Source organism: Microcaecilia unicolor, chromosome 8 (assembly GCF_901765095.1).
Source record: "Microcaecilia unicolor chromosome 8, aMicUni1.1, whole genome shotgun sequence".
Lineage (NCBI taxonomy): Eukaryota > Metazoa > Chordata > Amphibia > Gymnophiona > Siphonopidae > Microcaecilia > Microcaecilia unicolor.
The window spans coordinates 165,119,521-165,373,063 of NC_044038.1; the positions used below are offsets into that span (position 1 = coordinate 165,119,521).

A 253,543-nucleotide genomic window follows, 5' to 3' on the forward strand; every position below is an offset into this window, starting at 1 on the left:
TATAAAATCTTCTGGTGATTTAAGAAGAGATTGAGGGAGGAACGAATGATGGATATTTGGACATGACTGGCTTCTACTACTACTACTTATTTCTATAGTGCTACTAGACGTACGCAGCGCTGTACACTTAAACATGAAGAGACAGTCCCTGCTCGACAGAACTTACAATCTAATCAGGACAGACAAACAGGACAAATAAGGGAAAAGGACAAAGAATAGCAAGATTCCGGAATCTCAAAGAGTAGCAAGATTCCATGCAGAATCCGAAACAGCAGCAAGATTCCAGAATCCCAAAGATTAGTACTACTACTATTACTTATCATTTCTATAGCACTACTAGATGTACGCAGCGCTGTACACTTGAACATGAAGAGACAGTCCCTGCTCGACAGAGTTTACAATCTAATCAGACGGATTGCGGAAATGTTAAAGGAAATCAGGGACGCAAACAAACTGGGCAACACAATAATAATGGGGGATTTCAATTACCCGCATATAGACTGGGTTAATGTAACATCTGTACACGCAAGGGACATAAGATTTCTTGATGAAATCAAGGACAGCTTCATGGAACAGCTAGTTCAGGAGCCGACAAGAGAAGGAAAAATACTAGACTTAGTCCTTAGTGGTGCTCATGATCTAGTGCAGGGGGTAACGATACGAGGGCCGCTTGATAACAGTGATCATAATATGATCGGTTTTGATATTGGCATTGAAGGAAGTGAAACTAGGAAATCAAGTACGCTAGCGTTTAACTATAGAAAAGGTGATTACGACAAAATGAGAAAAATGGTGAAAAAAAGACTGAAAGGAGCAGCTCGCAGAGTAAAAAACTTGCATCAGGCGTGGATGCTGTTTAAAAACACCATCCTGGAGGTTCAGGACAAATATATTCCACGTATTAGAAAAAAGGGAAAAAAGACTAAACGTCAGCCGGCGTGGCTAAACAGTAAGATAAAGGAAATCATTAGAGCCAAAAAACAATCCTTCAGAAAGTGGAGAAGAGAACCAACTGAAAGTAACAGGATAGATCATAAGGAATGCCAAGCCAAATGCAAAGCGGAGATAAGGAGGGCAAAAAAGGACTTTGAGAAGAAATTAGCGTTGGAAGCAAAAATACATAGTAAAAACTTTTTTAGATACATTAAAAGCAGGAAACCGGCCAAAGAGTCGGTTGGGCCGCTGGACGAAAATGGTGTTAAAGGGGCGATCAAGGAGGACAAAGCCGTAGCGGAGAAATTAAATGAATTCTTTGCTTCGGTCTTCACCGAGGAGGATTTGGGGGGGACACCGGTGCCGGAAAGAATATTTGAAGCGGGGGAGTCGGAGAAACTAAACAAATTCTCTGTAACCTTGGAGGATGTAATGGGTCAGTTCAGCAAGCTGAAGAGTAGTAAATCACCGGGACCTGATGGTATTCATCCCAGAGTATTAATAGAACTAAAAAATGAACTTGCGGAGCTACTGTTAGAAATATGCAATCTGTCCCTAAAATCGAGTGTAATACCGGAAGACTGGAGGGTAGCCAATGTTACTCCGATTTTTAAGAAAGGTTCCAGAGGAGATCCGGGAAATTATAGACCGGTGAGTCTGACGTCGGTGCCGGGCAAGATGGTGGAGGCTATTATTAAGAATAAAATTGCAGAGCATATACAAAAACATGGACTGATGAGACAAAGTCAGCACGGATTTAGTGAAGGGAAGTCTTGCCTCACCAATCTAATGCATTTTTTTGAGGGGGTAAGCAAACATGTGGACAATGGGGAGCCGGTTGATATTGTATATCTGGATTTTCAGAAGGCGTTTGACAAAGTGCCGCACGAAAGACTCCTGAAGAAATTGCAGAGTCATGGAATCGGAGGTAGGGTATTATTATGGATTAAGAACTGGTTGAAAGATAGGAAGCAGAGAGTAGGATTGCGTGGCCAGTATTCTCAGTGGAGGAGGGTAGTTAGTGGGGTCCCGCAGGGGTCTGTGCTGGGTCCGTTGCTTTTTAATGTATTTATAAATGACCTAGAGATGGGAATAACTAGTGAGGTAATTAAATTCGCCGATGACACAAAATTATTCAGGGTCGTCAAGTCGCAGGAGGAATGTGAACGATTACAGGAGGACCTTGCGAGACTGGGAGAATGGGCGTGCAAGTGGCAGATGAAGTTCAATGTTGACAAGTGCAAAGTGATGCATGTGGGTAAGAGGAACCCGAATTATAGCTACGTCTTGCAAGGTTCCGCGTTAGGAGTTACGGATCAAGAAAGGGATCTGGGTGTCGTCGTCGATGATACGCTGAAACCTTCTGCTCAGTGTGCTGCTGCGGCTAGGAAAGCGAATAGAATGTTGGGTGTTATTAGGAAGGGTATGGAGTCCAGGTGTGCGGATGTTATAATGCCGTTGTATCGCTCCATGGTGCGACCGCACCTGGAGTATTGTGTTCAGTACTGGTCTCCGTATCTCAAAAAAGATATAGTAGAATTGGAAAAGGTACAGCGAAGGGCGACGAAAATGATAGTGGGGATGGGACGACTTTCCTATGAAGAGAGGCTGAGAAGGCTAGGGCTTTTCAGCTTGGAGGAGAGACGGCTGAGGGGAGATATGATAGAAGTGTATAAAATAATGAGTGGAATGGATCGGGTGGATGTGAAGCGACTGTTCACGCTATCCAAAAATACTAGGACTAGAGGGCATGAGTTGAAGCTACAGTGTGGTAAATTTAAAACGAATCGGAGAAAATTTTTCTTCACCCAACGTGTAATTAGACTCTGGAATTCATTGCCGGAGAACGTGGTACGGGCGATTAGCTTGACGGAGTTTAAAAAGGGGTTAGATAGATTCCTAAAGGACAAGTCCATAGACCGCTATTAAATGGACTGGAAAAATTCCTCATTTTTAGGTATAACTTGTCTGGAATGTTTTTACGTTTGGGGAGCGTGCCAGGTGCCCTTGACCTGGATTGGCCACTGTCGGTGACAGGATGCTGGGCTAGATGGACCTTTGGTCTTTCCCAGTATGGCACTACTTATGTACTTATGTACTTATGTACTTATGACAGACAAACAGGACAAATAAGGGATAAGGACAAAGAATAGCAAGATTCCGTGCAGAATCCCAAAGACTACTACTACTACTACTTATCATTTCTATAGCTCTACTAGACGTATTCAGTGCTGTACACTTGAACATGAAGAGACAATTTCTACTCGACAGAGCTTACAATCTAATCAGGACAGACAAACAGGACAAATAAAAGATAAGGGAATTACTAAGGTGGGAATGATAAAACATGAGTACTGAACAAGTGAGAAAGGGTTAGGAGTTAAAAGCAGCATAAAAAAGGTGGGCTTTTAGCCTAGATTTAAAGACGGACAGAGATGGAAAACTTCCAATCTGCTGTTACTCCCAAGCAGTGGCGTACCAAGGGGGGGCGGTCCGCCCCGGGTGCACGCCGCTGGGGGGCAGAGGGAGAATTTAGCGTAGCGATTCGAACTTACAGCCGACAGGCGTGCGCCGCAGCACCTCCCCTAGCGGCGTGCACCCGGGGGGGGGGGTGTCATTTCGCCGGGGGGGGGGGGGGCGCTGCACCCGGGGGGGGGGGTGCATCGGCGATGCGCCCCGGGTGTCGTCGAGGCTAGGAACGCCACTGCTCCCAAGCCACCTGGATGGATTTTGTCTCTTGTCATAGGAGAGGAAGTAGATGTCACTGTTCAGTTCAGTTCCTCTTTTCAAGGCAGTGCATTAAAATGCAAAAAAGTTTCACAAATGCCATTACAAACAGAAAAAATGCAAGTAACATGTTTTCATGTTTGTGAATTTTTGTGCCCATTTTTCTGTGCATTATTTTGTATTTGCGAAAGTGCTTTAAAAAAGTTGTGCAAAATTGCTGATGTGCTAAAGAAGGATGCAAACCAGCTCATTAGCAAATTTTGGAATAGCAAAGTTAGGCAAAGAGAATATTTTCTGCACAATTTAACAATATCTTAGGAGGATTTAGTTAAGTGTTTCAACAAAGTTTGGAAGATGTTCTAGTGAGCTGGTATCATGAAAAACATCTGGTATTAGCGTTTTCCGTGTGAAACTAAAGAACCCTTCTTTGTAGAAGGCATGCATGTGTCTATGTACAAAGGAAAATAAAACAAAAATTCCTATCAGGATCCTCCTGAACTCCCTAACATCTTGAAAATATGGTGTGGATAAGACACAATGCACAAAAGCTATTAGGGAGGGACACGTACACCCACACCCACACATGCAGACATAGTGATCTCATAAACTTTTTTCCCTTCAGAAAGTAGACTAACAAGTGAACACATTTATGCTGCCACCTCTGCTGTTGCAATAAAAATATTTGCAAACTACTATGTACTTTTTAACACAACAGAGCTGTTCTAAGAGATTCAGCCATGTATTTTATATCTATATAAGAACCCAAGAACATAAGGAAAGCCATGTTGAGTCAGACTAAAGTCCTTGAGCCTAGTTTTCTGTTTCTGATAGTGACCTGTCTGATCCCAAAAAATAGATCCTTTAAGCTCATTTCCAGGAAGAAGTGTGGCTTTCACAAGACTATCTGGCTAATCATTTTATGGGCTTTTCCTCCAGGAACTTGTCCAAACCTTTTTTGAACTCTGCTGTGTTAGTTTACCTTGACCACATCCTCCAGCAACAGATTTCATGGCTTGATTATGCGTTGCATGAAAAAAAAAAGCTTTCTATATTTTGTTTTCAATCTGCTGGGTGTTAGTTTCATGGCTTCTTGTTTTAGAGTCATTTTAAAGGGTTAAACAGCCATCTTCTATTTCCTTGTTCCAGCCCATCCATGATATTTTTTAAAACTTTTATTCTTTATCTGTCATTTCTTCTCTAAGCTGAAGAGCTGAAACCATTTTTAAGGGAGATGTTCCATTCACTTTATGACATGAAGTACCTTTTCTAGCACTCATGCAAAATAATTATTCACTGTAAAAATGAACAGAAAGAGGTCTCTGTCGTACCAGTTTGCTTTCTTTGAGGTAAAGAGAGGAAGCTAGTTATTTAAAGAGACTGCCTGCAGGAAGCATGATCTGGAGCTGTTCCCTTTACCTGTGTTAAATACTTATCTAGTGAATCACTTTAAAGTCTGTGAAGTACCTTTCACACTGGTGAAAGTGCTATTTTGTAAGTTTAATTCCTTTCATATTTCTCTTCTTTTGTCTTACTTGATGGCTTCATAAGCAAATAATTCAGAAACTCTTATTCACAAATAGGTAGGATAAGTTGCTGCTGCCTTCTCATTGTGTGACTGAAGAAACTGATTTTCAGAGGGGCAGTTCCTGCTTCCTTGTAGCTGATTACTACTTCTACAAGCTTTTAATTCACTTAGGGCCCTGTTTACTAAGGTGCGTTAGTGTTTTTAGCGTGCCTACACTTAGCGCGCTTGCAAACCATGTAGGCGCCTATAGGGTTATTGTAGGAACGTACATGGTTAACGCACGTATATAGTTAATGAGCATTAAAAACATTAACGCGCCTACAACGCTGCTTAGTAAACATGCTCAAAAGTAAACATGGGCGCTGAAGGTTATTAGCGGAAATGAACAAGCTCGCAGACAAACAGCACAAGTATCATGCTAATATAGTCAAGATCATGTAAATGAGGTTATTTTGTATTCCTCCCCAATGCTCGGAAAAGAGCACCTCAAACAAAACTGCCTCGCCAGTGCAAAAAAATAACGCCAGGTCAGAGCAGACGTTAGGGTGTTGGAAGATTTCTCATGATTCTTTCTTCAAAATCTGCCAGTTTTGATTGCTTTTAAAAGCAGAAGAATGCCCTTGCAAGCCCTTAAACACTGGTCATGAGAAACAAATACGCGCAAATCACAGCAGACACAGTGGTGTCTGTTTCCTGCATTTACATATAAGCAACCAAGGACAAATCTCCCACCAAGCTCCTTAATGCTCATTATGAGGACGTCTAATTTTGCATCTCATTAGTGTTGAGTATTAGGGAGCTGTTTTTCTGCGCTGTTCTGGTGGTATTTTTATGGCGTAGTTCGAAACAGCGCCAGAGTTTTGAGCATCCGGTCCATGATTTTTTTTTCAGCATCTCCTTTGTTTGTATTTAGAGCTGCTGAGAGTTTCTGATGAGAAGGAAAGGTAGAGAGGAGGTCACAAATCAGATTTACCACTTTGTATATTCGTCTAGAGGCTGAATCTCAGGGGTGCTTTTTATCGCAGTATTGTTGCTTGAAAGCAGGGGGTAATTATATGCTGGGTCACTTACTCAGAAACTTTTGAGTTCTGACACCATTTACAGAACATGTGAAAAGAACAGGGGACTCGATCAAGCTGTCTAGCCTCTTCCATGTGCACCGGTGCACCCTGCAGTTTGGCTGGATGGCAAAGCTAGAATCTTGCACCACAGCTGTAGCTGGGAGGAGAAAGCTGGGTCTGTTGTGGCCCAACCCCCCCCCCCCCCCCCCCCCAAGTACTGCATCTTGACCATCCATAAAGTGGGCCAACTGCAGCCTGGCCTCAGGGAGAAAAGCAGTGATTAGCAGCCCCAGCCAGGGGCCAGAACAGCACTGCTGTAGTGGGGAAAAGCAGGATGAGCCCATTGTGCCTCTGGGAAATAGAGCAGCACAGCTGCAGTGCCGGAAATGAAGCCTGGCAGCCGGTGGACCCCTGGACCAGGGAAGCTTACACCCCTGCTGCTAAAGAAAGAGGAGTGGAGGGGGATCAGTAGCACAAGTAGAGTGATCTAGAATTGGCTGTAAGGAAAGAGAAAGAAGCTGATGGTAACAGCTTTGCAGGAGCAGGGGAGGTTTGAAAATAGAGAAAGAGAAGGTTGGCCTAGGCACTATTCTCTGTCTCCCCCACCCTGGGGCGGGCTGACAGTGATCTGGGCCCCCGGGGCAATAAGTAGGGTTACCATCTGTCCGTTTTTACCTGGACATGTCCTCTTTTTGAGGACATGGCCGGGCAACCGGGCGGGTTTTGCCAGCCTGCCAGTTTGTCCTGATTTCCGGACAAACATGCAGGCTGGCTGGTGGGTGGGCCTAATCATGTCCTATCCCCTCCCCTTACCTTACTCTATTCCCTGGTGGTCTAGTGACTTCTTCGGGGCAGGAAAGAGTCCCCTCTTTCCTGCCCAGAGCGCTGCCCTACATTCTCTGACTTCCCCTTGCAATGCAAAGTCTTGTGAGGCCACTTCAACTCTCGGTGGCCATTTTGAATCGGCGCCAGGACCATCAGCATTGCAAGGGGAAGTCCGAGAATGCAGGGCAGTGCTCCGAGCAGGAAAGAGGGGGCTCTTTCCTGCCCCAAAGAGGTCACTAGACCACCAGGGCAGTAGAGTAAGGGAAGGGGAGGGGACTAGGGGATAGGACACCCGTAGGGGGGGGGGGCGGAGGTGAAAGGGTGGGGTGATATATGACAGGGGGCGGGGTGGGTGTGACAGGGGGCGGGGCATGTGTCCTCTTTTGGGGGGACCAAATATGGTAACCCTAGCAATAAGGCTTATTGGCATTTAAGTTGACAGGGCCACTTACCTTTTCTTTTAGTCCGGTTGCTGCAAGTACAGCTTAACCTCCAGGTATCTCAAAGCCCACACTTGTAGAAGGAAGTTATGTCAGAAGGTGGGGGTGGGCCACGACAGAGAGAAGTTCCAGCATCAGCAGCAGATGGCCAATGTAACTGTCAGTGCCCCAGCCTGCATGAAGGAAAGTAGGGGTTCAGAGATGGGAGCACGGAAGGGGGAGAGGGGGGTTCCAGTCCCAGTCCTGGGTACGGAGGGGAAAGAGGGATGTCGGGCACATATGAGAGAAGTACTGGGCCCCCCACTGTCCTGGGTTCTCAGGTACTGCTCGGTTGCCCGTATGGTCCATCTGTCCTGCCTCCACCTCCAAATATCATCACTAACCACTCAACCTGGTACCTTCTTATTTTGAAAAATCACTCTTGCTTTATTCACTTAGGTTTTGTATCAGTGGCTGCCCTGAATTATGCAGAAGGTGTGACTTTACATGTGGAGAGAAATTCTATAAAGGGCACCTTCTTTCCTTTACAGAATACCAGCGTAAGTGTTTATATTTTTAGATTGTAAGCTCTATAGAGCAGGGACTGTCTCTCTATGTCAGGTGTTCAGTGCTGCGTGCGTCTGGTAGCGCTATACAAATGTTAATAATAATAATAATAAATTTGTGTGTGTGTGCATAGGTGAGAGCCACAAAGCTGATGTAAACGTTCTCATCTAGACTCCAGAGATATACACAGAACTGACAGTATTCTATAAATGTGAGCCCTGCCCACCCTCTGCCCATGTGAGCACTGGATTTTTGGCATTTAACCACGTATGTGCATACACACACATGCATTGTGCATTGTCTTGGGTGAATCTCTTCATAAAGGCGGTTAATATATCCCAATAAATAAAATATGCCAATATTCTAGTCATTTACACATGTATTTTCCACAACAGTGTTAGCACCTTCTTTATAGAATTACCCCATTAAAGATATAAATCAATGTGTCTAAAATGTATCAGGTTTGCCCCTTGTATAGCATATCAATGCAAGTTGCAGGGCCTTTGTTAAACATACAGGATCCTGGGGCAGAAATTTCTGAGGAGACCCCAAAGCCTCCCGCAGCTTCAATCTTGAGCAGGCTTGGGGCCCTTGTGACATCAAGGCCCAGACTAATTAGCATGGTTGTGACTCCCCCACCCACCACTACTAACCCTGACTAGCTAAGTCCATCTCCAGTTTCAGTTTTACAATACACTGTGTTCTTTTCTTCATTATATTCTTCTCATTTTTTGCTGGTTTTTAAAAAATGAAACCAGTGCTACTATAGGGAATACTGTATCTCTCAGTTGCTTTCTGTTAAAGAGAGGTGGTGTTTTAAATAAAAAAAAAAACAACCATTATCTCTGTATGATTGATTTCTACAACACATTCTAACATAATAACATAGTAAATGATGGCAGATAAAGACCAGTATGGCCCATCCAGTCTGCCCAAGAAGGTGGTTAGGTTCTACCTATAACTCTGCGAGGGTTATCCCCTCCCCCCCTTTGTCTTTTGGGTTGTAATTGACACTCAGTGCAATCTGCACCCCTCTTTGTCTCTGTTTTATTTTTTCAATATGAAAGTTATTTTAAGTTTTATTCTGAGTAGAAATGCTCAATACTTTCATTCCATCTTCATGCTATATAGGGAACCTCTTTGTGTATCCCACACCTTTTAAAATTCTTATTAGCTCATTTATAGTCAACGTAAACTAATCCCCCAGTTTACTAAGCCACTGTGCACTAATGCTGACACAGCCCATTCACTTTGAATGGGCTGTGTCAGCATTGGTGCGCGGCCTAGTAAACCGGGGGGGGGGGGGGGGGGGGGGGGGGGGGGGTAAGAGGATTACAAGTTAGCATTCATAATTAAAAAAAGAATAATCACATAAAAACAAACAAAAGTAGCAAACAGTTAAAACAGATTTATAGAAGACAAAGCAACTGTATTCTGTCGCTGTTTTTGACCCCACCACTTCCCATGGAAGAGCATTCCAGGCATCCACCGCCCTTTCCATGGAAAAGCATTTCCTGATGTTCCTTTAAGTTTCCTCCTTGCAGTTTCATTCATGTCCTCTAGTTCTATAGCCTCTCCGTTTTCGGGGGAAAAAATTGTTTTGTTCCTTACATTTCTCAGGTATGTAATAATCACAGCTCTGTTGCTGCTTCTTTTGTTCATAGCTTGTACCTGATAGCATGCAACTGAATGCAGGAGTGCAAGCAGTGTTTTAGGAATTTATTGCATCACAAAATACTTTGAAGACTTTACAACAATTAATAATGACAACATGAAACCAAATCACAAAAGAATGGAGAAAAATAAAAGGAAGGTTAGTCCAAAGCTGAGCAACACATCTTGCATACTGGAATTGTCAATGAATCAGCACCCTAATATTAAGCAAACAATGTGATTGAACGGTATACTGAACTAAAGCTAGACATTGGTGAAAGCTGTGCTGCAAAACACAAGGCATACTCTTTGCCGGAGGAGGTGGTAACAGCGGTTAGCGAATCTGGGTTTAAAAAATGTTTAGACAAATTCCTGAAGGAAAAGTCCATAGAGACATGGAAAGCAACTGCTTGCCCTGGATTTGTAGTATGGAGTATTGCTACTCTGAGATTCTGCATGGAATTTTGTCACTGTTTAGGATTCCAGAATCTTGCTATTCTTTGGGGTTCTACTTGGAATGTTGCTACTCTTTGATATTCTGCATGGAATCTTGTCACTCTTTGGGATTCCAGAATCTTGCTATTCATTGGGGTTCTACATGGAATGTTGCTACGCTGGAATATGGCCGACTGGTAGGACGCACTGTGGGGAGCTCCGCTGTGGACTGGTCCAGGGATCGATTCACCAGTGCTCCCGCTGTAGTGCGATCCCTCCATCCCCCCAGAGGAGCCAGAGACGCAGATCGACGCGGTTGCCACAGCTGCCCAAGGTTTGCTGACTCCGGGAGCTGCGTCGTGACGGGTCCGGGTTCGGCCCTCCATCGCTGCGAGGGCCCGGGCTGTGAGACGGCCGCGTGCTGTCGGCCACCGGGCGCCGAGTTCGCCGCGTGTCGGCCGCCGCGCTCCCCGGCAGGAACTGCCCGGGACCGTATCGGGTGGGAGCGACGTGTGGCCCGGGTGAGTTGGAGTGAGCTCACCCGCGGCCTCGTGGTGCGCACCCGACCTCGTGGCGCAGGCCTGACTCGACCCGGCGATCCAGGAGACCCACTGCACCGCCGCAGCGCTCCCGGACCTGGCAGCCCGACCCCCACGCTGCCCGTCCTCCCGCGGCCTGCCCCCATCGCGGTGCCGAGTCCTCGGGGCTAGGGCAGTCCTGGTGGGGCGCTGTGCTTCCACGGCGGGGCAGATTTCCACGCGCCTTGCTGCTCTGCTTCTCTGGAGGCACCGAGTGTGGCTGCCCAGCTGCTCCAGCTTGCCCCAGTCCACACGCCCCAGCCTCTCCCTGCTTGCTTGCCCCAGTCCACTGGCTCCAGCTTCCCCCTTGCTGGTCCAAGTTCATCTGCTCCAGTGTGTTCCAGTCCACCTGGCCCAGCTTCTCCCTACTTGCTCCTGTCCATCTGCTCCAGCGTGTTCCAGTTTGTTCCAGCCCTCCTGGTCCCAGCCTGGTTCCGGTCCACAGATCCAGCTGTCCCCCTGCTTTCCAGTCCGCAGATCCAGCTTTCCCCCTGCTTGTTCCAGTCCATCGACTCCAGTGTGTTCCAGTCCGCCTGATCCAGCTTCTCCCTGCTTGCTCCAATCCATCTGCTCCAGCGTCTTCTAGCTCGTTTCTGTCCTCCTGATCCCAGCTTGTTCCAGTCCGCCGATCCAGCTTACCCCCGGCTTGTTCCAGTCCATCAACTCCAGTGTGGTCGTCCGCCTGATCCAGACTCTCCAATCCATCTGCTCCAGCGTGTTCCAGCGTGCTCCAGTCCTCCTGATCCCAGCTTGTTCCAGTCCACCGATCCAGCTTACCCCCTGCTTTTTCCAGTCCACCAGCTCCAGTGTGTTCCAGCCTGCTCCAGTCCGTCTATTCCAACTTGTTCCAGTTCATCTGCTCCAGCCTTCCCCAGCAGGTTCCAACTCGTTGTTCCAGCTTGCTCTAGCCTGCTCCAGCTTGTTCCAGTCCGTCCATCCCAGCCTACCCAGCTTGTTCCAGCCTGCTCCAACTTGTTCCAGTCCGTCCATTCCAGCCCGACTGTTCCAACTTGTTCCAGTCCATCCGTTCCTGCATGACCCAGCTTGTGCCAGTCCGTCTGTTCCAGCGTGTTCCAACCCATCCATCTCAGCGTATCCTGTTGTTCTGTCATCTTCTGGTCCAACTCGTCACAGTCCATCTGTTCCTGCCTGCCCCGGCTTGCTCCAGCCTGTCCGTCTGCTCATCCTGACACAGTCCATCTATCCCAGCTTGTTCCTGACCGCTTGTTCCAGCTGCTACCTGCCTGCCTGTTAACACATCGAGTAACCTGCCTGCCTGCTTGTGAGCCTCTCAGCCATTGACTTACCTACTCGCCAGTCCAAGACCCAGCTTTCCAGCTCTATCTATATGCTTAACACCTCAGTCACTACATAGTCACCTGTTAACACCTGTTAACTGCTTAACACCTCAGTCACTACATAGTCACCTGTTACACCTCAGTCACTTATGGCCCCTGTCCACGTTCTCTTCCTAATCTTCTTTCCCCCCACTCCCACTGTCTACCACTAGAACTCGCTGCCCTCCCGCCCTGCCCGCCACGGCAATACCCTATTCACCCTCATCCCCCACCACCTCACCATCCCTCTTGTCCCCCTCCTCCTTCCTAGCTCTTAACCGTCAACACTTCCTTCCTGCCATTAACCCATCCCCATTCTTCCTAAGTTCACCCCGTCTCCGTCGCCTTCGCCGCCCGACCTCCCCCATCCTCCTCCGCATTCTCTTGCTCCTCCTCCTGCTATCCGCGGGAGACATTAACCCTAATCCAGGTCCTCCTCACCTGTCCCCGTCCTATCCATGTGAACGATTCCGGGATGTCTCCAATCTCGTCTCTATTCCCCTCCTCCCCCCTCTTCCCTCCCCTTCTCATGCGCCTTGTGGAATGCCCACTCAGTCTGCAACAAACTGCCCTTCACCCACGATCTCTTCATCTCTCACTCCCTTCAACTGCTCGCCCTAACCGAAACCTGGATCTCCCCGGAAGACTCGGCCTCAGTCGCGGCCCTCTGCCATGGAGGTTATCTCTTCTCCCACACTCCCCACCCAGCTGGCCGTGGTGGAGGCGTTGGGCTACTACTCTCGCCCTCCTGTAGTTTCCAACCCCTCCCCCTACCGCAGTCTCACTGCTTCTCTTCCTTTGAAGCCCACTCCATCAGGCTATTCTATCCGCTGCCACTCAGAGTCGCAGTCATCTACCGCCCCCCTGATAAATCCTTCTCTTCCTTCCTCACCGACTTTGATGCTTGGCTTTCCGTCTTTCTTGAACCCTCATCTCCGTCCCTCATTCTCGGAGACTTTAACTTACACGTTGATGACCCATCCGACCCTAACGCTTCTAAGTTCCTCACCCCAACATCCTCCTTCAACCTCCAGCTGTGCTCCACCACCCCTACTCACCGTGACGGCCATTGTCTTGACCTCGTCCTCTCCTCCTCCGGCTCACCCTCCAATTTCCACGCTTCTGCTCTCCCTCTCTCCGATCATCACCTGATCACATTTACACTTCTTCACCCCCCCCCCTCTGCCCCGTCCAACTATAACCACCACCTCCAGGAATCTCCAGGCTATTGACCCCCCCCCCCCACTTTATCCTCTAGTATCTCTAATTTCCTCCGAGACTGTAGACAAAGCGGTCTCCGCTTACAATGCCGCTCTCTCCTCTGCTTTGGACACCCTCGCTCCATCCACCTCCCGTCCCACAAAGCGTACTAATCCCCAGCCTTGGCTGACCCCTTGCATCCGTTACCTTCGCTCCTGCACCCGATCCGCTAAACGCCTCTGGAGGAAATCTCGTACCCATTCAGACTTCCTTCACTACAAATTCATGCTATCCTTCTTCCATTCCTCCGTATTCCTTGCAAAACAGGACTATTACACCCAATTGACTAATTCTCTGAGCTCCAACCCTTGTCGTCTGTTCACCACCCTTAACTCCCTCCTCAAAGTGCCCCCCGCTCCCACTCCCCCTTCACTCTCTCCTCAATCACTGGCTGACTACTTCCGCGACAAGGTGCAAAAGATCAACCTTGAGTTCACTACCAAGCCACCACCTCCTCTTCAGCCTGTAGCCCCATCCAACAACCAACCAACCATGGCCTCTTTCTCCTCCTTTCCTGAGATCACCGAGGATGAAACCTCCCGCCTTCTTTCCTCCTCGAAATGCACCACCTGTTCCTCCGATCCCATCCCCATCAACTTACTTAACACCATCTCCCATACTGTCACCCCCTCCATCTGTCACATCCTTAACCTCTCTCTCTCCTCTGCAACTGTCCCTGACACCTTCAAGCACACCGTAGTCACACCTCTCCTAAAAAAACCATCACTTGACCCTACCTGCCCCTCCAACTACCGCCCCATCTCTCTCCTACCCTTCCTCTCCAAAATACTTGAGCGCGCCGTTCACAGACGCTGCCTTGATTTTCTCTCCTCTCATGCCATCCTCGATCCACTTCAATCCGGTTTTCGCCCTCTACATTCGACAGAAACAGCACTCTCTAAAGTCTGCAATGACTTGCTCCTTGCCAAATCCAGAGGCCACTATTTCATCCTCATCCTCCTCGATCTATCTGCGGCGTTTGACACTGTCAATCATGATTTACTTCTTGCCACACTGTCCTCTTTTGGGTTCCAAGATTCTGTCCTCTCCTGGTTCTCCTCTTATCTCTCCCACCGCATCTTCAGGGTACACTCTCATGGATCTTCCTCCACTCCCATCCCACTATCTGTTGGAGTTCCCCAGGGATCTGTCCTTGGACCCCTTCTCTTCTCAATCTACACCTCTTCCCTAGGCTCACTGATCTCATCTCATGGTTTTCAGTATCATCTTTATGCTGATGACACCCAGCTATATCTCTCCACACCAGACATCACCGCGGAGACCCAGGCCAAGGTATCGGCCTGCTTATCCGACATTGCTACCTGGATGTCCAACCGCCACATGAAGCTGAACATGTCCAAAACCAAGGTCCTCGTCTTTCCACCTAAACCCACTTCTCCTCTTCCTCCACTCTCTATCTCAGTTGATAACACCCTCATCCTCCCCGTCCCATCTGCCCGCAACCTCGGAGTCATCTTCGACTCCTCCCTCTCCTTCTCTGCACATATCCAACAGACTGCCAAAACCTGTCGCTTCTTCCTCTTCAACATCAGCAAAATTCGCCCTTTCCTTTCTGAGCACACCACACGAACTCTCGTCCACGCTCTCATTACCTCTCGCCTTGACTACTGCAACTTACTCCTCATCGGCCTCCCACTTAGCCATCTATCCCCCCTTCAATCCGTTCAGAGCGGCCGCACATCTTATATTCCGCCAGAACCGATATACTCATATCACCCCTCTCCTCAAGTCACTTCACTGGCTTCCGATCAGATACCGCATACAATTCAAGCTTCTCCTCCTTACCTACAAATGCACCCAGTCTGCGGCTCCTCACTACCTCTCTACTCTCATCTCCCCCTATGTTCCCACCCGTAACCTCCGCTCACAGGACAAATCCCTCCTTTCAGTACCCTTCTCCACCACTGCCAACTCCAGGCTCCGCTCATTCTGCCTTGCCTCACCCTATGCCTGGAACAATCTTCCTCAACCCCTACACCAAGCCCCCTCCCTACCCATCTTCAAATCTCTGCTTAAAACTCACCTCTTCAATGCTGCTTTCGGCACCTAACCTTTCGAGAAATATAGTATGCCCCATCAGATCGACTCTACACTTGTCTTTTAGATTGTACACTTGTCTCTAGATTGTACACCTGTGTTCTAGATTGTAAGCTCCTTGAGCAGGGACTGTCCTTCCATGTTAAATTGTACAGCGCTGCGTAACCCTAGTAGCGCTTTAGAAATGTTAAGTAGTAGTACGCTTTGAGATTCTGTATGGAATCTTGTCACACTTTAGGATTCCAGAATCTTGCTATTCTTTGGGGTTCTACATGAAATGTTGCCACGATTTGGGTTTCTGCCAGGTACTTGTGACCTGGCTTGGTCACTGTTTGGAAAACAGGATACTGGGCTACGTGGACCATTGGTCTGACCCAGTATGGCTACTCTTATGTTCTTATGTAAATGCCAACCATGTTTGAATTTTTAGATCAGTAAATTGTCACATTTACCCTCATTTTACCCTCTGGTGTACGCTTTTTCTTTCTTTTTTTTTTTTGTGGGAGTACCATTGGTCCACCTCTACTTTTTTTGCATTGTGACTACACATGTTGTGAAAATGAGGTTTCTCCTCCCACTCATCACTGGGTCTTTGGCTCACAAGCAGAGCTTCAGCTAGTCTCTTCTTAGTATCCTGAACACGCACCAACCTCAAGATCCTGGGTCCCTTTCTAACTCAGGGTGAGCTGGTTCTCAGTATGCAGATGTTATGCAAATTAGTCTACTACCCCTTTTCACTCAGGGTGACCTGGTTTCCACTGAGCCAATTAAGCAGGTCTCACCAACTGCATATTTCTTAGGCAACTCTTTATTCCAGCCCCTGGGCACACTTCTTCTTGCCTAACACTTTATGCTCTTAGTACTTCGGACACACAGTCCCTCTTTGAACACACAGTTCTAGACACACAGTCAAACTCCAATGGTTTAGGGACTTCTTACCCCAGGACTTTCAGCCTGCTGTTTGAACACACAATTCTACCCCCAAGTCCATCAGGTTAGCCAGTATCTTTCCGGGGCTCTCTCTTCTTCTGCTGCTAGCTCACTTCCCTCTCCTTTCACACTCAGGTGGGGTACAAAGTGGTTAATTAGCTACCCAGGACCCAGCCCATAATCTCCTACACCTGTGGACCTCCCAGGGCTCTCCCGGGTCCTAGCGACCTCCATCTTCTTCTAGCGCCCTCTAGTGGCCTACACCCTATAAGACACCCTCTTACTTATCACAATGTAGAGGGTTTTTCTCCTTTTCCTCCCTCTCAGATGGCATGTCAGGGCTACCTTTCTTCTCATTATTTAACTCTCCTTGACAGAAATTGCTGCACACCAAAGTAAGATGTCATTGGGGAAACCTGTCAGGGCAGCATCATGGTACTGGGGCTGCAGACATGGAGACATGTTGGCTAGTTCACAAGACTGATACTCTTTATTAGAATGGAGCAGGAGGAGAAGGTGACACTGGAGTTCCTACATCTTAAGGGACAGAGTGCAAAGATGTTACCTGACATTTTTCTTTTCTCTGCAGACGATCTGAAAACATCAGCAGATAGATACCAGGTGCTGCTTCATAGTCTTTCAGTGGTGGCACTTTGTGTCCCACTCTCAGCCTGGCTAATGGACCTCCATAACAGTCCACAAAGCACACCATACACACCATTTGATGCTCTCTGGGTTCCCAAAAACTGTGGCAGACCTTGTTCTTCTGATATAATGGACATTGGAGACAGACCAAATGGCAAAGTTTTGCATTTCTACTAAAGGTCTCTACTTATCCAAAGGTATACAGCCTTCCAATTCTGACTGGCACGGTGCCACCACCTAGACCAACTCCCCCTTAATATCAAATTTATGCCCTACTCTCCTAATACCTCTGTCAGCTGCCCTGACACTTCTTCCACAATTGTTTGTATCAGGACTCTATCATCTAGTCCTCTGGCTCCTCTGGCACTTTTGAATCTTTTATGAGGAAGTGATGAAGAGCATTTTCTTTAATTTCAGCAGCCAGTATCAAACATGAACATGGCAACCTCTCTCTCTCTCTGTCTGTCTTGCCACACTCTAAGCTACAAAACTAAAACAACACACAAAGACTGGTTGAAACTGGAGCTATTTATACAACTGAATGATTTCTTTGTATTTGAAGTCTCATTATGACTGCAGAATAGTTTCTACATTTAAATCCATGACAATACTTTTCATGAGAGGGTGAACATTTCCAGTCTCTCCAGAAGATTTTCAGGATCTAAGAATCTTAAGTCTTCATTCATCCTCAGCAGAACAACTCTTGGCAAATTCTAATTATAAGAGTAAAAGAAGTGCTAATTATAGTATTTTGTACATCAGGCTGTCACTCTCATTTTCTATAGGCTTTGAGAATGTCTCAGTTTTGTGTTGTAATGATACTCATGGCCCAATGCACAAAGCTTACTGTACTGGGAACCTTTCCTTTAGACTGGTTGTAGCCAGTCTAAAGCAAGTGTTATTTACGGAGCAATGCACAAAGGGGTTTTCTATGGCTCTAGCATGTGCCATTAGCAGCCACCGAGAAACCCATGCAAATTTATTACAATAAGCTCATTAGTATTCTAATGAGCATTCTGGGCAATGCACAGCTCCAGAGTGCCTAACTTTAATGAGCTAATTTTACAGGTGCTCTGGGACTGGAAGAGGGAAACACAAATAAGCAGCTGTAAGGGCTGCGCGTTTGTGCTCCCTACATCTCCCCTCCCAACACCCCCTCCAGCAACCCCCAAATCTTTTAAAGATTCCCCAGTAGTCCAGTGGACCCTGATCCTGAGCCCCCCCACTGACCCCCTCCCCCTCACTCCAAAGCAACAGTTTACTGGTGGTTCGGTGGACCCCATATCCCACTGCACCCCCTCCCAGCCTTTCCCAAACTAAGTCACCATGGTGGTCCAGTGGACCTGACTCCCCGGCCCTCCCCCAAGTAAATCACTCTGATGGTCCAGTGGACCAGCACCTCCTCCCGGACACACAAGCATAAAAGCCTTGGTGGTCCAGTGGACCTGCCCTGCCCCCTCTCCCGGACCCCCCTAGCAAAGATATACCTGGTGGTCTAGTGACTCCCCCTCCGCTCTCTGTACCTTAAAAGGTTGGAGGCAAGAAGGCAGGAGCAACACCTCCTGCTTCTGTGCCTGCCTGGAACAAAATGGAAATACATTTGACAGCTTCAAATCGCAAACAGCAACTGAAACATGAAGGGGGTTCCGTGCTTGTTTGCAACTTGGCAATTTTTAGCATGGCACCTATATTTAACAGGTGCCACTGTGCATCAGCCACTCAGTTACTACTACTACTACTACTTAACATTTCTAGAGCGCTACTAGGGTTACGCAGCCAAGTAAAATGAACCTGGAATCCTATAATCACTCCTTACCCTAAGCACAAAGTCATCAACTTTACTTCCTGATGGCAAGGTATAGATAAGGGAGCTTAGAGAGGTTCTGTTCACCAGATCTTTGGCGATAAGGGTGGTTCAGTAGGACTGGAGAAAAGCCACTTACTGTCTTTCATTCTGAAATTGGTAACAAGTGGGATGTAGGGATTCTGGTGGTGGGAATGTTAATGGAGACTCTTGTGAAGGAAAAAGTACTGAAACATATGGATGTAGTTCTATAAAGGTTGCTTAAAGTAAACCGTGCCTAACTTTAGGCGTAGTTTATAGAATACACCTAGGCACATTTTTTTCGTTCTGATTTATAAGGTGTGATGTATAGAATCTAGCCCTAAATGTCCAGCATTATCCCCCAGATTCTATATAGGTCACCCAAATTTGTGCACCCAGGGCAGTTGCACATGCAAATTAATTAGTTAACAAGGCAATAATTGGAATTAAATTTTAACAATTTGCATTCATGCATGCATCTGCCCTAGTTGCTGTTCTATAACATCTGTGCCTTTTTCTGGTGTGCAACTGAAAAGAGATGTGGCCGTGGGAGGGGTATGGGCGGATCAGGGGGCTTTCTTAGAAGTTAGATGCAATGTTATAGAATGCTGTGATTTGTGCACCTGTCAAAAATTAGGCACCGGCTTTTACACCTGGTTTCAGCAGGTAAAATGGTGCTGTCTAACGTTAGGTGCAAAATCTGTGCTAAGCTGGTATTCTATAAAGCACAGACTACCCTTTGTAGAATGCAAGTTTAGCGCAGATCTTTGCGGCACCTAACTTTCAGTGCCATTTATTGACTCCAGCCCCATTCATATAGGACTAGATTCTGTAAATGGTGTCTAAATTTGTACGCTGACAAAAATGAGCACTGACTGTTCCTGTATAAATTGTGCTCCGAGTTGGGTGCTGTGTATAGAATAGCGGGTAGCACCGCGCTTTATACCAACTGAATCCTGGGGTAAATCCTTGCATGTAAATCAGGAACAGATCCCCCAAATTTTGTAATACTGCGCACATCCTTAGTGAACACCCCTGATCCACCCATGCTTCACCCAAGGCCATGCCCCCCCTTTCAGTTGCACGCTAAAAAATTTACACGCACATCTTTATAGAATCACTCTTTAGCTAGATGCGTTTGTAAATCCAAAATGTTGCCAATTAATGCCAATAATTGTTAATGCCCATTGGTTCTAATTGGCTCATTGCTCAATTAAATTGCACATTCAAATTGAGCACACACCCAAATTTACTCAGAGTTTTGAGTGCTATTTAGAGTATTGGGGGGATAATGCTACGAAAAATGGCCTGCGCTGGTGCAGGCATGTGTTTTGGACGCGCGCAGGTCCATTTTTCAGCGCACTTGCAAAAAAGGTCTTTTTTGGGGGGATGCTGAAAATGGACATGCAGCAAAACTTAAAACCAATGCGCATCCATTTTCGGCCTGATACCAAACCACCAGCCATTGACTTAGTGGTAAGAGCTCACATATTAACCGGACGGTAATTGTCAGCATGCATATACTGCTGATTACTGCCAGGTAAGCGCCATGTGGTAGAAAATTTCTACCTTGTGTTTTGGACATGCATCAAAAATGGAATTGCTGCCTGGGGCATGCGGTAGCCAGGTGGTAGTTCCAATTTGACGCGCATTGGACATGCATAGGTGCCTACGTGCCTTAGTAAAAAGGGCCCCTTAGATCCAAAATTTTGAGAATGCTCAGTTTTTCATGTCATGGGTCCATTTGCAGTATGAAAAAGTTACATGTTTGAACTTCTGTAACTTTTTTTATTTTTTCACATAAAAACCTTATTTTTTTTGTTTCTGGAGATTTTAGTCACCTTTAATCACCTTTCCTTAGAAATGGTCACATATGTGTAGTGCCATACCGACCACCTAAGTGCCTTTTGAAAACTGAGCTCATTGAATTTAGTGGGTTACAGGATGTGGGGTAGTATGGTTTTTACCAGTAAGAGAACATGTTAGATGAATCTGATGATTGTTAGATCAGAGAGATAGGGACAAGTGTCAGATGTGGTGCACTTGGAATTCATAAGAACATAAGCGTTGCCATACTGGGACAGACCAAAGGTCCATCAAGCCCAGCATCCTGTTTCCAACAGTGGCCAATCCAGGTCACAAATACCTGGCAGAAACCCAAAGTGTAGCAACATTCCATGTAGAACCCCAAAGAGTAGCAACATTCCATTCAGAATCCCAAGTACATAAGTATTGCCATATTGGGAGAGACCAAAGGTCCGTCAAGCCCAGTATCCTGTTTCCAACAGTGGCCAATCCAGGTGACAAGTACCTGGCAAGATCCCAGAACAGTAAAGCAGATGTTATGCTGCTTATCCTCTCATACTGTTCTGCACTGGAGGCTCATAAAATACTGAGCAGTCTAGGGGAGGAATGTAAGGTGTGGATGGGACTAGAAACTGGGTGAAGGACAGATGACAATGTGGTGATTACTGCAGTTTAAACTGAAGAAAGCACTATGATGAGCAGAGTGCCTTAGGAATCAGCCCTGACTCAGATTCTGTGCAATGTCTTTGTGAGCAATATTGCAGAGGGGGTTAGGAGAAAATGTTTGTCATTTTGTGGGTAACACTAAACTCTGTTCTATAGTAGAGTGGCCACACCTGAGGAAGTGGATGGTATGAGAACTGAGCTGAGAAGTGGTTGACTGCTTGGCAGCTGAGTTTCAATATGGAAAAATGCACATATACATTTGAGGTGGAGAAATTTGAGGGACTGGTATCCAATGGAAGTTGAAATACTGATGGCCACCGAACAGGAGAGAAGTCTTGAGGTGATTACACATGATGATTTCAAAGTAGCCAAAACAGTGTGACATGGCTTTGGCCAGAACCAGCGGGATGGTAGGCTACATAGAGAAAAGTATAACTAGTAGAGAAATTGAAAGTAATCATTCCTGGAGTATTGTGTCCATTCCCAGAGGCTGTATCCCTGAAAGGACATCAACGGTTCAAAGAAAGGCTGCCTTAATGGTTCTCAGTTTGCACCAAAAGGTCTATGAGATGAGATTTAAGAATATAAATATGTACACCCTAGAGGAGAAGAGAGGCGCCATGGAGGAGATATCAGAGATGCATCCAAACACCTGAAATACAGTGGGGGAAATAAGTATTTGATCCCTTGCTGATTTTGTAAGTGTGCCCACTGACAAAGACATGAGCAGCCCATAATTGAAGGGTAGGTTATTGGTAACAGTGAGAGATAGCACATCACAAATTAAATCCGGAAAATCACATTGTGGAAAGTATATGAATTTATTTGCATTCTGCAGAGGGAAATAAGTATTTGATCCCCCACCAACCAGTAAGAGATCTGGCACCTACAGACCAGGTAGATGCTCCAAATCAACTCGTTACCTGCATGACAGACAGCTGTCGGCAATGGTCACCTGTATGAAAGACACCTGTCCACAGACTCAGTGAATCAGTCAGACTCTAACCTCTACAAAATGGCCAAGAGCAAGGAGCTGTCTAAGGATGTCAGGGACAAGATCATACACCTGCACAAGGCTGGAATGGGCTACAAAACCATCAGTAAGACGCTGGGCGAGAAGGAGACAACTGTTGGTGCCATAGTAAGAAAATGGAAGAAGTACAAAATGACTGTCAATCGACAAAGATCTGGGGCTCCACGCAAAATCTCACCTCGTGGGGTATCCTTGATCATGAGGAAGGTTAGAAATCAGCCTACAACTACAAGGGGGGAACTTGTCAATGATCTCAAGGCAGCTGGGACCACTGTCACCACGAAAACCATTGGTAACACATTACGACATAACGGATTGCAATCCTGCAGTGCCCGCAAGGTCCCCCTGCTCCGGAAGGCACATGTGACGGCCCGTCTGAAGTTTGCCAGTGAACACCTGGATGATGCCGAGAGTGATTGGGAGAAGGTGCTGTGGTCAGATGAGACAAAAATTGAGCTCTTTGGCATGAACTCAAGTCGCCGTGTTTGGAGGAAGAGAAATGCTGCCTATGACCCAAAGAACACCGTCCCCACTGTCAAGCATGGAGGTGGAAATGTTATGTTTTGGGGGTGTTTCTCTGCTAAGGGCACAGGACTACTTCACCGCATCAATGGGAGAATGGATGGGGCCATGTACCGTACAATTCTGAGTGACAACCTCCTTCCCTCCGCCAGGGCCTTAAAAATGGGTCGTGGCTGGGTCTTCCAGCACGACAATGACCCAAAACATACAGCCAAGGCAACAAAGGAGTGGCTCAGGAAGAAGCACATTAGGGTCATGGAGTGGCCTAGCCAGTCACCAGACCTTAATCCCATTGAAAACTTATGGAGGGAGCTGAAGCTGCGAGTTGCCAAGCGACAGCCCAGAACTCTTAATGATTTAGAGATGATCTGCAAAGAGGAGTGGACCAAAATTCCTCCTGACATGTGTGCAAACCTCATCATCAACTACAGAAGACGTCTGACCGCTGTGCTTGCCAACAAGGGTTTTGCCACCAAGTATTAGGTCTTGTTTGCCAGAGGGATCAAATACTTATTTCCCTCTGCAGAATGCAAATAAATTCATATACTTTCCACAATGTGATTTTCCGGATTTAATTTGTGATGTGCTATCTCTCACTGTTACCAATAACCTACCCTTCAATTATGGGCTGCTCATGTCTTTGTCAGTGGGCACACTTACAAAATCAGCAAGGGATCAAATACTTATTTCCCCCACTGTATATTTATGATATAAAGAATATAAGCCTTTTCCAATGGAAGAAAGGTTCCAGAGCAAGGAAGATATGGAATGGCCTCCTGATGGAGGTTGTGGAGTCGAGGACTGTGTCAGAATTTAAGAAGGCATGGGATAAGCATGTGAGATTGCTTAGGAAAAGGAAGAGTGAGGGGTTTCAGAGGATAGGCAGAATGGATGGGCCATTTGGCCTTTATCTGCCGTCATGTTTCTCTGTTTCTGTGATATGGGAATCCAAGGAATAGACAGGAGCAATGTTAGGAAATTTTACTTTTCACAGAAAGGGTGCTAGATAAGGGAACAGCCTCCCAGGGCAAGTGGTGGAGTCTAAAACAGATGACATCTATTATACACACAGGATCATGTAGGGCTGTGTCAGTTCTTTACTGTGGCTTTTAGCACGTCAACAACTCAGTTGTAGACAAAACCTTTTTATTTATTTCTTGGTGCTTATATTCCACATAATCTGAATGTTAATTATTCAGTTCTATGTGGCTTACAATAATTAAGACTAGAAATGCATACAATATATTTTTACAAGTATGAAGAAAGCATAAACAGTGAGATTTTGAAAACAGCAAACAAGTAAAGATATAACATTTGCTGTTTAGTTCATTGTCTAACTATGCAATCATTTGTTAAAAGGGAATGCCTTGACAAATTTGTGAAATATTAGACAGTTGCCTGCTTATAATCGAACGAGAAAAACGCCCAAGTTCCGACCTAAATCGGGAGATGGACGTTTATCTCACAAAACCAAATAAAGCGGTATAATCGAAAGCCGATTTTTGGACGTTTTCAACTGCACTCCGTCGTGGATGCGGACAAAGTTGATGGGGGCGTGTCAGAGGTGTGGCGAAGGTGGAACTGGGGCGTGGTTATCTGCCGAACAAAGATGGGCGCATTTCACTGATAATGGGAAAAAAGTATGCGTTTTTAGCTAGAATTTAGGACACTTTTTCTGGACCCTGTTTTTTCACGAATAAGGCCCCAAAAAGTGCCCTAAATGACCAGATGACCACTGGAGGGAATCGGGGATGACCTCCCCTGACTCCCCCAGTGGTCACTAACCCCCTCCCACCACAAAAAAATGATGTTTCACAAATTTTTATTTTCACCCTCAAATGTCATACCCAGCTCCCTGGCAGCAGTATGCAGGTCACTGGAGGAGTTGTTAGGGGGTGCAGTGGACTTCAGGCAGGTGGACCCAGGCCCATCCCCCCTACCTGTTACAATTGTGCTGCTTAATGCTTATTAGTCGTCCAACCCCCCCAAACCCACTGTACCCACATGTAGGTGCCCCCCTTCACCCCTTAGGGCTATAGTAATGGTGTAGACTTGTGGGCAGTGGGTTTTGAGGGGGATTTGGGGGGCTCAACACACAAGGGAAGGGTGCTATGCACCTGGGAGCTCTTTTACCTGTTTTGTTGGTTTTGTAAAAGTGCCCCCTAGGGTGCCCGGTTGATGTCCTGGCATGTGAGGGGGACCAGTACACTACGAATCCTGGCCCCTCCCACGAATAAATGTCTTGGATTTATTCGTTTTTGAGCTGGGCGCTTTCATTTTCCATTATCGCTGAAAAACAAAAACGCCCAGCTCACGCATTGTTGAATAAAACATGGGCGTCTATTTTTTTCAAAAATATGGTTCGGTCCGCCCCTTCACGGACCCGTTCTCGGAGATAAACGCCCATGGAGATAGGCGTTTTCGTTCGATTATGCCCCTCTTGGTAATCTTTTTTTTTTAATCTCACTAGGGATGGTGTTCCACCATTTTGAACCTGTATGGGAGAAATCTCTGTTCAATATGGATTTATATCTGATGTTTCTATAGCTAGGAAAATGTAGTATGAGATAGTTTCTTGATCTAGTAGACGTATTGAAAGTAGGGAAATTTATCAGCTTCATCATGTAATCTGGGCTCATGCCATAGCTAATTTTGTAGCTCAATGTACATGTCTTAAAGATGATTCTGGCTTTGATTGGTAGCCAATGTAATTTAAATAATAGTGGGGATGCCTTATCGAATTTTGAAGCTTTGCATACGAGTCTAGCAGCAGCATTTAGGGTAGTTTGATTTTTTTTGGTGAGAGATTCCTTATTCCCTAAATAAACTGAGTTGCAGTAATCCAATTGTAAAATAACTTGACCTTCACATGATAGGAATTGGTTGATGATGATCCCAAAAATATTCAATTTTTATTGGACTAAATGCATCTTTGAGAAACTTTTGAGAGTTATTGTTTCTTCACTGGGTCAGACTGATGAAACTAGGTGCCAGAAATGTGACCATCTCTGGGAAAAGGTGACTAAAATAGCAGATTCAAAATGTTGAGAATGGCCGATGTTTCATATCATAGGTCCATAATTAGTCTGAAAAAGTTATGTTTGAACTTCTATAGCTTTTTTATTTTTTTCAGATAAAAGGATGAGGGTTGGACTGTTATAGTACAATTGTTTGCTCTAACAGAATTCATTAAAATCTTATTTTTAGTTTCTGGTGACTTTAGTGACCTTTTACCAGAGATGGTCATAATATCTTGAGCTCTGCACTACCAGTTTAGGATTATACAAGTCAGGTATTTTCAGATGTTGAACTGATCTTACTTTCAATTTTCTCATTCCAGAGAGGTTTGCGTTTCGCTTTACATTTAAAGTTGACAAGATCTACACTTAGGTACATAACATAGTTGCATATGGTGTGATATTCAGTAGGAGTTAACTGCTTAAGAGCACCGCCTACCTGGTTAATTCCCATGACTGGGTCCAGCACAGATATTCAGTGGCATTTAACTAGAGAGTGGCGCTGATGATTTGCTCTGATTGCTGCGGCACTATCCGGAAGTGGAGCCTGGGCAGATCTAGAAGTTATCAAGGCATCACTCACAGGAGTGGAGCAGTAGCCTAGTGGTTAGTGCAGCAGCCTGAGAACCTGGGGAATTGGGTTCATATCCCATTGCAGCTCCATGTAACTCTGGGCAAGTCACTTAACCTCCATTGCCCCGGTACAGAATAAGTATCTGTATATAATACGCAAGCCACTTTGATCGTAACCACAGAAAGGCAGTGTATCAAGTCCCATCCCCTTTCATATAACTACCCAGGCAACTTGGGCCAGACAAAAAGCTGTTCAAACTTGCACAGATAACCATCCAAGTACTGGCTCTGACTATCAATGTTACCCAAATAACTTTTGGGGCTGCCAATGGCCCAGCACTAAATGTTGATTTCTAAACCAGCCTGTGGTGACCAATATTTAACAAAATGCTACCCACCATAGGCTGAATATTGACGGATACTAAATGACAACAAAGATTAACATTTTATTTATTTGAATTTTGCTCCCACCTTTTTCAGTAGTCACCACCCTGTGACTTACAACCCTAAATAAAATAGTATAGGAAAAGAGATGCCTTATCCACACAGAGTTGAGTTACAACCCTTAGTGAACTGAATGGGCCGTCTTGGTCTTTATCTACCATCATTTACTATGTTACAGAACTAGTGAAATGTGGACGATTTTGTGGTCTATTTACTAAACCACTTTAAGGGTTTGCAGTTAACATGTGGCCGTGGTAGCTGCAAAACCTCTATACTAACTGTTAGGACTCATTCTCGACACACATTAACGGTGCAGCTGCTAACACAGAATGCAGTTAACTACGCCTCTGGACATGCAGTTAACTCTATTGCACTGTCTTCCATGTTAGCAGTTGAGATGCCTCGAGCAGAGGCATATAAAACTGCACGGTGTACTCCCTGTCTTACTCATGTATTACCCATGCTAATTGTTAATAAAATAATAAGGATCTTAGCTGTTTTTTGAGCTCTGCGATAACAGTTCATTCACATCAATACTCATTCTAAACAACACCAGTGCTTATCAATCTTTATGTGGTCATAACACCATTGTGGCCAAATAAAACTGTGTGCCCCCCTTCACCCTGAGCTGCAGAAGAATGATGAATGTCTGGAGAGTCCACTTAGGTCGTGACTCCAGGTTTTGTGACCCCATTTGAAGTCCTGATCCACTGTTTGGGAAGCTCTGCCTAACAAAGTTTAGTATTGAATAACTCATTTGGATGTTGATCCCCAAATGGGTACTGAAAAAACGCTTATCGATATATATCGTTACCAAATCTTGGCTTTAACTAAAGCAGACTCTAGGAAGTCGTGTCCAGGCATAGCTTTATTCTGGAAGCAGAAGACTGAGGCGTGGGCATCAATTCAACATCTGAAAGCACCACCTTGAATATACAATGCTATATTCTTTAGTAGCAGAACGAGGTGATAAGGAAGCATCTTTGGAGCGTGAATTAATTGTATTATTTTATTCGTCTCATCTATATCCTATTGATTTGGAGCAATTAAAGTAAGTTAAGTTTCTGAGATAATATTGCTCTATGCAGTTTTGAATTGGTTTGCTATTGCAATTATTTTATTCGTGCCAAACCTCCTTGCCAGCCAGCCCATCCTTTGAAAATCCCCAGCCTGCGCCTAGGACTCGGGTTTGTAGTAGCCACTGATCGCTCTCTGACGTGCACAGCACAGTCAGATCCTCCTTTAGCAATGCTTAGCAAAGAAAACCAAACAAACCAGGTAGCATGTGTGAGCTCAGGGCAGCTGCTTAAAGGGGGCAGGGACCAGTCTCGCTTCCTCGAGAGGGAGCGACCAAACCCCCAGGAACGCCAGCACGAGCGCTCCCAGGTTACCGTGGAAACCATCAGCCAATTGGAGCAGAGGGAGGCTCGGCCCTGCTGTCCTGGCTGCTGCTATAAGCTACAGCTGGCGGCGGTAGCTCAAAGGTATGTGCGGCTGGGTCGGGGAGACAGCTACGACCGTGTCTATTACACATTTTTATCCGGGTTCTTCCTGCGTTTGGTGATCTGCATCTATTCAAGGATGTGCGGTAAGTAAAGCGAGCAATTTCCACCGGGACAAAAGTATGCGTTTGGTTTTTTCACCACCCCCTCCTGTGATCCGATTATGGAGAGGGGATGGGGCTGATCTTGGGGGGTCTGCAGCTCAGACAGCAGGGTGGGAATAACCCGGACGAGGGAAGTGGCTGGACAGAGTGATCGGAAGCACCCTTTCTGCTCATCCCTCTGCCGGGTCGAGTCCGGGTGCTGCAGGCTGATGCCGACTTGAAGAAAGTGACGTGTCCGTCTGGCTGGGTTATTATCAGCAGTGCTGGAGCCAAGTTATTTGGCGACAGCCACTTTCCTTCTGCTCTGATATCAGACATCCTACGAGACCCGCAAAGCAGGTGGGGAAGCCAAAGTTTATGAAAGTTGGTCCAGTCTTTGCCCCTTTCTAAGCCTTTGATCAACATGGAAAACAACTGGATCCTGAAATCTAGATGCGCTGTAATTTATGGCATATGAGCAGGGTAGGGGGGCTTTTAATAGAGGTATCTCACCAGGACAGCTAGATTCAAAACTATATGCCTTCATTGTCTTCAGAATTTCCAATCATGTTTGTAATTTAGCATTTATCTTACTCAAGACGTTGTAGGACTGAAATTCAAGGAGAGCCTAATGAGTTCAGCTTTTTTCAAAGTGATTGAATATTCTAAAATCAGGAAGCCTGTAGATTTTAAGAATGAATGGTCCATCCCCCATTTTGCTAAATCCTTTCAACACCTTTTTGATTATTTGTTGGTAAGACACAGCAACCCAACAGTGCTCGTTCCGTCCAGACATTTTGTAGCTTTTGGAGGAGCAGAAGGGGTGGGTGATTAAGAGAAGTAGGAGGGGTGAGTGATTCCCAGGATCTAGTGGGAGCCTGTACCAGCTGGGCCTTTTCCTCGTTTTGACAGTTTCCTAATCTTAGAGTGCAAGTTTTTTTTAAACCCATGGTTGATTCACACGTTTGGTGTTTGGACTGATACTACTTCAGTTCCTTTGTTAATAATTCCATCCTAATCTACCAGAAAGTAAAGGATGAAAAAGTAATTTTGTAATCTTGTAGGAGTTTTTAAGTGCCTTTGGCATATCATTACAATATCTGATATCATACTATATATTGTACTTTTTCTTAGAGTCCTAACTCCAAAAGAATGGACCTACCCTCATGTTGGCCAGTGTCACAGGGGAGAGAAACCTCACTGTACCTGAAATCAAAATACAACCTAATAGGAATGATTCTTTGTAACTACACTGTAAACATCAAATTTGAATTCTTAATCAGTAGTTAACATGTCAGCTCTTTATCCTTGCATTTTGGTGAAATTATGAATTTATCTGTTTAGAATGTGAAATTATAAGCTCCAGAATGAGTAGTCAAGTGCAGTACCTGACTTTACATTTATAGCTGATTAATATCATTTTGGTTTTGTTCTAAAGGGATTTCATAGTGCGTTTTGGATATAGTTGTGGTGCCATATTTTTAATGTCATTTAGACATAATTGTAGATAATCATATAGCATCAATAAGTGTAGCTGATAAATTAAATCACACTCTAATAAATACCACTGTAATTTAACCATGCAGGGCCACCGAGAGGGGGGGCAGGGAGGGCAAAATTCCCGGGGTCCGGGCCTCCAAGGGGGAACCCGGTGTTGGGGTTTCTCTCTCTCTCTCTCTCCTGCACCTAACTGGACCCGGGTGATTGCGTCCCGACAGGAGCAGGAGAGAAAAAACTCTGGTGCTGGGCCCCCCTTGGAGGCTGGAGAGGACCCAGAGGAGCAGACAGCAGACTGGCACAGCAGGCTGGCGGGAGTCCTGTTCCCCCCCCCCCCCCCACCAGGCCCAACCAGCAGAAGACATCTTCCTCCAGCACTGCTCTTCTTCAGTCTGCCGCATGGCCTGACAAGCGGCTACTTTCCCCCTCAAGCCACACATGCTTGGTTTTGATACCGAGCATGTGCGACATGAGAGAAAAAGCAGGGGCAGGCCATGCAGCAAAGTGAAGAACAGCAGCGCTGGAGGAAGAGTCTTGTGCTGACGAGGCCTCGGGATCCCTGCCAGCCAAGGTATTTACAGTTGTGGCAGTGGGTGGTAGCGATCCTGGAAGGGGCGGCGGCAGTGGCGGTGACGATCCTGGGGGGGAGGCGACTCGGGCCTGGGGGCAGCCCTACCTCAGGTGTGCCTCAGTCTTTCGGCAGCCCTGTAACCATGTAAAGGAATACTGGCAAAGTATATTTAAATAATTGAGTTGTTTAATTAATAGCCATTAACCCCCTAAATTCTATAAAAGTCACTAAAACAATTGCACGCACAAATTTGGGCATATGCCCAATTTGCACACACAAATTAATTGAATAATGAGCTAATTAGCATGATAATTGGCTTTTTAGCAAGCAATTATTGGCACTAATTAGATTTAATTAAAATGTATGTGCATAAATTTAGGTGCAGGATCTTAAGTAGAGAGGTGTGGTAGCCGTCTCAGTCTACTCTTAAAGGTTATAAATAGAAATCAAACAAAATAAAACATGGAAAAGAAAATAAGATGATACCTTTTGTATTGGACATAATACATTTCTTGATTAGCTTTCGAAGGTTGCCCTTCTTCGTCAGTTCGGAGATAAGCAAATGTGTTAGCAGATAGTATATATAAGAGAAACATCAAAGCATTACTTTGACAGTCTGACAGAGTGGGAGGGTGGGGGTATGCATGGGGACATCAAAGCATTTCATTGATATTCTAACAGGATGGGTGTGGGTAGGTGAGAGTGCAGGATCTGAATCAAGAAAGGGGGTGTGGAAATGGGAGAGTCATGGGTGAATCGGGAGCATTCCTTTAAGATACACGCATAGTTAGAGAATAAGGGCATCTGTGCCTAAATTTATGCGTGGGTATTTGCATCATGTTTTAGTTGGTGCAAATGACTGCACCTAAAGTTAGGTGTGATTCCCAGGCATAAGAACTAGTCTATAAACCTCGCCTAACTTTAAGCACATTTTGCAGATTAGCTCTTTTTTTGGCACCATATATAGAATTTACCCTTAAGGGGGTAATCAAGGAGGCTTAGTGACAGGAGATGATGGCATGACATCAAAAAATTGAGCCATCTTCCCAGTGCAGCTGCCATATTGTGTGACCCCATTCACAGATGCTATTGAAAACAATAGCAAACTTGTGAGGCTTGCGACTGCCTGTGTGTTTTTTTTTATTTGACAGCTTTTTTATTTATTTGAAAGCTTCCCATATGTAACCTGAGGTTTTTTTAACCTCTGGAAGGGGGGGGGGGTCCTGAGGTGTGCACCGCAATCCAGAGGTGGGTGCGGACATTTTGGAACAGCAGACTTGTTTTTGGCACCACAGGAAGCTCGATTTTTGTAGAAGGCAGCTTTAAGAAAATTCCCGGCTCTGCCTACGCCTTGGGGCTGAGTTGTGGGGACTCCTGTGGCTCTAAAAACAAGTCTGCTGCTCTGTAGCACCCACACTCACAGTGGGACCATGGCTCACCCCCAGGACCCGCCCCCCCCCCCCTCAGAGGTTAAATAAAACTGTCAAATAAACAAAAAAATCCACATATAGGCAGTCGCAAGCCTGAGAAGTTTGCTATTGTTTTTGGTAGCGTCTTTGAATGTTTGGGGTCACACAATATGGCAGCAAGCTCCACCCACTGGCTTCAGCCCACAGAATGGGCCAGATAGGCTGATGCCGTCTCCTGTCATAAAACCTCCTTGGAGGTAATTCTTTACAGGTTGCCTTATGCACCTAAGGAATGCGCTAAGTGCAGATTCTATAATGCAATTATGCACACAATTGGCATTATAGTAGTATAAGTCTGCATTTACATGCTTAACTTTATTTCATGTCATTAATTGACATTTATATCCCACGTTTTCCAAAAATGGTTTTAGTTCAATGTGGCTTACAATATATGTCATATCATAAACAGCAGTAGGAGTATCAATACATCCCATCATAATTAAAAAGAACATTTGCCTTAGATCATTGTCCCCCATAAAAAAATTTCCCAAAAAGAAAAGCTTTCAGATGTTTACGGAAGCGTAAGTAATGTCCTATACACCTTAATTCGCTAGAGTTCCACCATTTGATACTCTGATAGGCGAATCCAGCAGAATAAACTGACTTGTATGTTAGATTCTTACAACTAGGGTAGGAAAAGATGAGAATTCCTAGCTCCAATTTCCACATTCTGTGGTGCAAGGTTTATCAATCCTTGCATGGAGCTAGTCCAAAAAGTATCTGATATACAAAAGAGCATAATTTAAAAGCAATACGTGCTTTAATTGGAAGCCAACGTAATGCATGCAGTAATGGGCTTACTCTTTCAAAAAGGCGTCACAAGTGGTTTGGTCTGGCTCTTATGCTCTACCGAAACTTAGATTAGCCTGCCTGTATTTTGATAATGCTACTCTTCATGTTTTTCTACATGCATTGGTTATTTCAAAGTTAGACTATGGGAACATGGTCTATATGGGGATTGGTCAAACAATAGAGTAATGTGGTTAACAGGACACTTCCAAACACTCCAGGGAGATGGTAGTAGGTATGTTCAGTTTATTTCACAAAGTTAAATGAGTCGACACGGCACCATGTTTCACCCAGTGTGCCTATGTAAACAAGAAGCCCAAGTATGATAATAGAACTTCACAAAGATGCTAAACATAGGATACAGTCTTTAAAAAGATTATTGAAAAACAAATAATGTAGGATTTTTAACATGGTCTATATGGGGATTGCCCATTACCTTCTGAAGCGGCTGAGAACATCTCTGACCTCATATGCACCTTTCTTTAGTCACCTTGGGGGTCTTTTATTAAGGCGCACTTATGTTTTTAGCGCGTTCTAAAAATAGGTACGCAATTAGAGACATCCATAGGAATACATTGGCATCTCTAACGTTTAGCATGCGCTAAAAACGTAAGCGCGCCTTAATAAAAGACCCCCCTTATTCTCATACTCTGTTGCTTATCTATGGGGGTCTTTTACTTTGCTTATATCCCACACTGTCAATTTAAAATGTTCTATCACATATTGTGTTGACTTTGTACGTAGTATACTATGCCATACTTTGTATTATTATTTAAATATTTTTACTGTTGTAATTGTCTATTGCTTGTTTGATCTACACCGCCTTGAATTAATTCCTTCAAAAAGGTGGTAAATAGTTTGATTTATTGTTATTGTATGCCACCTTGAATTAATTCCTTCAAAAAGGCGGTAAATAGTTTGATTTATTGTTATTGTATGCTACCTTGAGTGAATTCCTTCAAAACGGCAGTAAATAAATCCTAATAAATAAAAATAAATGAATATTAGGTTGTTGGGAGGGATAGGCTGGAGAGCACGTTACACCTCTTTTTGTCCATTACTATTAAAACGAGCTTGCATAGTGCGACTGTGAGACCAGCGCGGGACAAATGCTTCAGCTGGCGGGGGTTGGGGACCCCTGCCAGCCAAGGTATGATGATGCAGTGGGGAGGTGGGCCAAAATGTGCCCCCCCCCCCACTTTGGGCTCTGGTCCCCTTCCCCATTGAGGACTGGCTACGCCACTGCTTTAATCCCCCCAAATGGTAACTTTTGTGTAGTTATTAGTATTTAAATATCTTCAGAAATTCTCTCTAGTCACTCTCACTATTATGACTGTTTAGTAAATCAGGGCTTAATGGCACTGACCATAATTACAGTTCTGGGCAGACATCACAATGCTGCATGTAAAGATGAACAGTGCAAGTAGCCAAAGAGTGGGTGTTTAACCCCCCCTTTAGAAAAAAAACAAACAATTCAAAAGACCGTTTAACCCCCCCTTTAGAAAAAAAACAAACAATTGATATGGCTATAATAGAAGATACACATACCTGTAAAAATGTTAAGACATGAAATATTTTGTGATGTTCAAGTCTCTGAAACCAAGCTGCTGCCTGAGATCAGCTGGTCAGCAGTATTTGATGATTCCCTCAATAAAAGAGATACATTTTGCTGAGACAAGAGCAGCAGATTTCTCTATTGCTGGTCTGAAGTTAGGGAATAAGTTGCCGGTACAGTTAAAAATAATGGTCAAACAATGAATTTTAATAAAGTTTTAAAGACACATTTATTTCAAACGGGGGGGGGGGGGGGGGGGGGGGGAGGTTTGGGAAAAAATAACTTTAATGTGAGACTCAGGATTGTCATAGAACAAAGTGACCAAGACACTGGACAAGGGGGGGGGGGGGGGAGGGAGGAGAAGGTCACTCTCCAATGATAACACTGTTTTGACATGATTCATAACCAGAACGGTCTGCTCCCTCTCCCTCCCTCATGCTGTTCTCTACACTATCTCCTTAGCCTGTCTTTCCTACACACACTTTCTCTTCCCCTCCTCTCAAATCTCCCTACACACTCTTCCTCCCCTTTGTCTTCCCCCCCCCAGTACACACTCTTCTAATATACATTCTTCCCTATCCCCAGCCTAGCCAGTCTCACACCTCCACCATCCCGTCTCCAACCTCCATTCTCTCCAAGCCAGCTCTCATCCTTCCAGGCTTCCCTGGAGGTTCACTACCAGCCCTGCATCTGGAACAGCTGTTTTCATTTCTCCTAGGGGGCACTGTATGGCTCTATCTGAGTTTGAATAATTCACCACTGGAAATCTTGCACTTTCTCTAGTGACGTACCTAGGTTGGCTGCCACCCAGGGTGAGTCGCTGCTACACCACTCCCTCCCGGTACATCACCACCTCCCCCCCCAAAGCGCATCAGCCACCTCCCCCCCCCCCCACCCGAAGTGCATCATGCTCACTACATAGTAACATAGTAGATGACGGCAGAAAAAACCTGTACGGTCCATCCAGTCTGCCCAACAAGATAAACTCATATGTGCTACTTTTTGTGTATAACTGACCTTGATTTGTTTCTGCCATTTTCAGGTCACAGACAGTAGAAGTCTGCCCAGCACTAGCCCCGCCTCCCAACCGCTAGCCCCGCCTAGCCCCGCCTCTGCCACCCAATCTTGGCTAAGCTTCCCCTACAGTGTTAGTATAACATGAAGAAAGAAATCCCTAAAACATTCAAAGTAATGAATTCATACAATTCAATATACTATAACACATTGTAAAGCAATAATCAGTCAATAGAACATCCAGTTCAACTGGGACGCATAGATCATGAAAATGTGTGCTGGAACCAAAGCAGAAACAGTGACCACAACTTGTCAAATTTCATCAGCTTACCACGTTTTTGAGCAGTCAGCTAACACAAATAATAAGCTTCCCAAAGGGCATTCCTTACTTGAGAAGAGGTAGGAAGCACCTTTGTACACTAACATTTAGCCACCTCACAGCAGAAAGAAAGAACTCAGTATTAGGGATATGATAGTCACCTGCAGATCCTGAAATGAGCAAACTGTATTACTCACAGTCATGCGGCTGTTGTCTCCACTGGTCCCCTTCCCCAGAACAGGAAGTAATGTCAGAGGGGGCAGGGAACCGGCGGAGCCGACAGCCACACAACTACTCTGTGCACCCCCTTGCTGCCTGCACCCGGAGCGGACCGCCTCACCCTTTGTATGCTACTGCTGTTCTCACAATCATGAGAATGGCATGAGAGTTCAGACACCACATGGCCAGCGCTAGCCTTAAGCAAGGGCAACAGGGGTGGCTGCTCAGGGCCCCGGCTCCTAAGGGCCCTGTTCTTAACTGAGTCAGCTTTGCAACTGGTGGCTGACCAAAAGTGAATATGCTTGTTTTCCCTTTCCATCTCTGTCTCTTTCTCCGCCTCCTTCTCTCTCCCTTCCCCTTGGTTAATCTTGCTCCTCGGCACTGAGGCTCTATCCTCCCACCACACTGCTGGCCAATCCTTACATCTCCTCCTCCTCCTCCTCCTAGTTCCACCTCACCATCCTGTTAAACATTAACCCTCAAAAATAATAATAAAAATCAGTTGCCCCAAGTGACAAGCCCCGATCAAAATCACTACATGAAATAAAATCCCCAACCCTCTTCCAATATTAACCTGATCATTTTCTTAATTTTTCTCATATTCTATTATCATTCTTTTAGGTTTCCATTTTTTTCCTCCAGAGATAATTACTTATTTTAAGAGTAAACAGGGCTTTTATTATGGCCACCATGTATTGCTTTAGGCTGGCACTTTGCCTCGGGGAAAGAGAAAAATCAGAAACAAAATGATCTTCAGGATTTGGCAGTGCAGAAGAGGGGGAAGGGATTTGCATTATGGAGACATTTAATGTGTGTGTGTGTGTGTGAGGGGACTAGAGAGGTGGGCGGTCAAAGGAATTCAAGGGGGGTGTTGAGTATGTGAGAGGACTCGAAGTGGTGTAAAATGAGTGAGGGGACCAAAGGGATGTACATGTATGTATGAATGAGAGAAGGAGCTGCCGCTGGGAGAAAAGGTGTAAGAGTGGTTACCCCTTTCCCCCCATGCTACCCCCGATTCAGCTTTGTACACTGCTACTGGCTCAGGAGGGTCAGTGGTCAAGAAATTAAAACTGGGTTCAGATTTTCTTCTTTTCCTTCCCCTCCCATCATTTCCTCTCCCTCTGTTTGTACGTTTGGGAAGCTTGTACGTTTGGGAAGCTCGCCAGGTGCCTTTGGCCTGGATTGGCCGCTGTCGTGGACAGGATGCTGGGCTTGATGGACCCTTGGTCTTTTCCCAATGTGGCATTACTTATGTACTTATGTCATTTCCCACTGAAGTCCCCTCTTCATCTCCCTCCTCTTTGATCCTCTTCTCCTAGATCCCCTCCACTCCCTTTCCAGCACTGACCATTAAGATCCCTTTCCTCCAGAAGAAGAATAAAATAAGTTATGTCAGGGGTGGCCCAAGGCAATCTGCTGCCCAAGGCAGGAATGAGATGTTACCCCCATCCCCGCGTCATGTCGGGCACCTCCCTCCTTCACCCTCTTCCCCATGTTTATCTTATTTTTTTCTTTTCCAAAAGGCAGCAGTGATTCCTATATGCTGCCCTGCCATGGTGCTGCCGGCACTGGCCTCTTCGCTCTACTGTGTCCCACCTCTGAGGAAACAGGAAGTTACGTCAAGAGGTGGGCCACAGTAGGGAAAAGAGGTCAGTTCTGGCGGCAGGGCAGCCTATGGGAATCGCTGCTGCTGCCAATGCCGCCTTTTGGAAAAAAAAAAATAAGGTAAACGTAGGGAAGAGGGTTGAGGAAGGAAGGGGAGAGTGCCGTTCCTGGAGAGAGCCACTTGAGGCCCCCACCTCAGTTGTCCTAATGGTAGGGCCACCACTGAGTTATCTGGACACAAATGCCAGAAAACAGTTACATTTTATAATATGCAAATCTATGTAAATGTATTCAAATATCCCTCAAAATTACTGTAGTAATGCAGAAACTGTCAGAATTTTCTGACTCTTGCCCTGGAATCCACCTGGGAGATGTTGGTTTAGCTTTTTGGTCATTATTTACTTTCTTATTTTGTCCTATAGATCTCTGAATAATAAAATGTATTTGACAATAATTTCTATCCAGAATATAAACTACGAGTATATTCAAGTTACAAATTAAATTGACTGTCTCTTAGATACCAAAGGTACAAGATAGTTTTGCAAAGTACTTGTCCTTGCATATGATCCCTTTGAATAGCAGTAAATGAAAATGCCTTGCAGTAATTTCCCCTTTTGCGTGTGCTAACCGCATGGTATCTATTCATTTTTGGAGGGACAGAGAAGGGGCATGGAAGTGCTATTCAGGTATCTTGCTGACATTAGTGCATGCTAAGTGCTTAACGCAGGGTTAACACAGGAGCCCTTAGCACCTTCTAAATTGGAGGCAGTAAATGCTCCGACATTAATTGTTTGCTAAAGACAGTATTAGGGCACCACCTGCAAATGAAAAAAAAAATGTCCTATTTAATGGAGACACTAGAAATGGCCTTAGTGTAGGAAAGTTCCACATTAGGGTGCACTAACTTCCAAATTCTATATATGGCGCCTTAAGTTGTGTGCACTAATTTGTCCACATGGCCAAATTGCGTGCACAACTTAATTGATTAACAAGCAAATCAACGTCAATAATTGGTACATAATGACCAATTAGCAGCACTGATAGGCTTTAATTAGAATTTATGCACACAACTTTCTAGCATGGGCGTAGTTTGACTATTTCATTTGGGGGGGCAAAGGATGGGGCGGAGCATATTAGCATATTCATTTGCATATATATATATATGCAAATGAATATGCTAATATGTTTGTATCCATCCCCTTCCCCATTCTATCCAGCGTCCCCCCCTCCCCCTTCCCAGAATCTGTCTCCCATAAAGAACACGTGGATGCAGCAGCTCACAGGGTTGAGTGAACGGCGACGGCTGCGTGGGGGAGTGGAAGCAGAGATTTACCAAATGGCTTCCTACCTTCCAGTGCTAGTACTAGACAGGGGCAAGGAGCCAGCATTTCCCAGCGGCGAACAGGCAAGTCGACGAGCGAGTGAGCGGAGGTTGTAAAAGCCGCAAGCAGGCATGCTCGTCTCCGTCCGCTTCCCTGCCCTCTCTGAGTCTGTGTCCTGCCTTCCTCTGAGGTCATTTCCTTTCGGGCGGGACGCTGAGAGGGCAGGGAAGCGGACAGAGACGAGCGTGCCTGCTTGTTGCTTTTACTCAGTGGTGCCCCACCCGCCAGTTTGCCGAAGCGATGTTGGGTAAGTCGCTCGTCATTTGGGGGGGCACTGCCCCCTCCCCCCAGTCTACGCCCATGCTTTCTAGGCGTATTTTATAACGTGGTACGTGTAAGTTCTAATGCGCACAGTCAAAAAGGGAGTGTGGAATGGGCAGGTTGTGGGCATTAAAAAAAACCTATGTGCTCTATTATAGAATACACCCGATCTGTGCTTAACTTAGGCACGGGTATTTAGGGCTGGTTTTAGGTGGCATAAATGGTTGTGCCTAAATTTTAGGTGCAAGAACAGTGCATGAGCATTGTCTATAAACTACGCCTAATTTTATGCGTAGTTTATAGAATCATACTAACAGCATAGTTTTACGGTGCTGATTTTTAAGGCACCATTTATGGAATTTCCCCTTAAGCTTATTTGGTAGCACATCTTAGTAAAGTGCTCTTAAGTGAACAGCAAGTTCATTAATTTTACATATGTGATTTATATCTGGTCCATCTGTGCTGAAAGTATTTCTTATTCTTCACCCAGACAGCTTGCAAAATACTCCAGAACTCTTCACCTAAAAATATCATTCTGGGGTTGCTGAACCTGTAGTTTAGATAGACGAAACACAGTAAATGATGGCAGATAAAGACCTGCATGGTCCTTCCAGTCTGCACAACACGGTGGCCGAGCTGCATCCACCATGTCAGTGTTGGGCATGTTTTTATGTTCTGTTTCTAGCCAATAAAATTTGAAGAAAATAAATGTTATGTCATCTGCTGTTTTGCCTGCAGCATTGAAAAGTAGCCTCCCTAGGGGGCTTTTCCTAGACTCTGCAATCACAAAGCTACCACAGTGAACATACAGTGGGGGAAATAAGTATTTGATCCCTTGCTGATTTTGTAAGTTTGCCCACTGACAAAGACATGAGCAGCCCATAATTGAAGGGTAGGTTATTGGTAACAGTGAGAGATAGCACATCACAAATTAAATCCGGAAAATCACATTGTGGAAAGTATATGAATTTATTTGCATTCTGCAGAGGGAAATAAGTATTTGATCCCCCACCAACCAGTAAGAGATCTGGCCCCTACAGACCAGGTAGATGCTCCAAATCAACTCGTTACCTGCATGACAGACAGCTGTCGGCAATGGTCACCTGTATGAAAGACACCTGTCCACAGACTCAGTGAATCAGTCAGACTCTAACCTCTACAAAATGGCCAAGAGCAAGGAGCTGTCTAAGGATGTCAGGGACAAGATCATACACCTGCACAAGGCTGGAATGGGCTACAAAACCATCAGTAAGACGCTGGGCGAGAAGGAGACAACTGTTGGTGCCATAGTAAGAAAATGGAAGAAGTACAAAATGACTGTCAATCGACAAAGATCTGGGGCTCCACGCAAAATCTCACCTCGTGGGGTATCCTTGATCATGAGGAAGGTTAGAAATCAGCCTACAACTACAAGGGGGGAACTTGTCAATGATCTCAAGGCAGCTGGGACCACTGTCACCACGAAAACCATTGGTAACACATTACGACATAACGGATTGCAATCCTGCAGTGCCTGCAAGGTCCCCCTGCTCCGGAAGGCACATGTGACGGCCCGTCTGAAGTTTGCCAGTGAACACCTGGATGATGCCGAGAGTGATTGGGAGAAGGTGCTGTGGTCAGATGAGACAACAATTGAGCTCTTTGGCATGAACTCAACTCGCCGTGTTTGGAGGAAGAGAAATGCTGCCTATGACCCAAAGAACACCGTCCCCACTGTCAAGCATGGAGGTGGAAATGTTATGTTTTGGGGGTGTTTCTCTGCTAAGGGCACAGGACTACTTCACCGCATCAATGGGAGAATGGATGGGGCCATGTACCGTACAATTCTGAGTGACAACCTCCTTCCCTCCGCCAGGGCCTTAAAAATGGGTCGTGGCTGGGTCTTCCAGCACGACAATGACCCAAAACATACAGCCAAGGCAACAAAGGAGTGGCTCAGGAAGAAGCACATTAGGGTCATGGAGTGGCCTAGCCAGTCACCAGACCTTAATCCCATTGAAAACTTATGGAGGGAGCTGAAGCTGCGAGTTGCCAAGCGACAGCCCAGAACTCTTAATGATTTAGAGATGATCTGCAAAGAGGAGTGGACCAAAATTCCTCCTGACATGTGTGCAAACCTCATCATCAACTACAGAAGACGTCTGACCGCTGTGCTTGCCAACAAGGGTTTTGCCACCAAGTATTAGGTCTTGTTTGCCAGAGGGATCAAATACTTATTTCCCTCTGCAGAATGCAAATAAATTCATATACTTTCCACAATGTGATTTTCCGGATTTAATTTGTGATGTGCTATCTCTCACTGTTACCAATAACCTACCCTTCAATTATGGGCTGCTCATGTCTTTGTCAGTGGGCAAACTTACAAAATCAGCAAGGGATCAAATACTTATTTCCCCCACTGTACGTGCCTGACGTATCTTAAAATGCAACATGAAATTTGGCACCCAAAACTGCCAGCTCATCTCAGAAATGGGAACTTATTTCTAGGAAAAGCAGCATAATGTCTGTTTTACTGTTCTGGGATCTTGCCAGGTACTTGACCTACATTGGCCACGATTGGAAACAGGCTACTTGGCTTCATGAACCTTCAGTCTCTCCCAGTATGGCAGCGCTTATGTTCTTAACTGTTACTATATGAACATTATTGAATGAAAAAGGTGCTCGACAAAACCATGTGTTTAAATTTTCTAAAATGGAGGAAAAACCTCGGAGACTGCGGACTTTTATCTATTGTAAGAAATTGTGGTGTCAGCAGACTAAGATAATCATTGGTCAAAAACCTCCATGCCCTACTTAGTAACTTTATTTTCCCAAGTCATTTTTTCTTTAAATTATCAAGATGGATGCTTGAAGAGTTAAATTAAGATAAGTAAGATTGAATGCTGGATACTGCACATGCTTTAGAGAAAAAAAAAAAAGAAAAAATGACTTAGGAAAATAAAGTTACTAGGTGGAAATTTTTGACCAATGATTATCTTAGAGACCACAATTTCTTACAATAGATAAAAGTCCGCAGATAGTCTCCGAGGTCTTTTCCTCCATTTTAGAAAATTTAAACGCATGGTTTTGTCAAGCACATTTTTCATTCAATAATGTTTGTATAGTTATTGAATAACTGGTTAGGTTTTTGAATGAACATTCCTTTTCGATATTTGTAATGAATTAACTATTTTGGAACCACATATGCAGTTTATCCTTTTTCTTGATGTGGTTAAGGGTGATAGAAACAGAGAAAAGAAAATTGTTGAGTGGTCTTTATGGGTAGTTGCCAGTTGGTCTCAGATGTGGCCTTTAGTTATGTTTTGTATGTATACAAAATATTTCATTCAGATTTGTCACTGTTTGCGTTGTGTGCAACAGATGGTAAAAAAAACAAATTTTTTTGTATCAGATAATATATTATTTCCATAAGAATATAAAAACTCAACAATTATTATCCAAAGAAATCTAATTATCTTTTTTTATTACAATACTAGCACAATCGTAAGTGTGTATCAGTCTTGTTTGCACAGATAATACTAAAACAGTGGTTCCTAGCTGGTTAGGATTTCAGGATACCCAGACCGATGAGAGAGATTTCCATGCTACCTATCTCATCGAAAACGTGAATTTGTGCAGAGTCGAGTTTTTTGATGAAATGGTTTGTCATGGAGTAGGAAATTCGTGAAGTTGTTGATTTGGGGGCAGGGGTAGGGCCCTAGATGAATCAGGTCCTCCACCGGTCTCCAGCCATCAGAAACATGACCACTTTGCTTGATATCAGCTTAATGAAAAATAGTCAAGAACTGTATTGCAATTAGCGTGTCCACTTGTTCTGCAAGTGCTTTATAACAAAGATCTTTTCACCAACTGTACGTGCATTGATTGTGCAACATTCTTCTTCCCACACTCCGTAAGTTAACAACATTCTACAGACTAACTTTAACATGGACAGAATATATATTTCTTTGCTTGGAAAATACAGATAAGAAAGATGCATAGCTGGCACTTCAGCAAGGGAGGATCAGAGGCACGTGCCTGGTTGGAAGAGTCCAAAGCCCAACCTAGTGACAGATATTTAAGTATTCATGGCATTGTACTTACCTGATTCAACAACAGGTATTGGGGCTACCAGAGTGTGTGGCAAAGAGGTTAATATGAAATCTTCAGAGTCTTAGCAGTAACCAAAGCATCCGCATGGTTGGGTTTTCCGACCCGATGTGATGGTAGAGTCCTAGTGGAAACACAAGTGCTGTCTTTCTGGCAGGTTCCACAATAGATCTGGAAGGCTCAACTAGTAATAGTAATTACTTAGTAAGGCTGTGCATTTGTTAGTGGTTCATAGGTGTATATTAAAAAATTTAGTGCACAGTAATGAATTAACACTTAAACACAATGACATGTATTAAAAGTTACTGTTAAGACAAATGTGTGAAATGAGCCAAAATAAATTCCATTTTGTTTAATGCCTATGCACATCCCTTTATTCAGATCCCTGTTGGGACTGTTGTGGTGACAGAATCAAACTTGCAACTGCGTCTGGCAGGCGGCATGTTCTGTAATTAAGAGGAAGTACTAGAACTTCAGATGCTTACAGAATTTGTTCCGCTTGGTAAGTTACGTAAGGGACCTAGGAGACAAGATATTTGGGTATAGCGGTCACTCTGCTATTATTGGCTATTTAGGGGTCATTTTACAGAGCTCTTACTCAGGTTTTTCCTTCACATTAAGGCTGTTTTTATTGCAGCTGGAACATGGCAGATTTTCCATTTTTCCTAATTAACAGCCATTACCAAAAAGTAGTACATGAGCCTTTTCTGCCACCTATTTTGTAGGCGGTAAGGGCTTACCCGCTAATCCCGCGCTAATTGTGTGGCATGCAGTACTGTGGCTGTGCTAACCGATTTGTGCTGTCATGTCCACTCTCTGCCCTCCACACACCCCCTCAGAGAAAAATCAAGAAACATTTTTTAGCACATGTTTTGTGTGCACACATTTGGAACTTTATCTTACCACAACATCACTTTGTATTTGTTCACCGGAGTCTGCAAATGCCTCTCCGGTACTATGTAAGCCACATCGAGCCTGCAAATAGGTGGGAAAATGTGGGATACAAATGTAACAAATAAACTTATTGCAGGGCGCCTCAGCACAAGCTCTTTTAAGCTGTGGTAAGCACATACTATTGCGTATCACAGCTTTGTAAAAAGAGCCCTTACCATATTACAGAGTTTTCTGCTTAGGCATGGAAAGGTGGGTACTGGAAGGATCTAAATGGGGAGCCCATAGGTTCTTCTCCCCAAAATGGTTGGCATGCATGCAGAGGAGGAATACAAAAAAAAAAAAAAAGCACATTAGAAAAGTGGAAATCTTGCAGGAGGTCCCCCACTGTGACTGACAGCTGGGATGTATTCTTACCAGTGTGTACAGAATATCTAGGCAAACTGGAATGGTCATTTTCACCTCTTTGTGCCATCATTTAATAGACTTCTCTGAAACCAGGTCCCCCACTTTTCACAAGGATACTTGCCATTCTTTTACTGGGTACCTAAAAAATAATAATAGGGTCAATATTTAAAGCGATATTACCAGCCAGGAATGGCCCAGAAATCCAGCCACTGAAGTTGCTGTAGCTATGAAGGAAGATACTTGACCCCTACTAACCCACTGGCTTTAACCAGATTGGATTTGGGGAAGTTGCACCTTGCTGGCTGAATCCCATATTTAGCGGCACTTAACTGCCAAACACAAACCTGACTATTTTGTGGGCGGTCCGGGAGCAGAGTTGGCACTTATGCGGTTACATGCCGAAATTCAGCACTTATCAGCATAAGGTGACTGTATAAATAGAACCTCATAAAACACAGTCCTATCTTTATGTGGTTCACCTTGTGCCATTGGTTCCCAAACCTGGTCCTGGTGATGCCCCAGCCAGTCAGGTTTTCAGGATATCCATAATGAATATTCATGAGTGAGATCTGCATGCTGTGGAGGCAATGCATGTAAATCTTTCTCATGAATATTCATTGTGGATATCCTGAAAACCTGACCGGCTTGGGCGCCTCCAGGACCAGGTTTGGGAACCACTGCCTTATGCAGTTAAGAGTTGATTATTGCACTTAACTGCATAAGTTTTATCTGACCGCATTAAACTGGATATTCAGTATCAGTGTCCGAACATGGCCTGGCATTAAATATCTGGGAATAAAGCTGGTGACAGTTAAAAAACACTGCTGACTGTTGCCGGATGAATATCAACTCCAACATTTTCTAGTCAAATTGTGAATTCTTTCAAAACTGCTAAGGTCAGTGGTTTCCAAACCTGATCCCAGAGGCCTCCCAGCCAGTCAGATTTTCAGGATATCTACAATGAATATTCATGAGAGAGATTTGCATGCACTGCCTCCACTGCATGCAAATCTCTGTCATGAATATTTATTGTGTATATACTGAAAACCTGACTGGCTGGGGTGTCTCCTGCTAAGAGAGAGTCCAAGGAGAAGGGCAGGTAGGCTCTTCCAAGAAACCAAGGGAGACGTCAACTCAACAGGGTGATCTTTATTGAAACAACTTAAAAGACTCAACACAGCAGCTGTGTTTCAGCATCAAAACGCCTGCATCAGGAGTCTCGTGTTGTTCATTGTACAAAGGTAGGCAACGTTTCCAAAACAACATACAACTTTCAATCAACAAGGTAGATCTAAAGTCTGTAAACACGCAATAGCTTCTGTCAGCAAAAATGCCAAAAGTCTTCTGCACCAGGTTGGGGAACCACTGGCTAAGAAGCTGTACTGTAATTACATAGCCAACCTTCTGCTTTTTCCACAGGAATCTTTGCTTATCTGAACTACAGAGTGCCACGCACAAGGAAAGAAATCTTTGAAACTCTTGTAACTGGACTTCAAAGACTGGAATACAGAGGATATGATTCCGCAGGTACTTCGGTTGCTAACTCCAGAGGCAAGGTCTCCAGCTGGCTCTGGATTTTCAGAACTAGTGGATCCAGGCATGGTTTTACCTTACTGTGTGTTTCTGATCTCCCTATTGCATTCCCTATGGAAAGCAAGACTACAAGTCCCTACATGCAGTAGGGTTAAAAAACAAAACAAAACCAGGACTAGATCAGTCTGTCTTGAAAATCTGGATCCAGTTGACAGTTCTACCTGGAGAGAGAAAAGTCATTCAACTACAGATGTTTTACATACCAATTTGAATTACTGCATCTTGCTTTCTTGTTAGAGTGGCTGATAGCTGTTGAAAATGTTGTAGTGAATTTTCCGTTGCATACTTGATACTATAACATCTATTTTCCTGCTCTTTCATGGTGATGGTATGCTTTTGTTTAGACATTCAGTAGTTCAAAGAGTTGAATTAGAGGGGTCTTTATTTGTAACTGAGGTGCAAGAATGCAGAAATGCCAAGTTACCCAGTTCCAGGCTGGAGATTTTGGACAGTCCTGGATTTCTGACCATCCCATCTTGATGCATTATGGGACCTGCAGCACTGATTTCAGTGGGGAGGATCAGGCACTACAAATCCTACACTGCTTTGGGATGTAAATTGAAACCTAGGAGTGACCAAAAATGTCCAGTCTGGAACTAGATAACTTGACGGGGGAGGCGGGGCTGGTGGTTGGGAGGCGGGGCTAGTGCTGGGCAGACTTCTACGGTCTGTGCCCTGACAATGGCAGATACAAATCAAGGTAAGGTAGCACATATGAATTTATCTTGTTGGGCAGACTGGATGGACCGTGCAGGTCTTTTCTGCCATCATCTACTATGTTACTATCCTGCTTATTTTCGAAGGAGAAGGGCACCCATCTTCCGACACAAATCAGGAGATGGGCGTCCTCAACTGCTTTCCGTCGTGGGGACGACCAAAGTTCAAGGGGGCGTGTCGGCAGTGTACCGAAGGCGGGACGGGGGCATGGTTAACAGATGGGCATCCTCAGCCGATAATGGGAAAAAGAAGGGCGTCCCTCACGAGCATTTGGCCTACTTGGTCCATTTCTTTTCACAACCAAGCATCAAAAAGGTGCCCGAACTGACCAGATGACCACCGGAGGGAATCGGAGATGGCCTCCCCTCCCAGTGGTCACTAACCACCTCCCACCCCGAAAAAAACAACTTCAAAAACTTTTCGATTATCCCCCTCTGTGTTACTATGTTGACAGCTCTGAGAGTGTTCTTGGTGATATGACATGGTTTAGACATGGCCTTGGGGAGGAAATAAGGAGAAAAATTATCTGTGGAAATTTCTTAAAGGACCAGGACATAACAGCAAAATCTTTGGTGTGTAATTAACAAAGAGGCCCTGTTACTAAAGGTTGTTAAGCACATGCGATGCGTTAACAGGCTACAACACAAAGGCATTAAGGGGGTTGTGCGGTAGTTTAGCTGTTACTGTGTGTTAAACTGCACATTATTACTATGGGCAGAGTGGGCATGGAAATGTTAGCTAGCTAGTGCATTAAACTTAATGCGCACTACCTGGCTAATGCAGAGTTAATGCGGGCGCATTTACTGCCTCCTATATAGGAGATGGTAGGTGGTCCCGAGTTAACATCCTGCAGCTACCATGCGCTAATGGGGACATTAACTCAAGACCTGCAATAAAAATAGCAAGAAAGCCCCCAAAAGGTGCCATGTTAAATCTGGGCTTAGTGCGTGGTAAAATCCTGAGTTACAACATGTTAAGCCCAGATTTTAGTGCACTTTAGTAAATGGACCCCAAAATTTGTATTTGAATTACCCATAATCTTTTAAATCTTAATTGTAAGTTAATTATAGGGGAGAATAACTTTAGAGAGGCTATTTCTTGACATAGCAAATTCTGTAAGTAAGTGTACACAGCAGGGGTGGACTGACAGTGATCTGGGACCCTGGAAGTGACGGTGATCTGGGCCTCCCCGGTCTCTGCCCTGCTGCCCCCCCCCCCCCCACACACACCACAGTTCCCTGGGCCTCAGTGGGCCCTTCCTGGTCCTACCTTGAAGGGTCCTGGTAGTCTAATGGCTTCTTCAGGGGCAGAAAAAACCCCACTTTTTGCTGCCCATTACCACTATTCTGCCCAGCGCTGCCGTGTTTTCAAAATGGCGGCCAAGACTTCCTGCGGTAGTGTTAAATTGGCTTTAAAAATAGGTGGATATCCACTAACCGGGGATATTCAGCAGGGGATAGCCGGTTATTCCCTGCTGAATATCAGTGGATAGCCAGTTAAGCGCTATTTCTGGCCAGTTAAATAGCACTGAATATTGGAAGAAAATATACATGTATGACCTGACAGACATATAAATACAAATCAACATATGCACCCAGCTTCTCCTACTTAAGCACACAACTATGGAACGCACTACCAAAAATAGTAAAAACAACGTACGCCCATCTAAAGTTCTGGAAAAAACTAAAAACAAACCTGTTCCAAAAAACATACCCCACCGACCCAACATAAGAACAAGAACATCAACTAAACAACAACACCAAGAACGCAATGGATTCACCCCAACTCTCCATCTTCCTACCTAATGTTCCCCCAATGTATCTACTTTATACGATCCCCTCTCTACCACAACCACACTGTGTCCTTATGTACACTTCGTATTTGTTCAGACTGGACCCGGTGAACGCCATTACGGTACCATGTAAGCCACATTGAGCCTGCAAATAGGTGGGAAATGTGGGATACAAATGTAACAAACAAACAAATAAATAAATAAATAAAATACATGTGTGTATTTACATCTAAACTCTGGAGCAGGCATCAATAAACATGTGTGTCTGCTGCCAGTGCTTCCACATGTAAGTGGTAATTTTAGAAGGGAAGTGTATATGTGTAGTTCTTCTCTGTAAAATCCCTGCTTCCCCCTCCCCCACAGATTCTATATAGCACACCTAGGATTCCGCACCAAAATCCAAGCATATTCTATAACAACACATGCAACTTAATTGGCTCGACAAGCCAATCAGTGTTGTTAACAGCACTTAACAAGTAATAATGAGCAATAATTAGAATTTACGCGCACAACTCACTATGCATATTCTGTAACACAGTGTGCCTAACTTCTAACGTGCACAGGCAAAAAAGGGTACAGGTATGGGCAGGGAAATGGGCGTTTTGTGGGCGTTCTGAAATTTACACATCTAGTTATAGAATATGGCCTTCTGGGCCTAAAGCTACATGCCGGAATTTATGCCATGTTTTCGTTGGTAACATACATACATAACATAGTAGATGACGGCAGAAAAAGACCTGCACGGTCCATCCAGTCTGCCCAACAAGATAACTCATATTTTTGTGTATACCCTACTTTGATTTGTACCTGTGCTCTTCAGGGCACAGACCGTGTAAATGGACGCGTAGTTTTAGGCGCTGGGATATCGACTAAGTGTATTCTGTACACTGAGCCTCAGGGCCGGTCTTAGCAAGTGCGGGGCCCTATGCAGACCAATTTGATGGGGCCCCACCCTAGCCCTGCCCCCACCTAACTCCGCCCCCACCTAGCTCCACCCCCACCCTAGCTCCAGGGCCGGCTACCCCTCCCTCCGAGCTCCCGGGCTGCTCCCTCTGAGCTCCAAGGCCCCCAGCTCCAGGGCTTCCCCCCCTAGGGCTCCCAGCTACAAGGCCCCCCTCCCTCCCGGTCATTTTTTAACACCCCCTCCAAAATCCAGTACTAGGTATGCCGAGAATACAAAACACTCAGGACCTATTGAGCAATTCTACCATACCATAAGCAGTCATTTCTACTAGTCACACAAGGAAAAGGAAAGCATCTTAAACACTACAGTGAGCACTAGAACATCAATTCACCTATTGTAAAATAAAACCAGACAGAATAGTACAGATCGTCGATCCTGCACAGTCAATGCCAACTGAAAGCCATGTCTTTTTCACAAACACAGATACACCCTAATCCACTATAGAATAAGTAGTAATATTTAAACTTTCTATTTAGACAAAAATTAAACTGAACCCCCAAGATGCCAGACTCTGCAGACAATTCAACACCACAGAAACAGAAAATGACTCCTAGTACTGTGCAAAATATAAAGACAGCAGATGTAAATTTGAAAAAACTAACAAATACCAATCACCACTTTACAGATTAACAAATAGAAATAAAACAAATACAGAAAATAAAATAATACCATTTTATTGGACTAATACATTTGGCTTCCAGAGGCCAAAATCTCCTTCCTCAGGTCAATACAGTATAGTACTGTTACAATATCCTATCCTGACCTGAGGAAGGGGGTTTTCTTCTCTGAAAGTTAAGTCGAAATGTATTAAAATTAGTCCAATAAAAGATTACCTTATTTACATGTTCTATTTATAAACATTTATTAACACAGCTACAATACTATATCCTAAAGCAAAAAAATAAAAATATATATTTTATTTACAGTTTGTTGTCTCTGGTTTCTGCTTTCCTCATCTTCTTTTCACTGTCTTCCTTCCATCCAGCATCTGTCATCCAGTGTCTGCCCTCTCTGCTGTCCCCTCCATCCAATGTCTGCCCTCTCTCCCTACCCCTTCCATCCACATCTGCCTTCTATCTCTGCCCCTTCCATGATCCATCAACCATCTGCCCCTGTCTGCCCTCTCTCTCTCCCCCATCCATCCACTGTCTGCCCTTTCTCTCTGCCCCTTCAATCCACAATTTGACGTCCCTCTCCCATCCATCCAGGGATCTGCCCCTCTCTCCGCCCCTTTTCAGTCCCCAGTTCCAGCCCCACTATCCCACCAGTCCCCCATTTCAGCCCCAGCCCTTTTCTCCCACCAGTCCCGAGCTTCAGCCCCCCAGCCACTTCTCCCTATCCCGTTTTCAGCCTCCAGTCCCAGTACTAGCCCCCTTATCCCACCTACCCTCCTTTTCAGCCCCCAGTTCCAGCCCCCTTCATCCACATGCCTTGTATTAGGGCCCCCTTTTCAGAACCATTCTCCCACCTGACCCACGCATGCCCCATTTTCCCACCAGCCCCAGGCATGGCCCCCATTTTCCCATATGGCCCCTTCTCAGACCCCAGTGCCTGCCCCCTTCTCCCATCCGAGAACCCCCTCCCCAGTCCCCTTCTCCCATCCAAGAACCCCAGTCCCCTCCCCACCCGTCCCCTTCTCACATCCGAGAACTCCCTCCTCAGTCCCCTTCTCCCATCCAAGAACTCCAGTCCCCTCCCCACCCGTCCCCTTTAACCATCCAAGAACCCCCTCCCCACCCCCTTCTCCCATCCGTGAACCCCCTCCCCACCTCGGTCCCCTTCTCCCATCCAAGAACCCCAGTCCCCTCCCCACCCGTCCCCTTCTCACATCCGAGAACTCCCTCCTCAGTCCCCTTCTCCCATCCAAGAACCCCCTCCCCAGTCCCCTTCTCCCATCCAAGAACACCAGTCCCCTCCCCACCCGTCCCCTTCAACCATCCAAGAACCCCCTCCCCAGTCCCCTTCTCCCATCCAAGAACACCAGTCCCCTCCCCACCCGTCCCCTTCAACCATCCAAGAACCCCCTCCCCACCCCCTTCTCCCATCCGTGAACCCCCTCCCCACCTCGGTCCCCTTCTCCCATCCAAGAACCCCAGTCCCCTCCCCACCCGTCCCCACCCGTCCCCTTCTCACATCCGAGAACTCCCTCCTCAGTCCCCTTCTCCCATCCAAGAACCCCAGTCCCCTCCCCACCCGTCCCCTTCAACCATCCAAGAACCCCCTCCCCAGTCCCCTTCTCCCATCCAAGAACCCCAGTCCCCTCCCCACCCGTCCCCTTCAACCATCCAAGAACCCCCTCCCCAGTCCCCTTCTCCCATCCAAGAACACCAGTCCCCTCCCCACCCGTCCCCTTCAACCATCCAAGAACCCCCTCCCCACCCCCTTCTCCCATCCAAGAACCCCAGTCCCCTCCCCACCCGTCCCCACCCGTCCCCTTCTCACATCCGAGAACTCCCTCCTCAGTCCCCTTCTCCCATCCAAGAACCCCAGTCCCCTCCCCACCCGTCCCCTTCTCACATCCGAGAACTCCCTCCTCAGTCCCCTTCTCCCATCCAAGAACCCCAGTCCCCTCCCCACCCGTCCCCTTCAACCATCCAAGAACCCCCTCCTCAGTCCCCTTCTCCCATCCAAGAACACCAGTCCCCTCCCCACCCGTCCCCTTCAACCATCCAAGCACCCCCTTCTCCCATCCGTGAACCCCCTCCCCACCTCAGCTTTAGAAATGTTAAGTAGTAGTCTCCTTCCCATTTGAGAACCCCCCTCTCCACCCTTCCCCCACCTGAGAACCCCCACCCCACACACCCTTCTCCCATCTGAGTCCCCCCCCCCCCAACCTACCTACTAGCTTTGTTCTCCTGCCGCCCACCACCCTCACTGACTTTAAAAAAATAATTTGGAAGCGCCAGAGGGACAGGCAGCACCTCGTGTCTGCCCTCCCTGCTACTAAAAATGTCTTCGATGCCGTCATTGGGCCTTCTCACATTGAGTCCCGCCCACCCTCGCGGTAATTGGAAGTTACCTCAGAGAAGGGCGGGACTCAATGTGAGAAGGCCCAATGACGACGTCGAAGACATTTTTAGTAGCAGGGAGGGCAGACACGAGGCGCTGCCTGTCCCTCTGGCGCTTCCAAATTATTTTTTTAAAGGTAGGACAGGGTGGGAGCAGCGGGTGCAGGGCACCCCCCACCCGCTGACAGCCGGGGCGAACCGCCCCCACCACTCCGCCATCGCGCGCCATCCGAGGGAGGGAGGACTGGAACTCGGGCGGTCGGGGCGGGGCGACCTTAGGCGCACCGCGCGGGGCCCCCCTGAGCGCGGGAGCCTATGCGGCCTCCTCGGTCGCCTCGCCTTAAGACCGGCCCTGCTGAGCCTAAATCTAGGCGCTGCTTATAGTCGGAAATGTTTTCCGCTTGGATGTTTTAGGCACCTTTGTGGACGAATACCAGCAGCATCCACTTTATGTGACCCCATTCCAGAGTTAACTCCTAGACTTTTCAGCAGTGGCATAGCCAAGGGTGGGCCTGGGTGAGCCCTGGCCCACCCACTTTGGGCTCAGGCCCACCCAGTAGCAGCACACTTATGATGTGGCTGGCAGAGATTCCCAAGCCCCACCAGCTGAAAACTCCCAACAACTGTCCCTCCTGCATACCTTGTAAATAGCAGATCTTTGCTTGCAGCAAGCAGTGACTGATACATACTGCTCACACTGGCCCCACAACCTTCCCTCTGACGTATTCCCGCCTATGCGGAAACAACAAGTTGCATCACTGCAACTGTGGGACCAACATGAGCAGTGTGTATTAGTTGCTGCTACCCGCTGGTGAAAATCTGCTATTTAAAAAGGTATGCGAGAGGGGGAGGATGTTTGAGAGACCATATGGCATGCAGGAGAGACCAAATCACCTGTGGGATGGGGCGGGGTTCTTCTGCCCACCCATCTTGGGCCCAGACCCACCCAAAATTGGGTGTCTGGCTACGCCCCTGCTTTTCAGTCTCGGTTGAATATGAATTTCACATCAGTTTTATACAGTAGCTGGTGTGAGTGAACTGCATTTGTAAGTGAAGCTCTGTTTTTTTTTCCAAAATTTCAGGTATTGCTGTGGATGGAAATAAGAATGAGGAAAAAGAGAGGCACATTAAACTGATAAAAAAAAAGGGAAAAGTGAAAGCCTTGGATGAGGAACTTTACAGTAAGTCCAGGAAACTGTACAGTGATTTTATCTTCGCTTGTGCAAGATGACACATGCAAATCTTTTCTGCGGTAAACCAAGCATGAGCAGGATAGTAATTGGGTTTACAGACATCTGTGGTCTGTCCAGGAAGGAATGTTACGTAACATGTTAACATAGGAGGCATCATTTGAAAGCTGATTGGCCCATATGCTCTGCTCAGCTATTATGGTCTACACCGGTAAGAATTTATTTCAACTGCGGGTGGTAGAAGCCAGACTGTTTGTAGGATATTGGGCCTTTTAAAGATCATTTTTTTGTCCTCCTCATTTGGGGGGGTCTTTTACAAAGGCACGGTAGCGTTTCTTGCACACGCTGTTTAGCATGCGCTAAATGCTAGAGATGCCCATAGGAATATATGGGTGTCTCTAGCGTTTAGCGCACTCTTATTTATAGTGCACGCTAAAAACGCTGGTGTACCTTTGTAAAAGGCCCACTTAGTTCCTTGTTGTCCTAGTTGGATGAGCACATAGATTCCCATAATTAATCTAACACCCAGCAGCAGCCTCCCCACCCCACATCTTTACAACCAAACTCTGTACTAACAATCTAAACTGCTACCAAAACCAATGAGGCCCAGAAACTGAAGTTGCCATGACTTTGAAGGAAGGTACCTGGCCTCCACTAACCTGTTGGCTTTAACTTCAGAAGCATAGGATGAAAGCACGGGGGGGGGGGGGGGGTAGGGAAGCGAAGAGCGGACTGCCAATGGCGCCATTGTGCTCAGAAGTCCATTTAGGGGAGTGGTCGCTCCCCTGGTGACCCACCTAGCTATGCCTCTGATTAACTTGATTTGTTTTCGAGAAGTTGTAGCTTGCTGGCTCCAACCTGCTACCCCATGATTCCCAACAACATGAGAATCCTTTTTATTCAGATCCCTGCTGGGACTATTGTGATGATAGAATCAAACTAGGAGCTGTGTTTGTCTAGCAGGCGGTGCATTCTGTAATTAAATAGAAGTACTAGAGCTTCAGGTTCTTACATGAATGGTTCTGTCTGTCAAATTACATAAGGGACCTAGGAGGCCAGGTATTTTCTTAATGGCCTCTCTAATATTACTGGCTGTTTAGATTAGTACAGAGTTCCTGCTTTGGCATGGGGAAGGTGGATATTTGTGATTCTGCCAGGTACTTGTGATCCGGACTGGCCACTGTTAGAAGCTTGGAAGCAGGATACTGGGCTAGATGGACCATCGGTCTGACCCATATGGCTATTCTTACAGAAGAATTTTCTCAGCCATGACTGTAAGTGCCCATTGGGCACTGCCCGTCTCGATCCCTGACTTTTCTTCAGGCTCTGAACCATTGTACAGGTCTTTTTCTTGTATTGAGAATGTTTCCCTTGAATCCAGATTCCAGTCCCACTCAGTGAACTCAGGAAGATGATTACTACTTGGCTATCCATTGATCATTCTGGCATTTTCTCTTCTCTTCCAGCACATCACTACCAGACACTTCTGGGTGTCTTGGTTGCATTTAACTATCCTCATTACTCAAACTTGCTAAAAGCTGAAGTGTATTCTTCTCCCAGCTTCAGGGTTTGAACTGCTTTCTGTCCCATTCTCTCTGGAGATAAGCAAGCCTCTCTCCTCTCTACTGTGCTCTGATGCCAACTTCTCATGTGACTCTCCCTCTCTCTCTCATGCACTTTACTGGCACATCTCACATGCCCAGCCATCCCAAGGATACACTGGACCATATCACTCCATCTCTTTGTTAGACATTGATTTATTACCATTAAAGAGCCTTACAGATGAAAGTGCTGATATGCTGTACAATAGGCTGGTGGCAGCAGGCACTGTGAAACCCCAGTAACTTTCTGTTTGTTGTACTTCATTAACATAAATCAGTGGTGATCTAATTGCATTTTCTATAGGGCAAGATGGCCTGGATTTGAAAGTAAACTTTGAGATACACTTTGGAATTGCTCATACTCGTTGGGCAACCCACGGAGTACCGAATGCAGTGAACAGCCATCCTCAACGGTCAGACAAAAATAATGGTAAGCACTTTGTGTAAAACTCATCTGATGTGCTCTGTAAGATGGTTAAAAAAATACGTCTGTGAAGTTTTCTTACATAAGTGCAAATATACATGCCTGGAAGTTAGGCGCAAGGTCTTATGCCCAGGTGTGGCCCGACCAGTAGGTCACCTGAGGCGGGGGCCTTAGGCGGCACTCTTTTAGGAGCGGCATCTCCCTTTTCCTTCCTCCACTCTGTTCCCTGAGTTTACCTTCTTTCTTCATGTTCCAAAAGCCGGAGGCAGCTGCCGCAGTTCCCATACGCTGCCCTGCCACTGGCACCCACCTCTTCTCTTTACTGCGGCCGCCTCTCTGATGTAACATCCTGATTCCTCAGAGGCAGCCACAGTACAGAAAAGGCCGTTGCTTGTGGCAGGGCAGCGTATGGGAATTGCTGCTGCTGCTGTCTTTTGAAACATGAACAATGAAGATTAAACTCAGGGAACGGGGTGGAGGAAGGAAGAGGGGAGATGCCAGAATTTGGCCTGGGGGGGGGGGGGGGCGGCATCTCAGTCCGGGAGGGGGGGCGACATCTCAGCCCTGCCTCTTGTCTTGGGCTGCTCCTGCTTATCTCTACCACAGAGCTGGCACAATTGTGCCTAAGCGGCAGAGATACATGCATAACTCACAGTATTCTGTAAGTTGTGTGCGTGAGTCCTGCCCTTGCTGTGCCTGTACGTAGCCCACCTGTACAATATGCACATATATGCCACTATTCTAATGAAATATGTATATAATCGATAGGTAACTGTGAATGTGTACTTTATAGAATTATCCTGCGTACCTCCGCGCTTAATTTAGTTAGGTTAACTTTTCAGAACAGGCTTCTAGGGTTCCAGTAATTCCTTTGTGCTCCTACGAACGTCCTTACCAGAATGTAGGAACCACTATCTCCTAGACAGTGCCGAAATTTGTTGTGTATCGGGCATATTCTGTAATTGCGCATGCAGCTTAAATGACAAACGATCAGTTAATTGACAATAATTGGGTGCTGAGAATCAATTATTGGCGCTAATTGGCAACAATTAAAATTTATGCCTGCATCTTAATTGGGATTTTCTAAATATATGTGCATAAATTTTTCATGGGGTTCTGAAAAGGGGGTGTGGCCATGGGAGAGGCATGGGTGGATCAGGGGCGTTCCTAGAAATTGCAAGCAGTGTTATAGAATATGGAGGTCAATGCCTAATTTAGGCGTAAGGATTTACACCAGGTTTCAGTTGATGTAAATCCCCGCACACAAAACTAAGCATGGATTCCGGCGACAAACGCTAGTCTATAAATGGCACCCAAATTTGAGCAGTGTTTATAGATTAGCACTTAGGGTGAGATTCTATATATATGGTCTAAAAAATCCATGCAGAAAACGTTTCTGTCTAAGCATATTCTATAAGTGGCGCCTAGATTTAGGCGTGGTATATAGAACACGTGTGTAGTTGGTATCTCAGTGCCTAAAACTATGTGCGTCCATTTACACCAACGAAAGCATGGCGTAATTCCTGGTGCATCGATTTAGCCGCACTGAGCCATATTTTATAATTACGTGTGTAAATTTTGAAATGCCCACGAAACACCCGTTTCCCCGGCTATACTACTACTTTCTACTACTTAACATTTCTAGAGCGCTACTAGGGTTACGCAGCGCTGTACAATTTAACAAAGAGAGATAGTCCCTGCTCAAAGAGCTTACAATCTAATAGACAAGTGAATGGTCGGTCCGATAGGGGCAGTCAAATTGGGGCAGTCTATAACCATGTCCCTTTTTGCCTGCACACATTAAAATTAAGGCGCAGTGCATAACGATTTGTGCACGTGAATTCTAATTATTGTCAATTAGTGCTTAAGTGCTGTTAACAATGTTGATTGGCTTGTTAAGCCAATTAAGTTTTGCGCACTGTTATAGAATCCGCTTGGATTCTGGCACAGAACGCTAGGCGCGCTATATAGGGTTAACGCCAATTTTTTTGCATTTACATTATCCAATCCTATATGATTACCTTTGTTTTAGTTGCTTATCAGAATGATGTACTTAATCAATCTTGTTGTACTGCATTTTCTTCCAGAATTTGTTGTAATCCACAATGGAATCATTACAAATTATAAGGACCTGAGGAAATTTCTGGTATGGACCTAACACATGAGCTATCAAATCTCTGTGGCACTCCAATCCTCAATTCTTTGCAGCTAAGATTGTGAATTACATTTGAGATAATTGCAGAGCTTCAGCTGTTAAGAGTATTTCTCACATGTTTTGCTTTAGCTACACATTTCTGTTTCTAATCAAGAATTTGGCATGTAATAAGCAGCTTATCTCATGCATTCTGTGCATAACATTCCAGGAGACAAAGGGCTACGAATTTGAATCAGAAACGGATACAGAAGTCATTCCAAAGCTGATAAAATATGTGTATGACAATAGAGAAAGTGAAGATATTAGTTTCTCAACCTTGGTCGAGAGAGTTATTCAACAATGTGTAAGTGAACAAGCGTCTTTTTTGCCTCTTGAAAGGAAAAGTGATGAGTAGACTTTATGGGAGACTCTTCGGTTGTAACTAATGGCTTATCAAAATGTTCTAGTTGATAAATGGAGCTTTTAAGGTATTTGCCCAGACTTTTTGAGCATGTTTTGTAGAGTAGGAAGCCAGGGAACAACTTACTCAATGCAACTGGGGGGAGGGATTTTTTGAATGTAAAGCATGTTTTATGTGTGGAATATGGCTTAATCATCTTTTTAGTAGGAGACCCCATATTGTGGAAATAGGTTCTGGGTGCATAATTTCTGTTTTAAGAAACAGTTAGTTTTTCTTAAAATTTGATTGTTAGTGATGGGAGACGGTGGGTTAGGGGTCAGATTTGATCTCTATATTAATTTGCTTGTTTTGACACTGTATTGTTTTATTATATTTTATGGGGTGGTGAACTGCTTTGCATGGCTGAGTTGCAAGAAGTGGTCCACACATTTTTGTAATTTGTTTTTGTAACTGTTTCTAGCCTGCAATTGCTGAGCGTAGGCCAGCCATTCCCAACCCAGTTCCATCGGGTTTTCAGGATATCCACAATGAATATGCATGAAATACATTTGCATACATTGCCTCAATTGCATCCAAACCTAACTCATTGGGAGTGACTGGCGTGGGCATTTCCAGTGGCATGGTTTTGGTAGAGATAGGGCCGAGTTGCAGCGTCCACATGTATTTTATAGAATATGCAAATATATGCAATAGCGGACATGTGCACGTTTACAGCCTCAGAGCAGATGTAAAAGCATTTGTGCGCTATTGGGGGTCACTGTAGGAACTTATTGTAGATTTCATTCTAAAACTCTTCTATCCTTTTTTGTATCCTATCTGCCTGCTATTTAGCTACATGAGGTTCTGCTGTTAATAACGGCATTTTTAGCACATGCTCCAAGATGCCAGATCAGTTACTACAAGTTTCCAAAAGATTCTCCCCTCCCCCCATCCCAGTCCTCTGCAAGTTTTCTTTTCCTACTACATAAGAAATTTTTTACAGCATTTTCAAGCATGTCTTTTCTTACTTTCAGGCTGCTCTACTCTAATACTACACTGCTGACCCCCAGCATGGGGCCGGGTTGGGTGAGGTCCAGGAAAGTCTCTGGATAGTTGGGGCAGGCTAGACTCGGGAGGGGCTGTTCAGGAAGCCAGGCTGGAGGCTGTACAGTGTGTGTTTCATTCAGTTCAATGCTTTAATTTTCTTCTTTCCAGGAAGGAGCTTTTGCATTAGTTTTCAAGAGTACCCACTACCCAGGTGAAGCTGTTGCTACAAGGTTAGTAGACAGTCATTTTAAAGCAAAATATTTTTTTTTCTCTGTAAAATCCCTTTTTTGAGTACTAGCCAAAAGTAGTAAATGATTGTAGGGAACCAGGTTGCTCAGATTTCTGAAAAAGAAATAGAATTTAGACATATGGATTTAATGGAAACTTCACTCAGTGGTTTATTCATCACACTTGGCCAGTAGTCTGTTGAATTAAGATTGTGTACAAATAGCGAGTTGTAGCTCATGGCCAGCAGACTATGCTCAAGGGATAAGCTCTGTTATTACTAGCCCTGCGTGACTCACAGAGCTCAGAACAGCTGCTATCCAGATTGTAGGAGGCATCCTGACTCAGGTAAGGAAAAATCCTTGTAATCGTGAGCGAGGGCGATATAAAGTGTAAAATAGTTAAGTTTATAACTGATTTATTTTTTCTATTTTCTTATTTATTTATGACATTTATATCCCACATTATCCCAAACAAGTTTGAGTTCAATGTGGCTTACAATAAACAGTATTGGATACATAATTATGCATAAGAAAGTAATTTATTTATTTATTTTGACATCTATTCCACACATTATCCAGAACATACTCAAGTTCAGTGTGGCTTACAATAAATAAAACAGGCAAGGTTTATAATAACATAAACATATAGTAAGAGCAGAGTAGCACAAATACGATACTATTTATGGCTAGTTACAATCTAAAACTCCATCAATGGGTAGAAACCTCTCAAAGAGGAAAGTGTTTCAGTCATTTGCGAAATACCAAGTAGTCAGGCTGACCCTTGATTGCCATTGGCAGTGAGTTCCACCACTTAGCACCTTGGTATCTGAAGTCTGCGGAGTGAACCGACTTATAGCACACTCTCTTGTAATCTGGAAGTCCCTAGAACCAGAGGTTATATTGCATAGGGGAATAGTTATCAACAGGGGCGTAGCCAGCCTTCCGTGGGAGAGGGGTCCAGAGCCCGGGGGGAGGGGGCACATTTTAGCCCTCCCCCCGGCGCCGCCCCCCCACCGCCGACATTGCCGCCCCCCCTCCCGCCGCGAACCCGCCGCCGCTGCAGCCTACCTTTACTTTTGCTGGCGGGGGATCCCACTCCCCGCCAGCCGACGTCTTCTTCTTAGTCGCTTCCCGCTCTTCAATTTGTTTGCTGACGTCCTGCACGTTGTACGTGCAGGACGTCAGACTCAGAGAACAGAACTGTTCTCTGAGTCTGACGTCCTGCACGTACAATTACGTGCAGGACGTCAGCAAACAAATTGAAGTGCAGGAAGGACTGAGAAGACGTCGGCTGGCGGGGAGTGGGATCCCCCGCCAGCAAAAGTAAAGGTAGGCGGCGGCGGGGGTGGGTTCGCCGGGAGGGGGGTCCTGGGGTGAATCTGCGGGGGCCCCGGCCCCCTCAGGCCCCACGTAGCTACGCCACTGGTTATCAAGTGCTCGGTGTAATCCGGTGTCATACCATATAATATTTGAAAGACAAAAACACATTTCTGTAGCACTACAATACGTACGCACTGCTGTACACTTTTTAGAAAAAAATACAGAACAAAAAACTTTGCAGAGATAACGGCACTCTGGAGACAGCGAAGGTGACTCAATAAAACAATGATGCTGTGTAGACTTGAAAGTTTATTAAACAACGACAGCGACTTGACACAGCTGTGTTTCGGCCCAATGGCCTGCCTCAGGAGTCTTCTTGAATTAAGTAGCAGAGTCTATCGGTGTCACTTCCTGTGTTGAGGTATTTCTAGTCTTATTTATTCTGATAATGCTCAAAAAAGGTGGGCAACACTGCAAATAGCGCTGCAGGACCTAACAATGCGCTGGAAATTAACTTCAGACTCGTGACATCTAGTCTGTAGTCCAAAGAGGCATGTGTCGAGTCGGTGTCATTGTTTAATAGACTTTAAAGACTACGCAGCGTCATTGTTTTATTGAGTCACCTTCGCTGTCTCTTGAATACACTTTTTATATGCATGCACTTTTTCTGTCCCTAGAGGGCTCACAATCTATGTTTTTGTACGTGGAGTAATGGAGGGTTAAGTGACTTGCCCAAGGTCACAGGGAGCTGTGGTGGGAATCAAACACAGATTGCTAGGCTCAAAGGCCACTGCACTAACCATTAGGCTACTCCTCTACCAACAATCCTGGCTTTAATGGGCAGCCAATGCAGCTTTCATAATAATGGAGTAGCTCTATCAAAATGCAATATGTTGAGGACAAACTTAACTGCTGTATTTTGGGCAGTTTACAGCTGTTTTAGGATACCCTCCTTACATCCAGCATAGATCGAATTGCAGTAATCAAACTGAGTTAAAACCAAGGATTGGACTAGCAGTCTAAATATGTCAGGTGAGAAATATGATCTGATTCTCCTCAGCTTCCAAAGAGACCTGAAGGATTTTTTCACTACTGAGTAGAGAGATGTGGTAACCATGTTAGTCCATGTTTAAAGGTAACCAATAGAAATAAAACAAAATAAAACATGGAAAAGAAAATAAGATGATACCTTTTTTTATTGGACATAACTTATTACATTTTTTGATTAGCTTTCGAAGGTAGCCCTTCTTCGTCAGATCGGAAATAAGCAAATGTTGGTAGATGACAGTATATATAAGTGAAACATGTCACCTTCTTATCTCCATGCATATCTCCCTGTCCCTCACTTAACTCCCCCCCTCATCCTGTTAGACTGTCACTGAAATGCTTTGATGTTTCACTTATATATACTGTCATCTACCAACATTTGCTTGTTTCCGATCTGATGAAGCAGGGCTACCTTCGAAAGCTAATCAAAAAATGTATTGTTATGTCCAATAAAATAGGTATCGTCTTATTTTCTTTTCCATGTTTTATTTTATTTCTATTGATTCACTACTGAGGGAACCTGAGGTTCAAACGTGAGGTGACTGGCAATTAATACACTCCGTACCCTAAGCGTAGTGTTTAGGGGGTAGGATACATTGTCAATGTTAATATTATTATATACAGTATGGTTGAAGAAATGTAGTCTTATCTCTATTTAACTTACATTTACATTCAGAAACCCAGAGTTCCAACAAATCAAGACCAAGCCTATTCATAGGGACAATTTTATTGGTTTGGAAATTCCCTCCCCCCCCCTGCTCCTTTGGGCTACAGTACTAGGGAATTATTTCCCAGCGCAGTCATTCAAACCTACCATTGTGACAATATAGTTTACTTCCAATTTATTATACTGCTATTAGGTATGTCCAACACAGCAGTTTACAAAAAAATCTATAAAATAATTGTATTGGCTGTATAGGAAATGAAAAGAAAATAAGAATACAATTTATAACAGAAATCAAAATATAGAGCCAAAATTGTTCGATTCAGTGCTTGATTCTGGAATCCTGGACCCTAGGTCCAGCCCCTTAGGTGTTGTTGTGCAGACTCACTCTTTCTAGGGGGAGTGAATGGTTATTTTATTAGATTCTTGATATACTGCTTTCTGTGAAGCGGTATGTTGCATCCCCAGCCTTCACCAGCTCAGGCAGCAGAGCATTGACCCAGGAATCAAACCCAGGTCCTTAAGGCAATTGCATAGCTCTGCTGCTAAGTCAGAATCCATAGCTCAATTTTGTTTTTATAATTAAAGAGGGGCAGATGAATGTACTTCTAAACCCACATTCCATTACCGTACCTCAGTGACAAACCAGCTTGGAAAGAAACTTTTTGCTGTTGTACAGCGCAACAATGTCTATCCTACGTGTGAAAACTAGCTTGCTTCTGGTGGGTTCCAACCAGTGGTGTGCTGAAGCCGGCTCGCAAGAGCTGGTTGTTACATTTTTTACAATCTTGCGAACCGGTTGTTCTTCAGGGCGAGCCGGCTCTCCTCCCTCCCTCCCCCGAGCTACAGGATCCCAAGTTCTGAGTCCAGTGTACATACCTGAAGAAGGCAACTACCCTCATTGTCCAGTGGATTCTTCGGGGCATGCAGAAAAAGTCCCCAGTCTTGCCTGCCTGCTGCCGGATTGCTCTTTAAAAATGGCCGCCGAAACTTCCAGCGGCGGCCTCACAAGACTTCTGCTGAAGTCTTGGAGGCCGCCTTTGTAAGTCTCGGCGGCCATTTTGAAGAGCGATGCAGTAGCGCTGCGGGAGAGTCAGTGCCGGCAGCGGGCAGGAAAGACTGGGGATCTTTCCTGCCTGCCCCGAAGAATCCACTCGACGACCAGGTTGTCTTCTTCAGGTATGTATTGGACTCAGAGACTGGGACCCTGTAGTTCGTGCGGGGAGGAGGAGGAGAGTAGAGCCGGCTTGCCCTGCATCACAGAATCTCAGTCTTCCTGGAGAGAGTAATGCATTGCCCCCCTCCCAGGCTCTCTCCCCGGCTATAGCCAGCTCTGCAATTTGGGGGGGCGCAGAGGTGGACCAGGGAGAGAGCCCATTGTAGGGGGGGCGCACGCAGAGGTGGATCACGGAGAGAGCCTGTTGTGGGGGGGGGGGGGGGGCGCAGAGGTGGACCGGGGAGAGAGCCTGTTGTGGGGGGGGCACAGAGGTGGACCGGGGAGACAGCCCATTGTGGAGGGGGGGGGGGCGCGCATGCAGAGGTGGACCAGGGAGAGAGCCCGATGTGGGGGGGCGTGCAGAGGTGGACTGGGGAGAGAGCCTGTTGTTAAAAATTTACCAGCACACCACTGGTTCCAACTAGAATCATGGACTTAGAGTAAAACAGAACAGAAACAACCATGACTCCCCACAAAGGGCCACCACATCTAAAGCTATTTAATCTTAAAGGCAGTCACTGTCAAGGATAAGGCTCAGCACTGGATGCAAATTTCTTATCATAAATTGAATTAATATATAATGTTTAATTTACATAGCAAAAGACTCTTTGGCCAGACTGACCTATGTATCAGCATTTGATTGTGCTAATTTAAGTTGTGTCACCTAGAGTCATGTTGTCCTAAATTAAATCATAATGGAGATAACTAGGTAATGTAAGTGCTGGTTTGTAGAATGATGAAGACATTTGTAATTCAGTTTCAAGTGTACAATGTGCTTCTCCCTATCTGTCCTATGCTCCTCCCCCCCCGTCTGCCTAGTCAATGGGCTGATACTCAGAAGTAAACGCAGATGCGTGAGGCTTTCAGTGCCGGACTAGTGTCCGCATTTACCAGTGCGCAATTCTCAGAGGCCCTTACTGCGGGAAACAACAAGCTCGCCCACATTCAGTGCAAAGTAGCATGCTAATGTTAAATGCATGTAAATGAGGCCATTTCCAATTCACTCCAATCAGAGAACTTCGCACTCCACAAGGGTGCCCTTACCGCTGTAAACCTTACGTCAGCTCGGAGCTGGCATTAGGGCATCAGGGTCACGATATCCCCATTCAAAGGATCCTGTAGCCTTGCTGCAGCAGCAGATGCAGACTCACATGCTCTTGAACCCAAGAAATTATCTCCAGAAGACAAACTTGTGCAAGAACAGCTCCGGTTTGCGAGTCCCCAGGAGGTCAAGGGACAGCTCGATCCTGCCGCTCCGCTTGTGTGCACAGCTGGGGGGGGGGGGGGGGGGGGGGTGTCTGTGCCAGAGGGGGAGCGGAAAGCACTGAGAAAAGGCTGTAACCATACCATTTCACTGGTTCCTGCTGCCGTTTGTCTGCACAGACTTTTACGGTCTGTGCCCTGGGAAATGCAGGGACAAATCAAACTTGGGTATACATTTAAAGTATTACATACCATGTAAAATGAGTTTATCTTGTTTGGCAGACTGAATAGACTGTTCAGGTCTTTATCTGCCTTCATTTACTATATTACTGATTTCCTCTCCGCTGCCTGTGTAGACTGAAGCTGGGGGGAGGAGTTCCTGCATGGGCTAGTTTGATTAGGCATGTGCCAGGAGACGAAAGCTTTTGTGCGCATGTGCTGGGCACGTTCTCCCGTCCTTACTTCCCAATGCTCAGCGCTAACAATGAGCATAAAATCTGCATATAATTAGTGCTAAGCATTGGGAAGTTGTTTTTTGGCAGTATTTTGGTGGTATTTTGTAGTGCTGTTTTGTATTGCGCCAAAGTTTTGAGCATTGGGCTATGTGTGGTTCTTTTTTCTGCAGAGTGGAATTGATCTATCCCTTTTTTTTCCTTTTCTTCTGGGCCTTTTCTCCTCCGCCTTTCTCTTGACATATTTTGTCTCCTCTTTCCACATATCTAAACCAGACCAGGGGCGTAGTCAGACCTTGGCGGGAGGGGGGTCCAGAACGCGAAGTGTGTGTGTGGGGGGGGGGGGGGGCACATTTTAGCCCACCTCCCCCACTGCTTCTGACCCCCCCGCCGACCCAAGGTACCTTTGCTGGTGGGGGTCCCCAACCCCCGCCATCTGAAGCATTTATCTGTCCCGCACTGGGCTCACACATGCTTCCTCTCCAGTTTTCAGTGCGCTGTGCACTGCACGCTCATTTTAATGAAACTGAGCATGCACGAGCATGCTCAATTTCATTAAAATGAGAGCATGCATGGCGTGACTGGAAACAGGAGAGGAAGTAAGTGCAAGACCAGCGCAGGACAGATAAACGCTTCAGCTGGCGGGGGTTGAGGTCAGGGACCCCCACCAGCCATTCTGGGGTCCCCAGAGCCAATTTGGGGGGGCCAAGGCCCTGTGCCCCCCTATAGTTACGCCACGGAACCAGACATGCATGAAGAGCTATCTTCTGATGCACCTGAAAGAATTTCTGTATAACCTTTCTATTGTACTGTTAACAGAAGAGGAAGCCCTCTGCTGATCGGCGTCCGCAGCAAATACAAGCTTTCAACTGAACAGGTTCCTGTCTTGTATAAGACTTGTAAGTTATTCTTTTCAAAATTATGTTTACCTAATACAGGGGCCCTTTTACTAAGCTGCAGTAGGACAAAAGCACATATAACGCACGCCAAATCGACAGTACCGCCTGGGTAGCATGGGCACCAGGAGGTAATTTTGAAGTTGGCACACATTGGCTCAAGTGGTAGAAAATATTTTTCTATTTTCTACCGCAGGGGCATTCCCGGTGGTAATCAGCAGCGAGGGCACATTGGTGCGTGCTGCATGATTTCCATGCATGAGCCCTTACTGCTAGGCCAACAGGTCAGGGGTCAGGCAGTAAAGAGATGTATGCTGCTTTTGATTTTAGCACACGGCCATTTACTGCCCCATTAAAAAAAGAAGCCCTTATTCCCAGCCGCAGTAAAAACTGGCCTAGCGCACGTCAATTGCATGCGTCCACACTACCGCAGGCCACTTTTTATCGCAGCTTAATAAAAGGGCCCCACACTTTGTTTAATACCAGGCAAATGATTTTTTTTTATTATACATGTTATATTTATTGTATCTATGTTTATATTTGGTTATTTTACTATTGTTATTTTGTTAACAAAATGGTAAGTTTTATGTTAAACTGGATCTGCTGTATACCGTTTTGGGTGAACCTGTTCACAAAGGCAGTTAATAAATCCTAGTAAATAAATAAATCAAAGCAGTGTACAAAACTAATGAGAAAGAACAGGAAGCAAGGCTGGCCATTAGGACAATTGCCCTGGGCTTTATGCCTGCTTCAGACTGAAGTGATCTAGGGGGGATTCTACAAATGCCACTCAAAAGTGGGCACTGGAAAAATATCTGCACTAAGCGCTGTTCTATATAGGGCGCGTCTTTATGGAACAGCGCTTAGCACCAGTTCGTGCGTGCAACCCCGGGCACCAGACTTATGTCTGCAGAAACTCGCAATGCTTACGTCTCTTAACACCCTGCTTTCCTATATATTAATGGAGTTCTTTTCTTGTTTCCTATTTTTTTTTAGCTTCTACATCGCTTTGTTCTGCCCTTCAGCTAGAGCGGTATAGAAAGTTATTGCAAATAAATAAGTCTCAGGGCTCAGGTTGGGCGTGGAAACCCATTATTCTATAACAACTTTTTGGAACTCCCATGACCCAACCATGGCCACACCCCCTTTTGGGATGCACGTGTGGGATTTTGGCACCCAGCGATATAAAATAACGCATAGGCAGATGCATACACGAATCCTAATTGGTGCCAATTAACATCAATAATTGGTTGTTAGCATCCAGTCATTGATGGTTAACAGCTCGTTAGCCAATTAGGTTGTGCGAGCATCTCGGATGTGCATCCATATTTTGGCCCCATATGTAGAATTTGGGGGTGGGCTTTGGAGCACCCTCCCCAGTTTATGCTCTTGGCCCCTGTGTGTTTAACACCAGCCCTGGTAGAAAAGAACTCCATCAAAACACAGGATAGAAAGAGGAAGGTCCACAGAACAGTGCATAGAAACAAAAACAAGAATCGATAAGAAGTATTTTTACTACAACGGTTGGCATGCAGAGAGCCTTTGTAAACCCACTTTGTGCACTATCAATGGGCAGTATAATAAAAGAAAGTAGAACAATTAAAAATGTGTATCACATAAATGGTATAGAAGTCAGTTAACATATAGATTACAAATCTTTAGCATGTTCATTCTTTGTAACTCCTAGGGGTCCTTTTACTAAGGTGTGCCGAAAACTGGGCTGCGCTAGCATAGGCGCGTGTTTTGGGCGCATGCAGATCCATTTTTCAGCACGCCTGTAAAAAAGGCATTTTTAACATTTTTGCCGAAAATGCATATGCGGCAAAATAAAAATTGCCACGCGTCCATTTTGGTTCTGAGACCTTACCGCCAGCCATTGACTTAGCAGTAAGGTCTCACGCATTAACCATGCGGTAATCATCTACGCACATAGAATGACGATTACCGCACGGCTTCCGCTGCATGCAGGAAAATAAAAATGATTTTCTGGCCACATAAAAAATGAAATTACCGCCTGGGCCATGTAGTAGCTGGGCAGTAGCGCCAAATTGACACCCGTAGGATGCACTTACGTGGCTTAGTAAAAGGGTCCCCTAATCTTTAAAGTTTTCCAGGAATGAGAGGACATGTAACTTTTTATTTCCTCTGGCAATGAAACAATGTACATTGAGCAGCCAGAAAATTTTGTTAAGAAGGAACATGATCAATGTGAGCCACCGTTGAAGGCTATTATATGACATTTGGCCATGTCCTAAAATAGCACGACTTGTGGTAAAATAAGCCAACTAAACAGTAGCCCACATTCATAACTTTCCTCCTAAGAAAGTAATGCCATTAACAGTGGGTTCTCTTTGCAGTGTACGCAATTATTAGCAATTATTAGCAAAACAGCACTACATCCGGGTACGCCCAGACACCCTGCTGCGCGCTGTTTCCTGTGCTAGAAAAAATATTTTATTTTCTAGCACGCTGCCCAATTACCGCAGAAGGTACTCTGTGAGCTCTTACTGCCTGCTAAATAGGAAGCGGTAAGGACCCAGGCAGTAATAGCTGTGCGCTAATTTGGAAATTAGCCTGTGGCCATTAATGGCAGAAATAAAAATTCTGCCCTTTTAAAGCCACACTAAAAAATGTCCAGAGTGCTAGACCTACCGCCGGCCACTTTTTAGTGTGGCTTAATAAAAGAACCCCAACATGAATGACATGGGATATGTTGTTGACATTTCCCATGTCCTTGCAAAGAACAGCCCATGCCTACCCTGCATTGCATTAACATGCCAAGTTGAGTCATGATGGCTACATATCCAATTTTATTAATCTATTTTATCTAGTGTCCCAGAACTCACCCACTTTGAACACACAGTGTAAAATTCCCTCACTGTCCAATGGTAATCAAGGAATGGATGATCTGTTCGTAGGTAGAGTATTGCCCTTTGATTTCTAACCTCTACACTGTTGTTTTGCTTTGAGCTTGGATCAAATCATTTGAGTCTTTTCTTTGAGCTTGGAGCAAATCATTTGAGTCTTTTCTTTCTCTTGCTTTTGACTCTTTGGAACTTACAGTGAGCAGGTTGCCCTTAGGCTGGGTATTTCATGAATACTTTGGTATTTCTTTTGGAATGATTCCCATAATTTCAGGTTAGCTCCTATCCTCGCATACATTAGAGAAATGTGCATTGCTTATTAGTGGGAAGAGTGGAGAAGGATATTTATTTTCTTTTTGATTTTGCAACCTGATTTAATTATGCGTTGCATTTTTCTTTAAACTAGGCAACAACATTGAGATCATTAAGAGTAAGTGCAAGCCCAGATCCAACAGAAGAGACAGTACGACCTGCCTTTATCCAGTGGGAGTAGAGAAAGCAGTCGAATTTTTCTTTGCTTCTGATGCAAGGTAACAGTATGAATCCCATTTTTCTACTCTCCATGTGCAATTCAGCTAGATTAAAATCTGTTAAATCTGGGATGCTTTTCCTCTCTTTATTTCTTCCTCCCTCCTTCCCCTGCCCTCTCTGAGCAGTCTTGTTAATGATGACACAAATAATTTTTTCATTATGAGGCCCATTTACTAAAGTGTGTTAAGCAACTGTGTTAAAGGGTTTTGCTGTAGCTTGCCTGTTTCTGCATGTTAAACTGTGCGGAACTAAATTTTTCTGACTGTCAGAGGGTGTAGTATGGTCAGAGAGTGGGTGTGAAAGCATTAGCCAGCTAGCTCGTTACACTAACTAACGACTGAGGGGAGATATGATAGAGGTCTATAAAATAATGAGTGGAGTGGAACAGGTGGATGTGAATTGTTTGTTTACTGTTTCCAAAAATAATAGGACTAGAAGCATGCGATGAAGCTACAAAGTAGTAAATTTAATACAAATCAGAGAAAAATTTTCTTCACTCAATGTGTAATTAAACGCTGGAATTTGTTGCCAGAGAATGTGGTAAAAGCGGTTAGCTTAGCGGGGTTTTTAAAAGGTCTGGACGGCTTCTTAAAGGAAAAGTCCATAGACCATTGACTTGGGGAAAATCCACTGCTTATTTCTAAGATAAGCAGCATACAATGTATTGAACTTTTTCAGGATCTTGCCAGGTATTTGTGACCCGGATTGGCCACTGTTGGAAACAGGATGCTGGGCTCGATGGACATTTGGCCTGTCCCAGTGTGGCAATACTTATGTACTTATGTAGTATGGGGACACTTAGCATATCCTAAATAGTAGACAGTAAGTGCTTCCACATTAACTGTGGCCTGGCACTGTGCACTAATTGCTATTTTATTATTTTAAATACAAGACCAGCATTAGAAAATTATGGTTCTGCCTCCTCCCCCCTCCCTCCCTCCCTCCCAGGTGTCGTGTAAATTTGCAGTTACACACGTGGTATATTCCCATGTTATAAGACAGTAACTACAAACTTTACCACATTTTAGTAAAAGGGCCCTATGTGAGGAAAATGCTACTATGGCAAATGAGTTTTGGGGGTAATTCCATAAAACCTTTTACGCTTAAGGGCATTTTTCATGTGTATCTACTACTATTACTAATACTACTTATCATTTCTATAGTGCTGCTAGATGTACGCAGGACTGTACACAAACATACAGTCCCTGCTCGACAAAGCTTACAGTCTATTCAAGACAAACAGGACGAATACGGGGTTAGGAAAGTACATTTATTATGTAAAAGAGCTTTTACAAAATTACCCCACTGGTTACATGCATAAAAGTGTTCGTAGTGCCGAGAAGACACACACATATACCCTCCTTCCCAAGCAGCCATAAGTACATAACTATTGCCATACTGGGAAAGACCAAAGGTCCATCAAGCCCAGCATCCTGTTTCCATAATGTCTGCAGCTTCAATCTAGCCTTGCTTTCTGCTGCTTTACCTCTAGTATTTTATAAAGACTGACACATGCGACCTTATACAAAGGGCTGGTGAAAAATCCATGTGTATCACATCTATAGTCAAGGAATATTGTTTAGACCAGGGGTTCTCAGCCCAGTCCTTGGAACACATCTAGCCAGTCAGGTTTTCAGGATACCCACAGTGAATATGCATGAGATAGATTTGCATGCCCCACCTCCATGGTATGCAAATTTATCTCATGCATATTTATTGTGGGTATCCTGAAACCCTGACTGGCTAAGAGTGTCCGGAGGACTGGTTTGAGAACTCCTGGTTTAGACTGTTCTATATCTTCTTATAACTTGTACTTAAGATAAATAAAACATACAAACATTTGACTATATATGTGATATGCTTTGATTTGTTCACCAGCCCATTTTGTTTTCTTTATAGAACTATGTACAATATATTTGTTCATTATTATGATTTGTATTTACTGTTTTTATTTTATCTTATACAAAGGGTCACAAATAGGCACCTTTTTGCCCACTCAACCTATTATTAAATTGCCCTGATAGTGTGTTTTTACACACAGGAAAATGTGCCAGAGGATATCACAAGATTGCACCTATTTGCATTTGACCTGAGGTGTTCCCGGAGGTGTAGTTTGGGCAGAGCTGGGGGTGGAATTGCAGTGTATGCACATTTTATAATTTCCTTTCTGTAATAAAATATATTAGGGTTAACCAGTTCTACTCCCTATCAGGGTTGCCAGGTAGAAATTTTTTTTCCAGCCCAATCCGGGCCAGAAACCAGCCCAAAACCCGCCCAAACACAAACCCCGCCCCTGACACCCCCACCCCCGCGTCACCGGCCCCGCCCCCGCCGTCACCGGCCCCGCCTCCCCGTCATCGGCCCCGCCTCCCACGTCATCGGCCCCGCCTCCCTGTCATCAGCCCCGCCTCCCCGTCATCGGCCCCGCCTCCCACGTCATCGGCCCCGCCTCCCACGTCATCGGCCCCGCCTCCCACGTCATCGGCCCCGCCCAAAACGTCACTAACCCCGCCCAAAAACGTCACTAACCCCGCCCCCCGCGGCCGAAAAAAATCAAAAAGCCGCCCAAAAAGCCGCCCGGAAGCCTAAAAAACCACCCAAAAAACCGCAACCCGCCGCGGGCAAAAATTTCCTGCGGCGGGGCGCGGAAAACCGCCCAATTGGGCGGTAAAACCGCCCACCTGGCAACACTGCTCCCTATTAGGTTCAGGCTGGGAATCTGTTCCCTCTAAGCTGAGTGAGAGTCCTCCAACTGCATTACTGCCAGTGGGGAGTGGTGTTTCAATATTGTATTTTCAATGGCAAGATGGAGTCCTGCAGAGCTTGCCTATCCCTCACTATTGAAAATGTGATAATGAAACAGCACCACCCACTGGCAGGACTGTAGATGGAGGACTCCCACTCAGCTTAGAGGAAACAGCAGCCAGGACCCCCTGTTCTAGAGCAGACAATGGAAGGAATGTAATTTTAAAATATCCAAAGGGCAAATTTCTCTCAGTCCTACACCATGTTCAAAAATTGTGGAAGGTGAAAAGCAGCCATTTGAAGTTTGCATTTTGTTTAAATACTTTATTTTTCTCTGTGTAGCGCTATTATTGAGCACACCAACAAGGTCATTTTCCTGGAAGATGATGACATTGCTGCAGTGGCTGATGGGAAACTTTCTATCCACCAGCTTAAACGTTCGGTGGGTGATAACTCTTCTCGAGTCATCCAGACTTTGCAGATGGAGCTGCAGCAAATCATGAAAGGTAAATGCAGCCTTAGGTGGGAAACTCCATACCTGATATATCACTCTGTGAAAGGTGGCGAGATCAGAAAGTTGAGCCAAACCCCTACAAAAGTCATTGCTGCAGGGCAGTGTCTGTGTTCATCAGCAGCACCAGAGCAAGAAATAACTCTACTGTTTACACAGAACTGATGCCTCTGCTGATTTCGTTACCTTACATCTGAAAACTGCCGTTCTGTGTGAGCACATTGAAATTCCCAAAAGAAGCACAGTACTTAATGTAGCTGGGTTTAAAAAAAGTTTGGACAAATTCCTGGAGGAAAAGTCCATAAACCATTATTAAAGTAGACCTGGGAAAAGCCACTGCTTATCCCTGGGGGTAAGTAACATGGAATCTTGACACTTCTTGGGCTGCTACCAGGTACTTGTAACCTGGATTGGCCACTGTTGGAAACACGATACTGGGCTAGATAGACCCTGGCTCTGACCCAATGCAGCAACTCTTATGTTTGGATTTACTTCACATCTTTCAAGTAGTTGATCAAGGCAAGTTACAGTCAGGTACAGCAAGTATTTCCTTGTCCCCAGATGGCTTAAAATCTAATGAGTCAATTTTCAAATGCTTCAGTCAGTGTTTTAAAAATGCCGGTTGCTGTATTTAAATATTTTATGAATATTGTGCACATTTTCTGCAGAAGTGGCCATTCTGAATATACAAATATTACAGTCTGCAGTGCTGGTGTTCGAATACCTGGTGATATTCAGCTGCTCTCCATATCGCTATACAGATAAATTTAGGCCACCATAAAGGTTGTCCATAGACTTAGGCAGGATGCCCACACTCTTGCCTCTGCACCACCTGGATCATGTCAGGGCAGTCTATACGTATGCACTGCTTTTATTCCGCAAATACCATGAATGGTTCATCATGGATTACAATCTATGAAAACAAAGTACCAAAAAAAAACCCAAACCCTAAATACATATCACATAACAGATCATCTCACATTAACGTAACTAACAATCATATCAGAGAACTTCTGAAAAATGTCTTGAGGGCTTTTCTAAAAGTATAGTAATTAGTCAAAATCCAAAGTTGAAGGGGTAACGCATTCCATAAAGAGACAACTTGATAGTAGAGAGAAGAAGCAAACATCCTACATTTAGTAATCCATCTAACAGAAGGAAAAGCCAGTAACATTTGATTTCGGATCTGAGCTCCAGCTTCTGTATGTAATAAAGTAACCCAATCCATAAGATAAAGGGAAGCATCACTACGCACAATGTTAAATGTTAATGCACAGAGCTTAAATTTTGATCTTGCATATATAGGAAGCCAATGAAGCCTCTGCAATAACGATGAAGCTGATTCATATTCACTTGAAGAGAATATTAACCGAGCAGCTGTGTTCTGGACTAATTGTAGTCGTTTAATTCAAGTTTTAGTGCAGCAAATATACACAACATTGCAATAGTCCAGCTTACACAGTTTTCTAGTGGCACTGTTCTTATAGGGTGCTGCTGAAAATTTACTAATAGAGGATTTATACATTTAGGAGGTTATTGTAGAACTGGGCGCCTAGTATAGCCTATTGCCTAAAGGAACATAGGCAGAAGGTTTGCATAACAGTGAAAATACCTGCCTATAAGTTAGGCGCAAGTACTTACACAGCCATGGACATGGCATAAGAGCTTGCACGTAAGTTCCAGGAATACTCTTGTAACTTTCAGTATTCTATGAGTTACACATGTGAGTCCTGCCCATGTTCCACTCGTGTACGTCTGCCTGTATAAGATATATGCATATTTAGAGAATAGCGCTCAGGCAGTAGTTTGGCATTTATTTGTTATTTGTTATATTTGTATCCCACATTTTCCCACCTATTTGCAGGCTCAATGTGGCTTACATGGTACCGTAATGGCGTTCACCAACTCCGGTAGAGAACAAATACAAAGTGATGTTGTGGTAGAATAAGGTTCATGTGTTAGACACATTAGGGATTCGTAGAGAGGAAGAGTTATGTTATGTCTATTACAAGCTTTGGTTTCGTTGTGTTGCAGGGATTAGGCATTTAAGTTGGGTCGGTAGGGTATGCCTTTTTGAACAGGTTGGTTTTTAGTGATTTCCTGAAGTTTAGGTGGTCGTACGTTGTTTTCACGGCTTTTGGTAGTGCGTTTCACAGTTGTATGCTTATGTAGGAAAAGCTGGATGCATAAGTTGATTTGTATTAGAGTCCTTTGCAGCTTGGGTAATGGAGATTTAAGTATGTTCGTGTTGATCCAGTTGTGTTTCTGGTTGGTAGGTCTATGAGGTCTGTCATGTATCCTGGGGCTTCGCCGTAGATAATTTTATGAACCAGGGTGCAGATTTTGAAAGTAATAGGTTCTTTGATTGGGAGCCAGTGCAGTTTTTCTCGGAGGGGTTTGCCGCTTTCAAATTGCGTTTTTCCAAAAAGCCTGACGGCCGTGTTTTGAGCGGTCTGAAGTTTCGTTATGATTTGTTCTTTGCATCCCGCATAGATTTCGTTGCAGTAGTCTACATGGCTTAGTACCATTGATTGTATCAAGTTGCGAAATGTTTCCCTTGGGAAGAATGGTTTCACGCGTTTGAGTTTCTAGACATATATGCATTTTCACACACATACACATTTACACACATATATGGGTAATCAGCATGTAACTGCTAGTGTGTACTGTATAGAATTAGTTATAGTTTATTAGATTTAGTATACCACAATGCATAATAAAATATCAATGCAGTTTAGAATTCGAAATTAAGCATTTAAAACAAATGATATAGAAATACAATATCAACAGAAAAGATTAGAAAATAGAAGTAGAGAATAATTTTCTATTTTCTATCATGGGCCACTTACCCGCCTTCCCGGTAGGGTCAGTGGGCCTCAGGCCGAAAATGGATGCGCACTGGTTTTAATTTTAGTGCATGCCCATTTAGTTCCAGCCCCTTAAAAAAGGCCCTGTTTTCCTAGACGAGGTAAAAAATGGCCCAGCGTGCACCCAAAGGACGAGCTTGCATTACCGCAGCCCACTATACCACAATTTAGTAAATGGACCCCTTACATTTTTATTCAATGTGCTGCCATCTGGTGGCTGCAATGGAACATTCAATCAACCAGCAAATAGTGGGGCCCTTTTACTAAAGCGTGGGAGGACTAACACGCAGGTAGTGCGCACCAAATCGGCACTGTTGTGTACCTGGTGGTAATTTCCTACCTGTCAATGAACCGGACGGTAATAGATAGAACAGCTCAGACTGCTGCATGAAAGAAGTCTTACAATATTCCTTTACTAGTCATTGGTGAGGCCCCACTTAGAGTATTGTGTTCAGTTTTGGAAGCCGTATCTTGCTAAAGATGTAAAAAGACTGGAAGCGGTGCAAAGGAAAGCTACAAAAATGGTATGGGATTTGCGTTGCAAACTGTATGAGGAGAGACTTGCTGACCTGAACATGTATACTTTGGAGGAAAGGAGAAACAGGGGTGACATGATACAGACGTTCAAATATTTGAAAGGTATTAATCTGCAAATGAACCTTTTCTGGAGATGGGAAGGCGGTAGAACTAGAGGACATGAATTGAGGTTGAAGGGGGGCAGACTCAGGACTAATGTCAGGAAGTATTTTTTCACGGAGTGGTGATGAAAATGTTAATGGAATTCAAACATGCGTGGGATAAACACAAAGGAATCCTGTTTAGAAGGAATGGATCCATGGAATCTTAGTGGAGATTGGGTGGCAATGCCGGTAATTGGGAAACAAAACGGGAGCTGGGCAGACTTCTACGGTCTATGCCCTGATCGTAACTGAATAGATAGGGATGGGCTGGAGTGTAAATTTTAAGGGGCTTAGACATTAGCTTCAGAACTTTTAGTACAAGAACAGTACTGGGCAGACTTCTACGGTTTGTGCCCTGAGAAAGGCAAGGACAAATCAAACTCGGGTATACATATAAAGTATCACATACCATGTAAAATGAGTTTATCTTGTTGGGCAGACTGGATGGGCCGTACAGGTCTTTATCTGCCGTCATTTACTATGTTACTATGTAATATTCCTAGGTCAGATAGTGTGACAGGACCACACAGGTTTATTAACACTAATGCACAGATAGTAAATTACTTCTAGGGGAATTCTACGCAAAAATATTAAAAATTCTTCGAGTAGATTAATCAAAATAATACAATATAGCTACTCTCTATGAATAGAAAAGTTCTAAACTGAAAAGATGTAAAATGTTAAAGTATTTGGTACAGGTTTTCCCCAGGAGTACAGGACCAGTGCTCATACCCTCTCCTTCATTCACATTACCTCCCTCAGTTCTTCCTATATAGTTTCCCATTTTGTCTCCAGCTCTTCACTTCCCATACACAGTTTCAGCTGCTACCCCTCATCCCTCCTTCCCTTTCACAATCTCCTTACCCTCTGATGTTCCCAGATCTTCCTTTCCCCACAACACATATATATCCCATACCCCTTGTCTCCTTCGGGTTATCTCTTATTCGTTTCAAGCTCTATTTTTCAGTCCTCCTCCTCCTCCCATTTTTTTCTTACCCCTTGCTCTGCCAGTACCTTCTTTCCTTATCTTCAGTCCCTGAACTTCATCTCTCTCAGCCAACAAGATATTTATTGGATGGGCTCTTCCTGGTTCAAACGCAGCTTTTCTTCACAGCATGCAATAAATGTGGTCCTCGAAATCCTGCACTGTTCTCAAGTCTTGCAAGAACAGCACAGGACTTCTGGCATCACGCTGATTGCAAGCTGGAAATGCAGGGCCATGCAGAAAAGTCACGGCAACAGCAGCGTTTGAACCAGGACGTCACCTTCCTCCAGGAAAATTCTGCACCAGACAAGGGAAATTCTGAGCAGACATATGGCTTGGCACCACTGACTCTTCTCCCCTCTCCCATCCGCACCGCGAACCTTGCCTATCTGCCCAGCAGTGTTGAAAATGCTCCTTCCAGCCGGCAAGAGCCTCCTTCTTTCTGCTTTGGTCTGCCCACTAGAAACAGTAAGTTGCATTAGAGGAGGGCCTCGCAGGAAGGAAGGAGTGTCTTCAACGCTGCCGGGCACACAGGCAAAGTTGGCGATGTTGGGGGGGGGGGGGGGTCGGAGAGTGAGAGGTGTCAGGCTCTGTGTCCACCTTCTGCGTTAATTGCAATTAATAACTTTGGTGCACATTAAAGATTAAAGTGTTAATCGCATTATTAACGTGTTAAATCTTTAGCCCTCATAGATATATAAGTATATAATATATATATATATTTTATTTTTAGATTAGATGTAGAAAGATATAGAAGCAGGTGTCCACATTTTATATATGGACATATTGTAATTTGCACAAATTTCTTCACATTATGTTTTAGCAGCTCCATTTTTAAACATAATCATTATTCCCAGTGTGTTATGGGTGCCTGTTGGACCAACACACATATATATTAAATTGTCTGTCTCCTGTAGCCTACCATAAAATGCAGACCAAATGCACCAGAAAGTGAAAGTGGTAGTTCTGCTGCTCGACATAAAATGTCATTCTATGAATGAAAGGACAGTACAGTCTCAGACTGACTCACTCTTTCCCCCAACAGGTAACTTCAGCGCATTCATGCAGAAAGAAATCTTTGAGCAGCCAGAATCTGTTGTTAATACCATGAGGGGCCGAGTGAACTTTGAGACCAGCACAGGTAATATTTTTGATAACATTTGTAATTATGAATAATGTTTTATTCCTTGCATTACACAAATGTGACTTTACTTGCCTTGAAATAACTTTTCACATGCTGTCTTATCCATTCTTTGCTTATGGTGCTACAGTTCTGCTGGGTGGACTCAAGGACCACCTGAAGGAAATTAAAAGAAGCCGAAGGCTGATCATGATTGGCTGTGGAACCAGTTACCATGCTGCAATTGCGGTAGGATTACTTACACTTACTAATACTTTGTGAAGAGCTAATGAGGGGCGTTATCCGGTTAGCACATACTAATCATAACGTGCTAGCTGGATAAAGCACGAACAGCCACTCTCTGCCCCCCTCCAAAAATATTTCTAAAAAATCGGTAACATGCAGGTTAGCGTGCGCAAACAGGCAGACTACGGCAAAATACTTTAGCATGCACTAACCCTGCCTTAAGAGCTTAAAACCCTTTTGCAAACTGGTCCCTATTTGTGACTGTGCTATTAAGAATCACTGCGTAAGAGCTGATCCTGTCCCTAATCCCTACCTCCAAATCACCTACATGCATATTGAGCTAGATCCAGTAAATGGCACTGAAAAAAATGATGCTCCCCGAGTTGGGCGCCATTTATAGAACAGCGTGTATGTAGCACCAAGATATGTGCCCAACTGAAACCTGGTGTAAATCCCCACACCCAAGTTAGGTGCCGATCCCCTGAATTCTGTAATAATGCGTTCATCTTTAGTGAATGCGCTGACCCAACCAGGCCTCTCCCATGGTGACGCCTCCTCTTCAGTTGCATGTTAAGATTTGTGCATGCAACTTTATAGAATAGTGCTTGGCAAGATGCAAGCGCAAATCCTAATTGGCGCCAATTAACTGCAGTAATTGGTTGTTAGCGCTTAATTATTGCTAGTTAAAGGCCCGTTATTCAATTAAATTGCACACGCAAATTGGGTGTGTGCCCAAATAGAATCCAGGGATACTACATAGAACTATGTGCTCTGATCTGTCCGCATGTTTTTACATGCGCATACACTGGGATGCTGCATACTTCTAGGCTCTTGCACATGTTTATCTTGCTAACATATATTGCAGTGTTTCTCAAGTCAGTCCTGGAGTACCCATTGCCAGTCAGGTTTTCAGAATATCCACAATGAATATGCATGAAAGAGATCTGCAAATAATGGAGGTGGTGTATGCAAATCCAGTTCATGCATATTCATTGTGGATATCCTGAAAACCTGACTGGCAAGGGGTACTCCAGGACTGACTTGGGAAACACTGATATATTGAATGCACTAATGTTTGCATAGCCTGAGGAAACATTTAATTAACTAATTGCAACTAAGGCCTTTCAAGACTTCTTGGGTGTAATTTTATAATAGGGTGCTTATACCAAAGTTCTAAAAAAGCACCTATTTTACAAAGACGATTTAGCACTATTCAACTGGCCAGGAACGTATGTACAGCATTGACATAGTAAGTCCTATGCCTGCCCTACACCAGCCTACATCCATGCCCGGCCTATGGCAATCCTTTTTTCAGACATGTAACGCATTATTCAAAAGGGCAAGATTCAATATAAGAAATTTCCAGGACTTGAAGGACATTTCACCTGTTTGCGGGCTGCAATGGAGGACTTTGGGGGCTGTATGCAGTCCGAGCTTTGGAGACCACTGTGCTAGCTCAAAGGCTGGTATAAACACTCATGCCTAATTACTGTCAGTTAGGCACATAACTGATAGCACTTATGTGCACAGGTTATAGAATATTAGGTACACCCTGACCTACCCATGCCCTTACCAGGTCCACACCCGACTGCAATTGCGTGCTGTGGATTTTGTGTGCTCAATTTGTAGAATACCGACTAAGAGCAGTTACACGTCTAAATGGAAATGAGTTCCAATTATTGGTTTTAATGCCAATTAGCTAATTTAATAATTCAGTGACAAGCATAACTGGTGCATGCACCTTAGTGCACTAAGCATCAAATTGTGTACATAACTTTATAGAATTAAAAGATTTATGTTTAAACTACTGGAACCAAGCCCATTTCGTCAACAATGAAACGGGCCCTAGGAAGACTCTCGTGTAAGCGTTTTTTTCTCTCCCCCCTGCCCTCCCCTCATGTCCAGTGATTGTTCCCTACCCTCCCATTCCCTCCATGTCCAGTGATTCTCCTCTTCCCTGCCCTCCCATCCATGTCCATCGATTGTCCTCTGCCCTGCCTTCCCCTCACCTCGATGTTCCGCGATTCTCTCCTCCCCTCCATGTCCAGCGATTTGTACCTGAATGTTCTCTGGCTGGCTAGTTGGCTTCCATAACGTTCCATTCGTAACATCCTTCCTGACGTCAGCTCACCTCCAGCGTTCCCTTCCATCTCACTGTTCCGCCCTCCTCTGACATTACGCTTTGATGTGAGGGCAGGACAGTGAGAGGGAATGGAACGCTGGAGGCTGGCTGACATCAGGAGATGTTACGAACCCAGACAGCCAGCCATGGAACGTTGGAGGTACAAATTATTATATAGGATAGTTTTTGGAGATGAATATGGGTTATGAAAATACAGCTCTATTAAACTGTGCTCTCAACCAGCACCGTGCCCGTCATACTAATTTATGCTGATGTTTTACATGTATTGAAATCTAGACTCGACAAGTGCTAGAGGAACTGACCGAACTGCCCGTCATGGTGGAGCTTGCTAGTGACTTTCTGGACAGAAATACTCCTGTTTTCCGAGATGATGTTTGCTTTTTTATAAGCCAGTCAGGTGAGCAATATTGACTTAGCTGACAATCAGGATTATTAACATGCTACTTAATTAAGGATCGAGAAAACAATGCGGCTAGTAGTTCTTAAGCAAATAAATCTGAAAGAAAATAAGGCTGGGGTGAGGAATACAGGTACATAATGTGCTGTTTAATTGCACTGCAGTTACTGTATTCTAGGACCTCTGAAGAGGATTCCATTTCCAAAAATGGTCTTCTGATATAGGAAAGTTCTGTTCTTAAGAAAATTTCAAAAAATTTCAACGGTATAATTAAGATACACTTCTCACAAAGGATATGCGATACAAAAAAATAAACCATGTACATAGATGCAAAGTAACCTGTTGCCCTAAGCACACTTTGCCTTGCACCCATTGTCACCTATATGCAGAAATTATGTGTTTATCAGGGGCATAGCCAGAACTTGATTTTTGGGGGGAGGCCCAGGGAGGGACTGGGAAAGCTAAGCATTTCCTCTGTTCTCTCCCTCCCCCAAACTCCAGGAAATTACAGACCAGTAAGCCTGACGTCAGTGCCGGGCAAAATAGTGGAAGCTATTATAAAGAATAAAATTATGGAACACATAGACAAACATGGTTTAATGGAGCAGAGTCAGCACTGGTTCAGCCAAGGGAAGTCTTGTCTCACCAATTTGCTTCATTTCTTTGAAGGCATGACTAAACGTGGATAAAGGCAAGTCAGTTGATGTAGTGTATCTAGATTTCCAGAAAGCTTTTTATAAAGTTCCTCATGAGAGACTCCTAAGAAAATTAAACAACCATGGGTTTGGTGTCAACGTTCTGGTGTGGATTAGAAATTAGTTTTTGGACAGAAAACAGAGGGTAGGGTTAAATGGTCATTTCTCTCAATGGATAAGGATGAAGAGCGGAGTGCCACAGGGATCAGTACTGGGACCAGTGCTATTTAACATACTTATAAATTATTTGGAAATCAGACGATGAGTGAGGTGATTAAATCTGCAGATGACACAAAACACGTGCAGACTGTGAAATATTGCAGGAAGACCTTAGGAAATTGGAAGCCTGGGCATCCAAATGGCGGATTAAATTTAATGTGGACAAATACAAGGTGATGTACATTAGAAAGAATAATCTGAATCATAGTTACCTGATGCTAGGGTCCACTTTGGGGATCAGCAATTAAGAAAGAGATCTAGGTGTTATTGTAGATAATACACTGAAATCTTCTGCTCAATGTGTGGCGGCAGCCAAAAAAGGAAACAGGATGCTAGGAATTATTAGGAAAGGGACTATAATGTCTCTATATCACTCCATGGTGTGACCTCATCTTGAGTATTGCATTCATTTCTGGTCGCCGTATCTCAAAAAAGATATAGTGGAATTAGAAAAGGTTCAAAGCAGAGTGATCAAACTGATAAAGGGGATGAACTCCTTTCATATGAGGAAAGGCTAAAGAGGTTAGGGCTCTTCAGTTTGGAAAAGAGAAGGATGAGGTTGAGATATCATTGAAGTCTACAAAATCCTGAGTGGTGTAGAATGAGTAGAAGTAAATCAATTTTTTATTCGTTCCAAAAGTACAAAGACACTAGGGGACACTCAAGGAAATTACATGGAGATACTTTTAAAACAAATAGGAGGAAATATTTTTTCACTCAACTAATAGTTAAGCTCTGGAACTCTTTGCTAACCGTTGTAACAGCGGTTAGTGTATTTGGGTTTAAAAAAGGTTTGGACAAGTTCCTGGAGGAAAAGTCCATAGTCTGCTATTGAGACAGACATGGGGAAGCAACTGCTTGCCTTGGGATTGGTAGCATGAATTGTTGCCAGGATTTGGGTTTCTGCCAGGTACTTGTGACCTTGTTTGGCCACTGTTGGAAACAGGATACTGGGCTAGATGAACCATTGGACTGAACCAATATGGCTACTCTTATGTTCTTTTCCTTTGCTGGTGAGAATGCTCAAGCCCCGCCAGCCAAAGAGATTCTCTGCTGGAGCCCCCACCCATGCTGCTTCAGCAGCAAGGAAGCCGGTGGAGTGTTCCAGCTTCCAACGCCAGCACTTCCACACAAGCTCAGGTGGGTGCTGTGGTATAGCTGTTGGGGCTTGAGCATCCAGGCTAGCCATGCATCTGGTGCTGCAGTTTTGAAGAGGGCCTGAGCCTAAAGTGGGGGGGGGGGGGGGGTGTTTATAATCTCCTTCCTCTACCTGGCCAGAGTTCTTTCTCTCTCTCTCAGCCACAGCAACATTCCTCCCCCCCCCCCCCCCCCCCCCACAATCCAGATTCTCTTCTTCACCTCCCTAGCTCGAAAAGCATATCATGCCCCAGCTCCAACAGCACCTATCCCTCTCCTGTCCTCCTATCTTTGTCACTACAGACTCTCAACAGGTTGTAGATTTCCTTGTAACCAGTGGCCATGTCACAAGACAGCAAGGGTGCAAGCAGCTGAAAGGCAGTCTGGGTAGAAGAATAGCACAATGTTTAGAGAAGGGGGCTGAGAACGAGGGAAACCCTGTTCAAATCCCACAGCGGTTCCTTGTGACTTTGGCCGTCATTTAACCCTCCATTGCCGCAGGTACAAACTTAGATTGTGAGCCTTCTTGGGATACGGGAATACCTACTGTACCTAAGTGTAACTCAAAATCAATGTGAGTTAAGTCCTCTCCTGCATGCCATCACCTCAATGTATGCTCAGGGAAAGAGCCCTGAGTACAGTAACATTTGCTTTCAAGCATGGGGTATGCACTAGGAAGAGAATATATTTTTCACCAGGATCTTGTTTGTTTAATGGGTTTAATGGCGCACTCTGCGTTAGCAGATGGACTGATGGTACTATTTCCATCACTATCTCTTCCTTTAGCCCTGTATGTAGTAGATAAAGAGGCTTATTTTCAAAGCACTTAGCCTTCCAAAGTTCCATAGAAACCTATGGAACTTTGGAAGGCTAAGTGCTTTGAAAATATGCCTCAAAGTACAGTAGTCTATTAATAACTACAATATGCAAAGTGATCACTCTCCTCCAAATTCTATAAATAGTACTTAAAGTTGGATGCACAAATGCACATCCAGTTATAAACTAGGGTCAGTTACATGCGTGATGTAGCTAATTGGTAATAAAGTCACACTTAATTGGAGTTAAGTACCAGTAATGGGCATTAACAAGCACTAATTGGCATTAACTAACTTATGCCCCTATACTGTAAAGTAAGAGCCTAACTCCTCTCCTGCGCAACTGCAAAGGAAGCATTAACCTGGGAGGGGCATGGGCATGTCAGGGGGTGTTCTGACTATTCCTGCATGCACTCTGTAGAATAGATGCCTTTACACGCTCAGTTGATGATTTTAGGCACCAACATTTACGCTAGTTATGGACATGGTGTAAGTGGTTGCATTTAAAGTGTGGCGCTAAATTGCGGACTTATGCTAGTATTCTGTAACTTGGGGAAAATCCGCTGCTTATTTCTAGGATAAGCAGCATAAAATGTATTGTACTGTTTTGGGATCTTGCCAGGTACTTATAACCTGGATTTGTCACTGTTGGAAACAGGATGCTGGGCTTGATCGACCTTCGGTCTGTCCTGGTATGGCAATACTTATGTATTTATGATGTGCAACTCTGCTGTTATAGAATACTGGCTTAGTGTCCATTTTTTGGCACCTTTAGCGCCATTTATAAAATTCCACCCCCCTCTATGTGCAGGTACTAAAAGTGGAACTCTACACAATTATATTTATAAATCTGCATGAGGGGGAGGGGGTGTAGAGAAGCACCAGTTTATCTAGGACGTCCAATTTCACTGCTTATGTGTTTTATAATGAACTGCTGTGCACCCTGCACATTTGTACATAAGAAAACCTGAAAAGCTGTGTATGTATATGTTTTTCCTAAAAACAAGCAGCCTCATTGAAAGTAAGGTACAGACATAGGGCAAGAACTCCCAATAGGGGAGGACGGTTACATGAATCCACTGAGATGCTAGTATCAGAAGATAAAGAAGTAATTTGCTTCCCTCCCCTTCCCACCCCAAAATAAGCATTTAATATGACCCTGTGCTTACTTTTTATCCTAGGTAAATTAGGACCATTAGTTATGGATAACATAAACAGCATGAAATGAACATTGGCCAGTTGTTTTTGTTTACTGTAGGATTAAAGTGTCAAATTTGAACTTTTCTTCTCTTGTAGGTGAAACTGCTGATACGCTTATGGCTTTGCGCTACTGTAAGGATCATGGGGCTTTGACATTTGGTATCACAAACACTGTAGGAAGTTCCATCTCCAGAGAGACAGACTGCGGAGTCCATATCAATGCAGGACCCGAGATTGGTGTGGCAAGCACAAAGGTGCCAACTTCTGTTTGTTTTCCTTGTATCTTCTTGTAATTTCTAAACATGCGGGATCCAATCAGAATGAAGCATTGCAGTTAAAGGCACTGTGTCCAGTATTAGCATCTATTTAATGACTACTTGCATTTTTTAATTTTTGGTGTTTAGGGTGCATATATGGTTAAAACATACATGCATACTCTTCTATATGTGGACTGTCAGATTTTCAAAAGTATGCACGCACATCTGCTTTAAAGATTACCTCAGGGGAACTAAGCGCACAAGTCTACTCCTGTTTGTCACACACAAATTTTCAGAGTTAATTTGTGCTCATATGGTCAAATTTTCAAAACTATGCAAACAAATAGAACACCACTCCCCAATTCTACCTCTAGGAATACCTCCACTCCGGGGGGCATGGTTTAGGTTGAGTGGATATTCAGTTGTGATGTACACACATTTTATAAAATACATGTGTATATGCATAAGAGTGCACACACGCATTTACACCCTTTTTTCAGAGTAGATGTAAATTTGTGCACTATTGGAGCTGACTTTTCTTACACTCAGTTCTGTTCTTTTTATCTTTTTGTGCCTTATGCCTGGAATACACTTCGTGAATCGGTGCATCATGATCTATCTCTGGCCCTATTCAAATCCAAGCTAAACGCTCACCTTTTTGATGTTGCTTTTATCTCTTAACCCCCCTCTTCAGCTGTTCAGTACCCATGTTTGTTTTAATCATTCCCACCATAAATAACTTCCTAATCCCTTATTTGTCCCGTTTGTCTTGAATAGATTTTAAGCTCTGTCGAGCAGGAACTGTTTCTTACATGCTTGTGTACAGCACTGCCTATTTCTAGTAGTACTTTAGAAACGATAAGTAGTAACCGTAACTGGCTCTGGAAGCCTATTTTATAAAGGCACAGAGACACAAATGTTGCTTTTAGAAAACAGCTTAAAATAGGTGCCTTTTGGATTTCTTACATGATGTTCTGTTATTATCCCCTCATATGTTTCAACTGAAATGTGAACTGTCTTAGTGCCACGGTGCATTGGGTGATATTTGTTTACAAATGTGGAGAAGCAGCAAACTAATGTAAAAGAGCAATAGATAGCAGCAGCAGCTTGAAGGGAACTTCTTCCGCAGGGTGAGCCAATACTGCTGCTTGGGTTTACATCACTTTGCTTCTCCAGCATAGCTATAAATAGACTGTAGCGGTGTTCAGATGTTCATTTACCCACCCCCTGATAGTATTCTCTTAAATATGAGACCGTGCAGTGGAAGAGCAATGCTGCTTTTCATGTTCTCTACAGGCGTACACTAGCCAGTTCGTCGCTTTGGTCATGTTTGGCTTGATGATGTCTGAAGACCGCATTTCATTGCAGAAGAGGAGACAAGAGATCATAAATGGCCTGCAGGCTTTACCTGGTATGTCTGCATAGCTTTCTTAATAAAGACTCATTAAAAGGTAGAATATGCAGATTGGGATATTAGTAATGTTTGGATTTAAAATCCAGAAAAATTAACTCAAATCTACTGTATAACTGCCACCACTAGACAGGCTATTTTACCTCTTAAGATTGTTTGTTGTTGTTTTTTTTTTTTTTTAGAGCTTATTAAAGAAGTGCTGTCTTTAGATGAGAAAATTAATGACCTGGCTCATGAGCTATACAAGCAGAGATCTCTCCTTGTTATGGGACGTGGTTATAACTATGCCACTTGCCTGGAAGGAGCACTGGTAAGCATTCTGTGCTGCAGAGGGTTTACTCCTATGTCATAAGATTTTATATACACTTCAAAATCTTGCAGAATAGAGGACTTGGCTCCCTGAATCTCCCTTAGACCATGATGTTGAACCAATGTAGCCTCTTAACACAAACCAGCATTATTACATACACCACCTACAATAATCTCTACTCAGGCGACCGTGGATTTGATATACTGCCTTCAGCAGTACAACCAAAGTGGTTTACTTTTATTATATGCAGGTACTTTCTCTCTCCCTAGTGGGCTCACAATCTAACGCTCTGGTTTACTAAGCAGTGCTAGAAGCTGTCCATTCGCTACTGCCGACACGGCTGGGCATTGTCAACACTAACGCATGGACAGCCGCTAGCGCTGCCTCGTAAAACACACCCCTAAGTTTTTGTACCTGGAGCAATGGAGGGTTAAGTGACTTGCCCAGGATCGCAAAGAGCTACCATGAGAATTGGATCATGAGACGTGGATCCCCTGGAGGAAGTAGAAACCATGAGAAGGGATTTCCAAATGGTACAATGGTCAAGGGTCTGCCAGTTAAAATTTAATGCCAAGAAGTGCAAAGTAATGCACTTGCGGTGCAGAAATACAAAAGAGATGTACTGGATAGGAGGGGAGAGATTGGTAAGCTCGGTTTAGGAGAGGGACCATGGGGTGATGGTGTCTGAAGATTTCAAGGTGATGAAACAGTGCAACAAGGTGGTGGCTGCGGTCAGAAGGATGCTAGGTTGCTGTACAAGTCATTGGTGAGGCCCCACTTTGAGTATTGAGTTCAGTTTTGGAGGCCTGATCTTGCTAAGGATGTAAAAATACTTGAAGCAGTTCAGAGAAAAGCAACAAAAATGGTAGGGGGTTTAGGCAGCAAGACGTACATGGAGAGCCTTGCTGATCTAAACATGTATACACTGGAGGAAAGGAGAAACAGGAGTGATATGATATAGACATTCAAATAATTGAAAGTATTGATTTGCAAACAAACCTGTTCCAGAGATGGGAAGGTGCATAAGTACATAAGTAATGCCACACTGGGAAAAGACCAAGGGTCCATCGAGCCCAGCATCCTGTCCACGACAGCGGCCAATCCAGGCCAAGGGCACCTGGCAAGCTTCCCAAATGTACAAACATTCTATACATGTTTTTCCCGGAATTGTGGATTTTTCCCAAGTCCATTTAGTAGCGGTTTATGGACTTGTCCTTTAGGAAACCGTCTAACCCCTTTTTAAACTCTGCCAAGCTAACCGCCTTCACCACGTTCTCCGGCAACGAATTCCAGAGTTTAATTATGCGTTGGGCGAAGAAAACGTTTCTCCGATTTGTTTTAAATTTACTACACTGTAGTTTCATCGCATGCCCCCTAGTCCTAGTATTTTTGGAAAGCCTGAATAGACGCTTCACATCCACTTGTTCCACTTCACTCATTATTTTATATACCTCTATCATGTCTCCCCCCAGCCGTCTCTTCTCCCAACTGAAAAGCCCTAGCCTCCTTAGTATTTCTTCATAGGGTCAAACTAGAGGGCATGAATTGAAATTGAAAGGGGGCAGACTCGGGAATAATGTCAGGAAATTTTCACTGAGAGGCTGTAGATACCCGGAATGCCCTCCTATGGGAGGTGGTGGAGATGAAAATGGTAACGGAATTCAAAAATACTGTATGTGGGACAAACACAAAGGAATCCTGTTTAGAAGGATCGGATCCAAAGAAGCTTAGGGGAGATTAGATAGGAAAACCGGGGCTGGGCTGACTTCTGTGGTCTCTGCCCTGATGGAGGCTGAGTAGATTTGGATGGGTCAGAATGGAACTTTTCGGGTGCTTTGACAACAACTTCAGAAATTTTAGAACAAGGCCAGTGCCGGGCAGACTTCTACGGTCTATGCCCTAAAAATGGCAAGGATAAATCAAGGTATACATATAATGAAACACTTCATACGATATGTAATGAGTTTATATTGTTGGGCAGAGTGGATGGACCGTACAGGTCTTTATCTGTCGCCATCTACTATATGTTACTATATATGAATCCAATTTCCCAGATTCTCAGCCCAGTGCACTAACCATTAGGCTATTCCTCCACTTCACTGTTTTTGGTCTTTGGGCTGCAGACCATTTCATTTTTTGTTCTATGACTTACAACCTACAATAGACAAGGCCCAGTGAAATTAGTATAAAAATTTAGTAATGAAGTTTATTAACAATGAAATTACAACATAAGGAATGCCATTCTTTGTCAGACTGATGGATCATCAAGCCTAGCATCTTGTTGTCTCAAACAGTGGCCAATCTCAGTCACTAGGAAGTACTTTAGAGATCCCAAAGAATAGATCCATTTCTTGCAACTCCCTCCCAGGGATAAGAGACAACATTCTGAGAGCTCCTTAACTAATAGTTATGGACTTCTTTTGGAATTTGTACAGACTCCTTTTAATCTTTGAACGTTGGCCAGATTGCAGCCAGATTCATTGGGTATTATTTTCCAATACAAAGCTGCTTAATCTTACTGGAATACATTGTTTTTTAAAATATTTTAAGTATGAAATATAAGGCCCTTCAATACCTTTATGTATGTATAATTATCTCATGATAATATCTGCGTCTGCAAGCACCGTCCTTAAGCGTTCTGTGCTTCGTCAGGTGAATTCCGATGTTAACTCGCAATCATTATATTCTTTTTTTTGATGGTCCTCTAGAAAATCAAAGAGATTACATACATGCATTCGGAGGGTATCTTGGCAGGGGAGCTGAAGCATGGCCCACTGGCTCTCATAGACAAGCAAATGCCAGTTATTATGATCATTATGAAAGATCCTTGTTTCACCAAATGTCAGAATGCTCTGCAGCAAGTGACTGCTCGCCAGGTAAGCAGACCACTAACAAGTTTTTATTAGCAAAATAATCGGTTGGTGCTAAGGCAAACTCTTGGGTGGGGAAGCAGGCTAGAGACCAGAAAGTTACTGGGGGGGGGGGGGGGGGGGGGGGGGGGGGGGTAATGCTGACAACCCGGCACCCGATACTCTTTGCACTGGCCCCAAAGAGGTGTATTCAAGGTTTGCAAACAGTTCTGATTTGTACAATTTCCTGTGCAAAACTACCTTTGTGGAAATTAACAGTCTGCCTAATTCTTCAGCTCACTTGAGATTTTCCCAAATTTTGCATTTTGCTTTCACTACTGCAAAATTATGCATGAAAAAAACAATTAATACAAGCTAAAGTTCACAAATACCATTGCAAAAATCATTTGCCTTGTTTGTCTTACATTTTGTTAGTGATTGTTTTTAATGTTTTGGACTGTACACCATCTTGATTGGCATCTTGTGATGACAAGGAGCAGGTATATAATTTTTTTATAAATAAAGAAGGGCTTGTTTTACAAAGCCATGCTAGCAATTCCCATGCAGTAAATGAGAGCCCATAAGAATTGAATGGGCTTCCTCTCATGTGTCACGCCGGGAATTAGTAAGAGGCCTGGTATAGACTTCCCGAGACTGTGCGTCTGGCCCCGTCTTTGGCCGTTTTCAAGTCCAAACTTAAAGCCCACCTCTTCACTGCTTTTGACTCCTAACCACTTCCAACCTGCCCTGTCCTTAACCTCACCTATTATTCCCTTACCCTTAATTGTTCTGTCTGTTTACCTGTCTTATCTAGATTGTAAACTCTTTGAGCAGCTACTGTCTTTTTGTGTTTGGTGTACAGCGCTGCGTATGCCTTGTAGCGCTATAGAAATGATAAATAGTAGTAGTAGTAGAAATGGAAATGTTTTGGTTCTCAGTGTGTTTCTTAAATGAGCAATCACTCTATATTGTATCTGTGTAGTTTTTCACCTTGAAATTATTAGCCCTTGTTTTTCCTCTGTGAAAATATACTGTTAAGCTCAGGTTTATTTGTTAATAAGACAGGTACTTGCCCACTGGTAACTGCTATCATCAACAAGTTAGGAATACAGGATGTTCACTCTGCAGAGGATGAGAAGTTAAATTGTTTACAGCTATAAAACCAAGCAGATATTACATTGCATCCATGACATTTATACCCCACATTAGCCCGAAATAGACTCAAGTTCAATGTGGCTTACAAACAAACAATAAAGTGAATAAAACATAATAATGTACAGAATATAACACAAATTACAGTAAGTTCAAGAAGCAAATTAATACTCATGTGCAGTAAGTAAGCAGGGATTTAGACTATCTCAAGGACAAATAATTCATTCTTTTATTCATTTATTGACTGATGTAATTTAGGATGAAAAGTTATCAACGTGGGCCGACGTTAAGATCAGGTTGAGGGCGTGGGAGGAGTGGAGAGCAGACTGCCAACAGCGTGTATTTTAAACGCGACAGATCACATGAAAAATAGGCGCTGACGGGGCACGGTCACTCTCCTGGTGACCCACCTAGCTACACTTCTGGTTAAGATGTTATTATTTTATCACTCCAAACAAAAAAAAAAACAGCACCACGGGCCTTTAAAAATGGAACACAGTTCTTTAATGAATGAGCTTTGACAAAAAGACCCGACACGGGCCGTGTTTCGGTGACTAGCACCTGCGTCAGGGGTCAGAGAAAGTGAAAGTGCTTTGTAGCTTTTACTATATGCGACGTGGGGTAAGGAATAATATATTGTAGAGGAATATATTCGAGTTATTCCCCAAGTTTTCCACGTCATCACTGTGACCCCTGACGCAGGTGCTAGTCACCGAAACACGGCCCGTGTCGGGTCTTTTTGTCAAGGCTCATTCATTAAAGAACTGTGTTCCATTTTTAAAGGCCCGTGGTGCTGTTTTTTTTTGTTTGGACTTTAGTTTGTACTTCGTTCCCTCTCTTTTGTTATATTATTTTATCAGTAACACATACTATTTTTGCAGATCCCATGTTATGCAATGAGACCTAGTTATGCTAATAACCTGGGATAACAGTAAAATAACACATCTTAACGGTAACCCAAGTTGATAAATTCCCGCCTTTTGCATGAGTCGGCTAATTATAAAATGACCATCTATGGGGAATCTCAAAGGACATTTCCATGGGTGAAACAGTGTGCAGCACACACTGAAGTACCGCTGAGCTATTGCAGCAGCCCAGCGGTAGTTCCCACCCCCAGCATGTATAAAAGGGGGCCTTAGACTGTATCAAAAACACACGTTGATGCTAGCGCGGGCCCCCTTTTGACGCAGCTTAGTAAAAGGACCCCTCAATGCATTAAAATTTATGTGCATTCAGTTCTGGACAGAAGTGTTCTTGGGGACAGGGGTTGGACTTTTGTATGTTGCTTTATAAAATACACATGCCTCAGCGCAAAATAAAATGGGAAATTTGTGTATGCCAAAGAACAAGGCATGTGCATTCACTTTCTTCAGGTAGGTGTATACTTTTCCCTTGAAAACTGCTGTAACTTATGCACACACCTGTCACACAAGTTAGGTAGCCTGATATAAAATCACCGTCCCTCTATGTGGGTTTTGTCTTAAATATCTTGTTTTATTACTGTATTTTTTTTTACAGTGTAATACTTTTTGCCTTGAGCTGATGTATCTGAACAGCTGGCTTACAAATTATTACAGTACATTTTACAGTTTTTTCACTACACATGGCTTATAATTCCCTTCATTTATTTACATCAAGGGCAAAAGTGTAAGCAGCATGATGAAGGGAAAAACAGCATGTTTTTTTTCCTATATTTCTGCTTCTAATGACAAAAGTCCTGACCTGCTTATTGTTCAGAGCCTGTTATTGGCGAGTCAGGTGGGAAAAAATCTTGCAATGGAGATAGAACTAAGGTGGCCTTTTACAAAGCTATGCTAGTATTTTTAGCTCATGGTAAGTCAGCTGGCGGTAAACGCTGAGATGCCCAAAGAAATATAATGGGCATCTCTGCGTTTACCGCCAGTTGATTTTTACTGTGAGCTAAAAACGCTAGTGCGACTTTTTAAAAGATCCCCTAAATTTGGGTGTTGGCTAAATGGTTTTGTAGCTAGCACATTTCAGATCCGCTTTGGCAGTTTAGAGACAAGATGGTTAATGGTCCCCATATAACAGTTGTAATAGCCATTGATTCTTGTGAGTTGGTAGCCATTCATTCACACATTTTTGGAAAGATTCTTGTAGCAAGTCATTTTCCAACCAAAATTCCACTGGATGCATAGTACAGTACTATTTCTACCTGAGGGAGCTGACTTCTAGGCCAAGTCATGACTGCTGTATTCCTAACTGGCATCAGACCTCTCAAGGTTAATGACATGGGACCCTCTGAAAAGATTCAGGTGGGTCAAAGCAGAGGAGTTTTCATTTAATATATTTTTATTGATATATTATTTTAAATTTACAGGGACGCCCAATTATTCTCTGTACAAAGGATGACAAGGAAAGTTCAAAGTTTGCATATAAGACTATTGAGTTACCACATACAGTTGATTGTCTCCAAGGTATCTTGAGTGTCATTCCCCTGCAGCTGCTGTCCTTCCATTTGGCTGTTCTCCGAGGATACGATGTAAGTTAACAAGCCTTGTCAGTTCATCTTCTCCTGCCCTTTCTCAGGCTGATAGATGGAATGAGTGGAATTGTATTAATATTTTTGCTGTATCAGTTGGCTTCTTTATTTTTGCCACTGCTATTACATTTTACACAGTATAATTTCTGCTCATTTAGCAGAGGTGACAAAAGTGTGAAGTATTGCACAGCAATGGAGATCCTGGAAGTACTGAAACAGTAGTATAGGGGGGTGAAGTACTTCTGTGTAAGAAAGAAGAGAGACTTGGGGGTGACTGTGTCAGATGATCTCAAGGTGGCCAAACAGGTAGAAAAGATGACTGTCAAAGCCAGAAGGCTGCTCGAGTACATAGTGAGAGGAATGGAAAAGGTTATATTGCCCTTGTATAAGTCTCTGGTGAGGCCCCATTTAGAATACTGTGTGCAATTCTGGAGACCGCGCCTATGAAAAGATATAAACAGGATGGAGTTGGTCTAGTGGGCGGCTACAAAAATGGTCAGTGGTCTGTCGAAAAGCATATGGGGACAGAGTTAAGGCTTTCAATATGTATATATTGGAAGAAAGGAGGAGAGAGGGGATATGATAGAGATGTCTAAATACCTCTGTGGCATTAATGTACAAGAGGTGAGCCTCTTTCAAATGAAGGAAAACTCTAGAATGAGAGGGCATAGGATGAAGTTAAGAGATTATAGGATCGGGAGTAATCTAAGGAAATACTTTTTCAAAGAAAGGGTGGTGGATGTGTGGTATCGCCTCCCGGTGGAGGTGGTGGAGACGAGGACTGTGTCTGAATTTAAGAAAGTGTGGGACAGGCACATGGGATCTCTTAGGGAAAGGAGGAGATAGTGATTGCTGTGGATGGGCAAACTAGATGGTAAAATTATGTCTTATCTGATAATTTTCTTTCCTTTAACGCAGCAGATGAATCCAGGAACTAGTGGGTTAAGTCCGCCTACCAGCAGGTGGAGACAGAGATAAACAAACTAAAGGCAGTGATGCCAGATGGTCAGGTCCTTCCTCAGTTAGTATGTCATTCATAAGCATTTGCCAAGGCCAAAAATATGAAACCAATAACAACCAGAAACCATCCTCACTATGAAAAACAGAGAACCAAATAAGAACTTAAAATAACTGCAACTTGATCCAGAAATCGGAATCCTTTCCATGTTCCCATATCTGTCTGAACTCTGCAAAAGAGAACCCGGAAGGAAAAAATAGGCACACTGCGCGGAAAATGAAAAAACTGTCGGCTGAACTAGGGAGGGATCCTGGATTCATTGGCTGCGTTAAAGGAAAGAAAATTATCAGGTAAGACATAATTTTACCTTCCTTGTCACTTGCAGCAGATGAATCCAGGAACTAGTGGGATGTACGAAAGCATTCCTTAAGTAGGGTGGGAAGCCGACGCTCCCCGCCCCAACACTCCCGCCCCAAAACTCGCATCCTCCTGAGCAGACACGTCTACCCTGTAATGCTTCGCAAAAGTAACGGGACGCCCAAGTAGCCGCCCGACAAATCTCTTCCAGAGATAAGGCTGATGCCTCCGCCCAAGAAGCCACCTATGCCCGAGTAGAATGCGCCTTCAGAGCCACTGGAGACGCCCGCCCTTGTAGCAGATACGCCGCTCCAATGACTTCCCTAATCCAGCGAGCAATGTAAGCCTTAGAAGCCGCCTCACCTCTTTTCTATCCCGACAACAGCATAAAGAGATGATCCGAGTGTCGAAACTCGTTAGAGATCTGCAAGTACTGAAACAAGGCTCTCCGCACGTCCAGGAAACGTAGCGAGGCAGACTCCCCCCGGATAATCCTCTCTTCGAAAAGACGGAAGATAAACCGCCTGATTGACATGGAAAGCTGAAACCACTTTAGGTAGAAACGACGGCACCGTCCAGATCAACACCCCTGCTTCAGAAAACTGCAAAAAAAAGGATCTCTGCAAGACAAAGCCTGAATTTCAGAAATCCTCCTAGCCGAAGCAATGGCCACCAAAAACACTGTCAAGTGTTAGATCCTTCTCAGAAACCTTATTCAACGGCTCAAACGGTGGGGACTGGAGGGCTCACAGTACCACATTCAAATGCCACACCGGGCACGGCTGCAAGTAATCCGTTTGGTTGGTTGTGAGCCCTTGGACCCTGGCCGAGGCCAGCAGGGCGCCAACCCAGGCCAAGGAAAGACCGACCCACCACCACACACCCCAGCTACACAATACCCCTAAGCTACCCCTCCCCGCAGTCCCTCAGGAAGAAGGGAATTAGGCAAACAGGCGGGCCTCGCGGCCGAACCGGAACCCACGCACACAGGGCCACTCGTGCGGGCCTCACGGCCGAACAGGAACCCAGACACACACAGGAGGGTGTGAAAGAACCCAGAGGGCCCCCGGGACCCCAAGATGCCAGGCACGCGCTGAACACCAGCGATAGGGCAGAGGGACAAACGAAAGAACCAGAGCGGGCCACGCCCACACAGGGGACTAGCGCAGGACAGGGGAACTAACACAGCAACCCCCCCCCCCCCCCACCAGGGTAGGAAGCCCCAGGCAGAAGCCAGAGGAACCAGACACAAAAGGAAGGCAGAAAGCCTTTGCCTCAAACCCACTGCAGACAGAGGCAAACAGAACACAAAGGGTTAAGCTTGTAGAGCCAGCCGGCACACCAGGGAGAGAGAGAGTTCCATAAATCAACAAACAATCAGAGAGAAAGCTTCCCGAAAGGGAGCAGGGCCGATAGAACAAACACACTGGCAGAGGCAGGAACACAATACAGTGGTGGAAATAAGTATTTGATCCCTTGCTGATTTTGTAAGTTTGCCCACTGACAAAGACATGAGCAGCCCATAATTGAAGGGTAGGTTATTGGTAACAGTGAGAGATAGCACATCACAAATTAAATCCGGAAAATCACATTGTGGAAAGTATATGAATTTATTTGCATTCTGCAGAGGGAAATAAGTATTTAATCCCTCTGGCAAACAAGACCTAATACTTGGTGGCAAAACCCTTGTTGGCAAGCACAGCGGTCAGACGTCTTCTGTAGTTGATGATGAGGTTTGCACACATGTCAGGAGGAATTTTGGTCCACTCCTCTTTGCAGATCATCTCTAAATCATTAAGAGTTCTGGGCTGTCGCTTGGCAACTCGCAGCTTCAGCTCCCTCCATAAGTTTTCAATGGGATTAAGGTCTGGTGACTGGCTAGGCCACTCCATGACCCTAATGTGCTTCTTCCTGAGCCACTCCTTTGTTGCCTTGACTGTATGTTTTGGGTCATTGTCGTGCTGGAAGACCCAGCCACGACCCATTTTTAAGGCCCTGGCGGAGGGAAGGAGGTTGTCACTCAGAATTGTACGGTACATGGCCCCATCCATTCTCCCATTGATGCGGTGAAGTAGTCCTGTGCCCTTAGCAGAGAAACACCCCCAAAACATAACATTTCCACCTCCATGCTTGACAGTGGGGACGGTGTTCTTTGGGTCATAGGCAGCATTTCTCTTCCTCCAAACACGGCGAGTTGAGTTCATGCCAAAGAGCTCAATTTTTGTCTCATCTGACCACAGCACCTTCTCCCAATCACTCTCGGCATCATCCAGGTGTTCACTGGCAAACTTCAGACGGGCCGTCACATGTGCCTTCCGGAGCAGGGGGACCTTGCGGGCACTGCAGGATTGCAATCCGTTATGTCGTAATGTGTTACCAATGGTTTTCGTGGTGACAGTGGTCCCAGCTGCCTTGAGATCATTGACAAGTTCCCCCCTTGTAGTTGTAGGCTGATTTCTAACCTTCCTCATGATCAAGGATACCCCACGAGGTGAGATTTTGCGTGGAGCCCCAGATCTTTGTCGATTGACAGTCATTTTGTACTTCTTCCATTTTCTTACTATGGCACCAACAGTTGTCTCCTTCTCGCCCAGCGTCTTACTGATGGTTTTGTAGCCCATTCCAGCCTTGTGCAGGTGTATGATCTTGTCCCTGACATCCTTAGACAGCTCCTTGCTCTTGGCCATTTTGTAGAGGTTAGAGTCTGACTGATTCACTGAGTCTGTGGACAGGTGTCTTTCATACAGGTGACCATTGCCGACAGCTGTCTGTCATGCAGGTAACGAGTTTGATTTGGAGCATCTACCTGGTCTGTAGGGGCCAGATCTCTTACTGGTTGGTGGGGGATCAAATACTTATTTCCCTCTGCAGAATGCAAATAAATTCATATACTTTCCACAATGTGATTTTCCGGATTTAATTTGTGATGTGCTATCTCTCACTGTTACCAATAACCTACCCTTCAATTATGGGCTGCTCATGTCTTTGTCAGTGGGCAAACTTACAAAATCAGCAAGGGATCAAATACTTATTTCCACCACTGTACACACAGTACACAAAGGGTTAAACTCACTGAGCCAGCAGGCCGGGACACTGGGAAGAGAAATCCTTAGAGTAAACAACCAACCAGAGAGGACGCTCTCAGACAAGCAGCCAAGCTGAGACGAGAGCTGAACAAAGCCCAGCCCCCACTGAGGAACAAGCAGCTGGCTTCCCACCGAGAGCTGCAGCCAGCGAAGGGAAGCCCAGCTGGAGGCAAGAGAACTAATTATACACACACACACACACACACACACACACTCTGCCCCCAGCTAACACAAACAAAGGGAAAGGAAAGAAATCCCTAACAGGGAACTCAGATCAAAGTCAGAGCACAGAGCACGTTCTGACCAAGAACTGCGGCTTTCAAGTCACCATAAGAGTGAAAGTAACGCGAAAGCAGAGGAACTCTTCAGCTGCAGGCTAAAGTACTATCCCCTGACGTCAGCACAAACCCTGGCAGCCAATCAGAAGAGACGTCCCCCCTCCCCCTCAGCCAAACCGGCAGAATCATAACACTGCCCCAAAGAGCCCCGCGTAGGAAATGGGCCACATCAGAGTGAGCTGCTAAAGAGGAACTGTCCAGTTTGCCCCTAAAACAAGCTAGCGTGTCCACCTGCACTCGAAAGGAATTATATACCAATCCCTTTTGAAGACCATCTTGAAGGAACTCCAGAATAACCGGAATGTCTGCCCAAAAAGGCGATTCAGCACGCAAAGCACACCACGCCGAGAAAGCTTTCCACACTCGCGCAGACGCTGCTGAAGTAGACTGCTTCTGTGCCCCCAAAAGAGTGGCAATGACTGGTCCTGAAAATCCCTTCTTCCTCAGCTGCCGCCTCGCAATAGCCAGGCCGAAAGACCAAAGTTGGAGGGATTTTCCATCTGAACTGGCCCTTGATGCAGCAGATCAGGAGTCACCGGAAGTCACAATGGTGGCTCTGAGAGTGCCTGAACGAGATCCGCGTACCATGGCCGTCGGGGCCACTAGAACGACCGGCCCCCGATGCCACCCTATGCAGCAAAGAACTCTCCCTATGAGAGGCCACGGAGGAAAAACATACAGTAGCTGTTGGCTGCCGTTTGCGGCTGAAGAACTGGGGAAACTTTGGCATTGCAAGCCATGGCCATGAGATCCATTATTGGTCTTCCCCAACGTTGACAGATCAGCCAAAAAGCCGAGTCTGACAGCGTCCATTCCGCTGCGTCCAAAAGAGTCCGGCTGAGAAACTCCGCTTGAACATTGTCTTGACCCGCAAAGTGCGCTGCCAATAAGTTGCAAGATCCGAGACAACATGGTTTTACCAAAAGGAAATCGTGCCAAACGAATCTCATTGAGTTCTTTGATTGGGTGACAGGAGAATTGAATCAGGGACGAGCTATGGACATAATCTACTTAGATTTCAGCAAAGCTTTTGACACGGTTCCCCACAGGAGGCTCTTAAATAAACTGGATGGGCTGAAGATAGGACCAGAAGTGGTGAACTGGATTAGGAACTGGTGGACGGACAGACGCCAGAGGGTGGTGGTGAATGGAATTCGCTCGGAGGAGGGTAAGGTGAGTAGTGGAGTGCCTCAGGGATCGGTGCTGGGGCCGATTCTGTTCAATATATTTGTGAGTGACATTGCCAAAGGGTTAGAAGGTAAAGTTTGCCTATTTAGGATGATACTAAGATCTGTAACAGAGTGGACACCCGGGAGGGAGTGGAAAACATGCAGAAGGATCTGAGGAAGCTAGAAGAATGGTCTAAGGTTTGGCAATTAAAATTCAATGCGAAGAAATGCAAATTGATGCACTTAGGGAATAGAAATCCACGGGAGACGTATGTGTTAGGCGGGGAGAGTCTGATAGGTACGGACGGGGAGAGGGATCTTGGGGTGATAGTATCTGAAGATTTGAAGGCAACGAAACAATGTGACAAGGCGGTGACCGTAGCTAGAAGGTTGTTAGGCTGTATAGAGAGAGGTGTGACCAGCAGAAGAAAGGGGGTGTTGATGCCCCTGTATAAGTCGTTGGTGAGGCCCCACCTGGAGTATTGTGTTCAGTTTTGGAGGCCGTATCTTGCTAAGGATGTAAAAAGAATTGAAGCGGTGCAAAGAAAAGCTACGAGAATGGTATAGGATTTGCGTTACAAGACGTATGAGGAGAGACTTGTGGAACTAAACATGTATACTCTGGAGGAAAGGAGAAACAGGGGTGATATGATACAGACGTTCAAATATTTGAAAGGTATTAATCCGCAAATGAACCTTTTCCGGAGATGCGACGGCGGGAGAACGAGAGAACATGAAATGAGATTGAAGGGGGGCAGACTCAAGAAAAATGTCAGGAAGTATTTTTTCATGGAGAGAGTAGTGGATGCTTGGAATGCCCTCCCGTGGGAGGTGGTGGAAATGAAAACGGTAACGGAATTCAAACATGCGTGGGATAAGCATAAAGGAATCCTGTGCAGAAGGAATGGATCCTCAGGAGCTTAGTTGAGATCGAGTGGCAGAGCCGGTGGTGGGAGGAGGGGCTAGTGGTTGGGAGGCGGGGATAGTGCTGGGCAGACTTATACAGTCTGTGCCCTGAAGAGCACAGGTACAAATCAAAGGAGGGTATACACAAAAAGTAGCACATATGAGTTATCTTGTTGGGCAGACTGGATGGGCCGTGCAGGTCTTTTTCTGCCGTCATCTGCTATGTTACTATGACAGACTCTGAACATGCGCTTCCGCCCATACTAGAAGACGAAACGTTTCCACTGCCAAGGGAAGACTGCGAGTGCCCCCCTGCCGATTGATGTAGGCCACCATTGTGGTGTTGTCCGAGAATACACGAACCTCCTGCCCCTGCAGAAGGTCCTGAAAACTCCGCAGCGCATTCACAACTGCTCGCAACTCCAGACGATATATTGGCCAAGTCGCTTCGAGAGGGGTCCACGATCCCTGGGCTACTCGATGAAGACAATGGGCTCCCCAGCCCGCAAGGCTGGCGTCCGTCACGACTCCCACCCAATTGGGAGACGCCAGAGAAACACCCTTCTGCAAATTGGCTGATCGGAGCCACCACGCGAGACTGTCCCTGGCCCGGCTCAACCAATGAAGGCATCATTGATAATCCAGTGACGTTGGCGACCATCTGCTCAAAAGGAAATTCTGAAGAGGCTGCATGTGAGCCCTTGCCCATGGATTGACCTCCAAGGTCGCCGTCATGGAACCGAGGAGCTGAACATAGTCCCACACTCGGGCAGCACGACAACTCAATAAGGTCCATACCTGAGAAAGCAATTTGATCCTTCGCCCCTCGGGGAGAAACACCTTCCCCCGCTTCGTATTGAATTGCACTCCAAGATACTCCAAACTCTGAGTAGGAACCAGATGACTCTTGTCCATACTGACCACCCAATCTAAGGATTGCAACACCGCAATCACTCGGTCGGTGATCACTCGACTCTCCTCTGCTGTCGTCGCCCGAATCAGCCAGTTGTCGAGATATGGATGCACTTGAATCCCCTCCTTCCGCAGGAACGCCGCTGCTGCCACCACCACTACCACCACCACCATGACCTTGGATGAAGTGCATGGGGCAGTGGCCATTTCAAAAGGAAGGGCCTGAAACTGGAAGTGCTGACCCAGCACCGTAAATCTGAGAAATCGCTGATGGGGCTGCCAAATGGGAATGTGCAGGCAAGCTTCCCTCAAATTGACAGCCATCAAAAACTTGCCTGGTTGAACAGCAGCAATAACTGCCCCTAATGTCTCCATGCGGAAGTGACGAACCCGCAAAAACTGGTTTACTTTTCTAAGATCGAGAATAGGCCGAAAAGCCTCTCCCTTCTTTGGAACCACAAAGAAGATGGAGTACCGACCTGTGCGCCTTTCGAGAGGAGGAACAGGCACGATAGCCCCTATCCTTAGCAGGTCTCGCAAACACTGCAGAACCGCTGTCCTCTTGGCCCATGATACAAAGCGGAACTCCAGAAAAAAGTGTGACAGGAGAGAAGAATTCTAGCTTGTAACCTTCTCGCACCATATCGAGGCCCACTGGTCCGAAGTAATTCTGGCCCACTCTGGAAGAAACAGAGAAAGCCGACCACCGATCTGCTCTCCTCCCGAGTGGACCTGCGCCCCATCATTGGGAGGCCCGAGGAAGGAGCCCCTGACGAGAGGGGGGGTCCAGTCGGATGCTTCTTATTGCAAAAGGAAGAACGCTTCCCAAAACGAGGACGCTGAAAGGCTGCATTGGACCGTCCCGGGCGATACTGTCACGTCTCTCTGAAACATGACCTCAAGGCTCCCTGCCTGGAAATAGACTTGGGTCTATCCTCCGGAAGACGCTGAGATTTGGAATCCCCTAAATCTTTAACAATCTTTTCTAGGCCATCCCCAAAAAGCAATTTCCCTCGGAAAGACAATTTAATGAGCCGTTGCTTAGAGGCCAATGACGGAGCCACAGAAGACGCCGAAAGGAAACGGTCAAGGCCATGAGTTTGGCCGAAGCACAGACCAAATCATACAAGGCATCCGCCAAGTACACCAGCCCAATATCCATCAGCGACATCTGAGGAGTTCCCGGCATATCAGACTCTGAAATCAAATCCATGACAGAATGTAGCCAACTGAGACAAGCTCTAGCCACATAAGAACTACAAACAGAAGCTTGAAGTGTCAAAGCGGCCGCCTCAAAGGAGCGTTTTAAAGAGGCGGCCGCCTCAAAGGAGCGTTTTAAAGAGGCCTCTAGTCGTCTGTCTTGCATATCCTTAAGTGCCACACTACCTTCCAGTGGAAGAGTAGTCTTCTTAGTGACCGCCGTCACCAGGGCATCCACCCTAGGTAGAGCAAACTGCTCTAAATGGTCCCCTGAAACCTGATACAGCCTGGCCATAGCCCTGGCTACTTTCAGCCCCCCATCCGGATCCGCCCACTGGGCCGAAATCAACTCCAATAGCTTCATGTACCAGAAAGGCCTTAGAAGGTCGTCTGGTACTAGCCATCTTGGGGTTGACCGCCTGAGAAGCCGCAAGCTCAGGGTCCTCTATATTCAGGGCTTCCAGCGCCTGAGAGATAAAGGAGGACAACTCCTCCTTATGGAAAATCCTCACGGCGGAAGAGTCCTCCGGTTGGTCAATGAGGACACCGTCTTCCACCCCCATCTGCTCAGAGAGAGCCACCACAGAGGAAGCTGCAGGCGACAGTATGCAAGACCCCTCCTCAGACCCCAAGGAAAGCCTAGGCTTTTTAAGGGAGGAGAAATCCTCTGGGGAAAGCCCCCAAATCTCTTGGTTACCCCCAGACCCCCTGAGAGAATCAAAGGCCGAAGCTGTCACAGCTGCATGAAGGGTGGGGGGGGGGAGTGGGGGTAAGGCCCTTTTCAACAAAAACGCCTGATGGTGTAGCAAAAAATGCTGGTGAAAACCCCTCCCCCGCAATGGAGGTCGCAGCCATGGCACCTGCACCACTGCTCACAGTGCCTGACAGCCCCCCCGACTCCCCTACCAGTGGAGAAGCTTTACCCAAAACCGCTACCGGAGCCGGCTCCGCGACCGATCGCAAAATGGCACAAGAATCGCCAGGCTCTGGGCGGGAAAGCACACTCTCTGGGGGGGGGGGACACCGCTTCGTCGAGTCCAGCGCACCACGCGCTGCAAAGACCTGCCACCGAACGCCCTTTCCCGCATCGGGAACAGCATCTTACCGCCTCCGCTGCCATCGCCTGTCCCCGAACAGGAACCCAGCAGGACTTACCCCAGACTGGGAAAGCACGGGAACTGACAGCTGAGCCGAAGAAAAAAAACTCTCCGACTCCACTTCGAGGCAGGCTCAGACAAGCAGGCAACAGAAAACAGGACTCGGACAGCAGTAACACAAACCTGCTCTCAGCAAAAACACACTTCCCTGTGCTTCTCTGTTTCTCTTTGAAATAAATTCTATGGTTCTCTCTTTTTTTTTTTTTTTTAGTGAGGAGGCAGAAACAAACAGGGAAGGAAAGGAACAGCAAACGCCTGTTCAGAGGGAATTTGAGGTGCAGCAGGGACCCAGCAACTGCATATGCTGCCAAAGGGGACACCACCAGTTCCGCCAGCCCCGGCTCAAACTGGCCACCGTCCCAGGAGCACCCTCAGAGGCCTTGGGCCCATTAGCTAGAGAAAAACCTGTCCACCACCTGCTGAGATAGAGACATACTAACTGAGGAAGGAGCTGGCCGTCTGGCATCACTGCCTTTAGTTTGTTTATCTCTATCTTCACCTGCTGGTAAGCGGACTTAACCCACTAGTTCCTGGATTAATCTGCTGCAAGTGACAAGGAAGGGCCATTTGGCTCTTATCTGCTGTCATGTTTCTATTCTAGTTAGAAGACTGAACATTGCTTCAAAGACCTTCACTTTCCATACTAATCCAATTTAAATTCACCCAGTTAAAATGAAGCAGGCATGTGGATATCTGCATTTCCTGAATTTATTTTTCAACTTTTACTAGCTGGCGCTTAACTTATAAGGACCAAAGAACATCTGCAGTCCTAGTAATAGGCAATCAGCAAGACTAAAAGACATACATATGTAAATTTAATTATCAGCCAATTACACCCTTAAAAAGACATAAGGCATAATTAGGAAAGGAAAGGAGGAACTATTCATTAAATACAGTAATGTTTCAGAAGTCTAGAGGGAAGGTACTAATGTTCTCCAAATCCTTCCAACCTCCAATAACATCTAAGAACTTTACTTGTAATCATACAGTTAAAGCTTTGTGCTTTTCTGCTTGCCTTCTAAAATCAGCAATATTCAAATCAATGGATCTGATTGATTCATACTAGCTGTGATGATACAAAATGATTAGTTCATACTATATAAGCAGAGAGCTGCACAGGAGCAGGTACCACAGGGATCCCCTTCAGGTCCACAGGGATTTCGTGGGGACGGACCTTGGTTCCATGGGGCTCCCGTGGAACCACACAATTGAACCAACCTATGCTTTACCTCCCCGCACATACCTGAAGTCACCCTGGTGGTCTAGTGGCTTGCTTCGGGGCAGGAACGATCCCCACTCTTTCCTGCCCGCTGCCGAGACTTCAAAGGAAGTCATACAAAGCCACCGCCTGTAGTCTCGGCAGCCATTTTAAACAAGCGGCAGCAGCGAGATGGATCAGTGGCAGAGAGCAGAAAAGAGTGGGTATTTTTCCTGCCCCGAAGCAAGCCACTAGACTACCAGGATGACTTCAGGTATATGCGGGGAGGGCACGGAAGTTAGATTGAGTACAGGAGACAGTACGAGGCTATCTAGCCCAATGGGTTGAAGCCAGTAGGCAGAGATTGCTGCCACACTGGATCACCCAAAGCAATAGCAAATGCTATTGAAAACAATAGTAAAAGATTTTTTAGAAATAAGGGACTGCTTATGCGTGGTCCATCTGTAAAAAGTCAAAAGCTGTTCCAGTTGGTAGGCAGTGCCTTAAAAGGTGGAGGACAAAAGTTTTTTTTAAAATGTATTTGAAATCTTCCTATATCCTATCTAATAAAACGCACCTCCAACGTTCTGAAGCTGACTCCGTGGCTGAGGCATTCGTGCGCTCTGCTGTAAGGCTCCATCTTCTGAATGTCACGCATGTGGCCCCACCCCTGACACCCTCGCTGCAATGCCATGCCCCCCAGCTTGCCGCCACCAGGCGTGCAGGCTCAGCCCTTCTCTCTCTGTTAGCTCTGGTCTCGCCCTCATTACCTCTTTCCGCAATGAGGGCGGGACCAGAGCTAACACAGAGAGAATGGCCGAGGCTGAACGCCTTTTAACTCTGCTTTCGTCTGAGATGATTTTTAAAATATGGAGCGAATGCGGCTGGAACTGGAAGGGAGGGATGACGACCCTAGAACTGGGAGGGAGGGAGGGGGAACCTGACATTCGGACGGAGGGGCGGAGCGATCCTGGAACTCTGAGGGAGGGGTGACCCTGGAACTCGGAGGGGGCGACCCTGCAACTCGGAGAGAGGGAGGGGGGCGACCCTGCAACTCGGAGGGAGGGGGGTGACCCTGGAACTCAGAGAGAGGGAGAGAGAGAGGGAGGGAGGCCCATGGCACACACACTCATTCTCACACACACTCTCTCTCACAGACACATTCGCACCCAGTCTCACTCTCTCTCTGTTACAAACACACACTCGCACATTCACTCTCTCTCTCACACAGTCAGTCTCACACACACTCTCTAAAACATACACACTCCGAGGACAACCTTGTTAGCACCCGTTTCATTTGTGTCAGAAACGGGCCTGTTTTACTAGTCTAGATAAAAATATCATGAAATAAAAACTGATCACTAAAACAGCTTCAAAAATTATTGCCGGTAGAAACATCACTAATACTTTTGTGCTCATATTTCTACACTGCTCTATACAAACAGCAATACGTGGCCAAGTTTCAGTGAAGATATCCTGTTCACTGATGGGCTCATCTTAACTGCTTTAATCTGCCTTGGGAAGCCTGGTGTTATAAAGATTTGAATTAAAATTAAATTCTCCTTTCATTGAGGCACATGGAATCACATCGTCACTTCATCTATTTTGTACAAATGGATTATTCTGTTTTCAGCATGTTTCAGGGACAAGTGGTTTTTGTAAGTTATAATAATAAAAATAAATATTTCCTATAGCTGTCTTTCTTGGGGGGGGTGGGGGGGGGAGGGAAGCAAGGTGACTGCGGTGTGGCAGGGGCTAGGACAGAGATTACTTACGGCATGGACAGGCGGGGATGGGTTAGATTTCTGTCCGTAGTATGAACCAATCCGATATCATTACTTATGGCCTAATGCATGACTGTGGGAATACTGCTGGTCTCTAGAAAACAAACAAACAAAAAAAAAAGAGTAGTAGTATAGAAGCATTCCAATATTTGTCAGCCTTCCACATGACACAAGAAGGTAGCATTTGTAGTGGAAAAAGTTCAAGAATAAAAGGTTCCTAAAAGGAGGGAAACTAAAAAGGAAATACTGCTTACTTGAAGACTGTAGTAAATGCCTGGAATCACCTGCTGGCAGGGAGAATAGAAACCAAACCATGACAAACCATGTGGTGGTGAAGCCAATGGATGGAGACAATTCTCTACTGAGTAAACAGTAGGGGCAGCTGAGAAGAGTGTGTTGACCAAGCAGTCCCATCTGCCAACAAGCACTATGCTAAAATGTGACTGTGTTATTGGAGCATTGCTGAGTAAAGAATCTTCAGAGGACAAATTCAAAATATATTTGAAATTATAGCAGATAGATGTTACTACCTGCCATCTGAAGTGTTCTCCCTAGGATATTTTGAATGGGTGCCCCATCCAGCTGATTTTACTGACCACCCAGCTAACTTGACCCAAAAAAATTATAATGTTGTACAGTAGTCCCCACCAGGCTACTCCTTCATGCCACCTGGTTGGCAAAACTTTCCAAGGACAACACTGCATGTAGATTTTTGAAATGCTATAATATGGTAACTACACCAAGCTGGATTCAAAAGGTGTCTAATAATTACAAGTTGTGGGTCATGTAGCCTAAAAAACATTCTGAATCTTGTGATAAATAGAAACCGGTGATAAACCAATGCACATTTCAGCTACTGCTAAGTTACATTTTAAAAATGCCATTTTGTAAGAATCTTGATAGCTGGTCTCATGGGTGTGTTCTCATTTTAGGTTGACTTTCCAAGAAATTTGGCAAAATCAGTGACTGTGGAATGAATAGATTTCCAAGACAGAAGACTGAAGTGCTTCAGTTGCGGATACAAGCTCCTATGCATTCGTGTGTCTGTTACAAAAATTAATGTTAACCTAGGATGATATTGTAGTCTGTTGGGAAACAGTTCTGGATACTTCAAAGTGCTCTGGTTGAATTCTTTTAATGTGCCTTATACTCAAGTGTTTTAGCTACAGTATATGCTGTATATACTCCAATTACCAAAGAGGAAGGAAAATAATGTTTACAAAGCATTTTGCTACGTAGAAAGAACGGGGCAAATATTCAGCCGATGGCTGTGAGCATTTTACTGACCATTGCTGGCGTTATTCCTGGATGTTCAGTGCCAGGCCATGTCCGGGCTTCAGCACTGAACATTCAGTTTATGCAGTGCTGGCGAATACATGACTGGTAAAGTCGATATTCAGAACTTAACCAGCCGTGGGTTGCTGCATAAAAAGGACTGTGTTTTATGTGGTCCCATTTACACATTTACCCTGGTTGGTTAAGAGGTGAATATCAGAACTTAAGTGGCCAAGTGCCAACTTCGCCCCTGCCACGCCCCCAAAGTAGCCAGGGTTTCACTTAGGTGCTAACTGCTAATATTCATCGGCGATAACCAGTTAAGTGCTGCTGAAAATTAGCGGATAGTCCTGAACAAGCGATTTAACTAGTCAGTGGCCATTTCTGGTTGGTTAAACGTTTTAAATATGGACCAGTACTTTTCTACTACTGTGCAATATTAAAAAAAAAAAGTGTATGAACATACACCCAGCCAAGCGGATGTATTAGAGATGGACCATATTGTTGTAATCTGCATTTATAACCATAAATCCAACCTCAAATTTGAATTAATCACAATTAGGCTTCACTGGATTATCATCACTAATTATGAACATGAGAGCTAAGGGACCCTTTTACTAAAAGCTTAGCACACGCTAATGGACATTAGCTAAATGCTGCACGTCCTATTTGATACCTATGGGCCATGAGGCTCTTAGTATGTGCTAAGCTTTAGTAAAAGGACCCCTTAGTAAATAAGGGGAAAATAAATCCAGTATTCCTAAAACAGAAACCACATCATTTTAATTTTCAAAGCTCAAATTATCACATTAGGCAGTCATGTTTCAATAAATTTTAATTTGGGACAAGTACCTGGATTATGGTGGGTTTTAGGATCCCTGATCACAATCATTTGGCCCTTCTCTGAGAGTTATATACATCTCTTTTCAGAGTAACTGTGAACATTTTTGTAATCAACACTTATCTATTTTTATAGATGTTTAAAAAAGTATTTATAATTGCAATTGTACAAATAAGCTTTTAAGTTATTGTTCTTTTAGTTGTATGCTTATAGATTTTTTGTTTTGGTAATGGTCTACCTTAGTTAGCACAGGTTATTTTCACAAAGGGCTGTTGTCCATGTTGTATAATGATAGAAGCCCCGGTGAATCTTATCTTTGTTTACCTGCTGTACTATTTGTCAAGCTTCAGCTGTCTGAAGGCTGTTGGAACAGTAATAAGAAAATGGAAAAATATGAATGAAGAATTTATCAATGAAAACTTTTTTTGTGAAACCAAATAAGGGAGGCAAATGACATGGGGGTCCTATTCGTTCATTACCATTTTCCAATATTGTGTACGTTGTTAGTTGGCCTGGCCCAAAAGTGGGCTAGAGTGCACATTACCTGAATGGATGGTACAATCTAGTTACTATGCAAAAAGGGAAAAATAAAGAAAATGCAATATTTTGTCCTCTTCTGTGCTTTCAGTACTTACGTTAGAAACTGAATTCTGCAAAAAGCAGAACTGGCCTATGTGCCTGTACAAAACAGGTTACTAAACTGATCCCTCCCCCCTATAACAAACAAATGCTCTCACACAAATTTACACCTGTATTTTAATCATTTATAGATGTCAATGGCACTTATGTGTATAAGTGACCTTTTATAGAATACCAACTAGAAAAAAGTATGTACCATGTTTTTATGTATGTACATGGCTGGAATACACAAATAAGAATGTAGATTATTCTATAATTTACACATGTTCTGGTAATATCTAGGCACGGGCATTTACACAGCTATAAGGTTAGTGTGATTGCGCCTTAAATGTAATCAAATTTTTTGCCTCTTGTGCTAATATTCTACAAAAAGAAGGAGATATCTCCTTTTCTTTATAGAATAGGCTTGAGGAAAGTGATGTGGTAGCCGCATTAGTCCACTTTTAAAGACAATAAACAGAAATAAATCCAAACAGAGAAAAGAAAATAAGATGATACCATTTTTATTGGACAAACATCTTTCGATTCCCTTCTTCAGATTGGAAATAAGCAACCTTGACAAATATCAGAATATATAAGTGAAACACAAAGGAACACAAGCATTCCACTGATAATCTCACAGAAAGAGAGAGGGGTAGGTTAGGTGAGAAACAGGGAGAGCTGGGTGGATGCGAGTCAGGAAGAGTTGAATGGTAGATAAGAGGGTGACAAAGCAGTAGAATTTTATGATTTATAATGGACTAGGAAACCCAGATCTTTGTCGAGTCCTGTCTGGTGGGTGTCAAAATATTTCATTATTTTGACTTCAAAGGTGTTACGTTCCTGGATTATCTTAAAATTTTCTTTTAGTATTCTTACCATAAGATCATTGATACAGTGCTCTGGTTTTGTGAAATGCTGTCCCACAGAGGTGGCATCCTGGTTGGCATTGGAATGTTTAATATTGTATCTATATAAATTGAGCCCCATCTTGAGCATCTGGCTTGTTTCACTTGGGTTACCTTTGAAAGCTAATCAAAAGATGTATTAAGTTAGTCAAATAAGAAGGACTCATCTTATTTTCTTTTATCTGGATTTATTTCTATTTATTACCTGGAATAGGCTTGAAAAAGGTACCTGCTTACTCTTACCCTAGGCGCCCTGTTATAGAATTATCCTCCATGCGTGCATATGATGCTTAATTTAAACAGCACACTATTTGCGAGGGGGCATACATGGGAAGAAGCATGGGTAGACATAGGCAGGACTCCCACTTACATGCATAATTTACAGAATATGATTTATTAGAGCTTGCTGAATCACCTTTCCTCAATAATATAACAAGGGAAAATTAGAAAGGAACGCCATCAAACGGAATACTGTAAGTTATGTAGGTATCTGCTGCACTTACACAAGATCTATGGCTGCAATAACTGGTCATACTTAAATGCAACATGTATATATATCTGATTATGCTAGTATTGTAAAAGGAAAGTAGGCAACAAACATTCCTTTAGAGAACAGATTCTTACATTACATCCTCTGGATACCTAATTCTAGGCACTCTAATGAACTTATCCCCTATCTGTATATTCACCACTATTATATATATGGATACTGATGCTGAATAGATGGATTGTTAAATATTGGTGACCATTCTGTCTAAAAATTTACCCCTATGTGCATGGTTCACACCACAAGATTCATGTAAAGATGGGATACACAACAGTAAAATCTGGCTCAGAACACCACAAATCTTTGGTCCAGCCTTATACTTGAAGCCATTAATTATACATACATACATTTATTTACTGGGATTAAAACTGTATGAAGAGATTCACCCAAAGGGATGTACTACAGGTACAGTTTAACATAAAACTTACAATTTTAACTGCATAACAATAGTAAAATTACCAAATATAAACATAAATACAATAAATGAGGTAAACATGGAAATGGCAAATTGAAACCTTGTAATAGGACTAACAAGAAACTGTATCAGAAATATACACAAATAGTACAATGCTGATTATCCGGACTATCTTCAGCAGGGGGGGGGGGTTGTTATCCAGATAATCATAAATCCGGATGACTGGACAAACTTACATGGACATCCAGTCTCGAGTTAGGTGGAGCCCCTCTGGGAGTAAGTTGCAGAGTGTGGGGTTACAGCTGAGGAAGCTTGTTGGAAGGGATCATAGTGACATAGTAGATGATGGCAGAAAAAGACCTGCCCGGTCCATCCAGTCTGCCCAAGAAATGTGCCACTTTTTTGTGTATACCTTACCTTGATTTGTAACTGTCTTTTTCAGGGCACAGACTGTACAAGTCTGCCCAGCACTATCCCCGCCTCCCACCATCGGCTCTGGCACAGACCGTATAAAGTCTGCCCAGCACTATCCCTGCCTCCCAACCACCAGCCCCACCTCCCACTACCAGCTCTGTTATCCAATCTCGGCTAAGCTCCTGAGGATCCATTTCTTCTGAACAGGATTCCTTTATGTTTATCCCACGCATGTTTGAATTCCATTAACATTTTCATCTCCACCACCTCCTACGGGAGGGCATTCCAAGCATCCACCACTCTTCTCCGTGAAAAAATACTTCCTGACATTTTTCTTGAGTCTGCCCCCCTTCAATCTCATTTCATGTCCTCTTGTTCAACCGCCTTCGTATCTCTGGAAAAGGTTCGTTTGCGGATTAATACCTTTCAAATATTTGAAAGGCTGTATCATATCACCCCTGTTTCTCCTTTCCTCCAGGGTATACATGTTCAGGTCAGCAAGTCTCTCCTCGAACGTCTTTAACACAAATCCCATACCATTCTCGTAGCTTTTCTTTGCACCGCTTCGATTCTTTTTACATTCTTCGCAAGATACGGCCTCCAAAACTGAACACAATACTCCAGATATAGTAGATGGCGACACATTGTGTAATTTCTTGTGACCAGGGTACACATAGTGATGCTCCTTGAGAGGACCTTAGGGGTCTTAAAGGTGTGTAAAAGGCTAACATTCCTCTGTATGGACATTCTTCTTTCAACCTTCTTGTGCCAGACATGTTTGGTGTCTGCACATTTTTAATACCTTATATTCATTTTTTATAATTACACCTTGGAATTTGTTACCATCATGGATTCGATTGGAATCTACTTATCTATTATTTTGAAAAAACTAAAAAAACTTTTTATTCAATAAGTGATACAGATTTGCACATGGAAAAGAAAACGGTAACAGAATTCAAGCATGCGTAGGATAAACAAAGGAATCCTGTTCAGAAGGAATGGATCCTCAGGAGCTTAGCCGAGATTGGGTGGCAGATGGGAGTTCCAATCCAATCCACATCATACAAGTTGAAATCTCCCAACAGTAGCACCTCCCCTTTCATACTAATATTTTGAATATCCTCTGTCAGATCCTTGTCTAGCTTCTCTATTTGTGCCAGAGGTCTGTAGATAACCCCCGTGTGTATAAAGGTTCCATCTTCTTTTTCCAGGACAATCCATAAAGCTTCTTCCTTTCCCCAGGTGCCCCGCATTTCAGCCGCTCTAATATTGTCTCTCATATACAGCGCCACTCCACCCCTTCGGCCCTCTCTATCCATTCTAAAAATATAGCCCTAGTCACATCCCATTCATGGGAATCATTGAACCACGTCTCTGTAATAGCAATAATATCCAAGTTTTCTTCAAACATCAGGGCTTGCAAGTCTTGAACCTTTTTACCTAGACTGCGAGCATTTGTGCTCACTGCTTTCCATCTGTGTAGAGAGTTTAGGTGGTTTTCTGTATTTAGATGACCTTTCCCTCTGCCATCAAGTTTATTCTGGGGGTGACTTTCCGAATTCCCTTGTTTCCTTTTGTCGTCCCCGCCTTCTACTTTAAATGTCTAGAAACATACTGTCTGAATTTATCCCCAAGGATCCTTTTTCCCTTCACCGAAAGATGTAACCCATCATTACAGTACAGCCTGTTGTTTTTCCACAGGTAACCTCAGATACCAATCAAACCAATTCTGAAAAAGCCCAGCATAGCTCACAGCTCCCAAGGTAAAGTGAAATTCTGGGTTTTATTTCTCTAACTACACAGTTGTACACAAATTGCCCCTCCTCCAAAGGTATGAGTCACCAGGTGCCATGTAACCAAATTGATTTAATTAGGTCTCTGGCACTAAAGATTCAAAACCCAATTCTAATAAATACAACTTTAAGAGTGGAGTCACCTTCTAGTTTAGCAACCTCTGATAGGGTGGTTAAAGGCCCATGACCCCTTATTGGGTCGGCCAGAACATTTTAGAAGGCTTGAGTGGAGGGCAATTGCTGCCACACTAGGCGTCAGCAAGGTGCTAAGAAATCCGGGGGGAGGGGGGGCAAATGGCTCTCCTGCCCCTCCTACACCCATGCCCCCAATGCTGTACTGCCTTCACCTTGTCCATGGAGAGGTAATTTGTGTTGGGTTTAACACTCTCAACCATTCTGAAAAGTTAGCCCCTGGAAAGCAGTATCTTTTCGATGTATAACACTTATCTAAAACCACTTGTTCATTTCCCCATATGAACCTCAGGAGCAGACTACTGCAAGAGAAGCAGGCGAGAGGAGATTACTGCAAGGCAGAAAAAGTCATTTGGTTAAAATGAAACGAGAAGGAGAGAGAGCCAATACACGAGTGCAACAAGTCGAAATCTCACCGCCAGCCAGCGAGCGACCCTTCGCCATTCCCCCTCCAGCAAGCAAAGACTCACATATGCACCGTCCGCAAAGCATTTGCCTGGGCCAGGCCAGCCAACCTTTCGGCACCATGGCAACCCTCTGCCTGCCTCCTTCCACACTCGATTGGCAGTCGGGTCTCACTTCCTTCCCAGTGCGCCTTTGCTATTGGATGCTTCCACCGTCGGCAGCCGCAGGAGAGGGGCGGTGGGACTGGGAGTCGTGAGGTCATCGCTCTCTCCCACAGCGGCAGCCGTTGGTGCGTGAAGGAGCCGCGGCAGGGGCAGAATGACAGGAAGGGAGTGAATGTGACGCCGAGCTCAGCCCCCGTTGCCGCCACCACCACCCCTCCCCAACCCGTCCCTCCATTCACGCATCTTTGACACCACTGCTTCCCGGCGAATGTGGAAGGATACCTTCCGGCAGTTAGCCAGAACGACAAACAACCGGACTCTCGCCCAGCGCGAGCGCAGCGGCCGAGAGGCCGGCGCCGGCCCGACGCAAGAGGTGAGTGCAGGAGGCTAGGGAGCCGCGCGCCGGGGAGCAGAGAGAAGAAGCCACGAGCTGTTGCTGCTCCTCTTCCTCCTCCTCCTCCTTCTCGTTTCCTTCGTCTTGCTGGCACTGGCAGGCATTCCGATGCCCATTCACCGACCTGCGGACACTGTTGCCTGGTTTCTCAGCCACTCCCCTCTTTTTTTTCTTTTCCCCAAGACCTCGCCTATAAGGAGATGGGGGGGGGGGCGCTTCTGAAAGTTTTCATTAAGATTGACCTTTGGGAGGCATGTAGTAAAATTCCAGGAGCCTCTTTAGGTTGCGCTCTTCGCTCTGCCCCATCTCCGAGGTCCATGTATTCCCTGTGCAAAAAGATGTTATTTGAGGTGCTGGTGCTGCCTTGGTTTTGGCAACATCACCTCTTTTAATGGCGCATTTTGCAAAATAAAGTTTCCCCCTTCCCCCTTTTATGTAGGGAAATAAACCTTGTAAAGTGACTTTCTCGTGCAAGAGTAAGCCCTAACCTTTTTTGTGTGTGTGTGGTGGTGGTAAGATACAGGAGCACATCATGTGTCACTCTATTCTACTATGCAGTTTTAATGTAAGACCTGTATTGGAATTCTATGTCACTGATGTCAAGACTAAGCGTTTTTCTCTTTTTCTGAATCAAAATACTTAGTAGATTGGATCCTACCTTAGTCTAGCAGAAAGTAAAGGATGCTTTGAAATAGTCTTGTCATGCAAACTCATGTGCAGTAGAGCAGGACTATGCTGTTCTGAGAAAAATTGCCATCCGAGAAAGCTTGCTGGAAGGCATCAAAGTGATATAGTAGATGACCATACGTGTAATTTCTTGTGACCAGGGTACAGATAGTGATGCTCCTTGAGAGGACCTTAGGGGTTACCAGCCTCAACCCTGTAATACCCATGCTGTTTATGGTTTTGGTACGGGGTGGGGGGGGGGGGGGGCTGTCTTGTACTACAGGCCCTGTGTTAGAACATTTTTCTTTAAGTGCATCAAAACAAGATAAGTCAGATGACTTAAAGCAGAGCTTCCAAACTGGTTGATGCTGGTGGGGTCACAACCTAGACGGACCTTCCATAAGACATCATTGGTCTGTGCTGTGTTGGGGTTGTCATATTTTATTTATTTATTAGTATTTATTTACTTTGTGAAGGAATTCACTCAAGACGGTGTACAGTAAGAATAAATCAAACATCAGCAATAGACAATTACAGCAGTAAAAATATTCAAATAACAATACAAAGTATGGCATAGTATACTACTTACAATATTTTCTGTGGTTGCGTGAATGGGGTTGTTGCCACAGAAAGATTGATTAGCACTAACTTACTGTATAGCAAAAGGATGAAATATAATTATCTAGCATGAAAGAATACTACCCTTGATTCTAAGACGCATCCCTATTTTGCAAAAGTGGAAAAATAAACCCTTGATGTTAAAACGCCATTGATTCTAAAATGCATCCCTATTTTGCAAAAGTGAAAAATGTTGAAAGTAAACTGTTAAGGAGTATGCCAAATACAGTAGATTTCCATTTTGGTGCCCTAAAGCCACGTGATTTGTAGTATTTGTCCTCAATTCTAAGATACCCTTGAATGTAAGCTGCACCTATCTCTCCACACGTATTAAACTCAGTGAAAATGTGCTTCTTAGAATCGAGCAAATACGGTATACTCCCAAAGAGCTAAATATAAGGTTGTAGCTATTTACTAGTAGTTGTGATTGAAGCTAAATAGTTTTAACAAAACTAAACAGAAACTACTTCACTTGTAAAATTGCAGTAGATTTTTTTTTCTTTCCTGTAGGTTTGAACTACATGCTTGGTACACAGAATGCTGCTTCTGCATACTTTGCCACTGACACTTGGTTGCTGATGCTTCGGCCACCTCCACAATTAAACTGGCAAATGGTGCTTATGACTTTAGGCATGTTTCATTAAACTTTAGTTCTATAAGTAAAACATGGGCGAAAAGCTTTAATAAATCAGGCCCTTTGCCTCCCCATTCAGGTAGAATATAGTTGAAGAGAGGGATATATTTTTATTTAAATTTTGGCATGGCCAGTCAAACAAAGTTATTGTTTTTAATTTACAAGTGTAATAAGAGTGGTATAAAAACATTTTTTTTTTATTAGTTGGTGTTTCAAGTCTGTTATCAAGACTTTTCATTTTTTTTAGGGAGCTCTAGTTGTTTGACCACCACTTAGCATGTTCTACTGTGTGGTCAAAGTACAATTTTACTGTGCTCTGTGTGATTTATCAAGCTTGCCACAAAAAAGCAGCTAGATCCAAGGGGAAATAGGGCTTCACGTGTGTGTACCATCTGGCATTCTCTGAGTGAGAACTCAGTAACTAAACATTGCAGGGATCTACTATATGTCCTCAAGGCCTGTTCTCCATTGCTGAAGTGAAATTTGAGTTTCGGCATGACATGTTATAGCTATAATATATTCTAATTAAAACCAAGTATCAAAATGTTTTAAATTTAGGAGCCAGACCAAATGGTTTGCAGACAAATAATAAAACACTTTACAACATAACATCAGAGCAACACATTTTAACTTATGCATCTCTTTTGCGTGTTCCATTAAAAGCAAGTGACAATATTGTATTAACCACTGTGTCGAATTAGGGATGAACTGGAAAATAGCTGAGTACTCTCCCTTCTGTTCTCCTCCCTCCTTGCCTCATTTGTTTTTTCTTCTTCCCCTCTCAAGCTTATAGAGCAGTACTGCTCACAACCATTAACTCTTCATGTAGCTTCCTCTTTCTTTTCCAAATCTGTGTTCTTGTAATATCTGAAAACTCCTGAAGACCTACCTCTTCAAACAAGCCTACCCAAATGACCATTCCTAAACCCTGATCCTAATTCCACACCACTAGCAGTACCCACACTCCAGTCCTAAACCCCGATCCTAATACCACACCACTAGCAGTACCCACACTCCAGTCCTAAACCCCGATCCTAATACCACACCACTAGCAGTACCCATACTCCAATCCTAAACCCCGATCCTAATTCCACACCATTAGCATTACCCATACTCCAACTCTTTCCCCACAACTATCACTATTGTCCTACTCTATGTAACTATGTCATCTATGTGATACTTTGTTCCATATTTTGTATTATCTCTGTGATACTTTGTACCATACTTTGTAAGCCTACTCTATGTAACTATGACCATACTTTGTAAGCCTACTGTTAGTGCCTTTCATGCTGTGCTCCAGAGCCGTTACTCAGCCAGCACTACTCACGCAAAACAATCCTCTCAACTGGTACCTTAAGAAACTCTGACAGGTGGATTAAGCCTTTAAAACAATAACAAAAGAACAGAACCAAGGAAGATTCCTTTGGGGAAAAACACAAGTTTATTCTATTTTCCCAAGATTAGGAAAAATAAAGAATAAATATAGATATAGAATAGAAAAGAAGAACATATTACAGAAAATGAAATTACAATGGAAAATGGGAACAGGACATTCTTTCAAACTCCCTGGCTTGGGAGCCAAAAGAGATGTACACTGCCCAATCTCCTATCTGACAGAGAAATATTATATAGTGTTTCTTTTCCCTTTCAATACAAAAGGAGCACAGGAAGGAGGAGGGTTTCTCTCACCCCCTTAATTAGCATCTTACAGTCAGTCAGGATCTCCTGTCAATAAAGAAATACATAGCATCTGTTTACATTCCCTTTGAAGATGCAGTTGGTCTCTTGTCCAAATGTTTTGGATATTATATCTCTTCTATTCATCTTTACAGCTTTTCTCACACAAGAATATATTTCTCAGAACCTTTGATCTATTTATCTTAGTATATCCCTTTATTCTTATTTTTATTCTAAAAAGAGGAGGCAAGAGTTTAATTACTTTCCTTCTGACATCCCAGGTCATTCTTATTCTAAAGACAAGAGTTAAAAACTGCTTCCCTTTAGAGGTGTTACATCTCTCTGGCCCAGATGCACTAAACGTTTTTCATCGTTAAATGAGCCCTTAAGGAAGAATTTCCTATCCTTTCCATGCACTAAAGCCTATTTTTCGACGGCAGTAGCAGCTAACGAATCTGGAATGCAAATTAGAAACTACCATTGAAATGTAGACAATTCGGAATGCACTAACCATACCGACGATAGCAACGATTCACTTACCACCAGAAATTTAACGTCAGCTCAGACCTGTCGTTAAAGCCTGAGCTGTCATCTCCCCACTGCCCCCTGCACGATGAAAAACCAAATTGCTGGCATGTTTTAAAAGAAAAGTGGCTCCCTGCTTCCCTGTGCCTAAAATAAAAAAGGAAACTAAATTAAAAAAGGATCGGGAGGGGTCAAAGGCGCTCATCAGCAGCGTCCTGTATGGACGGCCTGGCCTTGCCTTGCTTGCCCCCCCCCCCCCCCCCGAAGTCCCCGCTGCTCCGTTTGTGAAATAAAAGCTTTTAAAAATGAAACCTTTGCAGTTGCTGGGCTCCCCCTCCCTTCCTGTGTCTCTCTTCTTTAGTCGGCAATGCTCTGCCTCCTGCCCTCCTCCACCTCCGTGCCCCACCCCCCCTCCACCATAATGGCCGGTGCAGTGCCTCTCACCTATGTTTGAAGGCGCTGCACAGGATGGATCAGCTATTCTTTAGCTCTTCTGTCTCCTCCGATGTCTCCTTTTTCTTCCTGTGTCCGCCCTCCTCTGACGTCAGTTATCTACGTAGATAGCTGACGTCAGAGGAGGGGCGGACACAGGAAGAAAAAGGAGACCGGAGGAGACAGAAGAGCTAAAGAATAGCTGATCCATCCTGTGCAGCGCCTTCAAACATATGTGAGAGGCGCTGCACTGGCCATTATGGTGGGGGGGGGGGGGGGGGGAGCGGCGGGGACAAAATCGGGGGGCGGGGCACGGAGGTGGAGGAGGGCAGGAGGCGGAGCATTGCCGACTAAAGAAGAGAGACACAGGAAGGGAGGGGGAGCCCAGCAACTGCAAAGGTTTCATTTTTAAAAGCTTTTATTTCACAAACTGAGCAGCTGGGAGCAGCGGGGACCTGGGGGGGGGGGGGGCAAGGCCGTCCATACAGGACGCTGCTGATGAGCGCCTTTGCCCCCTCCCGATCCTTTAATGTTTGTGGAGACATGCAGGGGAAAGTGGGGAGCCACGTGTTTGTGTTTTCTTTTTTTTCTTACGTTTCTGGCATGCGCAGAGCAGCCAGCATAACGCTTGGCTGCTTTGCGTATGCTTTACGAGCCGATTACCGACGGGGATTAGTGCATCGTTCTTTCCAATACCGCACCAAACTTTTTGGGGCTGTGTTTTTGGAGCATGCTTCTTTATTTGAGATTCGGTAAAGGTTTTTACGTTTCTGATTTTTTTTACGTTTGCTTATGCATCTACCCCTCTGTCTGCTCAGACCCTGTGTTTATGTCATAACATAGATTCTCTTATGTTCAAGGAAATGCATAATGGAACTATTACTGTTGACTCCAGAGATCTGTCTGTCAGGGAAATATAGTGTTTGATCTAATTGTTCTAGGCAAAGAAGGAAATAAGGTGTTACCTGGTTTTCTTCTCATAGTTGTAAAAAGGGTAATTCTCTCCTAGATTGAAGTAGCCTTACTTCAAAGGGCATGGGAAAGAATTCTGTCTCCTGAACTCCCTGGGGCCTGACCATATTCAATGGGAGAGATCCTGGGCAATCAGGTTCAATCACCTTACTTGGCAAGAGGAGGGGTAGAGTGTAATTGCTATTCCAGCAAGCTTTCCCATGATTTAGAAAGAGAGAAACCTTCATTTCTCTCTGTCCAGAAATATGAGGAATTAATTCTATATATTAAATAATTGGAGGCCTTCCGCCTCCTACAACACTACTCTATGTAGCTATCCAGCTTATAATCGAAAGTGATTGCCGGCCATCTTCCAACACAAATCGGGAGATGGCCGGCGATTTCTTAAAAGCGGCGAAATCGGTATAATCGAAAGCGGCATTTTTGACAGCATCGCCGCTTTCCCTTCACTTCGCCGGCGAAAGTTCAAGGGGGCGTGTCGGTAGATCAGCGAAGGCGGGACATGGGTGGGCATGGGCGTGGCTACTAGATGGCCGGCTTTCGCTGATAATGAAAAAAAAAAAGCGGCGTTAAGCAGTATTTCGCCGCGTTTACTTGGTCCTTTTATTTTCACGACCAAGCCTCAAAAAGGTGCCCCAACTGACCAGATGACCACTGGAGGGAATGGGGGATGACCTCCCCATACTCCCCCAGTGGTCACCAACCCCCTTCCATACTAAAAAAATAAAACTAAAAACCTTTTTTGCCAGCCTGTATGCCAACCTCAAATGCCGTACCCACCTCCATGACAGCAGAATGTGTTGTATCCTCCGACAGCCTTTCCCTGGTTGCGATGTGGCTCTCGGGTGTGTGTGACAGCTTTTTTGTTAGGTGCCCTGCAGAGTCACATTAGCAGTGCATTGTGGTGAGTGTAGGGTACTGGGCTCTACTCCCATGGTGCTTTTCTCCCCTGCTAACTGGGTCAGAGTGTGCCCTGTTTTGTTTCCTGTTGTAGTCAATGCGGTAGTGGCCATTTTTGTAAGCCAGTTTTAGTTCCCTTTCCTGTGTTACCCACGTTAGAGAACGTAGTTCTTACCTTGAATGGTGCTGAAAGAGGGCATTGTACACCATTGTGCCAGCTCTGACCTACTGCTAATCTTAGTACCAGGGGACTCTTTGCCAGTGGGGCACAACCTCTGATCTGCAGTTAACTGTGAGTAAACGTGGTTATTTCAAGAAAGGACTTTTTCAGAGAGATTAGTCTTCAGGTGTGATCTGGTGTGCCAAAGTTATACAGCAGCAATAAGTCCTAGAGGCTGTATGCAGGTCCCTGGAGCAATTTTAATGGGTGCAGTACATTTGTGGGTAGTGGGTTTGGGGGGGGGGGGGGGGTTGGGGGCTCAGCTCCCAAAGTAAGGGAGCTATGCACGTGGGAGCTATTCTGAAGTCCACCGCAGTGACCCCTAGGGTGGCTGGTTGGTGTCCTGGCATGTCAGGGGGGCCAGTGCACTAAAAATGCTGGCTCCTCCCACGGCCAATTGCCTTGAATTTGGCCGGGGTTTGAGATGGCCGACATAACTTTCCATTATCGCTGAAAAACAAACCCGGCCATCTCAAACCAAGGCATTTGGCCGGGCTAAACCGTATTATCGAAAAAAAAGATGGCCGGCCATCTTTTTCGATAATACGGTTCCGGCCAGCTGTAGCGCCGCCGCCAACATAGATCGTCGGTGATCTATTTGGCCGGCGATGTTCGATTATGCCCCTCTATGTCATCTATGTGATACTTTGTCCATACTTTGTATTATCTCTGTGATACTTTGTACCATACTTTGTAAGCTGCACTGAACCTGCTATCGAGCTTGAAAGAGCGGGGTATAAATGCCACAAATAAATAAATAAATAGTCCTCCAGCTGGCACTGCATACCTTAAATAGGTAGAAACGTGGAAACATGACTGCAGATAAGGACCGAATGACCCATCCTGTCTGCCCATCCTCAGTAACTACTAACTCCTCCTTTTCCTAAGAGATCCCATGTGCCTGTCCCATGCTTTCTTAAATTCTGACATAGTCCTTGTCTCCACGACCTCCACCAGGAATGCATCCACCACCCTTTTCATGAAAAAGTATTTTCTTAGATTACTCCTAAGCCTGTTTCCTCTTAACTTCAGTCTATGCCCTCTCATTTCAGACTTTTCTTTCATTTGAAAAAGGCTCACCTCCTGTACATTAAGGTATAAGGTATGTGATACTACATATGTATACTTGATCATGGTTTGTCCTTGCCATTTTTGGGGCACAGACCGTAGAAGTTTGCCTGGCACTGGCTTTGCTTCAGTTACTGGTGCTGCCATCTAATCCTCGCTATGCTTGTTTGGTTCCAAGTCTTCTGCACAGGATTCCTTTGTGTTTATCACATGTATTTTTTAATTCTGTTACCATTTTCTTCTCCACTACCTCTCGCAGGAAGGCATTCCAGATATCCATCACCCTCTCCGTGAAAAAGTACTTCCTGACATTATTCCTGAGTTGGTCCCCCTGTAACCTCAAATAATGTCCTCTAGTCCTACCACTTTCCAATCTGTGGAAAAGGTTTGTTTGTAGGTTAATAACTTTCAAATATTTGAATGTCTGTATCATATCACTCTTGTCTCTCCTTTCCTCCAGGGTATACATGTTCAGGTCCTCAAGTCTGTCGTCATACATCTTGTGACGCAAACCCCATACCATTTTCATCGCTTTTCTCTGAACCGCTTCGTCTTTTTACATCCTTAGCAAGATACGGCCTCCAAAACTTAACACAGTACTCCAAGTGGGGCCTCACCAATGACTTGTACAGGGGCATCAACACCTCCTTTCTTCTGCTGATTATTCCCCTCTCTCTGCAGCCTACCTTCCTTCTGGCCACGGCCACCGCCTTGTCACGTTTCATCACCTTGAGATCCTCAGACACCATCACCCCAAGTTCCTTCTCCTGAGCTGTTCTTACAATCTCTCCTCCTATCTGGTACAAGTCCTTTGGAATGCCTTACTTCTTAGCATTAAACTTTAACTGTCAAACCTTTGACCATTCTTCTAATTTTTGGAGATCTCTTCTCTATTGGCTTTCTTTGTGTCATTCGCAAAAAGGCAAACTTCTCCTTTTAACCCTTCAGCAATGTCTCTCACAAATATATTAAACAGAATTGGCCCCAGTACTGACCCCTGAGGCATTCCACTACTTGTCTTTCTTTTCTCCTCTATAAAATGGTACCCAGGAGCGTTGGGCCTTTGTTAGTTACCCGATATACCACTGTGGTATTTAAACGTCTTTATCATATCCTCTCTCTTCCGCCTCTCTTCCAGTGTATACATTTTGAGGTTCATAAGCCTGTCCCTATATGTTTTATGACAGAGACTGCTGATCAATTTTGTAGCTGCCTTTTGGACTGATTTCATCCTGTTTATATCTTTCTGTAGGTGCAGTCTTCAGAATTGCACACAGTATTCTAAATGGGGCCTCACCAAAGACTTATACAGGGGTACCCTCATTTTTTTTCTGCTGGTCATCCCTCTCCTTATGCACCAGAGTATCCTTCTGGCTTTCACTGTTGGCTTTTCTACCTGTTTGGCCACCTTAAGATAATCAGACACAATTGCCCCCAAGTCCTGCTCTTCTTTTGTACACAGAATTACTTCACCCCGCTATACTGTTCCCATGGAATTTTGTTACCCAAGTGTATGACCCTGCATTTTTTTAGCATTAAATCTTAGTTGCCAATTATTGAACCATTCTTCAAGCGTTGCTAGATCCTTCTTCATACTATTCACACACTCTGTGGTGTCCACCCTATTACAGAGTTTGGTATCATCCACAGAGACAAACCTTACCAGTCCTTCCTCAATATCACTCACAAAGATGTTAAAAAGAGCTACCCCAAGGACCAATTGGTACACTACTGATAATGTCCTTTTCCTTTTAGCAAGCTCTGTTTACCACTACTCTCTGTCTCCTTCCATTTAACCAGTTTTTAACCCGGTTAGGCCCTATACAGAGGGGCACCCAGTTTATCAGTCACATGTGCGGAACCGTATCAAAGACTTTGCTAAAATCCAAGTACATCACGTCTAGTGCCCCTCCCAAGTCCAATATTTGGTCACCCAATGAAAGAAATCAATCACATTTGTCTGACAAGAAACCATGCTGCTTTGGGTCCTGCAGTCCATTTGATTTGAGAAACCTCATAATCATCTGCTTTAGAAGCGTTTCCGTTAGTTTACTCACCACTGAGGCCAGACTTCACAGGTCTGTAATTCCCAACTTCATCCTTTTGCTCTTGTGCAGATGGACCACATCCACCCTTCTCCAGTCCTCCAGGACCACTCCAGACTCTAAAGAAGCATTGAAGAGCTCAGACAGCGGAGCTGCCAGATCTTCGCTGAGTTCCTTGAGCACCTTCGGATGTATCCCATCAGGCCCCATCGCTTTGTCTTCTTTTAGTCTAGCAATCTCCTCATGAACAGTCTTCTGAGAATCTGTTCTGGTCTACCATACATCCTTCTCTATTAGCATTTGTTTTCTGCAGTTGTGCCCCTGGTCTTTCATCCGTGAACACAGCAGAAATAATTAAGTAGTTTAGCTTTATCCTTATCAGCTTCTACATATTTCTCCCCCTCAGCTTTGAACCTCACAGTGCTATTATGGCACTTCCTCCTGTTACTTACATATCTAAAAATGTCTTGTTTCCCAATTTTACCGTATCTACTAACTTTTCTTCCATTGCCTCTTTGCTTTCCTGACAGCTTTTCCAGGTACTTTTGCCTATCTTCCTCTTTCTGAGTTGTAACGTATGAAGGCTAACCTTTCCCTTACCTTTTCAGCTACTATGTTTTGAGAACCAGAGCAGCCTTCTTTTCCTCTTAACTTTTATGAAATTTTCTAGCATAAAGGTTTGTCACCTTTAAAATAGCTCCTTTCAGTTTTGTCCACTGAAGTTCTCCTTCCTTCAGCTGTTCCCATCCAACTAACTCTTCCTTAAGAAATGTCCCTATCTTGACTATGTTAGTTCTTTTGAAATTTAGGACCTTCAGTCTTTTTTTTGTTTTTCCTTTCCCTCTTTACCAGTTTAACCCACAGTGCTTCTTCTTTACCCCATACGTCCTTCAAGTCTGTCACTTTAATATTATTTTTAACATATAATGCCGCCATCCTTTTTTCCTACCCCGTCTTTCCTGAATAGGTTATAGCCTGGTATAACTATACCCCAGTCATGGTTCTCCGTGAACCATGTCTCCCTGACCGCCACTAAATCCAAGTCAGCTTCTGTCATTGTAGCCTCTAGATCTGGAAGTTTGTTTCGCATACTATGGGCATCGATATACAAGGCTCTCCAGATGTTGCTCTTTTTTCCCTTTACCTTTCTAAGGGTTATTAATGACTTTGAGGCTTTTCTCACCCATCCCTAGCAAATTTAGTTTAAATCCCTCTTTAGTACTTTTAACTAGTTTGTTACAGAACACACTTCGTCCCTTCCTTGAAAGATGAACATCATCACTGGTCAGTAGCTCTTGGAAAATCATCCCATGGTCTAGGAAACCGAAGTGCGCATGTTGGCACCATCCATGCAGCCACACATTCAGTTACAGGATGCAAGCTTCCCTCATTTGTCCTTTACCTTTAGCAGGAAGGATTGTTAAGAACACCGCCTGTGCACCTAGGTGCTTTACCCTCTAACTCTGAGCCATGAAGTCACGCTTGATATGTTCAGTAGGATACCTAGCAGTATCATTTTGTGCCAGCTTGGATGAGCAGCATAGGATAGTGGTCAGTAGACTTGATGAGTCTTGGCAAATTTTCTGCTACGTCTTGAATCTTTAGATAGCACTCTTCCCTGGACATCATGTCTGGTTGGCAGATGGGTGCCTCTGTACCTCTCAGAAGAGAATCGCTAACCAGCACTACCTTTTGCTTCTTATTTGCCACCGATCTAGTGGCTTTGGGATTTTTGAATTGTGCTTTTAGTTAGATATGCTACCAGCTTACATATAGTAACCAAATATATAAAAGGTGCTTTCAGCCACTAGGCTACTGATGAATTATAAACCTATTTGTTTTAGGAAGACACTTTAAAGAGGGAAGGCTAATTGGGTAATACTGCCAATTAGCCTTGTAAAGATGGCGCCTGAGTAAGACGCGCCTGCGGGAGCTCCAGGCTTCGAGGGCGAAGTTGGGAAGAGCGGCGGACGGCGCCTCGGCCTGAGTGAGACGCGCCTGAGGGAGCGTCGGGCTTGGAGGATGAAGCCTGGGCTGGACAGTGGACGGTGCTCCCGGTCTGAGTGGGACGCGCCTGTGGAAGCCCCGTGCTCGTGAAGGCAAAGCCTGGGTGGAGCAGTGGATGGCGTTCCCGGCCGAGACAGCAACCGGCGGAGTCGGTGAACGGCACCGCTGCCGCCCCCAGAGCGGGGAGAGGCAACCAAACTTCTCCCCAAGGGGGGACTTCGTGAGGTTTGCATGGCGGCGGTCGCACGCCCGGCTCTGCCTCCTCGCCCACCCGCTGTGTCCGGCAGGGCTGCCTAGGTGGAGCGACAGTTGGAGAGATGTGCGACCACCGGGACCCAGTCGACAGCGCCTCATGGTCGGATCGCCTGAGGCGACGGGAAGAACGGGAGAGGAGCGGCGGAGGTGTCCCAGAGACGGGCTCCGTGGGACCCGGTGCACAGCAGCAGAGGCGGCCTGGGGCTGCTGCCTCCCCTCTGATTTCTACCTCCGTCCACTGATGTGGCACTAGTAGCTGCAAAGTCTCTGTGTCCTATATCTCCCTAATGAGATATTGCACTCTCCAGCCACCCAGCTCTGAGCTACTTCTACCTGTTAGACTATTTCATCACCTCTGCATTAAAGCTGTCTCTCCTCAGATTTCTACCTCCAACCACTGATACAGCTCTCAGGCCCAGATGCACAAAACTTTAACGACCCTTTAACGAGGAAATTTTAAACCGTAGTATGCATTAAAGGCCTTTTTCCAATGAAGCAACAGCTAACGAAAACGGAATACAAACAAGTAACTACCATTGTAATGTGGACGATTCGGGATGCACTAACCATACCGACGATTGCACCGAATCATTTACCGCGATATATTTTACGTGAGGTCAGAGCTGTCATTAAGGCCTGAGCTGTCAGACACGCTGCTACGCCCCGCTTCCTCCTGCAGCATACAAATCCAAGCTGGCATGTTTAAAAGTGAGATTAAATAAAAACGCTACTAATAAAGAACGACAAGGTGGATGCAGTACTTCCTAGGCTTCCCCCTGAATTAAGAAAAGCAAAAGAAAAATTGAAATAGGATTGGGAGTGGGCAAAGGCGCCCATTAGGAGCGTCCCGTATGGACGGCCTTGCCTCCCCCCCCCCCGCTGCTCCCCGCTTCCCCCTGCACGAAAACTCCAAATTTTAGCAGCCCCAGGCCCCCGTCCCTTCCTCTTCTTTTCTCTCTACTCTCCCACAGCTCCGCCTCCCGCCAACCTCTGCCCCCCGGGCCCCCCCTCCGCATTACCGGGCCCGCGCAGCGCCTCTCACCTCTGTATGAAGGCGCTGCACGAGCAAGAAGATCATCTGATCGCTGCAGTCTTCAGGACGTCTCTCTCCTTCCCTGAACTGGGCCCACCCCGTCTGACGTACTGCAGCGATCAGATGGTCTTGCCCGTGCAGCGCCTTCATACAGAGGTGAGAGGCGCTGCGCGGGCCCGGTAATGCGGAGGGGGGACCCGGTGGAGGGGGGGAGCGGCGGCGATGACCTCAGGGGGGGCAGCGGGGGCAGAGCATGGGGGCGGAGGATGGCGGGAGGCGGAGCTGTGGGAGAGTAGAGAGAAAGGAACAGGAAGGGAGAGGGGCCGGGGCTGCTAAAATTTGGAGTTTTCGTGCAGGGGGAAGCGGGGAGCAGCGGGGGGGAGGGGGCAAGGCCGTCCATACAGGACGCTCCTGACGAGTGCCTTTGCCCCCTCCCGATCCTTTTTTGATTTATGTTTTTAGTTTTCTATTTAATGCAGGGGGAAGTGGGGAGCCACGTGTTTGTGTTTTTTTGTTGTTGTTTTGACGTTTGTGGCATGCGCAGACAGATGGGGAGTGGGAGGGGGGGTCCTGAAACGAAAGGGGGGTCAAGAACGGACCGGGGGGGCCTGAAACTACAAAGGGGGGTCCTGAAACGACAGAGGGGGGGGAGGGAATTACTTGAAATCCACTGGGAAGGGGGGGGGCGGGTCCTGGAACTGGAAGGGGAGGCGGGGGTCCTGGATCAGGGGGTAGCGGGGGGGGAAGGGTGGGTCCTGGAACTCGGAGAGGGGGGAGGCGGAACGGGAAGGGAAGAGGGGGTGGGAAGAAGTGGGAGGGTGGTCCTGGAACTCGGATGGGAAGAAGTGGGAGGGGTTCTGGAACTTGGACAGGGTGGAAGGGGGGAAGGAGGGGGGGAAGAAGAGGGGGAGGGGGGTTCTGCAAACTCTCGGTCTCATACACTCTCGGTCTCACAAAGAGTCTGTGTATCACACACATACTCTCACACTCGCTCTCTCTCACACTCACTGTGTCTCAGATATGCACTCGCACACACTGTCATTGTCACACACACACTCTCTCTCACAGACACACTCGCACCCAATCTCACTCTCTCTCTCTCTGTCACGCACACACAGTCACAGTCTCACACACACACTCTCTAAAACATACACACTCCGAGGAAAACCTTGCTAGCGCCCGCTTCATTTGTGTCAGAAACGGGCCTTTTTTTTTACTAGTTCTCAATATTTCATGAATCACAATCAGGATCTCGCCCCCTCCATAGCACTGAAACAGTACTAATTACTCTCCTAACCAAATTCAAGCAAGAAATAGCAACAGGTAAAAGCATACTTCTCCTCCAATTCGACATGTCTAGTGCATTCGACATGGTAAACCATAATATACTACTAAGACTCCTAGATTACTTCAGGATTGGTGGAAATATATTTAGTTGGATCAAGGGTTTCCTAACCACTAGAACATATCAAGTGAAATCAAATTCAAACATATCATCACCATAGAAAGCAGACTGCGGAGTACCTCAAGGATCACCACTATCACTGATCCTTTTCAACCTAATGATGACCCCACTAGCCAAGTCCTTATCCAACCAAGGCCTTAACCCTTTCATCTGTGCAGACAATGTCGCAATATACATTCCTTACAAACATGATCTGACAGAAATCACCAGCGAAATCAAGCTCAGCTTGAACATCATGAACTTGTGGGCAAATGCATTTCAACTAAAACTCAATACAGAAGAAACACACTGTTTCACCCTCTTATCCCAATATAATGCGTACAACCCCACAAATATAAACACCCCAGATTACACCCTCCCTATCTCAGACAGCCTGAAAATCCTCGGCGTTACAATCGACTGTAACCTTACACTAGAGAGCCAAGTGAAATCCTCAACAAAAAAAATGTTCCACTCAATGTGGAAACTCAAATGCGTGAAACCATTCTTCCCGAGGGAAACATTTCGCAACTTGATACAATCAATGGTACTAAGCCATGTAGACTACTGTAATGGAATTTATGCGGGATGCAAAGAACAAATCAAAAGAAACTTCAGACCGCTCAAACATGGCAGCCAGGCTTATATGGAAAAACGCGATTTGAAAGCCCCAAACTCCTCTGTGAAAAAGTGCACTGGCTCCCAATCAAAGAACATATTGCTTTCAAAATCTGCCACCCTGGTTCATAAAATTATCTATGGCGAAGCCCGGGATACATGACAGACCTCATAGACCTACCAACCAGAACACATCCGGATCAACACGAACATATCTAAATTTGCACTACCCAAGCTGCAAAGGACTCAAATACAAATCAACTTATTCATCCAGCTTTTCCTACATAAGCACACAACTGTGGAACGCATTACCAAAAGCTGTGAAAACAACGTATGACCACCTAAACTTCCGGAAATCACTAAAAAACTAATCTGTTCAAAAAGGCATACCCTACCGACCCAACTTAAATGCCTTAACCCTGCAACACAACGAAACCAAAGCACGTAATGGACATAACATAACTCTTCCGCTCTACGATGCCCTACTGTGTCTGTTCCACATGAACCTTATTCTACCACAACGTCACTTTGTATTTGTTCCTACTGGAGTGGGCGAACGCCTTCTGGTACTATGTAAGCCACATTGAGCCTGCAAATAGGTGGGAAAATGTGGGATTACAAATGTAACAAATAATTATTTAGCAGACTGGTTGTTACCTGATGAAACATGCCTCATCATGCCCAGCACTGTCAGGTCTTCTTGCATCCATGGGCCCTCCTTTCAAACCACATAGCTATGGAGTCATTAAGAGCTTGTTGTTGTTCAGGGAGGGGGTGTTGTTAGATGGCTTTGGTCATGTGGAGATGATTTTTGGTGGGGTGTTGTATGCACTTCACTGGTCACCAGGAGACCCCAATTCCTTATTGGATTGGTTGAAAGGGCCGTCCATGAATTGACTTTTCTTTATTGGCAGTGCCTAGCTGCAAGCCAGCTCAACGATCGGGCCAACAGCTTTTTGTAGGGTAGTAAAAAGCAGTTGCAGTCGAAGCAACACACTAGATCCTGATCGGACATACAAACTTCAATCCGGCTTTCGCCACCTTCACTCGACAGAAACGGCACTATCTAAAGTCTGCAATGACCTGTTCCTTGCCAAATCCAAAGGTCACTACTCCATCCTCATCCTCCTTGACCTATCCGCCGCTTTTGACTCTGTCAGTCACAATTTACTCCTTGCCACACTGTCCTCATTTGGGTTCCAGGGTTCTCCTCTTATCTCTCCCACCGTACCTTCAGAGTACATTCTCATGGCTCTTCCTCCACCCCATCCCGCTCTCTGTTGGAGGTTTTCATGGATCTGTCCTTGGACCCCTTCTTTTTCAATCTACACCTCTTCCCTGGGCTCCCTGATCTCATATCATGGTTTCCAATATCATCTTTATGCTGATGACACCCAGCTTTATCTCTCCACACCTGACATCACTGCGGAAACCCAGGCAAAGATCGGCCTGCTTATCCGACAATTGCTGCCTGGATGTCCAACACCGCCACCTGAAACTGACATGGCCAAGACCGAGCTTATTGTCTTCCCACCCAACCCACTTCTCCTCTCCCTCCACTCTCTATCCGGTTGATAACACCCTCATCGTCCCCGTCTCATCCTGCCCGCAACCTCGGAGTCATCTTCGACTCCTCCCTCTCCTTCTCTGCGCATATCCAGCAGATAGCCAAGACCTGTTGCTTCTTCCTCTACAACATCAGCAAAATTTGCCCTTTCTTCTCTGAGCACACCACCCGAACTCTCATCCACTCTCTCATTACCTCCTCGCCTTGACTACTGCAACCTACTCCCTCACTGGCCTCCCACTTTGCCATCTATCCCCCTTCAGGTCATTCAGAACTCTGCTGCATGTCTTATCTTCCGCCTGGACCGATATACTCACACCACCCCTCTCCTCAAATCACTTCACTGGCTTCTGATCAGGTACCGCATACAGTTCAAGCTTCTCCTACTAACCTACAAATGTACTCGATCTGCAGCCCCTCCTTACCTCTCTACCCTCTCTTCCTACCCGTAACCTCCGCTCTCAAGATAAATCCCTCCTTTCAGTACCCTTCTCCACCATCGCCAACTCCAGGCTTTGCCCTTTCTGCCTCGCCTCACCCCACCCCATGCTTGGAATAAACTCCCTGAGCCCATACGCCAGGCCCCCTCCCTGCCCATCTTCAAATCCTTGCTCAAAGCCCACCTCTTCAATGTCGCCTTTGGCACCTAACCACTATACCTCTATTCAAGAATTCTAGACTGCCAACTTGACATTTTGTCCTTTAGATTGTAAGCTCCTTTGAGCAGGGACTGTCCCTTTTGTTTAAACTGTACAGCGCTGCGTAACCCTAGTAGTGCTCTAGAAATGTTAAGTAGTAGTAGAGCCATCAGCACATACTTTTTACCCTTTAAGCCACAGGGAGGGTGAGGAATTTTCAAATGTAAAATAGACTTTGGAAATTTCCCTTGATGCAGAATGTTCTGTTATGTTTTATAAAGTATTATTCTGAGAAGGGTGATGTAGAGATGATCATGACACTCCGATTAGCTGTAGAAATCTGCACAGATATCAGGAGGCAGCGTGAGTCACGCTGTTGCTTCCCCCTCCCCAGCTTGTTGTTCTCTTCCATCCATTTCTCTAACAATCCTGCAGTACCCTGATGCATTGTCGAGGTACAATGGACTTGTTTGAACCAGTGTTCTTGGACAGCCTGAAATGCAGGAACTGGTAGAAACATCCTTTTGCCCTGGTATGGGACAGATGGGGTGATACCTTGAGTCAACCTGGCAAAACAACAAGAGGAACAATTTCTTCACCCAAAGGTAGAGGATGAAAGCATTGAATTTCCTTCACTTTCCCTCAGTCAGATATCTCCTCATTCTGTCTTAAGATCTTGGCCATGGCTCCTCAGCAGTGATGTTGCTGGAAACTCTTATGTAGTAGACCTAGATTAAAATTTAGAGTCTCTGGATTTCAGCTTTAAGGATGCAATGTTTCCTCTTAAGGTTCCATTCCTTTAGTCTGGTTGTTTTCCCAGAGTGAAATGAGAAATGAGTGGAGGTATAACATGCACATCTCAGAGGGAGGAGTTCAGTTACGGCTTGTTTCAAGAGACATGATCAGAGGAGCTTCTTTAGCTTTGGTTATGGAGTCTTGACTGAGTGGATCTAGTCAGGATGGGGCTGGGGGAATGGGTGGATTGGCAACACTACTTGTCCCTCCAAGAGGGCTTCTGGGAATATTGAGCTGCATCCATCCCCCTCAGAGGACATAATTTCCATGGAAAAGGAAAATGGGACCCCCCTACTACTACTACTATTTAGCATTTCTATAGCGCTACAAAGCGTACACAGCGCAGCACAAACATAGAAGAAAGACAGTCCCTGCTCAAAGAGCTTACAATCTAGTAGACAAAACATAAAGCAAACAAATCAATTAGTGTGTAGAGGAAAGAGGAGAGGAGGGTAGGTGGGGAGGTGAGTGGATATAAGTGGTTACGAGTCAAAAGCAATGTTAAAGAGGTGGGCTTTCAATCTAGATTTAAAGATGGTCAAGGATGGGGCAAGACGTAGGGGCTCAGGAAGTCTTTTCCAGGCATAGGGCACAGCAAGACAGAAGGAGCGAAGTCTGGAGTTGGCAGTAGCGGAGAAAGAAACAGATAAGAAGGATTTATCCAGGGAACGGAGTGCACATAAGTACATAAGTAATGCCATACTAGGAAAAGACCAAGGGTCCATCGAGCCCAGCATCTTGTCCACGACAGCGGCCAATCCAGGCCAAGGGCACCTGGCAAGCTTCCCAAACGTACAAACATTCTATACATGTTATTCCTGGGATTTTGGATTTTTCCAAGTCCGTTTAGTAGCGGTTTATGGACTTGTCCTTTAGGAAACCGTCCAACCCCTTTTTAAACTCTGCTAAGCTAACCGCCTTCACCACATTTTCCGGCAATGAATTCCAGAGTTTAATTACACGTTGGGTGAAGAAAAATTTCTCCGATTTGTTTTAAATTTACTACACTGTAGTTTAATCGCATGCCCCCTAGTCCTAGTATTTTTGGAAAGCGTGAACAGACGCTTCACATCCACCTGTTCCACTCCATTCATTATTTTATATACCTCTATCATGTCTCCCCTCAGCCGTCTCTTCTCCAAGCTGAATAGCCCTAGCCTCCTTAGTCTTTCTTCATAGGGAAGTCGTCCCATCCCCGCTATCATTTTAGTCGCCCTTCGCTGCACCTTTTCCAATTCTATATCTTTCTTGAGATGCGGCGACCAGAATTGAACACAATACTCAAGGTGCGGTCGCACCATGGAGCGATACAACGGCATTATAACATCTTCACACCTGTTTACCATACCATGCACGGGAAGGGGTGTAGGGAAGGACGAGTGTGGAGAGATACTGGGGAGCAGCAGAGTGAGTACAAATATAGGTTAATAGAAGAAGTTTGAACAGGATACGAAAACGGATAGGGAGTCAGTGAAGCGACTTGAGGAGAGGGGGTATGAGTAAAGGGACCCTGGCGGAAGACGAGACGGGCAGCAGAGTTTTGAACCGACTGGAGAGGGGTGGGGTGACTAAGTGGGAGGCCAGCAAGAAGCAGATTGCAGTAGTCCAAACGAGAGGTGACAAGGGTGTGGATGAGGGTTTTGGTAGAGTGCTCAGAAAGAAAGGGGTGGATTTTACAGATGTTGTAAAGAAAGAAACGACAGGTCTTGGCGGTCTGCTGGATATGAGCAGAGAAGGCGAGAGAAGAGTGAAAGATAACCCCAAGGTTTCGAGCTGAGGAGACAGGCAGAATGAGAGAGCCATCAACAGAAATAAAAAACGGGGGGCGGGGGGGGGGGAGCGTGGAGGTAGGTTTGGGGGGGGGGGGGGAAATGAGAAGCTCTCTTTTTGGAGCCCGATCTTTGTCCTGGTGGCTCTAATTTCCCTACCTTTCAGACCTCATAGGGTACTGTCTCTGTAAGCTGACCTTTAGAATGTAGTATATTGCTTTTTATTGTAGGTAAGGACAGGGACTGCAATGTTCTTTTAAGCATAGGCCTCCTTTGTAAGTTTTCAGGCCTGTTTGAATTTGGATAGGCTCTTTTGGCTGATCCTCAAAATGACAGTGTTCTCTAAAGCAGTGTTTCTTAACTCAGTCCTCGGGGCACATCCAGCCAGTCGGGTTTTCAGGTTATTCATAATGAACGTGCATATGAGACATGTGCATACCAAGGAGGAAGTGCATGCAAATCTGTCATTGTGGATATCCTGAAAACCCGACTGGATGGGTATGACCTGAGGACTGGGTTGAGAAGCACAGCTCTAAAGTATTGAACCTGGAGAGGTCAAGGAGGTGACTGTGTCAGATTGCACCAGCAAGAATTTGCAAGTATCGGAGGGCTGCCAAGCTTCTTGAGTAGGGATCAGGAGTTCTTACAGGCAGAGTCTGAATTTCTTTCAAGATGATAGTGTAGAGGCCTTAAGACCATTACATTTCAACTTGGGTTTTCAACCCAGTCAAGTTTTCAGGATCTCCACAATGAGTATGCATGAGAAACTTCATACATTGCCTTATTTATATGCCAGTCTCTCTCATGCATATTCATTGTGGATATTTTGAAAATCAGACTGGCTGGGTGTATCCTGAGGACTGGATTGAGAATTGCTGTTCCAACTGTAAGGATGGTGGGAAAATATCTGCCTGGGGCAGAAGAGTCTCCCTGAGAGCTGTTATGGATTCCCACCTCCCAATCTAAGTGGAACATGTGTAGTTTGTACTGGCCTGGGCAATAACATAGTAAATGACGGCAGATAAAGACCTAAATGGTCCATCCAGTCTGCCCAACAGGATAAACTCATTTTACATGGTAAGTGATTCTTTATATTACACCTGAGTTTGGAAAATGAACATATTAGCTAGTTTAATTTCATTCTTGAGTTCTACCAGACCAGAACCCACCCAGGGAAGAGCATAAAACAGCAAATGCATTGTTGTCTCTTTTTCAAGTTATTTGGGACTAATCTTAGGTTTTGAGTTTTCTTCTCTCTGGAGATGCATTCCTGGCTGAATCAGATTTGGTTTTAATGGTATCAGAAATTCAAGCATGGAAGACAGCACTAGCCCCCCTGTAAGGGAAGTGAAGTCTAGGTTTTTTTCATCTGCTGGCAGGAGTGAATGATAAAGAAATTATTAAGTAGCTTCAAAGTTGACCTTGTTCAGTAGATTGCACTTCGGGACCTTAATGTGTCTTATTGTAACTTTGACCTTAGCTGCAGATATATGTAACATCATTTGTGGCTTCTGTGACACAACGTTGAATGTATGTTTGTGCAATTTTTACCCTTGATGCAGGCATTAGTATTTCAGGTTGTAATGCTTTAAAAAAATAAATTATATATTTATTTATTTATTTATTTATTTATTATATTTGTACCCCACATTTTCCCACCTTTTTGCAGGCTCAATGTGGCTTACAGAGTATGGAAATGAGAACGTCATTTTAAGAAAACAGTCGATCATAAGCTGGGGTGAGAGAGGAATTTAGGTAGAAGGTGTTAAGTAAGGTCGTGTGAGAGGTGTTTTGGTGTACTTGGGTGGTTTAAGGAATGATTTGTTTCATTGAAGGTGACTTTTGTAGGCTCTGTTGAAGAGATGTGTTTTCAAAGCTTTGCGACAGCTGGTTAGATTGGTCATGATTTTTAGGGGCATGGGTAGTGCGTTCCAAAGCTGTGCACTTTTGTACGCAAAGGTAGTAGCAGAAGCCTGTTTGTATTTCATTCCTTTACAGCTGGGGAAATTCAGGTTGAGGAATTTGCGAGCCGAGCTTTTGGCATTCTTGGGCGGTAAGTCCACTAGGTTTAACATATAGAGTGGGGCCTCTGCTTGAATGATTTTGTGTACAGTCGTGCAGATTTTGAACTCAATTCGTTCCTTGAGCGGGAGCCAGTGCAGTTTCTCTCCGAGGGGCTTCGCACTTTCGTATTTAGGTGTTCCAAAAATGAGTCTGGCTGCGGTGTTCTGGGCTGTTTGGAGTTTTTTGATGGTCTGTTCTTTGCAGCCTGCGTACAGAGCGTTACAGTAGTCCAAGTGGCTTATTACCAATGACTGTACTAGGGTGCGGAAGATGTTCCTTGGGAAAAAAGGTTTTATTCTTTTGAGTTTCCACATCGATTGGAACATTTTTTTTTGTTGTATTCTTTGCGTGGGTGTCGAGAGTGAGGTTTCGATCAATAGTGACTCCTAGGATTTTCAGATTTTCTGAGATAGGAAGTGTGCAGTAGGGTGTGGTTATTGTGGGGTAGTTGTTTGTATTGTATTGGGAGGTGAGAACTAGACACTGAGTTTTTTCTGCGTTGAGTTTTAACTTGAATGAGTCCGCCCAAGAGTGCATGGTCTGGAAGCTCTGGTTGATCTCGTTGGTTATTTCGTTTAAGTCACTTTTGAACGGGATATGGATCGTAACATCATCAGCATATAAGTAAGGGTTGAGGTTTTGATTGGCTAGGAGTTTGGCTAATGGTATCATCATTAGGTTGAAGATAGTTGGTGAGAGGGGGGATCCTTGAGGAACTCCGCATTCTGGTCTCCAGGGTGGCGATCTGTCCATGCTCGTTATTACTTGGTAGGATCTGGTGGTGAGGAATCCTTCAAACCATTTGAGAACTGGGCCTCCGATTCCGAAGTACTCTAGTAGGTGTAATAGTATTTCATGATCCACCATGTCGAAGGCACTAGACATGTCGAATTGTAGTATGAGTATGTTCTTGCCGGTTGCAATCGTTTTTTTGAATGTGTTCATTGCCGACACTAGTACAGTTTCAGTACTATGATTTGATCGAAATCCTGATTGAGACTCATGTAGAATTGAGTGTTTGGTCAGGTATTCCGTGAGTTGTTTCGTCACCATGCCTTCCATCAATTTTGTTGTGAGTGGGATAGAAGCGACTGGTCGGTAGTTGGTTAAGTCCATTGTGCTTTTCTTGGCATCTTTAGGCAGTGGAGTGAGTAAGATATTTCCATTTTCCGTGGGGAAGAGTCCATTTATGATCTATAGTTTATTTGGTTCGTGAGGTCTTGTTTGAATTGTTTAGGTGCGGATCTTATTAGGCTGGTAGGGCAGATGTCAAGGTGACCCATGTGGTGTTTAGGAGGTTGTTTACAAGTGAAAAGAGTTTGTGCGTATCCTTGTAGTTTGGTCCTATTATAGTTTTGTAGTGCGTTCTTTTGGTATGTCTGATTTTGTATTTGTATTTTCTTTGTGCCTGTTTCCACTCTTTGAGTGTGTGATCATCTTTTTTTTTGCTCCATGCCCTTTCTAGTCTTCTCACCTGTGTTTTTAGTTCTTTCAGTTCTTCGTTAAACCATGGGATTGAGTTGTTCCTGTGTGAGGTTCTCGTTTGGAGCGGTGCTATTTTGTCTAGCACTGTTCTGCATCTGTTGTCCAATTCTTGTAGAAATATGAAAAATAGTTTGTGTTTCTACCTTAATCTGGCCTTTCAACAAAAGTACTGACCTTTTCAGTGTTCCTTCCCCTCTTTTTTAATACTTTGCTGCCATTGAATTCACCTTTGTGGCTCCCCCTTGCTATGGCTTCTTTTCTTTTTTTGTTTGTTTGTTTGTTTCTTTGTTTTAATTCCTAAAAAAAAGAATAATTATGCCTATCACATTCTGATGGGCATAACCCTAGCAGGAAAGGTGTGCTTTTCAAAGCAGCGAGCAGGGCTGTGGCTTTGGCACACCAAACCTTCTACTGGGTCTTATTTTTCTACTCTCTGACTCAACTTCTACCCCTACTGATATTAGGCTTAACATTTTTTTGTTCTGGTAAATATAACTTTACATCTATGATAAAGATAAGTATATATAAGTATCTATATGGTAAGATTTATCATTTTATAAACTGATTTTGTTGTATTTAGAGAAAGGTAGTATATCAAATCCATGACCATTTACCTTTTTTTTTTTGTTAATGTTCATTTGTAGAACAATGTATGTCATCGATTTTTGTATGTACTTATGTATTTTTATATTTTATTTATTTTTACCATAGGTTCTCAAAACTGTTCTTTGACCTTGGGGTTGTATGAATCTGCATCATGAGTGACGACAAATGTGATAGTCAGTTTTACAGTGTGCAAGTTGCAGATTCAACATTCACAGTGCTGAAACGTTACCAGCAGTTAAAGTCAATAGGATCTGGGGCTCAGGGAATTGTTTGGTAAGTATGAACTTCGGTGTTAATGAATGTTGTATTTAGAAGGAATAGAGGAATATAGTGCGCCAGTGATAGAAAATGGATCTGTTATGTTATCATATTTTGGGATTCTGTTAGCACCCATAGGATGGCTGGAATGAAATGATGCCCTCTAGACCTTGCACTGGCTCCTGGCAATAGAGCAAGCAGGAAAAGGTTCCTCTTTGTTTTGAGAATTTGTCACATTGAAATTTTGGTGACCTAAGTAGTTGCTGTGCGTAAATTCAAGCCTGCAGTGGTAATTCAAATGTTTTATCAGAAAACTGTAGTGGTAAATAGGTTAAAATGGGTGTTCGGTTGTAAGGGTTTACTTGATCAGTGAAATCATCATTTCTTCTATGAATTCAAATGGTACACTTAGATTTCAAAATTATTATATAGGTTGACATTGTAGCAAGCAGGAAATAGCGCTTCTGATGTTCAGTTCCTTTAATTTAAAAACTAAAGTTTTATCATCCTTCATTAAAATACCTTTTCCAAATTTGTGGAGTGGTATGCCTTCTTTAAAAACATAGCAAAGGTGACCAGTAACTAGACAATTTAGAAAGTATAAATGTTTATTAGCATCCAAGACTCATTGATTTGTGGAGGATTTTGTTCTTTTGTGTCCTTGTGATATGCCTTCTTCACATCTCACCTTTCCTGCTTAAATATAGGTCTTACTCTATCCTATGCATGAGCCATATTGTCATAGAATTTGTTTGGACCTGAAACTTCATTCTAAGGGACCCTTTTACCAAGCTATGGTAAGCACTAATGTGTACTTACTGCAGCTTAAAATGGTGTACTACGGGGTGTGCTGAGGTGTCCTACTTTTGACATGTGCGCATGCTACTGTCGCACTAAAAATAAAATGTTTTTCATCAGGGGCTGGAGAGTGGGCAAGTCTGCACTAATCAAGTAATGCAGCTGCATTACTGTACAATAGCTGATTAGCGCATGATTCGTATGATGAGCCCTTACTGCCTACAAAATAGGTGGCGGTAATTTTGTTAATGGCCAAGCACTAATGACAACAGCACATGGCCGTTAAATTGGAAAATGGAAAATCGACTATTTTCCGGCTGCGGCATAAAATGGCCTTAGTGCATGGGAGAAAACCTGCCTAAGGGCACACTAAGGCCACTTTTTGTCATAGCTTATTAAAAGGAACCCTTCTGAAATTCAGGAACTAAACATTAGCTAAGTTGTGAATGCTTTAAGTGTTGCCATTAATGTTAGCTGAAAACATTTTCAAGTGCAAACTCATTTAAAAATTACTAAAACACATTTTGTTGAGAGAAACATTTTCTTGTGTCTTTTTCCTGCTTCCAATATGTTTATATAGTTCTGCTAAAAGCTTTACACTAAAATAGCGTTCTGTCATATTAAAGACCCCCCTCCTTCCCCTCGGAGAACTGGTGGTATTCACTATACTCTGTTATGCACCATGCTTGACTTTGAATCATTCATCTCCTTCGCTCCATCATTCTGAGAGAGATTTGATTATACTGTAGTAATTCCGTGTCTGTGAGGCACAATCTGGGAATAATTTTTTTTATTAGAATACAATCCACTAAATCTACAGCATATTGATTCATAAGATTCTGTTGAGAGAGCTTTTTTTTGTTTGTTTTTGTTTTCATTTTGTTTTTGCTGTAAAATAAAACTGAGTTGTCAACTGGCAAACAAAGGGGCAGTTTTACTAAGTGACGGTAAGCACTAATGTGTGCTTTCTTGTCATCAAGCAGATGAATCCATTACGAGTGGGTTGTGTCCATCAACCAGCAGGGGGAGATAGAGAGCACTGAAAAACCATAGTGCCTCATGGCCAGCTAGCTCCATCTCCTCTTCAGTATTCTCTATCTGCCCAGCAGGGTGGTTGCAGCTTGTTCAAGCTCCTTCAGAAAATCTGCCTGGGGTGGCTCCTGTGCTTTTGCCAGTTGTAGCAGGGGTGTTGTGGCTGATGGTGCCCACTTTAAAGGCAAATAGGTTAGCCCTTTCCCTGCCTTACCCGGCCCCCGATGTGGAAGTAGACAAATAGGCAAGCCCTGTCCCTGTCTTTGCCCACACTGTGGATGCAGGCACATAGGTTCGCCCTTTCCCTGCCTTTCCCATGCTACTGATCCTCCGGAGTTGGAAATTTGCCTCTTTCGCTGTTGCCTCAAACTTTCCTCGCAGCGTTAAAAAAAAAAAAAAGTTGTGTCGCGCTTTGCTGCTTCGATCCCAGAAAAGAAGTTTTCTTCTGATTATGCAGTGTGACCGGAGCTTGGAGACTCGGTCTGGTGAGGTAAGAACATTTTGTAGCTCCTCCAGGGAGGGCCCGTGTTTGGGACGATTTTGGCGCGAATCCGCCATTTTGAATTTCCGCCACTTTCGGCGATGGCTGCTGAGAAAGTTAAGCGCTGTTCCATTTGTGGCAAGCGCAAATCTGCAGTGGGGCTCTGTAAGGCGTGCTTTTCAGACGGTAGAGCCGGCCCGAGCATGGTGAGCGATGTTCCTTCCCGCTCCGTGGAGCTGGCAGCGGGCGCCATTTTGGAACAGCATGGCACGACCCCCGCTGAGGCGGAGAGGTTTGAGCCTGGAGGGGTGCCTCGTGTGGTGGCTGATAAAAGAGCTGTTTCCCCCGGACTGGAACTGGGAGGCCAGGGTGAGCCATTTTCCCCTGAATTTGTTTTATTGCTGCATTATGCATACCTGTTAAAAAGAGCTCTTCCGCAGGGGTCCCCTGCAGCCCTGCTTTCTGTATCTCCTCCAGTGGAGTCTGGCCTTGGATTACCGTCAGGCGTGTTTTCCCCTGACAGATGGCCGCAAGACAAGCGCAGAAGGGTGGATTCCCCTTCAGAGAGTGGCGCCACCCCCCTTTCCTCCCCCCCCCCCCCCCCCCCCCCCTGTTGTCGGGATGTGAGGACTCGGAGGTCTCTGGCAGGCCTTCGTGGTCTGGAGAGCCAGAAGTAGGTACAGAATTGCCACCGGATCCAGATGATCCTTCCGCGGTGAGGATTTTCCACCGCGATGAGCTGCCAGCGCTTATTACTGATGCCTTGCAGGTACTCTCTATAGAAGACCCTGGGAGTACTGAGACCTCCTCCGGTAATCCGAGGATGGCAAGTACTAAGAAGCCTGCTCGAGCCTTTCCTTTGCATGACTCCATTCAAGAGCTTATCACGGCTCAATGGGCTGACCCCGAGGGGCCTTTGAAAGTCGCCAGGGCTATGGGGCAATTATACCCTCTAAGTGAGGAGCATTTGGTGCGCCTAGCAGTGCCTAAAGTGGATGCCCTGGTCACGGCTGTGACAAAGAAAACTACCCTCCCAGTGGAAGGAGGAGTTGCCCTGAAGGACATGCAGGACCGTCTCCTGGAGGCAGCTGTGAAACGGTCCTTTGAAATTTCAGGCCTATCCTTACGGGCGTCTGCATGCAGCTGCTACACTGCCTGAGCCTGCCTCGCTTGGTTACAACAGGCAGTGGAACAGCCCGGAGATGGAGCGGAGCCCCTTTCGGAGGTGGCAGCGTGGATGGAGTCGGCCTTGTCATTTTTGGCTGACGCCCTTTATGATCTGGTCAGAGCTTCGGCTAAACAGATGGCTGTAGCGGTGGCGGCTCGCCGTCTTCTGTGGCTACGGCATTGGGCAGCTGACATGGCCTGTAAGCAAAGGTTGGTGAAGTTGCCCTTTCAAGGCCTTCTCCTGTTTGGTGAGGAGTTGGAGAAAATTGTGAAAGGCCTGGGGGATGCCAAACCCCAACGCTTACCCGAGGATAGGCCGCGGCCTTCTTCCAAGGGTCAGGCAGTTCCCTCCTCTTACAGACCTCGCTTCCGTGAAGCTAGAAGGTACCGCCCGGGGCGTTCTGCTGGGTTCACTTCGTGTGCCCGTTTTCAGCAGAGAAACTCCTTTCGCTCGGACAAACGTTCCGCAGCAGCAGGCTCAAGACCTGGAGTTCAAGGGCGACCCTCTCAATGATGGTGCGCCGGCCCCCTCCTCGAGTCCTGTGATAGGAGGACGACTTTCCCTCTTTCTCGAGGAGTGGGCCAAGATTACCTCAGATCAGTGGGTCTTGGACCTGATCAGAGAAGGCTACAGAATAGAATTCAATGCCCCGATAAAAGACGTGTTTGTGGAGTCCCGATGCGGTTCTGCCGCCAAACGGGCGTCAGTAGAGGAGACCTTGCAAGGCTTGATTCACATAGGGGCGGTTTGCCCCGTGCCTCCCGCCGAATGCGGCTCTGGCCGTTACTCCATTTACTTTGTGGTGCCACGAAAAGGAGGGTCTTTTCGGCCTATCCTAGACTTTAAAAAAGTCAACAAGTCTCTGACTGTGCGGCATTTTCACATGGAAACCCTGCGCTCCATCATAGCGGCGGTACAGCCAGGAGAGTTTCTCATGTCTCTGGACCTGAAAGAAGCTTACTTGCACATACCAATTTGACCCCCGCACCAGAGGTTTCTGCGTTTTGCGGTGATGGGAAAACATTTCCAGTTTCGGGCCTTGCCTTTTGGCCTCGCCACAGCTCCCTGAACCTTTTCCAAGGTAATGGTGGTAGTAGCTACTTTTCTCAGGCGAGAGGGCATCCGGGTTCACCCGTACCTAGACGACTGGCTCATCAGAGCAGACTCTGTAGAAGAGAGTCATCAGGTTTCAGCCAGAGTGGTCTCATTATACTGCAATCTCTGGACTCGGTCGTCAATATACCCAAAAGTCACCTGACCCCCTCTCAATCTCTAGAATATTTGGGGGTCCGGTTCGACACAGCCTCGGGGATGGTCTTCCTATCCGAGCAAAGGCGGTGCAAGCTTCAGAACCAGGTCGTTCTGCTCCTGAGAATGCCTCGCCTGCGAGCTTGGGACATAGTCCAGCTGTTGGGGTCGATGACGGCCATTTTGGAAGTGGTGCCTTGGGCGAAAGTGCACCTGAGACCTCTGCAGTGTTCCCTGCTTCAACGGTGGTCTCCAATATCTTAGGATTATCAATGCAGACTCACGTGGCTCCCTACGGCCCGGCTCAGTATGGAATGGTGGCTCTCAGACAGCATGCTGCGGCGAGGAATGCCACTAGCGCTCCCCGATTGGTGCCTGGTGTTAACAGATGCCAGCCTGAAGGTCTGGGGTGCACATTGCCGGGGAAGGCATGGCCAGGGATTTTGGACACCCGAGGAGTCAGAGTGGTCCATCAATCGCTTGGAGTTGAAAGCGATTTTCCAGGCGCTTCTGGCCTTTTAATTGACCCTGGAAGGATTGGCTGTCAGAGTTCTGTCGGACAACACGATGGCAGTGGCCTACATAAATCGCCAAGGAGGCACTCAGTGCATAGCACTAGCAGCGCAGGCCACGCAGATTTGCCACTGGGCCGAGCTTCATCTGCAGTTTTTGTCAGCAGCTCATATTGCAGGTCAGAGCAACGTGCAAGCCGATTATCTGAGCAGGAATCAGATCGACCCAGCGGAGTGGGAACTTGCAGACGAAGTATTCCTGCAGATATGTGCCAAATGGGGAAAGCCCGTAATGGATCTTATGGCGTCAAGCATAAATGCCAAAGTCCCGTGCTTCTACAGCAGACTGAGAGATCCTCGCTCGGCAGGGTTGGATGCCTTGGCTCAACCCTGGCCTCATGGCCTCCTGTTCCCTCCATGGCCCTTGATAGGGCAAGTATTCCTGCGGATTTGGCTCCACCAAGGAGAGGTGGTTTTTATTGGCCCTGGAGGCCGTGGTATGTGGATCTCCGGTGGATGCTGGTAGAGGATCCCCTGCCGTTACCTCTGGTACCGAACCTGTTGTCACAGGGCCCGGTGACCATGGAGGACGCCTGCCGCTTTGGTCTTACGGCATGGTTATTGAGAGGGCGCAATGGGGAGACAAGGGATATTCCAGTAAAGTCATTTCTACTCTCCTACAGGCCCGCAAGCGTTCCACTTCTGTGGCTTATGCCAGGATTTGAGGCTTGGTGTGCTTCTAAAGCGATTACACCCATGCGGGTTTCTGTCTCGCCGATACTTGACTTTTTGCAGGATGGTTTACAAAAAGGCTTGGCCTATAATTCCCTGCGTGTTCAAGTGGCAGCCTTAGCACGTTTTCGAGGGAAGGTCGCTGGCCTCTCTCTGGCTGCTTGCCCGGATGTGACACGGTTTCTTAGAAGGGTGCTTCGGCTCCGTCCTCCCATGCGGGCTCCGTGTCCGGCCTGGAACCTGGGGTTAGTTTTAAAGGCCCTTCAGTGTTCGCCCTTCGAGCCGCTTAGGCAAGCTTCGGAGAAGGATGTGACCTTAAAGACGTTTTTTTTTTGGTGGCCGTGACATCGGCGAGACGGGTATCTGAGCTCCAGGCACTGTCCTGTCGAGACCCATTTCTGCAATTCTCAGAGTCCGGAGTAATGGTACGTACGGTGCCTTCCTTCATGCCTAAGGTGGTTTCAGCGTTTCACCTAAACCAGCCTATTTTCCTGCCCTCCTTTTCTAAAGAGGATTTTCCAGAAGCCTATGGGCAGTTGCACCTTCTGGATGCGCGAAGGGCTCTGTTGCAATATCTGCGCATGCCAAATGCCTTCTGACCATCTTTTTGTTCTTTTGTCAGGTCTGCGCAGAGGGTCTCCAGCGTCTAAGGCCACTATAGCCCGTTGGCTCAAAGAAGCTATGTTTTCAGCATATCTGCTATCTGGCCGGCCTCTGCCTGAAGCCTTTAAGGCACATTCCATAAGAGTGATTTCCTCTTCTTGGGCTGAAACTGGAGCACTCTCTCTTCAAGAGATATGTAGTGCAGCTACTTGGGCTTCTAAGCTCTCGTTTGCCTGACATTACAGGCTGGATGTGGCTGCCAGGAGAGACGCGCATTTTGGAGCACAAGTGCTGGCGCGTGGTGTGGCTTGTTCCCACCCTATCTAGGGATTGCTTTGATATATCCCACTCGTAATGGATTCATCTGCTTGATGACAAGGAAGGGAAAATTGGGTTCTTACCTTGGTAATTTTCTTTCCTTTAGTCATAGCAGATGAATCCATGAGCCCTCCCTCAGTGGTTCATTATGTGATTTATGTTACTTTTATGTTCAGTTTTTCATGTAGATATGTTCCCTCATTGGGAGAAGTTGGAAAACAGTCTTCAGGATTTCTGTTCAGTTACAGGAGGATGAGTTCATTCCCTCCAGGAGGATGAGTTCATTCCTTCCTTTGAATTATAGCTCCAGTTTTGGGGCGTTCATCCGCTGTGAGGAAAGTTCATGTTGTTATGCTTTGCGGTGTAACACTGCTTTGGAAGCTTCAAATACTGACGAGGCAGATGGAGCTAGCTGGCCATGAAGCACTATGGTTTTTCAGTGCTCTCTATCTCCCCCTGCTGGTTGATGGACACAACCCACATGTAATGGATTCATCTGCTATGATTAAAGGAAAGAAAATTACCAAGGTAAGAACCTAATTTTCCCTCACCGCATGTTAAAAAGGCACTACTGCGGTGTGTGCTCAGGCGTTCTACGGTAGTTCTGGGATCAGCACATGCCGATCCTGCACTAAAAATATAACATTTTTAGTGCAAGGGGGCATGTTTGGAGGTGGAGAGTAGGTGTGTCCCCTGCCTGGTTAGCGTGGGAACCTTTACCATCTAGTAAATAGGTGGCGGTAAGGGCTCAAGTGCCAATGGCCAAACACTAATAGGGAAATTAGTAGGTGGCCATGAATGTAAAAATAGAAATTGCATCCATTTTACTGCCGTGCTAAAAGTGACCTCACTCAGCATGCTGGAAACCCATTCACTAAAATAGCATTGGCCACTTTTTAGCATGGCTTAGTAAAAGGGTCCCATAATGGTTGTAACTTAGTAATTTAACTTTTTGGCATCTTAAGTAATTTGTGGTATTTATTGCTTCCTTCCACACGTCCTACTGCTCGATATACATTTGCATTTTAAAAAAATGTTGTTTAGCAGTGTTCAGTAAGAGAATAAACTTATGTTGAATATTTTAAATGGTATGTATTTTATAAAGGCAATATAAATGCGTATGCGTCTTTTTTATATAAAAAGGATACCCAGAACCATCCCCAATAGTGCACAAATTTATACCTGTTTTGAGGGTACAATATGTTTACGAACTCACGTATTTTATAAAATACGCACATATGTTGCAATTACACGCCCAGGAATGTTGGAGTGCTTATTCTGCTGCACAGTTTTATAAGATACATTTTCTACATATGAAATGTTTATAAATTATGCGTTTTGAGTTATCATTGATAATCTTGATACTCTTCTGTTCTACTAGCTAGAAATATCAGAGCTATCCTTCTTCTTGCCTTACATACATAATGCATTGACAATTAGATTCTCTCACATTTGTCTTGTATGAGTCAGCAACTGATCCCACTGTTAGTTTAAGTCACTGTAAACAGGTTCCTGGTCTGCAGCCACAGTGAGTGAGTAGGTAATGTTTGTTCTTAAAATTAGAGAATAAATATTTCTTCTCTTCATGAAATGTGTTCATTTTCTCATTTGTGATGATACAGTTGGTTTTGGCTGGTCTTTTTATAGAGGGAAATGAGGCTTTGTCATTTGTTGCATGCTGTTGCTTGGTAAATGACGTCTTTGTGTTTCCCTAGAGCAGAAGAAAAGTATTATGTTTGATTATTATTTATGCTAAAATCAGTGTGTTTGACCAATAAAGTTTGCAAAGTTCGGGGATGTCAAACTTAGGAGTTCTGATGTCAGCTCTGTGAGTTCCTGTGCCGAGCAGTGGTGCTGGGTGCGAGAGGTTTGGACCCAGATTCCACTTGGCGGCCGAGCAACCCCGAAGTTCACCTGTGGTGACCGCCGTTCCCCAGGGGTTGAGCCCCCTGGTGCGGGTGGCCGACAGGACTTACACTGAGAAGGCATAAGCGGGTGCCAAGGGGCCAGCTGATGGAGAGCAGATCCAGGAACAGGCTGCGGATAATGGGTAGGTGGAAGATTAGAGAGTGGACCCGGTCCAGGCAATGTGTCACAGGCAGGCAGCAGACAAGAGAGTTGACCAGGTCCAGGCAATGTAGTACAGGCAGGCAGCAGGCAATAGAGAATATACCAGGTCCAGGCAGCGTCATACAGGCAGGCAGCAGGCAATAGAGAGTATACCAGAAACTAGAAAGGTCAGGAGCCGGAAACACAAACAAGTACAGAGTAGAGGAACGCTTACCGATTAGAAGCCAAAGCAAAGTAGCTGAGGAGGAGTCTTCCTGAAATAGTGTTGGCGTCTGACGTCAACCGGGGCCAGCTGAGGAGGCGAGCAGTCAAAAGACCAATGGCAGTACAGGAGTGTGGAGCCAGTCCCTGCGGAGTAGAGAGGCGTGGTCACGGCCCAGGATAGAACGCGGGACGGAGCGCCAGAAGGACCACGGCACTCCTTCACCAGGGAAGGGTGGCAACGTCGGCATGGGTGCAGCGTCGCCGGAGGAGCGTCGGTCTAGCACCGCACTGTCAAAGAGAGCACTGGCCCCGCTATGATAGCGGGCGTTCCCGGCAGCCAGACGTCCCGCCGGACCGGAGGTAAGGGGTGTGACATCTGAAAAGATATTCCTAAAATGCTTTGATGTGGAAAGAATTGTTTGACTTGACTACTAAGATCACCAATTTGTTTTAAAGGAGCTTTTAGTTAAATAATTACACTTTATACTCTGTCAAAGGCACATTTTTGGATTGGCTGTACGCATGGAGAAGAGTTGACTTGGTTTTCTGTTGTTTTCTTTTGTTTGTTTTTGGTTTTTTTTTTTCACATTTTATTAACAGAGTGGTTCAGGTTAATTGGCAAGATGAATGATCAACAGAATGGAACTTGATGCAAGGTGTTCCCCAGGGATATCCTCTTTTCCCTATCCTATTCAATGTATCTTAGTGGTTTGGGGAAATTATTTCAGTCTTTAAATATTTAATATTCATATGTTGGTATTGTTCTTCTGCTTCCTGTGTATTTGGATTTAATTACAACTTATACTTTGAATAATGTTTTTACACTATCTATATTTGGATGTCTTTGAACCACTTTAAAATCAATCCCAATAAGACCTATGGGTAGGAAATCCACAACAGCCGATGCCTCAAACTAACCCAAAATTAGTTGGCGTGGAAGTTCTGCTGAAATCTAACATTAAATTGTTGGGAGTTACTCTAGACTTCTGTCTCTCTATGAGCTTGCATATTAGCTCGGTCATCCAGAAATGTTTTTTAAAACTAAAATAGTTAAGGAGGCTCAAGCAATATTTAGAAATAGACCAGACCAGTTTCAATGTATTATCCAGTCTTTGGTCCTCTCTTACATTCAATTACTGCAATGTGTTTTTTTATGAGTTTTCCTCAAAAACAATTACGTAGACTACAAGCAGCCCAGAACACTGTGGCAAAATTGATTCCATAGCGTCCCCAGATCAATCCAGAGACTTGTGGGTTATGCCCCTCCTCTAGCAGGTTAGATAGAGAGAACTCAGAAGTTTGCCACAAAAGGGCATGTGCTGCCATCCTAACTTCAGTATACACGATACCAAAGCAGTAAGAAATTAAACCATAGAACAGTCTCCTGCCTCTGCAACAGCAGCATAAACTTGGGAGAAACTCTCCAGGCTGCTATAAATTAGAACGTGTAACTGTAAACTCACATTAAAACCCTGTAACCGTCCAAACAAAAAAGGAATGTGAACAGAACAGACTGAATCATACTGACTCCTATCAGACATCACGAAAGCGAATCCCAGGGAGGGCCTCTGGATTGATCTGAGGGAGTAATGGAAAGAAAATGATCAGGTAAGACATAATTTTACCTTCCATAGCGTCCCCAGATCAATCCAGAGACTTGTGGGATATACCAAAGCAATCCTCAGCAAAGGTGGGACCGGACAACCCCAGCCGTCAAAACTGAAGCCGCTCCTCCTCTCGCCTCTCACGTCGCTGCGCTCCTATGGGGTCTCACTCCAGGGGCAGTGACGTGGAGGCGAGAGGAGGAGCAGCTGCAGAGCCGACAGCCAATGCCTGATGGCTGTCTACGGTGCTGCGTTTCAGGTTTAAAAACATTTATGGCGGAGATCACGTGATGCAGTGAGAGGAGACAGACGTGTTTTGCCTCCTGCTCGAGGGTCCTAATCCTCATCCTTTGACATCGGAACGAAAAACCCCCACTTAACCTACAGCTTGGCTCGGTAGGGCTGTGGAGGGTCTTATGGACAAATACCTTACATCAAATAACAGGATGACCGCAAAAACAGCAAAAAAAGGGTCAGAACGATCCAGGGCTGCCGAAGACAAAATGGCGGAACAAGGGCAGGCCCCGCAGCTTACTTGCACGGAAGCCGCAATCACGGAACTTACCAAAGCGGTAGTACTTGGCTTGGAACCGCGATTGCAACAGCTATCGGAGCAGCTGGCGGGGATCTCGCAAATAACGGCTGAACTAACCCGGAGAACCGGCGAATTGGAGTGCCGCGTGTCCGACATAGAAGATGGCGCCCAGGGGAACGGAGTAGAATTGACGCGCTTGCGGGAACTAGTGGCGGAACAACAAACTAAGTTGGAGGACCTTGAAAACAGGTCCCGCCGGGATAACCTGCGAGTACTGGGCATTCCCGAAGCAGTGCCCGAAAGATCTTTGCGTCGCGTCCTGGAACGCTGGATGAGCCCGATGGTAGCGCGGGATGAGGAGCCAGACTCGGTGAAACTTGAGCGCGCACATCGCTTAGGAGCTGCCCGAACCGGTGAAGGACGCCCTAGAATAGTGATTGTCAAGTTCCTCAATTCAGCCCAGAAAGATGCATTTCTCCAATATTACCGGCAACACAAGGAAGAGGTTACCTATGAGGGAGTACAAGTGCGGATATACCAAGATTATTCTGCAGCGTTGGCGGCAAAGCGTCGCCAGTACTCTGAAGTCTGTTCTCGCTTGATCGAGAGGAAATATAAATTTCAAGTCCGCTATCCCGCAGTGCTGAAAGTGTGGCATAACGGTCAGTGGCGCACCCATGACACACCAGGGAGTGCGATGGCCTGGCTAAATGGAGTCCCTGTGCAGCACGCGGCAGATGACCAAGCTGGGTGAGGCCGAGACAGAGGTGGGAGACCGCGGAGGAACAAGTTACCCTGAAGAGTTGGTGGTAAAGGGGTTAGATACCCGGCTAGATAAGATTGAAAACAAGCCTGTTCAGGTGCTTTTGTTCACGTTGTTACATTATGATTTCCAAGATTGGATTGTTCGGGGCGTGGGAGCGGGTGGGAGCTTGGGGTAATGGGCAGTAAGCAAGGGCAAGAGATAGTTTAAGCCCTTTGGGCCCTTGCCCGCCCACCCCTGCCTCCCTCAGATGATATTAAACTTCTGGGGGAGAAGAGCAGGGTTTCCCCCTATTAAACATTTATCTCTTTGTTGTTTAAGGTTTTTGGAAAATGTTTAAATAAAAGGATTTTGTGAATTAAAGCATGTACCTGCAAATGTTTGGTTGTGCAATACGGTTCTAGAATTGTGGTGGGCGGCTTATGGAGGGGTGCTAATCAGCGGGGATGAAGAGCCCTAGAATGAAGGAAGGAGGGACGAGCGGTGGGATAGGGATTGAGACTGGTTAAGGTGAGAGTAGGTAATAAGAGGAGGGAGTGTTAGGCGAGGAATGTGTGTGGGGTAGAATCATAAGAGAGGATGGGACTTCTCTAGGTGTCATTACGTGATCACAGACAGGCTTCTCTATGGGAGCATGGAGAAGAATGAAACTGGGAGTTAGTGGGGAAAGGGAGGGGGGGGGCTGTGAGGGGGGGAGGGAGGTTAGGTGTAGGGAGTTCCATGGTATCCAATGGGGAATGGTATGCTGCTGAGAGTGTTGCTGGGGTGGGAGCGGTCTCCTGGGAATGCTCTGGGGTTGCGGACTCCTGGGCGAAGGCTGGGCGCCTGGGAGTCTCTAATTCTATAAATGAATGGACCTTGATAAAAGCAATGAGTAGGGACCCTGGATAAGTTACCGGTGCCACGATTAATCTCCTGGAATGTGTGTGGTATCACCTCCCCTGTTAAGCGCACAAAAATACTAACCACCCTCCAGCGTCACAATGTCTCCCTGGCCTGTTTACAAGAGACCAAACTCACTGATGTAGAGCACCGAAAGTTAAAACAGCGTTGGGTGGGGGACTGCTTTTTTGCATCAGCTAAGGGTAAAAAGGGGGGGGTGGCTGTGTTGATACATAAGAACTTACAAAGCCACGCTCAAGTGGTGGAAAGTGATAGGAATGGGCGTTACATTTTGTTGCGAATGAACGTTATGGGGCAAGATTTTTATCTCTTAAATGTTTATGGCCCTAATGTGTACGACCATTCGTTCTTCCAACACCTAGTGCGCTTAGGAATACAACATGCGGAGGTGCCTTGGGTGGTAGTGGGAGACTTCAACCAGGTGCTAGATGTGCAGCAGGACCGTTCAGGCCCAAATGTGGGGACGGTAGTGGGAGTAGGGAAGGGTTTGCCTTATTTATGTCAGGCCTTGAATTTGGTGGACCCGTGGCGGTTGTGCAATCCCAACGCGCGTGATTACACGCACCTGTCACGGGCACACGGCACGTGGTCCAGACTGGATTATATCTTGGTGTCTGCCCCCATTTTCTCGCAGGTAGTACAGTCGGAGATTGGTCCGATGGAAATTTCGGACCACACACCCATTTGGGTAGACATGGATCTCGGAGAGGCGCGGTTGCGACGACGGTTGTGGCGATTCCCCTCCTATTTGGTGGAGGATGAGAATTTTAAGGATTATCTCCAGAAAAAATGGTCATTGTTTGCGGATGCGAATGCCTGCCATACTTCTGATGCGAGATTATACTGGGAAACGGCTAAGGCTGTGATACGCGGGGACATTATAGCATACATGTGTGCGCGATCCAGGCGTCTCTCGCAGGGACTGGTCCGGTTGGAAAGGGTATATCAAGAGGCCAAACAGATTCATGTGGCAACTCCTTCGGCGCAGACTAGAGAGCAGATGCTGTCGGCCTTGGCGGCTTTAAACGCCCTAATCCATGAACGAACTAAAAAACATCTGTTCTACCGTTCTTTTAGATTCCATCGGTTTGGGAATAAATCGGGTAGATTGTTAGCGCGGCTTGTCAAAACCTGGGGGGGTAGTCGCTTTGTGTCATCTCTAGTGGGCCCTAATGGACGGAGGGAAACTCAGACCTCAAAGATAGCGCAACTGTTTTATAATTATTACGCGGCTTTGTATGCGTCGCCGTGCTCTCAGGAGGGGCCTTCCATGAGTGATTACCTTGAGAACTCGGGAATTCCCCGTCTCTCGGCCTCGGTGGTTGCCCAATTGAACGCGCCTTTACGGGGAAACGAGATTCAGCGAGTGGTTAAGACGCTAAGGAGAGGCACGGCGCCGGGGCCAGACGGATACTCGGTCGAGTTCTATCAGTGCATGTTTCCACAAGTTGCTGTACCGCTACTTGATTTCTTTGAAGCCTCGCTGCAACAGGGTTCATTCCCTGGGTTTTCAAACGACGCCCTGATCTCTCTGATTCCTAAGCCAGGCAAACCGGCAGACCTACCTGGCTCCTACAGGCCGATCTCCCTGATAAACGTTGACCTAAAGATCCTGGCTAGAGTCTTAGCAGATAGGTTAGCGTCACATATGCCTTCGCTGATTGGGGAGGGGCAGGTGGGGTTTGTCAGGGGACGTCACTCTTCTGTGAATGTGAGGAAGGTGTGCCTGGCTATTGCGCGGAGCCATGTTGTTAACGAGCCTTTGCTTTTGGTCAGTTTAGATGCCGAAAAGGCATTCGACAAAGTGCGTTGGAACTACATGTTTGCGGTGCTTGACCATATTGGGATCACTGGATGGTTTCGGAAGGCAGTGGAGGCGCTTTATGAAAAGCCAAGAGGGTCTTTGGTGGTAAATGGAACATGTACAGCCCCTTTTGAGGTGTCCTGTGGTACTAGGCAGGGATGCCCCCTATCCCCTTTATTGTTTCTTTTATACCTGGAGCCTTTATTGCGATATATCCAGAGCAACGTGGACGTTGCAGGGGTGAATTTTTCAACATTCCCACTGAAAACACTAGCGTTTGCAGATGATATTTTGGTGACCCTGACACAGCCCAGGCAGTCGATCCCGGCCCTTCTTGGTGAAATTGAAGAGTTTAGTTATTTCTCTGGCTTCACTCTTAACCTACAAAAATCAGCAGCATTTCCGGTGCAGGAACATATACGGACCGGGTGGGAGGGAGAGTTTCCATTGTCTTGGACGTCGGGCCCATTAAAATATTTGGGGGTGTGGATACCAAGAGACCTGACTCAGCTTTATGAGCTTAACGTCGAACCTTTGCGTGTCACTACGAGGACCTCTCTTGGGATGTGGCAATCGCTACCGCTGACGAGCCTGGGTAGAGTGGCACTGTATAATATGGTGTTGGTGCCCAAGTGGACTTACATTTTGCAAACGGTGCCTATACTGCTCAGTAGGAAGGATGAAAGACTAGTGACTCGATTGGTGGCGCGCTGCATCTGGCAGGGGAAGCGGTCACGGATGGCGGCAGTGCAGCTTTATCGACCCAGGGGCCAGGGGGGCTGGGGATTATTAAATGTTAAGTTGCTGTCTGTTGCCGGGAATATGAGGCACATATCTGACTGGTTTAGAGGCACGAATCACTTTACCCTTACGGGGGAAGAACAATGACTATTGCAACCGATACATTTTAGTGCGTGGTTACATGCACGACCGTGTGAATACAAGGTACCTGAGCCTTATGCAGCTTTGTTACTACCATTGCGACGGGCCTGGAGGTGGGTGTGTCGCCTTTTTGGGCTCTCGTCGAGGTTCTCACCCTTGTTGCCGTTGCAGGGTAATCCTGATTTCCCACCGGGCTCGAGCTCCGCTCAATTTGCGGCTTGGAGAGCCAGAGGGGCACATTATTTACATCAGTTGTATTCAGAAGAGGGCGAAAAGAAGACGTTGGGAGCCTGGCGATTGGAATTTGGAAGGGGGGTGGGAGATTTCTTCGCCTGGCATCAGCTCTGCCATTATGTCCGGTCAATCCCTCCCGACTCTTTGAAACTAGAGGTGTGGGCAAGATTCTTGGAGGTGTTTGCCCTAGATGCACAATTGGCAGTCCCCCTAAAGTATTATCATGCGCGATTGAGAGAACAACTGGGTGAGGTAGATTATGATAAATTAGCAACCCATTGGAATAATGAGTTGACCCTGAATCTTCGGGGGGAACAATTAAAGACCTATGTGTTGAATATACCCAGGGTGACAGAGAATGTGACGCTGAGAGAAACTCTCTACAAATTTGTAATGCGCATGCATTTTTCCCCGCATAGGGCGATGAGGGCGGCAATGCGGATAGATGACATCTGTGCGAAGTGTGCCCACTCCCCGGCGGGCCTTGGGCATATGTTTTGGCAGTGCCCGGGGGTCCTGGATTTCTGGAAGCGGGTGGCTAGACATGTGTCGGCTATGTGGGGAGTGAACTGGAAGCCCCATGCCTCTCAGTTATTTGATCTCTTCAAGCTGCTGACGCCTGGAGCAGTGGGGCTTAAACCTTTCTTGAAGAGAGCGACTCTTATGGGCAAGAAAGTTATACTTCATCAATGGATAGTAGCAGAGCCCCCAACTTTTCAGCAGTGGAGGTCTAGGATGATTTCTTTGTGTGCACTGGAGCGCAGGGGGGTGGGAGACCTAGCCTCGCCTAGGGGTGATGCCTTTTGTAGAAGATGGGCGTCCTTCTGGGACTCTCTGACCCCAGTGGCACGCAGCAGGGTATTGAATTGCTGATTGACACATCATGGTGACTCCCTAGGGGGGGGGGGGGATAGAGGGGTTGGGGGGAGTGTATAGGGAGGGATTAAAGGGGAGGAGGTTAGACTTGGGCTTTAAAAACTGGAGGGGTTAGGAGGTTCACATTTGTGTTTAGAGAGTGCAGAACAAGCTGTCACTGGAAATTGTTTATTGTTGTACGACTATGAGGTACGGTTATAAATTGGCTGCAACTGCTCTGTCATTGACAGCTATGACTGAGTCCAAATTGACGCAATGCCAAAATTGAAGATGACAAAGATGACCCCTGTTAGAGGAAGCTGCGTTGCACAGGGGGCCATAAGAGTCAAGGCCCTTTGTGGTGGGTTATGTGGAGGGGTTTACCTCTTTAGTGACCGCAACACTGTGCACGACTCTCCAATTTGATTGTGGGGGTGTGTTGGATGAGGGAGGGGAAGGGGCGGGAGGTGGAGGGGGAAAAAATGTAAAAATATTAGAAGACATTGTTAGCACAGTTAAAAGGTTGTGTGTTCTGTTTGCTTTATTTGCATAGCTGTACAAGTGATGTTATCACCAATAAAAATGATTTAAAATAAAAACATTTATGGCTTTTTTTCTTTTTGTAGCGGCTGCTGCTGCTCAACAGGAGAAGCAGCAGCGGCCGGACAGCGTTACCAGTGGCAGCTGCGGGTGGCGAGGGGGTTGATGTGCTTCGGGGGAGGGGAGGGGGGTGTTTGATGTGCCGGGGGGGGGGGGCTTGAGTGATGCGCGGAGGGGGTGTTTGAGCGGCGCACTCATAGCTGATTCCCAGGCAGGGGGAGGAGAAGGGAAACACGCGGAGCAAGTTGCTCCGCGTGTTTCCCTACTCCTCCCCCTGCCAGGGAATCAGCTGTGAGTGACGTCAGCCTGGCTACGGAGCCTAGCTCAGCAACTCCAGGAGCCATGGACACAGGCAGCTACTTTAGAACTTTGGAGGTGAGAATTATTATATAGGACAACTGCATCTTAAATGGAAGCTATTAATAGTGTTGGAAATATTGTATTCTTCCTTGATTTCCTCCTCCCCCTCCCCTATTTATCTAGCTCTAACCTTCCTGGGCAGAATTTCAGAGAATCAGTTGAGCGAACCATGTTCTGTTAATTTTCTTACCTCATTTTTTTTTAGATCTGTTGTGTTAAATTTGTACTTGTTTTTCTCTGAGGACAAGCAGGCTGCTTGTTCTCACTGATGGGTGACGTCCACGGCAGCCCCTCCAATCGGAATCTTCACTAGCAAAAGCCTTTGCTAGCCCTCGCGCGCCGATGCGCACCGCGCATGCACGGCCGTCTTCCTGCCCGAAACCGGCTCGTGCCGGCCAGTCTTCTTTTGTCTGCGCTCGGTACGGTCGTGTTTACGCCGTTCGTGCCCCGAAAGTCGACCTTGCGCGTCTTTTTTTGGACTTCGCTAAAGAAAAAAAAAACATTCGGAAGGAGACCTTTTCGGTCTGTTCCCCTTCCTATATTTCTAGTTTTTGCCCCGTGAAGTTTTCTTTCGTCGTCGGGGTAGGCCCTTTTTAGGCCTCGGTTCGAAGTTTTTCTTCCCCCTTTTTGTGGTGCCATCTTCGCCATTATGAGTTTTGATCTCGCCGGCGCGATTTTTCCGCCCATGACATCGAAGTCTCCCAGCGGCTTCAAGAAGTGCACCCAGTGCGCCCGGGTAATCTCGCTCACTGATAGACACGCGTTGTGTCTTCAGTGTCTGGGGGCTGGGCACCGCCCGCAGGCCTGTAGTCTGTGCTCTCTTTTACAAAAGCGGACTCAGGTAGCGAGATTGGCCCAGTGGAACGTTTTGTTCTCGGGCTCTTCGTCGGCATCGGCACCGGGAGTATCGAGTGCATCGACGTCGCCAGCGTCCAGACCTTCATCCTCGGCCGCGATTGCATCGAGTGCATCGAGGCATTGACCCTCTGCATCGGGGCTGAGACTTCGGACGGCTGCGTCGGTGGTACCGGGACCTCCTCGTCTGCTGATGTCGTCGGACGGTGGTGCTTCGTCTGGAGTGCAGGTGAGGGCTGTCCATTCCCCTGCTGGTGGCGGTGAGCCTTCGGGTGGGTCTCCCCCTACCCTGAGGGCTCCTGTGGTACAGCCCCCCCGAGACCGACCTTCTTCGGCCTCGGCCCCGAGGAAGCGACGGCTGGATTCTACGTCCTCCTCATCGGTGCCGGGAAGCTCCGGTGACAAGCTTCATCCCAAGAAGTCGAAGAAGCATCGTCACCGGTCCCCTTCCCGTGTCGGCACCGAGAGCTCTGGGTCGCCGAGGGAGTCGGCATCCAGCAGGCATCGGCACCGAGAGGACCGCTCACCCTCTGTTCAAGAGATGTCGATGCGCTCCACTCTGGACAGCCCGGAACAGACTCTGACATCGACACCTGCATCGGCTTCCATGTCTTTCTCCACAGCCGCTCTGCACGAGAGTCTCCGGGCCGTTCTCCCAGAGATCCTGGGAGAGCTGTTGCGCCCTTCCCCTCCGGTACCGGGGGTGCTTGCGCCACCGGTACCGGGGGTGCTTGCGCCACCGGTACCGTCGAGTGAGGCGCCGGCTGGCCCCTTGCCCAGGGTGAGGTCTCCGACATCGGTGCCGCTTGCGGTACCGACTGCGGTAGCCTCCCAGGAAGGCTCCCTGACCACGTCGGCGGAGGGAGCTTCGCCGGTGCGGGCGAGGGAGTCTATCTCTCGACGCTGCCATCGTGGACGTGGTTCCACGGAGTCGAGCCGGGCACGGCTTCAGACACAGGTTCGTGAACTTGTGTCTGATACCGATGGTGAGGCCTCGTGGGAGGAGGAGGAGGACATCAGATATTTCTCTGACGAGGAGTCTGATGGCCTTCCTTCGGATCCCACTCCCTCTCCTGAAAGGCAGCTTTCTCCGCCCGAGAGTCTGTCTTTTGCTTCCTTTGTCCGGGAGATGTCTACGGCCATCCCCTTCCCGGTGGTTGTGGAGGACGAGCCCAGGGCTGAAATGTTTGAGCTCCTGGACTATCCTTCTCCACCTAAGGAAGCGTCCACAGTACCCATGCATCATGTCCTCAAAAAGACATTGCTGGCGAACTGGACCAAGCCTCTAAGTAATCCCCACATTCCCAAAAAGATCGAGTCCCAGTACCGGATCCATGGGGACCCAGAGCTGATGCGCACTCAGTTGCCTCACGACTCTGGAGTTGTGGATTTGGCCCTAAAGAAGGCTAAGAGTTCTAGGGAGCATGCTTCGGCGCCCCCGGGCAAGGACTCTAGAACCTTAGACTCCTTTGGGAGGAAGGCCTACCATTCCTCTATGCTCGTGGCCAAAATTCAGTCTTACCAGCTCTACACGAGCATTCACATGCGGAACAATGTGCGGCAGTTGGCGGGCTTGGTGGACAAGCTCCCCCCTGAGCAAGCCAAGCCTTTTCAGGAGGTGGTCAGGCAGCTGAAGGCGTGCAGAAAATTCCTGGCCAGAGGGGTGTATGACACCTTTGATGTTGCGTCCAGGGCCGCTGCTCAAGGTGTGGTGATGCGCAGACTCTCATGGCTGCGTGCCTCCGACCTGGAGAATAGACTCCAGCAGCGGATTGCGGACTCGCCTTGCCGTGCGGATAACATTTTTGGAGAAAAAGTCGAGCAGGTGGTAGAGCAGCTCCACCAGCGGGATACCGCTTTCGACAAGTTCTCCTGCCGGCAGCCTTCAGCTTCTACCTCTACAGGTAGACGATTTTTGGGGGGAAGGAGGACTGTTCCCTACTCTTCTGGTAAGCGTAGGTACAATCCTCCTTCTCGACAGCCTGCGGCCCAGACTAAGCCCCAGCGCGCTCGCTCTCGTCAGCAGCGTGCGCCTCAGCAAGGCCCCGCGGCTCCCCAGCAAAAGCAAGGGGCGAGCTTTTGACTGGCTCCAGCAGAGCATAGCCGACATCCAAGTGTCAGTGCCGGGCGACCTGCCAGTTGGAGGGAGGCTGAAAGCTTTTCACCAAAGGTGGCCTCTCATAACCTCCGATCAGTGGGTTCTTCAAATAGTCCGGCAAGGATACACCCTCAATTTGGCCTCCAAACCTCCAAATTGTCCACCGGGAGCTCAGTCTTACAGCTTCCAACACAAGCAGGTACTTGCAGAGGAACTCTCCGCCCTTCTCAGCGCCAATGCGGTCGAGCCCGTGCCATCCGGGCAGGAAGGGCTGGGATTCTATTCCAGGTACTTCCTTGTGGAAAAGAAAACAGGGGGGATGCGTCCCATCCTAGATCTAAGGGCTCTGAACAAATATCTGGTAAAAGAAAAGTTCAGGATGCTTTCCCTGGGCACCCTTCTCCCCATGATTCAGGAAAACGATTGGCTATGCTCTCTGGACTTGAAGGATGCCTACACGCACATCCCGATACTGCCAGCTTACAGACAGTATCTGCGATTTCAGCTGGGCACACGTCACTTCCAGTACTGTGTGCTACCCTTTGGGCTCGCCTCTGCGCCCAGAGTGTTCACGAAGTGCTTGGCTGTAGTAGCAGCGGCACTTCGCAGGCTGGGGGTGCACATGTTCCCATATCTCGATGATTGGCTGGTGAAGAACACATCCGAGGCAGGAGCTCTGCAGTCCATGCAGATGACTATTCGCCTCCTGGAGCTACTGGGGTTTGTGATAAATTATCCAAAGTCCCATCTTCTTCCAGTGCAGAGACTCGAATTCATAGGAGCTCTGCTGGATTCTCGGACGGCTCGTGCCTACCTCCCAGAGGTGAGAGCCAACAACTTGTTGTCCCTCGTCTCGCGGGTGCGAGCGTCCCAGCAGATCACAGCTCGGCAGATGTTGAGATTGCTGGGCCACATGGCCTCCACAGTTCATGTGACTCCCATGGCCCGCCTTCACATGAGATCTGCTCAATGGACCCTAGCTTCCCAGTGGTTTCAGGCTGCTGGGGATCTAGAAGACGTGATCCACCTGTCCACGAGTTTTCTCAAATCCCTGTATTGGTGGACGATTTGGTCCAATCTGACTCTGGGACGTCCTTTCCAAATTCCTCAGTCACAAAAAGTGCTGACTACGGATGCGTCTCTCCTGGGGTGGGGAGCTCATGTCGATGGGCTGCACACCCAAGGAAGCTGGTCCCTCCAGGAACGCGATCTACAGATCAGTCTCCTGGAGTTACGAGCGGTCTGGAACGCTCTGAAGGCTTTCAGAGATCGGCTGTCCCACCAAATTATCCAAATTCAGACAGACAACCAGGTTGCCATGTATTACATCAACAAGCAGGGGGGCACCGGATCCTCACCCCCTGTGTCAGGAAGCCGTCAGCATGTGGCTCTGGCCTCGCCGTCACGGCATGGTGCTCCAAGCCACATATCTGGCAGGCGTAAACAACAGTCTGGCCGACAGGTTGAGCAGGATTATGCAACCTCACGAGTGGTCGCTCAATTCCCGTGTAGTGCGACAGATCTTCCAGGTGTGGGGCACCCCCTTGGTAGATCTCTTCGCATCTCGAGCCAACCACAAAGTCCCTCAGTTCTGTTCCAGGCTTCAGGCCTACGGCAGACTGGCATCGGATGCCTTCCTCCTGGACTGGGGGGAGGGTCTGCTGTATGCTTATCCTCCCATACCTCTGGTGGGGAAGACTTTGTTGAAACTCAAGCAAGACCGAGGCACCATGATTCTGATTGCTCCTTTTTGGCCGCGTCAGATCTGGTTCCCCCTTCTTCTGGAGTTGTCCTCCGAAGAACCGTGGAGATTGGAGTGTTTTCCGACCCTCATCACACAGGACGAAGGGGCGCTTCTGCATCCCAGCCTCCGGTCCCTGGCTCTCACGGCCTGGATGTTGAGAGCGTAGACTTTGCCTCTTTGGGTCTGTCGGAGGGTGTCTCCCGTGTCTTGCTTGCTTCCAGGAAAGATTCCACTAAGAGGAGTTACTTCTTTCTATGGAGGAGGTTTGCCGTCTGGTGTGACAGCAAGGCCCTAGATCCTCGCTCTTGTCCTACACAGACCCTGCTTGAATACCTTCTGCACTTGTCTGAGTCTGGTCTCAAGACCAACTCCGTAAGGGTTCACCTTAGTGCAATCAGTGCATACCATTACCGTGTGGAAGGTAAGCCGATCTCAGGACAGCCTTTAGTTGTTCGCTTCATGAGAGGTTTGCTTTTGTCAAAGCCCCCTGTCAAGCCTCCTACAGTGTCATGGGATCTCAATGTCGTTCTCACCCAGCTGATGAAACCTCCTTTTGAGCCACTGAACTCCTGCCATCTGAAGTACTTGACCTGGAAGGTCATTTTCTTGGTGGCAGTTATTTCAGCTCGTAGAGTCAGTGAGCTTCAGGCCCTGGTAGCCCAGGCTCCTTACACAAAATTTCATCATAACAGAGTAGTCCTCCGCACTCACCCTAAGTTCTTGCCAAAGGTTGTGTCGGAGTTCCATCTGAACCAGTCAATTGTCTTGCCAACATTCTTTCCCCGTCCTCATTCCTGCCCTGCTGAACGTCAGCTGCACACATTGGACTGCAAGAGAGCATTGGCCTTCTATCTGGAGCGGACACAGCCCAACAGACAGTCCGCCCAATTGTTTGTTTCTTTTGATCCCAACAGGAGGGGAGTGGCTGTGGGGAAATGCACCATATCCAATTGGCTAGCAGATTGCATTTCCTTCACTTACGCCCAGGCTGGGCTGGCTCTTGAGGGCCATGTCACGGCTCATAATGTTAGAGCCATGGCAGCGTCGGTAGCCCACTTGAAGTCAGCCACTATTGAAGAGATTTGCAAAGCTGCGACGTGGTCATCTGTCCACACATTCACATCTCATTACTGCCTGCAGCAGGATACCCGACGCGACAGTCGGTTCGGGCAGTCAGTGCTTCAGAATCTGTTCGGGGTTTAGGATCCAACTCCACCCTCCTAGGCCCATGTTTTTTCTGTTCCAGGCTGCACTCTCAGTTAGTTGGATAAATTGTTAGGTCAATCTCAGTTATGTCCTCGCCGTTGCGAGGCCCAATTGACCATGGTTGTTGTTTTGAGTGAGCCTGGGGGCTAGGGATACCCCATCAGTGAGAACAAGCAGCCTGCTTGTCCTCGAAGAAAGCGAATGCTACATACCTGTAGAAGGTATTCTCCGAGGACAGCAGGCTGATTGTTCTCACAAACCCGCCCGCCTCCCCTTTTGGAGTTGTGTCTTCCCTTCTCTTTGTCTTGCTACACATGAGACTGGCCGGCATGAGCCGGTTTCGGGCGGGAAGACGGCCGCGCATTGGCGCGCGAGGGCTAGCAAAGGCTTTTGCTAGTGAAGATTCCGATTGGAGGGGCTACCGTGGACGTCACCCATCAGTGAGAACAATCAGCCTGCTGTCCTCGGAGAATACCTTCTACAGGTATGTAGCATTCGCTTTGTGTTGGCCATATTGTAACGCATGCTGCATAGAGAATCAGTTGAGTGAGCCATGTCTTGGTCATTTTCTTACTTCATTTTTTTAAATCCGTTGTGTTAAGCTTGTACTTGTTTTTATGTTGGTCATATTTTAACGCATGCGGCATACTGCTGGTCCATTTCATTTCTGTGGGGGGGGGGGGGGAGCTGGAGGACTGGGGAGAAAGGAGAAGGGATCAATCAATCGGATGTAGAAAAGAGAGAAGAAACAAGGTAAAAAGTTAACGACAAAAGAGAAAGGGGAAGGCACTAAAAGCAGAAGGACAGTATGATTAGAAAAATAAAATGTCTAGGCAACAGAGAGAAAATAATTTTAAATTTAATGATTGAAATATGTTAACTTTGGGAATGTACATCTCTTAATTTTGCACTGTCGAAGGAAATACATTTTCTGCTTTCTTTGTGTTCAGAGTAGGTTAGAAAAATGTACACAAGAAAATACAACACAAATTTCATTGAACTACATACAGAAATTGGATTTGTGGAGTTTTTATTTCTAACTTGTAGCCTGATAGGAGCTAACTGGCTCCAGATTTTTTAGGTTTAACCCATTGCTTGCGTGGACTTATAGCCTTGTCTTTCTAAGGAAATGCAGCTCTCGAGGACTAGAAGTGAATACCAACAAATCAGGCTTTCAGTATGTCTATACTGAATAAGCATGAGAGATTTGCATACAGTGGAAGTAGTAGGCATGCAAATCTCTCATGCATATTCATTCAGGACATCCTGAATATCTGACCTGCTGGTGGCTCTTGAGGGCTGGAAGTGAATGTCACTTCAGTAGGGAAATTGGAACTATTGTTACCTGTGCAGTGCAATACTGGATAAACCTGTTTTACTAACTTTACTTTTTGTGTAGGTATCTCTAACAGTCCAATCTGTTTTCCTGGTCCGTGATATACTTGTATTCTAGGGTATGGTGTCATAGAACCTTTGGTGTTTGTCACAGGAAATAGTGCTGTTTGCTATACAGGTTTGAAATATATATTTTTGTTGGGCTTTGTGTTATTTCAGAAGTGCCTAGTGTTTGAAAGAGTTATTACTGTTACTAAGGTGACTCCAGAATTTGTATATCTGTTTATACTTTTGCAGGTGGTGGTCATTGTTTGCCATAGCTGCTGCTGGTAGGTAGACGTACAACTAAGTGGGGTGGCGGCAAGGATATTTGGGTTCATCTAGGGCATCTAACTTCCTTGTATCAGCCCTGCAAAGAGGTCTGAAGCCTTCAAGGATAACCCCTGGGAGGAAATCATTAGGACCTTCAGTAGCTTGGCTTCTTCGAGGGAATAGCAGAGGACTACTATAAGAAGTGTATCAGGAGCTGCTGGAGGCAGTTGAAAGAGAAGATCTTAAGCTCTGGGCCTATAAATCTAACATGAGAACTTCTGCTTTGCTGCTGTTGATGCCTGCAGAGTAGAGGTTGCAGCCTGTCCTGAGAGTACAGCAAACTGTAGGTCTCTATGGATTTTGACATAGCTACAAATAAGCTTGAAGAGGATGCAGGTGAGAGAACTCAATTAGCTCCACAGAAATGCCTATACTGAAAGAGTTGGTTTGCATATTTTAGGTAAGGAGATAGTAAGTCATACTTCTGAATTCAGAAGTCCCTTCTTGCACTGATCCTCCTTTTACACTTTTGACATACAACAGTGTCTCCTGTTGTCTCAATTGATTAGATTGTAAGCCTATTAAACATAGTTATGTATTATATGCACACAAAAAGCTAGTGCAGTGTGTTTGGGTTTTTTATGTTGCCTACTAGCCGTTAAGCCCGTTAAAACGGGCGAGATTTCCAGCTACCCTCCTCGCGCCGCTCCCTCCCCCTCCGTGCTGGGTCCCCTGCACTGACCTGACAGCGCCTCTCACCTCCGTGTGAAAGCTCTGCAGGCAGCAGCAGATCGCTCTGCTGCTGCCTGCAGCGCTTCCACATGGAGGTGAGAGGCGCTGTCAGGTCAGTGCAGGGGTCCCGATACGGAGGGGGCGGGAGCGGCGGCAGGGATGGGGGGTGGAGGTTGGTGCGCGCAATGTTCGTTTCCAGGCTCCAGCGGCAGCGTCCGACAATCTGACTCCGTTTCCCTCTCTGTTCTGCCCTCTGACGTCATCACGTCTTGACGCGAGGGCGGGACAGAGAGGGAAGTCTCTACTGCGCATTTGCAGGTGAGTTGGTCACTTGCCATTTATATGTTTGATTTCATTGTTCATTGTAAGGTCCAGGAGGCAGTAGTGACTTCCATCGGTTCTTTGTGCAGGACCCTGACTTTTTTCCCCCAGATTCTCTGCATATTTGTAACTGGTACTGCCTACAGAGCAGCTGTTTTCTTCTGGTACTGCATCCTTTGCGTTCATTGATTTTGAACTGTTCAATGCCTGCACTTCCATGTTGTTCTTGCAGGATGGGGCAAGAGTTCAGAGGTTGTGCGCCTTAAACTTGCTGAGAGTCTGGAAGAAAACAAAACAGCGTTTTGGAAGTGGTTCCAGCAGGTTGGAGAGAGGATGGTGGAGACTGATTGATGGGTGAAGATTTTGGGGGAGATGGGCTGGTGGAAAGGGGGAGAATGTGAAGAAGATGGATTAGAAGGGGGAGAGGAGAGAGTATGGTGCAAACTCTTAATTAAAAGTTGGCTGCTTCAGAGTGAAACACCTGTACCCCATCTCTTCCTTGTCCAGTTAAACCAGCCACTTTGTCTAGTGACAGTTCTTTCACATTAAAAGTTTGTGGATCTTTGCTTTATGCCCAGTTAGCCCCTCCTTGAAAAACAGTAAGGATAACATTTACCTAATACCGAACGTTTAGATAGCAGTCTGAAAATTCTGTAAGTTTTTTTTTCTTTTTCTTTACAGGGTCATTTGGCCCACAGCAAGATACCTTGCCTTCTGGTGTAGCACCCAGGTCCTAGGATGGACCATAAGCCACCAGTGCTAAGGAGGAAGAAATAATTCCTTATGGGGCTGTATCACTTGACAGCAAATACAAATGACTTCCAGTGTATAGTAGCTGCTGAGTCACAGCTTTCTACCCAACATCTATTTGTTTCTTACTTGCCTTAAGATTCTACCCTTAATAATTCCCAAATAAGGAACTTGATTGAATGGGGAAATTGAAGACAGTGCTGTGTTAAGGGGCAAGCACAGGTTTTCACCAAGGGAAGACCATGTAGAAGCAACTAGGAGAAATCAAGCAATAGGTAGCAGATTTGCCAAATGCTGGATAGAATGCTGATGGTCCAACTCAAGTTTGGACCATCAGTCTTACCAGTGAGCACTGGATTTGGATAATATTGCCTCTGTATAAGTATCTGAGACCTTATTTGGAGTACTGTATACCATTCAAAAAATTCATCTTTAAAAACATATGAATAGGATAGGTTCTACTAAAATGGCTAGTGGTCTGTTTCATAAAGTGTATGGGGACAAATTTAAGAGGTGATCAGAAGAGTAACCTAGTGGTAGAACACTGGGCTGACAACCAGGGAAGCCCAGCTCAAAGCCCACTGCTGTTCCCTGTGATCTTGGGCAAGTCACTTAAGGGTAATGGGTAATGTATTGCAGAAAGGCAGTGTATCAAATACAACCAAAGAAGTGTATATACAGACAGATACTTCCTCTGTCCCTTAGATACGTCTCCCTTGGATGTGTACTCCCTGAGTGCATCACTATGCACTTCTTTGCATTGAATTTTATTTGCCAAACATTAGACCATTCTTCTAAATTTTGCAGATCATTTTTCATATTCTTCTCTCCTTCCGGGGTATCTGTTCTGTTACAAATCTTGGTATCATCCGCAAATAGGCAAACCTTACCTTCTAACCTTTCTGCATTGTCGCTCACAAATATATTGAACGAATTCAGCCCCAGCACCGATCCTTGAAGCACTCCACACTTCACCTTTCATTCTTCTGAGTGAATTCTATTAACCACCACCCTCTGATGTCTGTCAGTCAACCAGTTCCTAATCCAGTTCAGCACTTTGTGTGCTAACTTCCGCCTGTCAAGTTTATTCAAGAGCCTCCTATGAGGAACCATGTCAAAAGCTTTGCTGAAATCTAAGTAGATTACATGTAGCGCATGTCCTCGATCCAGTTCTCTGGTTGCCTCACTCAGTCAAAGAATTCAATCAGATTCATTTGACATGATTTACCTTTGGTAAAACCTTGTTGTCTCAGACCTTGTAATCTCTTGGATTCCAGCAAATTTACTATCCTTTCCTTCAGCATCTCTTCCATTATGTTTCCGATAACTGAAGTGAGGCTTACCAGCCCGTAGCTTCCAGCTTCTTCTCTGTCATCACTTTTGTGAAGCGGAACCACATCACTTTTCTCCAATTCCACAGAACCTCTCCCATCAAGGATTTATTAAGCAAATTTTTAAGAGGACCCACCAGAACCTGTCTGAGCTCCCTCAGTATCCTGGGATGGATCCCATTCGGTCCTATGACTTTGTCCACCTTAAAATTTTCAAGGTGTTCATAAACACATTCTTCTGTAAACTGTGCTATATCCACGCTATTCTCGTATGTATCTTTGCCAGCCAATTGTAGTCCTTCTGCAGGAGTTTCTTCCATGAACATAGAACAGAAGTATTTGTTTAGCATGTTTTCTTTTTCCTCATTGTTCTCCATGTACCAGGTTGCAGCATCTTTCAGTCTCTCAATTCCATTTTTAGTCTTCCTGCTTTCACTAATATACCTGAAAAAATTCTTGTCTCCCCTCCGTATTCTAGCCATTTGTTCTTCTGTTTGTGCTTTTGCCAAACATATCTCTCTCTTGACTTCTTTCAGTTTCATCCGGTATTATTCCTGTTTCTCTTAAGTTTTTCTGTATTTCATGAATACCGACTCTTTTTTTTACTTTATTTTCTCATCCACTTGCCTGGAGAACCATATTGGTTTCCCTTTTCTCTTGCTTTTATTTACTCTTCTGACATAAAGGCTGTAGCTCCTTTCAGCTTGGACCACTGCCTTTCCACTTCTCGTATGTCCTCCCAGCCCATCAGATACTCTTCCATTTTACTAAAATCATCATATTTGACATCCAGGACTGAGTTTTGAGTGTTGATCACTACTGCCCTGGTGGGCGCCCGCTTGGACATTAGACACACTTTCTCTATTTGTGTACAGCAGATCCAGCATTGCTTCTTCCCTTTGTGGGTTCCTTCGCCATTTGTCTGAGCAGCAGTCTAACTCACCTTGAACTACATCTTAAAAAGATGTAAACTTAATCCAAATAAAAAAAATAAAGGCAGCTAAAGAGAGATGATAAAAACATTTAAATACATCCTATAAATATATAGGAGCTGACTCTTCTTTCAGTTGAATGGCTTTGGATGAAGATAAAAGGGGATTGACTCAGGAGTAAAGAAATATTTTTTTATGGAAAGGATGGTGGAGGATCTCTAAAGGAGAGGAAAGGATTGTAGAGCTTAATTGGCATGGATGGGCAGACTGGATAGGTCATATGATTTCTTTATATACCATCACCTTTGTTTCTGTGTAGAAGAGAAATATGGCACATACTGCAGTGGGACTTGTTTATCCACTTCTCCATGTGCAACTTTCTTTAAATCAGTCACCTTACTTTCTAATTCTTCCTACTTTCTTACCCATCTATATGTTACAACTCTGCCTTACCCTTCACTACCAATTATAATGTTCTATTACGTATTATGTTGACATTGCTAGTGTACCATGCCATACTTTGTATTGTTTTCGAATATTTTTAGTGCTGTAATTGCCTATTGCTCATGTTTGATCTATTCTTACTGTACACCGCCTTGAGTGAACTCCTTCAAAAAGGCAGTAAATAAATCCTAATAAATACATAAATGTGACCTTGCTTCAGATAATCAGTCTGTGCTTTTGGCCAACCTAGATGAGATTTATTTTAAAAGCTTCGTTTTCTTTTTCTTTGGATTGTGGTTTTAGTGTACGTCTACTAGAGTCAAGTAGCTAAGAGTATGCATTCTGTCAATCTGTATGCACTGCACTAAGAATCCTGAATTGCTGAAAATATTTTCTTAAATTAACTTATTTTCTTCTGAACTTGTCAACTTTCTGCTAAACATTTTACATTTGTGACGTTGAAGTGCTTTTATATATAATCGAGCAACTGTTGTGTCTGATCCAGTATAAAAACATAGAGCAATAAATGGTATACAATGGTGAGTTGTGGGTGAATTAAATGTAAATTACATTTGCTAACAGAAACAAGGAACAGGAAAGTAGGTAGATGTTTTACAAATTGAAGAAGTTTGTACCTGACATTTAGATAACTTAGAGATACTGAGCTAATGTGTGATTTGAAATTAATGTGTACTTTTATCTGGGATATTTTCCAGTGATTAACTTTCTATTCTTTTGTGGCTGACCCTGTGATGGTCTGCAGCGCTTTATTGTGCATTGCAGAGGATACAGGTTTGGATCCCCTGTCTGTCAGGATTGGTTAGGCCTGTGTGTACTGTGGAGACAGTAGGTTCCGGCCTGGGGAAGGAGGGAAGATAGATATCACTGCTTTGATCAGACCTGCTAGCCAGTGAGTGAGCAGTGTTGAGGGTGTTTCTCAAAAGGGAATGTTCTTGCAGTCCTCATGTCAGCAAAACTGTCCTGAGCGGCTTCCATATTGACATCTGGGGAGTTGGGGATAGCAGAGATCAAGGGAATAGAAATGGGGAAAAGATGGGGGGAAAGTATAATCTTTCTATTTTGGTAATTGCAGTGCTGCATTTGATACAGTTCTTGGAATCAATGTTGCAGTAAAGAAGCTCAGTCGTCCTTTTCAGAACCAGACTCATGCAAAGAGAGCCTATAGGGAGCTTGTGCTCTTAAAATGTGTCAATCATAAAAACGTAAGTAATCTGTATTTTTTGCCAAGAAGGAAGCAAATAGCAATGATGTTTTCTATCCTCAGTGAAGCTTGTAGAAGAAATACTATTTATTTTGTATGACTGCCCAAGGATCCTTCAGTAGAACCTATAACAGAATGCCATTTAAGGAGAGTGATTTTAAGGTTAACACATTAGAATGTGTTTCAGGATAAGTCCTGAGACATGTGTTAATCACTTCTGCCAGTGACTATTTTGGCAAGGCACTGTAATCAAAATGTGTTGAAAGTTTGCAGGGTTCCATTTTGTACCTATGGGAAAGGTGTTCAGTACATTCAGATCTGTACTTAACAGTTGAGAACAGTAAGGTTGCCTTAATTTGAGTTTCCTAGTTCAAGTCACCAGATTAACGTTTGATTGTTTTGTTAGACTGAAATAGTTGTAATATATTTTTTTCATTATTAAAACTGCTGTGTGTTTTGAATGATTTTTTGTTTTATTATAATGTAAATGCCTCTCTATTTGACTGCAGGGAGCTCAAAGTGAGTTTTTATGTGTGGCTTTGAGTTTTGGAGAAAGCACTTTTGTTTTTGTATAAGAGATACCAAGTACAGATGTATGTGATTGCTAGCTACAAAAAAATTCTGAAATACTTACAATATTATGCCTTGGAAGCCATAGACAGGATAAACACAAGTTCTGGTGAAAAACAGTGCCTATCATTAAGGTGATTTAAGCAATGTATTTATAAGTAATTTTAAATGCATTAAAAGTATTTCAGAAAGTCCCTGTTCCCTTCTCTCTCCTACACCCCTGAAATACTTAACAGAAAAAGTAAAATTGAACTGATCTTTTTCTTTATTATATGGGTTTTCACCCCTTTCTTGTTAGTATTGAAAGAATGAAGGGAGGGATCCGAGTTTCACAGCTTGAATCTCTTGTGCTTTAAAGAAGAGGCTTTAGTTTTGCATCACAGAAATTTTCTCTATGCTTAAACAGTGTAAGGCTCTAGTACAGTGTTCCACAACCTAGCCTGGTTTTCAGTATTTCCGAAATGAATATGTACGAGATCTTTTTGCATGCAGTGGATGCAGTGAATGTAAATAGTTCTCGTACGTATTCATTGTGGAAATACTGAAAACCAGGCTGGTGGACCTCGAGGACTGAATTTGAGGACCCTTGCTCTAATACATCAGTCCAGAAGCTTAAATTTGTTCCTTTTTAGTTGGCAGTGGCACACTAGTGGGGGGGGGGGGGGGGGGGGGGGATAATTCAATACAGGTTGTCTAAAGTTAGTCATTGAGATGCTGCATGCTAAGTGTAAATTCTGTATTGGCAATTACATGTGTAATTGCTGTTATAGAATTAACATAAGTTGTTATTTACGTACCAACATTTAGGTGCAGCTGCTTACACCATGTCACTGGCAGGTGTAGATATCTGTGGCTATTTCCACAGTGGCGCCTTGTGACCCTGAGCAAATCACTTAATGCTTCATTGTCCCAAATACAAAATTTAGATTGTGAGCTTATTAGGGACAAAGAAGGTACTTGTATATAATATGTAAAGCGCTTTGGTTGTACCACAGAAAGGCAGTACATCAAATAAATGACCCTCACCCCTTATCTTTACTTTGCACGTAAGTGCTGGGTACACTCCTGACCCGTCTATGCCCCTCCCATGTCCACACCCCCTAGTAGTTAGTGCTAAAGAATTTCTGTGATAAGGTTATAGAATTATGACTAAGTGCAGTTATGCGCAGGACTGCAGATTATTGCCAATTACACCAATTAACCTGTTATGGCTGATTATTGGTTATGCCAGTTAGCACCTACTTTATCAATTAAGGTATGTGCAAAACTGGCACTATTCTATAATTTGTGCGCACAAAAGCGTAAAAACTTTGTGAGCAAGAGAATGAGAGGGTAGGTTCCAATCATTAATGGCATTTTTAAACATTTTTTTCTGTAGTACAGGGCCATAACCAGGAAGTCAAGAGGTATGTCATTTCTCAAAAAAATTATGCTTTTCAGATTCTGGTGCCACAGCAGCTCATTATGAATGGAAATTTTCTTGTGTAGTGGAGTAGGTGTGAAGGTTTACTATGACAGTAGGCCCAAATTTACAAACTTTTTCCGGGGCAGGTGGTGCAGTGGGGAGGGGATTATGGGGGGAAGAAATGGGCAAAATACTGGTATAGCAGTGTTGCTCACCTGTAACTCATTTTCCATAGACTTCAGGATTGATAAGGCACACACATCCGATAGTATTGGGACAGAACACTTTCTTCCTACACGCAGAAATCTCTTCAACTCCTCAATTGGTTTTAAAGCGTAAACAGTTGAGACAACTCTTGGGGAGATGAGAGATTGTGTGCCTTATCAGTCCCACAGTCTGGAAAGCACCTGTTACAGGTAAGCAACATTGCTTTTTCTGTTGACAAGCATTATTGAGTCAGACACGCAAGTGGGTGACTTCCAGGCTTAGGTCTGTAGAGTTAAATCATAGTAGTCATTTTGAACAGTCTGCACAGTCAAATGCGAGAGTTGTTTGTAAAAGACTGACCAGTATTGCATGACCAAAAAACACTACTTTTTTGAAGCCAGATACAAGTAGTAGTGCTTAATGAATATATGAAGAGAGGACCAAGTAGCAGCCTTGCAGGTAGTACTCAAGGAGGCAGACTTGGGTTTACCGATTGTTGCAGTATCTCTGATTTGATGGACTTGATGTTGGAGCTGAGAGGAATGTTGACTTGATCATAACAGAATTGTATGCAAGACGCTAGCCAATTTGCTAGAGTTTTTGCATCTAGCATACCAGTCCTACTGGAAGAGCACTCTTTTTCCAAAACTCAGTCCATCAGCAGCAGTTTTGAGAAAAGCAGGTAGCAGCTCTCGGACTGAGTGAGTTTTGCCTAAAGTATTCAACATACAATCATTAAAACACCATGGACTTAGTGGGTTTTGACACAGGAATAAGCTACAGTAAATCTTGCCTTGATAGGTGGGCCTCTTTTGATTCAAGTAATTGGGTGTGCTTCCTCTGAGATGCAGCTGTTTGGAAGTAACAAGCTTACAATCCAGTGTGTGAAGGGCTTTTGTGGAGATTTTCAAGGAAGCTTCAGATAGAAGGTAGGAAGCACCGTTTCCTCTGTGCGGAAAGGCATGAAGAGCTTCAGCAAAAACTTGGGATATGTTTGAAGGATGACTTAGTCATGATGGAATTGAGTTCCCTTGTCACTTGCAGCAGATGAATCCAGGAACTAGTGGGTTAAGTCCGCCTACCAGCAGGTGGAGATAGAGATAAACTAAAGGCAGACGGCCAGCTCCTTCCTCAGTTAGTATGTCTCTATCTCGCCTGCAGCTTCCTCCGTGGTGGCTCTCTCAGAGCAGACATGGGTAGAGGACGTGGAGGACGGTGTCCTCACTGACCAACCGGAGGACTCTTCCGCTGTGAGGATTTTCCATAAGAAGGAGTTATCCTCCTTTATCTCTCAGGCGCTGGAAGCCCTGAATATAGAGAACCCTGAGCTTGCGGCTTCTCAGGCGGTCAACCCCAAGATGGCTAATACCAGATGACCTTCTAAGGCCTTTCCGGTACATGAAGCTATTGAAGAGTTGATTTCGGCCCAGTGAGCAGATCCGGATGGGGGGCTGAAAGTGGCCAGGGCTATGGCCCGGCTGTATCCGGTTTCAGTGGACCATTTAGAGCAGTTTGCTCTGCCTATGGTGAATGCCTTGGTGACGGCGGTCACTAAGAAGACTACTCTTCCAGTGGCATGTGGTGTGGCACTTAAGGATATGTAAGACAGACGGCTGGAGGCCTCTTTAAAACTTGCCTTTGAGGTGGCCGCTTTGACACTTCAAGCTTCTGTTTATAGTTCTTATGCGGCTAGATCTTGTCTCAGTTGGGTACATTCTGTCATGGATTCGATTTCGGAGTCTGATATGCCGGGAACTCCCTCAGATGGCACTGATGGATATTGGGCTGGTGTACTTGGCCGGATGCCTTGTATGATTTGATCCGTGCTTTGGCCAAACTCATGGCCTTGACCGTTTCTCTCGGCATCTTCTGTGGGCTCTGTCATTGGGCCGCAGATATGGCCTCTAAGCAGCAGCTCATGAAATTGCCTTTCCAAGGGAAATTGCATTTTGGGGAAGACCTAGAAAAGATTATTAAAGATTTGGGGGATTCCAAATCTCAGCGTCTTCCAGAGGATAGACCCAAGTCTACTTCCAGGCAGGGAGCCTTGAGGTCACATTTCAGAGAGATGCGACGGTATCGCCCAGGGTGATCCAATGCAGCCTTTCAGCGTCCTCGTTTTGGGCAGCGTTCTTCCTTTTGCAATGAGAAGCGTCTGACTGGACCCCCCCCTCTCATCAGGGGGCTTCTTCTCGGGCCTCCCAATGATGGTGCACAGGTCCACTTGGGAGGAGAGCAATGCCAAAGTTCCCCAGTTCTTCAAACGCAAACGGCAGCCAGGATCCGCAGGATTGGACGCTCTTCTCCAGCCGTGGCCGGAACAACAGCTACTGTATGTTTTTCCTCCATGGCCTCTGATAAGGAGAGTTCTTTGCCGCATAGGGTGGCATCGTGGGCCGGTCGTTCTAGTGGCCCCAGACTGGTCTGCGGATCTCGTTCGAGCACTCTCAGAGCCACCATTGCGACTTCCAGTGACTCCCGATCTGCTGCATCAAGGGCCAGTTCAGATGGAAAATCCCTCCCGCTTTGGGTTTACGGCCTGGCTATTGAGAGGCGGCAGCTGAGGAAGAAGGGATTTTCAGGACCAGTCATTGCCATTCTTTGGGGGGTACCGAAGCAGTCTACTTCAGCAGCGTACACGCAAGTGTGGAAAGCTTTATCGGTGTGGTGTGCTTTGTGTGCTGAATCGCCTTTTTGGGCGGACATTCCGGTTATTCTGGAGTTCTTTCGGATGGTCTTCAAAAGGGATTGCATATAATTCCCTTTGAGTGCAGGTGGCCGCGCTAGCTTGTTTTAGGGGCAACTGGATGGTTCCTCTTTAGTAGCTCACTCTGATGTCCGTTTCCTATGCGGGCACTTCGGCTTCGGCCTCCTCTGTGGCAGCTGTGCCCGGCGTGGGCATTTGAATGTGGTACTGTGAGCCCTCCAGGCCCCACCGTTTGAGCCGTGGAATAAGGTTTCTGAGAAGGATCTAACACTTAAGACAGTGTTTTTGGTGGCCATTGCTTCGGCTAGGAGGATTTCTGAAATTCAGGCTTTGTGTTGCAGAGATCCTCTTTTTGTAGTTTTCTGAAGGGGTGTCGATCCGGACGGTGCCGTCGTTTCTACCTAAAGTGTTTTGGCTTTCCATGTCAAACAGGCGGTTTATCTTCTGTCTTTTCGAAGAGAGGATTATCCGGGGGAGTTTGCCTCGCTACGTTCCTGGACGTGCAGAGAGCCTTGTTTCAGTACTGCAAATCTCTAACGAGTTTCGACGCTCGGATCATCTCTTTGTGCTCTTGTCGGGATTGAAAAGAGGTGAGGCAGCTTCTAAGGCTTCCATTGCTCGCTGGATTAGGGAAGCCATTGGCGTGGTGTATCTGCTACAAGGGCGGGCATCTCTAGTGGCCCTGAAGGCGCATTCTACTCGGGCACAGGTGGCTTCTTGGGTCGAGGCGTTGGTCTTATCTCTGGAAGAGATTTGTCGGGCGGCTACTTGGGCGTCCCGTCATACTTTTGCGAAGCATTACAGGCTAGACGTGTCCGCTCGGGAGGATGCGAGTTTTGGGGCGGGAGCGTTGCCTTCCCCACCCTACTTAAGGAATTCTTCAGTACATCCCACTAGTTCCTGGATTCATCTGCTGCAAGTGACAAGGAAGGCAAAATTATGTCTTACCTGATAATTTCTTTCCTTTAACGCAGCAGATGAATCCAGGATCCCTCCCTAGTTCAGCCAACGTTTTTTTTCATTTCCGCGCAGTGTAGCTATTTTCCCTTCCGGGTTCTCTTTTGCAGAGTTCATACAGATATGGGAACACGGAAAGGATTCCGATTTCTGGATCAAGTTGCAGTTATTTCGAAGTTCTGATTTGGTTCTCTGTTTTTGATAGTGAGGATGGTTTCTGGTTGTTATTGGTTTCATATTTTTGGCCTTGGTAAATGCTTACGAATGACATACTAACTGAGGAAGGAGCTGGCCGTCTGGCATCACTGCCTTTAGTTTGTCTATCTCTGTTTCCACCAGCTGGTAGGCGGACTTAACCCACTAGTTCCTGGATTCATCTGCTGTGTTGAAGGAAAGAAAATGATCAGGTAAGACATAATTTTACCATATGACTCATTCAGTATCAATTCCTTATACTCATTAATTCTCCAATTGAAATGATTTATCTACAAAAAAATTAGGACTTTTTAAGTTTAGGAGCTTGAGAGGTGCTTTTTGTAGAGGCTTAAAAGGAGACTTCATGAGTGAGGTGAGGACTAAATTTAAGTCCCAAGGTATAAGTGGCTTCTGTATTAGAGGCTCTACATCAAGCAGCCCTTTCATGAAATGGACAGCTAGCTGCAATTGTGAAATGGAAGGCTGTTTGCTGAAGCATGGAATACTGATAGTGCACTTTGCTGTCCTCCTAGAAGAAGTTTGGAGACTTAAAAGTGATATGGGTACTGTAGAATTGTGATAGGGGGACATGTATAAAGTTATAGCCATTAGTAGAGCACCAGATGGAGAGTCTTTCATTTGAAAACATCCTTTTAAGATGTTATGTTACAAGAAAACATTTTGTTAATTAAGTTGCAACATACCCTTTCTTATGAAAGCTGGCGTAAAGCCAAGCAGCATATACAGGCATTCGTTAGTTGACTTCTTTGTGTTGAGGTGTGTTTCCTGGAGGAACAATAAATCACTTTCCTTTTTTTTTTTTTTTTTTGAGATCATCAAAAGAAAAATTCTATCTTAATTGGGTTATATACCCCTTAACATTATATGTCACAATTGTTCACTTTGTAACTTGCATAGCAAGATTTCTAATTAGATACCAAAAGCTATTTTCTGGACCAAGGCAATAGACTTGGGTAGCAGCACAAAAGAACATCCTGCAGCTGTGAGGAGGCACCGGTCCTGCAGGGCTGAGTGAAACTTCACTCCCGAGGCCTGAAGTTTCCTTCAGCAATGGTGCAGCCGGTATGCCCCGAGATAAGGGCATCATGAAGCCGCTAATCATTGCCTGCCAAGCCAAAGAAGTGTCCTGTTGCAGCTGGGCAGAAGCGAACTGCTTTCCCCACCTCCGGCATAGAAAGTCAAAGTGCCACAAAGGTGAGGAAATTTAAGTAAGGTAGGAACGAGTTCTCCGGTGTCCTCACTGTGTGGGCCATCTTGGATCCTACCCTTGGGGAGAGCAGCTCTGTTTCAGTGCCATCAGATGACATTGCTTATGTGTGTGCCTTACTCAGTCCTGCTTGTTGACAGAAAATTTGGCATTTTTATGCTTTTCCAGGCATTTTGCACAATATCTTCTGTGAACCTTATGGGGAGCGTTCAGTCTGGCCTGTAGAACCCATGGGAGGTTAAAATGTGGCTAGGTGACTTCCATTGAATGTTCCTGGCATTGATAACTTCATACATTGTATCTTGCTTCCTATCACTATATCTGCTGAGTACCAGACAATCTAAAACTGCAGCTATAACACAAGAAAAAGAAAGCTGTAACGTATCTCGTGTGATGGTTATGAGTACGTGTCCTGTTTAAAAATAAATGTTGATGTATAAGTTAGCTTTAACAGTGTAGCTCGATGGACAGTTATAATCAACGAGGTGGTAATGAGCTTGATGGTAACTTTAAAACAAATATTCAGCTTGAAAAATCCATTTTAAAAAACCTTGCTAAACAAAATCTACAGTTATGTTGCTGTATTTCTAAAATTAGATGTGACCAATGGTGAAACTACTTATTTTTGACCCCTAGTGTTTGTTTCACATAATAGCTAAGACATAGGTAGGCACCCCCCCTGGGAGCATATTTATGGTTACTGTCCCTGCCCCTCCACACACCAAGAAAAATTATCTGTTTCGAAGATCTGTTCTCATTCCTGGCATAGAATACCCATAGATGAGGACCTATTCAGGGAATGCAGAAAGAGAGAGAAATGCAGTATGCAGAAGTCAGGAGCATATTTAATGCCCTCCCTTCAACTGTGGCCACTACTCCGCATAATTTTATTACAACGCCCCTTCTTCAGTCATACTGCCTCAGTGCCTCCTTACCCCAAACTTTTCCTCCCCCACATCTAGTACTTCTCATTCAACACTTTTTGCAAATGCATTAGCTGCAAGCACAGAATCTCCAGGTTCTCCAGACACAGTTTAGGGCTATATCTCCAGTCTGCAGTGTGATGTAGCAATAAGGAAAAGGAGTGAAGTGACCTTTAGTATTGCATCATCTGCTGCTTGGGGCACAACTGCAGTGTTGAACTTCATAGGAAAATACAGTATACATCATAACAGCAGTTGGGTCCTAGGAAGCAGGAGAGGTGTATACAGCCTGATATACTGTTGCTGTCTTCACACTGGTTGGGTAGCAGGAGGGGAAGGAGAAAGTACTAAAAAGGAAGAGAGCTACTATGCTGGAGTTGTAGAAGAAGCTGTGAGGAGTGCCACGCTGTGCCCTCGCCAGCTGGACTACATTACTTGAAACAGCCTAATGGTGGATTTTACTCTTTTTGTCTTCACCTCCAGCCTGACTTTGGGTTGACCAGCTTCCATAGGCAGACAATATTGGCAGTGACCTGGAAATTAGACCACAGTGAAAAAAAAAGTAAAATGAGCTGTTTGCCTGAAGACCCAAATACAGTGGTGGTGGTGAAACAAGGAGGGGGTTGGACCAAGCAACACACCTATGGGACCAGGTAAAGGTCCCATAGGTGTGTTGCTTGGTCCACCTCTTCACTAAAATCGTAGCCTAATTCATTCTCCTGATTTCTGTGGTAATAGCTTTGCCTGACTACTATGTTTCAGGCTGTTTGAAGAGGATGTGTGAAGTTTATCATCTTGTCCTTTAACAAAAACAAAACTCCTCTTTTAAACTTTGTTTGCATGGATCCTGTCACCTGGTAGTCAGATCCAGAAATAACATATGTATTGAAACACATACATTTTCTAGGCTTGATTCCCAAGAAATCAGCATATATGTTGTCATTTTGGGTTTTGCCATGCACATTAGACTGAAGTTTGCTTCCTAAATGATCAATCCTACCACAAGCAGTGGCTGTTAAAATGAGACGGGTAATTTGGTTTTGTAAACCTATGTGTTTCACAGTATTAAGGCTATTATCCTAATAATGCATTGACTAGGGTTTCTTCCTATGTTGTGATATGCTTTCTTGGACCTAGTACTTAGGAAACTAACTAACCAAGAGTGTGCTACGGTTCTGAGCATGCATTTTCTTTTCTCAATCAAAATAAAAATAAAGTATTCCTAAGAGTTATACTGAGTTGAAACATATATCCTTCGCTGAAAGCACTGGATCTTATGTATGATAGCATCTTCTATGAGATTATGAAATAAATTAATATTTTAGTCATTTTAAGCATTATGAAAGAGTGACTTGCAGAGTCTTCTTTGATTATTTCATAGGCACACTGAAGACTTTACTGTACAAGTTTGTCATCCATGTCTAACTAACCACTTGAAGTCGGTCTGCTTATAATAACAAATTATCAAAGTCTGGTTCATAGACTGTTATTTCTTGACTGGAAAAGCCATAGACTAATTTACCGTATCAGTGGTAGAAAGAGTTGAAACTCTTGTCCGTTATAGACAAGCATGCACTGGCTCTTTTTAATCCCTTCTCTTTTCAAGTTCAGCATCCAGAATCTTATCGTTGCATCCTGTTTTTAGCAATAAACAATAGTTAAGAGCAGTGTTTTTAGAGCAAGCTTAATTTTTAATTTTCAATGTGTTGTGGAAAGCTTAGTATTTAAATGCTTTTGGGGTATAGAGATTGGTTTGCTATAATCCAGATCTTGTTTTCAGATAATTAATTTGGTTGAATGTATTCACTCCACAAAAGTCATTAGAAGAGTTTCAAGATGTGTAAGTATTTTCATATTGAGAAGTAGCTACATATGTCTTAATGCTTAGCTTAAATTTTGGCATTAGTGTTCTACATAACCATTACAATATGCTGTGGCTGTGTTTTTTTTTAATCAGGGTATGACCGAAAGCCTGAAGATTCCAGTAGTTGGGAAGTAGGTTCTATGGTGTCTGCCCCAAAATTGGCATGGAAAGAGAGAGATTAAGTGCCAACCTCCAAAAACACATGTGAACGTTGGAGGGGGACTCATATGTGTTACTATCTACAGTAACACAGTAAATAACGCAGATAAAGACCCACACAGTCCATCCAGTCTGCCCAGCAAGTTGGCCAGAACCGCACCTGCCACTCTGTGCAGGCCGCAGTCACCCATACTTAAACACTGGATGAACAAGTCTCTACCACTTCAAACATGATAGTCTTGTTTTAACTACTCATCATCCCCCAAGTATTGCTGACAGTGTTCAGCTTACCAGTGAAGATGCCTTCCCTCCCCCCTGAGCTGCACAGCACCCTCACCTTGCAGCACCTGACAAAAAAATAATCTACAAGATTAGGGTTGCTGAAGCTTCACCTGTCTCCTGCGATTTGTGGGAAACAGACTATAGAAGTCTCTCTAGCTTCAGTCTTAGTTCAACCACCAAAAATCAATGAAATGGCTAGCTAAAATAATCCCTATCTTAAAGCAGCTCTTGGAATGAGGCTCACCTTGCAGAAACAAGACTTGGGGTTCTTTTACTAAAGCTATAGTAAGCAGTGACTGTGTTAGTGTGTCCCTAACTGTATATTCTGGAATGGAGGGGCAATGGGCATGGTACCTTTTCATGTGCTGTCATTGATGCAGATAGTGCAGGTGCACTCACTTCCTCCTATCTGCACCTGCACGTACTGTACAGAAAAAGATTTCTGTGCAGTAACTGCATGGAAAGATGCTGGGAATGCTTCCAACATCCAACTCCACAGCCTTGGCATAAGAATAGTCATACTGGGTCAGACCAATGTTTCCATCTAGCCCAGTATCCTGTTTCCAGCAGTGGCCATCCAGGTCACAAGTACCTGGCAGAAACCCAGACCAGTAGCAACATTCCATGCAACCAATCCCAGGGCAAGCAGTAGCTTCCCCATGTCTGTCTCAATAGCAGACTATGGACTTTTTCTCCGGAACTTGTCCAAAGCTGTTTTAAACCCAGATATGTTAACCGCTGTTACTATATCTCCGGCAAAAGTATTTCCATGTAATTTCATTGAGTGTCCCCAAGCCTTTGCACTTTTGAAAGAGGTAAAAAATTGGTTCACTTCTACTCATTCTACACCACTCAGGATTTTGTAGACCTGAATCATATCCCCCTTCAGCCATCTCTTTTCCAAGCTGAAGAGCCCTAATCTCTTTAGCCTTTCCTCTTATGAGAGGAGTTCCATCCCCTTTATCATTTTGGTCGCTCTTCTTTGAACCTTTTCTTAATTTCGCTATATCTTTGAGATGTGGCAACCAGAATTGAAACAATACTCAAGGTGAGGTTGCACCATGGAGCGATACAGAGGCATTATAGTATTCTCGTCTTATTTACCATCCCTTTCCTAATATTTCCTAGCATCATGTTTGCTTTTTTTGCTGCTGCCGTCACCACAACACCAGGCAGAAGATTTCTGTGTATTGTCTACAACACCTAGATCTTTTCTTGGTTGCTGACCCCCCACGGTAGACCTTAGCATCAGGTAACTATGATTCGTATTATTCTTCCCAATGTGCATCGCCCAGTCTTCCAATTTCATAAGGTCTTCCTGCAATTTTTTACAGTCCGCGTGTGTTTTAACAACCTTGAATAGTTCTGTGTCATCTGCAAATTTAATCACCTCACTCATCCTGATTGCCAGATCATTTATAAATATGTTAATATCACTGGTCCAGTACAGATTCCTGCAGCACTCTACTATTTACCCTCCTCCATTGAGAGAAATGGCCATTTAACCCTACCTTCTGCTTTTTGTCCAATAACCAGTTCCTAATCCACAGCAAACATTGCCTTCTATTCCACACAGTAAGTAGAAAACTTTACTGCACTTTATGTTTGAATCTTTTTATTGTATATCAATACAAACTTGTGACCATAAATTCATCCAACTCATATAACACACATATGTTTCAAACAATTAACTCCCCCCCTTTTTGCCCCCCCCCCCCTTTCTTTACTGCACTTTAAAGGTCCCTTTTGTCTCCTGCATGATGCTGTTCAGTGACTCTTCATCATATCTGTTCAGTTGACTGGTGCAGTCACTGAAAAGCACACCCACTAGTTTCTATCATTGTGCCACGGTTTTCCTGGAGATAATTTACTGAATGCAGTGCCATAGGTGAAATATAAATTTCTGATTGGCTTGCAGGTAATAGGCCTATCTCGTGTAGTTGCCTTAAACAGAAGCAACATAGACTTGATGAAATGCTGGAGCATTAGAGCAGTGTTCTCAACCAGTGTTCTTTCAGATCTGATCAGATATGTCATGGAAAATATTCACCAAACTCCATCACTAAGTGATGCTCAGGTCCCGACCAGCACCTGAACTGTGCTGTCAGCATTTCACTGTAACAAGGGGCACCAGCAGTGGTACTTAAAATGCAGGAACTCCATTCTGAGCAAATGTGTAATCACAGATGCCTCTCTCATGAGTCACAGTATGTGGGAATTAATAGACTGCAAGTAGGGGCGCAGATCAGCAGGTCTTATTTTTATGCCTTCCAGTCTTGAGTGGAATTTTCAGTTCTTCCCTAGCTTCTAGTAGCCATATTGAGTCCCCTCCAATGTCCACGTGCCTTTTGGAGGTTGGCATGCTACGTAACATTATTTAAACATTAGGTATGTTTGAGGGGGTTGAGAGATGCTGTATTTGAGGTAGCAGTTCAAGAATGGTGGAATAATGGGGCCATAATGATATTGAAAACTTCTCTCCTCCTCCTGCGCCCCCCCCCCCCTTGTGTCATGTTCCCCAAGTCTCATCTAGAGTACTTTAACATTTGCAGAAGCAGGTTGTGAACTAAAGTCAAGTTTCAGAGCCTGCTTCTCCCACTGACACTCTGTGATCTTCATTTCCTCGGGTACAATTAGATGATGAGCCCATTTGGGCAGAGAAATACATTTCTCCGAGGAAGGCTTGCTGGTTCTCACGGACTGGGTGACGTCCGCGGCAGCCCCCCACCAACCGGAAGAAGCTTCGCGGGCGGTCCGCACGCAGGGCACGCCCACCGCGCATGCACGGCCGTCTTCCCGCCCCGTGCGCGGACCGTTCCCGCCAGTCTTTTCTTTTCCGCGCCTGGAGAGAGTCGTGCCGTCGACGCTCTCTCTTCGCAGCCCCGGAAAGACCGTCGCGTTTACGCGATTTTGTTTAAATTTCGTTTATTTTCTGTTGCCGCGCGCTCTAGTTTCCTTTTCTTAAAAAAAAAAAAAAAAGAGGAGAGCACGCGCTCCTTTTCCCTCGTTTTCTAGCGAGGGCGTCGCGTTGCGGCCTTGTGGCCGCGCGATCGATTAATTTTTTCGAGGTGTGATTTCCGCCACCATCGACGACTTTAACTTCGCTAACGCGATTTTTCCGTCGATGTCCTCGAAGGTCCCGAGTGCATTTAAGAAGTGTGGTCGGTGCGGCCGGCCGATCTCGCAGACCGACACCCACGCTTGGTGCCTCCAGTGCCTCGGGCCGGAGCACAATATCAAGTCGTGTTCTCTGTGTCTCGGTCTCCGGAAACGGACTCAGGTTGCGAGGCAAGTTCTGCGGGACCGTCTTTTTGGAACTTGCGCCGGCCCCTCGACGTCGACATCGACGGCATCGGTATCGACGCCCGGTTCCTTCGGTACCGGTATCGATGCCCGAGAAATCGGCATCGATGGCATCGACCCCAGGAGAACAGGTCCCGTCGGCCCGCCGGTCCTCCGGTGAGGGTAGGGGTGATGAGGCCGCGTGGGCAGTCGGCCCCGGTCACTCCCTCAGCCCGTGGCCCTCGGGACCGAACCCTGTCTGACCCGGTTCCTCGGGACCGAGGGGGATCGACCTCCTCCTCCTCCATACTACCTGGCACCGGTGACGGGCATCGCAAGAAGGCTAAGAAGCACCGTCACCGGTCGCCCTCGAATCCGGCTCTCGGTACCGGGGAGGAGTCGACGCCGAAGCGTCCGCGTCGAGAGGACAGGTCCCCCTCGGTGGTGGAGGGTACCGACACGTCAGGGGTCCCAGCACTTCGGTGCAGTCTCCTGGACCCGAGCAGCTCGGCACCGATGCCTCTACCGGCCCCCCCCCCGTCTTTCCCGGCAGCGGGCCTGGACGAGTGCCTCCGAGCCATCCTTCCGGGGATCCTGGAAGGGCTGATGCGCCAGGCTGTGCCGGCGCCGGGGGTGCTTGCGCCCTCGGCACCGATGACTGTGGCGCCGGCGAGCTCTAGCCTGGTGCCGAGGCCGTCGACACAGACGCCGCTTGCGGCGCCGGTCTCGACCGCCATGCAGGTGGAGTCCCCGTCGACGTCGATGGAGGGAGCTTCGTCCCCCGCCGGCGCGGGAGTCCACCGCTCGACGGACACCGAGGCCTCGGTGCCTCGACGTCGAGCTCGGGGCCCGGTTCAGGACTCAGCTACATGAGCCTTATGTCCGATACCGAGGATGAGGCCTCGTGGGGGGAAGAGGAGGACCCCAGATATTTCTCCTCAGAGGAGTCTGCGGGTCTTCCCTCGGATCCCAGCCTTCACCAGAGAGGAAGCTCTCACCTCCTGAGAGTCTCTCTTTTGCCTCTTTTGTACGGGATATGTCTATTTGCATTCCCTTTCCCGTGGTCTCTGTGGATGAGCCGAGGGCTGAGATGCTTGAGGTCCTCGACTATCCATCACCACCTAGAGAGTCCTCCACGGTGCCGTTGCACAATGTCCTCAAAGAGACACTGCTTCGGAACTGGATGAGACCGCTATCTAATCCCATCATCCCCAAGAAAGCGGACATCCCAGTACAGAATCCACTGCTGACCCAGAGTTAATGTGGCCCCAATTGCCCCATGACTCGGCGGGTCGTGGATCTGCTCTCAAGAGGGCACGGAGTTCGAGGGATACGCCTCGGCGCCCCGGGGCGGGAGTCTCGCACTCTGGACTCGTTTGGGAGGGAAGGCCTACCAATCCTCATGCTCTTGACCCGCACTCCGTCATACCAGCTCTATACGAGCATCCACATGCGGAACAATGTGAAGCAGCTGGCGGACCTGGTCGATAAGCTCCCGCCGGAGCAGTCCAGGCCTTATCAGGAGCGTGGTCAGGCAGCTGAAGGCGTGCAGAGAGTTCTGTCCAGGGGTATCTATGACACCTGTGACGTGGCATCTCGTCTGCGGCCCAAGGTATAGTGGATGCGCAGGCTCTCATGGCTGCGTGCCCTCTGACCTGGACAACCGCACCCAGCAGAGACTGGCCGACGTCCCTTGCCGGGGGATAATATTTTGGTGAGAAGGTCGAGCAGCTGGTGGACCAACTGCATCAGCGGGAAACCGCCCTCGACAAGCTCTCCCACCGGGCGCCTTCAGCATCCACCTCAGCAGGTGGACATTTTTTCGGGCCGGCAGGCCTGCACCCTATTCTTTTGGCAAGGCGTAGGTACACCCAGCCGGCCCGAAGGCCTCGTCAGGCACAGGGACAGCCCAGCGCGCTCGTCTCGTCAACAGCGTGCGCCTAAGCAGCCCCTGCGCCTCCACAGCAAAGCCGGGGACGGGCTTTTGACTGGATCCACGGGAACATAGCCGCCCTCAAAGTGTCCGTACCGGACGATTCTGCCGGTCGGGGGGAGGTTAAAATTTTTTCACCAAAGGTGGCCTCTCATAACCTCCGACCAGTGGGTTCTCCAATAGTGCGGTGCGGATACGCCCTGAATTTGGCCTCCCTGCCACCAAATTGTCCTCCGGGAGCTCAATCTTTCAGCTCCCATCACAAGCAGGTACTTGCAGAGGAACTCTCGCCCTTCTCAGCGCCAATGCTGGTCGATGCCCGTACCACTCCGGGCAGGAAGGGGCAGGATTCTATTCCAGGTACTTCCTTGTGGAAAAGAAAACAGGGGGGATGCGTCCCATCCTAGACCTGAGAGGCCTGAACAAATTCCTGGTCAAAGAAAAGTTCAGGATGCTTTCCTTGGGCACCCTTCTGCCAATGATTCAGAAAAAACGATTGGCTATGTTCCCTGGATTTAAAGGACGCATACACTCACATCCCGACTACTGCCAGCTCACAGGACAGTATCTCAGATTCCGCCCTGGGCGCACCGGCACTTTCAGTATTGTGTGCTGCCCTTTGGGCTCGCCTCTGCCCCACGAGTGTTTACAAAGTGCCTCGTGGTGGTGGCGGCGTATCTACGCAAGCTGGGAGTGCACGTGTTCCCATATCTCGACGATTGGCTGGTCAAGAACACCTCGGAGGCAGGAGCCCTCCGGTCCATGCAGTGCACTATTCAATCCTGGAGCTGCTGGGGTTTGTGATAAAATTACCCAAAGTCCCATCTCCAGCCAACCCAGTCTCTGGAATTCATAGGAGCTCTGCGAATACCCAGACGGATCAGGCCTTCCTTCCAGAAGCGAGGGCCAACAACCTCCTGTCACCTTGCTTTCGCGGACCAGAGCGTCTCAGCAGGGTCACAGCTCGGCAGATGTTGAGACTTTCGGGTCATATGGCCTCCACAGTTCATGTGACTCCCATGGCTCGTCTTCACATGAGATCTGCTCAATGGACCCTAGCTTCTCAGTGTTTCCAAGCCACCGGGAATCTAGGAAGATGTCATACGCTTCTCCACCAGTTGCCGCACTTCACTGCTCTGGTGGACCATTCGGACCAATTTGACCCTGGGACGTCCATTCCAAATTCCGCAGCCCACGAAAGTTGTTGACGATTGGAGCATCTTGCCTGGGGTGGGGAGCTCATGTCGATGGGCTCCACACCCAGGGTCTGTGGTCCCTCCAGGAAAAGGATCTGCAGATCAACCTCCTGGAGCTCCGACGCGATCTGAAACGCACTGAAGGCTTTCAGAGATCGGCTGTCCTGCCAAATTATCCAAATTCGGACAGACAATCAGGTTGCAATGTATTACACCAACAAGCAGGGGGGCACGGATCTCGCCCCTGTGTCAGGAAGCCGTCGGGATGTGGCAGTTGGGCCCGTCCGGTTCGGCCATGCTTCTCCAAGCCACATACCTGGCAGGCGTAAACAGCAGTCTGGCCGACAGACTGAGCAGAGTCTTGCATAGCCGCACGATGGTGGTCGCTTCATTCCAGAGTGGTACGCAAGATCTTCCGAGAGTGGGGCACCCCCTCGGTGGACCTTTTCGCCTCTCAGACCAACCACAAGCTGCCTCTGTTCTGTTCCAGACTACAGGCACACGGCAGGCTAGCGTCGGATGCCTTTCTCCTCCATTGGGGGACCGGCCTCCTGTATACTTATCCTCCCATACCTTTGGTGGGGAAGATTCTTACTGAAGCTCAAGCAAGACACGGAAACCATGATTCGGATAGCGCACCTTTTGGCACCGTCAGATCTGGTTTCCCTCTTCTTCTGGAGTTGTCCTCAGAAGAACCGTGGAGATTGGAGTGTTTTCCGACTCTCATCTCGCAGAACGACGGAGCGTTGCTGCAACCCCAACCTTCAGTCCCTGGCTCTCACCGGCCTGGATGTTGAGGGCGTAGACTTCACTGCGTTGGGGTCTGTCTGAGGTGTCTCCCGTGTCTTGCTTGCCTCTAGGAAAGGATTCCACTAAAAAGAGTTACTTTTTCAAGTGGAGGAGGTTTGTCATTTGGGTTGAGAGCAAGGCCCTAGAACCTCGTTCTGCCCTGCACAGAACCTGCTTGAATACCTCTCTGCACTTGTCAGAGTCTGGCCTCAAGACCAACTCAGTAAGGAATCACCTAGTGCGATTAGTGCTACATTATCGTGTGGAAGGTAAAGCCATCTCTGCAGAGCCTTTAGTCGTTCGATTCATGAGAGGCTTGCTTTTGTCAAAGCCCCCTATCAAGCCTCCTACAGTGTCATGGGATCTCAACGTCGTCCCACCCAGCTGATGAAACCTCTTTTTGAGCCACATGAATACCTGCCATCTATAGTACTGTACCTGGAAGGGTCATTTTCTTGGTGGCAGTTACTTCAGCTCGTAGGGTCAGTGAGCTCCAAGCCCTGGTAGCTCATGCTCCTTATACCAAATTTCATCACAACAGAGTAGTGCTCCGCACCCACCCAAAGTTCCTGCCGAAGGTGGTGTCGGAGTTCCATCTTAACCAGTCAATTGTCTTGCCAACATTCTTTCCCAGGCCGCATACCCGCCCTGGCTGAACGTCAGTCAGTTTCACACATTGGACTGCAAGAGAGCATTGGCCTTCTACTTGGACGCGGACACAGCCCCACAGACAGTCCGCCCAATTGTTTGTTTCTTTCGACCCTAACAGGCTAGGGGTCGCTGTCGGGAAACGCACCATCTCCAATTGGCTAGCAGATTGCATTTCGCTTCACTTACGCCCAGGCTGGGCTGGCTCTTGAGGGTCGTGTCACGGGCTCATAGTGTTAGAGCCATGGCAGCGTCAGTGGCCCACCTGAAGTCAGCCACTATGAAGAGATTTGCAAGGCTGCGACGTGGTCATCTGTCCACACATTCACATCACATTACTGCCTCCAGCAGGATACCCGACGCGACAGTCGGTTCGGGCAGTCGGTGCTGCAGAATCTGTTTGGGGGTGTAAATCCAACTCCACCCTCCAGGACCCGAATTTATTCTGGTCATGCTGCCTCTCAGTTAGTTGTTCTTCGTAGGTCAATTTTGTTATGCCCTCGCCGTTGCGAGGTTCAATTGACCTGGTTCTTGTTTTGAGTGAGCCTGAGAGCTAGGGATACCCCAGTCTGTGAGAACCAAGCAGCTGCTTGTCCTCGGAGGAAAGCGAATGATACTACCTGTAGCAGGTGTTCTCCGAGGACAGCAGGCTGAATTGTTCTCACCTACCCTCCCTCCGGTCCCCTTTGGAGTTGCGTTTTCATCTTTGCTTGTCATTCAACTGGCGGGAACGGTCGCGCACGGACGGGAAGACGGGGTCCGCGCATGCGCGGTGGGCGTGCCTGGCGTGACGGATACGCCCCGCGAAGCTTCTTCCGGTTGTGTGGGGCTGACGCGGACGTCACCCAGTCGTGAGAACAATCAGCCTGCTGTCCTCGGAGAACACCTGCTACAGGTATGTTATCATTCACTATATCTGAACATGTAATTTGCCTTGAAGCTCAGTTTTGGAAAAGGCAAGTAATAAATATGAAATCAAATTCCTGGTCTTGTTTGCAGTAGAGCTGGATAGGAGGAGTGGCCTAGTGGTTAGAGTAGTAGTGGACTGTGGTCCTGGGGAACTGGGTTCGATTCCCACTGCAGGCACAGGCAGCTCCTTGTGACTCTGGGCAAGTCACTTAACCCTCCATTGCCCCAGGTACAAATAAGTATCTGTATATAATATGTAAGCTGCATTGAACCTGCTATGAGTGGGGAAAGCGTGGGGCTACAAATGTAAGAAAAAAATAAAATAAAAAAAGTTTTATTTAGGATTGTTCACAAACATGCATAGTGCCATCTTTGCTTAAGTACAACATCTGGGACCACTGTATTCATAGTTTCCTAATTGTTAAGTCCTATGGAATACTTGCTTATCTAGAGCAGAATTAAATGCTTTCTGGTGCTTCTTACATTGTAGGTATTTGGTCATGGAACTGATGGATGCTAATTTATGCCAGGTTATTCATATGGAGTTAGACCATGAGGCGAATGTCATACCTGCTCTACCAGATGCTATGTGGAATTAAACACCTTCATTCAGCTGGTATAATCCACAGAGTAAGTGTGTGAGACTTCAGTAAAATGCAATCATTAAGAAGGCAACAGCTGCAATTATTATTTTTTTTGTTTAGTGTTACCTTAAACCCTGTTACTACCTTACTAGAAACTAGATTTTGGAAATAGATTTTTAAAATTGATCACTTCCCTCAAGCCCCCATGTCTTGGTAATTTGACGCTAGTGATATTGTGAGGGCCAGTAACTGGCCTATATAATCCTGTAGGAATACAGCTAAATGTATGGAATTGAAATATTATCGTCAGGAGTTTTTTCAAAGCCTGGTTAAGAATTGCCTTATACTTCGAAAATATATAAAGGGAGGACTTAAAAAGGGATGCCATTTCACATAAATCACTGCCTCATAGTAAATTATGATGTTACTTTGCGGTCATCTCTTTAAAAACCTGTAGCTCTCTTAAGACTTGGGTTTATTTTTTAAAAATTGCTTTTTGGTCTACCTGCTATTTTTTTTTATACCTATTGTGGTAAATGATAAAATATGGTCCTATTATTGATAGTTGATGGTCTGTACATATGTTTTGATACCAACATGCAAATGAATTCTCATGGTTCTGGGTGCTTTTTTTTGGCACTTTTATTCAACAAATCACATGTTTTTCATAGAAATTAACTGATGGCACACAACAGAATGTGAATTTGGTGAGCACAGACACTTAAGAGCCTAGAACCGGGAAACAGAAGAGTGGATCAAGAGCCAAAATAAGGATTCAAATTGTTTAAATATTTAATGCAAAGAGTAAAATATGCACAAAATAACTCTAAAGGATGAATTGCATATTAAAATATACTTCTGTTTTTCAGAATTATGATGGGTTGGCATGAATATGCTTTTGCTGTTTAAATTTTTCTTTTAGAGGATAATATGGGCATATAGAGGAAGAATAGTTTGTCATTCTTTATAAAATCTGCCTTTATAATGTGTATTGTAAACCTTCACAAAGTCAATATAGCCTACTGAAATTTTAATCTACTGAACAGATGATACACAGCTAAAAATACATATTCTTAGATTCATTAAGTTAGATTCCCTGCCAACATTATATTACAGTGGTGGAAATAAGTATTTGATCCCCTTGCTGATTTGTAAGTTTGCCACTGACAAAGCCATGAGCAGCCCATATTGAAGGGTAGGTTATTGGTAACAGTGAGAGATAGCACATCACAAATTAAATCCGGAAAATCACATTGTGGAAAGTATAATGAATTTATTTTGCATTCGGCAGAGGGAAATAAGTATTTGATCCCCCACCAACCAGTAAGAGATCTGGCCCCTACAGACCAAGGTAGATGCTCCAAATCAACTCGTTACCTGCATGACAGACAGCTGTCGGCAATGGTCACCTGTATGAAAGACACCGGTCCACAGGACTCAGTGAATCAGTCAGACGTCTAACCTCTACAAAATGGCCAAGAGCAAGGCAGCTGTCTAAGGATGTCAGGGACAAGATCATACACCTGCACAAGGCTGGAATGGGCTACAAAACCATCAGTAGACGCTGGGCGAGGAAGGAGACAACTGTTGGTGCCATAGTAAGAAATGGAAGAAGTACAAAATGACTGTCCCAATCGACAAAGATCTGGGGCTCCACGCAAAATCTCACCTCGTGGGGTATCCTTGATCATGAGGAAGGTTAGAAATCACCTACAATACAAAGGGGGAACTTGTCATGATCTCAAAGCAGCTGGGACCACTGTCACCACGAAACCATTGGTAACACATACGACATAACGGATTGCAATCCTGCAGTGCCCGCAAGGTCCCCCTGCTCCGGAAGGCACATGTGCGGCCCGTCTGAAGTTTGCCAGTGAACACCTGGATGATGCCAGAGAGTGATTGGGAGAAGGTGCTGTGGTCAGATGAGACAAACAATTGAGCTCTTTGGCCATGAAACTCCAACTCGCCGTGTTTGGAGGAAGAGGAAATGCTGCCTATGACCCAAAGAACACCGTCCCCACTGTCAAGCATGGAGGTGGAAATGTCTATGTTTGGGGGTGTTCTCTGCTAAGGGCACAGGGGACCTACTTCACACCGCATCAATGGGAGAATGGTGGGGCCATGTACGTACAATTCTGAGTGACAACCTCCTTCCCTCCGCCAGGGCCTTAAAAATTGGGTCGTGGCTGGGTCTTCCAGCACGACAATGACCCAAAACATACAGCCAAGCAACAAAGGAGTGGCTCAGAAGAAGCACATTAGGGTCATGGAGTGGCCTAGCCAGTACCAGACCTTAATCCCATTGAAACTTATGGAGGGGAGCTGAAGCTGCGAGTTGCCAAGCGACAGCCCAGAACTCTTAATGATTTAGAGATGATCTGCAAAGAGGAGTGGACCAAAATTCCTCTGACATGTGTGCAAACCTCATCATCAACTACAGAAGACGTCTGACGCTGTGCTGCCAACAAGGGTTTTGCCACCAAGATAGTTTAGGTCTTGTTTGCCAGAGGGATTAAATACTTATGTCCCTCTGCAGAATGCAAATAAATTCATATACTTCCACAATGTGATTTTCCGGATTTAATTTTTGATGTGCTATCTCTCACTGTTACCATAACCTCCCTTCAATTATGGGCTGCTCATGTCTTTGTCAGTGGGCAACTTACAAAATCAGCAAGGGATCAAATACTATTTCACCACTGTATATGCATTCAAAGTAAGTGACCAGAATTCTAATACTAAATAAACCTTAAATATTGTGCAGTGAGAAGAACTTGTATTAACTGACATGGTAGATAAAACCTAGCTAACTTAATTAGGTTTTGTACTAATTTTTCATCACCTAATAATCCAAATCCTTTTACAGAGAAATCAGTGGACCAAAGCGGATAACAGTTCAGAATTGTAGATAGTGTAGGTTATAAATAGTTTAGTTTAATAACATGGTTATGTGGTTTGTCTAACGTTTTTCAGACATTCATAATAAAACATTTAAGAAAAAGTGTTGCTCTCCGGGTAGACCAAGAATCCATCTAGCCCAGCATCCTGTTTTCCCTACAGTGGCCAGTTCAGGTCACAAGTACCTAGTAAAGTTTCAAAAAAGTAGCAGTATTCCATGTTACTTTTCCCCAGGTCTGCCTTAATAATGTGTTTATGGACTTTACCTCCAGAAGTTTGTCCCAACTTAATTTTTTTTTAAACCCAACTACATTAACTGTTTTTACCACTTACGCCACCAATTTGTTCCAGAAATTAACTAATACATGAGTGATGTCATCCGACAGAGCCTAGTGTGGACGCTGACTAGCGAGTTGTAAAATGGACCTCCCAGCCACATACTCCTAGGAAAGGACAAACTGGCTGGTGGGCAGACTGAGCAAGGTCTCTCAATATATATCCCGCAAGGTCTTCCAAGGCGGGGCACCCATTGGTGGATCTTTTTGCCACATCATCTAACAAAGTCCCCCGTTCTGCTCCAGGCTCAGATCGCACAGCAGACTAGGGTTTGGTGCCTTTCCTCCACGTTGGGGGGAGAGTGTTCTGTATACGTATCCTCCATACTCTCATAGAGAAGACTGGCTGAAACTCAAGGCAAGACCCGTGAATATGATCCTAATTGTGCCTTACTGGCTGGGAGGCAGATTTGGTTCCCTCTTTTCCTGGAGTTATTCTCGAGGATCTGTGGAGATGGGACGTTTCCGACTCTCATCACGCAGAACGAGGAGTTCTTCTACATCCCATAAGCCACATTGAAACAATGCAAATTGGAAAATATGGATATAAATGCCAAAATAAATAAATAAGTCCATTTCAACTTCACTGGAAGCAACGTTGGAGAGGTGAGGAAGGAGAATTGAGATATGTCAGCTCCTAGTTTTAATGAAAATTTGTCAAGGCCTGATCTAGTATATAATTCATGATTTAGTGGAATATCATTGTTTAATTAGATTACATGAGATCTGAGTTTATACAACTGAGTATGACTGTAAGGTATGATGTATATGCTTTAGTGTGAGGCTTATATTGTCTTAAATTTCCTTCCATCTCCTCCCCCCTTTTTTTTCTAGCTTGGCAGTTTGCTCCTGCTGCTTTGAGCTTGCAGCCTAGTCAGACTGGTATCTTTTGGTCTATGGAACCATGAACTTGAATCAGTACTTGTTTTTCCCCCTGCTTTAATATCACCCTTCTAATTTAACCTAGTTATATCAGCAGCAGTCATTGGACAGGGGCACTTAACTGTAACTTCCTCTGGAATCCAGTTTATGTGGACCCTAAGTTTGATCTGAGTCTGGCCTATGCAGCACATCCCTAAGGTTATGTGGCCCAGGAACAGAAGCCGTGTCTGTGAATCACTCCCACTTGCTTCTGTGGTTCAGCTTTTGTGTTGTGTTCCATATGAGTTTATCCAGATGTTAGTGGGTTTGCTTTAATAAAAAGAGCTTTAGAAGAAGCAAAGGTAGTAAGCAAATTTTTGTGATTGAAATTTAGCTATCTTGTAAAAAGTCATGAAATACAGCTAAAATATCAACATCTTGATGTGTCTCTATGTATGACTGTGTGCATGTATGTAAAGTATCCTGAAGATCAGCAGGTGGTGCAGTAGGGATTGGCGGTTACACAGGTAGTATGTGTAACCGCCACTTATATGGTCTGTGCCAGAGACGGGACTGGTGGTTGGGAGGTGGGGATAGTGCTGGGCAGGCTTAAACGGTCTGTGCCAGAGTCGGTGGTGGGAGGTGGGACTGGTGGTTGGGAGGCGGGGATAGTGCTGGGCAGACTTATACGGTCTGTGCCCTGAAGAGGACAGGTACAAATCAAGGTAGGGTATACACAAAAAGTAGCACATAAGAGTATATCTTGTTGGGCAGACTGGATGGACCGTGCAGGTCTTTTTCTGCCGTCATCTACTATGTTACTATATCCCAGCTTCCAATCCCTGGCCCTCATGGCTTGGATGTTGCAAGCATAGAATTTGAAACTTTTGGATTTGCCAGAGGGTGTCTCCTGCATCTTGCTGGCTTCCAGAAATGACTTCACTGAGAGGTGTTACTTATTTAAGTAGAGGAGGTTTGCTGTCTGGTGTGATAGCAAGGCCTTAGATCCTCTAGTTTGACCTACACAGAAACTGCTTGAATACCTACTACATCTCTCTGAGTCTGGTTTGAAAACCAACTGTCTAAGGGTTCATCTTAGTGCAGTTAGTTCTTATCACTGTGTAGGAGGTAAGCCCATCTCTGTTCAGCCTCTAGTTGTTTGTTTCATGTGAGGTTTGTTATTGACAAAACTCCCTATCAAACCTCCATCAGTGTCATAGGATCTCAATGTTGTCCTCACCCAGCTGATGAAAGCTCATTTTGAGCCACTCGATTCCTGTCATCTGAAGTATTTGACCTGGAAAGTTGTATTTTCTGGTGGCGGTCACTTCAGCTTGCAATGTCAGTGAGCTTCAGGCCCTAGTAGCTGACCCACCTTACACTGTTTCACCACAATACTAATAATCATTTCTATAGCGCTACTAGATGTACGCAGCACTGTATACATTATATGCAGGTACTTTCTTTGTCCCTAGGGGGCTCACAATCTAAGTAGAATAGTTCTCCGCAAACCCCCTAAGTTCCTTCCTAAAGTATTGTCACAGTTCCATCTTAATCAGTCATTCTACCAACATTTTTCCCTAAACCACATGCCTACCCTGGCGAAAGTGTACTGCATACCTTAGATTGCAAGCGAGCCTTAGCCTTCTATCTGGAGCACACAAGCCCATAGATAGTCCACCCAGCTTTTTGTTTCTTTAGACCCAAACAGGATGGGGGTAACCAGCAAACTCAGTTTCCAATTGGCTAGCAGATGGCATCTCCTTTACTTATGCCCAGGCAGTGCTGACTCTTGAGGGTCCTGTCAAGGCTCATAATGTCAGGGCCATGGTTAGGTCAGTAGCCCACTTGAGGTCAGCCTCCATAGCTGCGACGTGGTCATCTGTCCACACATTCAATTTAATTATTGCCTTGAGCAGGATACCCAACGAGACAAACCAGTTTGGTTAAGCAGTCCTGCAGAATTTGTTCAGTGTCTAGAATCCAACTCTACCCCCTAGCCCAGTTTTCTTCTGTTCCAGGCTGCACCTTCACAACTTGTTTCCGGTTGATTGAATAACAGGCCTCAATGTTTCGAGTCCCTGTTGTTGTTTTATAGTGACCTTGGTAGCTAGGGATTCCCATATGTGAGAATACGATGGCCTACTTGTCCTTTGAGAAAACAAAGTTACTCACTGACCTGTAGCAGGTATTCTCTGAGGACAGCAGGCCAAGTATTCTCACATACCCTCCCCTTGGTAATTGAATTCTTTAGTTTTTTTTTTACAGTGATTGAGGGACCTGCGCTCGCACGTCAGGTGGGAAGGCACCAGTACATGTGCAGTGGTCACTACTAGAAAGTTCTTGATCTCGCTAGTTGACATCTGCACCAGGCTCCGTCTGATATCACCCAGATGTGAAAATACTTGGCCTGCTGTCCTTGGAACACCTGCTACAGGTGAGTAACTTTGCTTTTTCCATCTGATTATCAACATTTAAAACAATGATTTTGAATTGAATAAACAGTCCTGAAATGCAGAATTGTAAATGCAGTGAAGGTCAATGGCTCACTTATTAGATTTTTATCATGAAATGTAACGTATAACATGCTATCAGTGGACACTGCTTACATATGTAATGGGTAATATAACAGGTAATAAAATCAATAGTTTTATTATAAACAGATAAGCAGAGAAGTCTAAGATACCTTGTTAATGCAAAATTGCAAAAAATGCAAGTAGAATCTCCTCTGCCAATAACTTTAATTGGAACACATCTTATTGGAGTAATAGGATGGGCTTTTCTTCAGTAAAAAAAAAAAAAAAGCAGAGTTCTGTGGCCTACATCAAATTGTGTAGTATCCTTTATCCTTCTGAAGTAATCAAATTTCAATACAACTAATTGCTATAATTCATTTCTACAAAATCGCATCCTGTTATGCATCTGTAGATGACAATTTCCTTGTCAGCTTTGCATTTCATCAATGCTGAATTAGAACTAGTTCCAGAATTTGGCCGTTCATATACTGTGAAATTTTGAGTTACACCTTCATTTTTCTAGCTCCAACATAAAAATGTCACAAAAGTACCGTGTTGGGGTGGAGAACAGTTTTCCATATGATAATTTAAAATGATCTTAAGAGTTGCTTCTCTGCATACCATCACTAATTTTGTGAATTTGGTCTATTGAGAGTCATCTGAGCCAATTTCTAGGATTGTTCTCTTTACTTTTTTGATCTGTGGACACAAAATGGGTGCACACACTTCTGTACCAGTCCTGCATTGGCAATAGAATAGGGTGGGCCACAGGGGCCATGACCCTACTTTTTTTTTTACTATACACAGCATAAACAAAGGAGTTGGGGGGGGGGGGGGGGGGACAGAACTTAGTTTGTTGGCCCTCCCAAGCTCCTGGAACTGAAGTATTAGAAGGTACCATTTTTAGGTTCAGATTTAATATTCACAAACTCCATCTGTAGTTCATGAACTGTTTTACTGCAGTGCTGCCAGTTAGTGTTCAAGTAAAGATTTGACAGCTAAGGTAAAATGTTTCAGTTCTGTGAGAAATTGTCTAGGACAATAGTTTCCAAACCTGGTCCTGGAGGCACTCCAGCCAGTCAGATTTTCAAGATACCTGCAATGAATATTCATGAGAGGGATTTTCAGGCACTGCCTCCACTGCATGCAAATCTATCTCGTTAATATTCATTATAGGTATCCTGAAAATCTGACTGGCTGGGGTGCCTCCAGGACCAAGTTTGGGAACCAGTGGTCTTGGATCTTCAGTGTACAGCGGAACGTTAGTGAGGTTTAACTTAGGTGGTTAAACATAAGGGTGATTATTTAGTGTAGAAGCCATAATTGTGATTTGCATATTTAAATACCAGTACTTATACATGCATATTGAATACAAGTGCACTTAGATATATTGCCTGGTTGTCTCCATTGATGTTTTAGATGTAAGCATTGCAAAATGGGTGGTGTTGCTGCACATATCTAGTATATACATGTCCATTCCTGAATGTATTGTAGAAAAGGATCTGTGTCGGCAGATCCTTTTCTGAAATACTGCTGGAATTTGATGCATCTTGACCTGGACAACTCAATTCTGATTTGTACTTTCTTTCTAAAATCTTCCTTAAAATGTACTGGTGCACATATTGAAAGAATGTAAGTACAATATTCTTGTTTATTGTCTTTCTGGTGGTAGTATCTAATCATGTGAACTATACATGTGTTTTCAGTAAAGATTGTAACTTTAAAGATAGTTGAATTTGTGGATTCGAAATGCTTATTACAAAATTTTTTTTTATTTATAACTTTTGAAAATAATACATTCATATCACTATAAATGCAAGGTTTAAGATTAAATTAAACAGAAGCATCATATCTTTCTTTTTTATAACATGAAAAAATAATAAGAAAGGGAAATTAAATCATATACATATTGACCACCATAGTTGGGAAAACAAGATATCAGCAAAAAGATAGGAAATAAATTCAGTCAATCAAGGTGGAGAGCGTTATCCACACACTAGAAGGCACTAACAGTATCATTTCCTATGTAGTCATTCAGGGTTGAACCTTCCCCTCTTCCTTGGCTTTTATAAATACAGCCAGTTTTTGAGGGTCTAGAAAAACATAGCTAACACTTTCAAGTGTAACCAAGCATCTACAGGGGTACTTCAATATATACAAACCGCCTAGGGCAATAACCCTTGGCTTTAAGATTAGAAACTCACGACGTCTCTTCTGAGTGTCCCTGTTGAGGTCTGGATAAATTTGAATTTTATCCCCCCAAAATTTGGCTTGCATATGTTTAAAATACAAACGGAAAATATTATTTCTATCCACTTCGAAAGCGAAGGAAACTATAAGAGTCAATCTTTGTGTCACCATCTCTAGAGTTCTCCAAAAAAGCAGATATATTTAAGTTTATTACAAATTTTAAAGAACTATTAGACAAAATTATAGTAATTTGCTTCTGCATCACAATATGAATTTAACTTGAGAGTCCAGATGCTTGTTTAATTAGATGTGATGTGTTTGATCAATGCCAATATATTTACTTTTTAAAAATTATTTTTGTTTACTTTGATAAAACTACCATATGTTTAATATTAGAGATGATTACCTATAATTTTCTATATTTTATAGTTATGGGCTTTTACATTTTTTTCATTGAAATTTCTTGCTTTTATTATAAGTAAATGTGAAATCCATTAGCAAATAGAGAACTACATTTGCTGTTGCACAATAACAATTCATTACATTATTTCTTTAGGATCTGAAACCCAGCAATATAGTAGTAAAATCAGATTGCACTCTGAAGATCCTTGATTTTGGACTGGCAAGGACAGCGTGTACCAATTTTATGATGACTCCATATGTAGTAACACGATATTACAGAGCTCCAGAGGTAATTCTTGGAATGGGCTATAAAGAAAATGGTAAGTTTTTTTTGTTTTTTTTTGTCCAAAATTAAGTTTTGGATAGTTGTTAATTTTCTATGAGACGTAGAATAAACTAGCTAGAGTAGAGTGAGTTTGAAAGAGGCTGAGAGAGGGGAGTGCTACCTGTTCCTCAGGGAAATGAAAAGGATCTAGTGATTATAAAGTGATCTGTGCAAATGTCATCAATTAAAATGTGAACAATTATGTTTCTATGGATATGTACATAGCAATAAGCACAGATGATAAAAATGGATTAAGTGACATTATACTGTATAATGTTTTTCAGTTTCTTTAGCACTTTTCAGCTGCTGGCTGGAAAGTGTTGAGAAGGATTTAACCATCTGCAAACACAATAACATGCCTGCCAGTGGACTAACTCAGATGAAAACTGAGAAGGAGAAAGAAAGGCTGACTATAAGCTTAGCATATACTGTAATGAAAATTACTATAAATTTGATAAATTGAAGGTTATTATTAATAGGTCACAAAGTCGAGAAATATTCCAAATCCATGATTTATTCTTCCTTTTTCTGTCAGTGATGTATATTTTAATAGCACATGAACTAAAATGCATTTGCTCCTCTAAATATGAGAAGCTCTTACAGATGTTTGTAGACGAAGTACGTGTTTCTGTTTTTGTAAGAATGCCCCAGCAATTTTTGGGGCCTTAAGATCAACAAAATGTATGCCTATATATTTTGAATATACTTACATTTCTGAGCAGTGCTATGAAATGTTAAAAATTTAGGAAATAGTAAGCAAAATCAGTTTCCGGCTCTTCCCTATGAAATTGGCATTTTTGTTTGTGTAGAACACATTTAAATAAAACTAGAGATTTAAATTGTTTGTTTTTTATTCACTTGTTGAGGGCTATTATCAGATAAAAGACAGGCTTAATAATTCAGTCTTTGAGCAGAAACTTTACATTCCCTCTATTATATCATATATTTTGGCTCAGTTGACCTGGGGAGATGGGAGGAGTGTTGTGAATTGGATTGATGGTGGCAATGTTAGTAAAACCATGGTATATAACAATTGCACTGACCAGACTCACCAGGTATGCATAACAATAGATAGATTATCACTCTTTCTGAATGTACTAAACTTTATTTAGTAAGGCGTTAGATCAGAGGTGTAGGTCTATCAGCCCTGATATTGAAGAGCGTAGGGGAGGGGCTGTGCTAGTCAGTGTGCCACTGTTCCTTCTGGCTGTGCAGCTGTTATCTTTGCTTTATGTGCCTCTGCTGCTTGTGGCCCACTGTTGTCCTCGGAGACGCATCTGATGTTAGGTTGAGTGACCATGGCCAAAGCACAAAGTCTGTCTGTCGTTTTTGGTGAAGAACACTTAAGTGCTATTGAAGTAACACATTTTCTGAGACTTAATAATATGAAGTCATTTTATAAATACAAATTAATGAAAGTATTGAATTTCTTTCATTTTCTGGTTATTTGTTCTCATATTTAATATTTGATAGTGGATCTCTGGTCTGTTGGGTGCATAATGGCAGAAATGGTCCTGCATAAAGTCCTGTTCCCAGGAAGGGATTGTATCCTTCGCAGTGGTATGGTAGAATGGAATATTTAAAGAGACAATTTTCAGAAATTTCTAATGAACTTAGAAATCTTGAACTTCTTTTAAGAGTATGAATGCTGGCACCACATTTTAATCTTGATCATTAATTTTGTTTCCACCAGCTCAAATTACATACCAACAGACTTTGTGTTTTAAGTTTCTTATTTTTAATTTGACCTTGTATTTATGTTTGTTTGGCTCATTATATTTTATAATTATTCATTTCATTTTATTTTCAGTTGATATCTGGTCAGTGGGGTGCATCATGGGAGAACTGGTGAAAGGTTGTGTGATATTCCAAGGCACTGATCGTATCCTTCCCCAGTCATTTTTGTTAATCCCCAGCCATTCTCTCCATAACCATTTGAAACAAAAGTTTTCATCTCCTGTAGCACTGATGCTCATTTTCAAAGCACTTAGACTATTTTGTAACGTAGCTCTGGTGGTCCAGTGGAGAGGTTGGGGCAGGAACAACTGGGGCGCTCCAGCCCCAACCTCACTGCTGGACCACAAAGGCTTTGAAGGTAGATTCAGGGGGCCTACATGGTTGGGGATGGGTAGGTCTGGGAGTGGGGGAGGCTGCTGCTGTTTGGCAGGAGGAGGAGAGAGGGAGGGATGAGCTGAGTGTGGTGGTGGGAGGAGGGATGCAGTACAGTATTGTAAAGTCTCAGATCGACTTTTCAATTATCCAACAATCTGCCAGTCCTGTATACATCAGATAATTGAGACTGTACTGTACAAAGACCCTTTACATAGCTATTGGTCTTAGGTGTTTATCATTTCAGTTCAGTGACTACTAAGTTGATTAGACAACAAATTTTCTGAAAACTCATTTTTTTGTAGACAATGGATCTCATTTTCGAAAGAGAAAGACGTTTAAAAAGTGTCATAAAGCAGAATTTGGATGAAAATCTTCTCAAAATATCCAAATCTGTATTTTCGAAACCTGTTTTGCAAACGTCTATGCAGTTCATCTCCAGTGTGTCCAAACACAAAGGGGCATGTTGGGGGTGTTTCGAAGGTGGGATTTGGGCGGGCTTGGGGCATACCTAACACTTGGACGTTTTATAGCCATAGTGAAACAAAACGAAAATGTTCAGGGTTTAAATCTAAACGCTTGGGTCTAGACCTGTTTTTTAGAACAAAGAAGTTACAAAAAGGTGCCCTAAATTACCAGTGGAGGGAATTGGGGATGGACCTCCCCCTTACTCCCCCAGTGGTCACTGACCTCCTCTCACCCCCCCAAAATGTGAATAATAATAGTACTTACCAGCCTCAGTTGTTATAGCTAGGTCTATTAGAGCAGCATGCAGGTCCCTGGAGTAGTGTAGTGGTCGGTGCAGTGTACTTTGGAGTGGGGAACTCTGGTCCCTATCTCCCTCTACCTGTCACATTTGTGGTGGAAACTGTGGCCTCTCCCAAAGTCACCAAAACTACTGTACCCACATATAGGTGCTCCCTTCACCCATAAGGGCTATTGTAGTGGTGTACAGTGGAGGGTACTGTGTTTTGGATGGGTTTTGTAGGCGCTCAGCAGACAAGATAAGCGAGCAACGGTGAGATCTGTACCTGGGAACATTTATATAAAGTCCACAGCAGTGCCCCCTAGGGTGCCCCCATTGTTTTTCTAGAAAGTCTGGGGGATCAGTCTACTAAAAATGCTGCCCCCTCCTACATCTCAGTGGCTTGATTTTCTACATTTTTCACTTGTATGTTTTTTTTTTCCTGAAAATGGCCTGAAAAGATAAACGCACCGAGCACAAAATCTTGCTACAAACGGTATTTTGTTAAAAAAAAAACAAAGACGTTTTGCAGTTTCGAAAATGGTCATGTTTACTATTTGGATTTGGGACGTTTGGGTCCTTATTCTAAATTAGGAACATACTCTGGGGCCCTTTTATAGAGCGGCGGTAAGCCCAACGAGGGCTTACTGCTCGCTCTTTCGGGACTACCACCAGCCCAACACAGCCACCAACAGTAGTCCCGCCCCGAGCTTGCATCATTTCTGGGGGAAAAAGAAAGCCCTCTGAAATGGTTTGCACTGTGATAACCCAGCAGTAAGTAGTTACTACCAGGCTAACATGGGAGCCAAGGGCTCCATGCCACATGACCGTACAGTAAGAGTTCTCTTGGTGCATGACCATGTGTGCTGGGGGCTTTTTTACCCACTGCGGTAAAAAGGTCCCTGGTGCGCGGGAAAAATGGCCCCCGGTGCTAGCGCAGGGCCCTTTTTCCTCCAGCTTGATAAAAGGACCCCTCTGAGCGCCAAAATAGATTATGCTCCTAATTTAGGAGCATAACCTTTATAGAATAAGTCCCTTAGCACAAAACATCCAAAGTCCAATTTGGATGTCATATCAAAAATGCCCCTCAATGTAATTCAGAGGAACATAATTCAAAAAGGTTTTTTTGTTGTTGTTGTTGTTTTTTACCAGAGTTCTCAGTTTTAATACATTTTCTGTTGCAGATTATTTTCATGTTTATATTATCCCATTTCTTCATCCTTAAAAGCCTGAATATCATCCTGACACAGCTACCAGTTTTTCACATGTGCCTTCTCTCACTCATTTTTCTTCTTCTGGTGCCTCTTTAATTTGCATATTTTGTGGAAGTATTGCTTGAAGTTGACAAATTATTTTATACTATTTGTGTAGACTTAAAAATATATATATATATTTTTCTTATATATTAAGCTGTAGTATGAAAACAATGATTCTCCCCTATCAGTCTGAGATTTTTAAATTTGGCTCAACTATAAATGCAGCGTGAAAGCTGGAATTTTAGTTCTCATTGTACAGCCTTCTTAGAGGAACCAAGAAGCTTCATTTTCAGTTTCATAATTTTAGTTCATATTTTTTTCTTTTGTTGTGGCCTTAGAATGAATTTCTTTTATTATGTTTCAAAAACTAGCTTCCATTTAAAAAAAAATTGTTTTCATACTGTTCATAATATATCATTGCATATGTTTTAGATGTTCAGGTGGTTATTTTAGAAGCTCTATTCAATTTGCACGTGCAAAAACAAGCGTTTAGGGCCTGATTCTATATATGGCACATAAATTTACACACAGTAAGCAATTACGCTTAAGCATATTTTAAATACTGCGCATAGATTTACACACTATATTTAGAATATGCTTAGGTGTAGTTAATGTGACTGAATCTACGTGTGTCCATTTACACCAGTGAAGAGCTGGTGTAAATCCCTGCACATAGATTTACATGCATTGGGCCTTATTTTATAACTATGCACATAAATTTTGGAATGCCTATGAAACGCCCATAACCACGCCTCTTTTTGCCTGTGCGTGTTATAATTTAGGCATAGTATATTATAGAATATGCTTAGCAATCTATGTGCGTAAATTATAATTTTTGCCAATTAGTGCTTGTTATTGCTTGATCAGAGCTGTTAACAATGCTAATGAAGTTATGTGCATAGTTATAAAATATGCCTGGATTTTTGTGCTTAAATGCACGCAAATCCAAGTGCGATATATAGAATCTGGGGGTTAAGGGGGAAGTTATCAACCAGGGCTGCAGTTGAGATGGGTTATTTTACCACAGCTCATGCTATTTTAGCATAGGGTCCCATTCTATGCAATGAGACCCTGTGCTAAAATGAACCCATCTTAATTGTAACCCATGTTAATAACGTCCCTTGTTAGATATGTATGTTGCATACACTTATTTATTTATTGGAATGTATTAACTGCCTTTATGAAGAGATTCACTCTAATGCAGTGTACAGTAGGTACTGTCTAAATCCTGATTTTAGAAAGCCCAGGGTATATACATACAAATTGTAAATACATGCATATAGCAAGGGAATGTGTTTTGGGTGGGTCTAGGGCACGGCTAAAATACACATGTACATTCCTGTTCTGAAATGGAATACATAAGGTCAACATTGGGATTAACACCTGCACCATAAAGGTACTTATGGTATAGAGTGCAGCACTCCATTGGATTAGCGGTGGTGGATCCCATAATCCTTAAGTGATTTTTTTTTTCATCTCAACCCCTACCCCCACCCCCACGGCAAGTATTAGGCACTGTGACAGGTTGGGGAAATGTAAACGTATGTTTCTAAAATGGCAGATGCACATATATGTATGTTGCCATGTTGACCCCATTGATATTTTAGGCTTTGAGATTTGTAAAATGGGTGCTGTTATAGCACGTAGCACATACACATCCATTCCTGCATGGATTTTAGAAAAAAAGACATCCAGTCCAAGTTAATTAGAGAAATACACAGAATAAAGGTAGTGCTGGCTCATGCTAACTTTGCACTAGTCACTGGTTCTGTTCCTCAAACCACATTGGTGGGTTTGATTTATTGAAAAATAATTATGAGTAGAGATGTAAATTTTCCTAAGTATTGATTCTTTTTTGAGAGGGGCGGAGTACCTTGGAAGAAATAGGCAAATTGGTAAATGCAGTCAAGTAACAATATATTGTATGGTATTTACATCCTATATAATAAAAAGCACCTCCAACGTTCTGAAGCTGACTCCGTGGCAGTGAAGCCTTGAAGCATTCGTGCTCTCTGTAAGGCTGTATCCATCTTCTGAATTGACGTCAGTGTACTTCCGGGTACATCACACGCAGCACTGACCAACCACAGGTGGAGGGAGGGCGCACAGCAGCGATTGGGTCTATCGTTCAGTGGGCATGCATGCTGAGCTGTGCACGGCAGCAGAGGTTGGGCGGTTGGCGGAGGGGCAGAGATTTGGGCGGTATTGTTAGACCCAAAACGCTGTGAGGGTTGGTGGGAAGGGCGCTGAGCAGTGTACATAGCACTGATTGGCCGGTTGACGGGTAGGCTGGTTCACCGTGCAGAGCGCGCGCCCAGAGAGGTCGATGGGTGGGGCTGCTGTGTAATGCGCGCGTCCAGCTGCTAAGCTGGGCGTGTGCAGGCGCACTGTGGAAACCAACCACTGAGTAGGGCTGTGGCGCGGCCGTTGTTTGCGTGTGTTTTGTGGTGCTGTAAGGGGAAGGAGAATCGCTGGGTGGCTGGAGGGGGGGCAGGGGAGAGAGGAGAATCACTGGGTGGCTGGAGGGGGGCAGGGGAGAGAGAGGAGAATCACTGGGTGGCTGGAGGGGGGGCAAGGGAAAAAGAATCGCTGGGTGGCTGGAGGGGGCAGGGGAGAGAGAGAGAATCGCTGGGTGGCTGGAGGGGGGGGCAGGGGACAGAGGAGAATCACTGGGTGGTGGAGGGGGAGCAGGGGACAGAGGAGACTCATGGGTGGCTGGAAGGGAGGCAGGGGAGAGAAGGGGCATCCGGTGGGTGGCTGGAGGGGGGGCAAGGGAAAAAGTAGAATCCGCTGGGGGGGGGGGGGAGTAGGGAGAGAGGAGAATCGCTGGGTGGCTGGAGGGGCGGGCAGGGGAAGAGGAGACACACTCGCACCCCAGCAGTCTCACTCTCTCTCTGTCACAACACACACACTCGCACATCAAACTCTGTCTCTCACACACAGGTCAATCTCACACCACACTCTCTCAAAATACACACTCAAGGAAAACCTTGCTAGCGCCCGTTTCATTTGTGTCAGAAACGGGCCTGTTTTACTAGTTTGTTATAATTTTGATTGAATAATTATGAGAATCTGATGCATAAAATTTAACAAAGCTATTTTACAAAAATGTGCAAAAAAGGCTCATAGATTATGATGATGCATTGTCACACTAGCAGATTATAAACTGCATTGCATATATTGCATAGAAAGAGAAAAATGAAGGAAGATGGACCATATGGTCTATCTGGTCTGCCCATCCATGCCATCTAATATCCCTTCCTCTGCATTGGAGATCCCATGTACTTGTCCCAAGCTTGTTTGAATTCAGTTAGACTTCATCTCCACCACCTCATCAGCAGGGCCGGTCAAACCCGGTAAGCTGGGTAAGCACCGCAGGGGGACGCCTGCCTTCAAGGGTGCCGCTGCGGCGCTGCGCCGCCATACCGTGCCGCCCTTGGTGCTTTAAATCTTTAATTTACCTCAGTTCCAGCAGCCGCATCATTTGAAAGCCCTGCCCCGTCTCTAGCCTTCCCTCCCTTCGTGAGTTCGTTCCGCAGTCCCGCCTTCTGACGTCATTTCCTCGAGGGCGGGACTGCAGAACAAACTCATGAAGGGAGGGAAGGCTAGAGACGGGGCAAGGCTTTCAAATGACACGGCTGCTGGAACGGAGGTAAATTAAAGATTTAAAGCACCAAGGGCGGCGGGGGATGGGAGCGAAGGAGAATCGCTGGACAAGGGCAGGGTGGGAGAAGAGAGAAAGGAGATGCTAGGGGGGGCGGCGGGGGGAGCGCGGGTGCCAACTCATAGTCTGCAGGGCGGGGCGCCAGAGACCCTGGGACCGGCTCTGTCGATCAGAAGGCTGTTCCATGAATTTACCACCCTTTCTGTAAAGATTTTTTTTCCTCAGGTGATGCATGTGGGAAAGAGGAAGCCAAAATATAGCTACATGATGCAGGGTTCCACATTAAGAGATACCGACCAGGAAAAGGATCTAGGTGTCATCATTGATGATAGTCGAATCCCTTTGCTCAGTTTGCAGTGGTGACGAAGAAAGCAAATAGAACTTTAGGTAGTATTAGGAAAGGAGTGGAAAACAAAAATGAGGATGTTGTAATTCCTTTTTTTTTTGCTCCATGGTGCATCTGCACCTTGAATACTGTGCACAGTTCTGGTCACCGCATCTCAAAAAAGATATAGTGGAATTAGAAAAGGTACAGAGAAGGGCGACGAAAACGATAAAGGAATGGGATGACTTCCCTATTAGGAAGGGCTGAAGCAGCTAGGGCTCTTCAGCTTGGAGAAAAGACAGCTGAGGGAAGATATGCTACAGGTATATCAAATAATGAGTGGAGTGGAATGGGTAGATGTGAATCGCTTGTTCACTGTTTCCAAAAAAAATACTAGAACTAGGGGCCACGCAAAAACTACAAAGTAGTAAATTTAAAACAAATCAGAGAAAATATTTCTTCACTCAACGCGTAATTAAACTCTGGAATTGTTGCTAGAGAATGTGGTAAAAGCAATTAGCAGGGTTTTAAAAAGGTTCGGATATCTTCCTATAAGAAAAGTCCATAAATCATTATTAAGATGGACTTGGGAAAATCCACTGCTTATTTCTAGAATAAGCAGCATAAAATGTATTGTACTGTTTTGGGATTTTGCCAGATACTTGTGACCTGGATTGGCCACTGTTGGAAACAGGATTCTGGGCTTGATGGACCTTTGGTCTGTCCCAGTATGGCAACGCTTATGTTCTTACGTTGTTGTGTTTTCAGTTTAGTCTGCAGCCTCAGTCCTGTTTTCTGAAATACACTGGTGCATTATAAAACTTACAGTTCACAAACTTACTAGCTCATAAGTTTTGGCTTACAAGCTTTGAAAATGCTTGCTGTATCAGTAGACTTTTTGCAGCAGTTAGCAGCTGCTGCTCAGGTTATTATCTGAAAGAGGAAGAGGGCAGATGCAAGGAAGGGAAAGCTTACAGTGGAAACATTTGTGGTAAGAAGCAGTAAGTAGGTGCTGAGAAATGGAGAGTTTGTGGAGGCAAATGCTAATGATGGGAACAGCACAGAGATGAGAGATAATGTGTAGCTAGAAGAATACAAGGTGGTGGAAAGAGGCCGACAAAATGCTTTTTTCAGTTTCTGCTGAAACTGTAGCTGAAACAAATCACTTGGTTTTGGCCGGAGCCAAAACCAAAAGCAGAAACGCATGTTTGTGTGAATGTGAACCATTGAGGGCTGTTGGAGCTTGCAGACTGCATTTCTCTGCTAAACCCACAGTATCCAAGCCAGAATATTATTAAAATGTATAAGAACACTAAGAATAGCCCATACCGAGTCAGAGCAGTGGTTCATCTAGCCCAGTATCCTGCTTCCCAACAGTGGACAATTCAAGTCACATAGTACTTGGTAGAAAACCCAATTAGTAGCAACATTCAATGCTACCAATCCCAGGGCAAGCCGTGGCTTCCCCCATGTCCATCTCAATAACAGGACTATGGATTTTTCCTCAAGGAACCTTTGTCCAAACCTTTTAAAACCCAAGATATGCTAACCACTGTTCTCTGGAGGACAAGCAGGCTGATATTCTCACGTATGGGTGACGTCACGTCGGCCCCCGGAGGATTTCTAGCAAATTCTCTAAAGTCTCTTCTGGAGCTTCCATCTCGCGTGCCGTTTGTACTGCGCCTGCGCGCTACGTAGTTTCCCGCCCGTCGCGCGGTCACACGCCTCAGTTTCTTCTTTTCCACGTCTGAAGAGACACGGAGTTCTTTTTGAGCGTTAGCGTTTCCTTGCTCCTGGAAGTGAAGTTTCTTCTCGTCTTCATCGAAGCCGTCTTTCCGTCCTTTCTACGAGGACTGTTTAAAAAAAAAAAAAAAACTTTTTTCCTTTATTTTCGGTTTTTATTCCCACATTGTAAGTTTCCTTTATTTTTTCGTTGCGACCGTGGTTAGGTCGCTCGGGGTCGGGTTTTTTCTCCTGTTTTGTCTTGATTTTTCTGACAAAATCACGTCTTTTTCGCGGAGGCTATTTTCCAGCCATGTTATCGAAGACGCCCAGCGGCTTCAAGCCATGCACCATCTGCAACCGGACCATCTCTGGCACTGATCCGCACTCCTGGTGCCTTCAGTGCCTTGGGCCCGACCATCTTCAGGAGAGCTGTAAGTTGTGCCTAAAAACTGAAAAAGCGCACTTAGATCTCCAGAGAGAAAAACTTTTTGGGTCCGGTGCGTCGGCGTCAACATCGGTACCGTGATGTCGAGGGCAGCTTTGGCGTCGGGAGACCAAGTGAAGGCTGCTAAAAGACCGATGCACGCTGGGAGCACTGATGCATCAAGCGGGTCTCCACCCACCTCAGTGCCTCCTGCTTTGCAGGCTCCCCAGGACCGACCTGTATCGGACCCGGCCCCAAGGAGGCGTGTGGATTCCACGTCCTCCTCACCAGTACCGAAGAGTCTCGATGACGGGCGTCGGGCGAAGGCTAAGAAGCACCGTCATCGTTCTCCTCCTCGACACGGTACTGGGAGCTCCGGGTCGTCGAAGCATTCGGCACCTGAGAAGCGTCGACACCGAGAGGATCGCTCTTCTTCTGTGATGGAGGTGTCGACGCAACGGTCGTCTGGCAGCCCGGTACCAGCTCCCCAGCCTCTGCAGATTCTGTCTCCGAAGCCCACACCGGCACCGCAGCCTTCCTCGACAGCTTTTCTAGATGAGCGCATCAAGGCTATTTTTCCTGGTTTTATGGAAGCGGTGCTGCACCATTTGCACCCGGCGACGGTGCCGGAGGCTCATGTGGCATCTAGCCTTTTGCCGGTGGTGAGGTCTCCTGGAGTCGGCAGCCTCCCGGGTCGACTCTTCATTGCCATCGGTGGAGGAAGCTTCACCGGAGTCTCTTGGGGAGTCGACTTCTCAACACCATCATCAAGGTCACCACACCTCCATGTCGAGACGGGCTCGGATCCGGGCTGCTCTTTCTGAGCTGTTGGCCCCATCCGATGATGACTCATCTGATGAGGATGGCAGGCATGGAGTTTTCCTCTGCCAAGAATTCTCTTGGTCTTCCATCTGATTCAACTCCCTCACCTCAGAGGCAGCTCTCCCCTCCAGAGAGCTTGTCTTTTTTCATTCTTGTGCGGGAAATGTCTGAGGCCATTCCCTTCCCTGTGGAGACTGTGGATGAGCCCAGGGCCAAGATGCTTGAGGTCCTGGATTATCCATCTCCACCTAAGTCTTCTACCACAGTTCCTTTTCATGATACACTCAGGGAAAGTGCTAATGAGGAATTGGGAGAAGCCTCTTTCGTGTCCAACTATCCCCAAAAAGGCTGAGTCCCAGTATCGATCCACGGGGACCCAGTTTCGTCCGGCCTCAGTTGCCTCATGATTCTGCGGTGATGGATTCCGCTCTCAGAATGGCCAAGAGTTTTAGGAACTTTGCCTCAGTGCCCCCGGGGCAGGAACATAGAATCTTGAACTCTTTTGGGAGAAAGGCGTATCAGGCTGGCATGCTCGCATCCAAAATTCAATCGTACCAGCTCTTTACGAGCATTCATTTGCGGAACTCAGTGAGGCAGCTTGAGAGCTTGGTTGACGCGCTCCCGCCGAGCAGGCCGAGCCTTTTCGTCAAGTGGTCAGGCAGCAGAAGGTGTATTGCAAATTCCTGTGCAGGGGCATTTACGATACTTGCGATGTGACATCCAGATTTTCTGCTATGGGTATAGTGATACCCAGACTCTCATGGCTGCGTGCTTCTAACCTGGAGGAAAGAACTCAGCAGAATATTGCGGATATCCCTTGCCGGGGGCATCATCTTTTTGGTGAGAAAGTCGAAGAGCTGATTGATCACCTCTATCAGCGTGATAATGCTATGGACTCTCTCTCCCGCCGGACGCCTTCTGCATCTACTTCCTCATCTAGGAAGTTTTTTAAAGGGAAGAGAAGTGCTCCCTACCCCTCTAGGGGCCGTAGGTACACTCCTACTTCTCGACAGCCGGTTCAGGCTCTGCCACAGCGCGCATCGTTCTCGTCAACAGCGTGCGCCGAAACAGGCCCCTGCAGCTCCCCAGCAAAAACCAGGGACGGGTTTTTGACTGGCTCCAGTTGAGCCAGTGCCGTGCCGGACGATCTGCCTGTTGGAGGGAGATTACAATTTTTTCACCAAAGGTGGCCTCTTGTCACCTCCAGGTGGGTTCTTCAAATAGTCCGGTTAGGATATACCCTAAATCTGGAATCCAAACCTCCAAATTGCCCACCGAGAGCTCAGTCCTTCAGCTCTCAGCACAGGCAAGTACTTGCAGAGGAACCCTCCGCCCTTCTCAGCGCCAATGCGGTCAAGCCCGTTCCACCAGGGCAAGAAGGGCTGGGATTCTATTCCAGGTACTTCCTTGTGGAAAAGAAAACGGGGGGGGGGGGGGGGGGGGGGGGATGCATCCCATCCTAGACCTAAGGGGCCTGAACAAATATCTGGTTCGAGAAAAGTTCAGGATGCTTTCCCTGGGCAACCTTCTTCCCATGATTCAGGAAAAAGATTGGCTATGCTCTCTGGACTTAAAGGACGCTTACACTCACATTTCGATACTTCCAACTCACAGAAAGTATCTGCGGTTTTGGCTGGGAATGCAACACTTTCAGTACTGTGTGCTGCCTTTTGGCTTGGCATCTGCGCCCAGGGTATTTACCAAGTGCCTGGCAGTTGTTGCAGCGTCTCTACGCAGACTGGGAGTGCATGTGTTCCCTTATCTCGACGATTGGCTGGTGAAGAGCACCTCCCAGGCAGGAGCTTTACAGTCCATGCGGATGACTATTCAAGTGCTGGAGCTACTAGGGTTTGTAATCAATTACCCAAAGTCCCATCTCAGCCCGGTTCAAAATTGGAATTTATAGGGGCTCTGTTGTGCACGAAGACAGCTTGTACCTATCTTCTCGAGCCGAGAGCAGACAACCTTCTGTCTCTGGTCTCCAGGGTTCAAGTGTCTCAGCAGATCACAGCTCGGCAGATGTTGAGACTTCTGGGGCACATGGCTTCCACGGTTCATGTAACTCCCATGGCACGTCTACACATGAGATCAGCTCAGTGGACCCTAGCTTCCCAGTGGTATGAAGCTACAGGGGATCTTGAGGATGTGATCCAGCTGTTCACCGACTTTCGGAATTCCCTTCAGTGGTGGACAATTCGATCCAATCTGGTTTTGGGGTGCCCATTCCAAATTCCTCAGCCACAAAAAATGCTGACGACGGATGCATCCCTCCTAGGGTGGGGAGCGCATGTAGATGGGCTTCATACTCAAGGAGCTTGGTCCCTTAAGGAAAAGCATCTTCAGATCAACCTCCTGGGGTTACGAGCGATCTGGAACGCTCTAAAGGCTTTCAGAGATCGGCTATCCAACCAAATTATTCTAATTCAAACAGACAATCAGGTTGCGATGTACTACCTCAACAAGCAAGGGGGTACCGGATTTCACCTTCTGTGTTAGGAAGCCATACAGATGTGGCTTTGAGCTCGCCAACACGGCATGTTTCTCCAAGCCATTTATCTAGCCGGCGTAAACAACAGTCTGGCCGACAAGTTGAGCAAGATAATGCAACCTCACGAGTGGTCACTGAACATGGCTGTAGCCAGAAAGATTTTCCGAGAGTGGGACACCCCCTCGCTGAATCTTTTCACCACTCAACTCAATCACAAGGTCCCTCAGTTCTGTTCCAGACTACAGGCCCACGGCAGGCTAGCGTCGGATGCCTTTCTCCTTCATTGGGGGACAGACCTTCTATACGTGTATCCTCCCATACCTCTGGTGGGAAAGACTTTGCTGAAACTCAAGCAAGACCGAGGGACCGTGATTCTGATAGCGCCGTTTTGGCCCCGTCAGATCTGGTTCCCTCTTCTTCTGGAGTTATCTTCCGAAGAACCGTGGAGATTGGACTGTTTTCCAACCCTCAGAATGAGGGGGCGCTTCTACATCCCAACCTCCAGTCTGGCTCTCACGGCCTGGATGTTGAGAGCTTAGAATTCGCCTCCTTGGGTCTTTCTGAGGGTGTCTCCCGAGTCTTGCTTGCTTCCAGCAAAGATTCCACTAAAAGGTGTTACTCCTTTAAATGGAAGAGGTTTGCCTTCTGGTGTGACAGCAGGGCCCTAGATCCCTTTTCTTGTCCTACACAGACCGTGCTTGAATACCTTCTGCACTTGTCAGAGTCTGGCCTCAAGACCAACTCAGTAAGGAATCACCTTAGTGCGATTAGTGCTTACCATTATCGTGTGGAAGGTAAAGCCATCTCTGCAGAGCCTTTAGTCGTTCGATTCATGAGAGGTTTGCTTTTGTTAAAGCCCCCTGTCAAGCCTCCTCCAGAGTCATGGGATCTCAATGTCGTTCTCACCCAGCTGATGAAACCCCCTTTCGAGCCACTGAATTCCTGCCATCTGAGGTACTTGACCTGGAAGGTCATTTTCTTGGTGGCTGTTACTTCAGCTCATAGGGTCAGTGAGCTTCAGGCTCTAGTGGTTCATGCTCCTTATCTTAAATTTCATCATATCAGAGTAGTCCTCTGCACATACCCTAAGTTCCTGCTGAAAGTGGTGTCGGAGTTCCATCTGAACCAGTCAATTGTCTTGCCAACATTCTTTCCCCGTCCTCACCTTCCTGGCGAAAGCAAGCTGCACACTCTGGACTGCAAAAGAGCATTGGCCTCTTACGTGGAACGGACAAGCCCCCACAGACAGTCCGCCCAGTTTATTTCTTTTAATCCCAACAAGAAGGGAGTTGCTGTCGGGAAACGCACTATATCTAATTGGCTAGCAGATTGCATTTCCTTCACTTATGCCCAAGCTGGGCTGACTTTAGGGGGCCATGTCACGGCTCATAATGTTAGAGCCATGGCTGCGTCAGTGGCTCATCTGAGGTCAGCCACTATTGAAGAGATCTGCAAGGCTGCGACGTGGTCATCAGTCCACACATTCACATCTCACTACTGCCTTCAGCAGGACAGTCGACGCGACAGTCAGTTTGGGCAGTCGGTGCTGCAGAATCTGTTTGGGGTTTAGAATCCAACTCCAACCCTCCTAGGCCCTTTTTTTATTCTGTTCCAGGCTGCATTCTCAGTTAGATGTTTCTTGTTTCAGGTCAATCCTTGTTATGCCCTCACCGTTGCGAGGTCCAATTGACCAATGGTTATTGTTTTGAGTGAGCCTGGGGGCTAGGGATACCCCATACGTGAGAATATCAGTCTGCTTGTCCTCGGAGAAAGCGAAGTTTCTTAACTGAAGCAGTTATTCTCCGAGGACAGCAGGCTAGATATTCTCACAAACCCTCCCACCTCCCCTTTGTTATCTTTCTTTTCATCTATTGGATTCAACTGAGGAGCGTGACCGCGCGACGGGCGGGAAACTACGTGCGCGCATGCGCAGTACGAACGCCACGCGCGATGGAACGCTCCAGAAGAGACTTTTAGAGAATTTTGCTAGAAATCCTCCGGGGGCTGTGACGTGTCGTCACCCATACGTGAAAATATCCAGCCTGCTGTCCTCGGAGAACACCTGCTTCAGGTAAGAAACTTCGCTTTACTACATCCTCCAGCAACAAGTTCCAGAGCTTAACTATTCTTTGAGTGAAAAAATATTTCCTCCTATTTATTTTTAAAGTATTTCCATGTAATTTCATTGTGTGTCCCCTGGTCTTTGTACTTTTTTAAAGAGTGAAAAATTGATTCATTTTTACCTATTCTACTCCACTTAGGATTTTGTAGACCTCAATCATATCCCTCCTCAGCTCTCTCTTGTCCAAGCTGAAGAGCCCTAACCTCTTTAGCCTAGTTCCAGCCCCTTGATCATTTTGGTTACTCTTCTTTGAACCTTTTCTAATTCCGCTATATCTTTTTTGAGATATGATGATCAGAATTGAATCAAATACTCAAGGTGGCATCGCACCATGGAGCGATACAGAAGCATTATAATAGTGTTGTTCTTATTTACCATTCCTTTCCTAATAATTCCTAGCATCTTGTTTGTTGTTTTTAGCTGCTGCCACACACCAGACAGAAGAATTTGGTGTATTGTCTACAATGACACCTAGATCTTTTTCTTGAGTGCTGACTCCTAAGGTGGACCCCATTTGGAATTTTTGTGTACAATTCTGGAGACTGCACCTTCGGTCCAGAGGGTGGCCATTAAAATGGTCAGTGGTCTTTGTCATGTAGTATGTGGGGACACACTTAAAAAATCTCAATATATATACTTTGTCTCCTCTCCCGCCTTTCTTCAAGTTGGACAGTTTCATAAAAGAAAAATCCATAAGCCATTATTAAGATGAACTTGGGAAATCCACTGCTTATTTCTAGGATAAGCAGCATAAAATCTGTTTTACTCTATGGGATCTTGCCAAGTACTCATCATCTAGATTGGCCACTGTTGGAAACATGGGGTTGATGGACCTTTTGGTTTGTCCCAGTATGGCAATGCTTATGTTGTTATGGAGGCTATCTTGCTTGGGAGTAAATCAGTCTAACTTAGAAAAATGAAGGCTGATATCCAACCTGCCCATCCATGCCATCTACTCTCCCTTTCACTCCTGTAGAGATCTTATGTACTTGTCCCAAGCTTTCTTGAATTCAGATAGTTTTTATCTACTACTACTACTAATAGCATTTATATAGCGCTATCAGACGCACGCAGCGCTCCAGTACGTCCACTGGGAGATTGTTCCATGAATTCATCACCCTTTCCTTGAAGGATTATTTCCTCGGGTTACTTCTGAGTCTATTGCCTTTCGCTTTCATCTTATGCCCCCTCATTCCAGAACTTCCTTTTCAACAGAAAAAGACTTGCTTCCTGTGCATTTGCAATGTAGATATTTAAATGCTGTATTGTATCTCTCCTTTTCTGCCTTTCTTCCAAATAATGCTTATTGAGATCTTTATGATGTAGACTAGTGAGCATTTCAGTAGCTGCCCTCTGAACCAACTCCATGGAGGAGTAACCTAGTGGTTAGTGCAGTGGACTTTGATCCTGGGGAACTGAGTTCGATTCCCACTGCAGCTCCTTGTGACTCTGGGCAAGGCACTTAACCCTCTATTGCCCCTGGTACAAAAATAAGTACCTGAATATATGTAAACCACTTTGAATGTAGTTGTAAAAACCTCAGAAAGGTGGTATATCAAGTCCCATTTCCCTCCCCTTCCCCTCCCTTCCCCTTTTTGAAGGTATGGTCTCCACAATTGTACATGATATTCTAAATGAGGTCTTACCAGAGACATTATTACCTTCTTGTCCCTGCTAGCCATTCCTCCCCCTATGCACCCAATCATCCTTCTAGCTTTCACTGTCTCTACCAGTTTGGCCACTTTATGATCAAGTCCAGCTGTTCTTTCATGTACAAAAGTTCTTCGCCCCCTAAACTGTATCATTCCTTTGGGTTTTTACAGACCAAATGCATGACTGCATTTTTTTTTAGCATTAAATCTTAGTTGCCAAATTTCCAGACCATTCTTCAACCTTAGCTTGGTCCTCCATTGTATGCAATACTAATACTACTAATCATTTCTATAGCGCTACTAGATGTACACAGCGCTGTACATATTATATGCAGGTACTTTCTCTGTCCCTAGAGGACTCACTAGGTTTGGTACCTGGGGCAATGGAGGGTTAAGTGACTTGCCCAAGGTCACAAGGAGCTGCAGTGGGAATTGAACCCAGTTCCCCAGGATCAAAGTCCACTGCACTAACCACTAGGCTGCTTCTCTCCTCATAGGCAATATCATGCTTATTCATTGTGGATATCCTGAAAACCTGACTGGCAGGGTGTGCCTGAAGGACTGGGTTGAGAAGCACTGTTCTATAGTTCACTGGCAGCAATGTGATCATAGCTCCATTTGTTCATGAATCACTGCAAGATTGATGTGCACGCCAGGGAAGATGTGACCTTGGGTAGAATGGTAATTTAGGAGATCTGGTCTCTTTCTGCTCTTTGTTGTTGCTTTTGTACATTTCACTTGTTTGGACTTGTCTAACAGATGAATAGAAAAGCAAAATTTATTTATACCTGTTAATTTCCTTCCCTTGAATCCTGCTACAGTCCAGGACCTGCTCTGGAAGACCTCTGTATATGGGATATTTTTTGGGCTTTACCTGCTCTCTCCAGAGTTTGTATCTAGTTCAAGAATTTGATTGTATGAATTTCTATTTGATGCGGTAGTGTTGATGGGATTAACAATGGTGTATGGTGCAGTGGACCTATTTCTATTTTGGCAGTAGCATACTGGAGAATTCCAGGCTGCACCAAATCTTTATATTGCTGATGTCACTGGAATATTCAGTATCTGTACTGCCACCTACTGGTCTGCACCCACTTGTCTGGACTGGTCAGAATGCTCCAATTTTATTCTAAACCATATTACCTAATACAGATTACCATTGAAATGAAATATTTAGTTTTCCTGAAGATACTGTGTAGATATTGATCAATGGAACAAAGTTATTGAACAATTAGGAACACCATCAGCAGAGTTTATGAAAAAGCTACAGCCTACTGTGAGGAATTATGTGGAAAACAGACCAAAATATCCTGGTATCAAATTTGAAGATCTCTTTCCAGACTGGATATTTCCATCAGAATCTGAGCGTGACAAATTAAAAAGTAAGGCTTTGTTTAAACTTTGTTTTATGTCAAGTTTGTGTATGGTGCTCATATATTACACTCTGGGAATCTTGATCTGTAACCCCCATTCCTGCAGTAGCACGAGCAAGGTGAGCCTAAACAGGTAGGAACCTTAGGTAGCTTCTAATGAATACCCAGATGATATTTTGTACATCAAATATGCTGCCTTGAGCCTCTTTAGGTAGTTATTGAGCCTTCACATGATGTTTGAGTTTGTTAGATACCTAACTTCCCTTTTAAAATTGACAATGAACTGATTTGGAGTTCTGAGTGAACTGAAAGCTTGTAAAGAGATAGGCAAACCAGAACCAAATCATTTTTTAAAAATCCACTGTATATACTACAAAATAATTAACAGACAAATAACACAAAATTTCTCCACCTTTTAAAATCTTGTCTTTGGTCTCCTTCGGATCTAATTGCCAAACCCAGTTTACTGGTTGATTTACTTTGAAGACCTTTTTATAGATTGTAAGGTAGGAAAACGTCTTAGAGGAGCACCATGAAGTAGAGACCTGCACGAGAACGGGGTTTGTGGGAATCCCGCAGAACCCGCGGGATTCCCGCACGGGTGGAAGCAGTTCCTGCGGGGTTCCCATGGGGACGGAAGCAGTTCCTGTGGGGTTCCTGTGGGGTTCCCGTGGGGACGGAAGCAGTGCCTGTGGAGTTCTCATGAAGCATATGCTGCACTTGCACCAGCCTCTCACCTACTGAGTACCAAGTTCTTAGAGTGCTGTCATGGAGATGAAATTCAAAAAGGCATGGGGTGAACACAGAGGATCTCTAATTAGAAAATGGAAGTTATAAAAAACCTAAACTTAAATGGCTGCATGTGTGTGGATGTGTCACGTGACACTTAGATGGTGACTCTGGCTGTGATGAACTAGGGCCAATACCGGGAGACCTGTACGGTCTGTGTCTTATATATGGTAATTTGGTTTAGGATGGGCTGGAAAGGGTTTAAACAGCAAATTTAGTGGCTGGAACATGAGGACAGTGCTGGACAGACTTTTATGGCCTGTGTCCCGCAAATGAGTGAATAGGTTGGAGTGGGCTTTGAGGGCAACTCCAGCAGTTGGATCATAAGGATAGGGCCAGGCGGACTTCTATGGTCTATGTCCCAGAAACGCCACAGAAAGACCATAATCAAGTATATAATATCACATTCATTGTTGATTTAATTAATAGAAATCAAACAAAATAAAACATGGAAAAGAAAATAAGGTGATACCTTTTTTATTGGACATGACATAATATATTTCTTGATTAGCTTTCGAAGGTTGCCTTTCTTCGTCAAGAAGAAGGGCAACCTTCGAAAGCTAATCAAGAAATGTATTAAGTTATGTCCAATAAAAAAGGTATCATCTTATTTTCGTTTCCATGTTTTATTTTGTTTGATTTCTGTTGATAACCGTTAAGAGTGGACTAACACGGCTACCTCTCTACTTGATTTAATCATGAATTGGTAATGATTGTGACTATTGGGTAGACTGGATAAACTGATCCGGTTTTTATCTGTGTCATTTACTATGTTACTATTAATCCTCTCTGCTCCCGGGCTGATGCGCAGACCTCAGCTCTGACATAGGCACGAGCATCAGATGTCACCTGACCTACTGGCGTGTGCATTTGGCGATCTCTTAACACACAGTGCCAGTGAATCAGAGAAGTCTTACATGTGCGCACCAGAGTGTTCCAACTTCCGTTCCTTCTTTGCCTGCAGTGCTGCAGCTCAAACCCAGAGACTGAGAGCCAAAAGGAATTTTTTTAATGTACCATTAAATTCTTGCGGGGATGGATTACATTCCCCACAGGGACTGGTGGCGATGGGTTAGATTCCCCACGCGGATGAGTGGGGATGGGTTAGATTCCCTACGGGGACGGGTTGGATTCCAGTGGGGACGGGTTGGATTTCTGTCCCCGTGTAACTCTCTACCATGAAGGCCTCATTTTTGCTACAAGTGAGCATAAGTGAATATATTTGCAGCCCTTTAAGGAAATGTGTGTGGTGTACTAACTTCAGTTCGTACACAACATATTTGTTTCCTTAACATTTCTTTCATAAAATACAGCAACTGAAAGAATTAACTTATTGTAGTTAACAAAAAGTCAGATGGTGGTTTGACACAATTTGGATGAGAAAGCAACGACAAAATCCAGCCAGCTTGGGCTCAAAATACTTTTTTTTTCCCCCCTGAAGAAATGTTCTATCTTCAGTACTTCCAAGTTTGCTAAAAGCATGGGACTTAAAGTACAAAATTATGCTAGAGTCATCAGGAAACATTTTTTCTATATTAAATCATTTAAGATTTTTAAAAATCTTGAACATCTTATTTCCTTTCTCTCTCTCTCTCTCTTTTTTTTTTTTGCAGCAAGTCAGGCTAGAGATTTACTATTCAAAATGTTAGTGGTAGATCCAGACAAGCGAATCTCTGTAGATGAGGCTTTACGTCATCCATATATTACTGTCTGGTATGATCCTGCTGAAGCTGAAGCAGTAAGTAGGAATTTAAAACTACTTTGTCATGAAAGAAACATTGTGTCTGTATATGTTTGAATTGCATTTCTTGCCAATAAATCCACTTATCTCCCCCCCCCCCCCCAATTCTGTAATGTGAGTGCCTAAATGTAAGTGCCATTTGCATTTTCAGATTATATAATACTAGCACAATGCATGTGAGTGTTACATATTCACACACAAGTGCTAGTTGGGCGCCAAGCAGTATCCTGTAATCTTAGTGTGCAAATGCAAGGGGGGTGGTTCACATGGGTGGGACATACAGTGGTGGAAATAAGTATTTGATCCCTTGCTGATTTTGTAAGTTTGCCCACTGACAAAGACATGAGCAGCCCATAATTGAAGGGTAGGTTATTGGTAACAGTGAGAGATAGCACATCACAAATTAAATCCGGAAAATCACATTGTGGAAAGTATATGAATTTATTTGCATTCTGCAGAGGGAAATAAGTATTTAATCCCTCTGGCAAACAAGACCTAATACTTGGTGGCAAAACCCTTGTTGGCAAGCACAGCGGTCAGACGTCTTCTGTAGTTGATGATGAGGTTTGCACACATGTCAGGAGGAATTTTGGTCCACTCCTCTTTGCAGATCATCTCTAAATCATTAAGAGTTCTGGGCTGTCGCTTGGCAACTCGCAGCTTCAGCTCCCTCCATAAGTTTTCAATGGGATTAAGGTCTGGTGACTGGCTAGGCCACTCCATGACCCTAATGTGCTTCTTCCTGAGCCACTCCTTTGTTGCCTTGGCTGTATGTTTGGGTCATTGTCGTGCTGGAAGACCCAGCCACGACCCATTTTTAAGGCCCTGGCAGAGGGAAGGAGGTTGTCACTCAGAATTGTACGGTACATGGCCCCATCCATTCTCCCATTGATGCGGTGAAGTAGTCCTGTGCCCTTAGCAGAGAAACACCCCCAAAACATAATATTTCCACCTCCATGCTTGACAGTGGGGACGGTGTTCTTTGGGTCATAGGCAGCATTTCTCTTCCTCCAAACACGGCGAGTTGAGTTCATGCCAAAGAGCTCAATTTTTGTCTCATCTGACCACAGCACCTTCTCCCAATCACTCTCGGCATCATCCAGGTGTTCACTGGCAAACTTCAGACGGGCCGTCACATGTGCCTTCCGGAGCAGGGGGACCTTGCGGGCACTGCAGGATTGCAATCCGTTATGTCGTAATGTGTTACCAATGGTTTTCGTGGTGACAGTGGTCCCAGCTGCCTTGAGATCATTGACAAGTTCCCCCCTTGTAGTTGTAGGCTGATTTCTAACCTTCCTCATGATCAAGGATACCCCACGAGGTCAGATTTTGCGTGGAGCCCCAGATCTTTGTCGATTGACAGTCATTTTGTACTTCTTCCATTTTCTTACTATGGCACCAACAGTTGTCTCCTTCTCGCCCAGCGTCTTACTGATGGTTTTGTAGCCCATTCCAGCCTTGTGCAGGTGTATGATCTTGTCCCTGACATCCTTAGACAGCTCCTTGCTCTTGGCCATTTTGTAGAGGTTAGAGTCTGACTGATTCACTGAGTCTGTGGACAGGTGTCTTTCATACAGGTGACCATTGCCAACAGCTGTCTGTCATGCAGGTAACGAGTTGATTTGGAGCATCTACCTGGTCTGTAGGGGCCAGATCTCTTACTGGTTGGTGGGGGATCAAATACTTATTTCCCTCTGCAGAATGCAAATAAATTCATATACTTTCCACAATGTGATTTTCCGGATTTAATTTGTGATGTGCTATCTCTCACTGTTACCAATAACCTACCCTTCAATTATGGGCTGCTCATGTCTTTGTCAGTGGGCAAACTTACAAAATCAGCAAGGGATCAAATACTTATTTCCACCACTGTAAGTGTCTCCTACAATTACATGCACATATTTATAAAATAGTGTCATTTATGCATTAAAGTGCCAAATTGAATGGTGCACGCATTTACACCTTTCATAGACATGTTATAAGTTGGCATGTAAATGCGAAATTACACTAGTAGTCTATAACAGAATGAGTGCCCAGATCCCGTTATAGAATTTGTACTTAGTGTCCAGCCCAGCATTTTGATGTCTTCACTTTTGGCGCACTTTATAGACTAGCTCCCTTATTGTGAGAATATACAGTAGTAGCCCTCCTAATTTTGGGTTAAACCATCCTAGTTAGTTGAACACTTCTAGACTTCATCTTTTGAAATCAACTCTAGCTTTGTATTGAACTTTTATAGTCCACCTATTTCATTTGTGCTTAGAAGTGATATTGTACCCTGTGTCACACTGATTTCTTTTATGTAACATTGGAGATGAATGGCTATGTTTTCTTTAATGGTAACTGTTAAGGAGATAGATCCTGTAGAGCAAATTCCTTATTTGTGAACATAGTTAGACACTTGCACTATTCTGTTTGAAATATTAAAAATATTAATAAGAGGAAGTAATATGTTTATAGTAAAACTACAAAAAATAACTGGAGAAGGATGCAGTTCTCCGCTTCTGCTATGTACCTTGAGCAATAATAAGAACATAGAAGAATGCAATTTAGGTTAGGGTACTATTGAAAGAAAAATTATGGTAAGCTTTTCATTTCCTCTGAATTTTATTTAACTTAGTAAATGATGCACGTTTTCACAAACGGTAACAAATTTTACTTTGCAGCCCCCTCCCCAAATCTATGATACACAGTTGGAAGAGCGGGAACATGACATTGAAGAATGGAAAGGTAATTGTAACATCATAATTCATAGGCCAAGGAAATATCACAGCTTCTCCTACCTACAGAGCAGATGATGATGGGAAGTTTCAAGGAGCTGTCTTTATACCACCTCCAGGGATGCTTAGGAGGATATTTATTTATTTATTATTATTTATTGCATTTGTATCCCACATTTTTCCACCTCTTTGCAGACTCAATGTGGCTTACAGTGTATCATTATTGGTAGGTAGTAGGTTGGGAGATAACAGTTATTGTTACATAGAGAATAGCATAATCAAAATTTAACAAGTGGATATAAGTAGAAAACAGTACTGATAATAGGTACAGATGGAGGTGCCATAGAAAATAACGTAGTCGAAATTCAAACAAGCAGATATAAGCAAAAAACATTGCTGATAATAGGTAAGTACTGATAATAGGTAAAGGTAGAGATGCCGTAGAATATAACGTGATCGAAGTTCAAACAAGCAGATATAAGCAAAAGCATTGCTGATAATAGGTAGGTTGCGATGTTTGGCCAGGGAACCAGGCTGATGTTGGTGGCTGGGATATTTTATTTTGATTTTATATAACATGCTTTACCAGTTGTACAAGGGAAGTTAAGTTTATTTAAATGCTGTTATAAAAATTTAAATTAAAAAAATATGAATCCTAAAAAAAAAATCAACAAAAAAAAGTATAAAAAAACTTAAAATATAAATCCCACGGGGCAGCATTAATCCCATACCTTTGTTTAAATTCTCTGTTCTATATTCACAATTCTTAATCCTTAACAAATTTCATAAATATCCTGTTTTTTTTTTTACTTTCTAAAAGCTGAGAAGATCTGGTTCTTAATTGATAGCCAGCAATAACAAATTCAAAGCTTAGAAGCATAGAAAGCAAAAATGGCTTCCGAATACCTTGCAGTCTTAACTCCATCAAACTTGTTGGGATGAGCACAGATTGAGGGCTGAAATATAAGGAACTAATAAAAGCACAAGATAACAAATACTGTTATAGAATAAAACTTGAGAGAAGGCAAAGCATTTTAAACTTGATCTAATTTTTATGGGCAGCCAGTGTTATGATCAGCGGATTGGGTAACTTGATCCATAACCTTGTTTCTCATGATCAGTTTTGCAGCCATACTCTGGATCAACATTAAACACTGTAGTTGAATTTTAGATAGCCCATAGTACAAACCGGTACTGAGTCTAATCGAGATGTTAAAGTGTGGTAGGTCATTTACCGACACAGTCTCTGATCTGCTATACATATTGCAGACTTGCAAAACAGGCACATACTACTGCCTCAGTTTATTGTCTCTATTCCTGGTACCTGATATCCGTAACTGCCTCAGGATTATCCAGGTTCATTTGAAACCTGTGGTCATTTGGCCAGTTAGCCAAAGCATTCATTCATGCATCCAGTTCCAATAAAGCTGCAACCTAGTCTGGACACATGTGCACAGTTGGCTCAATATCATTATGAAAATGACAGCGGATATCACATTTTGTCAGTTGGATGAAGAATCTGATTTTTTAAAAAAAAAAGAGATCAGGGCTGGGCCAAGGATATCTGACACCCTAGGCACACCTTCAGATGTGCGCCTACACACATCTCTCCTCTGTCGAGCATCTCCCATTCCCTATGTTCCCTCCCCCTCATGCTGTCCAGCATTTTTCTTCTTCCGTATTCCACCCATTGTGCTGTCTAGCATTTTATCCTCCTCCCCCCCCCCCACCACCACCACCCAAGGTGTTCAGTGGCTTCCCTTCTTTACCACCTCCATGGCACCAGTGGCTTGTCAGTCAGCTTGCTGACACAAAATTGAATATGCCCAGCACAGGGCCTTGAGCTTCTGCACATGCTCGAGGCCCACTGGGTCCTGCCTCTTCTGAAACCTGTCCAGCCTTGAGTATGCATGCAGATGCTCAAGGCCCTGAGCCTGGCACGTTAAGTGTTTTGTTGGCAAGCTGACTGATATGCTGGTGCCACCACACTGTTGGTAAGGAAGGGAAGGTAAGCCACTGAACACTTTAGGTGGAGGATAGGGAGATTCTGAACATAAGACTTGTTCATTGCCATGACTTCTTCCCCCCACCCCCCCAGGAGGATGCCTACACCACCTTGTGGGTGAGCTGGCCTTGGATAATATAGAGCTGGGATACCGGAGCTCAGTCCTTGAGTGCCACAAACAGGCCAGATTTTTAAGATACCTCTGAGGAATATACATGAGAGAAATCTGCATGGATACTACCTCAGATGTATGCAGATCTTGTGCATATGCATATTAAGGATATCCTGAAAACCTGATCTGTTTGTGACACTTGCAGGCTTATTTTCGAAAGAGAAGGGTGCCCATCTTTCGACACAAATCGGGAGGTGGGCGTCCTTTTCCCAGGGTCGCCCAAATCGGCATAATCGAAAGCCGATTTTGGGCGTCCTCAACTGCTTTCTGTCGCGGGGACGACCAAAGTTCACGGGGGTGTGTCGGAAGCGCGGCGAAGGCGGGACTGGGGCGTGCCTAACACATGGACGTCCTCGACCGATAATGGAAAAAAGAAGGGCGTCCCTGACTAGCACTTGGGCGACTTTACTTGGTCCTTTTTTGTTATGACCAACCTCAAAAAGGTGCCCAAACTGACCAGATGACACCGGAGGGAATCGAGGATAAACCTCCCCTTACTCCCCCAGTGGTCACTAACCCACTCTCAAAAAAAAAAACCTTTTAAAAATATTTTTGCCAGCCTCTATGCCAGCCTCAAATATCATACCCAGCTCCATCACAGCAGTATGCAGGTCCCTGGAGCAGTTTGAGTGGGTGCAGTGCACTTCAGGCAGGCGGACCCAGGCCCAACCCCCCCCCCCCCCCACACCTGTTACACTTGTGGTGGTAAATGTGAGCCCTTCAAAACCCACCAGAAACCCACTGTACCCACATATAGGTGCCCCCCTTCACCCCTTAGGGCTATGGTAGTGGTGTACAGTTGTGGGTTTGGGGGGCTCAGCACACAAGGTAATGGAGCTGTGCACCTGGGAGCAATTTATGAAGTCCACTTCAGTGCCCCCTAGGGTGCCCGGTTGGTGTCTTGCCATGTGAGGGGGACCAGTGCACTACAACTGCTGGCTCCTCCCACGACCAAAGGGCTTGGATTTGGTTGTTTCTGAGATGGGCGTCCTCGGTTTCCATTATCGCCGAAAATCAGGGACGACCATCTCTAAGGTCGACCTAAATGTCGTGATTTGGGCGTCCCCGGCCGTATTATCGAAAAGAAAGATGGACGCCCATCTTGTTTCAATATTACGGGTTTCCCCGCCCTTCACCGGGACATCCTGCGAGCATGTCCTCAGGAAAACTTGGGCACCCTTTTCGATTATGCCCCTCTTGGCCTGAACTTCTGCATCCCTGAACGTTGAATTCAGTATGAGATTTGCATGTTTTCCAACACAAGTAGGATGACAAGCTCTTACAAAAGGGTGATGTCATCTGACGGAGCCCATATACAGATGTTTCCCAAGCTTGTTGCTATTGAATGAGACCTCCGTCAACCTTTTGACTTCAAAACTGAATGGACATGTACCCGCTATGCTGTGAGAGTTGTTTTCTTATTTTCATTTGTCGCTGTGATGTGAACCTTTTTCTAATGGCTTATTCTTCAATAGTTGCCCTAGTTAGATATTTTGGTGAGTTTGAAGTTTTATTTAAATTTTTGTCTGACCATCTAGTCAGTCTTCCTCCGGTGTAGGAGCGTCTTGGTCAGGATTATGCATTTTAGAAATTACGTTGCTTGATGTCACAGCGACTGTATTTTTCAACCACATGTCCCAGGAACCACCACCGCCACTGTGGCTTTTAAAAGTTTGGGCAATGTGTCGAGACCATATCTGGAGATACCTACAATTGGTGCTTGCAGTGTCTTGGGTTTGATCACTGTCACTATTGATATCATCTGTGCTCCCAGTTGACAGAGTTCTTTGTGGACATGAAGAGTATCTTTGATACTTCTAAGTCCAGCCCGTCAATATCAGTATCGGAGGCATCCAGCATGGGGATGGATTGGCATCAAGCATGAATTGATCATTTTGGCCATCGAGCATCAGTAGAGCCAATGGGGTCAGGGATTGGGCATTGACTGATTTTTGCCCAAAGAGGATGAATTCATTCTTTTCTTTCTTGACTCTGAAGATTTGGAAGAGGTGAAGAAGCATCAACCTTATACCCCATTAAATCATGGCATAGAGAGTATTAATGTCTGGTACTCTCAAAGTGCTCTTTCAATTCTAGTACAGTTGTCAACTTCTGAGGACCCAAGACCTAGCCACTAATAACAGGAGACCTTCATTTGTGTCTGGAGACCTTCATTTGAGGTGGACTTCCAGTGAAGTTCAGGCAGGCTCAGACCCAGACCTCTCTTTTTGGAGTTCTGAGTCAGATTATGAGCTGGCTTTCCATCGGATCTTCTCCCCATAAAAGGAGATGTCTCCCACCTGAAACTCTCTTTTTATAGATTTTGTACTGGAAATGGCAGTGGCTATTCCATTTAAGTTAGAAACTGAGCAGGGACCCATGACACAAACAGGTATTCTTCAATTCCTTGATCTCCCTAGGAAGCTGTGAGTACATAATAAAAACCTTAAGGATGTTCAGGTGAGAGTGTGGGAGACTTCCAATTTGTATATACTATCAGCAAGAAGATTGATTCTATAATAGTCTAGAAAGCTCCCAAGTTTGAGAAGCAGCAGCTTCCTCACCGTACTGTTGTGATTTTGAAGCTCTTGGCTCTCTGGATAGCAGATTCAGTCTCATTTCTTGGAGCCCCTGGGGTGAAGGCCCAGACATAAGATACTGGGAGAGAAGTGTGTTCTCCCCCCCCCCCCCCCCCCCCCCCCCCTCCACAGAATGCTGTGATGCTTTCCCACATCTCTTTTTACCAGCTTTTCATGAGCCAAAACGTTGTGCAAGATGAGGAGTTTGCAAACTCTTCCTCATGGTAAAGCACAGTATGCTTATCATTAATGGGCAGAGGGAAAATGTGTAGAAAACACAGGATCTAAGCAACTTATGATTTTTAAAATGGGATTGAGAGCATCTACATTAGGCATTGGAGTCCAGAGACTCTCATAGCTCCAAGTATCTGACCTCACATGTGTGCAAGAAAGGTTTACTGACATGCCTTGCAATGGAGAAAATCTCATTGGAGATGAAGGAAGCTGTATCCTTAAACTTGGAAACACTGCACTGCTCCTGGGCTGCCTCAGATTCCAGGAGGTACATGAGACGGGGCAAAGGAGAACTTAACCATTCTTAGGAAGCTCTGTTAGACATGACTCAAATGAAAGCCTTTCTCCTGCAGGAGATGATTTATACCCTTGTGCCCATTGTGAGAGAAATTCAAATGAGTCAACAGACATCAGCGTAGAGCATGTTAAGGACATTGGCACCTTGAACCTACAGTGGACTCGCCAAAAGCTGCATCACCAAGCCTCTGAGAGACACTATCTTAGTGGATGAATCAGTCCAATCTGGCAAAAGGAAGTCCTTTCCAAATTACTCCTGTGCAAATTGGCTTGTCTATAGTTAAAGGGTCATGGATGTGATATGCCACTTTTCTGTAGTACATCCAAAGTGGTTTACATTAATTATATGCAGGTACTTCTGTCCCTTGTGAACTCGCAATCTAAGCTCTTGTACCTGGGGCAATAGAGGATTAAGTGACTTGCCCCAGGTTCTAAAACCACTGCAGTAACCATTAGGCTACTCTATGTGCTATGGAGCTCATGTAGATGGGTTTCACACTTGGGGGCTATAGTCTTCCCAGAAGGAACTTCACCAAATTTTCTGGATTTAAGGGCAGTATGGAACACTGAAGGTGTTCAGAAATTGGTTGGCCAAAAAAAAATGTAATTCAAGTTGCTATGCATTACACCAAGAAGCAGGGAAGAATGGAGTCCTATCTCTTCTGCAAAACTGTCAGAATATGCAGCTGGGTTACCTTTCACAAGATGACTCTCAGAGCTGCCTATCTGGTGGAGAAAGACCATGTCATGGCAGACAATAGGGTATTCAGCCAAACGATTCGGAACTTGGGAGTGGGTTAGATGTTTTGCAAATGGAGCACACCTATTGATCTTTGCCTCTTCTCAGAACAAGAAGGTTCCTCAGCTGTTCTCAAGAAAAGGGTCATATAGAAAACTTAGCCTCAGATACCTTTCTTCTAGAATTGGAGGGAGAGGACCTACTATGTGTATATCCTCAAATTCTCCTAATAGCAAAGATCCTCCTGAAACTCAGGTGAGATCAGAGAACCATGATTCTCATTGCTAAGTCTAATGTGGTTCTTTTCCTTCTGGAGCTTTCTGTAAGAAGTCTCATCAAACTGGGGTATTCAAGGGATGCTGTTGTATGCCAACATCAGATCTCTTTCCTTCACAACTTGGATGTTGAGAGATAACTTCAGTTACCCTGAATCTGTTTGATAGTGCCCAAAATGATCTGTGGAACACTAAGAGAGATCTATGATGACTCCTTGCTTGATGCAGTACCACAGCTTTGACATCTTCAATACCGATTCATAGAGTAAAGTGGAAGAGATTTGCTATCTGGAGTGACTGTGTGCAGTAGTATCTTTTGGGTTTTAGCTGCTCTCTCTCCCTCAGAGTTTATATGTAGTTCAAGAATTTGAATGTATGAATTTGCTGCAGTAGTGTTGATGGGGCTAACAATGGTGTGTGGTACACTTGACTTCTACTTTTGGCAGTAGAATAGTGGAGAATTCCAAGCTGTGCTACATCTCTCTCAGCCTGTTTTGAAAACCTAGTCTGTTAGGGTTCACCTTAGTGCAACTGCACACATCACCACCTTATAGAAAGTAAACCCATATCTGTGCAGCCTCTACTGTTCACTTTATGTGGGGCTTGCTTTTGTTGAAGCCTTCCATGAAGGCAGCCACTGTGTCTCGGGTTGTGAATGATGCGGTGGCGATTGTCCTTTGTTTTTGTTGTTGTGGTGTGTTTTTTTTTTAGTTTAAATATCTTTATATATCCACCTACCTCTAAGAGTGATCTTCTATTTCTGAGCTGTATTACAGACTGAGTGAGGTTCTGTATGATGGCAACAAGTAGGCATATATGTATGGTTGGACTTCGCAAGAGCTGGGGAAGTTTCTCTGCATGAGCTTATTCAGATGTCAGACATCTGTGAGGACTGGTATTTTGTCTACTTACAGGTAAATAACTTGGTTTTCTCCTGTCCATAAAACAGTTTGGCTTTATTGGCTAAAAAGATCTCATCCAATTCATGAACAATCTTTGTTTACCTCTTCATCAGTTGTGCCAGAAGTAGATCCATGATGACTAATGGTATTGAATGTTGAACAGATCCAGGAATGCCAGGAGGTAATCTTTGGTGCTGTTGTATTCATTCATCATTTAGTACAGAAACAAGTTTCTGTATAATGGGCTTTCCTAAACTGAAAGTATGGGTGAAAAACTTGTCCCAGTTCCAAGTAATCAGTAGCTGGTGGGAAACTTTTAAGTAATCCCTTCTGCACCCCCCCCCCCCCCCAAAAAAAAAGGGATTCTTGACAGTAGCCAAAAGGATAAATTACCTATAAACATTAAAGGAACAACACCTGCTTTGCATTTCTACTGTTGTCCTGGTCTATTTTAAAAGTAAATAATTAACACTACTATAATCAATACATTAATTAGGTACCATTAAGGGAAATATTTTTTTCTCAGGTTGCTTTTAGTTCATGGGTGGGTGAAGTAAGCTAAAAGTTCATTCAGGAACTTGTTGAACTACTAAATGTATTCAAAGTTAGCTTATTTAATGTCTAGCAACCATTTTTTTTATGTTCTTCTTGAACAAAACTCATTAAAGAATAGAAAGTACATAACACATGAGATGTGGTGCAGTTTACCTGATCTTTTTTAACCTCCTTTTGTCGTTTTGAAGAACTTATATATAAAGAAGTATTGGATTGGGAAGAAAGAAGCAGAAATGGTGTGGTTAAAGAGCAGCCATCAGGTTGGTCACTGGTTATAATATTTTAACTGTAATGCGTGGTTTTTAAGAGGCAGTAATATAAATTATACAGTTGTGTGATTTCATATTAATCCATTGACTTCTACCTCCTAGTATCATCCATTATCCTTTCCTGTAGTGTTTTTGGTCTCATGCATTACACAAGTGGTCTCTAATTGTTTTCATACCTCACACTAACATTATCGGCTTTTATCTCGCCTAAGTAAATAGAAACTGATAAAACCTCTATATGGTACAAATTAATATGACATTTCTAAATATGTTAAGTGTGAAAATTTAGATACCCTTTCAGTTAGCACTTACCACCTCCTTTGTCAAAAGCAATAGCTTCCAGATATCTCCTATAGCAAACTAATGCTCTGGTTTACTAAACCGTGCTGACTGCTGTCTGTGCGCTAGTGCCGACACAGCCCATTCACTTTGAATGGGCTGTGTCAGCATTAGCACATAGACAGCCGCTAGCGTGGCTTAATAAACAGGCCCTTAAGTCTCTGTATTGGAATTATCCCCCCACTGTTCCTTGCAAAACTCTTCCAGTTCAGAAATATTCATAGGTCTCCTTGTATGCACTGCATGTTTAGTGTTCCTAAAAAATTCCATCAATCAAGAGTTGGAACTATGAAGACCATTCCAAAACCTTTATCTCTTTGACTTCACAAGCAACCATTATGTCAAAGAATGTTTTGAAATGTCAGTAGTAGTAGTAGTATTGTTAAAATATCCAGGAACTTTTTAGCTTCCGTTAATTTTACTGACACTGGATCATTAGCTCCGAGGACATGTTGACATTTAGTTGAGTCCATTATTTCCGATTCTGTGCTGGCTGCCACACAACTGAAAGCACTCCCTTGCTTTGACAGTAATGGTGTTTTCTCCAAGTGGTTGTGGTTGTGATCAAAGAATTTAATTTTTGTTTCATCAGTCCAAAGCATTTTGTTCCAAAAATGTTATGTTTAGGGTGAGGTGTTAAAAAATGGTTTCCTTCTAATAATGCTTTTGTGCAGATCATTTTTATATGCCAGCCCTATGATCTGGAATGCCCTTTCTTTGACAGCTTGGCGTTGTAATGACACTTTGAGTTCCGCAAAATTGGTCAGAACATGGATACTCATAAAACCATTTGGTATTTGAGTGATTTTAAGGGTTTTAGTGTATGCATATTTTGTACAGAATTATCTTCAGTTGTGCATAATTTTATTATATTCATTAAGAGTGCTTTGGTTATTAAGTGGACAATAAATTGAATAAACAGTTGTCCACAGTACAGAATTGCTTACACAACTACTCAGCATCAGCCAAACGTTTCAGCAGTTACTAAGGTACATGGCTTCCTGTGATATGTTCAAGCAACTGAAGATGTATAATATTTTAACATCAGTACAAGACACAAGACGTGTATATATATGTGTATATGTGTTTACTCAGGTTCCCTTTGTCTAATATTACATTTAGTTTAAAGACCAGAAACCATTCAGTGTGACACATACACAATAATAGAGGAAATCAGGATGGGGCAAAAACTTTTTTTCACATCGCTGTATATTTGAAATTCAACAGCCTAAATAGATAAAGTTCTAGGAGTTAACTAAAAAACAAAAGATGCACAGTGTAAAAGAAAAATACACTTAATGCAAAGAGGAATGCATGAATTACTACATTTATCTCAGAAATAACACAGCAATCACAGTACTTTGTTTTTGAAATTTTAACCAGAATCTATACTACCATGCTTGAGTTCATTTGACCCTAATGATTTTGGTTTAGTTTGATTTTTGGGTCACATTATTCACCTAGGGGACCCTCTTACTAAGCTGCAGTAAAAGGGGCCCTGCTGAATTGGCAGCGGCCATTTTTGCCATGCACTGAAGCCCTTTTTACCAATGTGGGTAAAAAGGTCGAAAAAAGAAACGGTCGTGTGATAAGATTACGTTTACCCACTGATGTTACTTTAAGGGCTCCCGCGCTAACCTGGTGGTAACTGGCCAGCATGTGGCGCTGCCCGATTACCGCTGGGTAACCCCCTGCGGAAATATATTTAGATTTTTCCGCTAGTGCCGGAAATGTCGTGCGCTGAGGGTGGAACTACTGCTGGTGCCAGCATTGGGCCAGCGTTAGTTCTGGCTTGCCGCATGGTAAGCCTTCAGTAGGCTTACTGCTACTTTTGTAAAAGGGCCCCCTAATTCCTGAAGAGCATACGTTACCCATCAAATTACGAGCACATAGATGCTTTCTGTATAAGAAATAATCTGGCAACACAGAGATGGTTTAAAGTAAATTAGTGGATTCAAGTTCTAAGGTTTACTAGCCCGCTCTACAATAAACCATCAGGGCGACATACATTCTAAAATACAGATGAGAACCATACAACAGATACACATCGCAAGAGAAGGTAAGAAGGGAACAGCACATCTGTTAGAACGTTTCTCTAACCAGATTCACTGTCTTTTCCCTCCTTTAGCCCAGATGGCTATTAAACTACATTTATCTTCAACATTCTCGATCCATTGTTAGTGTTTTTCACAATGGCAAATAAGGTTTTTTTTGGGTTTTTTTTTAACAATTTTGTCTCTGCATACAGCTTTCCCCATATTAGTGAAACCGCAGCCTTCAATATAAAGTAAAGATTATAGTAATGTATTATAATTCATAGGAGAGAATACTATTCCATAGGTCAACAAAATATAAAAGTAATGAATTTAACTGGGGGCAATCTGCAGCAGAAGGTGGCTTTGCTGTTCAAACTTGCACCAGTGGCGTAGCCACAGGTGGGCCAGGGCCCACTCATTTATGGCTCAGGCCCACCCAAGAGTAGCACATGTTTAGTGGTAACTTGTGGGAATCCCAAGCTCCGCCAGCTGAAGATTTCCCCTGATGGTAACAAAAACGCTACTCTCCACGACACCGGCACCTGCTCATGCTCAGTTTTCAGTGCATGCCTGCTGCCAAGGTGGAAAGAAGCATTTTCCCACCAGCTGAGATCTTTTTTTTTTTAGGGGGGGGGGGGGGGAGAATACTTGGTGCCCATCCAATTCTTGCCTAGGCCCACCCAAAATCTGTTGTCTGGCTACGCCCCTGACTTGCACAACAACAAGATGATCAACTCTGGTAAACAGTTTAGTTTATCCCCAGCTTAGTGAATCTTCAAAGATGTACACAACCTGTGAATATGTCAGATCTTTGCTTTCACTAAGTAAAATGATGAATTTCACTCCCAGGCCTGCAGATCAAATTTCTGAATGTTTATAAATCAGTAGGGGCTGTTACCTGTTTTTGCAATAATGTCTTGCCTCAGGTTGTACTATGTTTGTCACTTAGCACAGATGCAGCAGTGAATAGCAACACAAGCCCTTCCCAGTCATCTTCTATCAATGACATTTCATCCATGTCAACAGAGCAGACATTAGCTTCAGATACAGACAGCAGCCTTGACGCTTCAACAGTAACCATTGAAGGATGTCGATGATTTCCAGGAATTGCAGACTTCAACTAAACTTGGAACATAGCTGTTGCTTCCGTGGGCCTAAATTGCTTGTGATTTATTGGAACCAAGTAGAGAACCTCCATGTTCTGCATGTGCTACTAAAGCAATGCCTATGTGTTTATTCCTTTGTAATGAAACTGCCTCTTTAATGTTGTAGATTGAAAGCAATGCAATATTTAAAAGGATATTTCAGATATGTCTATAATTCTTTTTCTCTGCTTGAAGCTTTCAGGTAAACAATCCAGAGTTACATTCTACATGAATGAAGCTGAGATTATCATCATTGCAATTGTGGACCACATATACCCTATTTAACAGAGTTCTATACTGCAAAACATTCAGCAGGTGGAACATTATCTTAGTTTAGCTCACTACAGTATATTTTTAATATGATTTATGCACTGGGTATATTGGTCAGGTGGAGTTTTTAATGTTGTAAAAACTGTATTCTGAAGTATTCCATAGTCCTCCACCTCACCTCATTGGTTCTGTTTTCTTTCCTTTATAATGATGAAACTTGTGAACCGAGTAGTTAAAAGAGAAAATAGCATTTCTCCAAATCTTAGTTTTAGACTTTTCTGTACAGCATGGTTTTCCCAACAGTTTTTGAATATTTTTATCAGTATGTATTCTTTTTATCTGCTATGAAATATAGATTTGATTGTGGAATAAGATGAGTAACAGTCACAAGGCAGTTAATTTCAGCTCATAGGATGTGATATAGTAGTTGCATGTATTTGGCAGGAAAATTGTTTGATGTCTGGTTTCCTTCCCTGGTGTGGTGATTAGGCTGTGGTTGTTTCTGAACCAATATTTTTTTAAGCAAATTCTAAACGTCTGATACAAAACAGACAATTTTGGCTGGCAGTGTAACCTTATAGATTAAAGCCAATTAACTGTGAAATTTGCTGACAGATTTTGGCTTTCTACCTCTGCCGCATCTTGTGGCCTTAACAAGTCACTTCATCTGTTTTAACCCATGTCTTTGTCTTTGCATTCATTCTCATTTTCTTAGCCTGTGATACAGCACACTGGTATGTGAAGCTATGGATTTGATTCCACTCAGAACTGGCTAGGCTTACCAAAAAAGTGTAAGTGGTAAAGTTTATATGAGGAGGGACTAAGGACCCCTTTTACCAAGGTGAGGCAAAAGGGGGCTGTGCTGACATTGGCGCATGTTTTTGACGCGTGCTGCGGCCCCCTATTACCGTAGCCAGGTAAAAGGTAGCTCTTTTCTGTAAAGCATTTCCTGTGTGGCCATTTCGGGAGGGGGGGGGGGGGGGGGGGGAGGGAGAGCCCTTACTGCCACCCATTGAGTTGGCGGTAAGGGCTCCAACGCTAACCCATTAGTAGCCGCCGGGTACACAGATAAGACAGCATGCAGGGGATGGGAACTACTGCCGGGCTGCTGCACTAGCCCAGCGGTAGTTTCTTTTTAGCGAGCAGTAAGCCCGCGTTAGGCTTACTGCCGCTTTGTAAAAGGGGCCCTAAGGATCTAAATTGCCTAATGCCAGCTGTAAAACAGATTTGTTTGACTTGCAGTTATTTTTAGTCTGAATCGCACCAAGAAAGGCACTGCAGCTTTTAGGTGTATCAAACTCTACACTTTATGATTTAAAAAAAAAAAAAAAAAGAACTAATGTTCCTCCCTATCTTACAAATGTCAGTGGATGTGTTAAAGAAAACATTGCAGGTAGGAGATGGTGATAAGAGCTTGGGCTTTGTACTCTATTGTATTCTTGATTTCACAGTCCCACACATGGTACTTTTAATATCTCAGCAGTTGGATTTTTTTTGTACTAATTAAAAATTATGTGGTTGTCATTTCAAACAGGCCATCTGTTGAATTGTCTAATGCCAATTTTAGAATTGATCCAGTGTAGGAAATGTACGTCATTGCTTGATTCCTTACTGAAATCACAATTTAATACAACAGAAAATGCATAGATGTCCATATTTGCTATTATTCCACATTTGAAACATTTTCAGTAGTCATTGGAATCTTTGCTTTAAAGGTAGTGTTAATGTAGAAATTAAGTGGCAGCCCTCTGGGTAGTGGGATTGCAGAGTGAGATGTAAAGAAGTGAATAAATGTGACCTGCTGAGTGAAAAGGTACCAAAGTGGGGTATCAAGGTCAGGTATACAGAAAAAGTAGCACATATGAGTTTATCTTGTTGGGCAGACCATGCAGGTCTTTTTCTGCAGTCATCTACTATGTTATTATTATGTAACTTATTTATACTAGAGATAGAGGGATATCAACTGCATAATCCTGCAAAATTTCAACCTCTGGTCTTTAAAAACTGAGAAACATTTATTGATTAAAAAAAAGTAACTCCAGAAATCGCACACCCCATTCCCCACTTTAGGTACCTTTTAAGCACTCGCAGTTTTCAGGTTGTAGAACATGAAAAACATCAAAGTTGTGAAAAAATTGTATAGTCCCATTCTACTGACCCTATAGTACACAAAAATTTCAAAAATGAAAGTTGTCCAAAATTCAGTCCTCCAGACATTTATAGCCTTTATCTTTTGTTATTTGTAACCCCACTTTTGGTACCGTATTTGCTCAGCAGGTCACATATGGTGTTGGTATTGACAGGTTTACCCAGTATAGCCCTCTGCTAGGACTTAGGATCAAGCACAGAAGTTGGTTAATACCATGAAATTTAAACTGATGAAGACTGGCCTTCCCTTTCAGTCACTTAATTTTATTTTCTAGAGTAGCATCACTGTATCAGACAATGAAATCTGCCATTTTAGGTTTTTCCAAGTGTTTAGCTATCACTGTGTGCTCTGGTAATATTAAAATATGGTCCTTCATAAGCAGTAACTCCATTGGTATGCATGTGTGTTATGGTATTAAATCACGCTACTTTATATACAGGAAAACTAAGCTACTAGGCCAAGTTTTGCATGAGTGGTAAATAGGGGATCTGAAGCATAGTCTTCTGATTTTAGCTCTTAGCTCTGCCATCTGTGTTACACTGCCAGCCAAATTTTGAATTTAAATCCATACTGTTTTGTGTGTGTGTGTGTGTATTTCAGTTCAACCTAAACAAACTTTAACTAGCTTAAGTGAATCAAACCATATATTTCAAATGCCTTATGCTAGGACTACCCAATACACACAGAAAAGTAGAGTGCTATGGGAGGATTACTATGGTGGAGTTTACGGGCACAGTCACATATTTAGTCGCAGCTGATTTTGAACTGATTTGCTGCTAACATTCTAATCATAGACACATGCCCTCCCTCCTACCATTATACTCTGCTAGCAGTGCCACTAATTTCTTTGTATCACTTTTTTCTTATTTTCTTATTTTTATTTTTTGTATTGTTTCAACATGCTGCTAGCTTTTATATTGTTGTAGCAAACTTATAACTTATCTGCATGCCGTTAGACAAGCACACACCCCCAACAGGTGTCTAACGGCATATAGATAAGTTATAAGTTTGCTACAACAATATAAAAGCTAGCAGCATGTTGAAACAATACAAAAAATAAAAATAAGAAAAAAGTGATACAAAGAAATTAGTGGCACTGCTAGCAGAGTATAATGGTAGGAGGGAGGGCATGTGTCTATGATTAGAATGTTAGCAGCAAATCAGTTCAAAATCAGCTGCGTCTAAATATGAGACTGTGCCCGTAAACTCCACCATAGTAATCCTCCCATAGCACTCTACTTTTCTGTGTTTATTGGGTTGTTATTAGAGATATAAGTAGAGTTTAGCTGCGTTGTTTGGCAGTAATTATGCTAGGACTGGCAACTCATAGCACATTGATCAGAGTCTAGCCTGCTAAAAGTTTCTATCCAGTCACCCCTTTAAAAACCTATGCTGAATGGCTAGTTTTGATCTGATCTTCAGGCACTATCCCCTGGTTTCTGTATAGCGCGACTTAAGTTGCACATTCAAATCCAGTTATATTCTGGATTTGCGTGTGCAACGGAATTAAGCCAATCAGCAGCGATAATTGCCAATTAACAAGCAATTATTGCCACTAATTGGCATTAATAAGAATTTCTGTGCACAACTGTCTTAAGTATTCTGTAAAGTGATGCGCATAAATTAAGTCGCATAGTTGAAAGGGGGTTTTGTTCGCACCTAATTTAGGCATCGGCATTTACACTGTTTTACTTGGTGTAACTGCCTGTGAATAAATGTAGTCATGCAGATGGGCACTTGGTGCATTCTATAAACTTTGGAGAAATTTAGGCATATTTTATAAAGTATGCCTAAATTTAGGTGTACTTTATACAGTACACCTATGCATATATTTTTTTTGTCGCTGATTTTTTTTAGGCGTATTATATACAATCGAGCCCCATATGACTAGTGATGTTTGCCAGCTGCATTAAAGAGCACTAAAGCACTGGGTAGCAGGCTGCTTGTAGCCAAATCAGAGTTGGAAATGCTTCTGATTCTCCCACCTCCTCTGAGTCCCTTGTGGCTTGTGCAGCTCTTCCTTCTTTTCCTTCCACCCCCACCCATGTGTTGCCTTTATCACAGAAATAGAAGGGGAGACTCAAAACACCCACTTCTAATACTTATCAAAACAGAGATGGCTGCCATGATTACTGGCAAAAAAAAAAGAAAATTTGATACTAAGTGTCAAGTTTTCAAAAGCTCTTGGACCAGTTTTTTTTTTTTTATAGTTCTTGCTGAGCACAATGAGGAAATAGTTTTTCTCTCAAGAGAAGATGTCCAATTTCAAGGAATAGAGTATTGTGCATTGTTCTTTGAAACGGTTGATCAGTTCTCAACCTGACCCATAAAGCTGTTGAGTTTGCTAAAGTGAGCTTAATCTTCTCAGCATCCTGTGAATGAGAGAACTTGCAATATAGCCCATCATGCAAAAGGTTTGAACACTTCTGCCTTATGTCAGACACATAAAAAGCTTTCTTTTCTTTGGTGCCTTAGCAGGAATGCAGAAGGCTATTGTTGGTTTCTGATACAGAGTCCTACAAAGAAGTTTGGAAGGGATGGTGAAATGCCAATGGTTTTCAGTCTATCCGTAGTGAGCCTATAATAACATGCTTGCATATTCATAGTGGGTAGCTTGAAAATTAAATGTATAGTTACGTACCTGTTCCATATTATGCTGAAATAACAAGCATCTGAGGATATACTGGACCAGCAGTTTACATAAAACTTTAGCTTTCGCTTGACAGGAGTGTTCCCTGTAGAACAGACTCTGGAATGCAGACTTTCTCTTGCCTAGATTCAGTCAAATCTCTAGCCTAGATTTTGGCTGGTGAGCTGGCTATGACTTTTGGGCCATCTGCTGTCTGGGGCAAGAGCAAGGTCACTGTTGCCAGGAACATGGGGATGGAGGATAATGCCTTTTTGGTGCATAGAAGCCACTTCTCTGGCTCATCTCTTAGCTTTGGATTTAACTCACACAGGGTTGGTGCAAGGGTATTGGGTACCTTAGGTGAACATTCAGTTTTATGCCGCCCTAACCTCTCAGTTAAATATAAAGCACTTAATCTGCCCCCCTCCCAAGACATCATTGTTAAAATATTATGTGTATGTACAAATAATGAGGACTGTTTCAATTTTTCAATTAGCAAAATAAAAAAAAAAGTTCACCACGTTGCTATATATATATATATATATATACACACACACACAGACATACATACACACTCATGTATGTGTATATAAAATAAATACATATGTATGTGTACGTATAAAGTGTGTTTGTGTTTGTTTGTGTGTGTGTGTATATATATAAAATCATTTTTATTTTTTTAATTCCACTTATTCAAGTGGACTAACATAGCAACTGCTTTTTACTAGGCTTGACTTTTTTTTGGAAATTTGAGTCCTTGCTCTAGTTATTAAGAATGTCTTTTTCAGCTTTCCTTTCCCTTCTTGATCTTTTTTTTAAATTTTATTCAAACTTTCTTCATTTCATCTTCATGATGTGCAGCAATTGCTGCCATCCTACTATGAATTCTTAAAACTTTGCATTTAAAAAAAATGTTTACAGATTGATACCAAATCCTTTATTTTGCTAATCCCGATTAACACCAAGGGCCTTTTAGTAAAGCTTAGTGCAAGCTAACAGAATTAGCGTACACTGAATGCTACGAAGCCCATTTTATGCCTTGGACTTTTTAGCATTTACCCCGGATTTTATATATCGTGCCAAAATCCAGGTGTATTCTATAACAACACACTTAACTTAATTGGCTTAACAAGCTAATCAGCATTGATAACAAGTCTTTAACAAGCAATAATGAGCATAATTGGCAATCATTAGAATCTACATGCGCAACTCACTAAGCTTATTCTGTAACACACTGCGCGTAAGTTCTAATGCGTGCAGCCAAAAAGGGATGTGGCCATAGGCAGGGAAATGGGTGTTTTGTGGGCATTTCAAAATGTACATGCACTATTATAGAATATGCCCCTATACACCTAAATCTACATGCCAGCAGTTACGCCATGTTTCCCTTGGCGTAAATGGATGGTGTGTAGTTTTAAGCGCTATGATATCAACTAAGCTTATTCTGTATACCGTGTCTAAATATAGGTGCCACTTACAGAATACACTCAGGTGGAGTTTTCAGGCGCCATATTTTAAATCTGGCCCTTAGCACGCGCTAATTCCGTTAGCATGTATATGTTATAGTAAAAGGGTCCCTAAGATTGTAAACAGAATTTTTCTTAAAGGCAAACGTTTATTTTGAATCATTAGTGTTCATTCTAAACCCTAAGTGTATGGGTACATTTGGCACTCTGCAAAAATTGATTGGTACCCATGAAATAAAATGAATTTTCATCTGCATGGCATCTGGCAAGCTTGTACTACCTTGTTGCCAGAAGATTTCCTTGCTATGAGGATACTTTAGAGAGAGATGTTCAACTAATTTTCTACCAATAGGTTAGTAAAATAACTGAGTCTAGGTTTTTGAACATTTTTTTAAATAAAACAGTAGCATATAAAAATAATTTATGATTGTGTAATTGCTGCAAAAGAACTTTATTTCTCTGTGGTGGTCTGGTTAAGTATTCATTTGAAGAACTGAAAATAAAAACTTATTTCTAAAGGCAGCACATTTGAATACATAACACACCACAAAGAAATGTGCCTTAGGGCAGGTTCAGCTCTTCAGAGGCAACATAATGTAAAAGCATATAGAAAAGTACTTAAATTGTAGTGATTTACCGATGTAAAATGTATTGGGAACTTCGGTTTGCAAACATATTTTTCAGTGTCCTCTTGCCTTGTCCAGAAAGGAATAATCCTGTGTCTTCAGGGTAGCAAAGCTCACCCTTCTCTTATGTTAAAGATACAGCACTCTGCTTTTCTCCCACTGATCTGACTTGATGGGCTTAAATGGAGCCAAAGTAGCACTGGGATAGTGTAAAAATATGGCTTGTACACCAGCCTGACACATCATGCTAAGAGTGACCATCAACAGAATAGCATTTGAATATGGATATAACATCCAATGTGCTTGTCAGGTATTACTTCACTTAGACACTATGGTGGCAGTTCTATAAATTGGCTCCAAGATCTAGGTTCCCCACTGCCAGCACCAATTCTATAATGGCATCTGGGCACCAAGATTCCATTATAGAATACAAGTGTAAGTTGGCACTGGTGCACTTTAAAGTTAGGTGCCATCAGTTATGCGCATGATTTTCACCACAAGTGCCATTATTCTGTAACTTGTGCACTCAATTAGTGCCTATCTTTAGGTGCCAATTTATGGAATTGCAATTATACTACTTCCAGGTGAGCTCTCTTGGGATAATGTATTTGGATCAGACCCTTCACATCCTAAACTTCCTTCCCTCTATCCCACTGTTACCTTCACAGCTACCTCTTCCAGTTAGGAAAACTGGGACAGGACATAGATTTTGTTTGACCTTCAGGACTTTGGAGCAAACGGATGAGAGACTTCTGGGAGTGTAACTTTTTTTTAAGGAGTTTTCCATGTAAGAAAGGGCTTTCATAAAACTGCAGCCATATCCTCCTTTTACCTCATGTGCACTGTTGATAGTCCAGGAGCATAGTTTGGATGGCGTTTGATGTACACACATATAAATTATGCAGCTGCACACACCCCTCTGGAACAGGTGTAAATTTGTGCATGAGCATTCATGTGGTGTTGGGGCTGCTTCTCGGTGCCCTTTTTATTAAACAAAATTCATAGTAGCCAAAGGTATGGGCTGTATTGGCACTGGTAGAGTGAGACATGGAGGGGCATAATCGAACGCGAACGCCCATGTGTAAAAACGTCCATCTCCGGAGATGGCTCCGCAAAGAGGCGGAGCGAACCGTAAAATCGAAACGAGATGGCCGTCCATATTCGGTTTCGATTATACGGTTTGGCCCGCTGAAATCCCATCATTTGTGTCGACTCTAGAGATAGACGACACAAATGGTGAGATCGCTGGACCTAGAGATGGCCGTCCGCGGTTTTCAGCGATAATCGAAACCGCTGCCGGCCATCTCAAAAACGGACCTAATCCAAGCCATTTGGTCGTGGGAGGGGCCAGCATTCGTAGTGCACTGGTCCCCTTGAGATGCCTCTATGCCAGCCTCAAATATCATACCTAGCTCCATGACAGCAGTATGCAGGTCCCCAGAGCAATTTTAGTTTAGTTGGTGCTGCGCGGTACCCATGCAGAGAGCAAAAATCGGAAGAAAATAAAAACATGCAAGTGCAGTCAGGGATGTCCAAAAAAAAAAAAACATGCAAGTGCAGTCAGGGACATCCAAATTAAAACAATAGTAATAGTGGGATTTGAACCAGCCACCTTCTGATTACAAGGCTTGTGCTTTAACCACTGCACCACTTATTCAGCTGCCTAGACCTCCTTCTCACCGATGTCAGGTAAATGAGCTGTGATTGGCTGACAGAAACTTGGAGGGACTTAATGGAAAGGGAAGGAATATCTAAGCACCTGAATAAGTGGTGCAGTGGTTAAAGCACAAGTCTTGTAATCAGAAGGTGGCTGGTTTGAATCCCCCTATTACTATTGTTTTAATTTGGACGTCCCTGACTGCACTTGCATGTTTTTTTTTCTTCCGATTTTTGCTCTCTGCATGGGTCCCGCGCAGCACCAACTAAACTAAAATTGCTCGGGGACCTGCATACTGCTGTCATGGAGCTAGGTATGGTATTTGAGGCTGACATAGAGGCTGGAAAAAATATTTAAACAGTTTGTTTTTTAGGGTGGGAGGGGGTTAGTGACCACTGGGGGAGACAGGGGAGATCATCCCCGATTCCCTCCGGTGGTCATCTGGTCAGTTTGGGCACTTTTTGGTAGCTTGGTCGTGAAAAAAACAGGACCAACTTTGTGTGGACTAAATGCTCGTCGGGGACATCTTGCTTCTTTCCATTATCAGGCGTGGAGGTCCATCTGTTAACCACGCCCCGGAACGCCCCTGTCCCGCCTTCGCTACCGTTCGGCCACGCCCCCGAGAATTTCACCCGTCCCCGTGATGGAAAGCAGTTGGGGCCGTCCAAATTCAGCTTTCGATTATACCTGTTTTTGAGACGGACGTCCATCTCCCGATTTGTGTCGGAAGATGGGTGTCCGTCTCTTTCGAAAATAAGCTGGATAGTGGTAACTTTTTAAGAGCAGCAGAATGGAGTTGGTTTGCCCCGTTTTGTTTCTATTGCTATTAGTTTTTAAAAAATTCGAAATATGAAGATATTTCTAGCACTGCTTAGTTATTTTTGTAAGTTTACAAATATACTGATATGTCTTTTACTATATGGATATAATGGTAGAAACCAGGAAACTTGGCTACAATTGCTACTCACAAGCCATGATAGTCTGTACAGTTTCAATAGATGATACCTGTTTCTCAGAGGAACAAAGCTCATGTAAGTACAATCAGTAGCTCCTGTTATAGGGTAATGTGCTGTCTCCTAGAAGCTTCTTTGTATTTCTGTTCTCTTATAAGCTTTAATGGCATCAGAGAATAATGGGAGGTGCATACTTGAGTAACTTTACAGGACACTTTCTACGTATAAAGCATTTTTACACACAGAAAATGGCTCTTATAAAATTCTGCCACCAAATATAAATGCATAAGTACACATACAGATGTTCCTAGGGTTATAGATAGGGCAGTGCAGGAGTAGAGTTGTATTCTATACGTGCAATTTATAAATGCACAAGCATATTTAGAGAGTACACACATACACACACATTGACGCCTTCAGACGAGGTATAAATCTGTGCATGGAGGTGTGATCATTACAGATTATGGGTCTGGGTGCCCATTTTGTAAAGGCAGGTGCCCGTGTTGCCACCTTCAAATAGGTGTCTCTTTTGAGATTAAATGTAGAGACACCCTTCTAAAAAATTAACCCCCTTGAAGTAGAGACCACCTGGAGATATCCGTCTTCTGCAGTAGAAAACCTATTTTGAATTGAGGGCCCTGTTAAGTAAAGTCAAATATTAAGACTAGTTTATACAGCTCTGTGGGTGAATTGGGGAGGCCCTAATGAAGTGTGTGTAATGCCTCAGATTTCCCCAGATATGTCTTCCCAACAAAAGATGTAAATGTACTGACTGCTGAGGCTCCTAAACAATACAACTATGGACACTTTTATTACTAGAATTTTCTTTAAAGTGCAAAATATCATCTTTATTTTTCAAAAACTTGCTTGAGAAAAGAAAACTAGGTCTGCTAAGATTCTATCCACACTCGATAGATGGAGATTAGTAGTCCTGAAAACTTGCATCATAACATTTATTAGTGTAACAAATGTGTCATCTTTACCTAGCTGTTTTGTTTTTGGAAGGGTACTTGTATTCCAATTAATTCTTTTTCAAATATGTAGGACCACATTTTTTAAGCTAACTCTCTTCATTACTGACTTATCTGTTTTATTTCAATAATTACAAGTGTAACTGAATAGTTGTTCATTCATTCGGACACTCCAGAGTCTTTAACCCTGCAGTTTCCTATCAGAAGAAACATAGCTCTTGAAAGCAAGTTGCTACTGTGGTGGCAATCCAATAAAATGGTATCGCCTACAATCTTTTGACCTCTATCTCCAAAAGCTAGAAAGCGAAGTCTTTCTTTCCATTTTTAATTGTTGAAATGTTAGTCTCTTCTGTATACAAAGATTTTTCTGTTTGTGATGTAATCTTTTCCCAGGATGGGTTATGTGGTCTGCTTTTGCAGTGATGATGTATTGACCTCTCCTGTGAGGTACATAAAATTAGTGTTTACAAAAAAATAGTAGACCAATAGTTAATATACTAGTCATCATATAATTTTAATCCTACGGAACAGAGTGATGTTTAATTACTGTTCAAACTGATTTTAAACAAGGGTAAATACTGAGCAACTGAATGGCATTGCAAAAATAGGATATTACCTCTAAAGTTTTTACATCATCTGTGATCATAATGTGACCATCGTAGTTCAAGGACATGTGTTCTTAGTAAACAAGTTCTGTAGAGTCTGATTAATATGGAAGCTATTAAGTGACTGTTGTCATAATGTATTGAAGTATTTGGCTATAAATGAGTCTGTTGAAAACATGGTCACATTTAAGGCTTTGCACAGCTTTCTCAAAACAGGTTTATTTAATTGTAGCAACTAATTTAATATTTAGATAGGATGACACTTAATCATGGTCAGAAATTCAATTTCACTTATCATTGCAAAATGAAACTGCTTCATTTGAAAATCGGTTTAGCAATGTTCAGCATGCCTGTAGGAGCGAAAGGGACTCCAATGCATATTTCTTTCTTTTTGGCATCCTGTTTTTAATCTGGGTTCAAAATATAATTTTTCAAACATTCCCAGAAGAGGAATTATCTATAGAGGAGTGGCCTAGTGGTTAGGGTGGTGGACTTTGCTCCTGGGGAACTGAGGAACTGAGTTAAATTCCCACTTCAGGCACAGGCAGCTCCTTATGACTCTGGGCAAGTCACTTAACCCTCCATTGCCCCAGGTACAAATAAGTACCTGTATACAATATGTAAGCCGCATTGAGCCTGCCATGAGTGGGAAAGCGCGGGGTACAAATGTAACAAAAAAAATGTGCTTGATGCTACAAAATTTATAATTTATATTCTGCCATATTTTTACTATTTTGTCAAAAAGCATATTCCCCTGTTCTATATATGGCATACTAAGCAGTGCATGTTAAATTATGCGTGTGGCCAATTTATGTGCACTACTCAGTTAGGTATTAGTGTTGATTGGCTGATAACCAATTATCAACTCTAAGTGGCAATAATTGGAATTTATGCATGCATTAGGTGTATTTTAAAAAGAGGCACATGTAAATTCCAGCATGTGTAGCCAAAAAGGGGGCATGGCAGTGGAAGGAATGTGGGTGTGTTGAGGCAATCAATCAAATCTATGCACGTGGTTATAGAATTTGGTGACATGCACCTAGATTTAAGCGCAGGCATCTACACCAGATTTTCACTGGCATAAATGGCTGCACCTAAGTCTAGGTGCATCCACCCAACCTATACACTGTTTTGTAAACCACTAGGTGCGTAAATCGGACATGCCTAGATTTTAGTCGCCAAATATGTAGAATCTAGCCCATTGTGCTTTAGAAATTAAAATTTTAGTCTTTTGTTTAAAATGTTGGGTCAAGCACATTGGATCAGTAATGCTCCTTTTGTAAACTGCAGTCTAAAAAGTGATATACAAGTTTCTTCCTGTATTGGTGAAATGTCTTCGCTCAGTATGATAGAAGCCAGCAATGACCTGTCATGGTTTTGTATTGACTGAAAGTGTTCTCAGATGTCACCAGTTGGTGCAAATAAAGCCTTAGGGCTCCTTTTACTAATCCGCGGTAGTGGTTCCTGTGCGGCAAATGCGACAAAGCCCATAGGAATTGAATGGGCTTTGTCGCATTTGCCATGCCAGGAATAACTACTGTGGCTTTGTAAAATGATCCCTAAGGCTTTATTTGCTGCAAGGTTGATGTTCAGGCAGTAATATATATATATATATGTATATGTGTGTGTATTTTGCCATGGCTATTTCATTTGGATTGTTTTTCTGATGTAGTACTGATGGTGCAAAGAGGATGAGAGGAAGTCCATTGGGTATAATTTCACTATAAAAACTAAATCTAATAAATCTAATCTGAATTTTGTAAGAGCTAGATGCTAACATGAGGCTAAGTTCAGTAGTGGATTTTATGCACATTGGGCCCTGGGTAAAATAGATACCTATAAATTCATGAGTCGAGATACAATATAGAACCATTTTTAAGAATTTCTTCTCAATGGATTCTGAATTTTAGTGCATCTGTCTTAAATTCTGCATGTATTCAATATCTGGTTATAAGAGACAAAATTGTATTCATGGTATTCATAAAGAAACTAATTGACCACTTATAAACTTAGAAAATTTCAGAATTTGGGAATGTTAAGATTAAAGCTTGTGTATTAGGCACTCCTAGCTAGAAAATATTGGTGCTAAAAAGAGCAATCTATTGTACTACTAGCAGAAGCATAAAATGGGTGGTAGTACGTGGTAAGATTAAAATCATTTGAGGCCTATGAAAAGTTTAGCACTCAGAGTTGAACTTCTGTTAAAATGCAATACACCACTATTTCTAATTCTGCAGCGATTTCTAAATTTTTACGTGCTTTTTTAAAACTTTATTTGTGTGTGTGTATGTATATATATATATATATATATATATATATATATGTATATATATATATATGGTTTCACCTACAGATATAAACTGGAAATTGGACTAGTTAATGCCCTGTTAATTTGAACTACCAAAGCTTAAAATTGCAGTCCAGAATTATTTACATGACAATGTTGTTGATGAAATGTGCATACAATTACAAAAAAAAAACATTTAGGGTGGGGTTTTTTTTTTTTTTTGGGGGGGGGGTGGACCTGACAAATGAATATAGTGGTGTTATATTGTTTTTGATGGGCTTTTTAAAAGAGAAGAGTGATGGTAGTAACCCATGAGGCATATTTTCAAAGCACTTTGGGAGGCTAAGTTCCATAGGTTTCTATGGAACTTTGGGAGGCTAAGTGCTTTGAAAATATGCCTCCATGTGGGTTTAGAAAAAAAAAACTGGCTATGTTACATTCCTGAAACTCCTTTAATGACGTTTGTTCCCATAAACTGCTCGTACCAATCACCATTCAGTTAAAAACCACTTCGGTGGAGCTTTGTATTTTATGCATTGATAATATCAAAAATAAGTAGCTGAATGATGAGCTTATGAGTGTTCCATATTTGAAAACTGTTGAATTTTGCTCACAAAAAGGTGCTTGCAGTTTTGCCCAAGGAAGATTTCATTGCTGTCATTCAAGTCTGTCTACACAATTAAACCTAAAAGTACACATCTTCAGTTCTGCTGCTACATTGCACTTTACAAATGACTATTTGTCACCAGTAAATACTGGCCTACTTGGCAATTTTCTTTGATAATTACAGGAATGCACAGTATGAAGTGTGTAATTTTTAAAATCTCACTGAAAATATACTCTAGTCTTCCATTGTTTTCAGTTTGCCATGTCATCATAATATACTACTTAAATAGCATTTTTTTAAAGAATGACCTTGTTTGTCATCTTGTCACATGCAGTATTGAATTATGTCACTTGGGTTAGAAATATTCTTTATTTTCTTTCCCTCTTGCAAAAATTAGTAGTCTTTGCCATCCTGGCTATATTTTTTTAGTAATTGTGGTTTAACACACAACGGCATCAAGCCCTAATACAAGCATTTCAACTTGCACAGCATGTGGCCTTCATTTTTCTCACTACATGTAGTTTCAAAAATTAAATGATGTACTTTGAAGTCTGTATGTAGGTACATTCACTGACCTTTGATGTCTGCTAAAACTGGGAATTGTCCCTTACAATTTTTCGTCTTTGATGCTTGTACAATAGGGGAACGTTCTGTGTATTGATTATGCCCATTTTGTCTCTTATGCTGGATTTTAGTGTTTAAAAAGTGAACACATAGGTGATTTTTTTAAATTGACAGTTGTTATGCTTCCTTTGTCTTGTCTTACAATTGGTTTCAAATAGGCTATGATTTTCACAAAGAATGCTGTCAAGCGTTAACTCTGAACTCCTGGGTAAGCCCCAGCTAATATGAAATCACTTAAGAATTTAAAAATAAAAATGTTTGCCTTGGAACCTCAATACTAAAGTCACTGTAAAAAAAATTTGAAATAAATATTTGGACCTAAAACTGTTGAATAAGTCTGTTACTATAACAGTTTTTCTGTTTCTCTTGTTCATGTCCATCACTCGGGGGGGGGGGGGGGGGGGGGGGGGGGGGGGGGGGGGGGGGGGGGGGGGGGGGGGGGGGAGGAACAGCAAAGCACCTGCTTTGTTGGGGAGGTGGGGAGGGAAGCGAAACCAAAGTCCATCCCTGAACCCTGAGCACCCAAGTTTCTTATGCTGTGTGTTGGTAAAAAGTTGATCAGGTCATAGTTCCAGTGGCCCACCTATTTTTCTTTCTGTCATCACTGTAGTCATCAAATACTGTCTTTGATAGCAGAATTTGGAGTTTGTGTTGCTTCACTTCTCTCTGCTTAGCTTTCATCTTTGCACCCATGTTCCAGTGTGATCATTTTTTATGTAATATCTCAGACTGGTTCTGTTTTACTTTTGTCATTCTGACCTATACCAAAATAGCTAATTTGCCACTTGGAATCTGAGTCTGATCAGCATGGGCATAAAGTATGCATTAAGATTAAAGTGTAATCTATATTTTAAGCTTTTTTATTTTCTGTTAAATATAAGATAACTTTAAAGATCTAAGGAAAGAAAAGAGCAGGGTGTCATCTTGTTAAAGTGGAACTGTTTTTTTATTTAGATTGTAGATTCATTCCTCATCTTTTCTAAGCTTAAGGTGAGTTGTATAGTCAGGTACATGAGCTATTGTACTGCCTAAATTGGCTTAATTGTCTTAGGAGCCCTTTTATAAAGCTTTGCCAAAAAGTATCCTGTGCTGTTTTTAGTGTGTGGGTTTCGCATGCGCTGAGGCCACTTTTAGTGTGGTAAAATGGGCATAATTGCTTTTTCTGCATTAATGGCCATGCACTGATTTCCCAATTAATGTGTGGCCATTAACACGTGAGCCCTTACTACCACCTATTTTGTGAGTGGTAAGGGCTCACACGTTAAACCCTGCACTAATTGGCAGCATGCAGTGATTTGCCTGCACTAAGGGCATGCCTACTCTCTGCCCCCAAATATGCCCAAGTGCAAAAAAACTATAATATTTTGTAGCACATGGTTGGGAATGCACTGCTCCCAGAACTACTGCAGAATGCGTGAGCACGTTCCGCGGTGGTGTCTTTTTAGCGTGCGGTAAGTGCTTACTGATGCTTAGTAAAAGAGCTCCATAGTCTGATGCAAAGGAGGGTGAAGTGACTCACCCAAGGTTGAGAACAGTGTAAGTGGGAGAAGCAGGATTTAAACCCTGGTTTCCCTTGTTCACAACCCACTTCTCTAACCACTAAGGGAGTAATTCTTTAGGTGCCTGTTAAGAGCCTTTTCTATAAAGAAATTTAGATGCCTACATTCCTTTATAGAATACTAGTGAAAATACGCTGCTAGATGCAAGCACTTATGCCAGTCATAAAGCTGGGATAAGTGTGCATGCCTAAGTTACAGTGATACGCACCTAAGTTTGAGTCCTGCCCAGACTCTGCCTACATGCCCACCTACCTGTAAAATATGTGATATGTAAGATATGCATGTATTGACAGAAAACATTTGGGGCTAGATTCTACAATTTGATCAAAGTCCCTTTAAAAATTAAAGAAAATCGTTGGGTGCCTTTCTGCCTCTGCATTGTTTGTAAAATTGCTGAATATTTTTAATTTTAAAGGTGTTTGAAAAACAGTCCTGTTTTTCTATTGCTGGTAATAAAGCACTGTGATGGATTTCCCCCCTTCTTGTAAATGAAAAGGTTAACGTGCTATTTTGAGAAGAAATGAACAGTAAAAATAAGGAATGAATGTTTGGGAAGCTGATTGAACAAGATGGTGAAAGTGTTCCAGTTAGATTTTCTTTTTGCTTTATTAATGTTACAGCAATAGTTTTTCTTATTATACCCCTAACCGTAAGGAAATGTATACTTTATATTTAAAAAATGGTTAGAGTATTTGCAATTATGACAAATTTAGAAAGTTGAAAGTTATGTTTAAAAAACCCTCAGTTTACTTATGTAGTGTTGATAGGAGTCACAATATAACTAATTAGTCATTTCTGATCTTTTTAAAGTACTTGGCTGAGAAACTGAATAGTATCTGAATGAATTTTGAACAACCAACTATAGGTGCTGTCAAGACACACAGTCTTCAAAAGTGGAAGGAATTTAGGGGCCCTTTTACTGAAGTACTTAAGTTTTAGTAGTTATTGCCTGTTTAGCACAATAATTTAACCCATGGTAAATGTAGAGGTCCTGTTCAGCATTTGCCCTGCATTTACTGTATAGGGCAGGAGCCTACCGCACAGCATTAAAGTTGCAGATTAGCATGGGAGCAACTGTGCTACCTACTTCCTTCATGTAATGGGGTGCAGTGCTAGTTCCCTTGATTTGTATACATCTGGCTTGCCTGCCCCCAGTTCCCCCCCCCCCCCCCCCCCAGTCACATATTCCATTCCCCCTAACAGCACCTGATCCCATTTTAGACCTCTGTCCCCACACATCAAGACCCTCTGAACAACCTGGCCACCCCAACACTAACTCTGCCCCTTGCTAAAAAGAACCTTTCCTACCAATCCCACCCCACCCCGGTTGCCCCTGGGATTCACCTGAAGTGGGCAGCAGCACTTCTCCCCCCTTTTTCTGCTGCCCAGATTGGCACCTAATCCCAAAAAGGTGCTGATGAGATCAGCACTACTGTCTAGTTCATGATAGACCCTTTATTAGCTGCTTAATGCAACTTAATAAAAGGGCCCCAACAGGCTTATTTTTGAAAGAGAAGGACGCCCATCTTTCGAAACAAATCAGAAGATGGGCATCTTCACAAAGCCGATTTTGGGTGTCCCCAACTGCTTTCTGTCGGGACGACTGGAGTTCACAGGGGCCTGTCAGAGGCGTAACGAAGGCGGGACTTGGTCATCCTCGACTCATAATGGAAAAAAAAGGGTGTCCCTGATGAGCATTTGGATGACTTTACCTGGTCCTGTTTTTCTTATGACCAATGCACAAAAAGGTGCCCAAACTGACCAGATGACCACCGGAGAGAATCGGGGATGACCTCCCCTTACTCCCCCAGTGGTCACTAACCCCCTCCCACCCTCAAAAAACATCTTTCAAAATATTTTGTGCCAGCCTCAAATGTCATACTCATCTCCATCACAGCAGTATGCAAGTCCCTGGAGCAGTTTTAGTGAG

General features: G+C 44.6%; 2 protein-coding genes and 1 long non-coding RNA gene across 5 annotated transcripts; 2 read left to right on the forward strand and 1 right to left on the reverse strand.

Moving 5' to 3' along the window:
* Positions 1 to 28,173: 28,173 nt before the first annotated feature.
* Positions 28,174 to 108,530, forward strand: GFPT2 (glutamine-fructose-6-phosphate transaminase 2). Of its 3 annotated transcripts, none has more exons than XM_030212480.1 (20): positions 28,174 to 28,427; positions 45,913 to 46,020; positions 53,650 to 53,748; positions 55,663 to 55,788; positions 57,870 to 57,928; positions 58,146 to 58,280; positions 59,532 to 59,593; positions 66,312 to 66,391; positions 69,220 to 69,306; positions 69,659 to 69,782; positions 72,871 to 73,034; positions 78,617 to 78,712; positions 78,843 to 78,940; positions 81,357 to 81,477; positions 85,640 to 85,797; positions 87,097 to 87,211; positions 87,394 to 87,521; positions 90,230 to 90,397; positions 93,864 to 94,025; positions 108,023 to 108,530. In XM_030212480.1, exons 1-20 carry the CDS (start codon positions 28,421 to 28,423, stop codon positions 108,065 to 108,067), a joined length of 2,142 nt encoding a protein of 713 aa, XP_030068340.1. In that variant the 5' UTR covers positions 28,174 to 28,420; the 3' UTR covers positions 108,068 to 108,530. The 3 variants fall into 3 exon arrangements, with proteins under 3 accessions (XP_030068340.1, XP_030068339.1, XP_030068341.1); XM_030212479.1 differs by lacking the exon at positions 28,174 to 28,427 and adding an exon at positions 43,625 to 43,696; XM_030212481.1 differs by lacking the exons at positions 28,174 to 28,427; positions 69,220 to 69,306 and adding an exon at positions 43,627 to 43,696.
* Positions 91,383 to 114,581, reverse strand: LOC115476225. The gene is made up of 4 exons (XR_003943143.1): positions 114,510 to 114,581; positions 107,082 to 107,184; positions 93,944 to 94,073; positions 91,383 to 91,492 (listed from the first exon to the last, which is right to left on the reverse strand). It is a non-coding gene; the product is annotated as an uncharacterized LOC115476225 (long non-coding RNA).
* A 181-nt stretch (positions 114,582 to 114,762) lies between these two features.
* Positions 114,763 to 236,347, forward strand: MAPK9 (mitogen-activated protein kinase 9). Its single transcript, XM_030212873.1, is given in 13 exon segments — positions 114,763 to 115,035; positions 139,200 to 139,367; positions 170,212 to 170,352; positions 180,313 to 180,372; positions 190,085 to 190,151; positions 190,153 to 190,224; positions 199,538 to 199,703; positions 201,519 to 201,590; positions 218,240 to 218,422; positions 220,816 to 220,940; positions 223,610 to 223,673; positions 231,610 to 231,681; positions 235,020 to 236,347. Coding segments are annotated over 12 exon segments (1,287 nt in total). The 5' UTR covers positions 114,763 to 115,035; positions 139,200 to 139,245; the 3' UTR covers positions 235,163 to 236,347.
* Positions 236,348 to 253,543: the final 17,196 nt, after the last annotated feature.

Bases quoted from the DNA above. Each gene is read 5' to 3' on its own strand.
- GFPT2 (XM_030212479.1), top strand. From the start codon at position 43,672: ATGCTTACAGAATTTGTTCCGCTTG. The intron at 69,307-69,658 runs GTAGAGTATTGC...TCTTTAAACTAG, and splicing joins AATGGATGATCTGTTCGTAG to GCAACAACATTGAGATCATT. The intron at 69,783-72,870 runs GTAACAGTATGA...TTCTCTGTGTAG, and splicing joins TTCTTTGCTTCTGATGCAAG to CGCTATTATTGAGCACACCA.